This window comes from Numida meleagris, chromosome 7, assembly GCF_002078875.1.
Source record: "Numida meleagris isolate 19003 breed g44 Domestic line chromosome 7, NumMel1.0, whole genome shotgun sequence".
In the NCBI taxonomy this organism is placed as follows: Eukaryota; Metazoa; Chordata; class Aves; order Galliformes; family Numididae; genus Numida; species Numida meleagris.
Window position 1 is genome coordinate 27,228,717 of NC_034415.1, and position 288,358 is coordinate 27,517,074.

At 44.8% G+C, this 288,358-nt stretch overlaps 3 protein-coding genes and 1 long non-coding RNA gene across 16 annotated transcripts in view; 3 read left to right on the forward strand and 1 right to left on the reverse strand.

The window, feature by feature from the left end:
* NFIA (nuclear factor I A) lies at positions 3,033–236,423 on the forward strand (the record flags this gene model as incomplete). Its single annotated transcript, XM_021405038.1, has 12 exons — positions 3,033–3,573; positions 124,769–124,834; positions 148,884–148,958; positions 157,507–157,624; positions 160,146–160,273; positions 175,604–175,690; positions 176,722–176,760; positions 184,964–185,092; positions 197,014–197,192; positions 199,737–199,902; positions 206,989–207,080; positions 229,365–236,423. Coding segments are annotated over 12 exons (1,638 nt in total), but the record flags the coding sequence as incomplete, so codon positions are not given.
* Positions 245,821–256,698, forward strand: LOC110402883. The gene is made up of 3 exons (XR_002441378.1): positions 245,821–245,996; positions 253,968–254,081; positions 256,601–256,698. It is a non-coding gene; the product is annotated as an uncharacterized LOC110402883 (long non-coding RNA).
* TM2D1 (TM2 domain containing 1) lies at positions 248,361–270,103 on the reverse strand. Of its 3 annotated transcripts, none has more exons than XM_021405468.1 (7): positions 269,913–270,103; positions 269,223–269,296; positions 267,480–267,588; positions 263,220–263,311; positions 259,746–259,819; positions 258,447–258,565; positions 248,361–252,462 (listed from the first exon to the last, which is right to left on the reverse strand). In XM_021405468.1, exons 1-6 carry the CDS (start codon positions 270,053–270,055, stop codon positions 258,455–258,457), a joined length of 603 nt encoding a protein of 200 aa, XP_021261143.1. In that variant the 5' UTR covers positions 270,056–270,103; the 3' UTR covers positions 248,361–252,462; positions 258,447–258,454. The 3 variants fall into 3 exon arrangements, with proteins under 3 accessions (XP_021261143.1, XP_021261144.1, XP_021261142.1); XM_021405469.1 differs by lacking the exon at positions 248,361–252,462 and adding an exon at positions 253,770–253,788; XM_021405467.1 differs by lacking the exon at positions 248,361–252,462 and having other exon boundaries at positions 255,694–258,565.
* Positions 272,439–288,358, forward strand: part of PATJ (PATJ, crumbs cell polarity complex component) — a 147,142-nt gene continuing 131,222 nt past the window's right edge. For 7 of the 11 annotated variants that reach the window (XM_021405461.1, XM_021405453.1, XM_021405462.1 and 4 more), the window contains exons 1-8: positions 272,495–272,596; positions 278,176–278,231; positions 278,314–278,480; positions 280,098–280,289; positions 281,630–281,769; positions 283,503–283,701; positions 285,335–285,463; positions 286,989–287,201. In XM_021405461.1, the coding sequence (XP_021261136.1) occupies positions 278,210–278,231; positions 278,314–278,480; positions 280,098–280,289; positions 281,630–281,769; positions 283,503–283,701; positions 285,335–285,463; positions 286,989–287,201 (1,062 nt within the window). In that variant the 5' untranslated portion in view covers positions 272,495–272,596; positions 278,176–278,209. Of the gene's footprint in view, positions 272,597–272,769; positions 272,942–273,412; positions 273,638–273,852; positions 273,916–278,175; positions 278,232–278,313; positions 278,481–280,097; positions 280,290–281,629; positions 281,770–283,502; positions 283,702–285,334; positions 285,464–286,988; positions 287,202–288,358 lie in introns of those variants that run through there. The other 4 variants (XM_021405454.1, XM_021405455.1, XM_021405456.1 and 1 more) reach the window with 4 other exon arrangements.

The window sequence follows — 288,358 nt, forward strand, 5'->3', positions numbered from 1 at the left end:
AGGGGTTGCTGCGGCCGGCTTAATTTGGAGAGGATCCGCAGAAATACACTGTTGCGGAGGGCTCCTGCAGGTTACCTTGTTTCCAGGCGGTGCTGGGGCTCTGGCTGCGCCTTTTGCCCTCTCGGAGCAGCGCTGCTCGTGGCCGAGGGCCGCGGCCGCCAACTTTGGGCACCGTGCGGCACAACTTTCCTCCCGCACGGCCGCCTGCGCTCAGCCCGAGGGGTCAGCACCCGTCCTGCTCACACGCTCTGAAAGTTTCCCTTCGGGCTAGTTTGGGGACAGGCAGAGCCCCTCTCCTTTTCTCTCCTTAAAGCCTTTCTCTTTCTGCAGCCAAGCTGCGGACAGCTCTGCACATCTGTTAGCACGCTTGCACTGACACACTTCCAAAACTTTTTTTTTTTTTTTTTTTTTTATTGCTACAATAATACCCCCCAAATCAATAACGGCGCTGTGCAGACCCGCACCCCTCCCGGCCCGTGATCCCGGCGCTGCGCTCTCCGTGCCGCGGTGCCGGCCGAGCTGCGGGCTGCGCCGTGCCGGGGCTGCGGGTCGCTGTGCGAGCCATTAACCTCTTCTCGCCGCGCACCATTTTGAGCAGCACCCGGAGCCTGGCACGGCCGCTCACCTCCCGCTGCCTCCAGCCCCTGCCTTCACACCGGGTTTTTTTTTGTTGATTTTTTTTTTTTCCCCGGCTCTTTTCAAGTGGTGGTTGTATTTTTTTTTTTTTTTTATAGATATATATTTTTTCCTGTGTTGCCGCTCCCTCCCCGCTCAGGTTCCCGCGGTAGGAACGGGCTGCAGCGCAGGTTACAGCAGCTCGCTCTTGGATGGCGTCCAGCGTCGAGCCAAAAAAGTCCCGAGCACATGAGATCCGTCAGGACAAAGCGCTGCAGAAAGCAGAAAAGTTGCAATATTTCAGCCCCACCAAGACGTGCTCAGCGAGCGCTCTGCTCGCAGCGCTGCTCCCCGCGGGCCGGCAGCGCTCTGTGTGCGCACAGCCCGGACCCCACAAAGGCCCGTTCCCCCCTGAGTGGGGCAGGAGGAGCAAGAGTGGGGTTTGGGGTTGTGGCAGCTCGCAGGGAGCTGTGGTCCATCTACTTCCCTCCCTCTTAGGGGGGAGAGAGCAGCTCTGCGTGCGCCTTCGCCCACTTTGTGAATCTGCCGACTGCAAACTCTTAGCAATCTTTTTTTTTTTTTCATCTCCCCCCCCCCCCCCCCCCCAAACTTTACTGAAATTTGAAACTATGATCTCTTCCATCCAGTGCACGAGGGGGGGGAAAAAAAAAAAAAGGAATGTGTCAATCATCAGAGCGATTTATTTTATTTTACCTGCTTTGGTTTTAATGCTCATCCATCGTCCTGTGGTTCCTGGGCGGCATTGCGCCGGGTGGATGGCTCTGCACATTCTGTGCTCAAAGTAAAAGTGACCGCTGTGACACCACTGTGGATTGAAGTATTTACAGCGTGAGGGCCGTCAGGATCAGTGCGGGGGAACCTTAGGGGAAGTCAGTAGGAGCTCCTGGGTTAGGGCAGCGTCTGCTGATGGGTATTTCTGCTACTGAGAGCTCAACTTCTCATCGTTTTTTGAAGCGAAATATAACTTCAAATAACATTATCAGCAAGACGTGAGATTTCTGCATTTATAACAGCGTTTACGACCCGAAATGATTTGGGTGGGAAACACGCTCTATGCGATCATTTCATTAAAAAAAAAAAAAAGTTAACTAATGTGAAACCCCAGCGCTGCCCTGCGGGACGGGACAGCGGCCCTCCCGTGTGCACGAGCTGCTCTACATCCCCGCAGGGCCCAACCTGAGGGCTGGAGGCAGCAGCAGGGGGATCGGGCCCTGCAGCCACGGGATCGGGCCTTGCAGGCGGTGGGATGAGCCCCTGCAGCCATGGGATCGGGCCCTGCAGGCGGTGGGACCGTACCCTGCAGCAAAGGGATGAGGGCCTGCAGCGATGGGATGGGGCCGTGCAGCAGTGGGGTCGGGATCGGCCCGCGGCGCCGTGACGTGCGCTACGCTCATTCATTTGGTGTAGGAACTGAGAGTGCGGCCCCAGCGTGTCACAGCCTGGGTCGATCCCTCTGCTGGTTTATGTGATGCTTTTTGAGGATATTGATCTAGATCTACGTATAGGTCTAGATCTATATCTATATTTTTTTTACAAAAATAAAGGAGTCTTTCTTGCATTTTTTTGCGGTCAGCAGAACTGTAATTGTGATTAATTTGTGCCCGGGCAGAGGGGGATCCATAGCACATCCTTGCACAGAACAAGCAGTGCCTCTGGATGGCAAAACTAACTTTGCAAGTACGGAGTTTCTTTTTAAATGTATGAAAATACGGCCCGGCACGCTAAAAAAAAATAATAATTATTGGCGCGTTTGCGTGAGTCGTGCCAAGGTTTTCTATCACTGCGTTTTTCAGTTTTTCAAATCTCCTTTTATTTTCTCAAAAGTCTTTGGAGTCCTAATATGCTGCAATGTCAGACTTAATTTTTTATTTTTTTTTAATTTTTTTTTTTTTTTTACAGTCCCCATTTAAAAAAAATAATAATAATATTCAGTGTTTTCTAAGATTTCTGCTGTGCGGCCGCGGCGCTCTGACCTCCGTCACCGCAGCGAGCCGAGCACGGCGGCTGTGTTTGCACGCACGGCTCCGTCGGCGCGTTACCGTACGGCGCGCTGCCATTTCCAAGTGTATCTTCGGGAAAGTTTCGCTATACTTCAGACTTCCCCACACGAACAGGGATTGGCATCCGAGTGTTCCGAATTTGCCAAATTGGCGGGCACACGCTGGCGACGCCGCAAGCAGCGGGGTCAGGGAGGGAGCAGAGGGAGATACACGCCGCGAGCGGCCGAGTCCCCGCACCCAGCCGGCCCCGTGCCTTTAACTCCTTCCGCCCTTTTCTCCACCAAACCGGGGCTGGGGGGCTCAATCCCGGCCCCGCTGCGCTTTTTGGGGGGTTGGGGCCGCTCGGCTCTCTTCGGGCCTCGCTGTGCTTTGCGTGACACCGACGCTTCTCTGTGACTTTTTCAGGATGAATTTCATCCCTTCATCGAAGCACTTCTGCCTCACGTCCGAGCGTTTGCGTACACATGGTTCAACCTGCAAGCCCGAAAGAGAAAATACTTCAAAAAACATGAGAAACGCATGTCAAAAGAGGAAGAGAGGGCCGTGAAGGACGAACTCTTAAGTGAAAAACCCGAGGTAAAGCAGAAATGGGCGTCCAGACTTCTGGCAAAGCTTCGGAAAGATATCAGGCCTGAATTTCGGGAGGATTTTGTTCTCACAGTCACAGGAAAAAAGCCTCCGTGTTGCGTCCTTTCCAATCCAGACCAGAAGGGCAAGATGAGAAGAATTGACTGCCTTCGCCAGGCAGATAAGGTCTGGAGGTTGGACCTCGTTATGGTGATTTTATTTAAAGGTATTCCGCTCGAAAGTACTGATGGCGAGCGCCTTGTAAAGTCCCCACAGTGCTCTAACCCCGGGCTGTGCGTACAGCCCCACCATATAGGAGTTTCTGTTAAGGAACTCGATTTATATTTGGCATACTTTGTGCACGCCGCAGGTAAGTGCCTTTCCATACCACTTCTCCACCTCGCGCGCCTGCGTCCCGGCGGGTTCGGTGCGGGCGGGAGGGAGCGCGGCCCCGAATCCGCTCTTTTTCGCCGGGCTTTGGGGAGCACGGCTCTTGTTTTCAAAGGGTTAACGGCAGTTCGGTGTTTGGGGCACCTTGCTCAAGCGTTATCCAGGCTTCTTTTTTCTTTTTTTTTTTTCTTTTTTTTTTTTTTTTTTCTATTTCCTGCGATGGAGGGAACGCGGGGAGAATTTTAAGTTTTTATTTTTTTTTAAATTGTTTTACTTCTAAGATAAATTCTGTGTCTGTTATGCATGAAGAAGTTGGAGAGGGTTGGGATACCCGAGGTCAGGGCTGCCAGGCATCCCCACCTGGAGAGGTGGGAAAGGGAGAAGAGCCCCAGTTGGCAGCTGGAAGGGGCTGATAACAAATGCGAGGTTGTCATTTGGGGTAAAAAAATTGGGAAAATGGGACCAAACCATTTAAAAAAAAAAACAAACCACCTGAAACATCGCAGTCTGTACACGAAGAATATGAACAGCTCTTGAAACAAATTCTTCATTGAATCATATTGCGCGTGGGGAGGGCTGAAATGTTTTTACCTGTGATGAAATGGAAAATGTAGGGGTCTCCCACCTGCCTGGGGTTGCCTCGATGTGTGAGTGGGTAAGCAGAGGGCTGCTGGGGGAAGAGAACATGGCATCGTCTGTCTGTTGAGCCATTGTGCTGCAGAAAAACGTGAGCGAGCGCAGTGCTGGGCCGTGGTCATCCAATATGGGACGTATAGAGGATGCGTGTAGGGTGGATATAGGACATGCAGGTTGGGCTGGCTTCAAGCTGGCCTGCAAGTGGAGGGGCTGGGCAGGCGGGGAGGGCGGAGGCTGAGGGCAGTATCGTATTCATACAGACCACCTGTATAAAAATATGTAACATTAGGAAAATAGTGAACTGCAGCACTGCGAGTCGGTGTTTCCAACACCACGTTGTTTTGGAGGGGTGTATAGGAACTTCTGGCCATTCCAAATTCTCTCGTCGTGCCGTCGCAACGCAGCCCACACTGGGGCTGGCCGCCCAGCCCTCCTTGTGTCATCCCCACAGCCAGCGCCCAGCCCTGCCCCGCTCCTTGCTGCGCCGTGGTTGGACCACGCTCACCTTCTTGCCGCCCTAGGCTTAATTTGCTCTGTGCTTTGTTATGTGGCACGGAGCGGGGATTACCGGCTGTGGTGAACTGAGGGGAGAACAGGGCCAGGGCTCTGCCCCGGGCTTTTAGGCTTTTTCAGGATGCTAAATACCGGTCCCTATTGCATTTCCTAAGTGCGGAGCGGCCTCCTACAAAGGGCGAGGGTTGCCAGCAGAAAGCAGCGGCTGGGTTCAGGCTGCGGGGAGGATCACAGGGGCACAGGTCAGGGAGAAAAGGGAAAATCCAGGCGTGGGTACTGCGAGGGCCAGAGGTTCTCTTCCTGCTGCAGCAGCCAGGTGGGAGACACCATAACAGTTCAATATTGTGATTAGGGATACAGCATCTTATCAGTGTGCTGCTGGAAAACACTACCCTTGATAGCAAACTCTGATGTATTTCTGCACTCATCATCAATAGGCAGCGGCCGTGCTAATTGTTGGAGCTGCTCGCCGTAGAACGTCGGTGCGGGGCTTGGGACCTCGGTGCTGCGGATTTGCAGGGTCACTGTGCAGCGAGCAGTGGGTGCACACCGCGCCGTGGTTCTGGCTGCGGCACGCTGTGCTCGCCGTGCTGCGGGTTTGCTGCCGGGGGACAAAGCGATGCTCGGGATGTATCGCGGGGTGGGCGTCCCCCATGTCGCTTCACAGAGGTGTGCTGGAAGCATCATCTGTAGGCTACCTTTTTTTTTTTTTCCCTTTTTTCCTCTCTTTTTTTTTTTTCCCCCCTCCGAGGTATCCCAGCAGTCTTTGTTGCACCTGAACATTGGCCAAGTTGCCAGCCATTGGTTCCCGCAGACCCGCAGTAATGGCAGCTTGTGCCATGTGCGCAACAGGAATGGTACAAAAGGAAAATATTAAGGGTCCTTTGTCTGTAGCTCCATCAGGGCCGCCTCCAGCAATGTATGGACCGGGTAGCCCTGGGGAGGAAAGTGCCAGCACAGATATTAGGTAGGCCGGTCAACTTACATATAGCGGATTTGACAAGCATCTGCTAGAGTACAGAAGATTTGTAAACACTAAACAATGTTTTTACCTCCTTAAAAGTTTTGAGAAGTTGCCAGTATTGGCAGGAGGCACAGACTCTGAAACGTGCTTGGAGATATGTGCCAAAACCATTGTGACCTTTTCACCCATAGTGCTTTTTCTTCTCTCTCTCTCTCTTTTTTTTTTTTTAACTCTTCCCTTTTTTGAGGGAGCGTTCCCTTCCAAGATGCCTTATTCGAGATGACTTCAGCAGCGAGATGTCCCTTTCCTTCTAAACATGTACGATAATTACTGCTTTGAATCCACGCTTTTTCTTCAGTAGGCACTATCATCTGTAAGAGAACACATGTGCTCAGATTTAAATAGTGCTTCTCACAAAGCTACTGAAATCAATTATTCCCTTTAAGAACTGGCTAGAAAGAGAAAACAAAAATATGCAAATACACAAACGACATGTCATTTTCGTTAAAAAAAGGAAAGGAGAGGAAAGGAAGATCGGTGTTCTGTGAATTAGAGGTTGACCAAAAATGTATTGAAATTTAGAGTATTGCTCTCAGTTTGCAGTTTCTAATCTGCTTAACTAAAAGCAGGTGGCATTTTCGTACCCTAAACTTGGGTTTGATTTTAGTTTTCTCTTATTCTGCGCTTGTATCAAATGACAAGTTGGAAACCATTGTGGCAAACCGTTTTCTTTGTGGGAGTCGAACAGTAAAGCTAATTTATGGCCAGTCCTTTACCAGATGATCTGTATCAGAATCTGCAATATACTAGGCACGTGGCAAGGTCACAATTTAAGTTGTTAAGGTCACAACCTTAGCCACCAGGCATTTGACCTTTTAGATAAAGTTAACCTTTGTTCATTAGTAGGCACTCAACCGAGAACTTTCAGGAGTTTTTTACTGCTTTGGAGTTCCTTCTGCTAATGTGATCAGATCGGAGGGAAGGCTCGCAATGGAAGTAGTTAAATTTTGTGAAAGGTCCCAGCTCTGCAGGCTTTGGCAGTGGGCAGGCCCGGATGGCAGGCCGGGGAGCGACGCTGCCGTGCCCGATTCTGGCTGTTTTGGAAGGCCGGCGTGACGCGTCCCAGGCAAGCTGCGCTAGCCAGAGAGCTCAGGGGGAGAAAAGCGTTCAATCTTTCGGAAGGACGTTAAAAAATCTGGAATTTAAGGAAAAGATGGGGATGGCTTTTTAGTTAAATGAGCTATTTTTTCCGCTTCTCTTAACGTTTAAAGTAAGAGCCAGAGAAGATGCAAAAAGTCAGCCGTATTTCTGCGACGGTGAGAATTTACTGAGGGTCTAAATGCAGCCTGTGGCCATTGCCTGGGCAGCAGTGCGTGGCACACGACCTTGAACTTTAGGCGGACCCGCTGGCAGTTCCCACTGGCAGATTTAAAACATTTCAACTTGGAGCACGGCAGAGAGGCCGCAGTCGGAATAAGGCAGAGACGGAAGAATAAAGCGAGCGGCCGCAGATAGCCGAAATGCTGCGGAGGTATCACTTAGCTCCGAGTCCGAAAGGTGCACCCCGCTTTGCGCCGTGATCTTTTAGTACAATTGTCATTGATTGTTGCTGCATTAATCCCGCTAATAGCCGCGGCCGGCCGGCGGTGCGAGAGGTGCTCTGACAATGCCGTGCATCACGGGAAGAGCTGCCGCAGCATCTCCAGCTCCCGCGAGCTGCTCTGCAAAAGTCTGGCGTTCGGCTGTGCAAAGTATTGCTGGCTCCTATAGGACGCACACCATATTGTTGACTTAATTATGCCGTAGCGAAGGCTCGTTTTTAATTATTTAGACGACTTCCTCGCTTTGCTGTGATACCACGTTTATTATTTAATTTAAAATCAAAAGGGCCGCGCTACTGTTAGTATTTGATGCATTTTACTTTTGTTTTGGCTACGTTATTGTCATTCCTCCGTACAGTAATCCAGATCGCCGTGATATGCAGATTGGCCAGATGGTCATGTTAACAGATTGAGAACCCACTTCCCACTGCTAAAGAGCAGGTGTAAGATCAGTGGGTTTTTTTTTTCCCTTTCCTCCCAAGTTTCAACCAAAATGCTCTTTAGACAGCTCATAATGGTAGTTAAAAAGAGGCACATTTCAAATGGTGTTTGTTCTGTGAAGATAATATGTAATAGACATGTCGTTTTTACGTGCATCTGAAGACTTTTAAAGCATCCGTGACATTTCCTCCGCATATAAGGCTTTTGAAAACCTAATTCCAATACACGGCTGTTCCAGCGTGCATCAAAACCAGTCTTTAAAGTTTTGTTTGTGATGTTAATAGTCCCTACGCATTTCTGCAGAGCACACGGCTTATCGCGTTGACCCTTACCAAAACCGCTCAGCCAGCTTTGCAGGCAGTGCCGCGGTGTGCTGGGCTCCCCGTGCACGTCTGGGGGAACTGGAATTTGGTGAGATTTGGGGACTCACTGCGTGTTTTTTTATTTCCATCAATTTCGGCCATTCAGAGACGTGCGTACGTTCAAAGAAAAAGAGTGAAATGAAGTCCTCCCGTAGTATTTCTGCCCTCAAGGAAAAACAGGAGGAGGCAGGTTTTGCATTACTTTTGGCTGGTGAAAGGTCCCTGCATGGCGGCAGTGCTGGAAGCCTGCGTCTGTGCCCCACTTGGAAGTGGCTGTGGACGTAGCCCCGGCTCCCGACCAGCAGCCGCACAGCAATCCCACGCCCTGCGTGGCGCAGAAAGATATCTCCATCTATCGGCACTTTCTGTTTCGGGGCGCGGGGCGGGCAGCTCCGCGGGGCGGGAGGTGACAGGAGCAGGATTTAGGTCGGGACAACTGTGCTCTCCCCGCGCCGCTGTAACCGAGCCGGTGAGTATCTGCGATAATGCAGACTCTAAGTGGTGCGGCACTCGGGACGGCCTGCTCCGTCCCAAAGCCCTGGCAGGAGTTCAGTCATGTGGTTTAGCTTTCCCCTTTCTCCAACAACAACAACAGCAACAACAAATAAACACTGGGCGAAGGCGTGTGCGATCTGCTCAGGATGTTTTCCAGGTGATGGGGCAGGCTGCCGTTTCCGTGCCTTCCTGCCCGGAGGTGCGGGGCCGGGAGCCGGCCTTGGCTGGAGAGCAGCGAGCTTTGTGCGCTGGTGAGAGCGTTACCCAACGCTGCTGGCTTGTCTGCAAGCGACTGCACTTTTATATTTCCCTTCTTTTCCACCCAATGATGAATAGCATTAATTTAGATCTATTTAAGGCGAGTGTGGGAGAAACCACAATCTTTGTTGTGGTCACTGCTGTACACAGCGGGGCTGAATGTTTCTCTTGGTTGAGGCCTCAAAGCTGAATCTGGAGAACCCAAAACATCATGTCAGCTTTTCAAACCCTTGAAAGAGACAGTGGAATCCTAATTGTTCATAAAACCCACTATTTATTATTATCATTCTGTATTTTCAGTCTTTCCCTCCATTCAGACGTAAAGGAAAGGGCATCCCTTGCCTTGCTCCCCTCCCCTCGGTGCTTCCCCTTGGCGTCCCAGCCCCGGCAGCACCCCCAGCACAGCCCCCAGCCCCAGCCCCGCTCTGAGGGCCGTGCACCCGCAGCGTTGCCCCGGGGGTCTCGGGGACCGTCCCCGCTGGGGCTGCTGCCCCCAGGCCCTCCTCGCCCGGTGCTGCCCCCGCATTGCTCAGCCCGGCGCAGGCAGAAGCTTGAGCCGCAGATTGAATTACAGGCTGTAAATTCAGGGCAAATTATTTTAGCTTCCTAACAGCAGCCGACCCTGCACGTTTCCTCGCGGTGGTGAGGACTCTGGGTGGAGAAGAGCTGTTGGTAGGGCTGTGTCAGTTCCTTTTTTTTCCATCCATGTGGCATTCTTCATTCGTTATGTCTGTGGTTATTGTAGTAGTCACCAAAAAGACAGCTCCGTACCCACAATGAACAGGGAATCTTTGTCCGAGCCACTTCTTTTTGTGGAGGAGCGTTCTGTGCCCAATTCTGACGGCCTGGTGGGTCCCTCATGGCAGCGTGGTCCCACTGGAAAAGATATTTACACGTTCTGGCTAAGCGTTTCTGTGCTCCATGCTGGTGCCCAGGGGTGGGCTGGCTGGGTGAGCTCAGCCCCGCTGGAGGCCTGGCAGGAGGACCTGGCCACCGTGAGGTGGGCCCATGCCCACAGGGTGCGCGGGGCCCTCCATTTTGTGTGCCAGCCTCGGGCATGCGAGTGCAAAATGGAGAACGGAGCGGCTCGCTGTGTTTCTGTCGGTCTGGCTTTGCCCGCAGGATGGGGAAGGTTGGCTGGGGCTGGCCTGCTCACCGAGGAGCTTATGGAAGCCTTCCATTTTGAGGAAAAAATTGCCAACGATTGGCTCTTTTTATTGCTGGGTCCGTCCTGCGCGCTCGTGCCTCTGGAAGGCAGCAGGCGGGCTGCTCGCTCGCTCCCTCGCTTTTGGGAAAAGCGCCCGTAGCCAAGCGTGGAGGCTGATGCTGCCCTGATGGCACGCAGGCCCTGCGGCGAGGCCGGGGGGTCCCGAGGGTGTCTGTCCGTGGGTTCCTCCTGGGTGCCGTGCTCCTCCAGGCCCCACGTGTCCAGCTCAGCGTTCCTGTGTCCCCACGGGCTTCAGAGCACATCCGTCCCGTCGGATGAGCGAGATAAAATCGAGACGGATTTAATGACATGCTATTCTGAAAGTTTCCTGGACTTCATTGTTCGTAGCTTGGACCCGGATCGGGTTATTTACACATGAGGTTTAAAAAGCTGCAAACAACTGTGTGATTTTGGGGCTGAAAGCAATTAGCATATGTGGGCAGGAGGATACGCTGCATGTCTGCGTTCCTTTAAAATATAAATCACAGTTATTTAATTACGTTTTGAGAGGGCAGATTTAGGATATACTGCAAAATGCATTACCTATTATACCAACATGATAATCTTATTAACCTTGCTTTCTACTTTTTAATTTTATTGTGCACCCTGCATAACTCTTATGATATCAAAAATAATTACTTGGAGAATACATGATGTCAGAGGTCCGATGTGACATTTATCTTCGCAAGTGAGGAGACGGCTATCTTGTGTGTTGCATAACAGCATGGCAGGCATCAGACAGGGCCGTACCGGGGAGAGGAAGTGAGGATGAGTATTCTCAGATGTTAGTTAGCGTGTATGCATGCATTTGTAGGTTTGTGTTATAGCTGAGGGCCAGCTCGACCAAACTTGCTGAAATTTAGCATCATCGGGCCTCCCCATGCTCCATGCAGTGTAAAACCTGAATGTCGTACTTGCATTTGCTACACAACGCTTTTAGGAGAGCCAGTATTTCAGGGCAGCTCCACGCATTCAGCCCTGATCCACCCAGTTGGATTCGCTGCTAAAATCTGCGCCTTCCATCACGTTCCTGCCAAGGGCAGTGCCCACCTCTCTCTTTCTCTGTCCTTCTCTCCTAGTGTGTGATATGTGTTGATATTTTCCCCTTATTTCATGAGGGAATGGGTGAGGGTGATGGGTAAGGGGAAACAAATGCCATAATAATATCCCTTTTCAGAAGAATATAGTTTAATTTTGTGTGTGCGTGCAGCAGCTGCCATTGGCAAGCTGTCGTCTTTGTTGCCATGGGCTTTTTTTTGCATGCGTGCCAGAACATGATTGGATGTTTCAGCATGTTCATGTTTTGGGGTGAGATATATCTGTAGTGAATCACAGAACTGTCACTGGACTGGGGGGGTTTCCAAGGCAGGGTCATTCAGCCAGGTGAGCTGACGTTGCCTGGTTCCTATCTGCTCGGGTCAGTGGTACAAAACTTTCTGATTTTTCAATGATGTAAAAAGGTCACTCAAAACTATCCCCATGTGAAGGGTTCATGCACAGGAGGACGTGTCATGGAGGTGTCCTCCAGCATGGCACCCAACAGGCATGCTGGGAAGGCCAGCAGTGTCACCTGGGGGACCAGTGGTGGCTTTGTCCTGCCCGCCTCACCTGCTTAGTGCTGGCAACCCATTCTGGCTGACGCTGTGGGACGTTGCGTGCCTGGCCGGTGGCACTGGTGGCTTTGTGCTCCCAAAGACTCCACCCAGCAATGCACAGTCCTGCTGCAGGCTCAGGGACGGGGCTCGCTGTGCGTTCGGGGTGCACCGTGCCTTTCCATGGGACATAAAACCAATGCCACATTATCTGCAAGAGCTGCGGGTTGCAGCAAATCCTCCTGACCCTGCCACCGCGGCACTGTGCCGTGACCGCAGAGGTGCAGCTATTTTTCCTGCTCTTTGGTTTCATCCATTTGTCATATTAATAACATGACTCATAGCATTAGTAGCTAAACAAGACTGAAACCCTCTCTGCACCATCCTCTGTGGTGCGCGTATCCCTTCTGGTCCCAGCCCTCATCACTAAGCTACTTGGGAATGATGCCCGCAGTCATCATCCCTAGGTGCAAAACGCATTTGTAAGCTCAGGAGAAATATCTCCTCGGCGGGCATCTCGGTACAGCCCCCAGGCCGGGAGCAGTCCTACCCCCAGCCCTGGGCAGCGGGGAAGTTTGCAGGGTGCATGCAGGCAGTGTGCAGCCCGCTGGATGGAGGCTGCAGGACGGAGAGCTGAGCGCGGAGTGGGGTGTTGAGACAGCTTTATTCATGTTGTGTTTTTCTGCGCCTACGGATTTAGCCTTGTGTGTGAGGTACAGATAATGAGCTGCATGAGCTTTGCAATAAACAGCGCGTCTGGTTAAATTACCGTTGGAATATTTGGGTGTTTAAAGGCAGTACATGTGTTACAAAATACCTTGTAATGCACCGAGCGAGCAAAGTGAACCCCTGTAAAGGTATCAAAGACGAGTTAGGTAGTTGCTACATTTATTGTCAAGATAAACGCTAACTGGAGATTTTAATACAGAAATACATTGTCAATCAGATTTCATCCTAAGGATATTCACTGAAATTCTTGTCTGATTGTTTTACCCAGTACGGCTTTAATTTGATATGGAAGGAAACAGCCAAATCCCTGAGTGATGCTAGAAACTTAGGGTAAAATTTAAATTTAATTCAGTTCCTTTTTTTTTTTTTTTCTTTTTAAGGAGACGTAGTTTCAAGTAAATTAGAAGAATGAATTCTTTGTAGCAGGATGCTTTTCTAAAGCACGACTATTGTAGTGATCCCTTTTAGGCACAGATAGCCACTGCAATGCTCGCATTGTGTAGTGACAAGGACTTTTCCTGACGCGATGAGGACTTCATTAAAAATAGCTAGCGGACCTATTTACATTTGTTTCTGTGTTCAAAAGTAAAAAGTAGTTGTTGCAGAGCTAGGAAGTAAATCCCAAACTGTTTTATTTTAAAGCTGCACAAATGCCTTGTGTTGTTGGGTGGACTGGCCCGGCCAGCAGCCGGAGCCTTGTGAGCATGGGCTGGGTCTTGTGCAGCAGCTGGGGGGCACACGGGGCAGTCGGGCAAGAGGTGGGGTTTTGTGGTCAGCGTGGGTGGACATCAGCTTCAGCTCTGGTCCGGCTAACTCCTAGGAAGATGCAGTTACAAACACCCGCTGGGAAGCTCGGTGCTGTGCGGGGATGGACACACGCATTTCAGAAGTGCATCCCTGAGTTGTCTGCTCTTTCCAGTACGGGTACATGAGTGGGATGGAGAGGCAAAATAATATGCCCGAAGCCCGCTTTAAACGTGGGCACATGTTTCTTTTTCTGGTCAAAAACTAGAGCTTACAATCATGGAAGGGATTGTGAGAGCAGACCAGTTGTCTTTCATCTGCACGGCCTTTAGTAATAAACTCTTATACAAAAAAGTGAGGTTTTGTGTCCAGGGCATGAAGCCGCAGGAGGAGGACGGCACGAGCTGGGTCCGTGTCCCACCTCGGCTCCCTCTGCTCATACCAGTGAGGAGCTCCTCATGGGCTCGTCGCCCTTGCTGAGACCTCTCTGCATGCAGGGCTGGGACTCAAGGACACTGTGCTGTGTGTGGCTGCACGCTGTGGGGCAGGATCCCCATGGCAAGAGTAGCAGCGGGGAGTTTCCCGGGTGAGGCTGGGTGCAGGCAGGGTGCTCCGTGCCCTCCCAGTGTGGCTGGGGAGCTGCCAGAGTCCTGGGGCAGAGCGAAAAGAGTGGGAGCTGAAAAAGAAAACGGGATGGGTTTGTGTATGCGGTTCTGCAGCACCGGGCAGCAGAGCCTTTGAGTTGATAAGTCTGCTTTGAGAGCCTTGAGAAACTTTCTCTGGTCGCACAAGCAGTGTTTAACATTAATACTCTTTCCTCACTAAAAGGGATGATGATTTCTCGGCCGCCGTGCTCGTGTTTCTGCACGGGCTCTGTTTGCCTTAGCAACTTTTGTAGGGAACTTCTCAGCTCCGCGATGGATGCACGGAGCCGCCGGCGCGGTTCTAGGACGGGTCAACGGGCACGAAGGCTTTTACCATCGTAATTGCCTTCCTCTGCTGATTGCTGGGATGACCTGTTTGTTTGGATTATATCTCTTTTTCGTATTTTTTTTTTTTTTTTAAAGAAAACAAAGGAAGTACAGTGCTGAGCACAGAACAGTTATTAAAAACAGTTGGGAAGCATATAAAAGGTACTGTTTGTGTGAGAAACGGGACAGCTGTGGTGGTCTATTGGGAAAGTGTGTACAGATGGTGGTAGGGAGGGGAATGATGACTACATGGCTGATAAATGAAATACAAAAAAAGCATTAAATTGGTGATCTTTTTAAAGAGTACATTTTTGGTTAGCATGTTTGGTGCATCATTAGGGCTCTTTGTCTGCCTCTTATTTAGCCAGGAAGTGCGAACATCTTCACGCATTTGCGGCTCTCGTTTTGTTTACAAATAAGGAGTCTGTTTAATAAATTACATACCATGGAATTATTAAAGAAGATAATGAAGCGCAGGGTTTTCATGACATTGGGCAAGAGGTGGGATCGTCCCGAAGACCTCACAGTGCCACAAACACGGTTGGGCGTGAATTAGTTACGGTCGCACGTGGGATTTCCTGGAGCCTACCCGGAGTTCTTTGTTTCGCGAGAAGTGGAAGCAGCGGCGTGCACAAGGCCTCGGCGCTCCCAACCTTGCACCAAAGCTAAGCAGCGCACGCTTTGCCTTCATTTTACAATGCTGGTCAGCCCTAAGGGCGACGGCAATGCAAGGATTGGGGTTTTTAGGTGAATCAGTAAACCAAGTGATGTCCCTGTCCCTGCAGCGGGGTCCCAGGGAGGTGCTGGCCATGGGCACGGCTAGGCGGGCTCCCAGCTCCCGCTCTCCCTCTTTGGGAACAGACTTGAAATTTCACTTCACCTCTTGCTGCTGATGCAGCACATTGACAAATTCCAAGCAGTGGGGTCTGGAGGGTGGCAGAGAGGTGGCAGTGGGCAGAGCACCAGGGGCTGCAAAACAGGGGCTCAGGAAATCCCCATAAGAGAAACATACCCAGAGAGTGTTTTTCTGAAGCCCGATTGGCTGCAGGTTCATTTATGCTCTGAATTTTGTTGATTTAAAAACCATCCACAAGTTTAATACCACTACTTTGGGGATTGTTTGCTCTTCTGACATGCTATCGCGGACACGTCTTGTTGCCTGGCTTGATGAATGACATGTTTCAGCGTGGCTTTTTTGGGGCCAAGTAAATTTTCTTTTGCATTTTCTCAAAACGTAGGAAGAAAAAAAAAAAAAGATTTAAAAAGGTTTAATGTGAAGAAAATGTATGACAACTTGATAGATTGCTTGGGACTTCAGTGCGGTAATTGTACGAAGTAGGTTGGGATTTTTTTTTTTTTTTACAGATGCAACGTATTAAGAAGAACAATAGACAAAGAGATGTAGAGCATAGGGCTGAAGAGACCATCTTGGCCAACCTCTGCAAATTTGTTCCGTATTGTGATTATTTAATAGCACAAAAATATGTTTATTGTATGTTATTGTAGTAACCCTGCACATTTTCGTAGTTGATCAGATGTTGAGTTATTTATGTTCTTTTCATGCACCTTGTCCGTAAACATACCTCTTTAAAACAGAACAGACCATTTCATGGGGAAGGGCCGATTCAGCAATACCTGGGCAAGTGCCTTGAGCCGATTCCTTCTAATAAGTGTTTTGTTTCTTGCCAGTATGAGCTCGTCCCCTTCTATAGCTTCCCTAGGTGCAGAAGTCCAGGCGGTCTCACGGGGCTGTGCCAGTGGGTCGCACAGAGGCAGGAGAAGCGAGTCGCTGCCATCAGTGCCACGTCCTGATGGTCCCGGCCCAGAGCTGGCCTTGCAAACGGCCGCCCACAGAGCAGCCTCCTTGGCCACAGATGAGGACTTTCCGCATTTTTTCTGCTGTAGGTGACTGGGTCCTGCCCAGCAGAGGACAGCCAGTCTCCCTTCGAGCTGCCCCGTGCCCTTTGTTGGCCCCAGTAGTGCTGTGCCCACAAGCAGCTGACAGGAAGGCAACGATTAAAAGTAGAAAGCTGTTAAGCAGTCAGGTTTTTATTATGCTTTAGTGTTTTGTTTAAGTCTGTTCTTAATTGGTTGATTAATGTAAGCAAAGTCCTTCTCTCCCCCACCATCTCTACAGATGGCAAATGGTAGGTCCCAACTGTCATTGTGCGCAAGAAAGGTTATGGTTCAAAGTCAGAGATACAGAGATACCACCATAATCAATCATAGGAACTTGTCTGGCTGTGCCCGGCCAGGCAAAAGTTAGGCCTGGTACTGATTTTCCCTCCAAACCCATTGGGGGGAATTTCTGTTCCTTGAAATGGGTTTCGGGGAGACCCGTTACCGCGGGCGTCCCGCTGCCATGTCCATTGGGTCAATGCACACAGCTCAGCACGGTGCTGGCTGCCCTTCCCCATGGCGTCCTCCCTGCTGGCGGGGCCCGGGGCAGCGGGAGCTCCTCGGTGCTGCTCTGTGGGCTCAGAACATTAGCCCAGAAGGAATCAAAGCCCAATGTCTGCTTGAACGAAATACCTTCAAATACGTCTCTTTTAAACTTTTTTTTTTTTTTTTTAATCTAAGAGGATGATTTATTAAGGCTAACTTCCTTCTCAGGATGAAGCTTAGAATTATGTTTCTGGTATTGATCCATAAAGAGGATTTGCATTTTATTCATACTATAAAAGTGCTTTTAATGGAGACATCGCGGTAATTGAATTTATACTGTGTGTAACTATCGAAGTATCTTTTTAATTATTTTATGTTATGTAATACAATAACTAAATTTAAAGCCTGTGAAAGGGGATGGCTGTACTCTGTCCTTAAGAGTAACATATATAGCTTTTAATATTCCAGCAGTGGAATGCAGTTAAGGACATTCTTTATTTGGAAAAAAAAAAAAAAAAAAAAAAGAGGGGGCAGCGAGAGAGGAGAAAGATTTCATTACATTCAGCACAGTATGAGACTAAGTCAAAGTAGTTTTGCTAATTAAATTCAATTGCCATCCATTAGACCAATGGAATGAGATGAATCTACCATATAGCTGACACAGCACAGGTATGCAATTTGGCTAAATGGCCATTTCTGAGCCGCAGTACGCGCTTCTCCGCTCGCTCATTTTTCGAGCCTCCCAATTTCTGCGCGGAACGACGCGGAGCAATGCCCGGCGCCTCGCGGGGAGCGCGGCTGGGTGCGGGCACCCAGGGGCTGAGCAGGAGCTGCTCATCGCTTCGGAAATGTGTCGCTTCGAAGGCCTGCAGCCAGGGGGGATTTTTTTTCCCCGTGTTCAATTGCGGAGATTTCCCTTCTCTGCCCGTCCAGCCGCATTTGTGAGGCTGCCGGCGAAGGGCTCCTTGTGTTTCACGTAGGAACCCACAGGAGCAGTCCTCTGTCAGCCTGAGAGTAACCAAAAGGACTTGAAATGCAGTTAGCGGGGTAAGTTTGCCCGTGCTTTGGCATAATGTAATGCTTTGGGAGATTTTGTATGTCAGGCTGAGACGACTCCTACCCCGGTGAAATGACAAGAATACCACTCAAGCATTGGCCGAGACAAAACTTTGACAGCCAGCAACCCTGTAATGCTGCTGAGTGCACAGATTTACACTTCCTGCCAAGATTAAAACGGGCTAAACCCAAAAAGGGTATTAGGGATTGTCACTTTAAGAAGAAATAACACATTAGTGCATTGCGCTGGTGCGAGAGCTGCGATGATCCTTGGAACGCTTCTGCTTCCTGGGATCTTGCAAGCTCGTGTGCCGTGGTCAGCGCGGTCGGGAGCGCGGTGGACTTGCAGTACAGGAAAATAAGCAGTGGACCCAGAGGCACACCTGCAGGGTGGAACATCTTGCACCTCCCCTTCTTCAGTGCTGGAGGTCCAGGTCCGGTTCTGCCTCTCGTTGGACCAAACCTCGGCACAGTTTGGGGGCTTTGGTGCGAACAAAGAGTGCGGGCTCTGCCCCCGAAGCTCCCTTTCTGATTGTGATCGTTGTGAAGTGTTATCTTCCTATAGTCAGTGAAAGGGAAAATAGATAAGCCGGGCTGAAAAAAGGCCCACCGGAAAGTGTTCCTGTGAGCCACTCTCCGGCATCCTGAAATTTTCTTCCGAGCACAACGGGTTATGCTTTTATGATAAATCTTTAGGGCCCGGGGTATTTGCTCAATAGAATCCAGACGAATAAATGTGAAGAAAAGATCCTGCTTTAAAAGAAGGAAACAATTAAACCTCCTACTTTGTTATTTACAGTAACTACCTTTTTTTTAACAATTGTAGAAGTTCAAATGAAAGTAGCAGTGTGAAGAGGGAAATGTGGGAACTTTCATTTGTCGAGACTTTGCATTTCTTCTGCTTTACAGCCATCAGAAAAGAGATTGTTGTGCATTCTATTAAATACTGCCAGTATGATTAATTTAAAGGGTTACATTTTATTGAACCCTGGTGTAGATGTTCTTTGTCAACTCACATTCACTGCTAGTTAGAGTGTGTGTCGCATTTATCAAAACTTTCTGGAGCCCCTCTCACCTCATTAGCATGTGAATCTCTATTGAGCAGTTAATGTCCGTTACAGCGAGAGTGCTCAATTCTTGTTTTCAATAAGCCAGTTGTAAAATGTCAGACTGTCACTTACAATATAAAAAAGCAAAAATGATGGTATTTGTAAAAATGTTATCACCTCATAAAAACAAATTGTAAAGACATGAAAGTGATCTCGGTATGCTTTGCTTTCAGAAGTGAGTTAGTACAGCTGCTTTAAATACCAGTTGTCTGGATTCCCACACTTTCCTACCAATGGAGAGGTTTACACAAGCATAATTTAAGTTACAATTACCCTAATTAACATCTCATTTGCATAAATTGTTGAAGTCAAAACAACAAAGAATTGCTTAAGAAGCTTAACCCTATTTGTCCAAAATAAAGAGATGAGTTTTCACTTTGCAATCAAAATTGGCAGGTTCATTATGCCTGAGCTCAGATACAAACTGAAGTTATACTATTAATTAATACTTCGCATTTTTATGATCGGGCTGCCTGCTCCTCTCTCTGCAAGGTTTCCAAACATCCTCTTCCTGGTACCGGGGCTGTCAGGTGGGGAGTCTCCAGTGCTCGTGCCATCAGTGCAACCCGGCTCCTGCCCCACTGCCGGCTCAGGGGGCCGGGCCTGAGGAGTCGCACCCGACAGCTCGGGACAGAGGGCTGGGATCGTGATGGGAAGGGGATGGCGGTGACAATGGCACTGAGAGGCAGGGAGAGCCTCGGCCCTCCCTTGGCAGAGCTTAGGCTTTCAAACTTTTGAAGGCCGCTGCGCGTTTTGGCTCTTATCTTGGTACACAGAAATGCGGAAAGAGATAACTGTAAAATAAAGTTTCGATGTGTTTTTTTAGTAAGAAAACAAGTCAACTTAATGGGGCGTTGTGTATGGAACTCTCAGTGCTTGTTGCAAAGTCCCGGTCCTGCGCTCTGAGCCGTCCCGCCTGAACGTCTGACTTCTGGTAGCTGCGTGCCACGGGCAAAGCGGATTGTTTGGGCTTAATCCAAAGCTGCTGAAGACAAAGGGAGTTTTTCCCACAGACACTTACTGCCCTGGGTAGATTAAAACTGTTCCCCTGGCAAGTCCTGCTGCTTTGATAAACCCTGTAACTGTTAGCTGCAAAAAAGCACCATTTAGCTCCCTCTTGCCACGGCTCACCTTTATGAAAGAGCTCCCTTTGCCTCTGCACGTAGCAGGGACAGCTCTGAGTGATGCTGAGGGAGCGATCCGAGCGGCTCAGGGTTTTTCAGTGCTCGGGGTTTTTCGGTGCTCGGGGATTTTAGCGGGGCTGAGGAAGCCGGAGCACAGCGCGTTCGTTAGCCGGTGGGATGGGGTGTGCGAGTGGCACGGCGTTTTGATCAGCTGTCAGGTGCCCGTCTGCCGGTGCTAATGAAAGCGTTCCCGGATGCCGGGGCCGTATTTTCCTTTCCTGTATTATCTCGTTGCAGCTTCATTAGCTAAGTCAGGGCGAGCGTACATCAGCCCAACAAAACTCTCTGCATCCCTGTGATGTAGTGGCCCCTTCAGTCAGTGCCCCGGGATGGAGGTGACCCACCAGAGCCAATGTGTGGGCAACGACCGATGGGAGCGCGCCGAGCGGAGCTGGGTGCTCACTGCGCTTGGGTTTTACTCGAGGTTGAGCCCGCACCGAGAAGCTTTGCAAAGCAAAGATCACAGGGAACTTATAATCATAAAACAGCTGAACCAAAGATGAATCTCGCCTACCGATTTTGCATATTCTTTTTTAAAGATTGCATTATAATTGAGCGGTTGACTTTCGCGTTGCACTCTTTTTTATGAGCCAGTGATTACACAGTATATGGCGCTTACGCTCTGAACATGAATGAATCTGCCAGTTCTACTACAGTACTCTTTATAAAATAACAAGGCTTACCAGGTGGCAAGAATTGCATAATTGAATTGGACTGAATCCTGGTTTTCCCAACCCAGAGCGGTTACACTTAGAAGTAAATTACAATTAAAAGAGACAGAATGTTTCCATTGTATTAAGAATCCTTAATAGCAAACTTTTCATCCATAAGGCTCTGTTCTCTTCCTGAAGCGTGAGAGAAATTGCTGTATGTGTCTAACTACCATTAACACTAATGGGAGCAACATACATAAATCCCTGCACGGCGATGGCAGAGCAGGCCCCAGATGCCTTTAAAGAGGAAAGTGCTTGTAGGGGATGAATAGAGGCACATGAGCCCGTCGGTCCCTGTGACAGCTGCTCTGGAAATGTGTGAGGTCTGAATTTGAGGTGTGGGTTTTTGGTGAGTCTTCTTCAGTTTCATTGCAAGCATTGCCTTGAGACCAGCCCTCTGCTGCTTCAAAGGGCCCTGCCCTCGGGGCACGGCAAGCAGCAGATCCCTCAAGTGGAGAGAAAGATGCTAGGGACAGATTTGGATCCCGCTAAAACCACGATTCATTTTAGACCTCTAGAAAGTTGAGGGAAAAAAAAAAAAAAAACACGGCGCCGTTTGCCAAGAGTACCCAAGCTCCTCAAGTTTTGCTCACCACTTCCTACCCTTTAGAGCTGGGGATATTGAGAACATCTGTCTCCAGATGTGACGAGAAGAGGAGAGTGCTCCTCCTTCCCAGAGGACCTTGGGGTTTCCCTGCTTCCTTGTTTCTTATTCATGCTCCTACGAAGCCTGTCAAGCAATCCTGGGCAACACGGAGAGCGATTCTTCCTTCAGCCATCCGCAGCAGCCAGGGTCCAGTCCTCCCAGCCCAGCCCTGCCCTGCCCCAGCCATTTGGGCCTGGGCGTCCTTCTGCCATGCGCATACACCTCCTCCGAGAGGAGATGTAGATGCAAACCCTGTTTTTATTCAAACCCCAGTTCCTCCTAAACTTTCTGATCTGCTCTTCTTGATGGCTATGCAATGCACTGTCACCTTGCCATTAGGGCTAGGTAATTAATAGCTGCGTAATAGAAGTGAGTGGAGTTGCTCAGCAAAATGAATGATGTGTACTGTGAGGGAAAGCACTAGAAAGTAAAGCAGAGCTGGAAAGTGTTTAGTGGGGGGAAATTTCTGCTTGCCCTTCATTAGGAGAAGTTCCAAAGAAATGTAAAGCGTGATCACATTAATCAGAAGAACTGGCATCACGTTATATTCTTCTTCGTTATTTGGCATAAATTGCAGGGCATTAAATGATTTAAATTATGCTTATACCTGCCATAATTTTTGGCTGATATTTAACGAATGCTGAGGGTTATCTTGGAGCACTGGTCACATACTGACAGGTAACAGCTGGATGCAACCCCTTCTTCTGTTCTCATGCAGGCTTCCACCATGAGTGGTGAGAAGGGACCAAGTTTGGAGTGAATTTGTTACAGTCAAAACTCTAAAAACAAAACTGTATTGTGGGCCTTCCTTCCTTCCTTCCTTTCTTCCTTCCTGCCTGCCTTCCTGCCTTCCTTCTTTCCTTCCTTCCTTCCTTCTGCCTTTCTTCCTTCCTCACCCCCTCCCTCCCTTCCTCTTCCTCTCTCCTTCCCTCCTCTGTCCTTCCTTCTGTCCTTCCTCCTGTCCTTCCATTTTGCCTGTGAACTGTTACAGAACCTGCGTTTGATCCACCGCCGATTGCCCATGGTGTGAGTGCTGAGCAGCCATTGCAGGTATCTGTCTCTCACACTCATCCGTGCCTCGTGCTCGTCCTGTAGCTCCTATTTCTGTGGATGACCCCAACCCTGTGAAGGACAAGGCAGCTCTTACTGCACCTCCACTGTTGTCATGAAATGGCCACGGAACGCCTGCAACTAGTCAAAGAGCAGCTGTGTTTCAAAGAGCAGCTGTGTTTCTGTAAGGTCTACTTTGAACAAGTTGCAGTCATTTTTTTCTGTCTTTTTAGAAGCCCTGACTGACATGAGCATATATAATGTCAAGAATACCTTTATATGATTTTTCCATCCTGGTACTGTAGTGTAATTAGCAGGCTCAGGCTTGCTCCTGCTCTTCCCAAACGCAATTCTTCCTGGGGAAAGAAATTAAACCGAGGGATGATGTAGATTTTCGCAGCCAGTCAGATGAAAGTAAGTGGTGGTTACAATTATTCAAAAGTACTTGGGAAAGTATTGAATATGGTAATCCTTGATAGGAGAAGGCACTGGGCTGGTTAAAGCACGTGGCTGGAAATGTGCAGAGGTTGCTTTCCCTTCCAGCTCTGCCACAGCCTTTCATTGTGGCCTTGGGCAAATTATTTAACTGGTTCTGTAATAGCAGAGCTTGTCGAGAATAAAAGTGGGAGTGCCACTGTTCCTTTTTGTTCTGTTTGTCTCCCTAAGATTTCAGACTTCCAGAACGCAGACCTGCCTCGTGTATTTGTGCAGCCCAGCTGCAGCACAGACCATGCTGTTACTGCTGTGACCGCCGTTCCATGCTACGCAGGATGCACTTATCAGTCTGTTTCAGACCAGATAGCGGAGATACAGAAGCTTAATTAAATGTAGCAAACTAAAAAACTGGTACGTTCAGAAATGAATGTAGATGACACCCACTCCTCCACTGCCCATCCGCTCAGGCGCACTTTGTGCGCTGGGATAATGCTGTCCTTGTTCTCCTTAACCTTCCCTGCTTCAGAGCAGCAATGCCTGTGATAAACAAGGCTGCAGCCGGTCCTGGTCATGCTGCTACATTCACCTGCAAAAATTTAATAGATTTCTAATGCCTTTTGCTGCTGTCACGTCCCTTTAGCAAGGAAGTCTGTTAAAACTTGTGGAAGACGTATGATTTTTGAGGGCAGGGTGGTAGGATCCAGCCCTGTTGTTTTATCAGTCCCATATTGCAGAGCTCCAGGAGCGGCCTGAAGCTTTGCTCTCTGCTGGCACGTGTTTCCAAAGCCACCACAAGACTTTTTATTAGAAATGTTGGCTTCAGACAATCCAGAGCTCTCCAGACCTTTGGAAAGTTAAAAAAAATCAATGATAACGTCTTTTTTTTTTTTTTTTTTTGGCTTTGGCACATGTCTTTGCAGTCTCTTTGTTCAAAATCAGGTGCAGCACACAACTGGCAGGCAGCTCCTGAAGCCCTGCCCTTGGTCAGCAGCATGTAGCTGCTTGAGTATCTGCTATAGAATCTGAATGGGAAATATAAGGGAGGAAATCATGAATGGGTTATCGTGCAGAGTAGGAAGAGAGCTCTTGTATGCAGCGCTGGGCAAGAAGTTGTGTTCTGGTCCTGCAGCATCATGGTAGCAGCACTCAGGGCTTGTTCTTCCTAAAATACGGACGTGAGCTGGTGGCAGGCATGGCACAGCGCAAGAGAGAAACGCAGCAAAGAGGGTTTATGGTGGGATGGTCCCAGGGTCCTCAGTGGAGTGGAACTGGATGCTTTTTCTTTGCTCTTGAGATTTCTCATGTGTGCCTGGAGTCCTTGGCCATGCCGTCTTCGGTGTTCCAGTAGGGCTGCTGACACCTCATTTTGCCTTGGGTACCATCCCTACGGTATCGCAGAGCGGCTGTATCTTAAAAAAGAAAGAAAACAAATTGCTATTGGATGCCCAAAGAAACCAGCTTGCTGGGAACAGCTAGACTTGAAAAATGGCAAGCGGAGCAAGTGGGGCTCCAGGGAAATCCATCGAAGAAACACCTAGCTTGAGATGTTGTGGTTTTATTTCAAGTGAAGAGAAGTCTTCTCCTTCTGGAACCATTTTCATGTTCTTATTAACACTTACCAGTGGCGAGTGCCTCACAGAACATACCCCTAAGAGTAATGCTGTTCTCGCAAGCCAAAGAATTTGCATGTCCAAAAGGGACGCGTATCATAAATAGACTGTTTACAGTAGACTTAAATTATATGATGAGCCATATAACAGCAGTGAATATATCATATCACAAGCCCTTGCCAACCATGCATGACTACTATTTGCTTCTCCTCAGGCAGTAAACAAAGTTTTCAGCTGACCTACTGTTTAGCAGAAGTGCACTGAAACAGAGATAAGCAGTGCCGCTCGTGATGTTGTAGAGGAATAAAATCTGGCATAAATTTGCCTAGAAAGTAGAAGGAATGCATGAAATATTATTTCTTAGTTCACATAGGACTTTTCTGCTAGCACGCCGTGTAATATTGCATCGCTAATAAAAGGGAGTTTATTCCTGCTTCTGGAAGAGAGCACCACTTGCACGGCACAGCAGTGGGAATGGGGTTCGTGCTCTGCTCAGGCAGCCAGCACACCGTATATCATATGAATATCAAATCATGTAAGGTAAAGCATGAATTAAATGTTTGAAAGTGAAGACCTGAAGGAACACACAGGGTTTCAGAAGTGCCCCATATCGTACTGCAGTGCCTCGGGATTCCTGCTGAGCTCAGCAGGACTCAGAGCAGCCCTTTCCTACCTAGGGTTGAGTGGTTTCCTGTAAAGTGTGGAAAGCAGATCTGGGTTCCCAGGACAGACCAACGCTTAAAAATGGGCTGTTAGGGGGTTTGTATATTGGTATAACACACCTCGGACTAATCCAGTGCCTAATGGCAGCGTTGTGCATGGCAGCCGGTTGTTTGTTTGTCTGCCTGCTCCCAGCCTCTCTCTTACCCTATTTATATACGCACACATGCAAAAAATATGAGAGTTAAAGAAAAATGTCAACCATATGTAACATACATGGAGATTAGTGACAGTAACAGTGAATTCATTGTGGTTTTGGCAGTCAGGACACCATGCAGGCCATATTTTAGAGTTTTAGACAAATCCACATGTATTCCAGAGATTGCTGTGGATTTTCAATATGTGTGGCTCATTAGATACGCAATCTGCCTGCTATTCTCTCCTGTCACACAAAGCTGATGGCAGCAAACTGGCATCTTGGAGATGTTGGTAGCACTACAGATTTTAGCATTAATGCCAGACTTGGGCATCCTGGAGCTGTGCGCTCTTCTGCGGCTCGAGGGGTGCGCGCCCGCGATGCCTTGCCTGGGGGGTTTGTAAGTAAGCATACAAGATAAACTCTCCGCAGATTCCTAATTTTTCAAATAAATCATAGCCGCTCTATATCACCATCTGCATAAAGCAATTGCTACCAGCAAAAATCCAGTAATTGCATGTAAAATATACAGCAGGCGAGAGTTCACCATATATAAAAGTGCTAAACTCTTGCTTAAACCTGTCTGAGTTCAAGCAAGGCTACTTTCAGTGCAGGGCTGAGTGCTTAAGTATAGGTGAAGGAAATTCTGGTCTGCTAATTTCAGAAGAATGTTTAAAACAAAGTGTTACTGTTTAATCTGGGCACATGACGGGTGAATGAATGTTTGAATGAAATGACATAATTGTTGGTTAGCCCGTATAATTTGAAGAGCGTTCGTACAAGTTTAACTCCCTCTGGATGCAGGGCATCCTCAGTGCGGGTATGGGAGCGACTTCCCTAAAGGCAGAGGATGGCAAAATCCCATCTCCCACTGCACTGAACAGCCCTTTGAGCGATGGGCTGCGGCTGAGGCTGTCTTAGCGATGTGCTTTGATTCAAGAGTGTTATCCTTAACCCCTCTCCTCACGTTGTATATGATATTTAATGCATCATCTTTGTTTTAAACAAACAATACACAAGCTGTTGCTGGCAGTCGTGGGAAGCTGGTGGTCCATCTGGAAAGTAGGGAGATAGATGAGGGGGGAGAAGGAAATTAAAACCGTTTAGGGGTGTATTTGCATGTGTAAAACCCTGGGATGGGAGCAGGGCACTTAATAGCTTTTTAAAAAGCAGTTTGAAGACAGGGAAGATTCTTCGTCTTTGTAGGAAACTAGTAACAATAGGCATTATTTGTGTAACAAAAATGTGGATTTTGTGATTTTGTTTAAAAAAAAAAACAACTCTGGCCCCCTACCTTTAAAAAACTTGTTTGTTCACAATTTCTGCTGCATAAAATCCATTCATTCTAAAATTAACCGTTTTTCCCTGACAAAAGTTCAGAATGGTATAAAATTAACCAATCATATAGCTTATTAATTAAACCGGTGGCAAAATAGCTATTTCAGCGTAACCGTCTCCGCAGGATGGTTACAAGTTGGGTTTCTGGCTGATTGCTTCTGTCATTCCCAAAGACAGAGCACCCCACCTCAGCTTACCACTGCCCAGCGTGCATCCAATATGCCATTTAAAACCTTGATTATAACCAGAGAAAGTTCATTGAAACCAGAATAAGTTGCAAAATAATTAATCTTCCCTGCCATCTTGGATCCCCTCTCTCCAGCATCCAGCCAGATGTTTCGCGTTCGCCGTACGCGCAGCGCTGTAATCCTGATATTTACACAGCCCGGGTTTTTTCCTCCGTCATTAGCGCTCTGCTTTGAGGCTGCACGTTTTGCCTTTGCTTAGGAGATCACAGTTGCTGCTCAATGGTTCCTGGAGGACAGGTCGGCATGGCATGAATGGCTCTTTCAGCACGAGTATATTTGCAAATTAAACTCTTCTTTGCACGCAGCGGAGTTTTGCTGCCATGCTCGGGTTCAGGCCGAGCGTTGGGCAGGCATCGGGCTCTGCACCGAGCCTTCCCTGCAGCAGCGAGGATCCTCGCCTCCATTTCGGCGCTGCCAGGCCTGGAGATGATCTATTGAGCAGGTGTTTGTAATTTAGGGTTCACTGCTGTTCCTGTGGAAATCAGTGGAAAAAGGGACGGCGACGGTTGAGAACAAAGTGAAAAGGCAGCGTGAACAAGGCTGGCATTATCCCGCGGCTCCCGGCCCGAGATGCTCTGTGAGCCTGCGCCGAGTGCTTTGTAGGGAGCTGCATCTTCCACCCTTGAAAAGGGCTTCAGTAAACGAGCAGGCAAAAGACCTAAGCGAGGAAGTCAGGAAAAAAAAATTATATATATATATATAAATATATATATATATATATAAAACCTAATTGGGTCTCAGCGAGCAATCTGACATTGCCGCAAATCCTGCTCAGAAATATATGTGCTCTGCTTTAATGACAGCACATAGAGTACTGCTGAGATAGTGGAAAATTTTACAGGGAGTTTTGCTTAAGGAATGGCTCTAACTCAAGTTACCTGTAGAGCACAATGTCATATGGAAACACTTAGGGAGCTGTGGAAAACTTTCTGAAATACAGTGGAATTTATCTAGCAAAGCATTTCGCGTACGAGGGAGGAATATGGATTACAATGGAGTCGGTGAGGAGCGGGCTGGAGGAGGCCGCGTGCAGCACTGCTGCAGATGAAAAGTACACATGTAACCAGGGGGGGACTTCGGCATGTCCACGTCTGGTATACATTTGTGCTATTTGCCATGCACGTAACCTTGTTATATAAAACAGAGCCCAATAACCTTAAAAAGATGAACGGTAAAAGAAAGGAAGGTGCGGGGAGGCCGACTGCTCCCAGCCGGGGAGCTGTGGGCCGTGCTGTGACAGCCGGGTGAGGGCTGCCCTGGGCTGCCAGCGTGGGGGGAGCTGGGACAGCCCCCGGGGAGCAGAAGGAGCTTAGAAAGACAAAGAGGGACAGACTTGGCTGGAAACAGGGCCAAGGAGAGCCGCTGGGCCGTGCCGGCGCTGGGCTGGGTGTGCGGGCCCTGAGGGCCCCAGCAGGCCTGGGGAGAGGGACGGGGGGCAGCGGGCGTCTTCCAAGCGCGTTTCGTTATGTATTTGCTCCCTAAATGCTCATGGCACTGGTCGCCAGAGCATCTGGGCACTTCACAATAATTAAAACTGACAAATCCATAAACAGTAAACAACAGGCTACCCACTTGGGCAGCCAAAAACCCACTACTGCATCAGCTCAATAGCTGCACCCATCTGCCAAATGCAGCCCTGTGCGGGCTGCAGCCAGCGCCTTCCCCCCGTCACCCCCTCGCTGCACGCCGGGTTCGGGAGGCCAAGAGGGTTTTATTTTTAGTTTTAGTTTGTTCTTCCCACCACAGAGTGGCAACAAGTACCGACACCCTTCTCCCTCGGACTTGTTGGCCTGCTAACCCTTTCGCAACACAATGGGAAGTCAACCGCTCGCACCCAGGGGAGGGGATTTAATGACTGGAAAATAGAGAGCGAGAATTTACTTGGAAAAACTGTGGAATTAAAGTTCTGGACAAAACATGCACCACTGGTGCATAACGTTTTTGTTAATTGGGTCTTAACAGGTTTGTGAGTCAGGCTGTAATGACTGGAGAAACGGGTCACCACAGGCAGCGCAGCGTCCAGCCGCGGGGCTGAGGCAGAGGGCTGCAGCCCTGTGCCCTTGGCTTGGGCCAGCGGCTGCCCTTGGGGCTTGGGGGCCGGGTGCTCCCGCCTGCAGCCCCACACCGCAGCCCCTGGCTGGTCTGGTCTGGGGGAGGTCTGGGGGAGGCCCCTGTCCAGCCTGGCTCTCAGCACAGGGCCCTCCTGCAGATCCGCCGTCACGTGCACACTGTGCGCAATGCCAAGCGCGCTTGCCGCTCTCCTGCGCTATTGTTTTCACTCCTGGGTTCTTCGTGTGTTTTCCTGACCCGCCAGAGGCACTAAATCTTCCCCATGCCTCCCTGCATTCCGGTTGCAGAACGGGCTGCGTGAAGTTATTCTTTTTTTTTTTACTAAAGCGAGATTAATTAAAATATAAAAACGCACCCAACTGTGGTAAATCATTTCTTCTTTTTGCTAAACGATTGCTCTCTGCTAAATCCACCTCTGCTTTGCACTGCAGAAGTTTCTCCATGCAAGCAAAACTTCTAATGCTCGTAAAGCAACCAAGATATTATCTCTCTAATTAGCAGCTGGGAAAAAAAAAAAAGAGATCAATTAATGCTATAATTAAAACCAATACCTTTAGATCTGCTTGTGGTGAAGGCAGGCAGCTGTTACGGCGCTTGCTGGTGGGGTGTGCTGAGTTCCTCCCCCAAAATCTTTGGGCAGCACTTGGTGGTGGGGAGCAGCACTGGGTGGCAGCAGTGCAGAAAGGACCCCAAAACGTTGGCAGTGCTGCAGACCCCCTCCCCCTCATGCAGCCCTGGGAAGGGTGGGGGTCCCGCGGCCGGGCGAGGGGCTCGGTGCAGTGCTGCAGCCCTCGCTGGGCCCTTCCCGGGGCCGGGTAAGCTGTTTTTCATATATTGTAGCCTGGGAAAGCTGTGTTACTGTTAAAAGAGTAACCATATCCCTTTCTGAGCTGTTGCCAAGCAGATGTAGGCTTTTGGAAAGTTCCCAACAAACTTCCACAGCTGATACTTTACTGACTTGTTCTTTCTCCCTTCCCTCTACTTGCACCTATTTAAATAACCAAAGGACATAATTTGGGGGAGGGAGCGTTGCTCTGCATCTTCTACTTGTTAAATATAATTAATTGAGAGTGACCAGTTAGTCAATTACAGTGTACGGCTTGCAAAAGAAATGCAGAAATATCAAATATTACTGTTTTACCAAAAAGCTCCCTCTTCTGCGCTGAATGCTTTCTTGGAAGAACCAGCCGAGTAATGAGGAAAATTGAGCTCCTTCAGCCCTTTGTGCGATGCGGGGCTGCTTCTGCTTCTCACCAGGGCAAATATCTCATTTACTTTCCTAATGGCAGGGCTAATAATTTGGGGGGTGGCTGTGAAGGAGGAAGAAATAACAGCTTTTAAAGGCTGGCGTTGATGCAAATCTCGTTGTGTGTGTGAGTGCGTGCAGGGAGGGAAACGGGGCACTTGAAATGTGGAAAGCTCTCGCAAATCATATATCACGGGAAAGGTTTACGGGAGTTCAGAATATAGCGAGGGGTATAGATGTCAGGTTTTCTTACACAATAGAGGGTCTTTTGTTTCCGCGCTCCCTCTTGGCAGGAGCCTCCGTGCCACTGCTGGCAATTTCCTGTCCATCTTTCACCGAGCAGCAGAGCCGAGCAGGGGAGTAGTCCCGCGTTTTTGTTTAGACTATTTTTTTAATGCTAAGCCATGTCCTAAGCAGGATATCCCTGTGTACGTTTGGAGTTCCTGAACTTCTCTGCAGAAAATTATCCTTAAAAAGCCCCTTCCATAACACCCGGTGTCCAACTCCTCTCGGAAGAAAAATCCCAGCCTTGTTTAATTGCTTTTGCTTGTGAGAGCTTGTACCCGCTGCTTAATCCTCCTGCACCTCAGACGCTAGATTTTGAAGCACAAAACCAAAAAGTGGGGATGATCCAGCAGTGCCTCTGCTGTCCCACAGCTGCCCTGGGCCTAAGGCTGTCCCTGGCCCCCAGAGCCCTCCCCGTGCACCCCCGGGGGTCTGTGGGGCTCCAGGGATGGGGCTTGGCCGCAGTCAGGGCCGTGTGGCTGTCAAACGCCCCAAGCTCACAGGCCAACATCCAGTTGTTATAATTGCTTTTTTTCTCTGGCTCTCCCAAACAATCTCCTCGGACAGCCTCTTCTGCATTAGTTGACATCACGCAGTAGGAACAAAGTAAAACTAAAACACGGAGGTAGGCTTGCATGGAGGAAGCAGGAACTGCAGGCTCTCAGACCGAGCAGTGCAGTAAAATATACTAAAACATACCTGTGGAATGTAGAAAAATACCTGAGAGATACGGGGCTAGATAGAATTTGGATTTGCTACATTTTCTCCAAAACTTCCACGAACTTGGTAGAACAGCACCAAGAAAGTTGGAGGGGGTCTGTAAACTGGTATGAATGCCAACTGCCCGACACGAAGTCGGTCAGGAACGTAACACCCTGGCAATCCGTTTGTATTCAGGTTCAGAAACCCCTTCAGATGAGCAGGCCGGCAGCGCCCGCTCCCGCTGACTGTGCCGCGCTGTGCCCTCGCCCCAGGGACATCGGTCCCCAGTGAGCAGGGACATGCACAGCCCGGGACCTCACGGGGGTGAGGGGAAGTGACCACAGCAGTGTGAGCGCGGCTGTCCCCGCGGCCCCTGCTCAGGCACTCCTCTGGTAACATGATCTTACTCCTGTCTGCTTTTAACAGATAGGCGAGGTTTAGTTATGTTAAACATGTTGAACTGAGTTTGATTCGCAATGCTTCGGTCTGGTTTCTTTTCCTTGATTAGCTTTAATCAAACCCTCTGCGTTCCGTGACCTTAATAAAGCTATTTTTCCTGACAAGTGAAGACCAGCTTAACAAGCAAAGCTCATCTGGCCTGAAACTAAAGCCAAGTCAAGATGGTGTTTTAGGTCCTCATTAAAGTCCACAGCATGAAGTAAGAGGGGAAATGATGAAATGGTGCTCCACCAAACCATCCCTCCTTTACATTTAATTAGAGGAATTATATGCAACCCAGTAGATGCCTTGGGAAGGCAATCACCGTTGGCTTCATAAAGAGCCCGGCAGTATAAAAGTGGGCAGCTACAGGCTTAGCAAGGAGTAAACGAACACCGGGAGCCGGATGGACTCAGGGATCAACTGAGAAAAATCCCGTACGGTGTTAATATAAAGAGAAAAGAGCTGCAGAGCCACCCGGCCCCGGCGCGGGGCCGATGCGCAGCGACCCTGACATGCTTCGCAGGGAAAGCTTGGCATGTTTATTCTCCCTGCAGTCCTTTCCTTCGGTTACTGCTGACTCATGCAGGTTGGGTGAAATATTGACGGCCGCGGCCGGCGAGGCGAGGAGGCGAAGGAAAAGCCCCGGCAGCGAGTGATGCCACGGGGCTTGGCAGTGGGAGAGGAAATCAGCCACATGCAGACAAAATGCGGTCAAGCAGCCGTCCCACACAGAGGATGTCCCTTGCACTCATTAGCATTGTGTTTGTAACAGAGCTTATCAAAAAACAGCCAGCAGACATAATCTGTGGTTTACGCTTTCTTTCGTTCTCTCTTTTTTTTTTTTTTTTACTTTTTTTTTTTTTTTTTTTTTTTTTTTTTTTTGAGGGTTTCTAAAGGATGTAATCCACTCTGTTTTTATTGCCTCTGCCTCTGGACGTGCCGCAGCTCCAGCCAGCAGTTATTTCAGCGTCTCCAGCCTCCCTGCGAAGGTCTGCTCTGCTGAGGGCTTGACTGCTACTAAATTGCAAACCGCAGGGCTGCCTTAACCCTTCTCCTCCTGAGCAGCTCCCTGAAGTTTGGGTGTTGCAGGCTGTTTCCATTAGAGGAGAAATTGCTTACGAAGCGCTGCGGTGCTTCGCTGCAGACCTGCTCGTTTAGAGGGGCTGTGCAGAGCCCGGCTCCTGCACAGCAGGAGCAGCCCCAGATGCTTTCCGTGGGGCCCCTTCCCCAACCCGAGCCCTCGGTGCTTTCTGCCAGCTCCACCAACATTTATTTTTGCACTTTGACAGCTCCTCTCTGCGCAGCCAGGAGCCTGCAGCCACTGCAGCCATTGCACCCAGCACCCTCCGCTTCCCTCATCGCCGCTATTTCGTCCTTGAAGTCCAAGTTTTCCTCTTGGGAGCAGAAACTTCTTGCTCTGATAGTCTCAGAGCCACCTTTTGAGCACTTTGCATTAGCAAAGTGATTTCCTGGCTGGGTATGTCCCTCCCTTTCCTCCCTGTCTCCCTGCGCAGGGATGAAGGCAGAAACATTGGTGTGGCTAAAAGGAAAGCGCTGTCCTTCCCCACGCCGGTCCCACTGAAAATCACTTCTTTGCTCGCTTGTCTAAGATGATATTTGCAAATAATTTCCTAAAAAGGCAATCTAAAAATGGCAGTGTTGTTATCCATATTTGTACACAGGCTTGTGTGCGACTGGATTCCTAGGGCTCATCTACACAGGGACAATTGAAATTAATGTGAAATAACTTTAAAGTGGATTAGCTAAACTGCATTACGTCCTCGTGTAGACACTGTCATTTAGAAATAAAGCGGCCTTAATTTGGTTTAGTTTAATTTGCTTTAGCAATTTAATAAAGACACTTTAAGTCTGAGCGAGCAGTTTACACAGGGATTTAATGCAGTTTAATTAATCCACTTTAAATTCACAATTTTAATTAATTAGGATGAACTTTCCTTAAGTGTTCCCCTGTCGAGATAGCGGTGCGGCATTTCCAGCCACCTGGCAAGATGACCTGACGACTCCCAACCCCAAAGGGCTGTTGCAATGATGCGTGATCGGCCCCGTCCCCAGAGGTTGGTGCATGAAAAAGGAAAGTTTCAAAGTCCTCCTGGCCTGGCCGCTCCCCCTGTTTACCTCTGGAGAGCCCAGGTTCGTGCTGTAATGAGCCGCCGTCCTCCCGAGTGCTTTAAGTACTCGTGTTACCCGCGAAACCGTAAGCAGAAGCATCTGTCCCATGTGAAAGGGGTTGGAAAGCTGTGTCCCGAAGCAGGGAAAGTCACAACAGCCTGCTTCAGCCCCGCGCACGCGGCATCGCGCTCTGCTGACGGCTGAAATGGTTTCAGTTTCTCACCCAGCTTACGCCGTGGTTTTGCAATGTTGGCAAACCCACAAAAACCCCCTTCTGTGTGAGAACAGCGGCATCCTGCAGACCTGCGTGCGCCTGGGGTGAGGCTGCCCGGGGCCGCAGCACTCCCGGTGCCCTTATTTATTTACCGCCAGCAGAAATTCCCTCTTTGCTCGTTGTGCAGATGACCTCTCCTTGAGACGCCAGCATTGCTCTGAGCGCAGATCCTCAGCCTCCCACTTCCCACAGCCCGTCAGCGAGTGTGTTTTCTGCAGCACTTTTTATTAAGGAGATCGTGCCAAGGTTTCTCTCCATGACATGGAATGTGTCCCCGCTCACCTCTCCCAGCCCCTTGCCATCTCCTCCTGGCCCCGCAGCTCCTTTGGGGTTTGCTTTCCATAGGGTGTCGGCCTCAGCACCCACCCTTGCCCCAACCCTGCAGCAATCTCCAACCTTGGGAATCCTACAGCAGCATCAGGTCCACCCACAGCTGGTCCCAAAGCACAGCTGTGGCTTGGGGCTGTGCAAGTCCTTTGGTCTGTGCAGAGGGGCAGTGCACTGGGATGCCAGCACACCCTTACAGCAGGTTGCAGGGGATACTCAGTGTGTTAATGCTCAGAGCATCCCATTACTCATTCAGGGATTAAAAAATATCAGAATGGAGACATCTGATCCCCCCTGTGATACGCACCACCCGGCAGCTAATCAGCAAATTGTAGTTAAACACAGGGCTGCGCGGGGCTGCGTCTGGCTCCCAGGGTCACACTCGGTAGGGAGGGGTTAGGTGGAAGGATTGGGGCAATCAGTTGCAATTTGCCTTTATGAGGATAACAAGTAAATGGGTGAGATGGCTGACGGTCCCATTTGCTCCCTACCCCAATCTCCTTGCAGACAGGGAGGAGAGCTGCGGGTGCTGAGCACGGGAGCACCAGGATTTGGGGAGCGTAGAGATCTGTCCAGGAGCTTTTTTGAAGGTGTTCCCCGGTGGGCATGGTGCAGGAGATGTAGGGGCAGATGAGCAGGGCTGCAATACCTGGGGTGAAATGCGAAGATGCCCTGCAGATGCCAATGGATGGTCCTGGCGCATCCTAAAACCCCACCAGCACAGCAGCAAGAGGAGCAGGGTGCAGTGCCCGTGGCAGCGGGATTGCCACCGGGAGCACCCGCACCTCCTTCCTCAGCTCGGGCCTCATTTGTAAACACTGAAGTGCTTTTTTATGATTGCTCTGCCGGTGCCAAAACCAAGCACACGCCTGCTCGCAGCCTCGCGTCGCACTGCCACGGTCCAAAGTGATGTCATGTATTGAGCGAGGGGTCTGCCACCAACTGCACACGCGGGAGTGCCAATTTTAATTAAAACCTTCTCCTTCACAGCGCGTGGGCTTTATCCATGGCTAAAAGGAAGTGGGGAAGAGCACTCCTTGGTGTTTCCACTTGGACGTTTGTAGGCCAAACAAAGCAGGGAAAGTTTTCTGTGTTTTCTGTTACACTAATGGTGTGTTTACCCTAAGTGTTGGGCTAGTCCATTTCCTCAGCCGCGCGAGGGGAGAAGGGAGTTAAAACCAAACTGGCGGCAAGCGTTGGATAGAGACGGTCTTTCTGAGAGCCGTAAAAAGATTGCCCTTGATAGGGGTTTTGTATAACGGGAGATCTTGTATCGCTGTAAAGTTAGCCACCAGATTAGCTATTCATATATTTTATTGGTAAAAAATATGACAGGGGGATTATCTTGAGAGAACTTTGTGGAAAATAAAAGAGATAAAAGCAGTTTAGCTGTCAGGGCATTAAGGCTGTGGTTAGCTCTGCGTAGTGTTAGGGGATGGAAGGAGGCCGGGTCTCTGCAGCCCGCTGGTGTTCCCTTCAGTTGGCCATGTACTGCAGCAGGGGCTGGTGGGAGCAGTGAGCCCGGGTGGCTGAGAGGGCAGAGGGGATCCCTCTGTGTTGGTCTGGCCAAAGGGATGGAGATCCTGAGGCACACTGGCAGGGCTGCAGCTTGTTCCTGTCCTCCTCCGGCTGGCAAGGGGCTGCTGGCCACGCAAATGAATACAGCGATGGCAGCCACAGTTCCGTAGCCATCCGTGCGCGTCTCCTGTTTTATTTTCACCACCTTTTCTTTTTCTCCCCCATTTCCCCATGTTTTTGGCTGCAGACGTTCAGAAGTTCCGGACGAAAGGCTGTGGTAAACATACAAATTGCTCACACAGCCAGCGTGCAGGGAGCACGCATGGGGCCAGCCACAGCCGCACGTCCATCTGCGCAGCACATGTGCGTGGGGGCCAGGCACTCATGGCTGCAGGTTTCGGCGTGGCAGCGGCTCTTGTGGGAAGGTCCCTTAGCAGGGGCCCTGTGCTGGCAGTGGGGGCCTGCCTGCTTGGTGTCCCCCCATCCCCTTGGGGAGGTCGTGGGGTGCAGAAGTGTCCAGGATGGAGGCATTGCTCTGTGGAGCGTGACAGAATGGGAACTGTGGCTTAGGAGAGCACCTGGACTGGAGGGTTTGAGACGCGTGCTTGGGTCCATGCTCTTCAGTATGGCGCCGAGCTGCTGCTTGATGGAAGATACAGACGCTGTATTGAACAGATGTCTTCATCGTTGGCTACACACTAATGGAAATCTGTGTTGTCATTGTCACCAGTGCAGGATTACATTCTTAATGTATAGCTTCCTTTATGTGAAATCTAGCTACATAGCACCTAAAACTTTCCCCATACTTAGCATCCAACCTGATGGTGTTCCATCCAGCCATGCTCCCCCTGGGTGCAGCCAAAGTCTTGCGGAGCTTCACGGGCTGTGCTGCTGCACTTTGTAGGGTTGGACACTTCAATGTCCTGATCCATCCTGCTTTGCATGCCAGAGTGTTTTCATTAGCACAGCATTCATGCATGTGAGATTGTCGCTAACTGATATAATTAACCAGTATGTCAAAGGCTATTTGTTTATTGCACATGCAACGGCTTTTCTGTAGTAAGAAGCCCTTTCTGCTGACACAGTGTGAATGGGAACATGCTAAACTGGGGGAATAGCCCTGAGCTGGATGTGGAAGTTATGAATAATGATTCCACTTAATAGAAAATAACGCTACGGATTCAAAAGTGTTTGTCTAAAGGTGATCAGTGTCAGAAGAAAGGAAGGAGAGGATGAAGAAAAAAGATTTTGTCAGACAATTTTCCCCAACCCGTGCTTATGATTTCCTATAAAGTGAGCTGATCTTTAGTGATCAGTGAAAGCAGATGATGACTACAAGTAAATTCATTAACTGCCTGCAGAAACCACTGGGATCCTCCTTGGAGGCAGTGTTAAGGCACTGGCTGCCCAGCCTTTGGCTCAGCCCTCCTTTGTGATCCTTCCCACTTCTCTGCTGGCTTTTAGCTCCCAAGAATAATGCTATTCAGCAGCACAAATGTCTTCTGTGTCAGGTGCCTTCACTGTGAACTCTTTGGGCCTGCTGTGTATCACGTCTCTGCCATCACTTTGGACATCTGTGCAGCTTTTAAGGGATCTTTTCAGAAAAGCTTTCTTTTTAGTTACTTTTAAATAAATATTGCTGGGGTGGTCTTCACAGCAGGACGCAGCAGTTCCTACGCTGTGAAGTGTGGACCGTAGTGTCCGCAATGGAGGTACTAAAATGTGTAGTTTGTAATGGAAAGACAAGGAGTCACGTTCTGAAGGCCTGCCGGAAGTTTTGAGCATTGGTGCTGGTTTGTGTCCCAACAAATCTGCCAGGTGCTGCTGCAAAGAAACCAAGATATATTCCTTAGCTCAATAAATGTTCAAACCTCTCTGTGCTGGAGGTGTCCCACAATCTTCACTCAGGCTCCCTCCTCTACATCTTTCAGATCAGCTGCTTCTGCTCCCATGGCCTCATCCTGGGATGCCCAGCCCAGTGCCCCTGTCCTGCTCTGCCTCTCATTTGGTCCCATGGCTTAGTCTGGTATCATAGCTACCTCTCCAGGAGCAGTTAAACCATTAGCATTATTTAACACAATCAAAACTGACTTTTTTGCTTCCTCCTCTTCCCATTGCTGCTTCCCCTTCCTCCTGTTGCTGGAACCCCTGCCAGCTGATGGCCAAAACCTGGCCTCCATCTTCAACTCCTTGTTCTGCAAATGTGCAAACAGTTCGTACCTCCCCAACTCTCTCTTGCCCTGCTCATCCCTCAACACATAACTGCTTTCTTTTTACTAATTCCGGCTGCTAGAAAGCTGTGAATTCCATGGTCTGCATTTTTTTGATCTGTTCTGCATGGGCCATCTTGAGCCCACTTGTGTGGATACCCAATGTTATCGTTGGCCTTTGCCCCTGGCTGTGCCATCCTGTTTTATGGATCCATCCATCTGCTTCTTGCTCCACTGATGCATCGCTGGCTCTCCAGCATGTTCTTCCTTAGCACTTACATGTCTCCTTTGCTCTTCCCCTTTCCCTTCTCTCTCCTCCAGCCTTTGTATCCCCATGTCACCTCCCCTGGCCTCATCTGGTCCTTTCAGTCCTAGGCACATCCCTGCGACCCTCACCTCTCGTGTGCCTTCAGGCTACAGGGATTGGCCATGACACCTCACGTTCCTCATAAAGAAAACTCACATACAACATACATCGATGCATTCCTTCCTCTCTTAACTTCTCACCTGCTCCCTCTTAGCACTTTGTTGTTGTCTTTGGCTTATCTTGCACGGTAATCTCTGCAGGGCACAGTGGTCTGTGTGTTCCTGTAATTCGTACCATGCCTGGTGCAACGCAGCCTTCATGCAATTGGGTGTATGGGAACATTTCTAATGCAAACAATTTATAGTGAGGAAGGGAGTTAAAAAATTAGAAAGGACTCCAAACCCATGTCACATATTCTCTTGCAAGAAATGGGGAAAAAAATTGTTTATTCTGGCCCCAAATTTTAATCACCCAAGGGCTGTTAAGATAAAAATAGTCAGTTCTGCCTTCTGTTTATGGTATACTTGGTTGAGTGCAAGCCAATTTTGAAGCTGAACATACTGTCTGCTATTTTTGCTTGATTTTAGATTCCACATTTTAAATAGTTTCTTTAACAAGAAGCATATTTTCACTGATACAAACTTAGCTTGAGGAGAAGCATCCTGAAGTTCTAGCCATATTGAAGATCAGTGAAATGTAGTAAACTCTGGTTTTAAGGGTTTTGTTTTCTCCAAGAGCTGAAATGAAGAGTGTGTTCTGGCAACAAGTGCTGGCACGTTGTTCATTAAAAGCTCTCTTCCGAGCCTTGGTTCCCACACACATGTGCCCTCATTCTGCAGTGGAGCTTCCAGGCAAGGGCATTGGCAGTGCTCGAGTCTGATCTTCAGCCATACAATTTGTCTTAATTGTCTACTAGCATCTAGGCAAGACTTAGCTCACGGGTGGCCACAGCAAGGGGCCACATGCAAACCGATGAGCTTCTTAATGTGGGCTGCCCGGCAATCGGATGATTTAATTATCTGTGCCCGGCGCAGGCTGGCTGGCTGCTCCCCATCCCGCCTGCCCCCGGGCTGAGCCGCACGCAGCCATGGGGCAGCTGCATTTGATCTCCTCGCCGGCGCGAGGGTCCGGCCCCGACAACGGCCTCTCTGTTTGGAGCTTTCTTTCTCCGTCTTTCTTTTCCGCTCCGTTTGGCACCGTGCCCCCAGCATCATTTGTGTGGAGGGGAGGATGAGAGCGCTGGATGGCAAAAACTTAGAACATAGAGTTGGGTGTTGACAATCCCAATGATTAATTGATCCTCCGAGGATCCAAGGCGATTTGCTGAAGCATCAATAATAGAAATCCTGTCATTATCCACTATTTACTCGGTCTTTCTGCGGGAAGACATCCTGTCTCAGTGTGTCTGCATCATGCGCAGCTCTTGGGGCACAGGGGCCAGGCTGTCGCCCGCAAACTTTCTTCCACCATCCATGCTCCGGCCGGTTGTAGTGGGACCGAGTAGGCCTGGAGCAGGGAGTACTGCAGAAGTTGGCCGAGCAAAGCTTCTTGGTGCTCCTGGAGAACAACTCCATCCCTATTAACTAGTGTGGGTCGTTGGGGTGAGATGCGGAAGGCACAGCCTGGTGTCACTGGTTGTGCATTTCCCATCCGTGGGCTGAGAGGAGCTGGCTGGCGCTGGGCCTGCTGTAGAGACTGCTCCGGTCGCGTGAGGTGATCTGAGAGGGAAACAGGAGCACCAAGTGACCCCATGCTCTCAGCAGGGATCAGGGCTGCCCCCGAGCGTCACCTCTTGCTGACCTATCTCCTCTGATCTGCCCAGGTGAAGATCCTGGTCTGACTCACACCTGCTGTTAGCAGGGAAATGGGGCCGACTTGAGCTGTGTCCTTTTCCCCTCACCTGCCTGTGTGAGCTGGAGAACGGAAAGGCTTCTGATGGCCACCGATCCTTTCTGGAAGCTCATGTCTTGCTCCTGATCAGGGAGGTATCTGCTGGAGGGCATCCGTAAATATTTGTGCTCTTCTCCTTAACAGTCCTAAAAGTGCTGCTGGAAAGTGCCCAGCATTGGTGATGGTGTGTAGGGATCGTGCAGGGATCTCAAAGGGTTTGGGGATCCATGAACAATCCTTCCTCCCGGTCTCCTGCACGACTGGTGTCTCACCTCTCTCCAAACATGTGATTCCAGGGTTGTGGGTGCTTCAGTGATTTCAGATAGGGAGAGGTGAGCCAGTTGTGCTTGACCATTGGGCTGAGCGCAGTTACATAGATCTGCCCCAGTCTTACCCAGGGATTCTGCAACATTTTCCATCTGTAATAAATGTAGAGGGGTCAGCAGTTTTCAGGTGGTGTAATTCTAATGTTAGACCAAGGACTGTCCTTCTGGCAGTCAGTGCACCTCAGATGTGCCGGCAGAAGGCGAAGTCTTAAGCACTACTGCTGCCTCTTGCTGTCAGCCCAGTGCTGCCTGGGGTGAAGGAATTCCACGGAGTTCACCAAGGGGCACAGAACGGCTTGGTGCTGCGAGGCACTGCGACATTCCCTGAAGTATGAGAGGCCAGCAGCAGGCAGGGAGCAGCCCTCAGGGTGCAGCTCATCTCCTGGATCCCGCTCACAGGGTTCTGATGGATTCACTGCTCCACCTGGAAGCGCCAGTGATCAGCGTGAGCTGTCGCTGGGCTGGGGACACCTTTCCAGTGCCACCGTGCTCATTATGCTCCTTATCTGGGTACAGGTGACAGGGTGACTCTAAGTGCCATGCTGTGCCATGGGCCATTTGCACCCCACGGCCACCACCACCACAGCTCTGCGATTTCCCCGCTGCATGGCGTGCAAGGAGTGAGCAAACCTGCGCTGGTGAGATGGTGTGGCAGGATGGGACAGCTGATTTTAATTATTTTATATATAAATAACTTTCAGATAGCTTGCAAGTTTGGCAATGGCTGCCAGCGTAACAATGTGACCTTGTTACTCTTACCCCATTCCTCCGAGTGTTTGTCTCGCTCACTTGTTTTTCCATATCTTAATTTAGCTTGCAAGTGGTCAGGAAGGGGCTGGGGCTGCCCCTGCCCTGCCTGGCCCTGCTGCTTCCCCTGCAAGGGCAGGGAGCAGGCACCAGGCGTGGGGCCAGTCAGGCCCACAGAGCACAAAACCCGCCTTGGTCCCGTTCCTGGGCAGGGTGTGGGCTCTGCAGGCCGCACTGTGTGCAGAGAGGTGGCACGGAGGGGCGGGGGGTGTCCTGGATTTTAGCCCTTTGGGGGGCTTATTGGTGTTGACAGTGTGTGAACTCAACATCCTTTGTAATAATGCGGTTTTGAAATCTGCATTATTCATGCGCGCTTCTGAATGCAGGCCCACTGTGTAAGTTGGGGAGGAAAGTTAATGAAATAATGTCGGTATCCTCGAGGAGCACGTGAGGCATCACAGTGCCGGGCAGCTCCAGCAGCTTTGCCCACCAAGGCTGGGAAGGGGAAAGTGCGTGCTCACACGGTTATCCTCTCCCTCAAACGCAGCTGAATTCCTGATGAAAGCCGAAAAGATGAGTTACGCAGTAATGAATCCAGCCGTACAGATCGGTAACATTTCATATTTTTGTTACGAACTGTAGCTTGTTCTCCAGCTCTTTATTTGCGGCACAAATAAATATGTAGTGGATGGTTTTGAATGAATTCATCGCAGGAAACACCCTTTTACTCTTAGGTTAATGTTTAAAATTAAACCAGAGAGCAGATGGCTAAGGATGCACGGGCTGGATAAGCCAGACAACTGCACGAGCAGAGAGAAATGTAATTACACCCATGAATATTATTTGCAAGGGTAAGAGATAGTTATCAAAGTTGTGCATCTTCTTCAGCATGCAATGAAGGCAGGTTGCAATAGAACAAGAGGACTAAATGCAAAAGGAAATCTATTTTTTAAGTCAATTTCGGAGGTGTTTTGGGGAGGACATGCTTTTGGCTCTGCAGTGGGAGGCTGCAGCTCCAGGCTGGGACTGGTTGTGGTTGCTTCTCCCAGCAAATGCTCCCCCGGTGCTTTGCAGGAGAATCTTTTGCAAAGGAATATAAAATAACTTGTTAGGTCAAATGAGCGCTTTATTATTATTCCTGCAGTTGTTTGCAAAAAAAAAAAACCTTGCTGTTTTACACGCTGAAGGAAGTGACCGTCTCTGAGATGGAGATCACAGAGCCCATGGTCTAAGAACCCGGCTGTGTTCATACTGGGTGTTTACATTACCCTCCAAATTATTGAGGAGCCCTCCCTAGTTTAATGTGTCTAGCAGGGCCTTCAAAGTCAAGTGTGTTTATGTGAAGTGGCAGAAGCCTTTCTTCCAAAGAGAAGCAGGGGAGGGCAGCACCCGCAGAGCTCCATCCTGCATCCAGCCCCCGCAGCACAGGCAGGAGCTCCTCAGGTGGGTGCAGTGGGCAGTGCGTGGCCCACGCTGCCATACACGAGCAGAACACGGCACAAAGGAGCTGGGAGCACAGCAGCAGCGGTGCCCAGGTCCTCACCGCGTGCGCTCACTCACAAAGTCAAGTGCACGTACGGTTCTTGCAGCACTCCAGTGATTCTGAATTGCTTGACACTGTGGGAGCACTCAAATCTCAGTCGCTTTGGAACTCAAAGGCCTGCATGATATCTGAAGCACGGCTTCGTTAGAACGGGCGCAGGCAGCATCCTCGTCTCCTGGTCTCGGGCTGTGTGGCCGCGCACACGGTTACTGCAGGGCAGCCCCACACTTTCCCGCTGCCACTGGGAAGCGACAAAATGAGCTTGCAGCCCCTGAATGTCCTGGTGCTGAGAAAGGGGACTGTAGAAATAGCCCCAAAGATAAAGGAGGGCATTTATCCCCGCGATTGTTCGGCAGAGAAAGCGATTTCCATAGTCTGCTGATGGTCAATCAGGAGCATGCGGCAAGGCGCCTGCTGGTTGGCTCTGGCGGAGCCGGCGGTTTTACTGGTCGAGTTTTGTTTCAACTTAATGAAGTAAGTACTTTGCCTGCACCCAGGCACTGATGGGGAAGGTTTGTAAACTCCTTGCCTTTGTTGGGGTGACTGAAGGATTTTTTCTTCCTTTTACCCAGCCATTTTTGTTTCTTCTCAAATCCACTGCCGTAGACAAAAGGTACGTTTACTGTAAAAAAAATTTTAAAAAAGGCTGCAAACCTGGTTTGCATCTTGAGTCCTGAAAAGACCATTTTTAATGCAGGAAAGAGGGGAGCCTCAGGGCGGGCAGGCGTGGGGCGGGAGCTGACAATTTACAGCCCTGTGGGCTGAGCGCCCTGCTCCGGTCCCATGCACGGGCACCTGCACCTCCCAGTGTCAATTAAATTACAGCGAGCCAACGCGGGTATTTAGTTAGAAGTCATTGCACGGACTGCGGTCTCCGCGCTGTTCATTTCTGGCGCTGTGGAAGAGGCTGCTGCGCTTTGCTCTCAGCCTGCTTGGAGCACCGCATGCACGCTCAGAGAGAGGGGCACGTCGGCAGCCCGAAGCCTGCCCGGCAATGCAATTGTAATTGAAGATATTTAAAAATGTATGTATCTTCCATCTTTCCCATATGGGCTCCTTAGGCAACATGACCTTATGTGGCCATTATCTGACCTCTCTTACACTCGGATTACTCAGTACAAAGCAAATTTATGGTTGTTTATTCTCTCCTCCTATCAGCTATTAGTGCCTAATCATATGGTCTATCGATCATGTGATTAATCGCCTGCCTAAAGAGGCAGCAGGTCCCGGGGAATGCTGCACTGCACCAGCCTGAACTTCAACCCCTTATACAAACCGGCGGAGCGCAGGCATCCGTCACTGCCGGCAGCCCCGGGCTGGTGTGCGGCACGGCGCCGGAGCACCGGGCGCTGCGCTCCCCTTCCTGATGGATAAAACTCCTCCCGCAGTTGTAAACGGGATGATTTCCAATGCATCCTATAAATAATGATCAAAGAGGAAAATATGTGGGCCTTATTACAACAGTGCCCGCTAGTGCTGCTATAATTAAGGGTCTGTCAGCGTTTCTATTATAAACCCTTATTTTCAAGGGTTTATAACTCGGTCATAAAATTTTGCTCTGGCTGAGACTTGGCATAAAAAGTCCCAGCATGTGACCAGTTTTTCTTGTTACCAAATTGTTAAAAAAACCTACCGATCAGCCCCATTTACTTGTAACAACACCCGTGCACCTTTGTGTTTCCAGAACCGTTCTTACTTCTTAAACAAGCAGCTTTTTATTAAAAGGAAATTAGCATTCGAAAACCCAAACTGCGCACCAAGCAGCTCTGCCCTTTATTTTCTCCACCTTACAATGAACACGTTATTTGCTTCTGACTGGTGCTGAGCTGTGGCCAGGGTTGGTACCCAGGGATGTCTTCAGCTGTGGGTTATTCTGCACGAATCCGCAGGAGCTGCGTGGCCTTTGGTGCCCATCGTGCTTTGTGTTAGCGGGGCACCGAGGTGCCTTGCTCTCCGCTGGGCTGAGTTAGGCACTTACGGATTTATTCTTCCCTTCATGATCTGTGCATGTTAGCTCCTGCTAATGAGAGTTATGGCTCTGGTGAAGGGGGGAATCTGGAGTTCAGCTGGAGTGGAACTGAGGGAATTTCACACTAAAAACATGTATTGAATTTTTAAAACGTAAGGTTGCCATACCTGGTTTCAAAGGGAGCATGTTCCATTTCCAGAAACATGTCCTTGATGTGTTAGGAAAGGACAGCAAGTTGGCTCAAAAAGATGCAGCCACTTAAAAACATTGATTCTCCCGGGACAATACGCCAAAATGCAAAAATAAATTAAACATAAGCAGATGCTGTGCCTTCTTTCCATTTTGGCTAGCATGTCCCATTATGGGACTACCAGTGGGACGACTGAGAATGACTGACATTTACTCAAACTTCAGGCCTTACTGGACTGCCCTGGCACATGTGATAAAGATTCAGGTTTACGCTAGTATTAAATCCGAGTGTTTCGCCGGCTTGTTAAGGCGTGCATTGCATCAGTATAGTTCTTTATTCTGTGCCAGTTTCATACTATTTCTGTTTTTTTAAAAGGACCTTATCGAGTTTATGAACATAGCCTTGGGTTTTCAAAGGAGCACGAGGGAAATACAGACCCGGCTCCTACTGGAAATCACAGCCTCAGAAAACCAGAGTTCCTACCCTGGCAGCGCTCCCATGTATAAGCTCTTTCCATTTCCAGAAAAATCATTGAGCTGAGGCTAAGAACGTTCATCTGGTGCCTGTCGAGTGCATTGCCTGAATATAAACACAACGATTCTGGAGCAGAGAAAGGGCCCGCGACTTAAATGGATTTACACTGGCTAAGAACCTGGCCTTCTACTCTCGACTTCTGACATTACTTGAAAGTAAACACAGAGCTGAACTATTCAGTGATTTAAATGGTGGTTTCAGATGCATGCTGTTACCGTGCCGTTGCTCTCCCGGTGAGTCTCGCCATGTCTGATGGTTTCCTTAAGGTTGCAGGTATCCAAGATGTACATGTGCATCTCAGCTGTCATAAAAAAAAAAAAAAGGAAAAGAAGAAAGAAAAAAGGCCGAGTTTCTGACTCCTGAAAAAGCCTGAAATGTTCCCTGCCTGCACTTTTAGGGATCGGAAAGCAGAAGGCAAAGAGAAAAAGCGAAGTTTGAAAATGCCACGATTTCTGAGGTGTGACATATGCTTTTCCTGCGCGGCGGGTTGGCAGGAGGAGCTGCACGGTGGGTGCAGAAAGCAGGTGGAGAGCCCGGCGGGCTGCGCGTCCTCCTTTCCGTGGCACAGATCGGCTCAGAGCCTTTTTGGTGCTCCTGTGCCGCGTCACCCAGCAGATTGCTACGGTTTGTTTGCAGATGTAATAAATAGTTGTGTGTGTGCGTGCCCTAAAATTATAGTGTTGCTTGAGTGCCGGTGAAGATGGGAGCCCCGAGGCTACTGACGGGGAGCGCTGTCAGCCCGCGGCGGCAGGTGGCTGTGCCGCATGGGCCGCAGGAGGTGCGGGGGCAGCAAGAAGCGGCTGCCGGGCAAGCTGAAGTGCAAGCTGAAGTGCTTGCGTGCTCATCACACCCAGAACTGCGGGCGAGAGGTCTGTGGGACGGCAGCGGCGGCCTCAGCGCCGCTCCGGGCTGCGGTCATCTCCATGGGCCGTGCCCAAGGTGGAGGGCTGCGGCCTAGTCCTTGGGTACCTCACATGTCCTGCTGGTGTCACCGAGGGCTGCTGCTGCAAAGACAAAGAGGGATGTGAGAGTGTTCCTGGTGTAACTTGGAACAAGGAACGCTCGACCACGCTGCGCATTTTTGGGCAGAATCGTGGAAACAAATGGGGGCCGCGCAGCGCAGAGCGCTCTCACAGAGCTGTCGGGGAGCTTTGTGGCTTTGTACCAGACCGGGAATTCCCCCGGAGCCCTGGAAACGCTTTCCTCACTGTGTGAAAAGTCCCCCGGAGAGCCGTGATTTTACAAAAATTGCATCCGGCCCCTAAATCCAATGGCTTTGGAGGTGGAGCAGAAGGCCCGAGCGCGGGGCTGGGGGCTCGGTGTTCCTCACCCCGTGGGGAGCGGCTGCTTTGCAGCAACCCCTTCGTCGCAGCTCGTCTGGGTACCGTTGGAAGCAGAATTTGTCAGTTCTGAAGTGCACAGATTAGAAAGGAATGTGGAATTTAGAAACGTGGCAGCTTGTAGCACTGTATGGTTTAAATTAAACCTTTTTTTGGAAAGCAGAAACGCTGTAGGCCACATTGAGGGGGAAAGCAACAGCAGAGAGGACTGGCTGTGGTTTGTGCTTTGCTGTGTAACTGGTCCACTTTCTCTTGTTTTAACACAGATTTTTTTTTTAAAAAAAAGAAAAACGCCTTTGGACTCCATCCGCCCAACCACACAGCTTCTCTGCTGACCACAAAGAGGAAGCTTGGTGCAGCAGCCGTAGGATTAATACCCACTGTCTCTTAACCCAACAGGGTGTGAAAACGTTTTATAAGCTCTTCTTTTCCCTTTCGGGCTGATAGCTCGGCGAGCGTTGCGGCACCGTTAGGTGCACGTTTGCCTTTCTTGCCACCTTCAGAGGGGGCTGTAAGACCCCCAGCCAGAGCTGCACCCACCTCCCGACCCCCCCACAGCTCCGTGTGTCGTGGGAAGTGACAGGAAATCCAGAAACGCGTCTGCCGCGAGGGCTGTGCGGCGCAGATCTTGATCGGTCGGAATATAATTGTTCTTAATGAAATGGAGACGACTAGCTCTTAACTGAACAGCCTTTTCTTCTTTAGAAATAATAAGATTAAGATTATGGATTCTATTAATCATTTGATCAGCTTTATTCATTCATCTTATTTCCTTTACATGCAAAAAGCCCCGCTCTGTACATGCCTTTATCTCTTAAGATGATGACATTTACATATTTCCTGGTGCGGTAATGTCCCGAGCGTAATACACAGATCACTCCGCTCCGATATTGCAAACCGACTATTTCCATGTGCTCAGTACTCTCGGTGATGAAGATCCTAATAACGTGATTAACTGCCCCACATCTCGGTGCCTCCCTCTGCCCACAGCTCCCACAGCTCCTGGCCACCAGGGCATCAGCGGCGTGCCCGGTGACCCTGGGGACAAGCAGGTGTCACACGGCGCTGAGCGGGGATGTCAGAGGGCAGTCCTGGTGACCTGCACGTTAAGGGAATCTGCTTTCTTGGCACTCTGCGCCAAAGCTGCTGAAAGCATGAGTTTTGGAGCCTTTGGGGAATTACTGGAAGGGAAATTTGTTCCTCCGTAGCGACAGCGTTGCTATTTCTCGTGTGGATGTGCTGTTGGGAAGGTTTTATTTTGTTGTCATTAGAGAAATCTCTCTGTTGTTATAACGCTTTCTATGTGTGAAGAAATACAGACATAATGTGTATCTAGTCCATAAAACACTCTTTGGGAGCCTCCACCTGTGGCACAGCCTCTCTGCACCGCCGGCGTTTTGCTGCGGCTGTTGGTAGCTCCTCTCCCTGAGCACCGCATGGATTAGGAGTTGTGGGGAGTTTAGCAACTAGCGGAGGGCTCTCGATAACTCGTGTGAGCCGAGCTAGAGAAGTTGCATCGCGCCTCGGTCTTTTTCATCTTGGTAGAATTATACTGTAACTAATTGAGTCCATTGATCACTGTCTTGTTTTTTTCCATCTTCTTCTCAGAGGATTCATTTCATAGTGTTCCATACATCAGTCAAGAAAATGGCTGCAGTGGAATTACCAGGGTTGATAATAAAGGTAATTTAGCCCTGTTGAAATTATTTTTTATGTATCTAAGTAGGGTAACGCATTCACACGTGCTGCCTCAAATCTCGCGGTGAAATACCTGCACGATCCAGACTGCAGGATCCTGAAATAACTCTTCTTGTCGACCACAGCAAGTCAGAGCAGCCGGGTGAGGGACCTTTTGCAGCACGATAACAACTGGACAGTAAACTGCAACTTGAATTTGCCCAAAGAACTGGCCCAGAGCAGAACAAATAACTTCTGTTTTGTGCACTTCGTGGGGCTGGGAGCATTTCTGGATTAGATAGCAAGTGCTTAACAAGCAAGAATAGGAAGCAATGTATGTAGCTGATGGCTAGAGCCCTCCAATGATTTAATTCCGAAATAGGAGCCAAATCTGGCCTCAGCCAGGAGGGTTTTATTGTGGATGTCTGGTGGTGGCACTTAGCCCTTACTAAGTAACTGTTTGGAAAGGGATTCTCATACTAGATTAGGGTTGGTCTCGTCAGTAATACGCGCGACAGGATGTCAGAAGATCTGAGCTGAGGTCTGCCACAGATTTCCAGGACGATTTAGGTCAAGTTATCTAATCTTGACTGCTGACACAGTTTCACCCCGAGACAAGGTGACAGGAGAGTTCGTGAAACGTTTGCTTAGCAAAGAGGCATTCTTACTCCCATTCTCACCCAGGTCGAGGGCTGAAGGCAGGAGGAGGTGTCTTCTGCTTGCAAAGCCACCACCGTGCACCCTGAGCAGGGCTGAGGGACGGCTGCTTCCAGCAGCATCGCTGTGTGGCCGTGCACTGCATCAGTACGGTTCATTATTCCGTGCCAGAATGACCCAGGCCCTGGCCTTCAGAGCTCACCGCCCACGCGGGCATCCCCAGGCTCCCTGGTTATGGCTACTGCAGGGCTGTGTGCAAGCACACGCCCTTTGCCTACATCAGCACTTTTTGGGACAATGTATAGTGTTCGCAAATGGGAACTGACAATGGAAGAAATACGGCAGAGTGAAGGGTTTAATATAAAATATTTATACAGTAAAGATCTTTCATCTTTTGTCAGTCACCGGGTAGGGAAGTGAGGAATGTATTGGGAGTACATTACCAAGAGTATGTTATAAATTAAAATCTCAAATTGAATAATACTGGCTGCTAATGTGTGCAGTGTTGGAAATGAGTCACTTCTGAATCAATGTAATTTACTGTGCCAGCTGAAAGATATTTACGAAAGAAGGTATCTTCTTATTGTTTTTTTACTTAGATCTTATTCAACACTTACTGATAGCCTATACTGTCAACACCAACTCATTTGTCATGGAGAGAAAGGCACAGCCATTAATACCAAGCTGTTTCAGAAGCACTTAGAAAAGAGAAAGGTGGGCCACATGAGTGGTCAAACTGTTTATTCTCATTGTTTCCTCGTAAATTTAATACTGGTAATTAGTAGTACAGCAATTTCACAGAGATTAGTTAGTGGGAGACAGCAGACTGCCTATTTTCTTGCAGAACTACTGAGTGCAGTAATGACAGTTTCCACTGTGTCCTCCTTGCCCAAATCCTTGGGTTTATTTAAGCTTTTATCTGGGCACTGTACCTCCAGAGAAGTGACTCTTTGGTCTTACGTTGATCAGATGATTGTCGTCGTCTCAGGAGGTTTGTCTGGTTGATGATACTACATAGGTGAGCCTTTATCATTGTTCTTAATTTATTACCTCGAAGCACCTAACATTTAAGGTGCAAAGTGGTATGTCAGCAAGGTAGGACTTTGCCAAGCACAGGCTTTGAAAACAAGTGCTGCACGTGAGCTGTCATCCTTTCATGTCTAGTAATCACTTTAGCAGGTCTAAATAGTCCTGTGACAGTACTAGGCGTGGGTCTGTAGGGCTCCTGGGTCATGGTGAGGGTGGTTCCTGCTGCTGAGGACATCTTGGCACCGCACAGACCTCTTCACTGCATGGTGCAGACATGCCGTAAGGTGACCTTACACTGGGAATGGAGGGTCCAAACATCCAGGTGGGTGCAAGGTAACAGAGGAGAGACAAATGCAGCAAAGCAAGTTCAGAAGACAGTCTAGAATTCAGATTTCTGCCCCATTCCTCCTCCTGCCATCGATTTTCACTGCCTCTTCAAGAAGGATGCTCTGGAAGTTTCCATCCTACTCTGAACTACATCAGATTCTCAATCCACTTCTCTGCCCAGAATCTGTGATCCAAAGACTTTGTGCTTAACTTCACCTCATCTAAGTTTATCTGCCAGAGCTTAGGTGCTTGGTGGAAGGAGGTTGTCTGGGCTGGTTCTGTTGTTTGGCAAAATGGGAGAGGCACTCCCCGAGGGCAGCTCAGCTCCCCAGAATGCTTTCACAACTGCCTGGCTCTCACTGTTGACTTCAGACAGAGCAGGGGCAGCTCACTTTGGGAAGTGCCCAGCCAGCAGGTAGTCACATTCAGGTGAGACAAGTCTCGCCTCAGTCTCTCTGCCCTCAAGGCTTTATCAGTGCCATAGAAATAGCTTCAGATAAAGGCGATGAGAGTCAATAGATTGAAAGACGGGGGAATATCCAAAAGGAGAGGGATGCTCACAGTAACTCTTACAAAGGCTGCTGGAACTTTCCTCTCCCTTGCTCATTAAAGATATGTAAAGGAAACTGTAGACATCACCAAATTAGTTTTAACTGTGGAGATGCAGGTGATCCTCTGATGGATGCAGGGACAGGCTTCTATACATAATAAAATATGTATTAAGGTCATATTATAGCAGTGCAATAGGGAAAGTGGAGTATTCTTATGCCATACTTTTTGGTAGGAATATTTCTGCTGGGTTGCATCACTGTCTGTAAATTTTATTGATTATAATTAAGTCAGTCTGCATTGTCTCTGAGAACCTACATGGGTTTAAAAATCAATACTCCTTATATTCATTAGGGGAACCAGTTTGAAAAGGGATTACAGTGAGAATAAGCAATGCATTTATAGCTCTGTTTTGGTGTATACAAACCATTAAATGGTGGGCTGCTCGACAGTCCTCACTGAAGGGTCAGAAATGGTTTTTTTTTCCCTTTCTTTTACCCCATGAACAATAATGAAAATTGTCCCTTCTTGGTTACTCACCCTAGAGTGCAGCCACTCACCAGAGTTCTGTCTTCTCAGTGACCTCCAGGCTCCTTCTAGGGCCATGAAGACAGCCTTGGACAAGCAAGAACATGAGCTGATGTTCTGTAAGGAATACTCTGAAGTCCTCTCAACTGCATCTCTTGTACGGCAGCACCCTTTAAGACATAAAGGGGTTCACTATGGAAAAAATTCTGCATTTGCATTACTGGAACCTCTAATGACTATATTTAGGGAAAGTCAGAACAAAGAGAAATTGCAGAGGGTATCTGGTATTATTGATTTATGGATGAAGATTAAGGCCAGATTGCCCTGTACTTATTCCTTTTACAACCTGGTCCATGGATAGACTTCCTCTGAGTCAATGGGTTCTTTATGTGCGTGCTATTTATTGAGAATAATGTTATCATAGTCTGGTGCACTAAATATGTATAGCTTACCCTAGGGAGAAGATGTAAAAGATCTTTGATTGTATGAAGGGTGTGAACACTGAGGAGAGTGAAGGATAATTTAGGTTGGGACTTGGGAGTACAGCTAAAAAACATACCATCAAAGAAACGTGGTAGATGTGGAGTACTCCCCAAGGGTAAAGTTAAATGCCCTTCAGCTGAAGTCATTGAAAGCAGAAGGAAGGACTACAAACGTCTTTGTAGGGATCGCTGTGTGGGCACAGAGGTGGGCAGAGGGGTCTCAGAGCTTTTTCTACCTTTGTGTTTTGTGTGCTGCTTTGATTCATTTTTGATTTGGGCAATCATTGATCTACATAATGCACAACATACTGCGCCAGTGATGCTGTTGTAATGTTCCCATACAATGCCTTAGTCCATACTACTGTGGACTTCACTGTAATTTTTGATTTAGTTTACTGTATAGATGACTTCAATATTAATGACACTCCAGCATGGTAAGGAAGTGGCACAGAACAAGGCATGCTGTTAGCTCGTGAAGCCTTGCAGCATCCCAGAGGGAGGGAGTTACATTCATGCATGACTCCTGACTGCATTTCAGAAACTAGTGGTTGGAACGTGACGGCATCCATCCACATCCCCCAAAAAACTATAACAAATCTGACATTTAAGTGGCAATATGAAAATACCAGAAGGGAAAGACCAAGGGAAACTGAGTCTAAGTAGGACTCGTGCTTTTGAGATTACATGGCAAGCCAGCTTCTCAATCTAGTCTCTTCTTTTTCTACAGCACTGACATTTTAATTTTTGACTCAGCCATCTGATAGTGTTCACCGCTAATAAGTGCACACATTCGTATAAATACATAAAATAAAATGAGCTAGATATTGCTGAAATGTCCAACACAAATGTCCACATAAAACCACAGAGTCTTTTTTTGCTGGAATCCAGTGTAAGCTGCTGTAAAGATCTGGCCAGAGCTGGCTTTGGGCAACAGCAAAACCTGCAGGCTGAGCTTTAAAAAGCCCAGAAGTTGTTGTGAGAAATGTTCTTCAGCTGTAGTTCTTTGAGGCTGTCATTTAGATAAAAACCACTGCCCCAAGCTAGAACGCCCCGGAAATTTTTCAGGAAGATTGGAAAGGGCCTGAATAGGCAAGCTTACCCCAGGCCACCAGCAAGTGGAGGTCTGGTGGTATCTGCCATGACAATATTTTCCAGTGCGTGCACTCAGCTGTAATGATTCATTAGAAAAGAAGTTTAATTGTGGCCAGTAGTCAAGACTATTTCTTTGTACTCTCTTATCAATGTTTTCCGTTTGCAGCAGGACTTGGCTTGTTTGTTAATACTAAGTTCTCCACTTGTTTGGGAAACAAGGCTGGACTTATCGTATTGTTTGGCAGGCGAGAAAAAAGCAGAAATGCAACCCCCCTAAAGCCCAAGAGCAAGCGAAAGGGAAAGTTAAGTGTTCAGGAGGAGTTTCTCAGTCAGTGGGAACTGGCACAGCTGCTCTGAAGTAGGCAAATGAGCGTCCAGGTCTTGTTTTCCTCAAAGGCATGCATGGGATTGGTACGCAGAGACCTAATCTGACCAGTGACTTGGATTGACTCCTCGGAAATGTTTTAAAAACAAAAAATAGTTTGCTTGGGCATTTCAAAAACCCACAGCCTTGCTCACTGGCTTGACGAACATACGTATCGTTTTTCTCGAATTAGCAGCCCAAAAGCTCACAACCTGCAGTGCCGCTTGGATTTGGTTATACTAGCTGGTGCATAAAGAATTATTTATTAAAAAAAAAAAACTAACTTCAGTTAGCGATTGTTTACATGACATTGTACATTTAAAATGCAACTTTGGATTGAATTTCTCCAGTATGATCTGCCACTATGGGGAGTGGCATTATTCCCATTTTACCAGTGAAGAAAGGGCAGTGATCACTGGAATGTGAATCGTGAGCAAGGCTGAGGCTGGAGCCCCCGTCTCTGTAATCGCAAAGAACTTGCTTTTAAACTCTTCCCATTGACCTTAGTGGGGCCAAGGTTCGATTCCAAGTGTTTATTCTTGATTCCAAGCTCAAATATGCATATTTTTAATCTGACTTTGAATGTACATTTTATGGCTTATTCATGCTCAGAAATATTTCTTGGCAGAGTCACCTAGATTGAGCAAAATAAGAAGCTTCTTTTAATGCAGAAATATTAAACAATGTGTGCTGGAGCACAGAAAGCTGTTTGGACACAGGAAGGCTTTATAAACATAGATTTGATTGTGATTGAACCAAAAATAGTGGTATTAAATTAAGGTCTGTTTAAGGCACTAAAAAAATCTGCGTTTTCAAACTGTTAAGGATAAAATCAATCTGCAAAAGTATTTTAAGTTTGTAATAAAAATATCATTGACAAAGTAAAGTGAAAATAGCAAAGTATATTTAAAATTACTTGGAGGTCTTCTTGAAAGTTTATGACCTTTTTCCAATTGGAGCTCGTTTAGTTGACAAAACCATTTAAGGGCCTGGAAGTAGTATTCTTGTTCCTTGCAAGAAATGAGCTACCAAGCAGACGTTCACTTCTTTGTTAAGAAACACAAGTACCTTTGATTAGGTAGAACCTAATTGTTTTTTAGTGTTGTATGTGGACTGCATTAATACAGTATTTAAGTTTTCTTAGTGCAGAAATGACGACAGCAAACTCAGTAGCTTTCCAGCGCAGTGAGCAGTGTGAGGTCTGCAGAGGCTGCCCATCCCGACGCGTGGCTAAAGCCAGAGGGACGTCACTTGGAGAACGCCTCTGCCCCTGTCCCTCTCCCTGACACTCATTCAAAGGGCAGCAGTGGTTACAGTGAGCCACAGTCTGGTTCAGACCTCAGATTTGAGCTTTTTAGCCAATAGGAATTAAAACTGATATCAAGACCACAGGATTTTCCATTACCATAACTGCTGTTTAGCAATGTCTAGTTGATACAAGGATCGTGTGTGACTGAGGCCATGTTCATCTCTTTGCAAGAGGAAGAATTATGACATTCATAGATTGGAAGAGAGTGAGTGATAAATAAAACTGAGGCTATCCAGAAAGCCCCAGGGAGCTTCCTCTCTGCAGAAAGAATAAGAAATTTATAGATGTCTAGAAATTACTGTTGAGCTTTTTGCTTTTTTTTTTTTTTTTCTGTATTAGCCTCTTTCAGTCATATGACTGGAGTTCAATTATCAGCACAATAAATATTCTTGTGAATTGGAGCCATGTATTGGCAGCAAATTTCTGCTGCTTAGGAAGGGAGGAACAGTTAGAACTTATTAAAAATAATAGTTTGCTATCCAACTTGATTCTAGGATCAGAAAGTAGTGGAGCCCAAAATATACGTGAGCTAAAGGGAAGTGTGTTTTGGAAGAGTCCAATTCCAGCAGGTTAATGCACATATGTTTTCAAAAAATATATGTATATTTTAAATATGAACTATTCAGGCTAAAAAAATTGTAATGCAAATGTGTTACTTTGAAGACAAAGCAGAATGATTACTAAGAGGCTCTTCTTGCTGCTTTTAGGGTTGAAATACTCCTTGCAAGTCAATTTAATAGTTTGGTCGCTATGTGAGGAAATACCACTGGTATCGTACTGTCTATCACCTCGGGTGGTTGTGCTTGCCAGATGGGAAGTGGGAGGGATTTTCGTGGTTTTTGCTCCATTTGACCTTTCTGGAGTGGCGGCTGGGCTCATTCAGAGTATTCCCTGGAAGCTCGCACTGCTCCTCCAGCACAGCGCTGGGCTGCAGCCGCACTCAGCCCTGCTCCGTCCTGAGCAGGAGATGAATGTGTCAACGAAATGCAAAGTTCCAAGATAATGTGGAGTCCTGGAACACTGTGATTCATTTATCTGCTGCTTAGGCTTGGCAAATGCTAAAAGTTCGTGTCTTCCCCGGTATAGTCCATTGCCTGACCCATGGTGACTTGTTTTCAGAGCTGTTCCTGTTTGGCATTAAATTTCTAGATCTGTAAGCAGTTTCTCTTAATTTAAGAGAGCTTTGACTGTTCTGGGCTCAAGAAGGTCTGACAAGAGGGAGCAGAAGTCAGCCCAACTGTACACCTTTGGCCAAGGGGACTGTAATTCTTGGATCCAGCTAACGCAGTCTATTTTAAGAGTACGACTTGGCCTCTTTACAGTAAACTTCTTTGGGGGAGAGTTCATTGCACCTTGCAGGCCTCCACCAGTCTGGATCAGCGTCGGACATCTGAACTTGAGGCTCTTAACACATTTGTCAGCTGTGCGTGCACGCAGCAAGATGCTAAATGCTTCAATAGCTTCTCATTTCCAAGCAACTCAACAAAACCCAATTAATTAGTAGCTTTTAGATCGGACCCCTATATATAAGTCATTTATTAATATTTCAGGGATGATCCGAGTTGTTGCAGGAACACAACTGCAGGAGCACTGCAGTCATGCAAGCAGCTGCTGAAGCTGGAGCACACACTGCAACAGACCAGGGAGTATCGGAGTGGAATTTTACCAATGACAGTCTAAAGACTTATAGTTGCCTACAGAACAAGGCTGGAAAATTTGCAAAAATCTGTTCTCAATTATCGCATTTTTTTTGTTCAGCTTTAATTTCTCCGGAGGAATTTCAGTGCAGTACCTTAGCTGTTCCGTTGTAATCCTGCATTCCCGTTGCTTTATTAAATACCTGGAGTTATAATCTTGTTTATGAAATTGTTATTATCTCTCCAGTTGCAAATTGCAGCATTACGTAGAGGAGTGATTATGGCACGAGGCACAGAAAAATCGGATATGCAAATGGAGCAAGTTAAGCATGATAACGGTTCAGCCCCATAACGGGTGAAAAAAGCAGCGCTCTGCTTTGCTGTTCAAGTATTCGGATTCATAACAACTTGCAAACTGACCCCAGTTTTTTTTTGCAAGAACGCTCCAAGTAGCTGAAACAAAACAAACAACAGAAAAGAAAGTAAAAACAAGCCATCCCAGAAAACACATTGTCAAAATGCATTTACTCCTATGAACAGAATACTTTTCCGTGATCCCAGAGCAGAAAACTGCTTCTTTGGAATCCTCGAAGGGAAGCACCTTGCTGCTCCGCAGAGCGCTGCCAGGCCGTGCTCACGCACAGCGGCCGTGCAGCCCAGCTGGCCCGGTCCCGCGCCTCGCTGCCAGCACGGGCAGCGCTCCTGGCCGAGCCCAGGCGCAGGCAGCCTCCCTCGGAGCCTTTCTTCCCCTTTGTTTCTAAGTGTAGGTTTGATGACAGATCGCTTTCGACTCTTTTATGTCTAGAAGGGGAGTAGAAGGATATAAACACTAAATGAATCTTACTTTCTCGCAAGCATCTTTCCCTGGCAGTTCTGTTAGCGCTCCCCAGCATTAAGAGGATTGTTGACCGGCTTTCGGAGCTGACAGGGTCACCTGAGGTACTGTGACAGGGCATTTAGGTGCAGGAGTTGATCCTGTGCAATGTTAACCCAGGAAGCTGGGGAGAAATTGGGATGATCTTTCGCCCGATTTTTCTTGCCTAATTAAGGGTGTAGAAAAAGCAGACATTGCAACATAACCAAATGCAATTAAAGAGATGTCGTCTGGCATCTGTCCACTAAACAATTCCACCTCCCTCCCCCTTCTTTTTATATATTTTAGTCCCTTTTGGAGCAGTTCAAAGCTCTGAACAGCTCCCCGCTCGTGCACACAGTGCCCGTCGGTCGGTGGCTGGCTGGCGCGGGCTCTCGGCGCGGTGCGGAGTTCCCTCCGCCGCCGGCTGGTGCCAGGATCCCAAAATATCGGGCAGGTTGGGCCAAGAGGAAGTGGGAGCCACGCTGCTGAGGGAGGGAGACGTCTGGAATTCCTATTCCGCCCTTCACCTCCCTAAAAAGGGAGATTCTCGTGGTTTATTTTTTATTGTGTTGCTTTGTCTCGTGTTTTTCTTTGTCGCCTGAGGGAGAGCTGGAGCAGCGTGTTCCGGGGAAGTCGGTGGGGCCAGCAGATCCAGATGATGTTGGATGCTGACATGGAAGCAGCTGTGGCACTTGGTGCGCTCACAGAACACCATAGCTGTTAATTCGATAAAATAGCTTTTCCAATTGAGATATCCATCCTGGGACAGCTGATCTTTTGTACTGCGCAGCCCAATCATGTCTTTAAAGCAGCAGCAGCAGCAGAACTTCCTGGAGGGTGCCTGCACTTCACTGAACAGTTTGGCAGCCGCAGCAGAGGCCTGAGGGATACTTTCAGATTTCCCTGTAATTAATGAGCACCTCTGCACTTATGGCAAATTACAGTGTCTGATGTAGAATGTTGACCTGCAGCTGCCCCATGCCAAGTAGCCTATTTAGACCTATTTATTTCTAAATAGAGCCTGTAAACGATAATGGGAAACTTTGCTATTGATTCATTTACTCCTAAATGCTTCCTCTTTCAGGTATTGAAGTTGAAATAATTTTCCATAATCCTATACTTAGGCTGATCTTTAGATGTATAATATATTTACCATGTGAAAATTCTCAAGCTATTTAACATTCCTGCAAAGCCAAAGAAATTAGAGATGGAAAAAGCTTGTTTGATCTTGTCTTGTCGGTACAGAGCCTTCCCTATAGAGCACTGATTATCTGCTTTGCTCGTAGATGTCTCAAGTAAGGAAAAACCTCCCAATCCTCTAAAATGTTGCATTCCCAGAAGTTTCACTGCCTTTTGCTACAGCCATGTAGCGCTCCAAACTCTCATGCTGTCATCGCTTTGTTGTCACTCACACGCTTATTTTGACATTGTATTTCTTCTTCTTTTTCTTTTTTTCCTTTGGTTTTCTTATTGTCCATTTTTCCGAAACTAACTTCATTCCGTGCTCGGGCTGCTTCTAAATTTCCAGCACCTTTCTTTGTTTCTCAGCTCTTCTGGAAGTACGTCAAACATCTGTTTTGGGGCCATGCACAGTTTTCATTCCTGTACTATTTTTCTTCTAGCAAAGATCTTAAATAAGATGGGGCTCACCTTCTGGCTGTTTCCTTCCCTAAGAGCATTTCACTAAATGAGAAGGTTCAGCTCAGGAGGTGATTGCTCATAATTTTCATACATTACAAGAAGTTTTCAATCCGTGTGATAACTTCAGAACCGAGCCAAAAGAATGCAGAGTTTTATGAGAGTTTGTTCAAAGCACTTTGCCAGAATCTAAATATATAGCTTCTATTGTTCTATTAATACTGGAATTCTACTTCATATACACCAAAGATATATCGAGTTTGTCAGAAAATATCCATGCTGAAACAGTCATACTAATTGGTTCAGGCAGCTCAGTGGTCTCCCTTATGTGCTTTGATTTTGTTCTGTTAATTTTTTATTTGTAAGCGTCAGTTTGGACTGTTATTGCCGGGATAAACCTTCCCTCATTTCTGGAAGATTTATATCGCATTTATATTTTTCTGGTATTGTGATCTCTTGCCATTTTTTCCACAAATTTTTGGAAGTAATTATTCATGTTTTGGAAGGCTTGTTAGATAATGCAGTAAGACTTTTTGTACAATTAAGGATGGTAGGTTGTGGATAATAATTTTAAGCTTGATCAAAAGCCTGTGGAAGCCAAGTTTTCTAAGGCTTTAACTGCTGTATTAATTTAACGGAGATCTGACTTTCTTTCTCAGCTCTCGAGTTTTTGTCTCACCTTTCACATAGGGCACGTCACCTTTCACTTGGGATCACAGGTTAAAATAATATAAATCAGCACAGGTGCCTTGGAGCCCATGGTGCCCTTTGAGAAAGCAGCCCCTTAAGGTTAGGTGCCTTCCTTTCCCCATATGTGCTGCTGGGAGAAGAACTACTTTCCTCACAGGGGTGTTTAAGGCTTAATTTTTTATAGCACATAAAGTGCTTGGAGATGTTCGGATGAGGGATGTTGTGAAAATGCAAAGTAGTATTATTGTTGATAAATTATTTAAAATATTGTGGTCCATTGAGAAAATACTAGTTTGTAGGCAGTGAAGTGGTTAATACGATTGCATCTCTTACAGGTTTCACCAGATACACTCACTCACTTACAATGGATAATTGTTAGCTCTTGTTGTGCAGATGCTGTTGCAGATGGAGCCCTGTACCTGCATGCATAGCAAATGAATTAGACTGGCAATCCCCTTTATAAAGCATAAATATGTAATTTGTTCAGCTGTTGTAATTAAATATGTATGTGTGAAACAGCCACCATTCAGGTCATTAATGATGCGCCATGCCAAATTAGAGCTTACAGACAGTAATGTACATTGTTGTGCAATGAGGGAATTGCAAATAACATAGCTAAGCCTTTCCTAGTAAAGTGATGGATTCAGTGGCTTTAAAAGGAATATTTGTATTTCCAGCTTTTTGATTGCTTCAGTCTATATTTACATTGATGCTCAATGAAAAAGATACAATTGGATGAATTTTTTTTTCTGTATTTGTTTTATAGTCTTTGAGCATGATAGAATACCCATTAGGTACGTGTCACACAACGTTTATTGGGTGTAACATTTCATACCCGTTGGTAATATGCTGAATATGTTGCTATGATCATTCTTAAATATATAGTCAATTAAGATCTGGTAAGTACCTTTTCTTCTGCATAATGTAGACAAACACCATATCAAAGCACTTGGACAATTTTAATGCTTTCAGTGTATCTCCGTTTTAATCTTTGGACTTCAAAGATATGACTGGTAAAGAAACCCTTACTGTGGTAAACAACATATACATTTCCATAGAAATCTGCCTGATAGAATAATTGTTGTAATGAGTTAAGCTTGCCAGATTAGTTGGTTTTTCCTTTTTTAATGCACAGTCACTTAAACATCAGGCATTCTTTCTTCCGTTCACATTCCCTCTTTCTTTATGTTTAGCAGAAAAAAAAGAAAAGGTAATTGTGCTTTAAAAAATCCTCCTTGAATCTTCTTGAAATAAAAGAAAGTTATCAGGCAGCTGTTGTTGTAAAGCAGAATGAGAAATCATAACTCACTCCACCTTAAAAGCATCTTCGGCAATCCTTCCTAAGCATGTCTCCTTGTCTGTTCAAAATAGATCAAGGTTTAACATATATTTTGTTTTGACGGTCAGCTCCGAGTATACAAGGGCTAATCGTCTTGACCTCTCAGACAAACAGGGCAGCAGAAGGAAGCATCTCAGAGTTAATTCTGTCTTGTTCACAGTGGGAACAGAACATTCCTCTGTGATCCTCTTTCACATGATTCGCCAGGGCCTCCTGGAAGCTGGTCCTGATACTATTAGTGCTGGGCTTCTTAGGTCTAAAGGAGATCGAAGGCGCTGACATCACCGGCTGCTTGTGGGTCGCGTCCGACTGGATGGGGCGAGCAGAGTTGTTAAGGCTTCTGTTAAGAAAACGGAATAGAAAATGTGATAAGTTGATGATTATTTCTGAGAGTTTACAGTGAATTTGCAACTTTTTAAACCTAGACTAAGAAAGGAGTAAGGAGTAGAGATTTTTTCCAGATTAGAGCTATATCAAATGATGTAATTTGCGACATAAAATCCATTTTAGTATATATATTCAGTGATAAGATAAAAGTCCTATATATCAGTGGGTTATATGCAAATATTAAAGGCAACAGAATAGATATTTATATAACTCTTTGCATTTTAGTTCAATGTTGATAATAATGCACTGTTTCCTTTTTTTCATTTCTTCCTTTTTGTCTTCCTTCCTTACTAACTACACTTTCTTTCTTTCTTTGAGACATTTTCCTCAAAATACATTTTCTCCTGTTTGATCATAGTGAAGCCTGCTTGAGTTTCCACGTGAATGAGTCAAGGGCTCAGTGCATCCATCTTACTGCCTTTTAACACTGCAAGTATTGGGGTATTGGGAAGCTGTTCCAAGGATGACAGCAGTGGTTAACAAATCTGATCATGGTCAGGCATCGCATAGGGTCCCCCCAATTTTTCTTGGACATTTCTGTAGATTTCTGTAGATTTCTATGGTTGTGTCAGTTCACCAATAGCCGTGCATTTGCTGTTACGTTCCTCCTGTAGGCTAGCAGTGGTGAATGCTAAACAATGCAGAGTTTCTACAAGATTTTACTTTTTACTTTACTTTTCCTTACCTTTCCACAGTGATTTTTGACTATCTGAAGGTGCTGATTCATGAGTTGAATTACTTGGATGCGACTATCCTTATTTGGTGAAGACTCTAAGTCATGTTTGCTTTGGAGGGTGGGAGAGGGGTGAGAAAATTTATTTTTGTATCCTTTAAGCAGCGTTGCATCACCAACCAGTGCTGTATATTTTAAAATCTATTAATTTTTGCTGCTGAAAGACATCCCATATGCGACTGCTTTCTGTTGTATCTCTCCAGCGTGCGCAGGCAGTTGGCTCTGCCGAGGAGTAGCTGTTTGCAAGCTTTTGTGCGTGTGCAGGCGGTTCAGGCCAAGATAACATTTCGACTTTGCAAACAGGGCCGGGCAGAAGGCGCCTGAAGGGGACAGCAGTGAGGTTTATTTCACAAAGGGTTAACGCCTTGGGCCAGCCTGCAGGTTGCCCTCTGCCATGCAGGCCGTGAGGACCAGCAGGCGCATTAAATATCTCCTGCAGGGTGAATGGGCATGTGAAGTAACCCCCCACGTCCCAGGGAGGGTAGCAGTGTGGCGGCAGGCCAGGTGCCCGTGATAAGCGCCCGCGGGCCGGGCCGGCCGAGTTCACTGGCAGTGGCATCGTTGGCCAGTGCCGCAGTAAACACTTTCCCTTGGATGTTGGTTTTCTGTTGTGTCTGGCAGCCACAGAGGGCTGCTTGAACTTTAGCCAGAGGCAAATATTTATACATCAGAGCATGCAGTGTTCAACGGGTCCGGCCTGCGAGCGTGAGGCGCGCGGCGTGCTTCGTCGCATCCCTCCTCATTCCGCCCACGGCGTGTCCAGGGGGGAGCACCCGGGGTCACGGTGGGCTCTGGGAGGCCGCGACAGCATTGCCCGCTCCTCCACAGAAGGGACACCCTGATGGGAGCCGCGCGCCTTCAATTCCTCTTGGAAAGTTTACAGTTAATATTTTCCCTGGAACGCTGTCAAGCTTTTGACAGTGCCTGAGTGTATGCTGAGCTGTGAAATTGAGACGCAGAGCAAGTTGTGAGAAATCTGTTTCTACTCAAATCTGTAAAGGTTTATAAAAACTTCAGCAGAGGGGGGAAGGAGGGGGGAAATTAAAAAAAAAAAAAAAAAAAAGCAAGCCCCGTGGCTGGGGCTGGGGCTGGCTGGGCTGGGCTGGGCTCGCCTCGCCGGGCGCGCGGCAGGTCCGCCATTTTAAGAATGCAGCGAGGGGCGAAGCTCTGCGCTCCTTACATGGCGGCTGCCTCGGCGGCGGGGCCGGCCAATGGGGCGGGCGGTGCCAGGACACGTGACGTGCCACGACGGCACTGACAGCCATTTCCTCGTTTCTGCAAACTTTGGTACCTCGGCGGAGCGCTTTACCTTGTTTTCGGTGCCAAATGTTCTCTGCCGCATGTGTCTCGCAGACTGGCATTTGTCCATAAAGTTATTTTAGTAGGTAAAAAGTCTCGGAGCGCTCGAGCTGTGCGCGTTCTTTATGTAAAATGGATTTCCCTTGCTGGCCTGGGGCCAGGAGCGCAGAGCACACGCTGGGCGAGGGGAGCGCTTCTCTGCAGAGGAACTGGTGGACTGACACACTCTAATTTTTTGGCTCCTGACCAGACAAGCTCGATGGATGCAAAAATTCAACAAAATAACACATGATTGTGTAATAGGAACAGTGCTCAAAGTGAGCAAGAGCTCGTAGGAACTGAATACCAGCACTTTTTTCCCCCCCTCCCCTTGTACAGCAGAAGCTCGGAACTGGCACTTTCAGTATACGGCTTCAATGGAACAAGGAATAAATATAACTGCGATGTAAAGAATGAGGAATAACGTACAACCGGGAGGAGGAAGGGGGGAAGAGGACGAGGAGGAGAGAGCAAGGGAAGGAGGGAGGGAGCGAAATGGAGAGAGTTAAAATTACTTTTGTGAGACTTCCTTCAAACATGCTCCATAGTGCTCGGGGCTGGGTTAACCCTGTCTTCCCTGCAGCAGATCCCCGACCTGCCCCAGGCATCGCGGCTTCTTGTTTAACGCCTCTTCCCTTGGAAAGCAAACAATGGCATGCTACACGCGGCACCCACAGCTGTGCTGGGGCGATCAGAAGGGTTGGAAACGGGGCAAAAAGCCTTTCTGGAAAACTCTTCTATTTTTTTTTCACATTTCTTTTCCTGAAAGAAAGGGAACATGGGCAGAAATACTGGTTTTCTTCTTGAAGTAACCAGCGTTACCTGGGTTTATTGGTCCTGAGCTTACCTCCTAGCACCAAGCCAACTGTACCGTAATAACTTAATTGAGCTTCCTTGAGAAGGTAAGCAGCATTCGTGTAGCTTCATCTGCAAAATGCGGGTGTCTCCAGAGCTGCACATGGCAACTCTTGGAAAGTGCAAAGCGACACAATAGGAAGTGAAAACCAACACAGCCTATGGAAACTGCAAGGGGTCGTTGGGTCAGCAGCATGTAATTACAAGAGTTGGAAGTTGGCCAGGGCAAGTATGGCCACAGTGTCAGGGAAACACCATGTGTGCACACCTCTTGAGAACTTTCTGGCTTCAGAGTGGTCCCTGAACATCGCCTGGTCCTTCTGCCCACGGGGAACCATGTCTGGGAGTGTTCTTAGAGGGGCCGTACAGGAGGCAAGGGCAGCCTTCCTGGGGGGACCGTGGCAGACCAGGAGTTGGCTGTGATTTCATGCTGAGCGGTGATGGATGTGCTTGCAAAGAATGGGAAACAACTGTCCTCAGCCCTGAAATGACCTCATCCCAGAGCACAAACTGATGGCTGTAGGCCTTTTCTACCCTAATTTTTTTTCCTACTCTCTACATCTCATATAGGCAACTTGATTTCCTCCAAAAGGGATCGAAATCCATTGGAGCATGGTCTGATTCTTATCCTCTTAGTGCTCCTCTTCGGTTTATCCCTCTTATCAATCCAGTGTCTTCCTAAGACAGATATTCCTGCAGCAGATAAATACCAACTCCCTAAACCAGAGACCTTGTTGGGATTGCATTTTGAAATCTTTCTAGAGGACAGATAAGATTGTGCACGATTTCTGTGCTGTTTCTCAAATTCAGTCTGCCAATGAGAAGTATAGGATCCATGTCCTCTTGTTCCTCTATTAAAAAAGCCTGCCATTGTTGTTGGTTTTTTTAGGAGTATGACTTGGTGGCTAGATTTTTTACATGAGAAATGCAAATAGTCACAAAAGGTGCTGTTTCAGGTTGAATCCACGCAGTGCTGTGTACCACTCCTTCTTATTGTCCCTGTTCTGAATTGCTTACAGGGAGGAATAAGCCAAGAGTAAAAAAGCTGGTTTGGTATGTTTGTGGCCTTGGGGAAAATAAACTGTATTAATGATATGTTATATTATTTAATTTGGATTTTTTATGCCTTATCAAGTACAGAATAGAAAATGCAAAATAAATAGTAAATAAAAAATAATGATGTAGGAGTTAAAGTCATCCTGGTGTGCAGTAACATTAAGTGTGGCAGTAATTATGGTTTGGACTTTCCATGTAAAAAGCAGATTTTTTGCTCGTAACTGGTTTTATATCCTTCTGCAACAAAGTAAAAAAAATCTTCTGGCAGTTTTTTAATTGAGGTTTTGTAACTTTAATGGTCTGATACTGTAAAGAAGTCAGCCCTTCTGCCAGTTTTTTAAGGCCAGATACGGGTTGGACATCATGTTAAGTGTGTGTGTGTCTGTGTACGTGTATCCCCAAACACTCGCTCCCTTTCTCTTTCTCTTTCTGTCTCGGGTAAAGGAAATAGGAGACCTTCAGAGCAAATACTTCTACAGGATTCAGAAATGTAAAGCAAGTTCTTCTTCCCTGGGTGTCTTTGGTTTGTTTCTCTCAGCGGGGCTGGCTGTTAAAGCTGTGCTGTTGTAGAACTGAACCAACCTGTAGAAAGAATTTTTCTGAGCCTGTTAATGCGGGTGCCAGTGGAAATGACAGCAGTGTGAAGCTGATGCACAAAGACGGACTCTGAGGTAGACACAGAACTACATGCTGGCTGTAACGGTGCTGTAAGTTGAATGTAGCCCGGCCAACCCACTCCATGTCCATAGATAACTGCAGCAGTGCCAGGGGTCCTGCGCTGCCCCACAGATAGCTCTGCAGAGCAGACTTTGCCCTGTGGGCAGGGAAATTCCTGGGACTTCTGCATGCCAGCTCTGGGGCTGTGGCCTTGTCGCCAGGAAAGCATTAGAAATTACTAGGAATTACATGAGCTTTACACCCAGAAACCTGTCTTGCCTTGGGTTACCTTGTTGGCACACAGGGCTTGGGGAACACCCAGCTCTGCAATGGATCCCCTCTGTCCCACAGCCAGCTTTGCAGCACGTCTCTGTGCTGTGTGCTCTGCCCAGGGAAAGACCTGGCTTTTGGTACTCCAAAAAAAAAAAAAAAAAAAAGCTATCAAAAAAACAAACCTAAACAAAGAGCAATAAATCAGGAGTGAAAAAAAGTAACTTTCAGGGAAACACACAGCTGTAGGTCGCGTGCCACGACTCTGAGCAGCATCCATCTATGGCCCAGCTAAAGCTGCTGCACAGTGTGGGTGTCACAGCGGTATCATTGGACCAGTGTAACTGCATCAAGGATGAGTTTGCTTGGATGTGAGTAGAGAATCTGTATTGCTTAGCTCTCAACATTTTTTAATGTGTTAATGTATTCTTTTTTATATTTAAAAAAAAATAGGACTAGAAAAAGAACACAGACGTGGTTAACAATAGCTGATCCCAAACAAACAGCAATTTGCTCTTACCACTCCGCAAAGATAAAGCATGTCATGTACATTAGCAAAAGATAACTGACATTAACACAGTAGGCAAGGTGATTACGTACCACACTATTGACTCTGTGTGATCATTATTGCTATTTGGTGGGTTGCTTAAGTGGGTACCTGAAGGTTAAGTAATAACAATAGCAAAAATGAGAGGGAAGCAGAGAGAATGAGAGAAAGGAAAAAGGAGATAGAAAACATTGACACAAGGTTAAGCTGGAGGAAAGTGGATAAGTAGGGGTGTGGATGTCTGAAGAGAAAGGTGAGGTGGCTGTGCCTTGGTAAGTGATATTTAAGGGCTGTGATAGAGCTGGTGGCTGAGTAAATAATGCATCCAGTTCTGCTTTCCTTGAGATTTTTATGTTTGCGAAATAGCACAAGTGAAACGCAACTCTGGGGTAAACCTGTGACTATCAAAGTAAAAGCCAAACCAGAATCAAATCCCTTTCTGTATTTTCAAAGAGGTGTTCACTCCCCAGCTTTGAACAAAGTCCAAGGTAGAGTGCAGTGACAAGAGATAGGTGTTTATTGGTTTGTGGTTGGTTTTTGTTTTTTTTTCTAAGGAGCCCCGTTTCAACTCATCCACTTTTAGGTTTGAGGCTTTGAAAATGTTTATTTTGATACTCACGGCATTGCACAGCCAGAGAATTGGGGACTGTCCCGGGGCTGTAATGCAGCACTGCAGTGGATGGGAGTCGGTGGCAGTGCTCTCACAGCCTGAAGCTGAGGGGTCTGGGCAGGCTGGCGGGGCAGGGAGCATCCCTGCTCATTCCACGGGCATCGCTGCTTTACAGTGAAATAGCTCCTCTGCGCTGGAACTGGTGATGAATGCCGGCTTTTCTTCTGGAATGCATTGCCGACATTATAATATCATGCTGCAGAATCAAGTTTAATTTCAAATTGTATTAACCTATTTACGAAAGATATCAGGGGGACATTTTTCAAGGGAATAGTTCTCTTCTTTATATAAATTGAAAAATAAAATACTTCTTTTAATATTGCGTTCTCCAGGCACCGGGGCTAACTGTTTCACTGAAATTAATATCTAAAAGGAAGCCATTGCAAATTTTATATTGGCATCAGAACGTAACGTTATGGCTTTTTAGGGAGGATATGCACAAACTAGCTAATAGTTTTGCAACCGATGAACATAAATTTTAATATCTATACTTCCCAGCTTGTAGCAGTGTTGTCTGAAGTCTGGGATGACTGATGTTAATCTCCAACTTGTTTGTGGCTTTCCAAAAATGAACTTCAAGAAGAGTAAAATGTGATGTAGTTCTCATTTGTATATGAATTTTTAATAGAAAATGCTATCTGAGATCTGTCCTATATAATAGTTTAACAAAACTTTAAAATATAGCCGTATTCTTGTGTTGCAGAAGGAGGAATATGCACACATACTAGCTGTTAACTGCATTGCTGTTCTTAGAGCTTGCACTTAGGTGCCTCCCGTATCATAAATTCATCGACTTGTTCTCGAGAGTTTGGAGTTTTAAAACATGAAGCCAAGCAAAGGAAAGGTGGACTCGATGGTCCCAAGTCAGTTTCTTCTCAGAGAGCAGCATTTGGGGAATGGCGTCTCACTAAGACACAAATGAGAACTGTAGAATTTGATTTTTATTGTTTCTCTGGAGTTAGACTGAAATTACAAAAGCTTTGTAGTTGCGAATGTTATCGGTAATCCCTTTGAAGATAAGAGTACGAAAACCTGGCTTTGCTAAAGGGAAGGGGAATTTCTGCTGTTGATCTCAAGCTGGCTAGCAGGTTGCTTCCCTGGTCTGTCTTGTGGAGTAAGATGTTAGGCAGCACACTGCTTCCCAGTGTACCCAGATCCATGGCTTTTGTTAGGCTAAGGCACGTTTCATGGCAACCTCATGATTTGGAGCCAAATTTCATAGATGCTGAGGCCCCCCCGCCCCGGCAGCTTGCATTCAGGTCAGTGAAGCTGAGTCAAACCCTTCCAAATGAGCGGTGTATCAGATGGGGATGAGGCAACGGCTCGCAACGTGCGGGAGTTTATTGAGTGTCTCTTGCGCTGTAGTTTTAGCCATGAGCACTGGATTTGTTTGAGAGCAAACAGAGACGCACTAATTGATGAGAGTGTTATGCAAATAAAAAAGAGAAATGGGATGGGTAAAATAAAGGAACTGTAAAACACTTTATTATGCCTGGAAAGCCAAGCTAATCCCAGAGGAATTCTGCTAGGATAAAATGTTAGCTGCTTTGACATTTTAAGCCTTTAAGAGTTGTCTTGGAATTTTCTGTTTCATTTGCTTTTGTTACTTTGTTAGGTCCATCTACATAAATGTGGCTCACATTTTCCTCCCTCTGCCCTTCTCTCCCCCCAGTTGAGGGTAGCGTGGCACACAGTGGGCTTGCAGGGGAGTGAAATGGTTAAGCGAATTGAACCTCAGGTGCTTTGTTCTTGTGCTGGATGCCTGCTGCTGGGAGGCAGGCAGACACTGCCCGCGCTGAGCACAGTGCTCCTGCCGGGAGCCCAGGACGTGGCTTACCCCACAAGACCACAAAATGAGTGGCTGCAGCTGAGTAACCTGAGCACTGCAGAGGCTGAAGCATGGCAGAAAGTGGGTGCGTGAGCTCAGCTCCTTTTCTGACCTTTCCTCTCACTGCTTCTTCCACTTTTCATGGACTTGATCCCTCTTTCACCTCAGCTGGGTAAGCAGGCAGGCTGCTTTAATGAAAGCAATACTGTGTCAAGAGGGATTGCTGGCAAAACCCTTCCCAGCCAGTCTGACCTAGCACCTCAGCAATGTTCTTGGCTTTGGCCAGCAACAGCTTGAAAACCCAGGTCTGTTTCTGAATCCAGATGGTGGTGCGTTGCCATATGTCAACAACACATGTCATCCTGATTAAAATTTTAACCACATCCATTCTGCCATCCCCATAAACCATCCTCGGCCCACTGCATGGCAAAGGCTCCTTCTGCGCTCATCCTTCCTCCAGCAGAACTGCACGGTTGGCGGCAGTGTGGGCAATGCCATGGCTTCTGTGGCGGTATCTGCCTCTCCATCCAGCACCTTGGTGGCCCTTGTCCTTATTGGGGCTGCTGGAACAAGCTCTCTGCTTCAGCTGGTTCTGGAGTACAGGCTTAGATATTGGAATAGAAATGGGGAAAAAAAAATAGCCCCTAAGCCTAACTTATTTTAATCACTTGTTAGGGCCTGTTGAGTCGTCTGTTAGGAAGTGTTCTGCCCAGCCTTGGAAAGAGAGATAACGTATTCCTGTTGAAACACAGCCTTGTCAGATTGCCCTGAAAGAAGTGTTGAAGTTGCCGATGAGTTGAAGACCAGAGGTACATGCAACTCAACTTACCTCTGTTTCTGAGCTCAAAGGTGTAGCTCTTCCTGAGCCATGAACATGAATCCCTGCATCTCCCGAGGCAGGCTTGGCCTTTTGCTGGCAGGAAACATCCTTCGAGGAATTCTGCGTTAACAGCCTCCTGGGCTTTTCGCTCTGTTCAGGTAGAGGTAGGCTGCAGGGTCAGGCCATGCTGCAGGCTGCTAGATCTTCTTCAACCGAGATCATTTGGGAAGTGGAAGTGGTTTCCCTAGCAGTGCCCCTTTTGCATTTTAGCTGGGTTTCTTCAATAGCTTCCCCCTTTTCTGTAGGTACCGCTCGTGTAATTTTTATCCCTTTAGCCAATCTCATTCCAACATGGCAGATAAAAGCTCTCAAAGACACCACGTTTCTGCTTTCTTTTGTCGAAAATGGTGGCTGAGCAGGGAAGGGACACCCCTGTCCGCATCCTCCCAGAGGAATGTCTGCAGGGCGAGCCTCACCTTTGTCTGCCCAGCACGTCCGTCAGCACGCAGAGCTTGGGAGCAGCCACACGCAAACCGCCTCTCGCTCCTCCAGATGTGAGGGCCATAGGTCGGGACGGGAGGAATCGCAGGGAAGGGGAAGATGAATCATAAAGGAGTTGGGGGAGAAGCGCAGGATGTTGTGCAGGGAGGAATGAAGACATGCGATACAAGTCCACAGGAAACGAGGCTTTGTTCACTGTGATGGTAGTGGAACAACTTGTCTTTCTGAGAAGAGCGACAGAGGAGGGAAAGAAGCTAAGATGGCTTCTGATGATTAAATATATTCTTCTATTTATATATTTTTTCCACCTCTTCGTAGTGCAGTGGATTTACATCCCCTTTTTGAGCTCTCTCCCAGTAACACATGCAAACGCAGCAATAAAGTGCCTGGCCCACAGCTTGCAGAAATTGGTGGTAGACATCAGTTGTCTATATCTGAACTTGTTTGCAAACTTTGTGGTTCGGGAGAGTTGATTTAAAAACCGCACTGCTCCTGTCCCCAAGGGGAATCTGGAGTGTTCCCTGTCTAAACAGAGGCCCAGCTTGTGTGATCAATCTCCTAAATCACAGCAAGTTAGTTAAAGGGCATATTATTGTAGCAATTGGAAAGATCAACATGACAGGAAAGGCGTTACAAAAGAGGTGGAAGGACCGGCACGATAAAAAGGTGCTACAAAGGAAGGGGAGTAGATCGCTCTCCTGTATCAGAACATTCTGGGTTCACAGGGAAAAGCTTCCACCCAGGAGGGACCTTGAGAAAGAGATCCTTCCTCAGTGGCAGTCAGCCTCTAAATGAGGCCTAAGAGTTGCCTTCACCTGTGCTTCCAGGGCTGACTGGGTCTTTCCTCCAGGTGCTCAATCAGTGGTTCAGGCAGTGACTCAGCAGTTCCCATACAATTATAAATCCTGAAGGAATGAACTTCTTAATTTCCTTTCTGAGGAAGGGAAAGATCTCTTGGAAGCCAAGGATGGTGAAGTGCTGAGCTGCTGTAAGGTCTGGGACCACATGCAGCTCTAGCTTCTAGGCATGGGTCTCTCCATCACACAAACAACAGCAGTATCCCAAAGGCAGCACTTAGACTGGAGGCAGGATTTTGGACAGGAGGATGCAGGGAATGAGCTCTTGTCTCTCACCCACTATTGCGTGTTCATATTTCCAGAGCAGGCGCTCCCAGTGGCATTTTCTGTTTTGTACCATAAGTGTTGGAGCAGTAACATTCGTCCTTTGGTCTTTGTTCTTATGCTGTCACCCTTATCTGCAGAATCGATGCCTGGAAGAATAAAAACCAAACAGACAGAACTCCTCTAATACGCTGTGCACAAACGCCTGCACAAAGAGAGGGATGGATTTGGATCTCGTTTTTCTGGGCAGTCACATACTTCCAAGAGAATGCCAAAAGCGTGCTCTCAGTTCTCTTCCAGTGACCGATTGCTGGTGGGTAGAATGCCAGTGTAGAGAGATCCTATTTATGTAGGAGAGCTCATTGCCTTTTTTTATTTAGTATATATTTGTAGCAGATATTGAGCTAGATTCCTGGCTAGAGTAAAACAACACAGCTCCGTTGGATTCTGTGATTTCCATAGTTCAGAGTCTGGCATGTATTTTATTATCAACGTGTATTGACTGTCAGCCTAGTAAAACCCTTGCCACTAAACCTATCCTATTGTCTAATGCACTGTTGATTTTTTGCAGTGCTGCTATGAATAGCAGTGGAAGAAATTAAATAACCATTGGGATGACTTTTCTTACACTTTCTTAAGTCTGCTCTAATTTGATACCTACAGTAAACGCACAATTTAAAGGCCTTGTGGGAAGTTAGATGTGGAGGCTATGCCTGGTGGAGAAATCAGCTCTTATGGTTTGCCTTTGACCTGCTCAGGGATTTGGGGACTTGCTTGTGTCTCAGTTTCCTCTTCCATGAAATGGAAATAATGCCATTTGTGTGAAGATTAATTAGTCGGATTAATCAAACCCTGGATTTTGTAAAGGCGAGTGCTACTGTTTCAAAAACTTCCTTTTCTGGGTTAAAAGGAAACAAGCCTAAGGATTAGTGAAGTCTTAAGCAATATTGTTGGATGTTTTTTCAGTGACGCAAATACAGATATCTTTTTTAAAAAGTTCAAAATGGACGTCGACGGTAAATAAAATTTCTGGCCAGTAACAAGCAGTGGTTAAAACAAATTTGATTAAGCATTAACTGTGGAGAAACCCTCTTAGAGACAAGTACGTGGTAACCCTGGGCTTATTGCTTGTCGTCATTTCCAATACATGTATGTATTTGCTGCTGGGTGGGTCCCTTTGGGATCCTGCATTTGGGTGCTACACGATCAAGGGCACTTGAGTGCATGAAAGTCCTGCCGTAAGTAAATGTGTGAGGAATGTTCCCAGCTGAGGAGCAAGTACCGACTGGCTCTGAAGATCTCCGCGTTGGATGCCGGTGATGACGCCCTGGCGATTGCCACTCAAGTGCCAGTGTCTTTTGGTGGGTTGTTGTGGCCGTGGTGAAATATTCTCGGGAGCAGTGAGTGGAGAATGTGGCTTTTCAGTCTTGGCTGTAAGCAGTAGGACTGGTTTGAGGGCTCACTTCCTTGTGATTAACCTCCAGAAGCGGTGTGTAAATAATATCCATTGTCCTGCTTAAGCTCACAAAATCTTGTAAACCTCAAGGAACAGCCACCCCACCCTCCAGCTAGGCCTTGGGGACTTGTTCCTTGCACGTCTGCAGTGATAGGAGAAAAATCACACTATTTGTACCCTCTGCTTGCATGGGACAATGGCATTTGCAGTCCCGGCATCAGAATTGCATAGCTCACCTCTGAAATGTCCTCTTTTTTCACAGGTTTTAGCCTGCAAAACCTCTTCAACCACGGTATTTGCAGCTTCATTCTTGCCAGATTGTTTTCTTTAATTTAGTGAGATTTATTCTCCAGGTTTGGAAGGGAAATCCTCCTTTAGTTCTCTCAGAGCTAGGTGTTTAGTCAAAACGAGTCACGTGGGTGTGTTTTTCATCGACAGAGAGAGACGGATGCATCTGCAGAGGTTTCCAACCTACACTGGAGACGTGTTTGGGAGAGGAAGGCTGTTTGTCTGCTCTCTGCCACCAGTGTCCTGGGAAAGCCTGGGAAACAGGCTTTGGCTTTAATATAGGTAAAGCGAGGTCAGGGACACCGGCACACATCATAAAAGAGCAGAGCTGCTGTGCCTATCGTGCGTGCACATTACCATATGAAGGAGTTAAGTTTCCCGACCTGACACAGGGCTAAGCACCCTGTTATTTGCTTTAAAAGATTTTTGCGTCTGCATCTTTCTGATGCAGTGTGTTTTAAATTCGCTGCAAATAATTCTTTCAGCTGTTTCCTAGACATCCTGTCACGCAACTGGATAAAACAATATAGCCAGCTCAGTGGAAAAAACAATAAATTACACAATAAAAATGTATACAGTGTACTCTTTGTGCTAGGGCCTGATTCGTCACTGTGTAATTCCAGTTTGACACCAGCAAAACTCGGGAATTTGCACCGTGCAGTAGTGGAGTGGAGGAGTCGTGCATCAGGCCTGCAGCACTGGGGTGTGCTCAAGTTTTAGAAATGGTTAAGAACAAAATAGCCATGAAATCCTGCATATGAAGCTCATTACTTGGAAGTAACGGTGACTTTGGTAATGTTAACATTTATGAAAATATTTCTTCTTAGAACTTTTTCCTAGGCATATTTAAAAACTGGAATTCCGCTGTTTGCAGAGGAATGCAATTAACATCATGAATCAAAGCGCGCTTTTAAAGAATGTACTAAAAACTGGAGGAACTGAGAGAAAAGGTGTACTTTAATCAATAAGCCATGGTTAAAATCACTGCCCAGGCAGATCTATTGCTACTTCTGCCAGCCATAGGCAGCACATAGCTCCCTGCCAGTGCATTTGGGCACTCATGTTTTCTGCGGAGGCCCTTGCCCCTCTCCCTGGTCAGCTTTGGCACTGAGGCTCCTGAATGCAGGCAGGGGGGCCAGGCAGCAGGCGATGGTAAAGAAAATAAGAAGCAACTCTGGCAATTTTTATGAAGAACAAAGCCCAAATCAAATGCTGAGCATCAGGGAGCAGGGATGGTGTCAGGTTTGGGTGGCACATCACGCCGTACAAAACCCAAGAGCGGGGCGTGCAACGCAGGGCTTTAAAAGCTCTTTGTCCCCGTTCCAGTTTAATTTCCTCCCGCGTTCCTTGGCCATCACCCTACGCACACAAGCCCTTCCCTATATGATCCCTCTGTGAAGAGCAGTGAGTGATGTGTAAGGACGGCCCTCGGTACGCGTGGCACTGTCCCTATGGGGCAGGCACCCCGGGGAGCTGGCCGAGCCGGGCCTCGCTCTGTGCGGAATTGGCTCACAGGGTACCGGGCCGTGCTAATTGCGGAGGAGGGTGTGAGCTGTGCAGCAACTTCAGTGCTGGACTCGGGTCTCTGAACACTCCATGCGTTTCATAGGAACCGTGGAGCAGCCACCGAGCCTCGGGTGCCAATCTGCTCGCGTTGAAGCACCGATGTGCTGCGAGGAGTGGGGCTCGGTGGCCCAGCGCCAGACCCAAGCTGCCAGAAGAGCTCCGAAGTTTCCTGATCCTGCTCCCCACCTCCCAGCACTGAAGGGAGCTGCTGCCTCTTTCCCATGACAGCTTTGTCACCCATCCAAAACGCAGGCATTTGTCAGGATGTTCTCTCCTTTCCTGCGATGGAAGCGGCTCCGTTTCTGCCCCGCAGCAGGGAAGGAGTCAGGCTTTCGCAGCCTTCGTGTGCACAGGCCCCAGTTGGGCTCCTCACGTCGGCTCTGCTAGGAAGCACAGGTGATGGTTATTTTAGGGGGCAGGCAGCAGAATAACCATGCCAGGGCCAGGATGGGAGCGTGTTCACACAATGATTCCTGGATCCTCTCAGACATGGGTACCATGCTGGTGTGAGCTGCCTTCATCCGCAGCAATGGGCTTCTCTTAGAGCCAGTGTGTTGGCAAATACCCACTCCATTGCTTTGCTGCAGCACGGATCACCTTGCAGTGTGTTCCCAAAGTCAGCACTTCATCCCCAAAGCCCAGCAGCACTTTCCTCAGTTCCACGCTCTCCATGTTAACATCAGCCCACCCTGACTCAGGCAGGATCAACACGTGTAAGCCTGCATTAGTATAAACCCAAAATAGCAAAGAAGAAAATGGTTTTGTTTTCAGACCAAAGATCCTAGAAATTTGTTTAATGATGATCTCGGTGCCTGAGTGGGTATCCCTTGCTCACGGTGGGACCAAATAACAGCCCGAGTGCATGGTGCGCAGTTGGGCCCTCATTTACTAAATTACAGAGCTCTCACTTGTGCTGCGAGGTCGGTGGGTGAAGCAGCTGTGGGTTAGGACACTACAAATCTGACAAGAATTAATGCATGTGTAATTCTTTTTAAGCCCGTAGTGTATCCACGGCTTCCAGGGGGAGGTGTTTTCAGATAAGAAACGTGCAAGTCGGTTGTTACCTTAAGCTGGCTCTCATTTATGGCAGCCTTCTTTGCCGTAGTGTCTGATTGCATTAGTGGCAAATTCTACTCTTGTACAGATGAATGGTCCAAGCACAACCTGTGGCAGAAATGTTGCCCCATGACTGGGGCAGTGGCTGGAGACACCGCTGCACAGGGGGATGCCAGGATGGTGGGTGACAGGGCAAAACTGCCAGCCAGCCATTGGGGAATGGTGCTCCGGCTCGGGGCTAACTGGGGTCCTGGGCTTACAGACCCACCTGCTTTGGGGGTGAATGGGCACACAGCTGTGACAGAGAAACTCCTTCAAGATTTCAAAGTGTCCATTGGCTGCGGGGATATTCATGATTTAAATGTGCTTCAGCTGACTGATGAATATTGTGTCCCAAAAAAGCCATTGAATAGCAAGTATACATATAAAACAGGGTATAGAAAAATATCTGCATGCAGGCAGCCCCGCAATTTTGTTGTGAACAAATTTATTCTCCTATAGCTGACCCGTGCTGCAAGTCCAAGCGCTGTCACTCTCAAGGCATCCAGGCAGAGATGTGTTTGCAAACTCTTATTTCAGCCTGCAGAGGGGCTTGTTAGGTGCTCCCAGATGGTACTCATACAAACTCCTCTTCAATTAGATGATTTTTTTGCAGCAGCAACTTGCTGGTATGTCTCATTTAGCTGTCCCTTCTATTCAGTATTCCTATCTGTTTTCGGAGGTCCCCTCATTTCTCCCTTGTCCGTCACAACGCTGTTTTCTTACATACGCTGAATAATCAAAGCCCTGTTTTGTCTCCGAAAAGTCATTAAACTGAGAGCTATCATCAGAAATGTGTACTTAGAAGAGTAGTGGAAGTGGCAATGGAAAAATGTGTCTGTGCAACACATTCCTCATTGTGTTTAAGTACAATAATGTCCCGTCTTCTTCCTATAGATAGAGTGCTTTTGTAACATTGTATTTTCATTAAGTTCCTGCTTTTATTCATACCCCAGCAGCACATGCAGTGCAGGGAACAGGACTGCAGCCAACTCTTGGGCTCTCGGCAGTTGTCTGAAGGAGCCTTCAAGCGAGGCGTTACTTTCGCTGGATTTTATCCCCTTTTGTCCCACCATGCAGGTGCAACCTGCCCGAAACGTGGCTGAGTGACTTCAGCTGCATAACGCATCCGAGGGGCAAGCAGATCGGCTTGCAAAAGCGTCTTGTGTGGCTCCTTGGGTGGCAGCGCGGCTGAGACACGGTTGGCCCCATCCATCCTCATGGGAATCTCCTCACCCTGGGGCTGAGCGTGGGCTCTGCGGGGCGGAACGGCGCGGCGAAGCAGTGCCCCTCAGCCCGTCAGGAAGGTGGGCAGCCTGCAGGCTGCATTCCCAGCACGGATGCTTCCCGTGGTTCCTCAGCCCGGTGTCCGGAGCAGCCGGCCCGGGAAGGGGCTGTGCCTCCGTGGGTGAGATGAAACGCTGTCACGCTTTTATCTGTGTGCAAATTAAATGAGTTAATACGGTATTAAAAAAAAAACCTTGTGTTTACATTGTTGTCCTCCTCTAGGGTAACAATCTACAAATTGATCTAAAAAGATTGTATTTGCTTCAGGGGAAAAAGAAAATTGTATTAAGCCACAATCGCACTAATTATTGACCGGGGGGAGCTGAGCTCTGGGTATCACTGAGATTATAATAATTACACGGAGCTGCGTTTTAAAAGCAGTATCCTACATGGCTCTGAGTATTGAATTAAAGGGAAAGTTGTATTATAGACTTCATTTCGGTGCCTGGTTGTGAGGTCTGGGTGAAGAACAAACCATCAGCTGAAAAGTAATAAAAGATGAAAAAGATGAATACGAAGGAGAAGGGAAATAAACATGATCTTTCAGATTATCATTTCATCCGAACCGCGTCTACAGCAGAAACTTTAGTCCAAGTAATAGCAGTATGTATTACTTCTAAATTTGTCATTTTGTGTACAGCATTTGTGTACTGGCAAAAGGCGTAGTGTTAAAGGCATTTCTGTCAAAACAAGCCGTTGCTTTGGGGGACCTAGTATGAACTTTATTGGCAAAAGCATTTTTTATTTGTATAAGGTACAGTTACAGTGGAGGAGGTTGCCAGCATAGCTGTACGAGGGATTTCTTTGCCAGGCTGACCGAGCCCAAAGACTTTTTCAAAGTAATTGCCTGTACGCCGGGTTTGCTTTGCCCTTATTAACAGCAGAGCTCCTTGTGTTTGCAGAGAGCGCTGGGCGCTGAGGGCAGTTATTGTGCTTTGGCTGTGGGATGCGGCGGTGCCGAAGAGCTGGGTTTGATCTCCCGGCGGTAGCACGGTCCCGTTCGCCGGCTTTGTGCTGCACTGGGGCTGGCAGCGGGGTAGGCAGCAGTGAAATCAGAAGGAAGTGACATTTGGGGGAAAAAATAAATTAAAAGGTGTTTTACTCTAGTTTTACTATAGCTACGATAGTTAAAGGATGTTGGCAGGACCGAGGTTATGCACAGAGGCATCGTGCCTCGCTACGCTGCCTGGTGTAATGGGGGAACAAACCCAATTAACATTTATCTGTAAATCTCCTCTAGCCATTAAAACTTAGCCAACTATTGCACTTTTTAATGTGGAACAGTGTCGCACATCCACTGCATTCAAACATGCAAGCAATGTTTTCACCGATATGGTTAAGTAACCCAATACTCTATAGCTGAAAGATCAGTCGAACAAAGTATCCATCTAATTAAATCTAATCAGTCAGTGCACAAGCTTACATTGTGGTCATCGCCTTGGTATGTACGGGAGGTTTTGAAGCAGTGAAGCAAGGGGCATGAGATTGAATAAGTGTTAGATGATGAAAGGCAAGGGTTAAAAACTTTCAAACTACAGTGTTAACATTTCTTCCCTGTCATCAGCTATCTGATATTTTGGTATTTCAGAGGGGGGAGAAAAAGAAGAAAAGAAAAGAAAGAACAAACGAAGTATGCATGGCATCTAGATCCTGGGTACAATGAAGCAAATGCTCTGTGAGCTGCACAGTGTCTAAGTCGGGCTGTGTGCAAAGTTAGTTACATCTGAGCGCTTCTAGCAGGGGCTGCCACGCTCCGTGCTGTATGTTTTAGTGACGGAAATGAACAATTTTCTAACTTTTCAGAGCTGTAGCCTAGGCCTCGGGTAGGGAGGTGGTCCCTTCGCAACAGGATTTTTAGGGAAGAAAAGGTCGAAGCTTTGTTAGGAGGCACAGAGCTGCATCTCCTATGAATAATAAATACTGCTAATTTCATCCATTAAACCCAGATAAGACCTCTTCATGGGAGAATAGCAAGAGGCCCTTCCTAATAACGTTCCTAAATATCTTTGTGTTTTGAGGCAGCTCCTAGAAACCCATAGCCTCATCTTCGGGCCGTCCGAGCCAGGAGCGGTTTTGGCTGTTACGTAATGCGGGCACAGCAGTGCTCCAGGGCAGACTTTGGCCCTCAACCTGTTGCTCATACGAACTCAGACGATGCAGCCAAAACAAACCGAAGTGCTGTCCCAGGGGTTGGGGCAGGTTCACGGTGCAGATTGATGCCAGTCCGCATTGCTCAGCAGAGCTCCGCCGGTGATTTTTGCTGCGGGGCGGCTCGGCCCCCCATCGCATCCTCTGCTGAAAGCCCCGCCGGGCTCTGAGCCCAGGCACCTCTCTGCATGGCTGCTTTGTTCACTCCTTCCTTCTGGGCCCAGCCTGCTCTGTGCAGCAGGGTGCGGAGGGAGATGTGCCGGAGATGTCACAAGGCTGCTTCTCGCTTCACGTCATGAGCGCTGTTTGCTGTTTGGCCTCTCCGGGTCAGCCTGCTCCAGACAGGTAAACAAACAGAAACACAGGGCTAGCCCCGTTCCACGGGTCCAGAATGAATGCTGTGTGTTTAAACCCGTCTTTATCATTCTACCTGTGCTGGAGAATATTTTCCTTACTGCTGGGTAAGCCCAGATGTACACCATCTGCTTGGCTTATGATCTTTGACATGATTGAGAGGCCACCAAAAATACCCAGTGATTGCATAGATTTCAACTGACTGGTATAAAAGGAGAAGATGGTAATAATCAAGCGAGTAATATTTGCTGTTTTGGGGGCCTCCTGCAATTCTTGTGAGATATATTTTGAAAGTAGACGCTAAACACTGCGCGTGCATAAGCCTTTGCATGTATCCCTTCCCTTAGCCATATGTTTGAATACACACAGTTTCAGATGGAATACTGCAGAGTCTATTTTAGGTGTGTTTGAAAAGCTCAGTAGCCTCAAACGCGCTGCCACAGCCTGCTGGCGAAAGCCGCCTCATTTCTGGCTTTCCATGGAGTCGCAGAGACCAAACATCTGAAGCGCTGCTTGTACCTCTGGGCTAAGAGCAAAAAAAGCCCCTTCTCTGTGTGCTGCTAGCAGAATGCATCGCGCAGTACCGCGGGGAGAGCTTCGGGCGCCTGTTGCCAGTGCAGAGATCAATGGGAGCCCGAGTCCCGCAGCATCGTGCTAGAGCACCGCTCCAGATGTCCGCTCGCGCTCCGCGGGGCTCGTGCTTTGAAAATAGCATGGGCTCTGCGAAGCGCTGCTGCAGCAATAAAATTGCACCTACTCCAGATCTTGTCTTCTCCGTCCAATTAAAAAAGCATGCTTTCTGCTTATGGTTTTTTAAAAGTTGGCCGGCCAGCTGGGTTTCATTGGTTTTTCCCTATTTTCTGTTCTTTATTCAGTATTTTCCCCCCCCTTTTTTTTTTTTTTTAATATGTAACATTCGAATAGATGTTCGGTGCCGTTTTCTTTGATTGTTCATATGCTGGTTTATGAGCGTGGCAAAAACAAAAAAGGTCACTTAAAGGTTAGGAAAGACACTTATCAGGCCTCTGTAAGTGAGGTATTTTAAGGCTCTGCTAATTGGCAGCACAGTTAAAGCATCATTCGTAAAATAGTGCGCATTAAAATGACCATATCCATTTTTAAGTGTATGTAGATTATTCCTTTGCCAAAAGGATTAACTCTACCTTCTCATCACGGCCTTTAGACTGGGCTGTTTTTCCATGGGAGAGAGGAATTTTGGGCATTTTGCCTACAGCATCCAGGCTTGTACCCCTCGCTATTTAGCTGTTACAGCTGGGGAAATCTGGGACTGAAAATGCAGCCATGTAATATGGCAACAGCCAGAACAATAAGACAGGCAGATCTTTTAAATCTGTACTTTATAAAACATCTGTTAAGGAATATTAAGTCAGAAGTTCTGTTCACATATTTGCTGTGTTTCACTTATTAAACTCCAACATTACAGCTTGCCGTATTTTCCTTAATAGAATTACTGATGGAGCTTACTAGAAGGATTTTTATTTTCTTAATTCTTGTTAGTTTAACCTCTACGAAGCCTTTCGAGTAATGCCCCGCACACACTGGCCCAAACCTCTGTGGCTTTGGCGGGGGCTGCTGGTTATATTCACCTGGTGTGGAGGAAGCCCAGCAGATTTTTCCGCTGCTCTGGTTGCCCGTGTGCTGACACGCAGCCATCAGGCGCGCTGGGTTTGCGCACAGCCCGCGTTCCAGCCTGCAGGTCTTTTCCTTTTGTCTTTCAACCATCTCTCACTCTGAGTCGACGAATTCTGTTTTTTCTGGCAACTTCAGTGCCCAAATCAACATCTCGAACCCAAATTAAAACAACTGCGTGGCTCGACTCGCAGGAATTACAAAATGGAGAGGAGGCAGCCCAAACTTAATCCACATTCTTCCCAGTGTTCACAGCGTTTTTGGTTCAGCCATGTGAAATGTGTGCCCAAAGCCTTCCCCCCAGGTAGGTCCCTTACATCCAGCAATAGCAGGCAATCCTGACCGTCCTCGCTGCGGTTAGGAAAGAGGAACGCAGCAGGATTCCAGCTGGGGCTGGGCACAGCGAGGGAGCTGGGGACGCTCCTGCTCTTGCACAGGGCACACATGAGACTTGTCCTGGTGCCGCGCCGAAAGCCAATTGTGCAGCGAATGGGTCTCCAGGCCCAGTCCCCCTCTGTCACCCAAGTGCTGGGATGCTGTGCTGGCAGATACCCTACAAATTCTTGTGGCAGATAGATAGAAATAAAAAGGGATTCTCTGAAAAAAAGCCTCTTGTTAACTTCTGTAGCACTAGTTTATAATAACGACTAGACAGCGCGAACAAATGCTCTGAGAATACAAGATACATCCCGCGCTTTGCCACCTATTCACGTAGGCTGGTGCCTTCCAGACATCGGATTGAGCTGTGTTACTTAAACGAGCGCAGACCCCCCTGGGGACCAGTACTCTACGTTTGACCAATGTGCCACTCACCCACTCGTATTTTAAATATGTATTTTACATGAGAATTTTACCATACTTTATTCCATATGAGGAGTATGCATTTTTCTACCTGTGCATGCTAAGGGGTGACGAGCTGTGCTGTTCTGATGCAGTTATACTCTATAAGAACACATATAGGCTTTAGTAGAAGCTTTACTAATTTACTGTGGGAGCATGGTATTTAGACCACTGTTTAAGTGAAGTTTGCCAGTACAGTTAAAGGAAATTAGAGACACCATCATTGCTAAATCACTTTACCATTCAAAGAAGAACTGTAAACATATGCATTCATTTAATTATAATAGTACCAATTATAAGAGAAATTGTAATGCTGAGAGTAGTAGCTTTTATGTGATCATAATAATGGCATATATTTATCTTGGTTTGGCAAGTTAGGTCTTTCTTTAATAGTTGGCTTTGCTTAAATAGAATGTGGTTTGTTAAAACCCACACTAACCCCCACACCCTTCCATTTGTTATTGCCCAAATAATGAACAATAATCATGTGGTATAAATGATTAATGTATACATGGCTTAGCAAGTATCTTTGAGGTTTAGAAAGTGTTTTTATTTTCATTCTTGTGCTGGACTAAGCTATAGCACAATTACATGTTATTCTTCGGTATTGGATAGAAAATCTTTTTGCTTCAGTAGAAGTGATACGGACTCGGTGCCCGAGTCTGCTCCCTTTGAAGTTGATAGGAATTTCACCGCCAGCTTCCACAGAAGCAAACCCATTGTTCATAAAGCCGTTTGCTTTGTGCATGTTATCTGTTAATCGCAATTTAATGTCAAAGTCAAAATAGCCCACTTAGAAAAGCCATAGTCCCATAGTTTTGTTTTTTTTTTGTGGTAAATATTTTGTGCACTGGGATCCCACCACAAAGGGAGCAGTAAGAAGTCTTCTCGCTGTACTCACAGACTACAATAGCCTCACTCTGCATGCACTGTAATGCCTTTTGCTGTTCATATGTGGAATTCAGGCACTTCCAGACTGGAGTTTAGCAAGTTCTGTATCTCTCTTCTATTTACTTCTGATTTCTTTGGATCCCAACCAGTTGTAGCGATAAACAAACTCTTCCCTTTCAAGATTAATTTTTAAAGCGTCGGCTGTACAAGACTATTTTCAACAAGATTACACCAAACAAATGAAGGGTGCTTTATCTCGTGTGACACAGCGAGCGGCACCGTGTTGTCACCGCGCCGCAGACAATGCTGTCCATTTATAAAAGAATTCAAAGAGTTAAAAAATGCATTACTTGAAACTTGATATAAAACCTGTGGCCAAAGCGGGCTATGGGCTGGAGCACTTGATTATTCTTTTATCAATAAATAAGAGTGGCATACAGTTAATTTCAGCACTGTAATTGAGCGGTGCATTCTGGGAAGCTGAAAAGCACTGTAAGATGAGGAAATGTTTTAGAGACTAATCACGAGAAGAAAGGAGCCTTTCATAGCCCTTATGATGCTGTTGTCAGAGCTAAAGGCAGATAATGATTCAGTAATAATGGCACATTGTGAATATTTAAGCTGAAAAGATTGGGACAAAATGAGCAGACATTGTTGGTTTGCTAAACCGAACAGTTGGTCTTTGGGCTCCCAAACTATCTCAACTCAAATTTTGGGCTCAGAAGTTTCAAAATGGAAAAAGAAAGCTATTTCCAGGACACTCGCGTGGCGGAGGCACTCTGTGTGCAGCCCGCTCGGGGCCTCTTCATTTACTTTTTTTAATCTGAAATTGAGAGTCGAGATTTTTTTTTCCCGACTCTGTGAACCGACAAAGTATAATATGCTGCAGACTGTGTAAATCTTCTTCCATTTAGGTGCCAGAAGAAAGCACTTCTAAAGAAAATCAGTTTTAGTAATGACCTGAAATATTAAATATAAAATAGAGAGTGTCATATTGCAAATAAGTAGACTCATTTGCATTTTGTCTCCAGGGCATTAGTAGCGCTATAAAGAGACATGCAGCTGAATTTATGTACATTGTCTTTTTTCCTCATTACTACATTCTGGATCTGTTAGTTGTCTTTCTTTAAACATCTGTTAAATGCAGTTTCATGAAGCCGTACGTTCCCATATGTTTGGGAACGTTATCAAAGCACAGAGCTTTTGGCCTCCTTTACAACCTTTTGTCTCGGAGAAAAAGGTGGATGAGCTCTGGGGCTGGATCCCGCTCAACCAACGGCCTGTAGGGCTCGGTAGGAGCCAGATAAGTTTTCTAAAAATGCAAAGACCAGCAGTGGTAGGGACAAAGAATACTTCAGCCCCAGACTTCGCTACGTAGGCTTTGTAAGTTGTTCATAAGAAAAAGTGCAAAACTAAAACAAAACAAAACACTTTCTGAAGCTCTTAAGATAAGTTGTATACCCTCTGTTAGTTTCTTCCTTTATAAATCTCAGAGAAGTCACTAAGTTTGTCGGCATGAGGACGAGCAGGAAAAGCTGCCTCATTCACTTCTACAGGCACAGTAAGCACTAATTTATTATTATTTTACAGTGACATAAACTATTCTAGCTCTTGTATTTCTTCAATAGAAACACTTTTCATCTGATCTCAAAGACACAGAGGAGAAGAAGAAACAAAGTCCTGCATCCATACATCTGTTTTTCTTTGTGAAAAAGCAATTACTTCTAATAAACAGTTTCAAAACTTTAATCAAAATACAGTTAGGAGAAGTTTATCTTTTCGGCAAAATTCTTTTTAAAAACATGCTCAGTGTTTATGGCAACACTCATTTTTATCCATGTGCTTTAAATCTGCATATTTACTTAGCCAGACAATGTTTTTAACCTTTTTTTCAAGTCTTTATTTTTAATCAAAACTTCCTCACGGAGACATTTATATATTAAAAATAAAATAAAATCACAGGACACAATTCTCCGGGGAAAACAAGCATTGCTGCACCAGTCCACAGGCGCTGCAGTTGTCTGTAATAAAAAGAGAAACCCAGTTTCTCCATGGTTTCCAGGGCCCCAATCCTGCATACTTACGCACTTACTTCACTCAACTACTGGAAATGAGATCACCCGCAGCCCTCGTGTGTGCGCTGCCGGGCAGGGCAGGGCAGGGCGGCTGCCGCGCCTGCTCCCACCACCCAGCTGGCGCTGCCCCAGTCCCCGTGCCCTCGACCGACTCGGGCAAGGATTTCCCCCTGGTTTGTACGGTGTTGCCCCCTTCCCTTTCCCCTTGACGTCTCGTCTTGCTGCAATTCCCCAGGTGGAAAGCAAATTTTGGTCTGGAGCACTGATTTTATTTGGCGTACTTGGGTTACGTCTAAGGGTCGGTAACTCTACTCGTCTTCAGAAGGCTTCCTTGCATTTGCCTTGCAAAACTCGGCAGCCTCCCTGCCTCATGCATCTCTGCTGGGCACACATTCACTGTGCAGCGTGGAAATTTGTCCTCAGATTTCAGCCTGCTCAGCCCCAGCAGTAGCATGACCCAGAAGTTTGGTTTGGCCAAATCTCAGTGGCTCTAAGGCACGAATTTCCCACTTGCTGCCATCTTTGGAGCCTCCAGTCTGCTCCACCAAGAGAAACCCCCAGCTGCCAAGTCCCCAGCAACCAAGTGGGTGCAGGACTGCAGCAATTCCCCGTCTGGCCATTCTGCCCTCTCTCTTCCTCCATCCAGGCCATGCGAGTTGCCTGAGTGCACTACACGTGTTGCCCTTGGATGAGGACGGCTCTGCCTGGAGCGTGTCCAACTTGGCGTGGAGACGTTCTCATAACGCTCCAAGAGATGCTCTTTGCCAGTGAGGAGGGGAATGAGGAAGGTGAAGGAAAAGATGGCACCAAGGTCATCGTGATTCGGCCTACAGCAAGGCACTCTTGCAGAAAGACATTTCTCTCCCAGTTTTACTCTTGAACACAGCTCTTAACAATGGTGATGATAATTTCATCAGTGTCACTGATACTTGATATTTCTCATTTACATTGCATGTTTCATCTTCAAGGCTCTTGAAGTAATGAGCTAATCCTCACAACATCCCTGTAAATATTATTCCCCCCTTAAAGAAACTGAAGCAAGGAAGTTAAGTAAATAATGTACGCTATTTATATTATGATGGCTTATAGGGGTTCTGGTGAAGGTCAGGTCCTCCTTGTACATAGACGTTATATAAATAAGAATCTATATAAGTAAATTACTCCCTGACCTGATGATTTCATAATTCAAATATACAAAACAAGCACAGTATAGAGGAAAGGGAGCCCTATCAAAAACCCAAAATGACAAGGAGATTAAATGATTGAGCAGAAGTAATGTCTGCAGAATTTGGCTGAAGTCGGATCCAAAGCCGAATATGCTGTGTGTATTTGTTTTCTCAGAGATGGGGATTGTGAAGCTTAGGTTATTAGAAGTTGCATTTGCTAGCAGGTGACATACTTGCTTTTAAAATGCTAACAAGACCTTGATTTTAATTAAAACATATTATTATCAAGGTTTATATTCATTAGAGATGCAGAATTACCTGTGGGATCATTCTTAGCTATTAAACAACCTTTTGAAAACTTTTTAGCTTTCTCTTTTTGGACTTTTTTTTTTTTTTACAGCTAAAGAACTGTAATTTAGAGTTGATTAAAACTAAACTAAGGTTATTGTCTTAATTTTGCTCAAAGCATTCCCATACTTCTGAGCCCTGTTTTTGAAGCAGAAAGGGTTTTTAGAGGAATGAGGGTGAGCAAGCACATTTTTTTCTAGAACGGAGAAGAATTATTTCTTGGTTCTCATTAACTGAGGCTTCAGTTCAGCAAAACACTTAAGCATTTACTGAGCTTTCAACAGGAGTCCCATTGCTTTTAATTTAGAAGAATTTACCTTTGTCACAACCTCTGCTTAGAGTCAGTGGCGTGTAAGCACCGGCTTAGAGTTCGGCATGTGTTAATTGTTTAAATATGTTTAGCCCTTTCCCCAAAGCTGTTGTGAATGTTTAATGCAGTATTTACCCTAGCCTTAGCACAAGGACTTGTGGTGTAGGATTGGTGCTTAAGCATATACTTGCTCAAGAGTACGTGTCAAGTGCTTCATTTAAATTTTTTGCATTTTTACATTTCTTCTGGGACTTTGCTTGAAGTTTGTAAGAGAAAGCACTTTTCAAAAATAAAACATCTTTTAACATATAATAAAGGCAATGCTCTGCCTATAGCACAGAGTCACTGGGAGAAGCCCTGCGCATCTGCCGTGGCTCCTGCAGCACAGGGCACTGCTAACGCGTGTCTCCCATGCCCGACTTTTCAGTGCAAGCGTGAGCTGTGGTGAGCTAAGTGCTTAAATGCTGCGATGAGTACTTACCCCTCAAAAGGAGTACGTGTGGAAAAAGTAGCGTGTCTGGTACTGCAGGAGTTAACAAAAAGTAAGGGCAGATCCCCTTAGAATCAGACCGGAGGCGGGGCGAGAGTGCGTTAAAAATACAATTAGTTTATTTTAATATAGTTATCTCTTTATTATTTAAAGGAAAAGGTTACATGCAACGTATTTGGGGGAAGCTTTTATTTAACACTTGGATGCATTTTGCTCTAAAATGAATGCTTGCTCAAGAGTCTAAGAAGGCTTCATGGGAAGAGCAAAGCAATCTAAGCCATATGTATTGGGCAGTTTGCCAGTTGTTTGCCAATATGCCCAGGCCACCTGGCTATATATGCAGCCAAGTATGCCATTCTGACTAGCCGGCTTTAACCTTCAGGCTGCTTCTTTTTCAGCTCTTAGGAAACTCTAAAGCCCTGCGAAGCGCGCTGCGGTTCCCCATGCCAGTAGTCTATGTGCACCCAGACGCAGGCGGCACAGCCGCGCTGACCAGACAGCTCGCAGCACCCATTTTCAATGAGTTCGCCTTTTGTCTGGAGAGCAGTTCAGTAGTGTTGAACCCGGGCCATAAGATGAGTCTGGAGATAGCAGACTGAAACCTTTACCCATATGCCGTAGTTAGACACTTTGACTGACAAGCCACCGTTTTTGTTCCCGATACTGTGGAGACACTGTTTGATGGGTGTGGTTTAGGAAGGATTTTGTTTAATGTAGTTCACCACTGTAATTTCTTTCCCCCAGTATTTGCATGAATTGTGAAGGAAGTGAAGCATTTAGCATAGCTCGGGCATTAATAGCATATTGTTTCATTATTGGGGTAATTTATTTAAATGTTTATTCATTAAATTTCACTTGCAGCCAAAAATATCTCAGCGTTCTATTAATCTTTAGTTACATTTCGGGTTATGGGCAAAGCCTAAAACAAGTACAGTATCCATGGCAGCAAGTTAACATTTAGGAGATATCAGATATAATTAAGCTATTCTAAATATTGAAATTAAAGTAGGAAGGAAAAAAAAAGAAAAGATTATATTCAACTCAGTAAACACAGCATGGGAAGTTTTGGTGTAGCAGCCAGCAAAATCTTAGCGCCATCCAAAGTAAAGAGCATGCAGTCTGCATTAATTGTCTTCTGCTTTAATAGAAAGCAGGCCAGGGACAATATAACGGGGGGCCTTTCCCTGGCTTTATGGCTTTTAATAAATACGGTGGTGATGGCTGCGTTGGCAGGCTGGGGAGTGCCGGCATGCTTCTTGGAGCCATGTGCAGCGTGTCTGCTGCGCTTCGCAGAGGTACGCGGAGTTTTAGGAAATGCGCACTGCTGAAAACCTTCAGTGCTGCGGTCGGGGCTCAGCTCCACCCAGAATGGCCCTGCACACACTCCAGCCCGTAAACCTGACACGGCCCCGTTCCCAGGGCGGTTGGACACGAGGGCCTGACACGTGAAGCTCAGCGCTCTGCATGCAGGTGGCATCGGTTGTGGAAGGAAACGAGAGCTCCTCCACGTCCCAGCGCCCGCTCAGGTGGCAGCCGGACTTTTTTTTTTTTTTTTTTTTTTGGCAAAGCAGGGCATGGAAAAACGAACCCCCTCTTTATTTTTAGACGCAAACCCAAAGACGAAACAAAGGCAAGGAGATTGGCACTTTTCAATAAAACGAGTCACAGCAGGGGGGAAACTTTTTGGAGCTGCAGTGAAGCCGCACAGAACAGCTTTGTGAGGGCCTACCTCGGACCCACAGCCCTACAGGCCCTGAGCTCTGGCCCCACATGCAGCCCGTGGGCCCCACGGGTCCGTCCAGCTGCTAAGTTGTGCTGAAGGCTTTGCCATCCCTCTGGGGAGCTGAGCATGTTATGCTGTGCTAAAGCAGGGCCTAGCGCGGACCGCTGGCAGAACGCACTGGGGATAGGAGCACGTTGTCCCTCCCGAGCCCCGCGCTGTAGCTGCGCCTCGCAGCGTCGGTGACACTTTCAATAAAGGCCCGGGGAAAGGCGCTGTTGCAAATGCGGGCAGACAGACATAAAGGGAGCAGGGAAGCGTCCCGGTGGGCTTCGCAGGCTGTCAGGTGAGAGGCAGCTGCAGCCGCCCCATCTGTGCCACCTCGGCCCGCGACGGCTGTCAGCCTAGGTAGCCCCGTCTATGATGGGAGAAGCAGAGCAGAAATTGAGGCAGAGAATAAAAATTAAGGTTAAAAGGAGGAATCGTGTTCTACGGGCATTCTGGAGATGCTCACAGGTCTCAAATTTTCACTCTCAGAGTTCCCTGGTCCCGTTTTGTGTATTGCACTGACACGTGCCTGGGCAATACACTCGTTACAGTTTGTATCGTTTGTTTACTCCGTTTTGTGGCAATGCGTGGTGATTGCCATGCAGCATTTAATCTAAGAGATGAAGTTTGGGCGCTGTATTAGTAGCACCTTGCCTCTCGCACACATCAGTGTTGTGAATCTGTTCGTTGGTTTTTGGCATGAGTGTGCGCTGCACACGCACATTCTCCTTCTGCATTGTTACTCTCTTATTGTCCTTTGATTTGTTTGGAACTGGTTCTGCTTCCAGATAAAAAAGATTAGTCATAAATAGGAGCTTTGCCACCCAAGAATTTCCAAGTACTTAAATTTGGAAAGCGTATTCATGAAAAGTTGTTTAAATGGGAGCATTATACCACCGTGTAGTATTTATAATATTAAGTACCTGCAGTTTAGTTTGACTGCTCCTCACCAAGGCTCTTCTGTGAGAAGTGAAGACTGCGTGTACTTGACAGCAATACTAGCCTCTAAGGATCACATTTTTTCTTCTGCCATTTCTCACCATCTTCCTCTTCCAATAAACCATCCTCCCATCCCAACCACACGCTGTATTGCAAATATGCAAAAACACTAAAGGCTTAGTTCCCCTCTGCTTGTAAACACGGCGCTCCCATTAGCGGTGAGGCTGCCTGCGCCTTTCAGGAAGAAAATGGACTCTGAAATGCTTGGGAGAAATAGCGGAGCTCTCATTTATGTGGCTTGGGTTGAAAAATTGAACACACTCTGCTTATTTGCACCTCCATGCCAAAAAAAAATAAATGCTGGTGTGCTGGTCGCAAGTGCAGATGAAGCAAACTCATTTGGATTTCCGTGGTCTAATAACAAACAGGGACGTTTGGACTCTGTTGCCAATTCTGCATGATTGACTGTTAAGTCCAGAGAGACAACCCTGTCCCATTGAAATCAATAGGATTTTTGCCGTTGGCTTTCCTGGGACAAAGATTTCATTTCCAATAATCCACCACCTGATTTTAGGCATGTCATTTAGTAACTGATTCACTGCCAATTTGCAGGAAAACTTCCTGTACTGAAGAAAATCCTCTCTCTTTTTTTTTTTTTTCCCTCTTTTTTCCCTTTTTATATCACCGGCTTTACGTCTAGCAGTACTTTTCTTCCAAAAGGTATCCGGTCCCCTTTTAGTTGCTTATTTTTTTGTATGTTTGTTGGATTTTTCAGTTTCTTTCATTTTATCCTGCTGGTTTTCAGTGGTGTTTTGTTTTTGCATTTTACTACATACCATAGTATGGGAAATGGTCCCTCCAGGCCATGACTGTTTCAGACAAGGATGTGGTAAGTTGAGGCTATACGTTGTTGTGTTGAATTTCATCACGCCTCCACACATCCTCAAAGCCCTGTGACATGCACTGACTTGGAACAGCTAATCCACACCTGGTGACAGGCTGCATCACCGTGGCTCAAAATTTCAGCCTCTTCCCTAGTGTACGGGAAGAGGTCATGTTCCCCTTGCCTGCTACAGGATGCTAACAGATATAATAGTCAGGACAGGGAAACAGAAGGATCTGTTAAAGGGAGTTGTCGTGATAAACAGGTGTGATTTTCAGGTTGCTACTTCTGGGAGTCTCGGAAAAGGAGGCTGGTAGCTGAACCCCAGGCAGATGGTAGGTATGCCTTTGCAGGAAGCTCATTTTGACTTGGTTATACTGTGGCAAACCGGGACTGACTGCACGGACTCATTTAGGAGGGTATAGTGGGGAACAGCATGAGCTCCATAACTTGTTAGGATTTTATGTTCAACTTTTATTTCATTATAAACCTCTGTATGAATGAACGCAAATAGCTGCGGTGTGTCAGATGGCCCTGCTGTAGTTCAGCTATTTTGGGTGCTGAGGTTTTCCACCTCCCGCAGTCCCCGTGCTTGACTTACTGCTTGGTTTCCAGTTTAACATGCATGACTCTTCACTTAGACCTTTAAGCAGGATCGAGACTCTGTCTTTAAAGTTTGGGATTCCCGTCTCTGCAAATATAAATCAGTGGAGGATCTGGTCCTAAAAAGGATCTGGTCCAAAAAATGTTTGGCCATCCTGTCCAGCACAGCATTTTCATGAGTTCAGCTCTTCTGATGACAGGGAAGAGAATGCTGCTTGAAATCAGAGTGCACGAGCAGTGATGCGTCAGCTGCCTCTATTTCAGGCCCTTTATAAGTTTGAGTATGCTGCCTTGATAGTTTAAAAATAAATCCTTTTCAAAAACTTCTAAAAATCAGAAACTTGTAGAATAAATTAAAAAAAAAGTACAGGAATGAAAAAGCTGCCAAGTGTTTTCTTAAGTACTTTGAGATATAAATGAAGACAAAACATGAAATTAATGGGAATCGAGCAGAAAAATACATAGTGGGTTAAAATAATGAAGTAGTTCTGTGCACTCACACATTTTATTCATTTACAATTGCATTTTTGGAGGCAGTGTTTCTGCTCATAGGTCTCAGTTACTTCAATATAGGAAAATGTCGATTTCCACTAAAATTCTGTCAACGTTGATATCACCGTTTTATCACAGTTATTTATAACCAATACACCAACCTGAATATAATTAACTGTACCTAATTTGCAGGAGTTTCCAAATAATGAACAGTTATTTGCTACGCAACGTATTTATGTAATTAAAAAAATGTCAGCTAGAGTATTAGAAACATTGCATACAGCTGGTGAAATAGTTCAGAATGTATCGGTGAATGCTGTATTAATTCACTGATGTATTACATACTGAATAAACTATTTTAATGAGTTAAATTGCACTTGGCCCATTAGAGTTGACTCCAGCTCCACAAAGTATGGAGTGGAAGGAGTTGGGGCACCACGGAGAAAGCAGTGTCAGGCTGGTAAGTGTTGGGCTTGCGAGCAGGGCAGTTAGGTGCATTAGGACTATTACCAAACAAAGAACAGTGCTCTCCAAGTTACTGTTGTCCCAAGGTCTTTCAGATGTGGTAACTGGAACCTTTCTTGGGCTTACGTAACAGTGCTTTTGTACTCCCGCGTTTGCGAAATCAATATGGTGCTGTTAATGCGAAGTTCACTTTTCCGGACTGTAATTATTAAGGTCAATATTGTATGGTCGTTACTAAATTAAAAAAAAAAAGTTCCTACTCTATATCTAATACTTAACCAAATGTCAGGTCCTGCATTCTGTAAGCCCAGCTTGTAACTCTGCCATATTAATGAGGGGTTTGTGCAGTACCCCAGCTAAGCCGTGCAGCGATAGTGTTTTCCCATATGGTCCGTATGTCTCCTGCAGCATACAGCACTTCTGTCTGGTGGAATGCTCTCCTTTGGTCAGGTTTTATACACCTAACTCAGTACCAAGAGAAGCCCAGGGAAAGGGGGAATCCAGCCCCTGCTTTCTCTTTGTCCTTTACCTGAAGGGCTTAGGGCAAGATGCTTTGGAAGTGAGTTTTTGTGGGTGGTGCTTTAGGGCACGGTCAATTCCATGAGATGCTCGGGGGATTTGGCGGCTTCTTGTGCTCATATTCAGAGAAGGAAAATAGTAAACCTAGGTTACTGCATCCTCGGTATTTTTAACAAATTCAGGAATTGGCATACTCTAAGGCCACATAACGGTGTAAGCGTTGCTGCAGGAATGCCCGTCCGCAGGATCAGGGCTGCGATAAGCGGCAGCACGGCGGCTGGGTTACTTATCCGCGGCACCAGCGTCGTCTGTTGTTCAGATGTGTGAGCTCCGGCCTCCGTTTCCGTTCACGGTTGCCGTGTATCGTCGCAAGAGTGATGATAACGCCTCTTCAAGGTGGCATTATAGTGACAGTTTAACATGGCAAACTTCTGCTTGGCAAACAGACAGCGACTGTTAGCCAATATTGGCTGAGACTCGCTGATGATACCGCGCAGCGTATCCTTAAGGAGGAGAGCTCTTTGGACTTGATCCCGCTCTGCTTTCTGTCATGTGCCTCTCAGTCCGAGGAGAATAAAGAGCAAGCAGATATACCCACCTTTTTTTTTTTATAGGTGCATTCACCCTCCTTTTTACAGGGTGGAATGCCTTCCCAACAGGAGCACTCTGTTTCCTTACCTTCTAGGAACTGGTCTGCAGTTTGCAGACCCAGGAAGCGTGCTGCTGTGCTGCTGCACAGGGGTGTCAGTGTGCCACTTCTCCTTTCGATCACAGGGAGCCATCCCAGTCCCTAGGGGCTCACCAAGGACGGTCCAGCGAGCCCATGAGGGGGGATGGAGACTGCTCTGTGGGTCTCTGGCTGACCAAGCTCGGGCTGTCTCTGGCCTGCGCTCAGTAGCTCCATGCTTAAACTGCAGCTGCAGGCTTCCGCCATCCATGTTCCTCCTTCCAAACACGCTGTTATGTCCTCCTTTGCCACTAGAGTACAAACTGAAACAATCCACGTGTACTGTGTTTTAATCTGTACTATTAACTTCTGCTAAATAATGCATTTAGTATTATTTCAGAGAGCTGCTGCGGTACCGATGTGACTTCCTCACTGTGCTCTCAGAATGCTTCTGTCAGTAAAATAACTTAGCACATGTTTACAAGCACACTTAAAATATATTGCTTTTATGTCTCATGTAAGTGAGCATTTGAACAAGAATCCCGTTTTAGTATCTCTCGTAATGTTTTGATGATCCCTTCTGATATTTCTGTGCACTACGAATCTCAGCCCAGAAGTGATGTGGTGTTGTGAGGGTGTTCTTGTTGCACAGGCTCATTTTGTGAGCTTGATGACATAGCTGAAGTGTGCAGGCCCCGCCTGGACAGCAGCCCCGATGGTAGCACCTGTGACCGGTGTCCTCAAAAAAATGTGGGGGTGCAGATTTGCAGACACAATTTACTAATTACATTGAAGACTCGTGATGTAAGCTTTCGGCCTCCCTTTTGGCATTGTGTGTACATTTTCCTGTGCTTCGGTCACATGCCTCTGGGCATGTGCATAGGTTACTACGTGGGTGGAAGCAGAGTTGCGTCTTGCTCGGTTCAGGAAAACATTGCTTCAGAGAAGCATTGTCTGGGTTTGTTTTGGAAGGAGCCCTCCAGGTCTTGGCTCGAGGCAGCGCTGTTGGGGTGAGGGTCACGGCGAGCTGTACGACAGCCGTTGGGACGGCATGAGAGCCTGTGTCATGAGCCAGAAAAAGTGCCGGCCTGAAGCCCAGAAGATTTACTTGATCCTCGCTGCAGCTCAATCAGATTGCCTTCTCTATGGCTTCAGCAGGAATTGACCATCCCTTCTTAGGTGTTAGCCCCTGACTTCTCAGGAAGATGCATCTTACCACGTGCCCTGTGCCAGTGGGAACGAGCAGGGACTGCTCTCTTTTCCAGAAATACACTGTAAATTGTTGGGCCAAAATAGAATGTATAAGTAAAGCTTAGAGGTAATCTCTTCTTAAGCACTGACCCTGGGCCTTAGATTTATAAGCTTATTCCTGCTGTCCCACCAAAAACTAAAATACCCACTCCAACGTGCAGTATTTACATAATAGTTTGGTGTAGCTTTCTAAATGCACACGTTCATATTTTCTCTTTGCTGTAAAAAAAAAAAAAAAGAAAGAAAGAAAGAAAAAAAACACAACTCCTGAGAACTTGATTCCGCCTGGCTGTTCAAGTGCAGTGCAATTTGATCGCTGTATCTCAGAGGTGGATTCATCGCCTAGGGAGAGGCACATCACTTTCTCGGGAATGCCACGAAGGAAGCAGCTGGGAAGTGTCTGCAGGGCTGCCCAGCAAGCAGCTGCCCACGGGGTGTCCTCGCCATGGCCCTGCCCCAGCCCCACAGCTCAGCCTCCCCTTCCTCTGCCTCCTCTTCCTCAGCCAGGGAAGCTGGGGGACTTCTGCAGCACCCCCCGAGGGCTCCTCTGTGGGGCCTGGCATCTTCACAGCTCTCCTTTGGGGACCTGCAGAGGAGCAGAATCCTCTGAAGCCAGGAGGGAATAAACAGCCACAAAGTGAGTTTGGAAATTAAAAAAAAAAAAATGTAAAATATGTAGTATATAAAAAAGAAAGTTATTAAAAACTTAAGATAAGATCAAAACATTCCAGACGTTACGCTCTGTGTTCCTGCAGAGCTGTGTAAAAAATGCTGGAGCTTTACAAAAGGGAGCAGCAGAAGAGTTCATATATGTCAAATACTTTGGACCTTGCAGCCCATTAACATAACAAATTAAAAACAACAGATGATGGTCTTGCTCTGATACTGCAGCACAGTTGCATTTTCAAAGGCAGAAAATGTTTGTGATTTTTAACAACGAACTCATCAGGTTTTTACGGGAGATCTTCAGAGGTTTTCCTTAGTGCTTTGCTAACATTGTGACTTTCAGTATAAAATATGCACTAGGATTTACACCCCAGCCACGCACGTTATAATTGGAAAAGGGTGTTCCTGTGGTTGAGATTCAGCTGCAAAATCCATGGGATTCAGAACCAAGCTTTCATTTGAAGAGGGGCCATACGATGTCCAAATTAAATATGAAAATATGAGCTAAGATATGAATATAATGAGTGAAACAAATGATCTGCAGCAAACATGAGATATTTCTTTTTAAATTATGAATGATCAAAATCACACCTGTAGTTATTTCCCCCACTCTCCACATAAGGTCAGAAGTGCCTCCAGCTACACTGATACAAATCTGGAATACTATCAGCAAAGTTACTGAAACACAGCAGACTGATTTCGTTGATGAAGAAAAAGAAATGAGGAATATGTGGCCTTTTCAATACCTTCTTTCAATATTGTGAATTATTTTGAGGTTTACTTAATCTTTACTATATTTCATGTTGGCTGCATAGAGTTTTTGAAAAGAATCTCTTTTAAACTTGTTGACCAAATGCTCTAAAGGCCAGGGTTGGGACTTGCCAAGTATGAAAGTCAGATGCCCTCAAACACCATCTGAAAAGATAACCATATTTTTTTCAGCTCTGCTGTACCCTCCATATCTTACTGTCAAGAAGCTTCTTTTGGGACTGAGACAGGTCACGTTGGAAGTCAGTGGCTAATCAGCTCCCACTGCACATTGTCTGCTTTCAGCTTGAATTATCTTAGGCAGACATCCTGGCTAGCTGCAACACAAACCTCCGATGGCTTAAGCCTGAGAAGACCTGAGTTTGGCAGCTGCTAAGTTAGAGATGAGGAGAGGAAAAGAAATCCTATCTCTTCTGGTGCTTTTCCTGTCTTGGTTTCCCCACTAGAAATCAATAGGAGGGTCGATAGCTGGTTTTGAGTTGTTCGCTACATGCTGGAATTTTCTGATGTAAACTTGGGTGTCTGGGTTTCAGACGCTCTAATGTGTCAGAGGAGGTTTGATAGCTGCCACAGTCATCCCAAGTTACACTTTATTTCCAGTGACAGCCTTTGTAACATGAGAAGGGAACAAATTCAACAGTTAAAAGTACAGATCAGTCTTATATGTTTACTGCTTTAGGGAAGGGGACAGGTTAAAAGTTTTTACAGAAATGGGCTATGGTGTTTTCGAACTATATCCTGAAGAAATGCTGTGTGAGATAGGACTGCATTTCAGTAATGTCCTTTTTCCCCAACAGATATTTCTGGATTCATCCATAATTCCATGAGTATTGGTCTTTTTGCTCACCTCTACGTAGAAATTATTCAGCGTGAAGGTATCATGGACTGGCTGTAAAAAAGCTTTTATCAAGTACAAATCACTTATTCAGGATTCTTTTGTCACCATTTTCAGTGTCTTACCAGCCTTACCAGCATCAGTGCAAGAGTCTTCCCCTGTGCATCTGTAATACAGATCGGTCTTTTGTGACAGTAGTTTTATATCTCTCTTCCTCACCTACTCCCATCTTTATTCAGATCTTCTCTGCAAGAATATATTTCCTCTTTTGCTTCTCAAACAAACTCAGTTACTTATTCCTAAATCAATAGGGTTAGTGTGCTTTTTCTTCAGTGGCATACTCTAAAAAGTTCAAAAAGAAGATTACTCTTTGTACGGATGACATGACTATCCATAATTATAGTAAGTTACACTAACGTAGTATTGGAAGGGAAACCAAAGACGAGAAGGGGGGTGCAGATCTCTCCTCATCTTGTTGGTGAGAAATCCATGTGGGTCACTGCTGCATTTCTTCTACTGCTGGTAGATTTGCAGAAGGGCATGTAACAGGTTGTCTGAAACAGTAAGATGTACTTCATCTTCTGCTTTCTCTTTATTCACATCTGTGATCTCAAGAATAGCTGTTTGCAATCTCAAGAATAGCTGTTTGTAGGGCTGGACACAAGTAGTCAGAAGGAAATTCTGTCCTTGGGTCTCCACATGGACCTCATCAGTTGGCTTCAGTTGGATTTGTATTCAACAAAGAGTAGCTGAAAACTGAGCCTGGACATATACATTTGAAAAGCAAAACATAGGCCTCCCAGCCTTTCCCCCAAGATAACCGATGGTAGTCTTGCCAAGGACTTCACTGAGGGTCCTCTATCCCTTTGAGCATTATTTAAGTGAGTTCCACAGTTTTCAGGAGAAAAGTTCCAGTTGCCCTGGCTTACATGATTATTAACTGCAAATGTGACTTTTAGATCTAAGAAAATCAAAACACTTAAAACGGGCCTGGAAAAGTCTTTTAAAATTGTGACAATACATCTTTCATATTACCAAAATGACACTGTTATTTAAAGCACTGAAACTGCTCTTTGAATCCTATTTCAATATTTAACCAATAACGTTTAAAGATGTGCACATGAAGCAAGTATCTTACCCCAGTACACTTTTAGGTATCAATCATGCTGTATTAATTGAAAGGATTTGGTCTAATCTCATAAAGAAACAGGCAAACTCTTGGCTTTTCTCTAAAGTAAAAATATATCACTCATGTCATCCATTACTGTGCTATAATTATGGTAAGTGAAGCAGAACAGAATCGATGGAGCAATTTATCAATGCATTCCCAACTATTCTAGCACGACTGACGTCATGGGGCTGCAGATACTGTCCTTCAATATAAAAGATATCCAGCAGTGTCAAGACTTTATTCTGATCTACTCCAGCATAATATTGTCATATTTAATATTGTCGTTTCAATTATGGTTTAATTAATTTATTTCATTCACTATGAAATTACACTTAATTAGTTGGCTTTTAATTTTTTTTTTTGCCAAATTAAAATTTCAAAAGGGCAAAAAAAGAGGGAGAATAAAAATCCTAGACATTATTTAATTCAGACTTCAAGGTCAAAAACCCCTTATAGTTTAAACTTTATGCTAATAGAGCATAAACTTGATCTTTTCTGTTCCACTGTAAATTATTTCAAGATAAGAAGCAGAATATAATGTATAGTAAGCATTTCCAATAGACATCTGTCTTCTGAAATTAAATACTTCCCCCAAATGTCATTTTAATACTTGGATACTGTTTAGTACCTTCAAATATTTGCCTTTTTACAAACTTTGTTTTCCAAGTGTTGGATTTTACCCATTTATTATCTTTTAAGTTTTATTCTAATAGGTCTGACGGAGCTCGCGTAGACTAAACTTCAGTAGAGCAGTCCCAGAGATAGCACTGTTTGTTCTGTAAAAACGCTCACTCCGCTTTCCTCCTGCAGTTATTAAATGTGTTTACACTACATTAAATATGAAAAATGAACTTACTCGGTGCGGGGATTCTTAAATCCCCAGGAGCAGTTCCATCGAGCACCCTGCCATACCCCTCTCTGCAGCACGGGACCGCGGCGCTTCCCTGCGCCTGGCCTGCCCGCACCCGGCCTCCATCTGCCGAACGGTTTTCCGACTTTGGGGCCAACGCGGTTTCTAACAACCATGCCTTTCTTCCACTGGCACAAAGTCCTCCTTGGGATTTTGGCACCGTCCAAGAGAAAAGCGCTTGGTCCAAAAACGCGCTGATCTTGTGGGGTGGGGAGGAGAAGGGAAGTGTTTGTTTACAACTCGCACCAGCGTTGGGCTGCCTTCATAAACCCAGCTTCATTACGATGTCTGGCTGCTGGAAGGGATTTTTCTCCACAACTTTTTTCTTTTCTTTTTTTTGTCTGGGAGAGGAGCACATGGAAAAGTTCATCAGGAAATTAAAGCTGTGAAAGTAGTTTTTCTCACACGACAGCTGCTGGTTTACGTGGCGTTGTGTACAGTCTCCCTGAAAATCCCCATCATCCCCAGACATGGGGTTTCCTTCTCTCCCCTCTGGGGTTTCCAGGGCCCTCTTAACAGGGAATGTGTCCTCTGTGCTGATCTGGCCATGGTCTCCCTGTGTCACCACTGGCCCTATAGGGGACGATGGCGTCCGTGAGGCCTCGTGGGGACCGCGGGGGCCCGGCCGGGCTCCCCAGCTCCATGCCCGGAAAGGGTTAAGGCACGCGGAGACCGCGCGGCCTGGATGAAAAGCACAACGTCCTCCGCTCTGCAAAGATGTACTTGTAAACCGTCGTGCCGAGTGGATTTATGAAGGGTGAGTTTACCTGATATTACACGGTATTGTTTAATTTGGACTATATTTAACCAGCGCTGTGTTGAAACAGTGTCGGCGAGCTCTGAGAGCTTGCCAGGCACATTCTCAAAATGGTTGCCAAGCTGTAAGATGGCTGCCAAGGTCTGACTGCACTGAACAGGTCCAAAATGGTGACCAACTTCTCAGAATTTTCCTGCCGATTTTTTTTTCCCCTCTCCCAAAATAAGGAAGATGCCGGACTTGGCACCGGCCTCTTGGCACCGCGATTTATAGTGTCATCCAGAGATTCAAGTAGTGCTGTGTTCTTGTTTCGCAGCACTTGGCAGAACGCTGTGCAGGGAGGACGTGAGGTGAAATAGCCGGTGTAACATAACATCAGCGCTTTCCTTCCTTGGCTAAAAAGTGCCAAACACATTGGGGGGAAAAAAGAGAGAAGCAGGAGGTGTAGGGCATTAGAAGAGAAATCGGCAGAGAGCAGCATCGACCAAAGCTCCAGACTTTCCTTTTGGGCTCTGTGTCGAAAGTGGTACAAACTTTATCTCCAACAGGTTTAAGGATTTTTTTTTTCTTTTTTTTCTTTTTTTTCTTTTTTTTTTTCCCATTTGTTTACTGGAGTTTATAGCAGTTTCTTTCTGGCAGTTGTGCTACTTAGCAGATTGAAATAAAATCATAAGGGTGAATTAAAACACACTGCTGTTAGTGCTGATTAGAATTTTAGCTTAGTGTAAATACCGGATGCAGTGTCCAACTTTTCAGGGACTTGGCATCGACTCAACAGGGATCTCCGGGCTGCACAGGAGACAGTGTGTGCTTGCAAGCTTTTTAAATACTTGGATAGGTGAAACTCACTGCTTCTGCTGGCGTGCTAGCTAATTCGGTGTCTGCAAAATGCATTACGTACTCCAAAGTGGCTGTAAAAAAAAAAAAAGGAAAAAAGCAAAGGATGAGAATAAGAGGCAAATGTTTTGATCGAAAAGCTTTCAATGTATGGATTTTTATTTGTGTTCTCATCATCATGTGCTAAATGCTTGCCTGCACGTACAAGCTGCAAATGTATTCCTAGCTAATTTTTGGGTTGCACTTGTATGTAAACAAATTGCCTAAGGGCATGTAGTTGTGAAAATATGAAATGGTTCTTTATGCAGCTGGAAAATAATGGATGCTAAAACAACAGAATAGTGGAGTCTTTCTGTGCAAATACTTGATTCAGGTAGATTGTGTTAGTGAAGGCTCCAAGCTCATGGCCCCGCTCTCAGCCCACAACTTGTCAGTTCTCATCTGTCAGGAGTTTTCAGTGTTTCGAATTACCTCTGAGTATTTTCAACCCATAACGAAACAATGGAACAGCAATCATTACTATCCAGGGTGATGCAGCACCTTCCCTAAGTCAGTCGTTGGGAAGGTATTAAACCAGCAACATGATCAACACCTATTCTAAATGCTTCATCTGCACTATTGCCTAGTCTGTGCTACTGCTGGGTCAATAGGCCACATCATTTCTTCTGCGGGAATGGCAAGGAGCCTCAACTGTACTGTGCCCTTATCCATTTGATGGAGGTAATTCACAGGGATGCAGATGTTTTTCTGAGAAATATTTGCTGTTTCTACTCACATTTCTCCCATAACCTATGCACTTACATCTTTGCAGAGGTTGTAAACCTCCTTCTAGTTCAGATTCACCCTCTTTCCTGGCAGCCTATATATCCATAGTACTTCCGTGGAACAGGGTATTATTTTTAATGATGTAATTTGAACTCCTGATTCTTTGGTGAAAAGATAAGATTGGAAACTATTGGATACTGGTCAGGGCACATGGAGCTTAGCTGAGCCAGATGCATGTATTGAGTTATATAGCAGATTCTCTGAAATTAGTTTTCAGGATGTTTTAATGTTATGCATCACCAAAATTTAGAATAGTTCAAATTCAAAAAAAAGTGTAAAAGAACAAAATTCTATACAAGTCTTGTTTATCAATATCATAGAAAAATAACACTGTGGAAACTATAAGTGGACACTGATGTCCTTACAGTGAAGAAAGATTAGAGCGGGATACTGCTGTCATGTTCTCAGCTTTACATCTTTCTTTTGCCTCTTTAATCAAAAGCTATGAATTCAAAAGGCTGTTTCCTCTACTTTAAATTATATATATATATCCCTTCCAACCCAAGCCATTCTATGATTCTATTATATATATAATAATTAAAAAAACCCACAGGTTGTAGGAAATTCTAAGCCTAGATACAATATGCGTGCCAGCCTGAAAGCTGTGCACCAGCACTTTTTTGACTGATTTTAGGAGTTTGTTCTGCTGTGTGACTCCTGCCTTTGTGTTAGAGCTCTAAGTGGAGCTCATCATCTGCTGCAAACCTGATTTTAAATTATTAAAGTTGATTTTTTTTATTCATATAAATATTCAAACATGCTTAATTAATGAAAACTGAAGCTAACCTTTGAATGTGATAAATTTGGGAACCATAGGGATACGTCTGGGTCAGAGCTTGTACTAAACTGGTCCTTTTTAACCCCTTCATATTAGTGTGATTCCTTGATGCAAAATTTTCTTTTGGAAGAGAGTAAGGTCTATAGCACTTTGCTTTAAGTAGCCAGTATTAGTTCTAGATTCTCTTGTCTTTGTAGTGTTGTATAATGGAAATTACTCTGTTGAAGCTAATGAAAATGCAGAGTGAATGCTGGGAAACCAGTGGGAGTGACAAGAGGATCAGGGCTTTAGTTTACAACTTTTCAGACCTGTGAGTTTATCCTCCACGAGCAGAAATGAAATCCTTCAGAAGCTTTTGGCACTTCTGCTTGTTTGTATATTCTTCATGTACACATCATGTGCATCTGTGTGTGTGTGTACATCTATATGATATGTGTAAAAGTACTTTTTATGTAGTAACTTTCTGCATAGGGCAACCCAAACAGCTGTTATTCCTTTTTTATAGCTTCTTTAATCTATGTGCCAACAAGTCAGTTTACAAAATCTGTTTTGTTGATGACTGCTGCGATAATAATTGTGGTGTTTTGTGGCTTGGCAAAAGCCTGGGGTCTCCTCCGAGGACTCTTGCCAAAGCCTTTGAAGGGGTTGAGGTGGATTCACTGCCAAAATGAGTCACCACTCTCTATTTTATTTAGTGTCCTTCTGCCAAGGCCTTAGACACTTTCTGTTTTCATTCTTTTGTAGGCTTTCCTTCCCACATTGTGGTTTCCTTCACAGCCAGAGTAATGTGTTTGCCAGCATAGGTGAGAGAGTGTGGCTGACTCTCCAAATGCCACTGCTAGACTATGCTTAAGGGTTAGTGGTTTAGCTATTGTGCTTTCTCAAAATGAATGTGCAAGATTTAATTATATGTCTATGAATTATAAATAAAAAAGACTGCTGCATCAGATACAGCACAGTGCAATAACCTAGACTAAGGTCAAGGGATTTCAGAGGTCTGTCAGTGTTTGCTTCTCCGGGGCTCTGTATTTCTGCATCCTTTCAATTATTTCACTTGTGACTGCGTTGGTCAAATCAGAGATGAGTTGCCCCTTCAGTGTAAGTCTCCATTTTTTTGGTCTGAGGGTGGCCTTTCTGTTAACTTTCTTCTCCATCCATCACTCTGTTCCCAGCAGAATAACAGATGCATGGTAGTTATCATAACACTTTGTGTGTCCCACCCAGATGTCCTCACCCAAACTGAGGCCCAGAGAAGTGAAGTGATTCAGTCAAAGTCGCATAGGAAGTCTGCGTGAGGCCTGGAAACAGAACCCACATCATCTGACTCATTGGCCTTTGCTTTAACCACAAAAACTTCCTTTTTCCCGCTGTATTTAAAGTGATATGCTTTGGCCTTATTCTAGATAAAATGTTAGATGTAGAGATGGCCTAGATATCCTTACAGTAAAATGTGTAATTCCTACTCGGGTGATGTTGGATGATATGAGTCATGACTTACTACAGTATCTGTGGTTTTCTTAATGCTGTGAGGTTTTGGTACGAATGGGGAAAGCAATATGGGGATTTCAGTTAACTGTTAAACAAAATTAGAGTGGAAAAAAACACATGGTACTCCAGAGAGTAATGGCAGTATTAGCTTTTCAAACAGATTTTCTGTTCCTCATCAATAAAATGCTATGCTGGGAGGTCGGCAGCTGGGTAGTTCAGTACTGACGTACGAACCTCGGTTTTAAAGGGCCTAAAGGAATTAGTCACCGTGTTCACACAAATCATGCCCTGAAGTTCCTGTGTCTACACAGAGAAACACATATAGGTGATCCTGCAGGATATGGTAGTCCTTTGTGTAGTTGTGGTTCAGAGCCATCAGGAGAGCTGTTTTCATCTGTCCTTTCATGTGTATTTTCACTCTTTCTTGATTGCTTTCTCCCCTCCTTGGGAGACCAGCATGAAGGTTCAGGACTCAAAATGTCATTGTACTTTGGGGTGACCAGTCCCCAAAGGTTGTCCTGTCCTTACCAATGCAGAGGGATCTCATACCTCCTCCATGCAAGGAAACATTTTTGCCTCCATCCTTACACTTCTCCTCTGTGGTTGGTTGGTTGCTTTCTTATTTCATGTTGTCTACCCCTCCCTTTGTCTCCCTGTATATCCCTCCTAGGACAGCAAATCATTCCCAGGACAGCAAATCATTGTGTCTTGCTCTTCCTAAAGTATCTTCAAAGCGAGAAACCGGCAAAAATGATGAGTCCTAGCAAAGTTCACTTAGCAGGAGTCCACTCAAACAAAATTCTTCTGCCTGGATGCACATTATTCACCCAAGCCATTTGTCATTGCCAATTAGTAGTGAACGTTCGGGTTGGGTCATTCCCTATCTGCGGTGAGAGGGCGAGGGATAAGGCCATACGTCCTAGGGAAACTTTCCTACACCTCACCAAAGCTAATTCAGGTTTGGTTTTCAGTTTTCAGATTTCAAGCACAGATTTTAAATGGAATGAAGAGACTGGTCTCTGTTTTACGATATTAATTATACTGGCAGTAAACTAATTAGGCTATTCTCTTTCCTACATTACACAACATTGGAAAATAGCTGCAGGTCTTTAAGTAGTTGCCTCTTATTAAGATCCTGTGCGAATAATGATGCAGGTTTCACAGAACTAAATGAAGACATGGACATAGTATCAGGAACAAGTTTACTGCCATTCCCTGTATCAGACACCTTCTTACTTCTAATGAATCATTCTAATTATTTTAATTTATTTTTTGGAGCTGCGTCCTTTCTTCTTTAGAAAATACGTTACGTCCTTTACTGATGTAAATTCTCAGCTCTGTGTGATATCTGGCTGATTGTGACCGAAGTCCATTCCGAGTAAAAGTTCAGAGATGATTTGTGAAATTCATCAGCTTGCCCAGGTTGTCTGTGTGCCTCTGGTTAGAGAATTTGCTTCACCACTGACAGCATTAACAATGCAGGCTTTATTTACAAGGGGCTTATAGTGTTACCACAACTGATAGAAATCTCTGTAGTTCCACTGCTTTTAATTGAATTATTCCAGATCTAGCTGAGGATCTGATCCGTAACACAAAACTCCACATTTTAAATTATCGCTACAGTTTAGCAGAGTTTAAGTAAATTCTGGGATGGAGCACATCGTTCTGACCGAGAGAACCTACTGTGATTAGGAGGCAAAGCCACTTTGCCGTAGGGTTAAACTGGGATTGTTCACCCACTGCTCTATTAGAAGCAGTCAGATTTCACCTGACCAGGGAATACTTAGAGACACCATATATATTTAGTCCCTGCACCCATGTCCCCTGTGTTGTTTGTAAAGCATTTGCAGGGCTCTGCAGCTCTAATTCAGAGAGAAATAAAGAGACAGGAAAAATTTAAGAGCATGTGGTATATCCTCCATGCTGTAAATGCACTGGTTAAAGAAATGATTTCTTGACCTACAGATAAGTAGCAATATGAGTAGAACAGGAAGAAGACATTCAATTCAGTAAAAACGTATAAAACACAGTAACAGAGCCTGCCCTATATCATCTTAGAGAATATATCGCTTACATCACAGAAGTAGATTGAGGGTATTCATGACCACTGGTGAATTCCCGCAGGCGTAGTAATCTCTGATTATTTGCACCTGAAATTCTTCACCAGCATAATGTTCTGTAGCTGAGGCTTTCATAAAGTTCAGTTTTTATTAATTCAACCTTACAAGCACAGCACTTGGTTCCCATTCGTGATTACAAGTATTTATTTAAGTAGAAAGAGATATCTAAAAAACATTTTGTGGATTATTCAGAATCTCAGAGGGCTCTTTTATATACAATATTTAATGAGCAATCTACTTTGGAAAATAGCTAGATTTATTGTGGGTAGCTATCATTTACCCAAGTGATGTGGTAGAAATAAAGTGGAAGCCACTTTCAAAACTATTCCAGTAATTGGAGCACTGAAAGAAATAAAAAAAAAGATTTTTTTTTTTTTGGTAGGGCAAGCCATCAACTGTACAATGGCACAGCAGAATGAATGAGTGGCTGTTCCAAAAGGCAACTTTCTGTGCAGCAGAAGGCTAACTGCTGAAATAATGGAGCCATTCACTAACGTATTTTTCTATGTCAGAAATAATAAAACAGTTGGACAACAAAGTCTCCTCCAGTACGCAATAGATAAAGATATATTCCATCTTCAAGACCATGGTTGGATCCATTTGAAAATGTTTGCAAATCTGATCTGGAAGGCAGCTAAGGCTTAAAGCTTGCCGGTGCTGATGCGTCTCTTAGGAGCAGTCCATGAGAAAGGAGAGGCCAGCTCCGCTGGGAGGTTTGACTGCTCCGTGCTGGGTACAGAAACAGTGCCCCAGTTCCTCGTTCTGCTGTTCTTTAAACTCGGTGTTACTTTTAGACACTCCTCAGATGTGCTCCGTTATCTACTTCTAAAACAGAGGGCCAATAAACTGCATTCCTCATCACATTGCATTATTGACATTGTACTTAGAGCTGAGGTAGTATTTTAAGCTTAAATCATATTTTTCTGTGGTTTATATATTTATTAAAGTTACATGCAGGACTGAGGTGCATGTAATATATTCCTTCCTTCAAGGGTTTGAAATGAAACAAAGTGAATAACTGAATTACTTTATACTTTTTCCCATTTTTATTTACGACTGGTCAAAGGCAGAGCTCTGAAGATTTACACTTGGCAGCAGAGGAAGATGCTGTGCTTGCCCTGCTCTCCTGGTAGGCCCAGTAAATCTTAGTGCTCCGAGGCGAGGGCTCTCTTTGTTCTCGCCACACGGAGCAGGCAGAGCAGGGACCTGCGGGGCGGCAGTCCTGGGCCCAGGGCTGATAGCAGTTAGCGATACCTGCGCTTGGCATCGGGTCCCAGCCCGAGGTTAAAGGATAACCCTCTTCTAAACCATGTGAAGCAGAGGCAGTCCGTAGATACGGGAAGAGTTTCTGCTTGGATTATGGTACCTAGGTAAGGCCGATAAACCTGCAAAGTCAGATATTCGGTGCATTCACCCCTCCGGTGTCCTTGTTTCTTGAGCTCAATAGCACACAGCAAATTGTACGGGAATACATCCTGGGTATTGCTTCTGAATAGGGAGTGGAGAAAGATCAGATAAGGATTTTGCTAGTGGTGGAGATTAAGACAGTCATAATTTATTGCAAGCTTGCCTGTCATGACTAATGGATTCAGCCCCTATTAACTGTGCTGTGACACTTAAACTGACTATTTTTCTTCAGCTTCTTCCCTCAATTTCAACCAAAATGTGTACCTACGAAGAAAAGACATTCTTCTTTTCTCCGAGGTAAATTTTTGGTGTGTGAAGCAAAGGGCAACTTTGGTGACAGAGTCCTCCACCACACAAATATCTGTCCCAGCCACTGTCACATAAACGCTCTTTTCAGGTGCTCTACATGGGGCCAAGAGCAAGGGAGGGATGCTCGGCTCCTTCTCTGGCCTCCTCTATAGTGCTGAGGGACGGCAAAGGGAACAGCATCACCTCTGTCCCTGCTCTCCCATATCACACTTTGAATCACACCTCAAAAATGGGTGTTTTTCTGGGTGCTGCACTGGGGCTGCACCATTGCTTCTGCCCAGAAGTTTGCGTTTCAGGGCATATATAGCAAAACATGGCACTGTGAACTTCTGTAATTTCTCTGTCTTCTCTGTGTTGCCTTCCCCACTCTGCTATTCCTGTTCTTTTTATCCTGCCCTAATAAAATCCATACCTAACAGAGAATAGGCTTTTTGGGGAAGATGAACCAAATTCTTGTAAGCCATTGAGTATTGTTGGGCACTGCAGTGCAACGAGGAATTGGGTTTTATCGCTGCCTTTAGACGCTTACTTTAAACAAAATGGAGAAATCTGTCTTTTGGCACAAGCACAGTCACTGATTTCTGAGCATGTTCAAAAAACTATTTACTTTTGATAGGGGACGTTGAAGGGGACCGAAGAGCAGATTGTTTTAAAGTCTTGCATGTACTTTTCCAACCGGACCATGGGCCACATAGTAATTTGGGAAGGCGAACACAGTTCACAACTGAGGAGTAAGTTAAAAAACCTGAGTTTGAAATTCATAGGAGGAGAGAGACTTCCCGCTTTGTTCTTACGGTTTGGCATCAAACCAGTCATATGCAAATTCTATATTGTGCTGCTAAATAGTTAAATAAGCAGATCTGAAGGGTGTAAGGTTCCCGGATCCACACGCAGCTCATTTTATATCTTCTACCAGTACATTTTGAATCACTTCTCTGATTTTATTGAAGAAAATGTCTGGAATTTTGATAGGAAGGACTTGAAAAAGATAGTCGAATCTGGATAAAATATTCATAGATATAAGAAGTTCCAGTACCAGGAAAAGGCTGCTGGGTGCCTTCATGACTGTTCTTCTCATTTCCTAATTTCTGTTTCCCCTGTTTTCTGCCCTGTGTGTTTAAATCAACTCTTCTGGTTCTCTCTTTCGCACATCATTGCTTTCTGCTTCAAAGGCTCTATTTAATAACTTATTCTTTGGTTTAATTTTTTGAGCATGAGTTGGGTTTCACCAGCCACTCTGTGCACAGCTCACACCCACAAACACTGAGAGCGGGGTTGGTTCAGTGTCCATGTAATTGTGTGCAGCGTTACTGCCTTGGCTGATAGAGGTACGTTTTCGACATAGTTTCCATTGTAGCTCTTTCCTTTACCAACCCCACGTTTGGGGCCGCTGCTTTCCTCCCTGTGCTTCGTGAAAAACAGACCACACTCCGATTTTGCGCAAAATCTTTTCCACCATATGTTTTTAGTAATTGTGTAGTAGGGAAAAAAAACACTTTTCCCTTGTCAGCCATTTCTAGTAACACTTTTTTGGTTAAAGGCTTCATCAGAAGTGCCTGAAATTCGAGACTATTCATAGAAATAGCCCATAGAGAAGGTGAAGTTTGAGAAAGAAAACAGAAAGTATGGCTAAGCCGTGATTGAAAAATCACTTCTGAGAATGTTCCTAGCCGCCTGGCCTGGCACTGGGGGCAGCCTTTGTGCCCAGGGGCTGGTGGGACTGACGCTCGGTGCTGGGGCACAGCCCTGCTCTGCTCCGTGGTGCTCTGCTGCTGTTGCACCTGTGCCCTTCAGCAGGCAGTGGCTGTGGCTGTTTGCTGCTGCGTGTGGATTGCTCACCCAGCAATCCGTTTCATTTTTCATTCGCCATTTAGCTTTGGGTTTTTATACCTCATATGCAGGTAAACGTAGATCTCTGATGATACTCCTTACTGCTTGCATTGGACAAACTACTGTTGCTGGCAACTTCATGGTGGGGAAGACAGAGGAAGAATATCATGCTAAAAAATACGTGGTTGGACATGCTGTGGGCAGAGGCAAATTGGGGCACCCAGAAGAGTCATATTTAGCTCCTGGGGTGGGGCCCTCAAGTTACAGGTGATGCCTTCCAAATAGGAGCGATGGATGATGAGGTCTGTGTGGCACTTGGGACCAGGTTACTGAGACACCTGGTGATGGTGGGAATTATCAATAGTCCCAATATCAGTCATAATTTCTGTTTTCCAAAGGATTAACAGGCTGTGGGGTCAGTGATCAAGTAAAAGGTAGTGCTGGTTCTTTTCAGTTTTCCCATGGGCTGTAATGGGACTGTCACAAAGCCCTATAAATAGCTTAGAACATTTTCATCTGTAACATTGGGTGTAAATTGTAACTTTCAGAAACTTATCTTTTATGTGGTGCAGTTTGCTTTTATGTTCCTACTGTCTAATCTTATCTTCCCATGTGCTGAAAAATAAAAATTCATTGCAATTATCTTTCCTATAGTAAGATACCAAGGAGTTGGTCCATTGTAAGGGGACTGGGTTGAAGTACGATCAGCACACTTCTGGATCTAAAAATATCGGTGCTTCAAAGGTCGGCGAAATGATAAATCCTGTCCTAAGTGTATATATAATACATAGAAATGCACACTATAAATTTGTTTTATAGATTTTCATTGAAGTGCTTCACAGTCTGATGATAATTTCAAACCATTCTGAGTTTATCTGAGGTCACTGATAGAGAGTAGGCACTGGGAGGGCTGCAGGACGAGGTGCATCGAGCACCCACATTGCATCCTGCTCAACCAAGGGGAAAGCAGTGCCTTGCCAGCATTTGGCTACGAAATATGGTAAGAAAAAAAACATTTTTTTCTAAGGCAGTCAGACAACAGCAGCCTTCTCCTCTGGCCAAAGCCAGTCCTTCAATGGGATTTCCTTGGGCGCCGGCCTTGCGTTGCGCTATTGACTTCTCCTTTGTTTCCTGGAGAGAGCACAGGGCAAGCGGGTTGGAGCGCAGCTGCTGGGGGCTGGGACACTGCCCCATGGGGACAGCATGGTCTGTGGGCATCGACCCACAAGCTGACAACATTTCGAGCAGAAGTTCTTCCAGGAGGAATGCGTGGCCCACATGCTCTTTTTGTTTCCTTGGGAAAAGACAGGTTGGACTGAGGCATTGTAAATACTGTAATTAACTAGAGACATTTTTAGACGCACTGATATTGAAATGGGTTTTCTCTAATGTACAAGGAGAGGAGTCTTTTACTCCTCTACATGGTCTGATTTATTTAAGTTCAGTGATCTAGGAATAAAAGCAACAGTCAAAAGAGAGGTAGCAGTCAAGGAAGCTGAAGGGCTCTCATCTCTTTCTCAAAATAATAAGTGTGTTTAAGTAGATCCATTGTTGCTTGTGCTGGACTAAAGAAAGCATTCCAGAATAAAACAAATATGTCTTGCCATTCAGGCTCCCATTGCACAACTCCTGTTGAAATTCATACCAGCGCCCTCCCATAGGCGCTGCCGGCGCTCGCGGGTTGCCCAGGTGGGAGCTGGCCGGGTGGGCGCGGGTCTGCGAGCAGCACGTCTGGCTTTAGCCCTGCTTTGTGAAGTGCTGCAGGCAGTAGCATTGCTCTTTTCACTGGATATTGCTTACTTTTCTTCAGGATCACAAATACTTGAATACAATTATTCAGTCAGCCGGACATCTTTTTCCTCCCATTTCGGCTCAGACAGTAGTAAAGTTTAGTGTTGATTTAAAAGACCGTCTTCCTTAAAGCAGATTGCAGAGTTTGCACACTGTGAATTGTAATTAAAGTGTAAGGGGTGCTTATTATGTCAACAACTGGCATGAGAACCCCCGAGCAGCAGGTGACCCCAAACATGTGACGTTTGTGACAGCTAGGATCCTTCTTTCACTGGTTTAGCAATCTGAAAGACCAAATTGAAAGAAGCCCAGAGGCTGTATATTTCATTAAGTCCCAAGGGAAGTGTGGGATACAGCTTCCTTCTGCTTTGCTGGGATGTAGCCAAAAACTTTCTAGAGGCTCTGTTTTTGACAGAGGCTGGCTGAAGGGGGGGGAAAAAACCTTCCACCAATCACCCATAGGACCATAAATTTGACATTTCCCACAGTTTCTTTGAGGCACTGATGTTGCTGTGTCAGCAGTATGTCCCAAATCTTGTGTTGTATTGTTTGAAAAGGAACAGTCCAACTTTCAGGGGAGCTGAAATGTTTTTCTTCACTGTCCAAGTGTTCCTGTGCCGCCGGCCCGCCGAGGATCACAAAGCACACCTCTCAGACGAGGGCTGCTTTCATCCAGAGCGGGTTCCGCGTGCGCTCACAAGGCCGCCTCGGTCAGTGGAGACATTTCATCCGCGTTACAAAGCCGACATCAGAGCTTTCTTGGTGGGCACACAGGGCCCGATGGCAGGAGGGAGAGGAAAAGGGGCCTCAAGAAAACACGGCGCTAAATTTATCCCAGTGCAATTCCCGTTGGGTGATGTAAAGAATAAGCTCGTCCCAAAGACTGAGTTACGGGTTGTGACACGGCCTGTAATTACTGCAAAATATTTTTTACTCTGCGTTGAACCAATTCTTTGGCCTCCAACCCTGCGCCGTGTCCTGCTGCGGGCGAGCCAAGGTGCTTCCCTTCCTCTGCTGGCACCCTCACCCCGTGGCAGCAGAGGGTCTTTCCCTCCTCCCTTGGCCGGTTCGCATGTGGGATTCTTGACTCCCGAAAGCCATCGTTGTCAGTTCCGCCACTGAGGGGTGAGTAGCTCCAGTCTGGTCACTGAATCCACGGAGCCGTGCTCCCTCTAGATGTTACAGTAGCTGCTATTTTGTAAAGAAAGCAGATCAAGTTCGATAAAGATTAAATGGGTTTAACAGCACTTCTGTTTCAAAGGGGTTTTTAGAGAATTACTGTTGACGAAGTTCTTTGATCTTGGATGAAAGATGCTTCAGAAATGTAAAATATCTTTGTTATTTGTCATCTCTGTGGCCGTGCAGTTTGTCTCAGAAATCACGTTTTTGGAAATACACGTGGAAGGCTTCAGTGCAGCCCCACCTGCTTAATTTTTTTAGCAGAGTTTCAGAAAAGGTGATGGGGTTGTTCGTGATTGCATGCAGTGCAACGGACATCTGGAGTCCTTGATGTAACTTGCCACGGCATTCCTCATTTCAGCTCCACGGTTTGGTGCTGTTCAATAATAAATTGACCACAATGCAGAAATTCTGAAAGTATCTCCTGAGCCCTTCCTGCATGCTTTCCCTCCTATAAAACTGTGTTGTTATCATTTGGACCAAATCGCATCCTTCTTTCTAACCCTGCACGCAGAGTGCTATCCAACTGAGGTTCCAGGAACTGCTTGAGCAGAATCTCAGCTCTGGGCAGTGACAGACTTCATGGTGTTGCATTCTCTCAGTACAGCATGATAGAGCCCTGCACGCGGCTGCCCTGCCAGCACGCACATGTATGGGAATACTGTTCAAAATGGCAGAGGAAATAGTCAGAAGTCGGTGAGGTGGTTATGTTTGGTCTGTTTTTTTATTTTTGGACAACTGCTTTATTTCTTTGGAACAGTCGGCTTCGAGGTGAACCCTCTTCCAAATGTAACATTGTACCTCTTACTTTTTTGGAAGGTTTGTTTCAGAAAAAAACATCAGTCATATTTTTAGCCGGGCAACATTAGCTTGCTTTGTCCAAGGGAAGTTCTCAGCCTCGGTAGCGTGGTGCTTGCTAAAAGGCACACGCGACAAAGCATTAAGTACAACAGAATATTCCTTTGCAGGATTCCCTTTGTCGCAGACATTATTTATGACATTTTAGTCAATATTTGCATGGCAGACTGTCCAAAATTATTTTGTTTTAGGCACATCACTGATAACTGGACCCATACTCTTTATCATTCTTTTACATTCATTAGTCACTCTGTAGTGTTTTTAACATTTTAAAACACTCATGCAATTCAAAGGGAAATAGATTTCAGCCAAAACGCCTTCAAAATTATCTTTCTTCCTTTGAGTTATTCAGCGATTTTTAACACTTCGTATGTTTGATGTTTTTTTCTTTAGTCTCAGCAAGGCAAAGTTTTTGCAGGCTTTGGCTGTGCTAAAGATAGGATTCTGATAGAAAAAAAAAATGGGAGGTAAACTGAACTTGATGTGAAAATGTTATCAGACGTGGCGTGAGGTGTAGCCAGCCACAGAAACTGGCTGTTTAACTTCTGTGTAAAAGGTACTTTCAAAAAATAAAAAAAAAAAAAGACAGGAATACAACAAAACTAATTAGCAGATATTCTAATGCAAGAAAATGTTGCTGTTAGTAAAGTTTCTTCAATATGCCAGAAAGCAGATGGTGGCAATGGAATAGCGTTTTCTTTTGCCAGCTTTTCTATATGCTTTCTAAACCTGCAAGAGCTTTTGCTATTCAGTATTCAAATTTCTGACACTCTATGATCTTTTTCATCTTAAAACAGAAATAGAAATTGAAACTTAAAAATGTAATCAAGTCAAGCTGTCTGTTCATCAGATCATAACCATGGCTTTAAAAGTTTGATTAAAATTTTGTCTACACAATGTAGTTACGGGTTTTGAGAGTGCTGGGCTTTTCTGCTTTTCATTTTCTTCCACAAAATCCAGTTCTGCAGGACTGGGACCAAGTGGAAATAGATTTTAGGTGACATTTCCAGAACCAGCACTTTAATCTGACCCTTTTTCAACGTGTACGTGGAAGAAGGAGTACAATCTTGCATCTACATGTCCTTGTACTTCATACATTTGTAAGGACCTGCTGCCCTGTGAGATGTAGGTACACTTCCCTTTCTCCATTATTTGTAGCCATGTGGTACCTTAGGTTTTGCTGGAATGCAGCGTGGTACTGAGCCTGCAGGATGGTGCTTCTCTCAGCATTTTAACTTGAGCTTCTCCTTGCATGGCTTACAAATCCAGCAGAACACAGGACCAGGAGGCTGCCTACCAAAAGGCTGCTTTTTTTCCGCCCAACTCTGTGTTGTTGATGCCAACATGATACTGATGCAACAAAACACGTCCTGATTTTTATGGTAATTCTCTGCTCTTCTTCGCAGTCTGCAATATTGTGAGAGTAGAAACACATCCGTGGAGCAGCAATCGGTGGCAGTTCTTTGTGGGCAGAATCCTATGACTTCAGTTTGGGAAGGGCTTTGGGTTGGTGGCAGTATTTCTGCAATTATTTCCAAGAACCAGGCAAGAGAGAGTAAGGTAGGCAGGGAGGAAAGGGAGCTATCAAGCAGTTTTTTCTGCTGTATAATTTTATATATCTGGATGTGTTTTTGCCAGCAGTTTAATTTTGCAGAAAGCTTAAGAAAACCTGAAATGGAAATTTTTCGCATGCCACGTTGAACTCCTCGGAGTGCACGGAACAAGGAAAAGACATCTGCCAGAAGAAAAAAAAATTAAAAAATAAAAAATTGCTGCTATAACCAAATATGTACTTACCAGGGGCTGAAATGGGAGCCAAGAGGAAAGGTGTCAGGTACATCAAAATGAAGGGATTGTGAAAGCGGGGAGGCGAGTGCAAATCTGTAATAAAAAATAAACACCTGAACTTTGTTCAGATTGCCCCATCTGTAACTTGGTCTTAGCATTATTGACAAAAACTCCATGAAATATTGGTTCACCTTTTCATTATTCCTTAAATAATCACGCCTATTTTTATTATCAACATCATCTTTCCTTGCGTGAAACTGGATAATCCTTAATAGGAAAAATGGGCCCATTTCTGTCTTTTTAAGTATTCTTTGTTCTGTTTGATGTATGGATTCCTACCTGAATCCTGTGTTAGGAGTAACAGTGCACCTGCCCTTTGGGCTGGCAGAGCAGGAGGCTGGGGCTGTGCCCACTGTGACTGCCTGGTTAGGGCTTTTCTCTGTTGTTGCTGGCTGGGAAGGCTTGGATGGCTCTGGCTGTGGCAGAACTTAGCAAGAGGCAGGGCTGAAAACTGGGAACGCTGTGATGGTCTCCAGGAACAGCTCGCTTATTAGTGAGATGCGAGAAAGGCGAGCTTTGGAAGCCGCTGCAGAAGGCTGTGCTCATTGTCAGGGAGTGCTTTTATTTGGGTTTGGAATCAGAGCAGTTCCCTTATTCCTGCCCACCAGGGATAAGCCTTGAGCCTCCCCATGCCCGCAGCTCAGCGCTTTGGCCAGGGCAGGGCAGCCCCGAGCCCAGCACGGGGAAGGATGGGGCTGGGCACAAGGGGAAGAGCTGGGAGCACCCTGCCTCATGTCCAATAAGGATGAGTTTGCCACAATAAATAAATAGCGAGGGGGTGATGGGTAGAGATTAATTGGGGGAATGTACTACAGCCAATGGAGCCTTCAACATATGGTGGACATAATCCTGCTTTGCTGATGTTACTTTACTCAGCAGCGTAACGTTGCATAGAGGCTGACCTAGAGACTTTTCCCAACGCAACCCGGTCTGCTCTTCACTGTTTCATCTCCACTTGCCCTTATACATGATGTAAGGCATTGCAAAAACTGCTCAGTGGCCACCCTATCTGTTATCGTTACTGTTTGGTTGAGTTAGGCAATGCTCCGGGTAGAAATGCAGAGATCACAGAATCACAAAGGTTGGAAAAGACCTCAAAATGCTTAGCAAGAAATGAAATGCAAGAGAAAGCTAAACTGGAAATATCCCATTTAGGTGACTTTGGCCCCACTCTAGACGCACTTTTCTCAGCAATGTGCTGAAGGCTTTCTAGGCGGGCCGTGGCTGTGCCGTTGCGGTGGGCATGGTGCTGTGTGAGCACGGCTCCTGGCTCCCTCTGCCCCCTGGGAGCAGTGGTCTGGAGGTGAATCCCTTCACCTCTGTGTGCCCCCAGCCCTTGGCGAAGCGGGCACAGTTACACTCACCTTTCCCACAGAGGTGCCGTAAAGCTTTGCTTAATGTTAATAAGATGTTTTAATTTCCAGGGTAAAAGGACGTTCTATAAATACGCATTAGAAGTAGTAATAGTTTTAATGGATGCCATTATTTTATAACAGCGCTTTCCTAGTTTGAGAAATTTTTTACCGGTTCGCAATTACTACAGAACCCGTTTTTGTTAATTAAAGATTGACATCCGGGCAAAATGTGCGGAATTGTTCTATAAATTCCGACCGGTGTGCGCTGGGCATGCCCAGCACCCGCTCTCCTGCGCTCAGGGACCGTCAGTGCAGCCCTTCAGCTCTTACAACAACTCCTTGCTGCCCGTGCTCGCGAGTTTGATGGCTCCTAAATAGAATGGTTCAAATATTTCAAAGCACTTGAGATCCGTATAGCGCGAAGCAATTTAAAATTATTGTACTGCAATTAATTTTAAATAACTGAGCCCCGCATATGTCTAGAAACCCATACAGATCCAAATGGAAGCTCTCTAAAAATTGAAATGATTCAATAAATTTAAATCACTCTGAAGAAATGGATGTAAGTACTGTAAATCATTGTGTGAGGGGGATAGGCAAATTTTGTAGAAGTGAATCTGAGGGTAGAGACTCTAATTAGATTTCTTATTTTGGGGTTTATGGCGATGAAATGTAGGTTAATTTATATTTCCCAGGGATACGAGGGCAGCTCGTGTTGATCCATATGGTTCCTTGTAGCTCGTACATAGGCTGCTTTTTTTTTTATTTCCCAAGATTACCGAAACTTAGCAATCCAACTTTGCACATATATATTTTTTTCCGTTACAAACATCTTTCCCTCCAAAACTGTATAAAAAGACATGAGAAAAAATATTGGCCCACGGCTAGAAATGCCAAATGTATTTTTAAACGCAGCTAAAAAAGCGCTGCCGGATCCAACGCCGTACGGTGGAAAGGAACGCTCCGTGGAGCCGGGCTGCTCCGTGGAGGTGAATTTTCCTAAGCCCAGATCAGCGATCCAGGTACGAGCTGCATCTGCAGACACCAAAGTGGATTACTGCCCGGTGGCCGCTCCTGCTGGCGGCACGTTCTGTCCTTGCCTTGCAGACGGAGCAGAAAGATGCTATCTAGCGCAGGAAGGCCGGTAGGGATCCTGATGGTGAAGTCATGCCCTTTCCCCTGGCTCGGAGAGGACAGCAGCATGTTCTGCTGCGGCTCTGGGACCAGACTCCCCCAACACTGCAGCCAGGACCCCTCCAGCTCAGCCCCCTGGCACCTGGCGGGGCCCTCGGCACAGAGCCGTGGGCAGCGGTGTCCCTGGGACTTACTCCATGCCTGGTGGGTGCTTCCGCACGGCGGGCAAGAGGGGCCCCTCCGCAGGGCCTTCCTTAGGGCCTTACCTTACTTTTAGACAGTTGTCATTATCTTTGTCTAAAGGTCATGGCTAAATTGAATAAAAGGAAAGCTGTGTGTTCCTGTCGATGCACAATGGCAGTATTGACTTTCCTAATCCAGTTTGCTGAGGGGTGAGAGAATTAAATTAGATATCTAAGCACAGAAATTGAGAGCCTTTGAAAACAAAGATAAGGAGACAGGCTGTATTTTCCTTTTCCTGGGAGCTCTGGGCTCAAGATTTTGCAGGTGTGTCATCTGATCCATGGCTTGCATCGATCAAAACTGTGCCAATGCATATTTAATTAGCAAGGGGACCCTGGATGCATTATGGCCATCATCCCCATATTGAATGGACTGTCAGACTTGGTGAATGCCTCCCCACCCCCCCGCCTCGTTGTTTGGGGAGCTTCTGCATTTTGTCTGAGCAGCTAAAAGTTTCTTTGTTTTTAGCTGGTGATGCATACAGCACCGCTGAGGAGAATACAAACAAGTAAAGTCCTAAAGTGTTTATTTTGTCTAGGAAAAAGGGCTGAACCGATCGCGGTCCTTTGGGTAACGGATTTTTGTATCTCTCGGAATTAAAAAAAAAAACACGCTCGCATGATGTTTACTTTAGGAATATTTTATTATAACAAATAAAATCTGCGCCGTGGGATTTCTTAAGGAAGCCTTTGATGACGATTTGAATTAAGTCAAAATTAACGTTCGCTTCTGCAAAGGAATAAATAGAAAACGTTCCAGAAATGAATCAGTAAGCAGGAATCAAAGGCTGTAAACCGTTTTAAAAACAAACATTTAGAAGTGAATCAAATACTCGTTTGTAATATCAAGGAACAAATATGGGAATACAGAGATTCCCCGCATTCTGGGCTATCGCACGATAGCAGTAAATCATTTATGGGCTGGCGAGAACAAAGAAAGTCGACTGAAAACGGGACCGCGTTGGTACGGCGCTGGGGTCCCGCGTCCTCCTGGCGGAGTTCCCCGTTCGTCCCGCTGCCGGGAGGGAGGGCACCCCGAAGCCCCGCGTCCCGAGGAGCTCGCCCGGCGCTTTGTCTGCGCCCACCGTGCCACAAAGGCGCTGCCTGGCAGACAGATGCGGCGCGCCCGGCGTGCGCACAATGCCGAGCAGCAGACTGCGGGCACATGGCTGGGTCCCATTCAGGCTCATCAGCATAGTCTAGCTGGCTGTTTTGTTGCTAGTCTGCTTACGGGGTGGCTTAGGAGCGTCTTGCCGGTGGAGTAACAAGGAGTTTTTTTTTTGGCCACAAAAGTTTTGTGGCAAGGGCTCATGGGAAAATCATTTGCATACATCTTGTTACAAAGGCTGACTACTTCCTGGCTTAGACAAAGTGTTGCCTGATAAACAGACTTAACACACAAATGTCTGTCTGGAATAAACAACAGCAAGCTTTGATTTACATTTCCATTATCAAAGATAATCTCTTTCCCAGTGTACAGGAATTAAGACTCCTTGCCCGACAGAAACCAGGCTGCCATGGCGGGGTCTCACCACCGCCGGCCCATGTGTGTCAGCCGGAGCGACGCGGTGCCGTCCGGGCACAATGGGCCCGGCGAGCTGTCGCGGACGTGTGCGCCTGACGGTGCGGCGTGTGACAACGGGGCGCTTTGAACTCCCTGCAAAAGTTGGCTTGAAAGCAATGGCTGGAGCTCAGCGGAGAGCCAGGCCTTCCTGAAGTGAAATAGTAGTAGCCACCGAAATAGCCATAAATAAGAATCGCAGCATATACGGAGCGGTGCGTGTGTGTTTACATTATAATGTATAATGAAGGGAAAGTGAGTGTAAAAAGCCTCAGTCCTGTTGCTGGTTTCTGTTTGTAAATCCCTTAAGCTCGCCACGTAAGGTTGTATATAAAGGAGCATGATTTAGGTTTTTATTAAACATATATAAATCTTTGGTAGAATCCGTGCCCAAAACTATAGATGAAAAATTTATTGCATGAGCACAACCCAGCCGTATAAATATTTTATTACAAATAGGACTCTGAAACTTGAATAAAATATGTCAGTTTATTATACAATATGTCCCCCCCCTCCAAACATGCTGAGAATGGAAAATGTAACCCGGGCACTTCCCGGGGCGGGCTGCAGGACGGGCACAGCTCCTGGCATCGCCGCTGTCGGCTTTGGTGCGATCTGCCATCGCCGCCCATTCATTTGGGCACAGCGCGGGGTCGGCTCCTGCAGGTAGGAGGGGGTCCCCGATGGCACACCCAGGGCTGCCTTCTGGAAGGCACTCTGCAAGTTTCCAAGAAAATGCCCCGTTTTCCCCAAGTCCCGCTGCCAAGAAGTAGTTTAACGCTGGGAAGTGTTGTGACGCTTGGTGCGGGATTTGCTTGCACCAACTCCTCACCGTCTGTGTCACGCTCTACAGAAAGAACAGCGCTGTCGGTCTGTTGACACTGGTCCTGTCCGGAGGCCAGACATCCCTGGGAATGTTTCATTCTCTCCAAACAAAGCAGCGTTCCTCTCAGAGCTGCCGGCCCCGCAGCCAGGCCGGGCCCCGCTCCGCTGCAGCCGAACCCAATGCGTTGTGCCGATGTGCGGGGCTTCCCCGCAGTGGGGTCGGCGTCACCGCCCCGCGCACACCGGTAACGTGTGCCTGGGAGCAGCCGGAGCGCAGCAGCAGGCAGAGCAGGGCAGCCAGTGCTAGGACACCAGCCCCATTTTTTCCTCTACCCGCAATCGTACTTGGTTTGGGAGCAGAGAGTAGAATTTCTTTGAAGCTGTTTTGATTGTTTCTTTTGATTGTTTCCCCGTGGTTGCGGTGACGCCGGGTCTCTGTCCACTGTCCTGGGCTCACGTGTCCCTGCTCGTGCTACCTCCAGCACGGGGAGAGTTAAGAGTTCCAACCACCAACTTTTCTTCAACTGAAAAAAAAAAAAAAAAAACCCAAATAAAACCCGTTGAGCTATTCAAGGCTAAGCTCCCTTAAATATCAAACTAGATTCCTTGGTGATTTTTTATTTTTTTCTTAAATCAGCAATCCTAATCGTGGTCCCTCACTATAATATTTCCAACTCCATCTGAAATCATTTAAATCCTCCCCTTAATAACATGCACTTTATTGTAATATACAGATTCTTTGGCTTCCTACCAGCCTTCGCTTAAGGCACCAATGAAGCTCGTTGCCGCAGGGGGCCGTGGATTCGAGAGGGGCTCGCATCTACTGTATATTTTGTTTTGTGTGTTTTCCAATGGCTCTAATTATTGCAGGTGGTAGAATTTAACTGGCAGTGTTGCTGCTAAAGAAAATAGGCATAAAGTGCGTACTGTTTTGCAGAGTGGCTATCAAATATATAGAAAGGAGAAAATCAAATGAATTGTTAAACTGCTCTATAGTAAGTGATTTTATTGATTTAATGCAAATGCTTATGAAAACGATCTTCCATTTATATCAATTATGTATGGGCAAAAATTAATTTATTCCTCCGGTCACCTGTTTGGCGCACTGACTCAGCAGGACCGGCGTCCCCCTCCCACGGACCCACGCCCGCAGAACACCGAACATTCACAAAATGGGAATTTTGAAGTTTCTATGTGCAAAACAACAAAAAGGCCCCGGCGGGAGTTCCTGCCAACTGCTGAAAAAGCAGCGAGCGGGCTGGGGAGGGTGCGCCAGGCTCGTCCCAGGCAAGGCTGGAAAATACAGCGGCTCCGATTTTGCCAATCCTTTCACCATGTGGCGGCACATTTATATGTACCGGCTCATCTGCGGCATCTGAATAAAATCAGGGAGACAAAATTCTGCATATAAACATTTTGGCTAAGTGCCTCAACTCAGCCTTCTTATCTGGGGTTTCCACAAGATGCCACCTTGCATAACAATGCTGAGCGCCGCGTGCCCAGGACGCGGGTTCGGTAGCCTTAACCATGATCTCTGTTGCTAGATCCATCGGTTTTAATGCCACCTCGGCCTGCTTTGCCTTGCCCGGTCCCTCCCCAGGAAGCATACCGCTGAAAGCTTTTGTTGCCTTTTTTTTAGAAATTAATATTTAATTTCAGCAGAAGGGATGGGTTACAGGAAAACGGAATTTAGCGAATTGTCTCCCAGTAAGCAGAGTGAGAAAAGAAAGTTAAAATTCAGCATGCAAACGCATGTCCTGTGGACAGTGGAGCCTCTCTCTTGCCCCCAGCGTTGGGTTGGGAAGCAGCCCTCGGTGCAAACAAAAGTACTTTGTTTCCCCAACTCAGGCGGCTGGCTCTGCTCGTGGGCTGCAGCCGCGGGGCCAAGGTGCCAGGCGGGGGCTGCGGGCCTCATGCAGCCCCACTGCGTCGTGTGCAGTTGTGATGGGAGCTTCAGACCCTCAAGGAGTGGCAACTTTGGGAAATGTAGACATTGGTATGGAATTCCCACCCTGCTTCAAAGAGAAAACCCAAGCGCCGATTGAACCATGGCTTGCTGGAGGCAAACAAAAAGCTAGGGAATGAGCAAAAGCCCAGCGCGTGCCCTGTAAAATGGAATGCACTGAATGTTGACTTTGAATGCCACGTAAATATTTTCCATTTCTAATATCTTACCTTTGTCTCTACCTGTGTGGCATCGGAAGCAGGATGCTTCCTGCCACAATGCGGTGTCCAGAACGCAGCGGCAGCGTGCCCATTGCCTCCCTGCTGCCGCCCGCTTGAGCTTCGATAACCATAACCTCGAAGGTGAATATTTAAAACAAAATTGCAGAAGTAAGAATAAATTATTTCATTGAGATCCGTTGTAGAAATTATTGGAAATGATGAATATAAAAGAGAAGAACCAGACTCTGGACACATTGGGGAACTTAACAGTTTTTAGCAGAATTTCATTGATTTTAAATAGAAACACCAGAACTGAAGCTTTCTTTGCTCAATATTCTGAGTGTTTATATTCTGAAATTTATCAAAATTTGTTTTGTGAGCAGTTTTTTTTTTTTACACGTAGTTCTTAATTAATACAAGATTGTCCTCCAAGCTTCTGAATGATACCTAATGCGTACAGTCAGCAGGTAAAAAAAAAATTTGAATATTTAAAATAGGCATTTTCTTTATAGTGCTCTGCAGTAATTAAAATCTTCATTTGCTTAAAAGCAAGGAACCTTTTTAAAGCAATAAATTAGCATCGCTTGACCCAAGGTCACTAGTAGTACTGCTTCTTCCAGCACTATTAATACCTCAAAGAAAAAGAAGGGGTGGTGTTATCACTCTGTTGCAATAGAAGTAAGATTTTCAATTTAATCACAGTGAAGTGTCATGACCTTTTGATCTTGCATTGACTTCTCACTGAAACGCGGTCAGATTTCAGACAGCTAACTCGAAGCTCTGCGGAGTCAAGGTGAAGGCAGAAAATAGGTTTGCCACGAGTGGAGGTGGTTTTGAGGCAGTAGCGGGTGGTTTCGGGTCCTGAGTTTTGGTTCACTGCAAATAGTTTTTTGATGGGCTCGAGAAATTACGAAACGATTTCTGGAGGAAAAAGAAAACCTCTATCAGCTAATTGCAAAACCAGTAATTTGAGTTTGGGTTTTGTTGTGTTTGGTTGTTGTTTTGTTTTTTTAATATTTTTCCCCACAGGTAAAGGGTCCATTTTTTCCAACTCTGAGCGTTAGAAATAATTAAGGAAAACATTTTTTGACTAAAGCTTCTACTAAGAATAATTCTCAAAGCAAAGAGCGGTCCGCATAACATAGAGTTCATAATGTGCAAAAACTGAAAGCTGGTCATATTTACACATATCCTCTTCTAGGACATTTTATTATTTTAGGCAAATCTGCTGTGGCTGTTGGAGGCCGCTGGCCGGGAGCTATCGCTCCGTTCCCTGCCGGGTCCCGCGGCATTGAGCAGTGCCCATGCTCTGGGAGCGCTGGAACCACTGTGAAAGCATTTCACAAAACTCAGCTCTTCTGTCAGTTTTGCAGATTTTGTTTCAGAAATGGGTAGACAGCAATCTCCACGACTCTGTAGTGTTGCTTGGTTACCTTTACATGCGAGCTCCAAAATCTGTTTTGAGACTTTACTATGTGTTGGATTAAGGCTCTGGTTTGTATACAACATAGAGGCTGCTTTATAAAAAACATGTAGGAGAGTAGTTTAAATCTGCCTTTTCTAAAAAGAAGGATTCTCACAGCTTAATTTATGCACACACACACACCGAGCACTCTGCGTAGTGCCATAAACAAGATTCCCATTTTTTTTTTCTTGCAAAAATATCACCTAGGCACGGGACTATTGCATTATCATGTCCTGGTGCAGCATTCCTGTCCTCAGTTTGTACTCTCAGCCTTTTGAGGAAGTCTGGCGCCTCTGATCTATTTTCCACAGCAGACCCTGTAATTTTTGGCTGTATTTTATGTTTTTCAGATTCAAGTCAATCTGAAAGTCCCAGCCAGCCAAGTGAAGCTGATATTAAGGACCAGCCAGAAAATGGTAAGTTCTTACCTGCTGCTCCTGCTTTGGGATATTAAAACAGCCCATATTTATAAAGATTTTTTCCTATGTCTAATATAAAAGGACTATTCAGAATAATTGGCATGGGATAGCTGCAGATAGGTTGTGTACTCTCCTCATAGCTCAGATGCTACTGTTCCACTAATCTAAAGTAGCATTTGTTTCTCCAGACCTGGAGAGAGGCTTTTTTTTCTTTTTCTTTTTTTTTTTTTCCTTTGAAAATCATTTAAATTAGGGAGATGCCACTAAAGAGCCTGCTGTATGCAACCCTTACCCTTATTCCTCCGTAGCAAAGGCTTCCAGTCCCTGGGCCGTGAGTCACGACCCCCCCAGGGGTGCGTACCTCATCGCTTTCATTTTCATTTGCGTGCTCTTAGCTTGGTTCTGTTTGTTGACGCCCTCACACAGCGTACCTAACTTTCTGTATGTGGCCGGCCGTCATGACAGAGCGCGGGATCTCAGGCAGCCCCACGGAACAAAATGGTTGCTTTGAAACCCATTTCTGCAGACCCATTCTCTGCGGCCAAATCCTGCTGAACAATACCGAGCAGCAGCGCTCCCACACAGTGCAGTTTCAGGGCACACCTGTGAACTTTGCAGGCAGGTTCCCACTGCGGGAGCGATTCGGGTGCCGGCAGCATCATCCGTGCTCTGTGTCAGCGTGCTTTAGGGCTGTGGATGCTGTGGGTGAGCAGCACGGGGAGGCTCCACTATAGCTCGTTGCGCCGCTCTCTCGCTCCATTTGCAATAGTGGGATTTCAGGTGGCAGCCACTGGGGCTTATGAGGAACTAGTGCCGGGACCGTGAATTTCGGGAACACTGATTTCTCTGAACTGAGGCAGACTTAAATTAGAAGCAGTAGCTTGTGCTGAATCAATGGCATCTGTTGTAAAACAGCTTCAAAAAAATAACTGGATAATAGCAAATTCATGTAGGGAATGTATGTGAAAGCATAGGCACGTGTAAGGGAACAGCTTCTTGTGCTTTCTGTGTTTCAGTAAGGTGGACCTCAGCAGGTTCCACCGACCTGTGAGCAATGGAGATTTTCTCTACTGCTTATATTTAGGACTTAGAAGTAATGTCTCCCAAAGTGAAACTAAGAGAAGTGCCTATTATTAATAACTTTTCTTGACTTTGGAACCAGACTTTTTACAAGAGCTGAATGTAGAAGGGAAACCCATTGTACTGTAGTCTACTGCTCATACACAGAACTGAAGAACTCATATGGATGGCTTGAGTCTCTGAAACCTGTCACCAATCTGGGGATCTTCAAATCCACTACTGTAGAAATTCTGTATCTCTAATAATACAAATGTGATTGCCCTTTCAGAGAGCAGCTAACTGCTTTTGCCTCCAGCCTTGCAGGGCATCCCTACAGCTGTATGTGTGGTGTGTGTGGGCTTTGAGGACTGCATCGGGCACTGGCCAGGCTGCACCATGAAGCGAGGTTGAAGGGCTGTGTTAGATCAGGGCTGCATTTGGACCAGAGTTTCAATGGCAGATAGAGATGAGGAAGAGGTTCAGGTGCATGAAAACTTGAAAACAGGAGTGTATGTCACAGGTCGTGGAGCACAGGACCCGTTGAGCCGTTAGGATTTGGGCTTTGGGGGTTCCCATATTTTCCTCGCATTGAAATACAAAAGATTTCATGTTTTGATGGGTTTCATACTGCTCATCTCTAAGTATACCATCTTAAAACATTTTTGTTGTTTCTGAAAGACAGTGCCTAATTTCTCTTATCAATCCTGTTCACAGAAATTCTAATTTGTAGCCAAAGGACTGTGAGGTTAAGAGAAGAACTGACTAAACTGTGATTTTTGTTCTGCCAATTCTGGGATTTTTTTTGTGTGGAATATGTTGCCCATGTTTATTAAATCATATTTTAATTTAGAATGCATTAGGCACCAAGCATGTTATTATTTCATGTTTAGATAATTTTCTTTCACAGCTATTAAACCACAGTTCTTCTTACCCTGCAGTTTCTCGGTCTTAAGGAAGCTCGTTACTCAACAGCCAGCCCAAAAAGCGGCGATGTCAGTGTTTAATAATGTAAAATCTGTAAAAGCCTAGTGAAATGAAATATCTCTGTTTTGGAGCCTGAGCCTTCCTTGTAAAACAAGCTTTTAGTGAATTCTTGGAACTTCGCTGGTGACCTGTGAAAGGGACTTTTCTTAATAAACACGAAAAAGATTTTTCTTTCTCTCATTTTTACTAAAGGGTATTTTTTTTTCCCACCGCAGCAGAATCCTCCTGACTGCTGAGGCACCTTTTGCAGTGCCCTTGTGGGAGGTTTGCTTTACCAGTGCAGCCAAGGCAGCCTGTTGGCCCTGGAGGGGCTGCTCCCCCTGGGCGGCCGCCGAGCTCGCGCTCAGCACATACAGCCCCCAACCCGCAGCGCGCCCGGCTTGTAGATCAACACGGATCTGCAGCTCTTATCTGCCCAACGTGAGGATGAAAGCAAAACTGCGGGCTTTAGAAAATGAAAAACTGCACGCACAGAAACGGACACAATAAATCATATTAACTGCGTTGTTCTGCACTTGCTGTAGACCCACTTCCACGGGGCCTGATCCAACTCCCTCCGGAGTCTCTGGGAGCCTCGTAATTGATTTTACTGAGAGTGGGAATGAGCCCACACAGGGAGGAGGGTTTTTTTGGTGTGTTTTTTTTTTTTTTTTTACAATCAAAGAAAAATAGTGTTGTGAATAATCTTATTCCCACTGATGCTAACAGCAGAATGACCAGATTGAGGGCAGGTTTGGAGTCATTTTGCATGTGTTTCTGTAAGGCACAAAGAAGCATATCGATTAAGCACTGCTTTTTACATGCATGCATTCCTTCATTTAAAAAAAATAAATCTTTAAAGGCCTTGTGAGGGTTATACAGCCTCTCTACTTGCCTGTTAATATCCTTTCTGTTCCACTCCATAAATTCTAGAGCTATTTATTATACACATATATTTTGCATACCTTGAGTAATGTAGGTTCAAAAGGGTCAGCTATACAGCCCTGAAAAAGAAGGCCTCCTACTACAGATTTTAATTTATCATTTTAATTTGTCTGTGTTATTTAGAAAAACCTGTATATCTAACCTTCATTCAAGTGAAGTTCATGGGGGAAAAAAGCTTTTATTTTTCAGAGCCGCCCTTCTTTTCTAGCGGGCTCTACAGTTGCGTTTTATGGAGCAGAGTCATTGCAGAGAGAGAAGATGGTGACATCTTCTGCTCTCAGTGGTGGCTTTACCTCCACCTCTAACCTGTTCTTCGTCCTTCGTGAAGCCAGAATAATTTTCAGGAGGTCACTTAACCTGGTTGCTACTGCAAGAATGTATAGAAATGTTAAGAATTCTATATATTTTATTTTTTTTTTTGAAAGAGTAGCCAGCATGATGGTCATGCAAAGCAAGCATGCAGGCAGGACAGGGCTTAATCATGGGTGCATGGCTCCAGGCCCAGATGCCTTGTCCTGGAACAGGGCAGAAAGCTGATCCCCTTGGTCCTGTAACATGGGAAAGGAAGAAAACCCAGAATTTGTCTGTTTGTCATGTGGGCGAGGAAGTTTGCAGGAGGGATGTGGAAAGGAGCAGGCCACTTCGTTTGAAAGGCAGGAGCGGGGTCAGGTGTCCTGATACTGTGCTCAAATGATTTTTTTTTCTGACCAAGTGGGTGGAACACCCGTGTGGAAAATTCCCCACTTTTGTAGTTGCCTAATGGCATGTAAAAGCTTCATTTCAGTTGGCACCACAAAGTGATTTTGCAATTCTCCCAATCAAAACCAAAACAAAGCAATTATTGATTTTAAAAGCTTGTTAAATGCACTGGTTTGGGGTCATCTTTTATAAAGAAACTATTTTTCAGTGAATTGAGGATGACGAAATGGACAGTGTGCTGTAGTGAAGGGACTGTGTGCCTGGGGATCAGCAACAACTGAATCTCAGGCTCAGCACTGCCCTGGGCGCTCTCTTAGGCTTTTATTCTTCCTTTCAGTCGTGGAAACGGCTATCGGATAGGTTTTCTTTTTGTAAGCAGGATTATTTTAAACTTTTGTGGGGAAACTTTCCAGTCTCTGTCTGCAAAGCGGGGATGTTTGTGACTGTAGTACGACAAGTCAGATCCTGCTCTGCTTCCGCAGGGGCTTGGCGCTGGGGAAGGGCACAGGCGAGCACGGGGCCGTGTCACTGCTGTACCTGGTGGCAGCCACCCGGCGCTCAGTGCGGGGTGGTGGCACTGCAGAATGAATGCTGCGTGCAGCAGAGGAACGCTGCGTCATCCGCTGCAGACAAGTGATGTTTCTCGAGCGTGCGTTACTGCGACTCGGTAACTCAGAGTCGGGAGCACACCACTTTAGTCGTAGATTAGCGAGTTCTTTTTAAAGAAGTTGGTAAATTCTCCCGTTTCAAGTGAGCGAGACAGCATTCATTATTACAGCTGATTACGAACGTGTGCCAAATTCATGGCTCAAACAATTTCTGTAGAGGGAGAGGCATTTATCTGAAAAATAAAAATGTTTAATGCTCAAACCAAATGCTTTTTAGTTTTAATGTATTCTTGCTGCTTTGAGCTACAAGTACCTTAACAGCGCTGCAGGAAATGAAAGGCACATTGTTCTTTGTAACATTAAAAAAAAAAAAAAAAAAAGAAAAGGAAAACAAGAAAAACAATGATGTACCGTAACTCACAGAACTCGTTTTTCAACCCTGCAGTAATTACACCGGACTTGTAAATATCATCTGTGAATTCTTCACTGAATTAGGGCTGGACTTGGGTATAAAACCTTACCTAAAGGTTTTAGGTATATGCTTACTTTCTCATGCCTAAAAGAATAAAGGAAGAAACGCTGCTCCTCTAGCAGAAGGAGAAGGCAGAGGCAGCAGAGGGAATGTGCAAAGAGCAGTTTGCAAAAAGCAGCTCCTCCCTGCCGGGCAGCAGGGGACTGTGTGCAGCCTGGAAAACGGAGCAGCAACTTGGGGAACTGCCTCTGCCCTTACTGCTGGGCTGCAAAGTCCGGCCCCTTCCTATGGGCTCTCTTCTGGTCTCAAAATCTGGTGCTCTTGCTTCACACAGCGGGAGAGCTGCAGCCAGCAGCCACAGAGGCCGTGGGTTGGGAGCTCTCAGATGCAAAGCTGCCATTCAAATCGTCCTCTCAGGCTGCCCTGCGCAGAGAACACAGCTATGCTTTGTGGTTACCCCAACCACTCATCTACATTATAGCTTAAATGGTAGGTCCAGTTCCTCCTACAGCCAGATCTGTCACTGGCTGAGGCCCTGTCCCCAGGCCAGGCCTCACCTCCCATCCCGCAGCCCAGCTCAGCCTCGGCACTCCCCTTCTCCTTCAGCTGCTGCAGGGCTCGCTGCCCACCGGCTTTACCCTCACCATGGCAGCGCTGCAAACCTTGGCTTTTTTGTGGGGCTGGCTGCCCTTGGCTGGGCCCTAGCTTCCCACCTGGAGGGGGCAGGACCCGGAGCCATTCTTTGAGCACGCGGTGCTGGGTCTGGTACTATCATCTGGAGTGCCTGGCATTCCTGAAACACCTCATTTGCAGCACCTAACTGAGCCGTGCCGAGAAAGTTTTCTGTTAGTGGGAGTTGCACACAGGGTAGTACAGTAACGGCAGCTTTTATTAGTGCTCTCGTTCATAGAATCATTTGCATCAGAGTCTTATAAATGCGGGAAGACTCTCCTCTCTTGTTTACAGAGCAACACTGGAGAGTTATCACAGCCTGAGGGACTAATCTAAAATTAACTTTGCTTCAGAAAAAGCTTAAAAAAAAAGCCCTTAGCATTTTCAATATGGAATCTCGTAGCTGGCGATGAACTGAAAGCTCCTGGTGATGTCAGCTTGTTTGCACCTTTGCGAAATGCCGGGACCAAATTCTGAGCGGATTTGCACCCTCGGAGATGGGTGGTGAGCCGGGAGCAGCGCGTTGTCTGGGCCCGAGGCTGTGGCCGAGCAGCAGGGCTGTGCTGGGGTCAGTCTGTCCTGCCTGCTGCAGGGGGACAGCTTGGCAGATAGGATAGGACAAGGGGGAATGGCTTTAAACTGAAAGAGGGGAGATCTAGGTTAGATGTTAGGAAGAAATTCTTTACTCTGAGGGCAGTGAGACCGTGGCACTGCTGCCCAGAGAAGTGTGGGTGCCCCATCCCTGGAGGCGCTCAAGGCCAGGATGGATGGGGACCTGGGCAGCTGAGCTGGTGGGAGCTCGATGATCTTTAAGGTCCCTTCCAACCTAAGCCATTCTATGATTCCTCCAGCTCGAAGGAGGAAGGTCTGGTTAGGTCCCACCTTTATGTCCTCACCCTGGAGAGATGCTGCACGTGGGCAGCTCTGAGCGCTGGCATTTCCCAAGGAAACAAGAGCGGATATGCCTGGTTATAAAATTATCTTACATGTAATTTAGTTTTGCATTTTTTTCATCCTATTTCATTACAGATAGACTCCAATGAGAGCTCAAAGTACAATATAATAATAGTCTAGGGCTGAAACTTTGCAGTATTCAACTCTATTTTCCAGCTAGTTTCATGACTTTTCAGGACAAGCATCTGAATAACTATGAAAGAAAACACCGTTTTTCTCTATATTTCCATATTTTCATTGAGATTCACGCTCAAAGTCAAATGGTTTTGTGATCCAGATTGTCAGGCGCTACTTCACCATTTCCAGGATTTAGCAGGTGCTCAGCTGGGCTCAGGATTCAGCCTGCTTATCAGGAGCTGGCACTCTCTTGAGGGGACTCTGTGATGGCAACAGCGAAGGGTGTTGGCTGTCAGTCGGCAAGATAGGCGGTAGTCAGCCGGGGTCAGCTCTGCAGCCTCACTGGGCCAAGGGGAGAGTTTCTCATCAGTGACCTGCAGTGTCTGAGACCGAAGGATTGACAGAGGACTTCAGTTTTCACTGCTGCTAGCCATTAACCTTCACAAGCAAAGCATTCCCACAAAAAAATCTTCCAAGGCGAGTATGACAGGAAATATTCAAAGCATGAAATGAATGCTTATAGCATGACAAAGCAGTGCTTGAAAGACATGAAACGTTCATTACGCTCAGAGTGGCAGAATGCTGCAAAAGAAAGGAGGAATAAAAATGTGGCTGGGGTATGTATTTTTATTTCAACATATGTGTGTACAGGAAAAAGGCAGTGAACCTTTCCAGTGGATAAGGTGCATAAATACAGCCACAATTATTCTAAGTCATTTCAAAATATATTTATACTCTGTTGCTCCATTCCATTCCTCTCCGCGTATATTTATCCACAAGATAACAGCAAGGGCCATGCTGAGGGCAGCATGGATGTGGGCTGGCCAGGAGCTCCCCCTGGGAAGCTGCCGTGCCTTGGCGAGGAGCGTTCCCCTTCCCAGCTCTGTAGGGCCAAGGCTTTCTGTGCCCCAGTTGATCCCCTGCCTTCGGTGCCAGCTCTGCGCGGTGCCTTGGGGCTGGCTGCGGTTCTCCCAGTTTTCACTGCAGCCCGTTTTTTCAAAGGTCTTCTGGAGAGGCTTGCTGCTTAATTAACAGCTGCGAGTTGGGTTGGGGCAGTAATTGCTACCGCCTGAGCGGACCACAGGCTGGATGGAGGATGCCTCTGAATACCACGCCTGCCCACTAAGAGGCTGGGCTCTTAGGGAAAGGAGTTTATTTGTGGTGCGGGCCTCATATTAATTTTCTCTCCAGTGGAGAAGGAAGTTTATTAGTGGGAAGAGACAGAATATGCAATGCCAAGGCGTGACTATCAAAACAAAACCCCGAACCTACCTATTTGTCTTTCGGTGTAAGAATTTCCTAATGCCTGTAATGTAAGACAAAGGGAAAATTTTACTTGCAGGAAAATTGCCTTCCACAATAACCAAGAAAAAAAAACACAAAACGCCCACACCAGAGCAGCATGATCCAAAATGTGAACTTTTTACGCCTCCCCAACCTTCTAGGTTAGGCTTCCAACCAAGTGATCTTTTATTATCAACATGATATACCCTTGACATAATTTGGCGCAGTAAAGCTTCTTCCGCTGAACTCGTGATTTCATTTACTAGATCTGATGAAAGTTCTGTGAACCACGGTAAAATGTGATAATTAGTAGTTTAATTCTTACAGGGTGTGCGTATTAATTGAAAAGGCTTGAACTATAAATACAGGGCCTGTGGATAAAAGCACGCTCTGAAATCAGTCGCTTACCAGAAGCGTTCATTACTTGACATCTATTTAGGTAGCATCTCTGTGCAGCAGTGCCACCCGGCTCTGGCAGTGAATGGGAGCTCTACACTCAGCATCCCAGCAGCAGAATCTGCTCTGACTGCCTGCGGCCGCCCCACCATCACAAGTACTCCTTGGCCAAAACATTGCCCTCTGTGGTTAGACCACTGGATGTAAAAAACGTGTGTTTGGGGCTGTGCTCTGCAGAGGAGCTAGTGCAGTGCTGGCTCTTTCCCTGGGAAAGCTGTGGAAGGGCTGAACGTGGTGTTTCGAGGCCGGCACCTTGTGGGGCTCAGCTCCACACAGCTCCACCAGCCAACCTGGCCCTTAGGACACCCCTCATCTCTGCCTACCTCCACGCTTCCCTCACTTACAGCAGGGACCATCGCACCTAAACCTGAGGCTGGTTCCTGTGGCCGTGGCCAACAGCGTAGTGCAGGAGCGGTCATGCTTTCTCGCTCGAGTCCCGTGTTCTTTTGTTCTGACTGCCTGACCCCAGCAGGAGGTATTCTGCTGACTCTAGTCCTTTCCAAATACATGCATTCACTGTGAGAACGTATGTGGTTATTTCACACTTTCCTCTGGTTTCGGTGCGTGATGCAGTGCCTGGGTGAATCATACCTGTTTTTATAGGTACAATGTGATTTTCCTTTTAAAGGATTCCAACCTTTGTACTTATATGCAGTTTGCACACTCGAAGCAATCTTTATGCATGTACTGCAGATTCATGGCTTCATCAGGTGGTTTCCAAGTAGCCTTCACTTCCTTAACCATAAGTCATCAATACGAGCAGTGATGTCCAAGTGAGGAGCAGAAAGTGAAGCCGTAAGTAGTATGGTAGTTACTGTCATAGACAGGCTCTGCTGTGAGGCCAAGCTCCCAGGAGGAGCCTCATCTCAGACACAATTTCTTTAATTGCAGATCCTACTATTTAGCTGCAATTGTTGCTAGATAGGAAGCAGAGAGAAAGTTTAGACAGAGAGTAAAATCCTCTCTGAAGCCTGGCTGTGGTGTGAGCGGAATGGAAAAATACCAGATCCGTTCCTTGGAAAGCAAGGAGGAGGCTTTTATTTGCTGTGGAGCACACATGCTTTCCCGGGAGCAGCATAGCACGCGGCAGAGGGAGGTGAGGCGAGGAGCCCCACTCGGAGCCATGCTCCGAGCCACGCTCCTGTTGCTGCCATTATCTCGTGCACAGCGAGCACTGCGAGTTGTTTACAGCACTTTGCACTGCTCAGCTCGGCTCCTTTTCCCCTCCGCCAGTGCTTCAGCTGGACAACTTTATTCTGAGTTGGGACAGTTTGGGTTATGGAGCGGTAGAAAGGTGCTGGTTGATTGGAGGTGCTGCTCGCTACGTGCGTTTCATGTCGTTTGTTTCATTTTTTTTGTTAACCACTGTTGCAACTGAAGAAAACGCTGAAGTGTGTGCTGTAAACTATCCCATCCCTTCTCCCTTTCTCCCCCTCCTGCTGAAAGCAAATGATTTATAAAATGCCTTCACATTCTTGAGCGAGTTCACACTATCACCTCCAGGCACTGCGCTGAGGAGTGGATGGGAAGCGCAGATCTGATTGCTGGTGTTTTTCTCTGAAAGGAAAAAAAAAAGCACAAAACCCAACATGCTGATTAAATTTAAAGGAGAAAAGTTTCCTGCTGTGCCCCAGAGTAAATCTGTAGTCAGTGAAGCACTTTTAGTAAACAGGAGATGTACGTGGTTATAGTGTTTTTTGTTTTGCACGCTGCCATTGTTTTCCATTTTCATAAGACTCAATTAATGTAATCATTTTAGAGTGTCTCTCATCATTACCTCCCATCCTCCCTCACTTGTACTTGAAGCAAGGGGATCCTCTGCAAGGCACGCTGCCACACGCAGCCGGCACCTCGCTCTGAAGGCACAAGGAGAAGGCAGGGCTGCCAGAGGAGACCTGAATATTCTTCCTCTCTGTCTCTGAGCTTAGCAGAGCAGGAGGCCGGGCCCTGACCCCTGGCTGAGGGGGTCGGGAGCTCAGCCAGCCCTGCCCTGTCCCCAGTGCTCTGCACAGTGACAAAGGGACGCCAGCAGTGCAATGTCCGGCTGGGTGAGCCGGGTAGCTCCTTGCCGGCGCTCGACCAGGCACAAGGATGTCAGCACCACCTTTCCGTGGGCCAAACCCTTTGCTGGCATTCCTTCTCTTAAGATCTTAACAGAGGAACGCTTCTTATGTACCTTGCAGCACTCTCACAAAGAACCCAGTCCTCTGTCCCTGTTAGTTTTCTCCTTCTGTAACAGAAGGCTCTTTGACAGCTGCATGCCCATCTGAGAGCCTGCTGGAGTGGGGGGGGGGTGTCCCCACCTGACCAGCTTTGCAGTGTGGACCACCTGCAATTTTCCCACATGTTCTACCTCAAAGTCCTTAAAAAAAACAGGGAATGTGCTTTTAGGAAATTTCCAATAGCAGAATGCAGAGAGCTAGCCCTGTCCCCCACGCCGTGCAGAGGGGAGCCAATTTCACTGTACAGCAGACCATGGCGTAGTTTGAGCCACGGGAGGAAGGGAAGAGGTAAGAAGCCGGAGAGAACGGGCAGCAGCGTGATGGACTGCAGCGGCTGGGGGTCAGAGGCGGGAGGGAAACCCCACAGATTTACAGACTTACAGCAGCGGTGTGGTAGCGGTCCACAACTCAATTTAAAACAATTCCAAAGCACAGAATAAAAGGGTCTGGAAAGGAAATGACAATCTGAGCAAAGGGCTGAGGAATGAGGCAGCCCTGTATTAGCGAGTCTAGATTTGTGCCTGTCAAGGCCGTGAATGATGCATTTGCAGTAGGACTGGGAGCCTCCACTGTTAGAAGGAGACAGAAGTAAAGATCATCCTGTGTACAATATAAATGTAAGTTGTTATTACTACTATTGCTATGTCAGCCGTAAACTGTTCCCACGAGAACAGAGATGCAACATCATTGAAAAAGAATGTCTTACTGTGAAATGGGCAGCAGAAACACTGTGGCATTATCTGCTGGGTAATGAATTTACCTTGGTGACAGATCATTATTCCCTCCTGCAAATGAACCAGATGAAGGACAGGAACACAAGGATAACTCAGCAATACTTGTATTTCACAGTTTTCTGAATTATAAACAAAACAGCAGTGAGATATAAATGTAAGGATATGGAAGCATGGCATGTCAGGAGGCATTGCCTATGACAAGATACAAGGAGGAAAGCAATTTTTTTTAGGTCTGTGCTAACATAGTATATGAACTTCTGGGGCTTGGATTCCACCCCACCTCACATGAGGCATTAAAATGAGGCAGTAGCTGTGAACCTAAAATCCGGACTCTCCCTCTATAATCAGCAGAGATGCTCAGTCTTCTGGGAGTTCCTCTCTTTCTGTGTTGAACCTCGGGGCAGTTTAAAGAGAGATGTTTCAGGTTCATGCCGTAATTTCTCTGGATCTGAGACTCTGCTGCTAGAGGAAGCCCCCACTGCTCACCCACTCACCCTGACAAGCCTGGAGCAGGCAGAGAAGGACTGAGGCTGCAAGTGCAAAGCAGGGTGCAGCGAGGCACGTGGTGGTGTTGAATGATTTCTTCAGAGTAGAAGGGTGGACAGTATAAGTAGAACCCACTTGTACTTTCTTCTCTGTTTTTCCCTGACTTCTGCAGAATGGGAGTTACTGAGATAAATTATCTTCTTAGAGAAGTGTTTATGTGCTCTGTGAAAGAATGCGTCTAGGGATGGGCATACTGGCAGGAGGAACTTCCTCCTCAACTCTTCCAGTGAAGCCTTGTTCTAAACGGCCCGTATGCAGCCATTATTCAAAAGTAAAAATGTTCTGTTCTATTTCTTGTTTTCATTCTTTTGTGTGTCTGGGGACTAAACTGCTGTGAAAAAGAGCCCATTCTCACAGGATGTCTCGCCTAATTTTGCAGACAAGAGAGGTTCAGCTATTCCAATTACGATGAGATAAGAATCTGAAATGTTGGGATCGCATCCATCCTGAATTGAACTTTGAGTCTTCCGGAATCCATCCATCATTACTTTTGCCTTTATTTCTGTATTTCAGTAACGCAAGCAAAGGAATGGAGAAGAAATGGATGTTTATGCATTATAAACCATAATGGATGGCTTTCCTTTTTACCTGAGTTGCTTTAGTTTAATGTGAAGGTCCCTCTGAGCGAAATTCCTTTTCCATTTTCATTCTTTCTGCCTGCTCAACTGCTGCTAACCAGCAAAGGTCTGCCTTTCATGTGCAGCCAGTTGTGGTGTGGCATTTGCTGGCAGAGTACCGTTAGGACACACCTGGTGGCTGATCCAGGGAAGGTGATCCAGGCTGGTAAGCGTGGTCCAAATCTGAAGTTCTAGCCCCTGCGCTGTCTTCAGATTGTCCAAAATCCATACTGATAGGATGTCTAACATAGGGACTCCATCCCACTGCCACGTTTGTGCATTCCTGCACATCACACCACGCCACACGAGACTGACTGCTGAGGAGGAGTCAGAGGGTCTCAGAGGCAACGTGTCCCACCTCTGCCGTGTCACCCCTGGAGGCACCTCCCCTGGAACCACCCTGTCTGGCACGTGTAGGATCAGCACATGAAGCTAGGTATGGAGGGAGAAGGTCCTTCTCCACCCCTTCTGTTTACTGTGTCAGCCTCAAATCCCTCAAAACGTACTCAAGTGAATGAACTCAGGGGCCCTCTTTGGCTACAGCCTGAGCAGTTTACACAGAGAGACAGAGAAAATAAATTTGGTCCATGTTCTGGCCTGACCTTGGCCTGAACCTGAGAAAGTGAATGCCCCTATCACACCAACATGTGTCTGTAGAAGTACAGTAAACACAAATGGGGGTCACTGGCCCTCTCTGTTGTACAGCTCCATGCCAGGAGTCTAGAGTTTTGGGCTGTCCGCCCATGTACTTGTTAATAAATGTCCATTCTCCATCTGTAAAGGAATGTAGACAGGGCATCCTGCCCTACAAAACACAAACTCAGAATAAAACAGAAGGAGAGTCTCGGCTGTGCAGGGATCGCACGTCCACCAGTGTCTTCTCACTGGACTAACCCTGCTGCTTTGGGCCTTGCCTGGGGGACCCCCTAACACACTGCGGTTTCTGTAAGCGTACTCACCTGCCCAAGCCCGAGTCCATCCCTCCTGGAGGAGACAGCTGATGAGTTTGTGAGGCTTCCTCAATACCAGAGGAGGCAGAGGCCTTGTGTAGTTCAGACAGAATGAATCTAGATCTAGACAGGAGAGCCTGGATCCCCCATTGGAGGACTTGTGTTGCTTCTAGGGCTGTACAGGCTCCTTGGCTGCCTAGGCCTTGACTCTATTTGAGATTGACTCTATTTGGGATAGGATTTGGGGATCTCCTTTTTAAATCCTTTATTTTTTGCTTACAACTTTGTGAGCTACGTGTGTTGTCACACTGTGGCTACTGGAAATTCAGCTCCCCCTGGGCCACAAGGACAACGAGCACGCAGCCTGGTGGAGGTCAGCCTTCCTGGGACTGAAAGTTCTGCAAGTCAGGAGGTTGTTGTGCTGTGTGAGGAGCAGAGGAGCCTTCCGCAGAGAAAACTCTGAGCGGCACAAGGGAAAGAACAATAAGTAAATAGAGCAGTACCATTTGCATAGATTTTATTGTGAATGAAAGTTTGCTCACTGGTGTTGTCAGCAGATAAGGTGCAAGAAGCAGTTCTGAGGGAGAGGAAAGCCCATGCGGAAAGGCGGAGCTGGCTGATCCCATGACTTACATCCATGCCCAGGAGCCCTTATTTTCGAGTTGCTTTCATGCTATCTAATCTTCAGCAGATATTTCTACAGCTTCTATTATTGCAGTGACCGGCCGCGGTCTTTTCTAAGAGTGTTGGTGTGAAGACAGAGGGGTGCCAGGAAGGGAGAAAGCGAGGAAGCACTGAATGCAGAGCCAGATTTGTGTCCCATCACCTGGCACAGCACAGGAGAGCTGCTGCCCTCACCAGCCCCGGCCCCACTGCCTCCTCCTGGAGAATTCTTCCATGTGCTGTCAAAATTAAAAAATTGCACCACTTTTTATAGACCTCCCATTCTGTGTCCGCAGGAGATCGGGCTCCCTGGGCTCAGCTCTGAGCTGTGCACGTCTGCGGAGCATGTGGAGGACACAGCTAGCTGCCACCACCGAGGGAGGGCTGTATGGATCCCCAAATAATTACAGCATCACTGAGTCGAGTTGTATAATTTCTTGGCAGTATACTAATTAAAACTAGGTGTTTATACAGAACGCTTATTTAAACTTAAGGCTTATTTAAAAGAATCTACATACTTACAATCACTATATATCACGGCTTTATTGAGGACCACATCTTTCATGCAGATTGAATTCTGAGGCGTTGTTATTAACATAAACGAGCCCACGGCTTTCTGCTCAGGACTGAATACTTCCATTGCATCTGAATCACGCTGGTATTTCATTTCACCATCTAATATTATTTTTGAAATCCTACATTTTTTTCCTCTCTGTACTGTGGCAATTAGGAATGGTTGTGTGTTTACTAGGAGCAGAGTCCAGCAGAGCTGAGTGTTTAATGTGATGAACAGTGTTAGGAGCTAGCAGAAAAGTCAGATGCGTGTCGACACTTATCAAAGCTGTTCTGCTGCTCAGAATGACTGTTCGTGAGACTTGTTTCATGATAAACTTCCCCAGAACACGATGTTACTGGAAAAAAAAGATCCACTCTGAGAAACAGGCAGGTGACACAGTTGAGTCAGCAGCTTGCAACAGTGACAAAGGCTTACGTTCATGAAAATCCCCACTGAACTTTTGTCTTCTGCATGAGTCTATTGCTGCCGTAAAAGCTTTTGCCACAGAAGTGCCCCAGTTCTTGTGTTCTCTTGGTACTGCTTAGCAGAAATCTTCCCACTGCCCCGATGAAGAGGGAGATTCCTGGTCTTGAAAGTTGTTATAGTCACAAAACTTTCCTCTTCCATGAGTGAGTCGCCATGTCGATGTTAGGGACTGCTGGTACTTGCCGGGGGAAATGGTAAACATGGAAAAAGAACAGGCCCTGTGGAAACCAGACAAGCCTACCTCCCGTCCGAGGCTTTAATCACTGAAGTCAAAGCGTTTCCCCGTGCAGAAGCATCTCAGCATTCATAGGTGGAGAGCACCTCATGCTGTGCTTGAAATATCAACTGGATTTAAAAGAGGGCTTTGTGCTTTCCTGCGGACCTTTCTTAGCCTCCTGCAGATGGTCCTGTTGCTGAAAGGAGACGTGCCTTGTGAGACATGGAGACCTCCATGCTGCTTGTTGTGCTGCCCTAATCTCGCTTTCCACCCATCAAGGACTCTGCTCCTTAAGCCTTTACCCTCTTTCTCCTAAATATTAAAATTATTTTCCCGAGTGTCATACCGTATTAAAGCAGAATGAAAATGGGTTTAACAATTGCTGGCATGGGGCTTCTGTACAGCATGTGTGTCACAAATCATGTCACTTTTCAGCAATAGGGCTGCTGCCAGCGGGAGGCTCAGAAATGCTCATGTTAATCAAAAATTTTAATTTCAAATCAAATTGACAGTTTACACATGGTGAGAAATGCTTCTCACCATGTGATATTTCAGTATGCTACACTGGGCAAAATGGGTGCACTTTCCTGTTAAGAATTTTGACTGCTGTATCTGCAAATTTATGGGTTTCAGTGTATTGGGTATGGTGAGTGGTTGATCTAAGGGAGCCCCTTGGAGAATAGGAGACAGAAGGGTTTTCATGCAGCCTGGCACTGGTGAGCTGCTGCTGGCACATGCTGCTGGAGAAATGACAGGTATTCAATAAACATCACTATGGTTAAGGGGAAGATTTAAGGGAGGGAAGGGCTGCGGTGCTATAAACAGGATTTGAAACAAATGTGCTTATTTCAGTCCATGATTAGTCCGAATGCCTAAGTATTCCACACCAGTTTTTAGATATCTTTCCATTTATTGTCACACTGATGTTTTACACTCAACATCAACAGTAGTAGCTACGATATTAATGCTGTAGAACTAACTCTCATTTGAACTAGCACAAAAGCAAGCAAACCCTGCACTTACGTGCCATCCATGACATGGCACTCATCCCTCGGTGTGAAGAGCTGCGGGCTGTGCTTCGGGCATGTGCTCGCAGCGTTGTCTCCTCCAAACCCTCACTTCTGTGAGCTGCTCCCTGCAAAGCCACGGACAGAACCTGGGTGGGAAAACTGCAGCTGATACTTGGGTGGGAGCAAGAGGAGTGAGGACAGGTGACAGAGCACGTGCAGCCATTGCTCTTGGAAAGGGGGCTGATGTGAAAATATGAAAATAAATAACTCCATATTATTATTTTTAAGGAGGCAGTTCTTTCCTTTTAATAACTCTTTTTGTTGTTGGATGCCATAAATATTCCATAATGATCATCCCAGTTAGAGCTCATCTTTCTTACTTCGGAAGGCTTTTGAGGAGCACGTTATTTTACAAGCTGCCAAATGAGCGTGACCATTTGTAATGATTTTTCATCTTTTCTTTAGTATTTGCTTTTTGGATTGAAGACCTGAAACAGAAATATGCTAATTTAAGACATCTGTTGTTTTTCAAACTATAGGCCCCTATCGGTATTAATGCAGTTAATTTATTTATTGAATTGAGTATATGGTGGAGATGGAGATTCTTAGTTTTTATCGTTATATCAAAAAATTGCGTTTAACTGATTTCTCACCCAGATGAGTTTCGAAAAGTAGCCTGCGATGTTAGGAGTCATCAGAAATGAAAACCACACCGCATATCATCGATCTTGGACAGACTTCCATTGTGCAAGGTCCTTAAACATGAACTTGAAGGGCTTTCAGTGTTTCAAGACCATTATCTCCCAGGGAAAGGAGCTATCCTTGTGTCCTCTGCTTGGGCAAAGCCTGACATGATTGATTCCAATCTGTGATCGGTTCATTAAGAGTAATAAGTTGCCATTAATTCCAGTATCTCTGTACTTAGATATAAAATGAGCTGTGTCTCCTAAGAGCTGAGGCTGCTGTGGACCCTTGCAGGTGGTGCTGGTGACACAGCCAGGCTGGCACCACATTTGCTCAGGTCCGCCTGTATTAATTTGCAGCCCAGATGACACATACTGAAATAATAATGAGGTGTTGCTGTTATTAAGGATTCCAAAATGCCGTGAGCGTGAAAGGCTGTGCGCAGTGAGACGTTCCACGTGGGTTCCCCTTCTCATCCATAACACTCGTCGTCGTGTGCGGGTGGACCCGGTGCAGGCATCACCCAGAGCACAGCATGCACACCGAGCAGGGCTGAGCAGCAGCACCAGGCAGAGGAAGCCAGCAGCAGCTCTGAGTTTTCCTGTCTGCTATATACAGACCATTTATCTTTTTTTTTTTTAAAAAAAAAAAGGCAAATAATTTAGCAGTGGTTTTGCATACTGTGAAGGGTTAACAAAACTTTCATTATCACACTCTATTAAGCCAGGACCAGGAAACAATTTCTAATCAACACTCTGATCTGGGCAGGGATTGTGCAGTCTTTTGTAGGAGGCCTCAGATCTGTGTTCTCTATTCTCACATGCTCACTTCCAGCTGTTGTCATTGAAATCCCACATAATCTCCCCGGGTCAAAGGGCAGTCATCCATGACTGCCGCTGTTAGGAGGTTATGCTGATTTCTGTTGTCAAATATTGGCCCTTTTCTCTTTCAATCACTCCCATTCTACTTTTTTTAACAAGAAAGATCCAGCCTAGAATTGTATTACATGACTTTAAAGTCTTAAAAGTGTTCCTCTATTGTACTGACACGACATGCCCTGGACGGTCTAATCCATTCTGCCATGGCCACAAAGAAAGTTCTGGTGCTTCTTAAATCCTCCTCCAGCACCAGGTAGGTGAGCCAGAGAGAGCAGAGCCGGCGTTCCGCGAGGGCCAGTTATTTCCTAGGAAAATGTGTCATTTGTCCAAGATGAGCTGTTGCTGTGGCATTAAAATTAAATCAGAAGTAACAAGCTGAAATGCAAGTGGGAGTGTTTGTCGGGGGAAAAAAGAGGTTTCGGTCCCACAATTAATGTATTATGTCGTGCTTAACTCTTCTATAAAAAGTCTATGAATTAAAAATGTGGTATAATCTACCACTAAAGGTTTATCCTGTACAAATTTGAGGAATGCATTTGGTACAAAGCAATTTAAATGAGGCTAGTGTGCTGGCTCTGGAGATCTGTATATGGGGTCTGTAAGGAAATGCAGATTTCGTCACAGCTACCTTTCCTACCAAGGGTACCACTTCATGGTGCCTTCCGTCTGAGCCAGAGGGGTGTGAGCTTGGACAGAGCCCTGCAGGCTTCAATCCCCACAGCGTTTCAAATACAAAGCAAGCTGCACTAGCACTTGGGCAACGGCTGCTCGCTGCTGGGGTGCCCCCAGCCCCGCATGCCTGCTCTGCAGGGAGTGGGGAGGTGGGTGCATCCAGAAGTGTCCCTGTGTGCTCCCTGTGTGTGCACATGGACATATCCCAAAGTGAGTGCATCTTGCTCCCTGTGTGTGCTCAAGAACACCTCATCATGCCCAGGGCTGTGCTTCTCGAAGGGAGTGCAGACCCTGCGGCTGCCGTGCCCCGGTCAGCCCATGCTTAATAAACTCCCCTCCCAATTAAGCAGAGTATTAATGTTATGAAGGCCTTGACTGACGTAGATATATTCCGTCTTCTGCTTTCTGCTGCGGAATGCAGATTAGGACTCTCTGTGTCACTCACAGGCTCCTCACCAGTGCAGCTGTGGAAGAGCTGATCTTTTGGGAGTCCTCGGGGTGATCCGGGTTCCCTCTGATAACGTCCCCTCTCTCAAGGCCTGCGTGTGCTGTGTGATACAGACATTAATTTTCTAATCAATACTATTGCTCCACATTGTTTGTGAAACATGGGATTATCTAGATAGAGGATAAAACCAAAAGGAATCGAGTTGCACTTTGAGCAGAGAGGGCTTTTCTTTTAATCAGGCATTTGGTTAAGATAATAGGCTTGAGACCCTAATTGATTATTACTATTTTAAGTTTTGAAGATGGCTACGTATCGTGAGGTGCCAAACATAAAAAGGCTTTAGAAATTGTTTTGCTGCTAGTTTGGGGGACTTGCCATGTAATTTCAAACTACGGACAATGAATTGGTTTCCCAAAAAGCCGTTCTCCAAAGCTTAGTGCATTTTTCCTTGGACTGCAGAGGAAGAGGAGTAACGGGATTTGGACTTTTTCATTTTCAAAGGCTTAACTCTTCCCCATTATTCTTTAATTTCGGGTTTCTGGAAACCAGCTGTATCTCTCTTTAGCAAATACCTTGCATATTTACGGTGCAATCTAACTATTTTGTAATGAAAATAGTATTGTTGGATTACACAAGAAGACCTGCTGATTAAATAACAATAATACCTTGAGCACCTTGAAAACATCTTCTGATATTCAATTAAGTAACAATAACCCCGTGAACTTTAACCTGTAGACCATATTCAGACCTTCTACATAAAAGTAATTGCATCAGTCATGATTTTCTCAAGCTACAACACAAGCTCTTGATTGGTAGATCAACGTCTGAGACTCCTTTTTGCAGCATTAATTGGGAAGGCAGACAATACTCTCCCTGTAAACTAGATTTTAGGAGGAAGGTTAGTTGCCTTTGTACACGTTTACTCATTGAAATAGGAATGTTTGCTTAATAATTCAAAACAAATAGCATTAGACAACAAGTCCTAATCCTGATGTCTCCTCTGCCAGTGTAAATTAGGAGAAAATTAGGTGAAACTTCATTTGATCAGTGTAGAAAGACTTGTTTAAAATTTCTTTGAGATCAGAATTAAGGCTCCAGCAATTCAAGCCTTTTCTTCTGGCTCTTTTACTGGGATCTAAGAGAATATGTAAATCGCATTATGAATTTTCTTCCCAATTAAAGCAGTCATCAAGATGTGTAAAGATGGTTTTCATGTTTCACTTGTTACCATTGTATTGCATCGTATTTGCATGCTATATCAAAAGTGTTCTCGGGTAGTGCTGTGTGTTTATTAGTCGGTATCCCGATCTGCTTGATTCAGCTTGGTCTTATGAGACGGGGCTTTTTTCCCCGACTTCTTCTTGGGGAAAAGAAAAAACCATCCTCAGGAGCCAAAGTGAGGTCTTGTGTAATGACGTAACTCCTGAGGGACTGGACTTGGGTTGAAAGCAAAGATTCAACAATATCCTAAAGTACCCGGCTAGCTTTGTCAGCCCATCTTTCTTTGTCAGCCCGGATAAGCGTGTGCTTTAGTCAAACACGGGAATAAAATGAAGCGCATGCCGGAGCTGCTTTGCTGAGTCAGGGCTGCCTCGGCTACCCAGGTGTCTTAATTTATACCCAGAATTTCAGTGAATGGGCTCCGGTAGTTTGTTATAATGTGAGTAAAAATTCTCTCATCCTCATTTTGAACACCTGCTCTCCTACCAAAACGTGACCGTCGCACAAAACTAGAGATAACCAGATCACATACAGCAATTTCCATGTCCTATCTTTGGGATATTTAGCAAAAGTATCACCGTGCACATCTTTCAGCAAAGTGCTGTGTGAAAAGTAAATCTTGCAAGCTCTCAAGATGTTTAATCATCTTTTCAGTAAAGGAGCTCTTTAATGCTCACATCTGCATATGTAATTGCTTGTCTTTACCTATTTTTTTCCTCACTCAGAGTGAAGTGGCACAAGCAAATTGGTATGGTTTTGCATTTTGACCTTTGTTAATGGGTGCAAAATGTTTCCTTTCCATATTTTGTCAATCCTGCTAGCACCCAGCCATTCTTCTTTGACTTGTCTAGCTTCTTTATCACAATTCGCTCGTTCTCTTCTTGCACTGTTATCTCTGCTCAGCAAAACCTGCAGTCTTAGGCCTGGATTTTGCAATCTGAACCAGACAGGCAAGTCTCTAAACTTTCATGGAGTTCTACTGAACTGCAAATTCAGAGACCAGCCATCCATCAGAATGAGTTCAAGACACAACTCTTAGCCAAGGGCATCGCATCTGTGGGTATCGAGGTATTATAAATGATTGGCAAAACGAGTCCCTGATTTCCTAATGTTTATAAGTAAACAACAAGTGGCAGAATTGTGAAACCCACCTTTCATTTGTGAAATGTTTATTTTCAGCACTGAAGGATGAAAATCTAACCACTCTAGTTAGCTGCTGTTGTTTAATGATTACTATTACGTGAACGCACATAAGAAATGCTCCTACAGAAATCAGCAGACATTTTTGGTATACTCAGCAAAATAAAATGTTATGAATAATAGGAGTTAGCAGGTCCAAGCTAACTTAATCAATTTTTCTCATACACAGGGGGACCCTGAGAGGTAGAGTGTATTGAAAGCCATTCTGCTGCATTTTCAAGCCTGGTTTTGCCTGGGCTTGCTAAATTCAGGTAGCGGGGATAGCCGTGCTACAGTTTTTACTGCATGATTACAACGGGCTCTAGGCTTTCCCTTATATAAATAAGCCAACGGTCTCAGCGTAGCTGGGATTTATTTTTACCTGTTTAAATCCCACCTTCACTCGTCGTGTGCTAGGAACCTGCCTGAGAGATGCAGGTGGAAGTGGACACCGGAGCAGCGCCAATATGGTGCACCACGAAAAAAACAACACGTGACAGATGTTCGTAGCACTGCTGAATGCACTTCTGGAAGTTGCTCAGATACCATCATGATGAGCACAGTGTGAGAAGTTACACAGCATAGACTGGCTTCCCTGCGAAGGGCTCTGCGGAGTAGTAAGCGTCCTGGCCCCCATCCAGCAAGGCACTTAAGCATATGCTTAATTTTAGGCACATGAGTGGTTTCAGTGAAGACCTAAGAGAATTATTTTTAATTCACAGATCATTTAATTCAATAGGCAGGTCTGCTGCAGCATATGAAAAGTAGGTCTTCATATTAAAAATACTCGGGAAATTGTCAATGAGCAAACATTGTGTACGGCCAGCAACCGTCTCTAAAAAGCAGAATGATGTAGTCATCACCTTTATTGCGGTAAAATACAAAGCAGATGAGGCAAAGGCATTTACAATTATCTGAGAGCTCTTTCTAAGTGGAAAATAAGGAAAAATAAAAGCTTGTAGGAACGCTTTCTCATTTCAAGAAGAGAAAAATTTATTCTCTTGCTGTAAATAAAAACCTTGTTTGCAGATTGAGGAATTTGTTTGTGTTGAATTTCAGCATCAATTTCAATATTTTATAGTACATTTATCTACAGCTGGAGCATGACAGATTTGTGTATATTTATATGTTTGTGTACATAATACATATGTATATACACATACACAAGGATGCCCAGAGATATACATATACACAGTCTGAGAACTCATCGTTATTGCTGAAGTATAAAAACGTGCCTGATGCAGAAACTTGTCTCAAGTCTGCTAGCTTAAGCAACTGCGTTCATCTGGCACCGAGGAGCCTCTCGGAAGTGGGGCAGGGTCTGTCTGCCAGGGTGCAGATTTACTGGGGGCTGGGAGAGCCACTGACCTCCCCCAGGGCCTCCCCGAGCCTTTCCCTGACCCCAACCCATCACCCTCTGCAGTCCCACACACAAGGTGCCTTCCTCGTGCTTCACGTTCTGCAAGAGGAAATGGCAATGAGACGTGTTTCTTTGGAAACAACCCCAAAAGAAAGGCAAAAAGCAAACTTGCATTAGTCCTACGGCTCTGCTCGGTTTGAGGAGGTGGGCAGGTATTGCTGCACAGTGCGATGTAGTGAACGTAGGGAAATCCTGGTGCATCTGACAAACAATTAACAGTGGAGCAGATGGTGCCCCTGCAAAACATTCAATAATATATGTGTGCTTGTTGTGGAATCAGTGACTCTAAGTAGGACATCCTTAAAAGGTACGCCACTTATCCCGCGGGCAAGCAGGACTTTACAGTCCTTTTAATAATCTCTTTATCCTGCGATTTCTCCTTTGACCCTGATTTCAAAAGCAGGAGGTCAGCCTGGCCTCGCCGCAGCCTCTCATCGAGGTCCAGCGACGCCCCGCGTGAACCGCTGCAGCCCACTCGCACGCCTACCCTGGGCAGCAGCCTGGAAGCTGCTCCTTTTGTCATTGATCATAGCCGTGAAAATTAAATGAACATTTGGTGGTAGACATGTTTTCAGAGAAGAAGGAAAATAGTGTTATGCAAAGTGTAATAACATTTTGATACCGAGCGTAGAGGCATTCTGTGCACAGGGGGGGCAAGCGTGGACGTGTGCACCCCAGTTCCTAAAGACAACCCCGAGTTCCAGCTTAATGCTTTTCCTATAAAGAGACTTGTTGGTTTTTTTTTTTTTTTTTTTTTTTTATGAAAGCTTGTTTTAAATGTTAGATTTGCTTGGTGGTAAGGGCGTTCGTTTAATTTTTTTTTAAGATCTCCCCAGTGTAACCTTAGAAAATGAAGAGTACATCTTTAAATCTTGTTTTCTTTGAATGAATGGGTAGATAATCCTGATCAGATGTTTCTTTAGAGAATAATGTTTAAAACGATTATGGAACTTAGCTGTCCTGTCTGTTTCCTAGGTACAGTATTTTCATTTCTATTGTGAAGTCATTAGGGGTCATCCGAGGTAACCGTTTATTAAAATAGTCCTCTTTTGTTTCAGATTTCCTGTTGAGATGCTTTAACATGTAAAAATCTCCCTGCTGATGTGTCATGTTAGCTTTCCTAACCTCTAGATAGAAACCACAAAGCAGCCTACGTAGCTGTATGACTAGTTACCCACCTACATAAACAATAATTACTGCTAAGTGGGAAATTAGATGTCACATTTTAAGTGTAAATGCAAGCAAAGTATTTGAGAATACTGTCATTAAATGCTTAAAGCTAATCGCAGTTCTCTCACTCTGTTTGTTTTGTAGGACATTTGGGCTTCCAGGACAGTTTTGTCACATCAGGTGTTTTCAGTGTGACCGAGCTAGTAAGAGTCTCACAAAGTAAGTATCATCTGGTGGCTGTTTTGTGTGGTTTCTGCAATCCCAGTTTTCTTCTCTGGTTCTTTATTATGCCCCTTCCCCAATTCAGAAACAGTGTCAAAAATTGAGAGTCTCTTCTCCCTGCTTCTCTCTGGGGGACACTGTTTATGTGCTACATCTTTTAATGTGGGAAAATAAAAGTGTATAGATTAAGAAGCATATGAAAAAAAAGAAAGTGCTGCAAAGTTGCATATGCAAGTTGGTAAGCTTATCTGGTACTCAGCTGAAAATGGGCGGCCTCTGTGTGAGAGTGCAGAGAGATGCGTGCACAGGTCAGCTTGCTGGTGGATCTCCTACAGGATCCAAAACTCTGTGTTCACCAAACCTGATCATTTGTGTGCTTCAGCCAGGAATTTTTCATGCCATTTCTCCACATTCTGTTCATCCATTCCATGTGTACTGTACACCTGGAAACTGATGAACTTGTAAGTAATGCCAACAACTACCATCTGAAGATCTGGGATTTCAGTTGCTCGGGGGCATAATTCTTTAAGTTCCCAAGACCTGCATTTTCCCTTAACTGTATGGAATTCTATCTTGCAGAAGGATTTGTTTTTTGACCTTTAAAGAATGCTAATGCCCCCAGCATGAATGACACACTGCAGCATGATCATTACAGGCTTGTCAATACTCACTAACAACAGTGAATTAAGAGTACCTGTCACCACCTTGTTCCATTGATCAAAGGCGCATTGATCGTATTTTGCTATGACATAATCCAGATAGTCCAAGGAGAGAACGTGGACAACCTCTTGCAGAGAGACCGCTGCTGAAGCAGGGCTGTAGGTACCAGTCCTCTGGGGATCTTCTCTGCAGCCATGCAAGAGATTGTCAACAAAGCATTGTCACGATTGCCACTGCTCTAGGAAAACCACTCGACTGCGTGTCCCTTTCATACCTTAGGTTTGTAACCGATCCATTCAGTACAGCCAGTGATAAAAACGATTCTCCTAGATAGCAGGAATATTTGAATATGCAGCTCTGAACATGCAGTTAAGATTCTGGGGCTGGAATCTAACTGGCACAACCCCAGCAATGAAGCTGTGGTTTTGAGTCAGAACACCGAGTTTCTGTAAGGATTTTCCTGTTTTATTTCCTCTTTCGGAAAGGCTTGCACTCCCTTGTAAATTGGCTTTGTAGTCAGAAATAGGAAGCTGCAAGAAAAGCACGAACAGTGGGAGATATGTGGGTGTGAGAGGTATATGGACAGGAGAGAGAGACAGAGTAAAATTTGAAGCTATTTATTCTGAGTTCTCTTCCCTGAGAACTGGTGGGAGTTTTGTTAGAAGGACCAAGTCAGGAGGACTCAGAAGTTTGTAAACAGTTCACTTACTGCAGTGCTTAAACAGGCACTTTGACATCTAACTTGCTGCACTACATGCACTGCCTTGCTGGTACCTGCAGCCATGGTGGACAAAACCACGTTCTCTCCGGTTGCTGAATGCCTTCCTGTCATGTCACTTTACTCCAGTGCAACAACATGAGGCTTTTGAAGCCCAAAGGATTCTCCCTCCCCCCCTGTAAGGCATCCCACTTCACCACAATCTTATCTTCACCGTAGGAGCACTACACAGCAGAACTGCCTCTGGATTCTGTCAGCCGTGCTTCATGTGTGCAGGGGACAGGGCTGCTAGAGAAGTGCACTGCTTCAGGACTTAGAGCCATCCTGATCCCAGCCCCCCTGCGAGTTTGGCACTGACCTCACAAGAGTCATGTTTCCTGCTTATTAGTTTTCCAAGATATTTTATTGTAACTAAACTAAAACATCATGCATCAAAAATCCTAGCATTCAACATCTTTTGCAAACAAAGTATGAACTGTGTCTGAGACATTCCCTCTGCTTGCCATTGAAATGCACCGCCTCCAACGCATAGGGCAACTGCACACAGACAGAGCAGGACAGGCATGAGCTTCATCTAAACTAAAAAGGGGTGACGGTAGTCAAAATAAAAAGATCCAGCTCTTGTCTGCCCCAGGCATGGGGGTTTGCACTCTTTTTCAGGGGGTCTTTAATAATCCTGGGAGGTCAAGACCTCCGTTTTATACCCTGTCCACAAGCCAGCACCTCTACCAAAAATAGTGTCCCCAAAGCATATCGGGATAGCACTTCAGAACTGACTCAGAGGGAAGAATGCCAGCAACTGATTTAGCTGCATTGCTTTTGATAGCACCCTGGATTTTCCTTGGAGATGCCCCAGACATGTACTGACCAGCCGTAACCTTGTTTACTTTGTGAGGTCTGAGAAGTCCACAGACTGACATACCATGGCTACCCAGTAGGATATGTTTAGTGTAGAGTCTAGCAACAAATTCCCAGCAAAGTCAGTATGAATTTGCATGCTAATATTCGAAGAATAATTTAACATAATGGAGCAACAAAGTAATTGCTGCATATTTGCCTAAATTGGCATGTAAGGGCTTTTAAAGAGTGTGCTTTTCAATATAACTCTTGCTGGGTGGTTTATGTATTCCCATGTCTTCATTTGAGACCAGTTCATGAGTCATGCTGGGGAGCTCAGCTTATGAGCAGCCATTATCCAGACCCACCGGCAGCTATTAAGTCTGTAGTTTGAGCAGTTGAAATGTCCTCGGTCCATTCCCCTGGCTTTTACTTTGAAAAAGTCCTTGCATCTTTAAAACCATGGTGGCTAGGGAAGCAACAAACCTGCCTGTGCATAGCAGCCCCCATGTTTAGTCTCTGCTGTCTTTTCGTGCGCTCCGTGTTTGCTTTCCAGAGGTCATCTTTGTGCGTGCCTATTACCATTATTCTTTCCATGCTTGCTTTTGATAATACAATGATAGAAATATGTGATTTCCCACGGTTTTAGCTGGCCTGTGTCTTGCTGCTGATATCTAAAGTTACTCTTCGGAAATATTGTTGGGAGCAATTTATGTACCAGGTTTGTTTAGTAAAGTTCCCAGAGTTGAGCATGGCAAGGAGTCTAACGTAGGAGGCAGTTGTCTCAGTCATGCAAATCTGGGGAATTAATTAATCAAGCGAAAGGTCAGCTGTTACCGTTGTCTATCTTAACTATCAGTGCTGATCGTCACACTTTCTGTGAGCTATTGAACCAGTCTAGACTGCTTTGGTAACAGAAGCCTGCTTTCTTCAGTCCTGGTGGTGGAGATTTTCTTTCAACATGCTACCCAGCTACTGAATCTTGCAGAGCCCTGTAAAATAGAGAAAGTAGATCACACATGTTCGTCTGAAAAGCAGCTCGTTCTCTCTCCATCCGATCTGCTGTGGATGTTGCAGACCAAGCTGTCAGCTCTCTTACACTATTAGCAGACAGAAGGTGTGAGCAGCTTTGGAGGTGTTGTCGGTCCACCCCAGATACCCTTCATAGAATGGAGAAATTCGTTCTCCCATCTCTAGAGAGGACTGGGCTGACACCAGCATTCTCGGAAGCAGAAGAGTTGAAGATGTTCATCTCTGTGGATTGAGCAGCCTGTTGTTGACCAAGCAAACCCTGTGTGCCCTGGCTAGGAAAATACCTACATGGCATGGGGAAGGCCCTCTGCGAGAGGTGCCGGCTGGGAACTTGGTTTCTGCTATTGGCTTACGGTCCCGTTGGGTGGGAGCCTGTGCTTGGCAGAGGCTAGGGGGCCGGGGCAGGGTTAGTCTCCCTTAGACTGAGTCTGCACCATGTGCTCTTGTGCAGAGAGCTGCTGGGAAGATCTCCTCCCTTGGAGGTCCTTCAGGCAGCCAGATAAACTGCGCTGCCCAGGATGTGAAGAAAGATTTAGGATTTATGAACATTCGCTAGAGCCAAATGAAACATATTTGTTTTGTGCTGTGTTATTTGTCAAAATGACATCATTCCTCATGCTGATAAACAAGGGAATTCTAACTGCACCCTGGACTGAAAATGCCACGCTTTGAGTTTTAAGGCGTTAGCTGTGAGCAGTGAGAAGCTGCACAGAGCAAGTGGGGTGACTCCTAGTCCCTGTAATGAGCCAGGTCAACCACAAGCACACAAGCATACATACAAGTTGCTTACCACTTCTGTATAAACACAGAAATGGTTCCACTAATTATCCTTGGAAGTTATGCTAATTCTAGAGGTAAGAGGTGATTTTGTGGCCAAGGCATTTTGAGGAGCCGGGGATCCTGCAGCACCGAAGCTGCTGGCGCAGCGAGTGCCAGGCTCGAGGCAGCCGCGCTGTGGTTAGCGGCTGCTGCAGCGGAGCCGAGCATTCATGGAGCACTGAGCCAGGCCCTGGCAGGCAGCAGGAGGCAGCGAGCTCCCTGGCTGGGTGCTGCTGGCGGGGGCTGAAGCTGGTCTCACTGCCACACGGGCACACGCGTGCAAGAAGTGAAAGTAATTGCTGCCACTCCCCACACGGAGCGTGGGTGCAGCGGAGGAAACACGATTTCCTCCCACCTCTCATCAAGAGGCCAGGCACAGCCAAAACAAATCGTGGGGAATGTTCTGCCAGCCCCACCACGAGGTGCAGGGTCCGGGCCAGGCAGGGCTGAGAATGGCCGTGAGGACACTGCTGCCTTCCCGCAGCCTGGGAGGGGAGAAACTTTCCTGCGCAGAGATCCCAGCGCTGAGCGCGTGAGGGAAAGCCAGGGCATCATAAAACAGCTCTCGCTCAACAGCAGCCTGTATGTTTTCTGCTATACTAAGCATTACACCAGTGAAGGTTGTTAAAGAAGTCAGCAGCACAAAAATTAACATTTAAAAAGATACTCTATATTCCTTAGCAAAGCACTGCTATCCCAAATATTCTCTTTGGGCTTGGCTATGAGAGGAAGAAAAAAAGATTATAATAAAAAATAGACTGCAGGCATAGAGTGAACAGTTACCGTGACCTTGCCTTTTGTATGCCATTACACAATTCAATGGCAGTCCACTCAAACCTTGCTCTCGATCAATATCCTATTAAAGCAGCACAAAAAGTCTCTATAAACTTAGTGGTTAGCTATGTTTATAAATGGAACTCAGCATAATTAGATGGTCAATAGCAGGCTGTACTTGTAATTTTAAAATGAACATCACACATTTCATATCTGTTGTATTCAGCCCAGTCTCTTTGTATCTAACGGTACGGTGTGCAGGAGACAATGCCTTGCAAAAAAAAAAAAAAAGGGAAAACAGATCCCCTTTCCTCTCTGCATCAGCAGTGCAGTGTGTTTCCCTTTGTTTATGGAGTCACAACACAGGAAAAAGTTTATTAGTCAAATGTCATGTTTCTCCCATTTAACCTTAAACACATTATCACTTTGCTGCAGTGTTACACGTGTAATGATCTTAGTCATATCCCAGCCCTTCATAAAAATAAATACGTAAAGATGGAAAAAAGAGAAGCTAAATATTAACATGACTAAAAGAGAGTGCCATGTTCCAAGGAAGACAAATGCCAGCCTGGCTGGTTTTATTTAGTGGGTTTCCTGTTCTCTAATTTAATAAATTTTTCAAAATAAATATTCCAATTGAGTTAAGTCAGAGGGCTTTTTGTTAATTTCTCTGTTATTTTTCTTGACGTTTTGGGCGAAGATCTGAGCTAACAAGCTGGCAGCGAGCGAAGGACTGGCAGCGGGGGGGGGGGAGGTGCGGCAGCCCGGGGCTGGGATCGGCCACAGGGGAACCCCCGCACGCTGCCCTGTGGGGTGAGCCAGGCCTGCCCCTGACACAGGGCCTTCCTGTGGGGCCAGCAGCCTCCCCAGCCCTGCACACATCTGCGGTGCGAAGGGAAGAAGGGTCCTTCCTCCAGCAGCCCCTGCACCCCACCAGGCCGCGGCCCTGGGTCAGTCATGGAGGTGGAGACCATTGTTCGTACTGAAACTTCTGACATCTTTTCCTGTTTGGGAGATGTTCTTGAGCTATCAGGAGGTCGCTTTGCTGCACAGCATTTGTTAGGACGGAGGGAAGCCTGTTTTTATTGTCAGTGAAGCAGTGAGTGGAGCAGGCCCCACTGCCCGCTGCTGAAGTCCCATGCAGGAGGCCCGAGGTGCTGCCCAGCTCCAAGACTAGAGCTGAGACACAGAGCTCACAGCTTTCAGTCCTCAGCCCTCCAGCACTAAAACCTCTGCATAGGAGCTCTGCTGTTGTGGGGCAGGGGTGGGGGTTGTTCCGTAACCCTCAGGTTGCACACAGGCTCTCGCATGAGGCAGCGTGGTTCGGCCTTTGGTAAGGAAAGAATCCTTCATATTTGCTACTTTGTGCGTTAGCAACACCCTGGTTCTACCCCACAGCTCTTCTGGAGGTGCATCTTACTTCCATTTAGGACCAGTGTGAGTTTGAGCAGAAACGTCTGGGATCTGGGCAGAGAGGGATAACAGAGGGAGGTGAGAGGAAGCACAGAAGCATTATCCAGATAACGTTTTTTCTTCTGTATCTATTTGGAATAAAGCTGCTTCATGAATCTTGCAGTGGTTAGGAACATCACTGTGCCTCTGAAAAAAAAAAAAAACAGTGCTTTGATTTGGTGCTTCCCTTCTTACGTTTGGGAAAAAAGTATGTGTCACCAGGAAGTTAGGCTTCGGTAGGCAGAGGGTGCAGAGGAACCGAGCAGCGAAGGGTTTGCAGAGCAGAAATCTATTTGGCAAGGAAGTTGCTGAAAACTGTGGAGTAGATGCTGCAGAGAGTACCTTTATGATTGATTTCCATTCAAGTCAGACTGACTGCAGTGTGGTCATTTTTCTAACCCATAACTGCTCACACTGCAGCAGTCTGCTATCTGCAGGGTGTCTGAATTATAGCAGTCCATGTCCGTGTTACCTTTTACACAAATTACTTACACTGGTTTCTTTTTCCATGCAAATTCATCAGTTTTACAGCCTCTTGTAGCTGCTGTCAGGAAACTGTTGCAGAAAGCACAAATTGATAAAATGAGTTAATTTTACTGCGCTTAATTTTTCTTTCTTTTTGTTAACACACCCTCTCATATACCCACTGTACGGGAAGCATGCGATAGTTAAGGGAAGATAACAAAGGGTTTGAGTGTTCTTGTCATAAATTACTTCCCAACTTCACTCCTTTTAATGGTCATTCCAGGTTTTTTCAAGTTTTAATAGCGTTGTGTATTTTCCATCTCATGCTTTTAAAAGTCCGTGGCTATCCAGGCTGTTCCCTTTCTGTCTCAATGACGTTCTTAAAAGATCCTTGCCAAACAACAACTAATTGTCTTGTGGGGATGATGAGGCAGCTGCAAAGCTACATTATTCCTCTGTCAAATCTGACACTGTGAGCTCCTTAAGTCTTGGGGTGAAATACTGGCCCCATTACAGTCAATGGCAGCACTCCCAGAAGGCCTGCGTTTCAGCCCAGACATGTTCGCTGGGCGATACGAGCTATCCTGTCTTCATTTCCTCACTCCTGCCCCACTGGAGTGAAAGATTTTTTTGTCTTTGAAAATGGGCCAGGTTCTCAGACCAAAGATTAAACTTGGCTCAGCATCTTTGTGTGGCATTGAGACTGCTTTGCCTTTGTTGCTGTGCATCGGGGCTCTCAGACAATACGTTCCAGGCCAAACTTGTGCTTTTTATTGTGCAGTATGTCCTTTTTCAGATGTCTCTGAGATGTGAGAAAAAATCATGATCTGTAATAGTCAGCTTCCCAAGTTGCTTTATCCTGCAGATAGCACTGGGACAGCAATAGCGGCTATGTGTCTGCATGCCGTATAGTTGCATTTTTTGGTGAAATGCATTATCCATTGACTTTAACATTAGACTCCTGTGTTCCCAGAAGATTATGGCACGTGGGGTTCATAGGCTTGTGCTTGAAAACTTTAGAGTCTGTAGGAGCTCATAATATTTTAATGGAAAACCAAGGCTTTAGGACATGGAAATGAAAAGCATTCATATCCCTTATAATAAAACTTAGGTGCTGGGTAACTTAGTGAGAGATGAACAGTGGAAGGTAGTCACCAGATAATGTTTCTTTTGAGACAAATGTCTCTCTCTTTGATTTAGCTGGAGGAGAGACCAGAGCAAAATTCAGCTGCTCACAGGCAGAAGAGGACTTGAGTTTCTCATCTGCATTTGTGCTTTCTCCAGGGAGATTTGTAACCTCTGTGTTTGGGGATGTGCATCACGTACATACCAGAGGTCCTGACGTGTGTATTTCCCTGCCTATACAGTTTACAGATTATGCCAATCGCACTACAGGGATGATGCAGCCTATTTGTAACTATACTAATAAATGCAGTGTTGTCCAAAAGCAACAAGTTTCATTAAATGTTAGAATTATATTAATAGAAAAGCAGTGCTTAAAGAAACTGAATAGAAGTGCTGTCGTAATTGTTTTGCTTTTTTTTTAAAGAAAGGGTGTCATTGGAGGAGTGTAAGAAAGAGCCTGTGTCATGGAACATTGTATTCTGGATAAAATTTACACTTTCTTGATTGCAATTCCAGTTTCCATTAGCATTTCTTAATTTCCACATCCCACCTGTTTTCATTGTGAAAATAAACACACTCATGAGGAATAAGAAAATGATTTTGAAGTGCAATTCATGCCATATTCACTTGAGTTACTGACTGTGCTCTCTTTTGTTTTTCCAGCACCAATAGCTGCAGGAACAGGCCCTAATTTCTCCCTCTCAGATTTGGAAAGTTCTTCGTACTACAGCATGAGCCCAGGAGCAATGAGGAGGTCTTTACCTAGCACATCCTCTACCAGGTAATTTAATCTCTGCCTACTACCTAGTCACTAGGAAACCCAAGCAAACATCATTACTCATCTGGGAAAGTAACCATTAAATTATTTGACAAGTTGTTTTGGGGCCTCAGGATGGGAAGCTGTTTCAGATTCACAGAGCGGAATGTTCAACTGGATTGCTGCTAAAGTTCTTTTTGTATATACGAGCTTTGAAGGAAATCAGTTGTGTTGCCCTGTATAACTTCTGGCTCCTGTGTTGGTATATCAGGAGAAGTTCCACTGGAATTGCTGGAGTTCTACTGGTGGCAGAAGAGAACTGGGAGCACATTGAGATGTGCCACTTTGTCCTGGCAGGACAGCCTTAAGATAGACTTATGTGCATCCTTGGTCTTGAAGTGTTATATGTGAAACTAATATAGGTTTAGGGCCTTACCCTGCAATGCATTCTGATTTTCAAATTGCATTTAAAAATTTGTGACTCAGCTATTTGAAAACTGTGAATTGTTAATCAGGTGACTCACGAATCTCATTTCAGTTTTGGCTTAGATGCCACCTGCCAGACAAGGATATTTTTTATTTTCTACCCTATCCTTTTATTTTAACCATCCATGAGATTAGATTTATAAACAAGTTCAGTCACTCTAGTAGTCTTGAACACTATTAAAGAACCAGATTGATTTTTTTTCCCCCACAGCCAAAACAGATCACTTATTTCAAAGACATGACAAGAAAGTCTAACTTCAGCCCAGGGTCGTTTTACGTTTTTATCTCAGTCTGCAGTGCCACCAGCTTTGCAGTAAGCAAGTACACATGTAGAAAAGCTCTATAGTTTGAATATAGCTGTTGTTTTTGTTTTCTGAAAAAAAAAAAACAAAACTTTAGAGGGATACTCTTAGCCATAGCTTCTTACAGCTTGCAGCAATTAAAGGAATATTTTACATCTTGCACTTAGTGTACACTGGGAAGCTTGGTGACTACAATTTCCTTTACACATCAGTTAAAAACTTTATTATCTTTCTTCTTTGCATCTAAACTCTGCACCCACCCTATGTTCAGTGCTCATCACCAGCACCATTCTCAGGTAGAGTTTGACTGTGACTCCCGAATAAAGATGTGGGGTTATTAGTGTTACTTAAGAGCTTTGCTGTTGCTCTTCTGTTCTTCTGCAAATAGCTAACAGTGATAAGGACCTAATTATAAACAGCATGGGTAGTTAATAACTTGGTAATATGTTTGTTTTCCTCTCATTAGGCTGTTCCCAGTAAGAAAAAAATATATATTTCTTAAATAGGCAGACTCAGTGGATTTATCAGGCTGTAATTATATTGTACGCACACAATTTCCCCTATTGACACATAACAATTCTCTAAATTAAGGAATGGCCAAACCTACATTCCACACATACCACAAGAATTGTTCTTCCTGTTTCTCACAAACTGATTTCTCGTACCTGTGCAGAGCTTAGGGTGAAGAGCTGTGCAGAGGCTGCACGTTTTAGATCAGTAGAAATTGGAATGTTTTTATGTCTTTTAAATATGTTCCTTCTATAGAAAGGAGCCCGTTCTCGAATGCTTTAAATCTTAATAGAATACAGATTTGGGGTAAAAAGTGAGCTGACACAGCCTTGGAAAAGTACTCAAAAGAGAAATTCTCAGTAATGTCCCCACGCAGTCTGTACAAGTCATTATAGAAAACAGAGCCAACCTGAGTGTCTTTGGCTTTGGGATCCTCTCCCTACCAAACTGCTGGAGTCTGAGTCAGCGACCACCAGAAAACACTGAAAGGGCTCTTCTGTCCCCTCAGCCATGGGGAAGGGAGGTGTGATGCCTGACAAGGGAACCCTTCAGTGCTGGTCAGTTACCTAGTGGGGCTTTTTATGCCTGGCGGCAAACACTTAAGAGAGTAAAATGCTTACGCTTGTGTGATAATGTAAGCACATGAATCACTAATGGATTCGTCCATCTTTTACTCATCTACACTTCTTATGGGACTGAAATCTGGGTTAATTAAACGGCCACAGTTAAAAGATTGAAAATATAAGTTTGAACGGATATATAATGTGTGTTTCAGAATAAGCTGTTCGGAAAATCTGACAATTAAAATGACTTGCATGTCATTAACATATTCATTCAAATTGCAAAAATCATGCAGTACAAATTAAATTCTTCTACTGACCTCTGTGTTTGTTGAAGAAAGTCCTACTTTTTGACCTATAAAAGACTAAATGTTAAACTGTCTCTTAAACTGTTAAATTAGCACTTGTTTAGGGGCATGGTTTAACTCCCTGAGAGGCTGTTCGTCTCATATCAAAGCATAGCCACTGGAAATAAAGCAAATCAGAAACAAAAAGCAGATGCTTGGAGGCTGGGTGGGTAGGATGGCCGTGCAGGACTCAGACCTCCCTCTTCTCAGGGCCCTAAATCTGCTGTCGTTCCCATGAGCAGATTAGGCTCAAGCAAGCGCTAGCTAGCTATGCCCCAAAAGAAGTGCCTTTGTTCCTTCCCACATATATAGTATTTATTATGTATTTTTACTTTTTCAGCTCTACAAAACGTATCAAATCTGTGGAGGATGAGATGGACAGTCCTGGTGAGGAGCCGTTCTATACAAGCCAAGGGCGCTCTCCAGGAAGTGGCAGCCAGTCAAGTGGATGGCATGAAGTGGAGCCAGGTAAGCCATGGCTCTCAGGAGCCCAAGAAAAGTATTGCTCAGATTTGTTATCAGAATACACTGAATGCGATATAGAAGGTGATCTATTATAAAAATCTTGTAACTTCTTGTGAGAAAAGGTCAGCCTAACGAAAATACTGTAGTGGTTTTATTGCTCCTGCAGCTGCGAATGTTTCTGTACTGTGTCACTTCTGTATTTTTGCCAAATATCTTAAGTATTTAAATAATGTAGCGAAAGATACGCTGTCTTTGTCTGTCAAAATGTCCGGATTCAATTCTGGGATAGCAGTGACATTTGCTTAGTTAAAAAGCAGTACCTGTCTGGGGTGTGCCCCACAGTTATACTGTTTAAATAAATATCCCCAAACTCATGTAAGGTAGAAGGACTTTTCGAGCATTGTACAACACTTGAGGTCACTTAGTAAAGACTTTTAACAGGCTTACAATCTCATCTGTAATACCATGAAGTGTGATTGGAGGTTTCATATCAAAACAGCTATCACTTGGTATTAAAACTCCGTAAGCTTTAGGAAGCAGCTCTTCTGCCTTTTCTCAGTGAGTTTTTATGTGTGATCCTTCTTGCTGGTCATCTTTTGGGTTATGTTGCATACTCAACTGTCTGTTGGTCACTTACCTTGAGATCATCTGGGTGCTTAATACTATTGCAATTCTGTTTCTGGGTCAGTGCTAGTTATAAGGTGAAGCTGATGTCTCTATTTTGATTACAGCTCAATATTCAAAATTTATTGCCAATAAAAAGAACAGAAGTCTTATTTGTTAGATAAACACAGGCACTGCTTTCATCGCATGGTGTTTGAGAAGCCTCCCGGTGTTGAGAAGGCCCTCTAAGCAGCCCAAAGGGTCTTTCACAACACATATGGTTTTTTTCCTTTCTTGTTTGTTTGGATTTATATTAGTATGGTTTTGGTTTGTTTTAAAACAACACATGCTTGTCCAGGACACTGTGTATAATGAACTATACAGCACAGAAAAGTAAACTCAACCTGAACAGCATTAAAATCAGGTCTGTGGGCACTTGGCCAGCCACCTATATCCTTCATCATGTAGGAAACATACCCACAGCTTTCTCTGGAGACCCTGTCAAACAGCTGTCCTTTACAGCATGCCCAGAAAGTCACCAAATTTGGGCTATTCCAGACTGGGAGGGGACTGATTCCCGTGCCTGAGAGCCCTTGGAGGATCCCCTGCCAGCTGCCCTCTCTCCTCTAATGAGGAGGAGCCAGCTTGTGGGCCCTTATTGACTGCAGATGTGGCACTTTGGCAGGAGCAGAGGGTGGACCTGCAGGCAGACAAGTGCCAGGCTCCCTGTGACTGCCATGCCGCCGCGGTCCCTGAGGCTCTGGTGTTTCCAGTGAGGTGCCCTGCTCCTTGGATGCTAAGGGCTGTTTCCTCCATCAGCACCAGCCTCCAGATGATGTAAGGCAGAGCTTCACCTTGTACTAAACTACTCTGCTCACAGAGCGGCAAAAACACGAACAAAAGCTCAGCGCCCATCAAAAGCATAGATCACAACCTCCTCTGCAGACACAGATGGCCAAATGCTGACTGGTTCACTGCTTCTACATCATTGTCAGACTGAAGGCTAGCTCCCCCCAAAGTTTGGGGTCCTCTTTATTAATGGCAAATGCTCTTAGTTTGTACGACAGCCAGAGGTTGGCTATTAATTTTGCTGTCACTTCTGGTGGTTTTCCCCACATGTGGTCATCACCTTGGTGTCATCCAAGTCCTGCCTAGATAGTGGCACTGCAGCACTGAGCTGGGCAAGAAGAAAACCTAAAGCCTTACACGCATGCGTGGAATCAGGGTTAGAAGCAGCACCACTACTCTTGGCCCCACTGGGTGCTTATCACAGAGAAGCACAACTGCCCGTGTCCTGAGGTTCTCAGAGAGGCAAGAACAAGGTGGATAAGGCACTTCCTTCCTCTTGACCTTCCTCACCACAGAAAAATTCCAGGTTCTGACTAGGCTTGCCTGTAAAATGGCAGAAAATCACCTTGCAACATAAGGAACTCAAGCCAGGTACCAACTAGATACAGCTCAGACATGTGTTTGACATGGGTGCTGTGTCTCCATAAATGTACGACATGTCATGAGCCTTCAATGGGGCATCTGCCTAGAAAATATATTGGTCATCTGAAAGCCACACAAATGATGTTAGCATGCACGTATTACCTGGTGTCTTGCCACAGTGTTCCCCTCCAGGAGAGGTCGAACCCCTGTTCTGTTTCAGATCCATCCTTTCCAACATCTCTCTAGTCCAGAAAAGGGCCTTGCTATTTATTTAACCTACAATCAAGAGCCATGGCTGTTTTACGTACAGTAATCGCTGAACTTCTGTGTTTTGCTTTTTCTCAGTGAAATTCACAAGAGTCTAAAGACTAAAACCATCTTTCTGTTTCCCTTGGCTTCTCTTCCATGCGGTTCACTTTATGCTGTGTGGGATAAGGCATGTATCAATGGTGCACAACGATGCTGGTTGTGAAGGCAGGCTGACGTTTTGTCCTGTGCTGGCAGAGCAGCGTAAGCCAGGTTTCCAAGCTCCATAATTAAACCCTGTCCTTTGGGTTACCAGCCAAACAACAGGAGGAGGAAATCAGACCAAGGAAAGGAAGCTTAGACTTGTCTGCGGGATGGCTGTTCTGGCTGGGAGGGAAAGTTCAGAGAGAGGAGCCAGCAGCCAACCTCCCAGCCCAGTAGGATTCACACCAAAGATAATAATATATCCTTTGGCTTTATTACCTTTGAGTAGACTGCTTCCTCGCAGGGGATTTAGATTTACGCAGCGATAGCTCCTTGGCCTATATGCCTTGACAGGTTTATGGGAGTGAGAGGATGAATATTCTGTCTATGTGTGTTGCATTTGCTTAATTCTGAGGTGTGCACATGAGAAAAAAGTGGGGACTATAGCGCAGGAGCAAGTGTGGAGCACTCTGTATGTCTGTGCCTGTACAGAGATAGAGGGCAGAGCTCGTGGCACAGAGAGCTACAGCAGAAGGTATTGCCTGGGACGGTGCAGGGAAATGAGGCCCACATGGTGGCTGGAGAAATGCCACGCTTGAAAGAGAACACGGCACAGAAAAGAAATGGAAAAGGAGAAAACAATTTCAGACCGTAGAGAGGGGAAAAATATATAGGGAAAGAAAAAAGGAACAAATGCCAGGAAAAAAAAGATTTGACTTCCTAGAAAGGAAATATGAAATGGAACATGTGAACTCCTCGTAGAGAGCACTCCAGGCAGAGGGTTATTTACCGCCAGCCGTGACTAGTCACTCTACATCTGTCTCCATTTTTTTCTCTTGAACAAATTCCCTTTTTGGATACTTTCTTCCTGCTTTGCTTCCCTGTGATTGCCCCTGTAAGTGGTCTTTGGAGGGCAGGCTGTATACTCAGAACATATGTGCAAACTGGCAGGAGAACAGAAGAGGACAAAACCACTCTGTGTGCTATTTAGATTAGGCAGTGGATGCTTCCCCTGTGCCTACTCTTGGGGTCTCTGCTGCGTGCAGAATCCATGCTGCACCTATTGTCCAGCCACAGTCCTTCCTCAGAGCTCTTTCTTCAGAAGGTCCCCTGGGGCTCCCAGCACCCCGACATCTGTCTCATGTGGAGACCTTGCTGGGCATAGGTCCTATCTGCTTCACCCACCAGCAACGTGACCTTTCCATTCTTGGCATTTCAAACCCACAGTAATGAGCAGAGGACTCAGCCTTGTGTTTTTTACATCTAGATACTTCTTGCAAGCAAGGATATTGCACTCTCCTTATACGTCAGATGTGACAGCCAAAGCAAAAACCAACATTAATTCCGTGTTCTTGTACTGTACTTCTTGAATCTCACATCCATTTACCTGCACTCGAAGGCTCCTGGGGAGCTCTCAGGCCTAGAAAGGCTGGAGTCTGCCAGAAAAGATGAATTTCCTCTCACAACAGGAAGGCTTGGGAAGTAAAACAAAGCAGACATGTAGTAAATTACTTCTGCTTTTCAAATACCTTTTGCGGTATCCTCCTTACCATTGCTTTATCTCAGCACTTTCAGTACATAACTCTTGTTAACTGAGAAGAAGGGCAAGAGAGGATAAAGATGATCTTAGGAAAATAAGGCAACATCATCCTGGCTTTGAACTTGGGTACGAAGCTGGCCCGTTCAGCTCTATGACAGGTCTGATGGCAATAGGGGTGAGCCATAATTACAGGCATACCTTTTGTAATTCCGTCAGAGAAGATTGAGTGTATATGTATCGGTATCCTACTTACACGTTTTCTAATGCATTCTCTGATTCAGTCCAGGAGTAATGTTCTCATCATGCTCTGCCAGTCATTTTGGAGTGCAGCATATGGATAGTATTTGTCAATTTTACTTCCATTGTATTTCGATACTGTCACATGGGAAAAATGTTTAAAATGTAGATTCAGAGCATCCTCTTAATTTCTTTACTTAGATCTTCCCAGGACTTGTATTTCCACAAGTGAGTGCGATCCCTTGGGACAGTAACCCCAAGAAAGGTGTTTGTCCTTGAGATTTCTGAGAAGACGGTTAGCTCTCCCCAACTTAGAGCAGTGCACCCACTTTCTTACTGGGGGAGCTCTGTGGTCCTCCTGCTGGCAGACAGATGGGGCTTTTCATGGGCTGGCCACCCACCTTCCCCTGCCCCAGCTCCATCCTGCTGTTCTCATCACACTGTGCTGAGCTCTCGTGCATCTTCACATTCAAAAACCCAGGAACCAGCTGAGTCTTTCACTGCAAAAAAAAAAAATACCTTCGGGAATTAGTAATCACGCTCTCACTGCCTGCTTGAAAGACATATGTACAGTTCCAGCAGCTCATGAAGTTGATAATGTTATATGAACTTAGAGTGGGCTAGAGTTCCGTGTTAGACTGCTGGACACGTCTTTGATAGTAAAGATACTGTTAAAGTCAGCCTCAGGATTGCTTACTATGCCACTCAGGCTAGAACTGTTCATTCTCGTGCCACCATCTAAGGGACTGTCTGGAAATAATTTCTGAGCAATTTCGATGCAGCTGTAGAGCTGAGATCTTATTTTGGAGTGTTCTCATTGCAGTGGCAGTGACCCCTAACTTACGAGTGCCATATCTCTCCCCAGTGCTGGTTATGGAAGGCAACTGGTCCGAGCTGTTTCAGCTACTGTCCTCTGAAATCTGGAATGGGCTGTCTTTGTAAAAGACTCTCAACATGCAAAAAAGCATCTTCTCCATATTCACAAAGGACCTTTTATCAATGCCTTGCAAGTCAGAAAGACTCATTCAAGAATAGATCAGATGAGTTTGTTCTCAAAGTCTGTTCAAAGTTACGTCTTGGAAATGCCAAAGAAGTGGTACAAGGGAGATTGTAGATAGTGTTCTTTGTGCCCTAAACACAGTTGTCGTCTGGCACCATGTAGAATAGAAAATCTGTATAGTTATGTCCCAGCATCAGTGATGCAGAGTACATCTGATCTGTCCTCAGGCAAAGGTCTATGGGCTCATCAAAAGTCAGCATCATACACTGAGAGCTCGGAAAAGTTTGCAATGACTGTGCTACACTACTGCCAAAGATTCAAAATACTGACTGTAGAAAATACGAAAAATCTAAGAATTGTATTTAAAAAAAAAAATAGATCCCTTTTTTGCTGGGGAAACATTCAACTTCAGACCTAGAATAATCAAAATCAAATAAAACTCTGGTGTTACTTTTTGGTGATTTGCTGGAGTGGGCAGGTTTCATTAGTAGACACAGGAATTTCATGGTCTTCATTAACTTCCTTAAGCTGATTTTGCTGGGTACTCATAGACCCGTTTATGAAAGACAAAAACAAGGAAACTTCTCAATTTCTTATAACCAGAGGAGGTCTACATCCAGGATCCCAGCCAATTGCATTTACTCGGTATTTCCCAAATGTGACATTGTGTTGCCCTCTAATTCTCAGGGTGTAAAGAACAACCAGGCAGCACACTCACATAGCCATGAAGATTGTACCTACCCTGTGTGGCAGCTTCATTACACACCTTGACATTCTATCAGCAGGCACTGGTGCCATTTTTTCCTCCACTGAACTTAATATCTTGAGACAGCAGGAACACTGCACAACCAGAGAAACCTCCAGCCATGGTATAGTCTGGCTTTTCTAACGGGAGGTGAGAAACAGATCAAGTTTCTCTGATTGCCAGAACATTTTGGTTTACAGCGGAGAGAATTTCATCCAGCTCATTTGTACCATTAAGCTGAAGAGATACCATGAGGGGTACAGCAGACAGAACCTGTTGCCTTGTAGGTTTGAGCTAACTTCAACTGTTCATTTTCTCTAAGGAGCTCTTCCCGAGCTTTGTTAGGCTGCGTACTGTGCCTAGGACTCATTTACCCGCTTCCCCATTCCAACTCAGACCGATACTTCTCACCTCCAAGGCACAATACACAATTTCCCCCATTTCTCCCAGCTCTTCCAGTTCCTGCTGCAGGTGAGAGGCAGAGCATGTCTGGGCTCGCACTGCCTTCCTTGCTTCCATGACTGTACGTAGAATTAAGCATGGCCCATGTGGATGCTGCTGGTTTCAAGTGAACAGGCAGATGCCTGAAGTTAAATGTAGTATGAGAGCATGCTCCAGCTACTGCAAAATATGGAGCTTTTCTTAAATAATTTTACTTCCATAGAGTCCATGTGTTCCCTCGTCCCTGCTCTCTGCATTACAGTGTCCCATCAAAACACAAGCTGCCCAGTGGTTTTCAAGATTTTTCGTTTCTTCTTAGAGCAATAGCACTTTATCAACTTCTACTGAAATACCATATCAGCTCCTTGTCACTGGCAGTCTACAGTTCCTGCCACTAAAAGTTTAATGCATTTACAGGAGCACTTAGGCTTCAAGACTTTGATATCACAATCTGTTAGTCACAGGTGCTACATGATAGGTTTGTGTTAGCACATTATAGATCTTTTATCAGATACTGTACAAAATGTGTGTGTTTCTCTGCCAGGCAATCAGAATCAGACTGCTGCATAGTTGATGAGTTACTCACCAATGTAAGTTGTTGTTTATTTTAAACAGAATTTTTCCAGAACCGCCCCTTAATGGATAACTTAAACTCTAAGTTGCTAGGCCAGCACAGATCAAGAACTTAGTGAGCCAGGAAAAATGCAGGGGGTCAGTTGTGGTGCTTTGAGCATTGTCAGTCTTCTGCAATAAAGTTCATCAAGTTGAATGATTAACACCACTCATTTGCTATAATAGACATAGTCATCTTGACAGCAAATTACCACTGGATCAATAGCTCAGCTTTTCTTTGGCAATTCAATAGCAGCATGAGACCTGTGACAACATGCCATGCTGCTGGCATTACTGTTTCTATACCATGGAAGGAAGTGAGAGGTGGGAAAAGAAATACTAATTGAAAAGTCCCTTCAGACTGAAAACTTCTGTATGTTTTCACACCTCTCAAAGACTCCTTTTTTTTCCCCCAGAAAGCGGACACCACAACAAGCTTGGCCCTGAGATTCAGCCTAAACTCTGCTTTCCGTTTTGAATAAAACCAAAAGTCCCATGCAGGTGTTCGGGCACACACCCAGCTCGCTGCAGCCCCCTGAGTAAGACACCTCTTTGTTATGGTCCTAGAGAATTCAGCCGCTCAGTGTTGTGGCTCTGCTTTTTGCATCTAATTCCAGACGTCAGGAAGTCCATCACTGAAAAATGGGTAGAGCCCTGCAGGAGTTCTCGGTTAAAAACTGCAGAAAGTGCTTCACTTCTGACACCAAATTAAAGCTACGTTTTCGCTGCCCTAGTGCTGCCATCAGCCACACGTGCTATGCGCACAGACTTTAATGACCAAGTTAAAAGCAGATCTTTTGTGTGCCCTGACAGCCATAAGAGCACCTGAGCTCATCTCTGGCTCCACACACGGGTGGCCTCATCTGAGTCGTTTTTCAGATTGATAGGAAAGATTTAGAGCATAGCAAACTCTTCCCTGACAAAGGCTGGAGAAACGCGTCCTGAAGATGAAGGGATTCCTGGGATGGGAATGCTGCATCAATAGTCCACGTTCCTAATGTTCTTCAGATGTCCTTGCTGGCTGAGCTATGTTCTGCCACCTCTCCTGCTTAACATACACAAATAACGCAAAGGCAGTGAAATAGTTTATACTTCACTTGTGTCACTACGTGAAAGTGATACTCTTCCTCAGTATAGAGACAAAAGCGGACGCTTTCTGCATCTTTTCATCAGCAGTGAGCTCTGAAGGCTCAAGCATTAAGGACAGAAGGAGGACAGAAGCCCCCTCTGTTTGAATACGGCTCTGCATTTCTTGCTGATTTGGAGTCTGTCAAACACGACTTTCTGAGAGCTCCAGACGGGGCTGCTCTGATGCAGTTATCCTTGAAGATCATCTGATAGTGCAGCATGGGACTCTTTAATTGCAAAATGGGATTAAGCACATTGAGAGCATTGTACCTGTCTTCCGAAAGTTGAACTAGTTTTTTTATTTGCTTCTGGGACCAATTCAGGATGTTGACTTGGATCTATAAACTCTTCTATAGATTAGATCTTGGTTAGGAAATGGACTGCATTCCTTTCATGTGCTGTCTTAGCAGTTGAGATCAGCAGACTTGCTTTTTCTAATGTGTTTGGGAAGCAGAAGCAATATTTTATCTCCTGGTATGCTGGTACAGAAGTGTCCAGCTTTATTAATTCTGCAGGACACGGGAAAAGTCTCCATCACCTGTGTAGGCAGTCATGGGAAAGGACCCACTGCAAAGGCTGCACTGAACTCGGGTTTTGGAGGCAGCTGGAAAATATTAGTAGTCTTCAGAGCCAATATCCAGAACATATTGAGATCCAGTAAATGATGCATATTATTCCAAATTCCTGTGCACTTCTGCATTTTATAAAACAGATAACTAAAATACTCACCTAGCCAGACCAGTCCCCAAGGGATGCACATTTCCAAGGAGAGGACAAACCAAAAACACAGAACTGAACACAAATTAGCCAAACAGGATGGCTAAGTGGTCGAAACAAATGGTTTTAGGACCGCTGGGCGAGGACTGTGACCTCCTTTTGCATCAGTCAAGGCAACTGTGAAACTTTGCGAAAGAAGCTCACCACAAAACAGATGCTGGGCTATCTTAGGTAAATAAATTACCAAAAAATAATAACAAAAAACTCCCCTACGCATTTTACAAAGCACAGCTGTGTAAATATTGCATGAAATGGGGGAGAGGGGGAGATGTAACATACACCCTTTTTTATGCAGAAGTTCTGCTCTTGGCACTGTTTATTAACATTCCCAGTACAACCATCACTGTGCGCAGCACACAGTGCAGCTACTGTACTCATTTTGATCTTTGTTCTGAAGGAGAAAACAGGCTTCGCTTTAAGGCAAACATTCTCACCCAGAGTTAAAATGTGCGATGAGAAGTGTTAGGGGAAGGAGAGAAGATGGTGCAGGAATGGGAACAGGAAGCAGACTCTGTTACGTCTCCTTTTCTGTTTCCTTTCCCACACTGTGTGCGTTGCACTGACTCTGGATGTTCCTCATCCACTGGTTCTGCACAAAACCAGGAGCACTCCTGAGATCTTAACTTCCCTGAGCTGGACACCCATTGCAATTCTCCTGTTTCTCAGCAGCTAGGAGCAGCACATTTCAGCCTGCAGATGCTCACATCAAAAAACATGGCTCTTCCCAGCTAGACCAAAGGCTCACCTAGTCCAATTCGCTGCCTCTGACAAGAGCTGGTAGTGGACTCTTCAGGAAAGAATCTAACAGCAGGACAGCTACTCAGTGCTGCTTGTCGGAGTGCAGCCTCTCAGATGTTGGCAGCAAACAGCTTGGCTTCAGGAGCCAGAGGCTCTGTTTGCATCTTTGTTTGACAGCCTTCAGTGGAGATGTGCTCAGATGTTTTTAACCCATTCTTTATTTTGGCTCCCACGGCGTCCCAAGGGAGTGAGCCTTAGCTTAGCTCAGCACTGTGTAAAGAAGAACCACTTCTTTTCTCTGCTTCAAATCTGTTGCCTGATCATTCTGTTTGATGCTTTTTTTTTTTTTAACTGCCTGAAATAGTGGGTAAATCGTTCCCTGCTTAGCTTCTTCAGGGCTAAGTGCTGCCCAACACTGACCACAGTCAGCGAGCATAGGAGAGCAGAGAAATCTGCGGCAGTGATTTGGATGCATGGCTGCAGAGCCACCCTATACCTACAGAAAAGTATATGTGCTGTGATGGAAGTTGTGTTATTCCTCCAGAGTGGCTAATCTGTAACCTTGATTCATAACCCCAGAGGCTGTGGCACAAATGGAGTGCTACCCCTCAGCTTGTCCCCACACAGCCACTAATAAGCGACTTCTTTGGTTTCCAGCTCCACAAGATCTTCATCCTCTCCATCTAGTGTGCATACTGGCTACAGCTTTCTTCTGAGTTCACTGAGGTCTTGTTAGAGGTGGGCAGATAATGCATAGCACGTCTCGCCTCTGCTTGCCCATGCTGCTCTTGCTGGGCCTGCAGCCCTGGTGAGATCATTCCTTCTGCTCTTCTCTTACATCAGTGCTCGATGCTATTTTTAGTGTGATATACACCAAAAAGCATAACACAAAATATCCTGTAGCTAAAATTAGCTAGAAAATTATAGGCTGTGTTTTGAAGTTTTGTGCACAGTCTTCATTTGGCTCGCTGGGATTTGCCTGAAGATCTTTGACCTTCAAAAAGCCAACGAGATGAGGTGGTGCCTGCAGTCCCCATGTCCAACAGCCGTACTGAAAAGAGTGGGACTATTTGAATCAGCAAGGGCTGCAGGCAAAATCTTAGGTTCCACCTGTAGGAAGGAAGTACCTTGTATCTTAAAAGGAAGGATTTACAGTCAGTGAGATTGGAGAAATTGTAAATGTATGGATTATCTTTCTTTGTACTCAGTGTAACGTCCCATTTTATTACAGCAGCCCACGTTTGTCTCTTGGAGTTTTATCTGTAATGCAGCACGCTAATGCACCACTGTGCTCCAAACAGGAGAAAGCACTTTGGATGTAGTCCAGATTTAACCCTGTCTTAGGGCTTGCCTTTGCTCTGAACTAAAATAGTGACAAAGGAAAGTAAGGCATCATCATGACTCTTCTCTGAACTTGGCCAATCCTGGATGCGAGGTCCGTGTTTGAAGCAAAGGGTGCTGGTCGTTCTCTTGTTTCACAGCTCCTCCGTCTCTCTCTGCCCTTTCAGCTCTTAGAGCCTACATCCCTTTTCCATTCCTCGAGTGCAAACCACTTGGCCGCATGGAATCTGAATGTGCTGTTCAAGAAACTGCTTGGGACTGTCAAAGTAAAGGTTCAACATCTGACATCAAAACGAGTGCTGAAAGCGGTCCTGTAATCCAGGCAGAATTGCCAATTCTGGCCATTTGGAGCTTTTAAAAATTAAAAGATCCCCAAAACAGCTGTATTTCTTATGCAAATCCGTAGCCAAATGGGAACTTGTAGGTAGTAAATAAATGTTTGCCCTCTGTTAAAAAATGATCATCTAGAAGCCCAGTAATTTGTGGGGGACAAAGAGGGCAAAGCAGCCTTACAAACAGCGTTTCTCCCATGTCATAAGAACTATTGTGCCCGTTCTCTACTTTTACAGATTTCTTCTCTTTAATGTTAAGTGGAAAACCCTGAACAAAAACTGGCACTTAATTCAGAGTAAACAGTGGCAGCAACTGAATAGAAACCCAATGCCGAATATGCAGCCACCCCAGGAAAGTGAGAATCCATTCCTTTCTCATCTCTTCCAGTTGTTGCCTTCTTAAATGCGTTATTCATAAAATCAGCCATTTAAAAATGCACAGAAACATTATTTTTTATATCGATAGCGTCGCTTTGAAAAAAAAATGGTTAAAAATCGATCTGCTGGCCTCTTGGGGAAATGCTGTAATGTTTTTGGCTGTCTCCTACTTTCTGCTGCCAGCTAAAAGTACCATCTGGCTTGTTTAGGGCCCTTTTCCATATCAGGTGCTTCCAAAATTCTCCCCAACCAGAGGATTGTTTCATTGGGTTGCTCTGCCTGCTGAGGCATGTGTCCTGGGCTGGGAATCCTACTGCTTCTGTTCCCTGCCATCTTGCTGACGGTGGTGTGTGTATGTTTGGGCACGGATCTTGCTGCCTCTCTCCCGAGGACATTTGCATCATTGTCAGCTGCACATATTAAATTGATATGCAGGGCTCAGAAACACGTATCCCGTCTTTTGTCCCTTTGTTTGGGCAATTGTTGTGGTTTTAATTCTTCTTTGACACCTGGAATATCACAAAGCTGCTGATAATCTGTTGGCTACTAAGGGGAATGTCATTGATAGAAGGATAATGTGTGTCAGACTTATCTCCAGATAATTGCAGACGCACCCCAAACCCTTGCAGCTCAGGGAGCGATATCCTAAATCCGCTATTATTTTGGGGAGCATATGGGGCAGTTGAGAGCGGTGTCATCCTTGTACGGGATTTAAGGCCAGTGTTAGTTCACCCCGCATCGCTGCATTGATTTAGACCTAGTGGAGGCCAGTTTGGGTTTTGCTACCATTTTGCTGCAGCATGTGGAGCTGTACCAAAACAGGGTTGATGTCCTGGCTCCTCCAGGAGCGGAACTGCCCACGTGCCGTCTGCACACAAACGGAGCTTCACGGTGGGAACATGGCCATTCGACCTGAGCCATTGCATGGTGACACCTCCTTCTCAGAGGAAGAAGAATCAAAGGATTCCTTGTTTTCAAATTTGCCATTTTACTTAGATATAGAAATCTACCCCTCAGAGGATTCGGGAGTAGATGGGAAGTGTTGTAATGGCTAAGCATAGATTTTTGATGTGATCCTATTGAAAGAAGGAGCATGTTTTGAAACAGATCCTGCCCTGAGCTGTCTTGTCCTGTTTCTAAAATGATCTGTGCCATGCATTGCTGACTTTTCCTGTCCGTCCATTAAAAAGTGAATTATGAAGAGTGCTGAGACAAACAGATAGTAGGTTAACCTTGTTAGTAAAAATCAGGTAGCTGATATATATTGCAAGGATGTTACCTCACAGCCCTTCTTTTCAATATAGGGTTATGAAATTACCTTGTTACTATATAAACTGCCTTCGCTGTGTACATTCTTCCAGAGGTTATTGTTCTCCGTGTGCTGGCACAGTAGTGTGACTGTGAGGAGTCAGTTCACGATGCGGTGAATTCCAAAGACTTGGGAGATGGCCTTATCTATTTTTCAGCAAAGGAATGAAACATTTTTTTTTTCTCTTTCCTCCCAAGGTATTAAAAGTTTCAAAAGATGTGCTGAAACGTAAAGGAAACAATAACTAAAGGCTGGATGGGAAGCAGTACATCAGAGTACTTTGTTTGCTAGTTTCCCCCCAGATCCTGATGTTTGAAGCACAAGTTAATATTTTAAATTAAATAAACCCACTTTGTGAAGCAGTGAGATACTTGAAGCGTATCACACGTTATTCATTTATTTTTGTGTGAGTGCAATAAAAATTTTACAAGCTGTAATCTTGTTCTTTTAATAGAGAGAAAACTATGCGGAATATGTTGCTTAGAGTATTAGATAAGCTACAGTGTGTTAATCAAATATTTTTGTGATATGAGGGCAGTTGAGAAAACAGTACAATTTTTGCTAATGGCACTGGTAAGTAAACGGATCTATCATTACATTGTCATGAAAAGTGACATTGAGCAGAAACACCCTGCCAATCCCTAGAAGATAAGTATTTAATGTAATTAGACAGACACTGTCTCCTTTGTTGAATGTAGCATTAATCACCCAGCGAAGTCCAACTTTATATGAAATGGCTTTTTCTGATATGTCTTTGTATTAGAAAGCTACTTGCATGGTTTTGTCATGATGATGTATTTGAAGAAATGACTGCTGTTCGGTTTTCCTCATGCCCTATCTCGCTGTTCTGTGTTCCGTAACGTGTATTTGTTTTATTTAGCCATGTTACGTTCTATAGCCACGACTTGCTTCTAAGTCTAGAAAACTGCACACTTTTGGAGCCGAACCTCCTTGAAATAGCTAATGCATTCCACTTGTGCAATCTAAGAGAAACACAGATAGCTCCTATTCTGTGCTGCAGTTCTTCATACGCGGTGTTAGCGTAGGTTCGTTGTTATGGCATAAGCTAAATGTTTTTGCCTCCAGTGCTGGTTCATAATATCACACACACGTACGCACACACAAAAAACTTCTTTCTATGAAATCTCATTGTTAAATTGATGAAAAATGTTGCCCCCTTCCAGAATTCATTGGCACTACATTTTTCTCTCCTCTGTTGCTTGTCATTTGTGCTGTGAAACGCTGTCTGGTGATGAGCTGGTATCCACTTGAATCGGTGCACAGCTGTGCCTCCCCACCTCCTCAGTGGTGCAGAGGGCTTTGAAGGGGAAGAAAAGGGTTCAGTCAAAGACGACGGCAGACTTCACCAAGTAACAGGTGGAGGTCAAGTCGGTTTATTTGTTGGGATGAACAGAGCGCAGAGATGAAAAATCTTCGCCATAATAAGGTTTAGGAAGAAAATGCTGACTAGTCTGAGCTCTGATTCCAGCTGACAGATCCTTTTCTAGTGTTCATTACTTGATTTCACAGTTCAGGCGATTTTAAGAGGCTTAAAATTATATTTCTGCTCTCCTCTATAAAACTTTTCGATCACTTTCTGATTTTTGCTTTAAGGAAAGTTATAGGGACTCCCTAATAGGTCAGGCGTGCCTTTAGAATCTTACCATGCCATCAAAAATGAAAGGGTAAGCCTTTCTTCAGCTCCCTAATTTTACTGATTCGTTTTATAAATGAAGTAAAAATTGACACGTAGGTACCAATTCAATCAGAAAATGGAAACTTCAGAAAATCCCCTGAGAAGTGGGTAGTCAAATAAGCCTGATGCTTAGGAAGTCACTTTTCCCGTCCAGGCGCACGGGGTTTTGCAAGCAGCGGTAATGCCACGAAGGAGGCTGTGCCATCCCGGTGAGCCGTGCTCCATCCTGAAAGGTGGTCACAGCAGGAGCCCAGCAATCAGAGCAGAACGTCCTGACGCTGTGTGCAGTGCTGGGCTGTGCTGACCTGTCGGCATCGTTGCGTATCAGTGCAGCTCCACAAAGGGATTTCAGAGGGCTGAGCTGAAGCGTGCGAGGCTCTCCCAGCTCAGCCCCCTGCCCCTTCCCTCTGCTGGCAGCTGGGAGGGGAAGGCAGGTGGTTCTCCCTTCCCACCCTGTTTCTTCCACCACCACCCGCTTCCTACCTGCTGAAGTTAGCAGCACAGGAGTATCTTTAGCCATTTGCTAAAATCCTCCCCCTCAGACTTTCTATTACTTCTGCATTCATTCTTTGCAGGAAGAGGAAACTCACTGGTCAAACCCTTGGACACCAGAATAGTTGCATGCAGTTTCCCAGGGAGCCAGATAGCTCTAAAGCTTCCCAGTGAGTGACAGTTTCTCTCTTCTATTCTTCTGAAACATGTGTTTTACACATATACTGGAAAATGTTAATATCAATTTACAGCCAAATTCTTGTTTAAAAAAAAAAAAAATATCTCCCAAAGTATATACACTTAGAGCACCTCAGCACACATGTCACTTTTTTACGTAGGAAAAAGTGTTGGATGCTCTTATACACATAACATCATTGGGCTCGAAAGCTGTTAGCTCATTTAGAGTTAGTGGCAAGAACACCGGACTTGCCAGCACCAAACTGTGAAACCTCTCCTGTGTGACTGGTAGAAATCTCATGGGGGTAGGAATCCAAACAGGGGAGGCGGGGGGTGTAAATCTGTGCATTTGGATTTGAGTATCTTCACTACCATGGTATCAACTTTGTCTTAGAAGTCCTTGAATCGCAAATCGTTGGAGGCTGGGAGAGAGTTTTGGAGAATTATCACTGTGTGCTTTCCCTGGTCTCTTCCTCTTTCCTTGGCATCCATTAATTACTGCTGTCAGAGAGAGGACGGCGGGCTAGGTGGATCCCTGTAATCTGATTTGGCATGGCTATTTTTCTGTGTTCCTAAGCTCATGAGATCAAGTTATGTAGGATTATTTCATAATGCCAGAGCAGCAGTTTCTAAGGTTCAACAAAGCTATCTAGCAAAGTGTCTATTAAAGAAAAATCCTGTCCCATACTGTAGCTTTCTTGGTCCAGTGAAGCAGCATCCTCATGCATACAAATCTTGTAAAGTTACTTCTGATAGCTCCCTCTGTCCCTTCATTTTTGTAAGCTAAAGTGCCATTTTCCTTTTTATAGCTTAATTGAGCCTAAACGCACCCATTTTCTGCAATGTGGTATTTCAGTAATTTTACTATTTGCTCGTAAGTTTTCCCTTAAGCAAACGGAAAGCTTCCCCTTTATCACTTCACTGGGCCAAGATTTCACACAGTATCCTGCTTGCTACAAAATATGATAGTGTTCTCTCTCACCTTGTTTCTTTTTTCTTCTTTTACTTTCTTTTATAAAATTAGGATATCTAAGAAACCCCGAGCACCGCGGAGCACTACATGGTGGGTGTGCCTATTCAAACAATGCCAATGCTCTTGTTCTGGGTGCACAGACATTGGGGTGGTTGGGGGGTGTACCAGCTGTCCCTCTTGTTTGGGTTCTCTGGTGGAGGAAAGCACTTTGCCAGAGCGACAGCCCTGGAGGGAGCCCGGACGTGTTACCTCTGCCCTTTCCATGCCTGTTTCCATGAACTTGTAGGGACTGTTTCCCTGCGAGCCCTCTGCCTCTCTGTCAGATGTGTTTTCAGCTGCTTAGTGGATGTAGAGGTGTTGGGCAGAACTCGTGAGCAGCTCCTATGGAAATGAAGCCAAAGTCGCCCTGCTGCGCCCTCACCTTCTCGGCCATAGGAACATCTCAGTTTTTTCCAGGGGGATTCCTTGTTCCTCCCAGAATCCCAAAACCATTGGGAGTGCAGAAAAAATGAGGCTGATTTCGCCTATCTCATATCACCTGTGTGAGAACTGACGTGTTGGCAAGCTGTTAAGTTTGTGCCGAGCCTTGCTGGACAGTTGCTGGTGGCAGCCCCGCAGTGCCGCTGCAGGAGGCACGCGCCAGCCAACAACCAGCTATGGGCACCTTCCAGTGAAAGCACAGCAGCTCTACATCAGCTCCAAGTTCTTGTGTTATGGAGAAATGAGATGACCGCTCAGCCCTGTGAATGTCAAACCTGGGCAGTCATATCATAAAAACACCCAAAGCCACTGCATAGCGATACATAACAGTTCCATGAGTACACTCTTGACCTGTCAAATTATAAATCCATTTCAGCTTGGTATGACACATGAATTCAGTTTGCAACTCTTTCGTTCTTTGGAACAATGTGTAGACTCTTCACCTGAAATTGTGTTGAGATCAGGTGACTTTACAGTGCATGTTGAATTATCTGAGTTATTTTCAATCCTGTCCACAGCACTTTTATTAATTAAAACATATGTTCAATGGCTGTGTATGCCAATTAAGTTCAAAACCAATTATTAGCACCAAACTTAGTCTTGTCATCATAAAAGTCATTCCAAAACATTACCATGCAGTAACTGAGGTCACAAGTCTAAAAAATCTGCATATTTACCCATCTCCATCTCATGCCTTTGGCATTTAGTAGCCATCATGGTTATATATAGCCTGGACAGCCGATGATCTTTTGATGGAATGCAAACATTGAGCAAAGGATTTTTGAGGAGAAAAAAAAAAATACCAGAAAATTTGACTCGATCCTCTTCAGTTACTAAAATTCCCTTTAGCATCACTTGCAATTTAGAATCCATATGCATCTCAGGAAGATATAGTTGAAACATAAATCTATTCTGGGTCTTTTACTTGCAAAAATATCATACCTCAGCTATAATGATATGCAAAGACTTTTTAGAGGGCTTTGTAAATGCCATCCAAATTTACGATGGAATTTTTTTGCCTAACAGCTATAGATGTTCCATCCCCAAAGCACCCACATAAAGGTATATTCTCCTATGGATGGCTGCAGTTTGTCCCCACTGCTATATCTAATCTGCCAAGTGTGCTGAAAAAGTCTCAAACAGCATTTGAAATGAAACAAATGGAATCATGAATTTTAAATGACATCATGAAGTTTAAAGACATCATTAGAAAACAGTTTTTATTCTTATTAAAATATATATTTACAAAATAGAAAATGACATGGAAGCGTAACAGATATTAGAGGGAGAAGCAAACTGTTATCTTGCTGTTTATTATGCTTCTCACTAAAGTTTCCAAATTTAAAATTCCACTGAAGTTATAATTTGGAGATGTTGGTCGAACTTTTGGTACCAGTTTGTTAGTTACTGAAAGAGTCCCTTGGACAATGAGGCAGGGATGGAGGCTCACTTACAACACCGAAAACAATCCAGATGATGCTGTAAACACAGATACAGGCAGATAAGATAAGATAATACACTGTATGGGAACACTGCACCAAAATTCTTAAGGTAGATTTTAATGGGGTAGAGGTTTAAAATAATAATGAATGTTGCATCACGCAGTTTAATGTTCTGTAGACAAGATTTATCACTGGTAAAACTGATACTTCTCCTTTGTAAATGGAGGAGTACTCATTTACAAAGTAAAAATATCACCCTTCTTTATCTTAAGTGGCATCAGAATTCTGATTCTAACTTGAATGATCATTTTTGGCTAAAAATTGCTGAGGAATCCAAAAGCATTTAAAGCCTAAAGCCATTGAATCCATTTAATGCGCCTTTGGCACCTCTCTCTCTTAGTCCTTTTTGAACATTCTGGTCCTCATTTTAATCAGTCTCTTTTTATTAAGTTCTTTGGCTCATTTACTTGTACGTGCATTTGCTTTATTTTATTTGGAACATTTCTTTTGTAGCGTCTTGAAAAAGAGTTGTGACATTTCTTTTGGATAGCTTCTTAAGTATCTGGCAGTCACCTATGATACGATGTTGATGGGTATGGATAGATTAGCTCTGTTTTCCTGATATCTGTCAGATGTCGAGTTCTGAGGAAACTGGTTGTGTGTGTTGCTGATGCATATGCAGTAGTTTGATAAGTGGATAGATGGGAGCTTTCATTTTACTTCTGTACAATCATTGTTCATTAAGCTGGGTTTTGCTTTGTGAAGTGAGGTGCTCACTGGCAGGTAGTTAATCAGTGATCACGGTAACTCAGAATGTGACCAGAGGAGCAAGCACGCATTCAGAACATAGAAACTAAAGAGCACTTTATTAGAAAGAGTGAATTTCCGTCAGCACTGTATTTTGCACATACTGGAGCAACTAATACAGTAAACTGATGGATGGCAGCTAGTGTGATCATAGCTCAGCTGAAGACAAATAAAGCTCGCTCAGCAATAAGAAGAACAGATTTGCTATGACTGACAGTAGCATAGCCATCCAAAGTTCAAGAAACTTGAAATTAAGACTTCCCTAGGAAGAAAGAAAAAAGCAGCCAATCAGCATTTCTGTTGATACTAATTTCAAATATAGATGGAATAATTTTCACGTAAGGATGAAAATTCCTTGGAAAATTCTTCCCTCGTATCAGCTTATTCTTCAACAGCCAACTTGTCTTTATGCATCATCTCTTTGTTCTGCATGTTATTGAGTTCACGGTCCACCTGGTGATATCTGAGCTTCTGTGGTTCCTTTTTATAGCGTCCCTTGAGAATGAAGATCTAAGTCACATTTCATTCATAGCTTTTGTTGTTTCTGAATCTCCATCAAGAGTCTAGGAGCAGGGAACTGCTGGGAGTATTGGGGTAATTATCCAAGAGTCGTCTTTGGAGGTGAATATTAGCTGGTCTGCCAATGGGACTGACTTGATATGGAGTTATTGTTTAAGATGTATATAGTCAGAATAATGCTAGTAATTAACAAGTGAAATTGGATGAACGTACAGGTACAGATAGAGCTATAGATTTGGAGAGGAGGGGAATTTTTCTCTTATACTGCTATGACTACATTCACTTCATCAAAGTTAATCATCATTTCAGTACCTCCGTTAGTGACGTGCATAGCTACATGGGAAGCAGGTTAATAGATATTTATTTGCTCTGGGAAGGATTGGTGCATTCAATTCTCACACATCATTTTCCGATCCATTTAAATATATATCAGCCTCATACATGAAAATTTGAAGATCTTTAGCTGTACTCAAGGAAGACTCTTATGTGGTACATTTCTAGTACTGGCAGACATAAGGAGATAGAGGAATTAAACACACCACACTGCTCCCGTGCCCCTTAGAAGATGAGGAACATGGAGTATTCCTGGGCACTCACTGATTAAACTTGGGCTGGAGGTTTGCGAAGTGCAGAGTTTTGGAAAGTCTTACTGCGGGACTTCAACATCCGTGCAATGGCTCCAGTAACCAGAGTCTCTCAAGGACAAGGATCCCATTTACGCTTGCATTATGCATTGAGCAAAAGGGTGTGATGCATGATGTGGAATGAACAAAATAACTTGTGTGTTTAGGGAAATGCCAAATTAATGAAAATTCAGAAAGCTCTAATGTTGAAAAGGCACTCAAATTCCTTGATAGAAATATAATGCTGCTAACAGTTTCAAGATTATTGTTGTCTGAATTTTCTGCTTATTGTGTACGGCAATTAAAATTCTTTTCAACTGAAAAACCATTGTCAAATTAATATTTCCTTGTGGAAAAAAATACGAAAGTATACATCTTGTTCCATTTAGCACCATCAGGGTCTTTGATCTGGCTCCCTCTGTCCGTTGAAAAAAACTGATTCATGTTAATGGGAGCAGACTAAGACCATATATGTTTGGCATATATGTACTTATACAACCGCATGAATTCAGTGAGTTAAGGAAACACACCCACTCAGACTTCCATCTGTGTTTCGTGCCACAAATCCCTTTATTTTCTTTTTTATTTAGCAATAACTTTTCCACTTATTCTGTAGTTAAAAGCTCCCATAAGATGAAAATAGACTAATTCTGATTTTCGTCTCTTGTACTCTGAATAACATTCAGAGGAGAGTCAGACCTGGATCATGAAATTGCATTACCTAGAAATGCCAGGTGTGGCTGTGATTTGGACAACAGTCCTGTGCACAGACCAGTAAGGAACACTTGAAAACCCCACCTGGGTCACCCAGCCGTTGTGTTCTGGCTGTTCTTGTTTATTCCTTGCTCAGAGCAGATGGACAGAAAGAGGCAGGGAATGGGGAGGATCCTTGGCTCCATTCCCTATTCACCGGCCAGCACAGCTGAGACGGGCTGGGGATAGAGTAATTTGTTGCTGCCCTGCACCGGGGAGGAAGCAGAGGAGAGCTGGGCCTCTGAGGTGTCCTCAAAGGTTGGCACCGCTGCGTGAAGTGCTGAAACCTGGTCTTCCGTACAGTGGTCCCCAGTATTCATCAGCTCACGGGAACAATGCTGAGGAAAGCGGTGCAAGGCAGCAGCATCCTCCCTAGGCTCTGCCCTTGGTAGCTCCAGCTTTAACTTTTTAATTTCCTGCATCCCTGAGCAACACAGGAGGGGAAGCTGAGGGCTGGGGACCACTAAATGTGTTAAAACTCATTAGGTATGAAACAGAAGACCTTTAAAACTAGCCAAGAGTCTCATACATGGGTGCCAAAAATTAAACACCTAATTCTATCTTTAGTTATTTAGTTCCTGCCTCACAGTTGTTAATATACAACATGCTATCTGGTAGGTGGCCTGATTTCCACAGGCACCGGGCACCTACAAAGCTAACTGAAGTGTTGAGATTGCTTACCTAAGAGCGAGAGCTGGAGAATCAGATTTAAATTTTTCTGGGTGATTAAACCCGAGTTCGCTCGCTTTCACTCTCAGCTCCTGAAAGGAGCTTCGATAGAATGACCAGCGTTGTAACATATGGCTCAGTGAGGGGGGAAAAAAGAAAATGAGTATTAGAAATGGATGGACTAAAGAATACGCAGGATATATCAGGCACATTAACCAAACATATGGTGCTAAATGAGATATTTTTTTAAAATTGCAAAAAAATTGACATTCCTGGCAGTCTCAAGGATAATGTGACATGGCTGTGATAAATTTAGAAGAATGGGACATATTTTGGCTTGTTCTTGGAAACCTTTCTCTTGCATGCCGACTGTATTTCTTCTTTTATTAACCCATTCAAAGAATGTTTGAATTTTGCTGCTAGAGCACCATGCTAGCGCAACATAAAATGTGAATGATGCTAATTGCTTTGCACTGCCTAACTTTCTGTCATACCCTCCCCTCTTAAAGGACAAAACATGCTTTGGAAATGAGCTGGCAAGCTCAACTTCTTCTTTCTCTTGGTCAATATTAAGTGATGTAATTAAGCTCCTGTTTGCATATTCTTCTGAACTAGGAAGCAGCCATTTTTTTCTTGAGATCTGATGGATATGATCACTCACAATAAAATGTGTCATTACAAACCTCAAACAAAATAAAAACATGATAGAGTTGGCCTGTTCCAAAGCAACACATTTCAGAATATCCTGAAATAAAAAAAAAAAAAAAAAAACAGCAACAGTAATAATGATGGCAATCAGAATGATGATAACAAACAAATGTAATAAAAGTAGGAACCAATAATCAGTGCTTCAATTTGCATTTCTACTCAATTTCACAACATAGTGTTACATTAAAATCTCTATTTTCCTATGACAGCAGCTGTCCCAGCCCTACAAAAGCCCTCCCTGGATGAACGCGGCCCTGCTCAGTGCTGCCGTAGCTCAAGGTCATCCACCACCTTTGTTGCGGTGCCTCAAGTTTCATTGTTTGGATGCAATCACGTAAACGTGTTGCAGCTTTTTGCCACATCTCCCTGCCCCTTCCCCAGGCCACGGTTCAGATGCAGGCAGGTTTTTAGCACAGCAGCCCAGCTCCTCCACCACCGGGAGCACAAATATTGCCCCTGCCCATTGATTTTGTGCTTAGGGCTGGGGTGACACCCGTTCGCTGTTTCCCTCCCCAGTTCCTCCATCGTAAGGACATCAGGGTCAACATCACCCTTATTTCTTTTGGGTGTCCTTGTCCTGGGTGTGGACACTCAAAGAAAGAGCAGCCACAACGTTAAATCCCAGTGTGCCATGTGAGCAGAAGTTCAGCAGGCTGTCTTGGAATATTTCATTGAAGATAGCTTAACTCAGCCTCCTTTTCTCACTTACCCCAAACTGAACCAATGCTCTTGCTGTTGTCCCTACCCCAAAATCTTTTAGAGCAATATGAAATGAACCAACCCAGCATTTTTCTTATGTCTGTCCATTTCAAACTATTATTTTTAAAAGATTATATATGTAACTACTCTTGCTGTGAGGAAACAACCCTCGCAACAGCAAACCCTTGTAGCAAACAGTTTCAAGACAGAAAGCTGTAATTACAGCACTGGAGCTCTAACCACTCCCTTACTATTTAACTTGCTGAAATATAAACTGCAAAACCTCACTGAAACCATTAAGACCCCAGCAGAGCAGTGTATAAAGAACAAGAAGTCTCCTGCTTATTGCAATCAACATCCCAGGGACTATAAAGCTAGTGTTATTAAATATAAAGTTAATGATATTGTCCGGAGATAATATTGTCCAGACCTTTCTCTTCCATTTTTAACAATTAAATTCTATAAAATGCAGAGTAGGTTGAATGGCTTTGCTGGTGGAAGTTCAACTTCCACATTATCTTAGTTTTTGCTTTCTAACCTGAAACCCCAACAATTCTGCAACTTTGTTTTGCTATCTCCTTATGGATATGCAAAATGTGTGATGTACTGTACATATCGGAAATTATCTATTTTCAGAGCACATGCAGATAATCAGAATATCCATATGCCTCTACATCTATAAAAATAAAGTTAATAATATGGACACACATACATCTTCATCTATATGCTGCAACATTCTTTTATCTAAGCATAAATCACAGTTAAAAAAAAAGCTCTGATTTGAGAGCCTGTATATTCATTCCATTAATTTCTTTGGTACGACATGGAAGCCCAAAGGGCCACAAGATTGGTAGGATATCAGCAGAAGTTGATCTCAGAGAATGTAACAAAATGGTCAGAGCAGCATTGCACCGTTTCTGCCTGCCCATGGGAGAGGTTTCACCCAATGGCAGCTTAACTCGACCTTTCGTTGGAAGCCTTTGATATAGTTCAAGGGCGTAATAACAACTGAAATAATTCCACTGTGGCTTCTAATATCAAGACACAAATACCATTCACCCTTTAAAATTTTTTGAAAGCAAAAGGGAACCACATAAATATATTACTTTCAAATACCTTTGAAGTCAGTGGAGTAAGGAAGGGCAGAGTTTGGACTCGGAAAACTTCATTCTCGAGTTGTGCCTTGAGTCTTGCAGCACATTTAAAAGATCCATTTCAATAATCTACTGAACCAGTAAGTGAAAGACAGAACTCATAAAAAGCCTGTAAAAATCCAAATGCTCCAGCTATTACAGATTTCTAAAAATAAAGCAGAGTAGGTTTCAGTAGCAATAATAAGCTGCATCTTATCCATATTTCAGATTTAAAAGAAAAATATGGCTGCCTTCTAGTACTCATTGCTCACAGCAAACCATGGCCACTTCTGCCTCAAAAAAGCCCATAAATAAAAGTGAGCTTTCAGCTTGCTGTTGTATTCAATTTCGTTTGTCCTTTAAGTTTATCTAGCTGCTTCTGCACCCACTTTCACAATGCATAGGCTGTCGTTCCATGACCTAGCATTATTAAATTGCACTTATCAATCATTCTTGCCAGGAATGCCATCGCCAACTGCATTAAAGAAGTCAGAGAAGTCTGGTTTCAGCAGTCCCTCGCCTTCGCAGACCTCCTCCCTTGGAACGGCTTTCACACAGCACCATCGACCTGTCATTACAGGACCCAGAGGTGAGGCTTAACCCAAGAGCCCCCAGGCAGCTTAAACATTAGCCACAGCACCCGGCGTCCCAATGCTTTGCCACGGAAAGTCGTCGCCATGTGTGACCCACTCAGTGCCAGGCTGTGCTTCCAAAGCTCCAGAACCTGGAGATTCGTTGTCGAGGCCCGTGTTTGGTTTTGCGAGGCTGGGATGTTTGGTACAACTCCTGATGACAGTTCAGCAGTTGCAAAGGTGGAAATGCAGGTTTCTGGGGGCTGAAGGTTTTTTGTTTGAAGAGGGCGGGGAAGAGGACAGAATATATTAGGTAGAGTGTCTTCTGCTTGTATCAGTGCATAACTGCTCGAGACAGGGACTCATCAGTCACTTCTGAACCATGCCTATCTTCCAACACTCTCGCTTTGTTTCTGTAAGTCGTTCAGTGCTCGTGTTGTTGGTGTCGGTGTGCTGAAGAACCGCCTTGTTAGTGGACTGCTTTGAAGTTGGTTCCTGCAGTGCTGTGGCTGGTTTTCTTCACAGTCCTCTTCTGGCTGGCTTTTCAAGGAACAGGAGTGTCCTCTGGGTCTAGATGTGCTTATAAATTTTTGTTAGAAAGGTGCACTTGCATTGACCTAGAAAACGAAATGCAGTACTCTGTTCACATTTGAAAAGGAAGACACTTGGGCATAGTAACGTACAAAAATGAATGAATCTTCTTACAAACCACTTTGGAAGATATAAAAATAGATGTGAATGGCTGTGGCATGTTTCTTTCTGATATGAAATTTTGTCTCATTTAGAGAAGATTAAGGAATTGGTCGAACGGTGAAGCATAAAAAGACGTATTAGCAATTCCTGCTAGAAATGTTTTTGAAATGTCTGTTTGGCATAAGTGTGGTTTTACTGAGGACAACATAAACCTCAAGTAGTCTCTGTGCGCAGTGCCAGGTGATGTGGTGTGAAGCAGTAGCATTGCACTAAGTTGAAGTGAGGTCAGAATTGCACCTCATGGTTATTTGGACTTTGCTAAATCTACTTAATGTAGTTTGATTTATTGTGGTTAATCCCATAAAAATTAATTACCTTGAGAGAGACACACCTAGACCCTCAGAAGGCATTTAGGCATCCAAGATCTATGCAGATTTCCCATGCAATTTGGATCTGAGCTATCTGGCAAATATATCGTCTTTTAAAGGCCTTGATAATTGGCGATATAAGTATGAATAATATGAATGTTCCATTAACATTATATTCAGTGCACATCAGCTGATGCTGAATTCCTCTCTTTTAGAAGTTCAGCCTTTTAGATTTGAATTGTCGATTGATTAGTTAATAGGTTCTTTCTGTATTTAGCTATGTTTTACCTCACTCATTTTTCGGATCATTAAATGCCTTTGTCTGCTCCCATTTAGACCCTCTCTATTTTGGATCTTTGTGTGGTTTAGAGAGGAAACGTGTCACTAGTGAGGTCTTGTTTAAGTCTCATCCGCAGTCTGTTTTCACAAGACTTTTGTTCACCTGGGGATACCAATCAGCTGTGTGAGGAGAACTTTAAAGACTGCCAGAATTTGAAGGAGCAGATACAACGATTCTTTCTGACAAATTTGGTTTGTTTGGAAGGAGATGTCTCCATAGAAAAGTAACGTATTTTCTAATGATCGTGCTTCCTGATAGGTCAAGCAACAAGGTTCTTCTGTAACATCAGTTAGGAGTGTCTTCTATTTTATACTTGTTCACCAAAAAAAAAAATTCTTCATGGCTCTCAGGAGAAATCCCTCTGAATCTGTCCATGAATTCTTTCACTGTCATCATCCTTGAAAAATCTTGTTCCAGACGTCATTCTTTGCTCTTTGCTGGATGTGTCTCTTCAGTATTCTTCTTCCACAGCACATTGGCTGTGTTTATTTCACTTCTACCACAATCATTCTGTTGGTAAAGGGTAATATGCTGAGATGGATTATTTTCTGCAAATCCAGCTTTGTTCTTTATCCCATTCCCTTCAGTGTACTTTAGGACAGTAAGCAGAAGAGAGAAGCTTTTCAGGTATCAAAAGTGGCAACATAAGGAGCATAATGTAATCATATAAGAGGATATCATCTTTGAGCAATTCATATTCACCATCAGTTATTGAAACTTGTAGCTTTTTACAGCAATGATAGGAGTAATGTAGTACACATATGTTGCCTCCTCTTTGGCTACATATGCATTATGTAAATGGTTGATGACGGGTCATTCTGAGTGGTCTTCACGAAGATAAAAGCGGGATTTAATCCTCATTCTGCAGAGATTCTCTGCGTGTCAGAGAAAGGAAAGTCATGAATAAGTAGGTCACCATCAGAGTAAGCTCCTCAGCCAACTGAATGATTACGAGAAGGTTCAGTCTTCTTGTGATGTTCGTATGTGCAAGTTTATCACTTGGATGTGTATATGAGATGCATTTGTAAAGCATGATCAAATTAGACAGCAGAGAAGAAGCTGTAGACTATTCATGGCAGGTGTTGTCATTGACAACCAGTGATTTGTAACTTCTTGGGAATATTCCTGAATCTTTCACACACTTCCAAACATTCCGTAGAACACAGTGCACGTCTTAACACTGGGGATATCCCAGGATACTGGAGTGCCCTTCCCAATGATCTGCTCAGTGAGCCACTTTGGGAACTAAATTTGGAGAAGGAGTAGATCATTAAGAGGATTTCTTCACTGTAAAATGCTCCGTTCAACAAACCAGCTGGAAAACCTCTGTTCTCGTGAAATTGTCTGCACTGCACTGTGTTGTGGAAGGCTGTACACTAGTTTCCTATCTGCATTGGTGCTGCTGCCAGTACTCGGCCCAGCTGGGCAGTAGCCAGCAGAGAGGATCTGAGCTGGCTGACCATAGGACCAGATGTGCAGTGAGTGCTGGCGCATGGATGCCAATGCTTCAGTGACTCCTCAGTAGTTCCAACAGATGGTGGTAAGATCCAAGTTTCTTTGGTGCTAAGCTAGCAAAGTGATTCATGGAGCCTCACTTGATGATGGCAGTTTTTTGGGCATGACTCTATGAATGCACCATATGTCTTCCCTGGACCAGCATGGTTAGGATTCAGTGCCTGGCAGATGGTAAATTGATCACCTATAGGGTGGCTTTAGCACTGCTATCAGTTTTAAAATGTATTTCAAAGCCTTGAAAATTCAAGCAGATAGATCTCTTTCTCCTACGCAGTGTACTTTTGATACCTTCAAGATAGATGATCTGGTGGCCAGTGTTTCTCACCACAGTACTCCAGCATTGCAAAGCCATCAGCTGCTGCTGGCCTCTCACAAAGTTTCCCAGGCATCAGCCTCAGCCTGCTTGAGCTCTTTACCAGACAGTGAAGTATTTAAATACTATGGGTGACAGCAGTATTTACAAAAGTGATTTTAGGTTTCCATGCATTGCTACTTACACTCTAGTGACTTCGTATCTGGAGCTGGCTGAAACATTAAATTAACCACAATCTTGTAAACCTGGGATATACAGCAGCCTGTGCTCTGGAGCATTCATGCATTTCCACAGAATATGACAACATAGACACTGCAAGCCAAAAAGCAAGGGAGAATAGGCAAAGAAAGAGAAAAAAAGAATGAGATGGTATGTTAGGAAGATAAATGAAGGAGAAACACAGTTACAAGGCAAGAAATTCAGCACAAAGGGAATAACCCAAGTAATTAGGTATGTGAGGAGAAAGAAGAGATGAAAGTCAACTAGTGGAGTGGTTCCCTTTACAGTAAGCTTCTCCATAATAAGCATGACCACTGAGATTTTTATCAGGATGAGGCCTTCCAAGGAAACTTGGCTGGATGGTGCTCTCTGTTCATGCCTAAGTGGCAGAAACTTATCAAAAATCTGGGACTACATTGTGCCCTTCTTTGTGAAAATTCTCTCTTGGGTCACCAAAATATCAGTAGCTGTTAGCTGTCCTGTCAGGCAACTTCACGTGTACCAAGATCATAATTTCTGCTAATTCCAAAACCATGCAGCATGAAAGGACATTTTGTAATATGCTATTGTATCTATAACATTGCACGTTATTTGAGGGCTGCCCTCAAAGCTGCCAGGCTACAGTAACCTTCCACTTTCCTTCGCATTTGGACAAAAACAGAACAGTGGAAGTTCATCCTGATACAGACACCTTTGGTCAAGGGATGTTAATATAAGATGGCCAAAAGAGGAGGGAGCCATGCACAGGGGTAGGAATGTATATGGCAATCGAGTAGAAACCCCAAACAGCATCCCACTGACCAAGAGATTAGCTAACCCAGCCTCAGTGCAAAGTCACACTCTAGGTTCGTGTCAGAATTACAAGGAGAGCTCACCTGGCTTTAGCTGACCACATAGGTGACGATTTCGATTCTCTCCATTCCCTCACTTTGAAACAAGAGCAATCGGAAAGAAAAGCAGTTTCCTAACAGATGGCCTCAAGGTCAGGGCTTAGTAATTACTGGATGCCCTACCCAATCTCCCATCCACTGCCATATCCCAGGCAGGGGAGGACCGAGAGGAAGGCCTGCAAATGGTTAAAGCTTCAGCTAAACAAAAGTCAGGAACCGTGTAATTAAAACTCTACCTTTGTTGTATTGTAAAGAGTTAGCCTGTGACATAGGAAATATTTAAAGGAGCAGGCTGTTCAGCTAATTTGTGTGCGAGTGAACTGCTTAGACAGTCCTATCCTAAATTAACTGTAAGGCCACCCACTGAGATTGCCTCATAAAGGGCCATGATTGCTCAGCTTCGTTTTGTATAACCGTTCAATAATTACTAGATAAATGCATAACTAAAAGCTCTATTACACTAATAATTTGTACTGAGATAGATGTGTGGGACACCATGCTGGGTTAATTTGTCATCCCTGCAGCAAACTTCTAAAGAGGGCTCTTTTGCAGAGGAATTGTGTTAATATGTTGCTCCAGTGAGGACATGTTAGAGCAACAAGATGACTTGGTCGCTTAATCTCCTAAAGAGGCAAATAGCCTGGAGGGTAAGTGCCAGAAAGAAGAATGGGGGGTGATTAACACAGTGGACCCAGATTTAAACGCATCCTGACAAAAGCAGCTGATCTAACTGAGCAAAAGAATGAGAAGGGAAAAAAAAAAAAAAGGCAGTGTTAAAAATACTAATAGGATTTCATGCATCCCTAAAAAATAATATAAAATAAAGTGCTGCAGGACCAAAGTATGTTACCCGTGCTTTTACCAGTTCGGCGTTCAGATTCTTTACCCTCTTTGATGTATCCGTGAAGTTAAACTATATGCTTGAAACAGTGCAGTGAACTATAATATTTTTATCTCTGCTTTATGCTAAATTCTTTTAGCTTCAGACACACACAAAAAGCACATTATTGCTTTAAATATGGAACCCATGTTTAAGCATGAGAGCTCTGGATTTTCAACCTCCTCTATTGACAGAACCATAAATCATGTTAAAGTTAAGTGAATTACTGTAGCGTGGAACTATAGCTTTAACAATGTTTATGTAGTATCAGCTTACCATCTACAGAATGAAAGGGGGAAAAAAAACACTGATATTAGAAATGGGAATGTGGAGTCCTATTAACTTAACAGCAATATATCACTCCAAAGTCACAGATTCCATTACCATGCCCTTTTTAGTATCAAAGCAGAATTATATCATCACACACATAAAGGTTGTGGTTTTTAAGAGAATTTACATTTCTATTGTAAACTTATCAACTGCATTTCATTATAAGAAAGACATGATGTATTCTCCTAGCTGTAGTTTTTATCTCATATAGGTGAATACATCATATGCATTAAAACCAGTAATAACATGCAAAAGTTGCCAGTATTTGACGTGAAATAGGAATTCCACAAATAGGATAAATAATTTTTTTTCACCTCTACCTTTTATCATGGGAGGGAGGAGTGCTTTCGATAGGTATGGTTTTTATTCCTCTACCCACGTGATCCGTTTTTAGCATTATGATCTCCCCAACGTAAGAGAACGCTGACATGTTTTAAAAGAATCTGCTCAAAACAGCAAAGTTAAGCGGCCCCTGCCTGTGCCAGAGCCTGAACCCAGCACTCAGTTCAGCTCTACAGGTTTTCAAAAGCAGCTTGTACACCAATAAGCCCTGTGCCCAAATGCGGCTTTAAGCATGTTTTCCTTTTGCTTGGAACTTGTGGGCAGAATGTCCTTCTGCCTCCCACTTGCTGCTGCAAAATCTCTAATTTCCCAAACAAAGGGTCCGTGTGCCTTACACAGTTTGGTCTTCAGAGCAGCAAGAAGTGGCTGATAGGTGGCCTGACTCGGAGTCACTGTGGATCTGTTTTTTCAGCAGTGCTTAGCCGCCCACCTACACTTGACTTCAGGAGCTGAGAGACGAGCATTCTGCAGTTCAGTCCTTCTTCTTGACATCCACGGGTGGGAACAGATCTTCCATCCATCACATTTAGGGTATTTGTATTCTCTCACGTCAGCCAGCTCCTTCCATTACCGTGTGAATATTTCAGCCGTGTCTGCACGCCTCTTGCCGCATTACAGGACTGAAGCAGCGCGTATGTTTTCCACCAATCTGAATTCCCTTTGCAGGGCTGGTCCTGCTCTGCTCAGTCCTATCCTCAGCAGCTCCATGTTGAAGTAGAGACAAGTCCTTGCTACCCTGGATTCAAGGCTGCTCTACGTTTATCACCCTAAAGTCTATTCCTAATGGGCAGTGAGAAAAATGGGGACTTTCAGAAAGCTTTGAGAGAGTTACAGGGACTCAACTCCCATTGAAACTGAAAAGCAGGTAACGAATTCTCTCAAGACCTCTGCAAATCCCAGACGAAGTTTCTTAATTATTATTTTTTTCTTGTTTGGGTAACTGCTTTCATCACAAAAATCTCTGGACTTAAAGCTATTGTTTTAGGCTTCTATTCTTCACCTCTTGCATTGTATTATACACAGAAGTGTAAGTTCCTTTCAACAAATTTGGATTATTGCCAGATCTCCTTATTAAAAAGTCACTCTTCATATTTCCGATAAACACAGCTGTTTCATGGTGTTTGGAAGCATTTCACATCAGCCAGCATGGTGGCTTAGCCAATTAGTCGTCTAATATGGTCAATTTTGAGAATAAGTACCTTTGGGGTGCAAAGGGTGGGATACAACTTGCATAATTTGAACTGGCACTTGCATCACTTAAATGCTAGCAGAAGGCTTGCAGCATGCAGGGAGTTAAAGCAACCTAGGAGCCTGAAGTGGAAATATCTAGCAGAACAAACTGTTCCATCACATTTCCAGGGAAATGACTTTAAAAAAAAATACTTTCTTAATTGTAATGAAGCCAATTATAATAGCCTCAAAAACAAGCTGATATAAGTGATCCTGTTTCATTATGATTATAATGTTACTATTTCTAGGAAGACTGATCAATCTTTAATGAGCTGTTAGTAAACTTAACCATCACTTTATGCAGGAGGTATCTCATCATTGTGCCCTAGCAAAGCCAGTCCACTGAAGGGACAGTGAGTTTGCAACCCCACACCGCTAATTCCTTGAACAGGCGAGGAGTGCAGGGTCTTCTCCCAGCTGGGAGAAGAGCAACTCCAAATGGCCCGTTTATTGACTTCAGACGATTTTATGAAGAAAAAGATTTCATCCTAATCATCTGGACGTGAAGGGGCTTGGCAAGGCTTTTTGGAAGAGGAGATGGAAGATGGATGGATAAGTATGTCTCTCCCGTATGTTAGACTGTGCTGGTGGAGAAATCTGAGCGCTGCAGGTGTGACCACAACGTCCCTTTGCCACTTCAGCTAGTGCTCACGGGAGAAAGGATCCCATGGGTCTTTAGTAGGACTGCTCCAGGGAAGGGGCCTGAGAAACCCTATCACTTCTATGCAGCACAGCATTACAAACTCATAAAATGCTCCAAAATCCAGTATAGCATGCAACAGCTGTACGGTGTAATTACTTGGCCCAATAGCAGTAGTTTTAAAATACTGGTATATCTGTTGCAGGCCTCCATACATTATCATCTCATTTGCAATAAAAAGTCGTGGAAGTTTCAAGAGAGCTTCAATGGAATTAGAATCATGTGTGCTTTGAAATATTTATGCTTGCCTTGAGATGGAAGGAGAATTCCTGCCTCCAACCCCTCCCCACCCAAATAACAGATTTAATAACACCAGATAGTCCAACTCCTTCATACCTACAGTAGGTGGAAGTGAAGCTCTGATCTGGAGTACACTTATTTTCATAGGTGGTAGGACTTATATTTTATGTCATTTAGTGAGGTCAATAATAAAATATAAATGTCACAAGCTGAAAGACGCCAAGAGAAATATGGTTTGGCAGCATGGAGCTGCTTAGGGATACATAAATAATAAGTCAATAAGTAAATAAATAATAGACAAAGATCTGTTTTATCTTCCATTTGAAGATCTCAAAGAATTTACAGTCACTGATTGAGACTTGTAATAGCCCATCAGAAGCACATAAGTAGCTATAGCCCCTTCCTGTACACAGAAAAACTCACATCACAGAGTGATGTGCATGGCTTGCGGAAGGAGTGACTTTATAATTTTTTGTCAAGCATTTCTGTAAATTGTGACTCAAATGACCTTTAGGAGGAGTAGAGGAAATAACAACGAATCAATTGAGTTGATTAAAAATGTTTGTGAGGATCTATGCCTTTGGAAACACAGTTGTGTTATGCCCCCGGAACCTGTGGGAAAGGCTGGTTTTGCACACCACAGTGAGTGCCCACAACCACCCATCAGAGTAGTTGTCTATATTTGAGCTGCAGTTCTTAGCCTTCAGTACTGAATTCCCTCTCTCTTGTTTAAGGCAGGCACACTTCCGTTGCCAATCCGTTCAATGGCAGTAGATTCTTCCTCTTAACAAGCAGCCATTCCTACTGCTGCTTGAGAAATTGGGTATTTCCCAGTCACAGACTGCAAAACCAAACCTTTTGGAGTTCCTTGCTCCATCACATCTTACATCAATCCATCCATGCTGAGAAACCTACATCTGGCCCAGACAGACTGATGCCTGTTTGGTCCTGTTTCCTTCCCCCGGTCTTTCCTAGGACCAGCAGGAAGCTCTTCAAGGCTGTGCTGCAGAGCTGGTCAGGACTCAGGAGAGGAGCCACTTTCTTCTTCTTGCAGCACTTTACCATCATGAATTAGTGCCGATCACTTCTGCATTCATTTTGCTTCTCTCTGTCTTCAGGAAGCCCACTGACAAATGCTTTCCACTTTGTTTTCTACCCTGACGTGCTGCAGAGGTCAAAAGCAGCAGAGACCTACTGCTTCCATGTCTATGAATATTTCCACTTTCTAAATTATCATATGCAGAACCAAAACTTGGAAAAATTAAATACAGCGTGGTCTCGGAATTTCCACTTGTTCCCTGGGTATAATTTTTTACTCTTTCTTGTTGGATTGAAACAGCATTCCTATCTCCTTCTCACTCAGCAGAAGAAAGGGAACACATTTGTTCCCAGATGTATACAAACACAGGGCAGATACACAACAGTTTCATATAGCATGCACAGACTGGGTGCTAAGATGATTTTTTTAAATAAATATTAAAAAACATCACAAGATATTTGTTACTTAATTAGATGTTTTCCATGCGAACCTTCATTCTCACATTTATCTTCATCTTTCCTTTGGCATAGAAGAAAGGGGGGAGATATGAAAGGAGATACAAGGGAAGAGAAGAAAAAATTGTTTTACACCAAACAAAGACAGAAATGTATGCTAACGAAAATTTTGTTGTAGTCATCAAAACGCTTCCCACCAGCTTTTGCTGAACAAATATTCGTGGCAAAATATTTTGACAAGCTCTAAAATGAATGTTGCTGCCGGGAGGAGGTGGCGATGCATTCATACCTGTGAAGTGGGTATGACATAAGTGCCATTAAAGCAGCTACACCTGGGGGCGGGTGTCGGGGAGACTGGGGACCATGGGTGGAACCGTGGAGCTGCAGGGAGTGCTGCCCAAAGGCAGCAAAAGGTCTGAACTGGTGAGCAGAACGGCCTCTTCGGCACTGTTCTTTCTGCTTGGCTCTCACTGTACCTGGGAGGGTGTGCTCAGATGAGTCCCATGGTAGGCACTCACATTTACTAAGGTGAATGCCACATTGCTTTTCTTCTTAAAAGCTCCTCTTTTAGGAGCTTTGAGGATTTGGGTTCTTTTTCCAAAGAGCTGATAAATATACTGTGATAAAACTCTGAAAAAAAGCCTGTTTGTCTTGAAGTGAGTAAGAAATAACTCACCACATTTGTAAAACACGCAGACAAGGAGAGCGAAGCACAGCAGTGCAGACAGGTTAAGCAGGCTGGGCACCCAGGCATTGGCCTTGGCCATGGGGTAGCTGTGAGCATTCCCCAGCTTTGCGTCCATCCCATATCGGCACACAGCCATGAGTGCAGCTCTTTTTCATGGGTGTCAAGGCAACCATTCTTGCTGGGGAGAAAGGAGGGCATGGCAGTGCTGCCCAGCCAATCCTTAACGAGTGTTCACAGGGTAATGCGGTGGGATTCCTTGCTGCTGCCTCCGAGGATGTGTTTTATGCACATCTTCAGGCTCTGATTTTGCTAATGGTTTAGTAACCTAAGAACAAAATTACAGTAAAGTGTCATGTTTTTAAACTGGTGATGATCAAGACTAAGAAGGAGATTTCAGTTTTTATTCAACTGAGGCTTTTTAATAACATTCATCATGCAATGGGTGTTCGCTTGTCTTTGTTTGATTGGTTAACTTTCCTGCATCTCTGCAATTTTTCCAAAAGTGCCAAAGGCTTTTATTTTCCCCTTGTGTATTTAATTTAGTAGAAAGCCAACACACCAGTTTCTGTAGGACATTGCCTTGCTCAGCCTTTATCTAACTGGGTACGTGCGGTGAACAAGTGCAGTAAATGCATGTGGACAGCCCTGAAGGACTACCAGGACAGCATGCAAGGGAGCACAGGGATACAGTGATCACTGCAGCGTGAGAAAGAAACTGTGATTTGCAGAGGAGCTTGTGCTCAGCCACATCAACCGGCCATTGTAAAGAAAGAACAAATTCCCATTTTAGTGGGGAAAGGGAGAAGTCACAGCGCTGTGAACAGCGGCCTCGTGGTGACAGTGAGCAGTGGCAAGCACTGTTGACTAACGAGAGTCTGGCCCAATCTGTCTCAAAGGGTGAGGGCGTCATATGAGGTAGGAGAGTGTAAGTCTGTCTTCAGCTGCACTTGTAGCTCTGCTGGAATCGGCTGAGGTAAAATTTGTCATTGCCAACGGGCTCGTGTGCATTACGCTCTACACCTTCACTCCAGCACATTCTGCAGCTCTCTTTTTCACGGCCGGCTCGTTGGCCTATAAATTCACCAAATTAAACCCCATCGAGTGCAGGCTGGAGGCTTGTGGAAGAATTGAGCCTAACATTATTCAGGAGTAATGTAAATGTAATTTTCGAAATGATCTTGCCACTTTGTGCATGTTCATTAGATGAAAACAGATTACTTAAAATAAATGTTCCTAAACCGAGATGGAAAAAAAAGCAACAAGAAGTGTTAGCGCATCTTTAAATTACCAGCCATTTACAGTACAATACCAAATGGATTCCTATGTGCAAATCCAAGTTACATGAAATGCCAATTAAACCAACCCTAATTTCCCAAATACATTTTTTATTGCCTGATTGATTGGGGCTGCTCTTAAAGTGATGAACAGTTTTCACGTTCACAAAGGGTGCTGATTTCTTTCTCCACGTCCCCTAAAAAAACAGAAAATCCTTTAAAACGTCTGGCTCCGTTGGCTTCCAGGGTCTAGATGGAGTGAGCGTAGGACACAATGTGGTCTAATACATTAATTGTGAAGATCAGATGTGTAAGCAATACGGTACCGTTTTTAAAAAGGCTAAAAAAACTACAGTAGATTTGAATTGTTTTCTTTTCCAAAGGCAAAACTCTCTATAACTTCTTTGTTTTCTTTCCTATAGCAAGTCCACATGCAACACCATCGACTCTTCATTTTCCAACATCACCCATTATCCAACAGCCTGGGCCATACTTCTCACACCCAGCAATCCGCTATCATCCTCAGGAGACTCTGAAAGAGTTTGTCCAACTTGTCTGCCCCGACGCTGGTCAGCAGGCTGGACAGGTGGGGTTCCTAAATGTAAGGAAGCCGTTTTTATTTCTTCAGAAGTGTTTGTCCTATGTAAAATTAACCGTGGGCTTACGGGATTATTTTAACAGCATGTTGCTCGCAGGAGCACACCTCGAGTTATGGTTGGAAGGAAAAAAAGAAATGCTGCTGTGGCAAAAAATAGTGTTAAAAGAAAAAACAAACAGCAAAACCCTCTCGACCGCATTGTGGTGAAATGAACGTAACGTGTCGGAGGAGGCAGTGACACAGGGACCTGCTGGGTCCCCCCACAAGTGGCTGTGCTGCATGCGTTGTAACCCCAGTGGAACGAGGGTTAACCAAATACAAAGGCAGAATAATTTTTATTAATTATTTCTGAAGTTCAGGGGAGAGCGGGGGGGGGAAGGAGCAGGAAAAGGGAGGGTGAGAAACAGATGTTTCAGATCAGCTAAGTTCATTAAAAAAAAAAAAATACTGCCTTATAGCACTTTAGATCAAGTTGACCAGTACTTGAACTCAAGATGTTAAAAGTACAGTTTATTATGGTTTGTTATTTCTGTAAGCAGTTATCTTTTCCCCTTATCTCTATGAAAAATTAAGCAGAGTTCCAAAGCTTCAAGTAACCATTCTCATTTTTTTAATCAAATAAAGTGAATCATCTTTCTATTATTGAAATAGCATTCCGGTCAAATACAGAATTTATAAATTTTATGTAAATGATATCTAAAATAATGCTCTGAATATTTCATGAAGCGTAATGCCTGTAACTTTTTCCAGCCAATGAAGTAATAACTGGCAAAATTACTGTTTCTTTCTTACATAGATCGGATTGAAAGCGTTAATGAGAATTAGTTTAATTATTAGCGTCTAATTTATTACGCTTATTTAATAAGCTATATTGTCCTCGGTGCTTTCCTTTCCCTAGCAGAAAAACCGACTCTACTTATTCCAGCCAGGACTGGCTTTGAATAATGTCTGCAATATGTTAGCAGATACATTTACGTCTAGACAACAAATCAATATAGTGCTTTTCTTTTTCCTTGAGTATTCATTTGCTTAATTTATCCCAAACCATTCAGCATTATGAACTGTTAGCACACTCACGATGAACATACAGCAGGGGTCTTCTTGGCAAAAAAAAAAAGGGACCTAATTGTGAGACAAGATAGTGTTTGAGAGATGTCACTAACATATTAGTTTATTAACGGCACTGGATGTTGGAAAAATAAATATCCCTGAAGGATTGCTTCTTACTGCAAACACTGGGAACTGCAGTCTTTGAAGTCAGTAGGAGTGCTGCTAAGTAAAATGCGGATGAATTGGAGTTTTATTTATGCCCTAAACCATTTTTGCTCTAGCACGGGTGTGATTTGCACCTACACGACTTTAAGGCTTTTTGTCAGTGCCAAAGCAGGTGAAATGAAAATGAGGTCCCAAGTGTTTGCCAGGATGAGTGTTTTGTCCCCAGTAATTCAGGCTAATGGAAACCCTAACAGGAATTAAAATATTATTTTATTTAGCAGTACTTAGAATATGGATCTCTGTTTAAAGCCGAGCTTTTATCATCGACGGAAAAGCAAATGCTCAGTGCCAGAAGAACTGCACTGACATCAATTTGTAGAGTGCCGTCGAAAGTGATCTCATTTTTGTCACTGAAATGGAACACCTGATTCACGGGCTGTCCTGCTCTCTCTTTATGATGGCATTTGGCATCTCTCTGTGTATGGTTTTCAAGTGTCCAGGCTGTATTAAAACGCAAATGCCACAACTTGGAAGGGGGAAGGGTGGCATTGTTTTTCCAAGCCCGTTTCTTGGTTTTGTGATGCTTGAAAATGCTTTCACGTATGGACAGGTTTTTCAGATGATTAATTGAAAGCCAGCACTCACACGGCTAGGCCCATTCCACCTGGGACTGACCACATCCCAGACTAAATACACGAAGGGATTTTTTCCTAATGTGCAAAATGAAGCAGTTCTAAGTTCAACTGTTTCTCCCCAGGATCGTAACGGCTACTAACCTGTGAGCTGCACCACCGCTAACTCAAAAGGGATGTGGGAGCGCAGTTGCTCTAGTATACACTCATTCATTTTTCCTGTAATAAGATATCAGCGTGACTTTTAAGACCACCAGAAATGCTTATTTTTCCTTTTAATGAGCAGTATCTTTAAGAAATTTACACTCAAGTCCTAGGCACTGATATCCTAAGGGTATAGCAGAGGCACGGATATGGGACATGCAAGGAGTTGAAAATATTGCCAAAACTCTCGCTGAGCATGAGTAAGGGGCTGCAGGAAACGTAAAGAGTGGTAGAATTTAACTCAGAGCAATTCAGTTCCATTGCTAGTAGGATAAATGTTTAAAAGTGAAAATTTCCTTAGTTTCACAGGGTTCACAGGGCTTGAAACAATGCTCCTTGAAATCAATGGAGAATTAGAAACAGCACTCTTTGCCACCTCTTTTCTAAAGTAATTGTAAATGTAGTGCACATAGTTTGAAACTGGACTGTTATTACTGGAGGTTCCAAATAGCTGGTTTTTAGTATAATTTCTGTCTGTTTGCTTGTTTTTCGGCAGCCCAATGGTAGCAGCCAAGGCAAGGTGCACAATCCATTCCTTCCTACCCCAATGTTGCCACCACCACCTCCGCCACCAATGGCTAGGCCTGTGCCTCTGCCAGTGCCAGACACAAAACCTCCAACTACATCAACAGAAGGAGGGGCCACCTCTCCCACTTCTCCAAGTAAGTATAGACGCAGCGGGAAGCAAGGGCTGACAGCAGCACACAGCATGCTGCCGTCGTCCTCTATCTCCTGGTCAGAGATGAGGACCGGATTAGCTCGGAGGATGCAGGAGAGCTCTCTGCTCTCTGTATGAGTGATCACATTCTGAGCTTGTTTTATGTCAGTGAGAGGAGAGTTAGGTGAAGGTTACGGTTTTGTCTCTGATTTTGTTGGCATTTCACATAACTACCTGTAAGAGAAATCAAAGCCTGCAGCTAAGTTAGGACGCAAAGCTGGGACCTTTGGCATCCTTACTGATGTGAGGAGGCAATTTGGTATCTCAAGACAGACCTTAGAGGGTAGATACTACATGGAAATCAGACAGATAGCCTCACAGAAAGCATTAATGCTTACACATGCTGGCTAAACTAACAACTCTTTCGAGTTCTGTTCATTTATAGTTCTTTTGGGAATAAGTCTTCTTAGACTAACCCAGACATCTTTCCCGTACGACATGGTTCCCGAGCCCTGCATTTTGGGCAAGCTATGGTATTTCTTAGACCCAGGGAGAAAGCTTTCATCCTCTCTCCACCACCCACACGGCTCCCATATGTATTTTGTGTAGCCACAAGTCAAATATACAAATTCCTGGATACACACTTGGGGATACCACTCTGGACTCACTCTGCTGGGAAACAAATGCAATTCAGCTGGGTTTGATGCTTTAAAAAAGTCTGGATGTGCAGGGAGTTAATTGTGAAATGATTTAATGAAGCTATGCTCAAACTGACATTTAAAAACAAAAGGGAAGCTTTCAATGCTTTAATGGCAACTGTAGGGGACTTGTTCCACAGTGAAGGGTGTCCAAATAACATCCACAAACAAAAATCAATCTAATCGAAAGAGCAAATCCCTTTGTGTGCTTTTCAGGCTTATTATTTAAATGCTATATGCAACCGCTGCTCGATGCAAAAAGAGGGATTCGCTGTTCAGAACATGTGAAGCCAAAACTTTTAAACCTTTATATACTGTTCAGGAGATTTGCTCAGGTTCTGCGGGGCATTTTATAAACCCAGTCGTTCTTAGAGCTTTGCATTGCCTTCTGCTCTGCAAAAGCATGCAACCGCAAACTATGCAAGATGCTCCAGCTTGCTCAGAAAATCAAAGGGGTTTTAGTATGAGACAGTTTGGTAAGATCGTGAATGTGATCGTCTAGAATCAGGACTTCTAGAACGGATCAGCAGATTTTCGCTGAAACAAGCAGTTGATTCATTCCCTCCCCTCCACTCCTCTTTCTGACCTTAGACCAACACTTGCGCTATCAGGAAGTTTTGATGCTTTCTGACGGGAGATAGCATCTTTTAAGGCCTATCACTAAGATCCAGCAGCGGAATCTAAAAGGTTAATGTTTAGTCATGTTATCACTTAATAGAGTCAGCAATGCCTTACTATTTCCTGGTCTTCAGAACTGGGAAAAACGAAAGTAGGTCAATGTATATTTGTCATCACAGTTGTGACTCAGTTTACTGGCAGCGTGTGGTGTCTAAAAGAAAAAAAAAATCCCAACATCATTTCAGCAGTAATCTTAATACCGATTTTTTGCGATACAGTGATCATGTAAACAAGCTAAAGGCGTGTTGGCCTGATTCTCAGCTGGCATAAAAATTGGCATTGGTCCACTGAAGTTAGCAGAACACCACCACTGGTATCAGCTCAGGCTGGTCACTGTGGCTCAGTGTTCAGCAGACAGCTGCCACGTTAATTGGGAATGGAGGTTTTCTCAAGAGCAGCTAGTTAATGGTATTTAAACAAAGGATTAGGAAAATAATTACTGTTTGTTAATTAGCTACGCTGATATCTAAACATATAGCTCTGTACATAGACAGGCGTGCATCTTCTGGTAAGAAACAAGGGTTTTGAATAATAGTGAACTGAGTTGTAAAGAAGCATATAATTTAATTTAGGGACAAGTTTTACAGAAACGTAGACTGTAGGAAATGCTTTTTAAGGAAAAAAAAAAAAAACATTGCATACATACTAAAGCCAGTGGAAGTGGCTGGCTACATAAAGAGAAGGACAATGCAAAGTGCCTAGCCTTTCAGTAAGGGCCCACTGGACATCATTCAGCGTGTCAATCAGTACCAACCCTCCATTTATGCTGGTGTTTATTTTTTCTTAGCTAAATATTAGCCTACAAACAGCAAGTGCAGATTCACCAGAGTTTCATAAAAGCTGCACAAAAAGGTGTTTTCCATGGTGACGGGCTGCTCGAGTGCACTGGTTCGGGAGTGTCGCTGGGTTATGGCTGACTGCCCTGCAGAGCTCTAGGATATTGGAAAGTCACTTAGGCAACAAAGAGAGGAGTGATGTTAGATTTTGGCCAGACTCTCTCCTTAGCTGCATGGAGGAGAATGAAGCCCCTCCCCCGCCAAGGAAATGGAGTGAAAAAGGTTGGCATTTGCTCCGTTCTCCTTCCCTTTTTTGGTCTAGCAAAAAAAGCCCTCTGCAGAAACAAAATACAGTTACGGCCCTACCAAAAATTGGAATATGGCCCTCCTGAGGGGTGCAGGAGCCAGGAGCAGCTGTTCAATACAGCATGGCCTCCTGGGAATGAGAGCTAAAAATCACAACAAGGTGGTTAATGATTCTCAGAGCAATAGTGAAACTCTCCAGCTGTGACATTAACCAAAACACGAACGTTAGCACTGTCCGAGGAAGGAAGAGCCTCTGGAGATGCACACTGGGGATTTGCCACTACTGGGTGGCCAGGCGTGCTCTGGGAGTTGAACATTTCAGCTGCACATCCTATTCCTTTGGAAAGCCAGCATTTTCCTCAGTGAGATGACACAACAGAGATGGGTTTCACAAGGTTTAGGAGGATTCATTTTTCCTCCATAAAAAGCCATCCCAATAGAACACATCCTCAGTGTCAGACACAGCCCCAAAATTACAATCTTATTTCAGATCCGATCTTTTGTTGGTATCCCATAACAAATACAAAACAATATTTTCTCAAACCAGACAATTTTCTGGGCTTGATATCTCATTGCCCAAAGAAAACACCACCTTACTACATGCCAGTTGGACTCTTTCGCTATCATAACTGAATCTGTGCGTTAGAATCTAAGGCCCTCATTCCCATTTGGAGTCTTAAGATATTGCCATCCTGTACACCATCATTGCTAAGAGCATTCTGTAACTAAATGTCATTTTCTGAGGCTCACAATTCTGCACGGGGAAAAACTTTGCTGTTTTCCCTTGTTGGGCAAGATTGTTATCGGTTAATGTCCCTTAGCACAAAGGGGTTTTCGTGTTAAACAGCATTTGTGTCAGGATGAGAAGAATGATCTGGTGGCTATAGTACTGGATTCATAATCAGATTGGATTTCTCTCCCCTTTGCTGTGCATTGACTGAGCACCCCCTGGGCAAGCCATTTCAGCTTTCTGTTCGCTCCGTTCCCCATCCATAAAAAAGAGGGTGATGACTGTATCATTTAATTTGTTAGAATTTGCAGCTCCCTCTAAGATACTCAGCTGCAGAGTGCATTGTGGTAGGAACTGCTGTATTGCATCGTGTTCCTCCAGTTAATTCTCTCACTACAACTCCACAACGGCTAGACTGGCTCCCAGTCCTCTGCAAAGAGTACAGCTTTTCCTATCGAGCACATGCACCTGTTGACTTGGTCTGTGAAAGAGAGACATAGCGGTTCATCAGATTATTGCTCATCCAGATTATCAACCAGCAGTTTTTCTTTTCAATCCAGAATTGATAAACTAAACACTTCTATACTTCATAGAAATGATTTCAGGAAAGTATATTTTGAATTAACATTCTGCCGCTGCCGACAATTTCAAAATACATGACATTCCCCAAACTGTTTGTTTGTCTTGTCTTTCATACAATTTCTTGCCATTTTGGCTAAATATCAAAGCTGTCTGTGTGAGCAAATGTTCTTTCCCTGCCAGCTCCTGTTTTGCTTGTTCCTGAAGTGAAGCATCATAGCAAATTTGTGGCATCACATTCATTTCCTTGGCTCTGGGCTATGATGTTGCAAACAACCCTTAGTGAATTCCAGTAGCAGGAAGACTAGGCTGGGCAGGAAGATGTTCCTAGTCAAGCCCAGCGGGCCACCTGTGGGCTAGTGTAAACCGCCCGGGTTTGTGCAATTCCCACAGAGCAAAGCTGATAAAGATCAGGAGATCTGCCTCAGAGACCTGGCTTCTGTTCCTTTCCTTGCTGTGACTTTTCCCTTTTGTAAAAGGGAATGTGAGGATCCCACGACAGGGCTAGCTTATCTGTGCATGCCACAAAACAATATAGCCAAGCGTAGACCATTGTGAATGGTTTGCCCCTTAATCTCAGGACAGAATACCGAGATCAGGAGTAGCAGGACTCCCAGGAATCCCCATGACAAACAAGGGTATATATACCAGGACTCTAAGAAATGGCAAGAAGACTTTCTAAGCAATACTGGGTACTGCTCCCTTTTCTGACCAGTTTCCTGTGCTGAAACAGGAGTCACTGCTAGTATGCATTCCTTGCCAGCGTAACATTCTGAGCCAAAATGGCCAGTTAAATCTTCCAGCATCTCAGCACATTTTGCAGTGAAGTGGGTCCAGCAGCTTGGGAGAGCCCAGCGTAAAGCCTGCTCTGCATGTGTGTTCCCTGTAGTGTCAGTGCTCTGCTTCTTGGCTCTAGCACTGCAGTTACATGCCCTTAAGGAAATACCACGCTGACATCCGAAGATTTCCAAAAAGAAAGTTAAACATAGTCTGAAGCATTATGGAAGAAAGGTGTACAAAGTAATTCACCCAGAAAGGTTGGAGGGGACTTTTTATTTAAATGCTTCAGAATCTGTTTGCACACAGAAGACCTTTAAGACAGTGTTCTGATGGTTTCCCTTTGATTTTCTACTAAATATCACAGTTGGCAGAAGTATCTGCCAACAGGGAACTCTAAACAAGGTCTTGAGTTCCTTCCCTTCTGAGTGGGACTTACCTGCCCCAAGGGATCGAATGGCCTCTCCACTCATTTTGCTTCCCTGAAAGTAGACCAGAAGAACCAATTAGTAAGCGGTTGATTTCTGAGCTTTTTGTTGATCCTCCCCACTGTAAAAGGAATTTTTATTCCTCCATGACACAGGGCTCAGTACTTAAATTAAAAAAAACAAAAACAAAAACATGCTAAAGCAGTGCAGAAAAATCTTTATATGTGTCACCAGCAACAGAGGCGAATCCTTTCAAATTTTTGGCCTCTTTGAAATATTAAGCAAATTAACACAGCAAAAAGGCAAGGAGAACAACTCACCAAATGTACTCAGTTCACTTCTCCACTGATTTGCAGGGAGGGATAACAACCAGCATAGCTGTTGATAGTCCAGCATGCAAGCTACACTGCAACTGGTAAAATCACCATGGAAAGATGAATTAGTGCACTTAAAAGTTCCTTTAAATCTGTGTGAGGGAAAGGTGGTCCTTGCATGATTTTTGAGAGAGTTAGCAAAGTGTTAGTTGTTTTGAAACGAAAGCTCCCCTCACCAGAAACAACTGGGAAAATTCATTCTTGGAAGGCAGGAGTGCTTTATCTCCCATCAGATCAGTAGGAGATGAAGCTATGCAGTTCCTGGGTGACTTCGGGTGACTTCTGCTGTCTCATTTAGTTGTGAGAATAAGGAGGCATCAGGAAATGTTTGTGAGATTCAGGTAGAGAGCCAAGGGAAGGGTTCTGCATTCCCAGGGACTTGGGAACTCCTCGCCAAAGGGTTCTGTGGGATGCCAGGAGTTCGCGCGTGCAGCCTGCACTTTCAACAGTGGGAAATCCCCCGCAGGCAGTTAAGTACAGGGTTGTCCTTCAGCTGAAAGTAATCAGAGGGTGGTAAAGCACTTGGGCAAGTAAATGATGTGACTCTTATCAGAACCTGTGCATCTGCTTGTGATCTCCATAAGAGAGAGGGCAGTGGATGAGATGGACCGCTGGGTTGGTTCAGCCTCAAACCAGAGACGCCTCCAACGCAATGAGTCCTCACCAAACATTTTGCCACAGGAAAGGCAACAGGCTTCGTCTGCACAGACAGCTCAGTGTCTTCTCTGACTCTTAACTCACTGTATTTTTCTGTAATGTTGAGGCCTGAACATTATATTTAGCCTGACTGGAATTTGGCACAGAACTTTCCTTTTGACTTTGTTTTTTGTCTCTTCATTGGATAGTTAGATTGTCTGGGGATTTTATTCAGCAGAATGCATTCCCATAAATATATTTAAAATAGACGGAATCGCTGTTGGTATTAAGGGGTCTATTTAGGTTATTTCAGTTTAGATCCGAACATGCAAAAACTGAACAAAGGGGAAGATTGCATGGGGGATTCTCAAATGAGAGGAAGACTGAAATGCACTGAAAGCTTTTGAATTTGGAAGTACGTGGCATTGTGGACGGTTGCAGTGGAGAATATAATGCAACAACAAAATCATTAAAGTACTTCAAGTTTGGAAGTAATCTGGGTTCTTGGCTTGCATTGCATTTAATAGCTTTACATTTATGGGAGCCATTCCAGTTTTTAAAGGCAGCTTCAGCCTTCAGACTGATTGCACTTACCACCCAGTGAAACTGCAACCCATTAATTTTTTACCGAAAGGATCTTCCTAGTTTGTCAAACACATCAAGTGAACATTTTAGAGAGTGCAGACCACAGCAGTATGGAAACCAAAACTTTATATCGAGAGAGAATGCTGGATTAGCACGAAATAATTAGGAAGCACTTCAGAACATTCACTGCTCTGCAACCTCTGTGAAAGACCCCACGCAGCAAAGTGAGAGCAGGGATGCATGTGCCATGCCAGGACCCCCCGAGGTTCCCGCAGTACCTCTCCCAGCACCACGGCGCTGCCCTGTTACTGCAAGGAGCCCTTTGCCCAGCTCGCACACGGCGATGCCCCCATCATTAGGGCCAAGCCTCTCCAGTGTCTAAAACCAAACTCTCGCTCTCTAAAACGTTTGCACATTTCTATGTTAAACATCTGCTTAGGTGGCTCTGAGACGGTGTGTTTTGGTGTTGTTCGTGTGCAATCTAGTGCCGCTTCCTCAACGCATGTGTCCCTTCCCTTCACAGCCTACTCGACACCCAGCACCTCCCCCGCAAACCGATTCGTCAGTGTTGGACCACGGGATCCAAGCTTTGTAAATATCCCTCAACAGACTCAGGTGGGCCGCTTTCGACTTCTCTGTATGCCTGCAGCCTCTTCTTCTTCAGTGTCCTCTAACGTGTCCCCGCGGAGCCAGCTGCATTGCTGCTGTCACTTCACCCACATGGTCTCAGTAACTACAGTGAAATGTCACTTGCAGTTTGTTTGTCTGTTGTGTTTTTTTGGGCTTATGTAGCAATAACGCTGCTTTTGTGACTGGAAAGATCGCTCTCGCTTTTCTAAGATATCGCTGCTAGTGCACATTTTGTTCCTCTAGGACTGAGTTTTCAGACTTTGACTCCGAGCCGTTCCCTAGGCAGTGCATTTAATTGCAATTCCAAAGGAGCTGAGAGAGAGCCGTCAGGTAACCGTGCACCTTAGTCCCCCCCTGAACCCAAACAGGAGCCTTTGCCAAGGACTTCCACGTTCAAAAAAAAAATAGCCTCAAATTCCTGGCTGGGCATTTGCATGGGGGTTTGAGCGAGCAGGCGGTTCTGTAATTGCGAGCACATCTGTTTCCTTACACAAAGAGAAAACAGTCCGGTGGAGGCAGGCCTATAAAGCTGGGTTAGCTGAATTCATAGACCTGCTACGGTCGAATCAGAAGCTCAAGTAAACATTTGTGTTTCTTTAGGAGAAGGACAAGGTTTAAATGTGCTTTTTCCAAGCTGTATCAAATTCCCAGGGTCGATTAAGAAAATAGTTGTTGGCAGTTTTGTTAGCAGCTAATTTGAGCCAGATGTTGAAAAAATTAAGGCAATGCTTAATATCACGTTATCATGGGGGAGAAGGTATAAAAAAGTGAGTAGAAGCAGTGTTTTAGGACAACTGCAGTTTGTAGCTTGAAGTGATTGCTTAACTGTGCTACAATTCTTCCGAAGGCAAACATCAAGAATATTTGCGTCGAGGCGGCGGTGGTAACTATAACGTAATCGTTTCAGTGACCAGCAAACTGGGGAGTACTACTTTTTAGCTCTTGTAAGTTGCTTCCAGTCACTCTGTCCATCTGCCACATCAGCGTGCAGATCCATGGCTGCCGCATCCCGCAGCCCTCCTTGCTGTGATGGCAGCACCCACGCTCCCAGGGCAGTCAGTACCCGAGGTTTTCAGGTTGCAGGGCTGCGGCCACACAGCCGCCCACACGATGTGTTTTCTTGCTATCTGTGCTTTGTGTACAATTTGTTAGGGGCTTTAGTTTATAGCTCTGTCGACAGCACAGGTTAAACTACATTGGATCTCCAACCTTCTCCGCATTAAATAGGGTCACAGAAAGTACACCGGCAGCGCAGAGCGGGGCTTTAACCCATCAGGTTCTGATTTTTGTTCACGCGTTAACAAAACGCAGCCTGCACCCCAGTTTCAGGCCTCTTCCTTCGTTCGGTTCATTGAAGTTTTCATGTGCCTTCACGTTTAAATCGTATTTCTCCAGTCATGTTGGGAACAACTGGAATACACAGAAATACACTGAAGGCAGGAAGCAGGAGCGGTGAGGTACACTGCTAAAGTCCTTAAGCATTTGGTCTTTCCCTTCATAGCTCAGGAAACTTGAAACCCTTTGGAGAATGCTACGTTACCTTTTCCAGAGGACTTGAAAAACAGCTAGTTGGTAAATTGATCGTGGAGCAGGACACAACAGCATGAAGTCTCCAAAATATTTTAAACTTCCTTGCATCCTGCAGCCTCGTCTTCCCAGATAAGTTTGTTGACTGTAAACTCTTCTCCTCCTTATTTATGACTTGAATCATTTTAAGTGCTCTAGCCTTACTTCAGCTGCCTCTCTGTAATGCAGTATAGTGAAGAACAGTGCTGTAATATGAAAAACAATACTGGAGCACGGCTTTCAATTAAAGTCAAACATGCTGCAGTGGGGAAGAGACTGACTCCCAGGCTCCGGCTCTGGCCACATCTCTGTGCTTCTATACATCGCTGCACCACCGCAGCCCACTTGGTACTAAATATATAATTTATCAGGGAGTAAAACTCACTACTTATTCATGAAATAACTCTGAAGTTGACCGCATTTTAAATCAGAAGAGTGAGGTAAAAATACTGGCTGCGATGATTTGGGATTTACCTAGAGCTCCTCTAAACAAAGACGTCCTTTTGTAATATTTTTTTGCAGGACGTTAGCGTATAAATGAGGAGGATCACTTAGGATATTTTCAAAATGAAAATATAAAAACAAACAGGGCTCTGTTATTAAAAGCAGCTGGGGTGGCTGCTTTCCATCAGGGTTTTTATAGTACATTCAGACTGGGGTTAAAATATGGGTCCTGAGGACCCCTAACCGTCAGGCCACACAGCTCCCTTCGACAAGGGGAAGCAGCAAACACTTGCAGCTTCTAAAAGTCAGGCTTCGGCATAAGGGTTAAGCAACTCATTACTGCTGTAACAACAAAGACCATATCTGAACTCACTTTTTTTTGGGGGGTGCAGGGGGGAAATTACGGTCCAGCTCCAAGTTAGAAGGAAACATTATGATCAGCATTTTGGTTGCTTTGATTTTCTCTTCCCATTGGCGGATCATTCGACTATAGGCAATGGTTATACATCACAGTTATTAGACTTAAAGTGCTGCAAAAGTGCATCTGTGCACAGGGATGTGACAGTGCCGTTCTGCAGAAGTCGCATTTCCCATACATGGGCATTCAAGGGCTTTCACAGAACACTGGAATAAAATCGCAGACAAATGTACAACGCTGTGGCTGGATTTGAGCAAGGATCATTCTGTCCTGTGCTGTTTTTAAACAACCAAAAACAGTACATGCCTTTCTTAATGGGCATTATAAAAATTAGCAATAGACATTTCCATTAGCAGCATGTTCTAATTTATGTCAGATTGCGTCAAATATAATCCCTTAAAGGAATGTTTTACAATTTATATAATATTTTACTCAGAGAAAGGCTGTATTCCTGTATCAACAAAGGCTGTAGCCAGACTACAGCTCGGTGCAGAAGAGAGCAGGAATGAAACTGATTTAAGTCAGTCGTTGTGATTCAGTCACAACAGCCCCAGCAGGGCTGCTGGGCAGGCCTGGCTTCAGCCACTTACACCCTTTTCCATCGGCTTGCTTTTGCAGATGCTGCCTCCACTTCCTCCATCCATCTCTCTGCCACTGCGGTGGCTCCCCATGTAATTGTCCTATCTGGGGGGTTATTTGAATCTGAATTTCTGTTTGAGCTATTAGAAGAAACACTTGACTTGGCATCCTCTGTGTCTGTTGACAAAAAGGCACAGGTGTTGTAACCTTTGCTTGATAAATCATTTACTTTTGCTACTTGACTTGCAAGCAATATGGGGGCATCAGCTTTTTAACTACCTTTTCCATATGCAAATCAGAAATACAGTATGCCTGGGGTACACAGTCTTTAGTTTCAAAAGCAAGCTGGTCTGGGTGCCTCATGACTAAGTAATAGATACTCCTCTCATGTTGCCAAGGGCTTGTAATAAGGAGAGTGGTAGGGGAATGGGAAAGTACCATCGCATTAATTAGGGACTGGCCTATCGGTAGCAACAGAATAAAGGGCTCTGCGTAGGTTTGCTGGTATTTTTTTTCCCTAACCAAGTGATAAAAGTACTCGTGAAACACAGGGTATGTGCTGAGAGCTTGTGCAGCAGGAAACACCAAGCTAGCAGCGACCAGAGCTCGTGGTGTCACTCCCTGCTCTCAGCACTGCAGGTCGATCTCTAATGCCCTCACTTTGCTCTGTAGTATGAAATTCCTTTAGGGATCATAAGTACTCTGCGTGCTGCAGCTCCGCTTCCTCTAAACATTGTTTACTAGGATGAGCCCTGCTCGCCACATCTTTACTCCACGTCTTCCTGGAAACTGTACTTGGGATGCTAACACCAGCACCTGAGCAGCGCCCGCCTACCCCATCTGATCGCTCCTACCTGCCAGGAGTCTGCGTGCCTCCATGGTAAGGGTACGGGGATGCCCAGAGCACAGATCACCTCCCACTGCAGCCACTGAAGCAGAGGATCAGCTGCTTTACCACCTGTGAGAAAGTGAATGGTGTTCCTCTCTGCTTAAGAGAGAAAATGCACCATATATCCTCCTGATCAGCTGCTTCAGGAAAAACCCCTCTTGAACGAAACATGCTTTATATCAGATTCATCCCAGTTGGCTTCTAAAATGTAGTTAAGCACCAAAAGCAAATATTTATTCCTATCCCTTTCTCTAGGAATGGATACAAGTTTTCAAAAGGAACAGAAATAGCAGTTCTCCCCCGTTCTGCTTTTGGAGGACCCCAAATTTACAGCCAGTGAATGCTCTGTTCACGCTTCCCTGATGGTCCAACCTGAGCAATTCTGTGATTCTCTGGGGCCCAGAAGCACCCTGCTACTGCAGTGCCCTGAACAGAACTAATCCTTTCTAATAGAAAACGATTTTTTTAAAAAGATCCATAACTTTACTTAGCACACTATGATAAAGTGTAATTAAAAAAAAAGGAGAAAAAAAAAGAAGCTCAGCTATTCAGGAAAACTACCAGTATGAAGAGCTGCAAGCTCAGAAGTAGAACCGTGCTTTTGCCTTAGAAAGGTACAAAAACCCTTCTGTGAAGAGTAGTGCCCTGTAGTAAGTCAGGGGTAAATCACAGCAGTTCAGCAAAAGGGATACTGCATTGATAGTCAAAAGAAATGGCTACCTCCTCTAGAACTGCCCTGTTCTCCATGCTTCCTGACTTCGACAGTGGTCTTCTTCTTTTGAGCTTTTATTTTTCTCTAAAAAAAAAGACCGTATGCCTCAGGTGCATATCAGACTCTAATTGTGCAGTTGCTTTTTTTTCCAGAGACAAGGGAAAGACTGTTCTCCCTCCCCGCCATCCCTTCAGAAAACAAACTGCAACCTGCAATGTTTCACAGGCAGCACTTTAAAACAAAGGGCACTTGAAAAAAAAGAAAGAAAAAAATGAGCTTTCTGCTGTGTCCTGTAGGTTAGCAGATGTGAGCTCTGTCAGGCAAGGGAGGGAGGGAGGCAAATTCCAGAGTAGATGGTCCTTCTGTGATAACAGCCAGCCTGGCTGCCCAGACATTTAATTCGGAGGAATGCGGTGCAGGTGATGCCCCTCACTGCGGCGGGCGCGGGGGGGAGGCCGGGAGGCGGTCCCGCAGGTAGAAGGGCCGAAACCAAATCACTGTATGGGATCCATAGATCAAAGTCAGCACCTTGAGCAGGGAGCTAATGCAGCTCGTCCAGAGCGATCGCTCCTGCGGCTGAAACCGCGCGGCTGTTCTGTGCCCAGGTTCCATTGCCACCCTATGGAAGAAAGAAACCAGTGCACACATTTTCCTTTCGACAGATGAAACATGTGCCTTGCTTCTCGGGGATTTTCCTTTCTTGCCTCTCGCTGAGCCTCTGCCACAGTGTCCTGCCCTTTGCGCTGCCAGAAAAGGATGCCGAGCTGCCAGCCCCACATTGATGGGCTTTATTAATGAGCACCACGAGCTGCCTGTCCTTTCTGCCTCCGCACCCTCCTGTGTCTCCCATTTCCCCAGCCCAGGCATTGCTCACTCAGACATGTAGCACCTGCTGGCCCGCGGGCAGGAAGGGCAAGGTCAGGAGTCTGTGCTGTCACTGCCGTGCGCTAACAGCTGACCACCAGCTCTCTGCAGCAAGCAGCTTGTGTTTGGGGGGTGCGTGTGGTTTGCACATTGCAGGGGACGTGTAGAGAACATGAGAGGCTGCAGGAACAAGATCAGGCCTTTTATTTTGGGGGTTCTGATCAGGACTATTTATAAGCCAGGCCGGCACTACTTGTTGCTCAGGTGGCTGTTCCTGGACAGGAATACTTATCCCAAGGACTGAATGCACCGCTTGTGTTTGAGGATGAAAAACACTAATTTAGAAGCCCTTGTTTTAATCAGTATATCCCCCTGAGAACCACATATTCCATCAGGTAACCTCAGTAGGTGAGCACACAGGGCTTTGTTTAGAAGAAACTTAAACTGCAGAGCACATTGAAGCAGGGGCCTGACTACCCCTTGGCCTATAGCAGCAAACATAGTGGGAGCTTCAGAACGTGATTTGAGTGTAGGAATAACTTCTGTCCTGGGTAAAGAACAGAAATTTGCAGGGACAGATCTAAACACATTTCTGGCATGTGGGACTGCTTCTTTCCAGAGCTGCTGAAGTTGGAAGGGTCTCTGCCCTCCCAGCTCTAGCAGAGGTCTGTAGGCTTTCCATATGGGCAATAGGATGTGAGGGCTGCCCTCCTCTGAAGCTCCCAGCGGAGACCCAGTGTCCAAAATGCCATCTGAGTTCTGGATTCTTTGTGGGCATGTGTGGGCCCTGTGCCCTGGGGGCTGCTTTCCTACGAGAGATTTGTGATACATATCAAATGAGAGATCCAAACTGGAGGTCAGAGCCAGAACCACTGTAACGAACACTGGAGGGTGTGAAAAGAGAAAGTTCTATGTGTGAGCATTTCATTTACACTAAGTGCTTGGGCTGAAGGCCATTGAAGGAGGATGGGTTCTTATGGGCTCGAGCCCTACCCTGACCTCTGAAAGTTACGATGCATAAAGTATCCTGCTGCACAACTATTGGCACTAAGCTGCTTATGCTTGAACTGAATGTTGAGGCTGCCTTTCACCTTCCACCCAGCAAGCAGCTGTACGGGCCTGACCTGAGGGTGGCCTGGAGATAGCTTTAAAAAGGTGACGTAGGTCTGCAGAGAGTGTGCACAGCTAAAGCAGTGTCAATCTCTGCCAAGCACCAGCGGGTCTCAGACCCTGGGAGGCCGAAAGATTTCAGATTCTGTCTGTGCTTTGTGTTTAGCCATATTAAACTTGCTTTTGTGGAAATTAGTCAAGGAAATGTGGGCTGAACCCTTTGCTGAGTTAAAATCGAGATGGTTCCACCATGATGGGAGCAAAGAGCCCGCATGCAGTCATGGTGCTCTTGATGTGCCCTGCTCACATAATAGCTCGGCAGCCACCAGTCCCCAGTGCTGCACGAGTGTGAACGTGCCGCTCTGATCACAGCTGCTAATGAAGTTCAGAGTATGCTCCACAGAGAGGGGATACAAAGGTGACCAGAAATCAGGGGCACTCCCCAACTCCCATTCCCTTCACTGTCTGTTCAGCTCAGCTCACAAAGCCCATTTAATTGAGCTTTCGTGCCGAGGGGCAGTATGAAATTTCACTCTCAAATCAGTTCTTAAAAAGCAGCAGAGAACAGTATGCCTCAAGAAGAAAGCACATGTTGCACTATAAAGGTAAAGGTTCATAGAAGACTTCCCAGCACCATCATGTGGCCTTATCTTCAAAGTGGGCTGGAGCCAAATCGGTCCAGAAATGCCTGGGCTGCTCCTCAGCAGGGGAGATCCTTTTTCCTGTGCTTTTTCTCCCTCCTCCTCGTAGGCTTCAGTGAGCAGTTCAGATTTTTTTTTTTGGAAACTAACACTAAGCATCCTATTTCCAATAGGTATAACATGCAATTATTTACAATGGACATAGACAAATTTCCCAAACTAAGCAATTAAACTTACTGCATTTTTCCCCTCCTTACAATAAACAGGAAGCCTGTGTGTAAGGCACCCTTTCTGTGGGTTTTATGGCCATTACTTATGTTCCACAGTAGGGGAGAAGAGAGAGAAGAAGTAAGTGTGGGCCTGGTGGGAAGAGTTGGCAAATGCAGAAATATGATGAATGAGCTGGAGAGATTTAATTTCTTCCTAAATTCTCTACAAGCTGTGTAACCTTTCTTTAGCTAAACAATTACTCTAAAAGGCAATGATTTTCTGCATTTTCATTGAAAAGTCTTCTTAATAACAATGGCCTATGTTCTCCTTCTTGAAGAACTTCTGCCAAAGAAACAGTTTTCTTTTTTCCATTCAGCAGGAAACTGTCTTTTATTTTTTTGGTCTCATATTCCCCACTAGCATGGATTTACAAGGCCTACCACTTACTGCACAGGGTGGGAAGAAGCTTCCCCTCTGGCCAAATTGTTTTGGTCCATCTCCTCTACAGGGATTCTTGCATCTTCCTTGGAAGAGGAGTGCAGCCACTGTCAGAGACACAATACCAGACCCCAGTGGCTATTTAGCCTGACAAGAAGTGACAGTTCCTATCAGTACATGGGAGGGGGCTCCCAAATTCGTTTGTCAGTGAGCAAGTGGCTGTGGCAGAGGTTGCATTCAGAGGAGGGAGCTGGTATTGACCTCTGTGGGGTGCAGGAAGCAGTCACCAGATCGCTCAGGTTCCGGATGCTCAGCCCCGAGCAGGTTGCACACTTTGGGACTGTGCCCTGGGCCATGCTGCCCACACAGCTGAATCAAACAGGGTGCTGGTCCTCATGGAGCCACACGGCCCTGGGACCGACTGCAAGGCTACAAGGACTCTGGACATGCAGCATGGGCAGCGCATTTTCCTCCCGCAGAGTTGCATGCTTTTTCAGATGCGTGCATGCACACACACACAAATCAAACCTAGGAGTGCAGGGCCAGATGATAGCTATGTACTCTCACCGCTTTTACTTGACGTAGCTGGTTTCCTGCCGCCCCCGCCCGCCCCAGCCTCCATTGCAGATAATGCTGTATTGGATTAGTCTGCCTCGCTGCTGCATCAGGTCCCAGATCGATTTATTGACTCTGTCAGAGTGGCTACTACAGTAATTGTTACAAGAGCAGAATGGAAAGCAAGAATGTGTCCACATAAAATATAAAAATGACGTTTTGTTCTTTCGCTCCTCTTTTGCCCTATAGATCTTTATGTGTTTACACAGTGGAGAGCACTTTACTTAAGTTAATCAGCTCCTTCTACATTATTAATTGCGACAGTTAGGGTGCTACACGGCGGCAAACGTATTATTGAGAACATTGATCTCACGCTCACGGTGTGGACCTGAGTAGGTTTTGCATTCCTCCCCTTCCTTTGCAACTGCTTTAGGATGCCATCAAATCATATTTCCCTGACTGACAATACACCATCAATACAATTGATTTCAGGGAGGGGCAGAGAGGGGCTCATGAGAATGAAAGGAGTGCACAGACCTTTCGTGTCTTCTGCAAGCTCGGAGAGGGGTTGTTGGAAGTTGGTAATCACAATAATTACATGCCTGGCCTGATTTCTCTGTTTGGTAAAGAGCATTCATTTAAGGGCTGAAGTTTCATGAGCGCTGAAGATTCGCAGAGGTGGCATGATGAGACCTTTTAAAATGCATCTAGAATGTGTACCCTTAAAAAAGACATACTGACTTTTTACAAGGGTTTTGGAAGCGCCTTTGAAAGACATTTCATGAAAGTTCAGCTTTCGCAGCTGATACCTATACGAGCCCTATAAATTCCACCCAGCCTGACAAACTCCAGTAGGTGTCACATGTGACCTGGATGGAAAAGGTCAGCAGCTGAATTTATGGCTTTTGCATTTACTGGAACATTAAGATTTTTTGCCAGCTGCCATATATACTTTTTAACAATTCTGCAATCAAAGGATCAGGGCCACAATGTACAGTGAAGGTCAAAAACTAAAGGCCGCAGTCCCTACATGCTTCCCAATGGATAGGCATTACAGCTTCTGTTCTAAGAGTCACCTTTGCTTAATGGCCTTAACAGGCAGGTCAAGGAATAAATAAGCTTCAGAAACGAACATCTTACAAAACAGACTGTCTTGCTCTGAAATTAATGGTAAATTCCTTAAGAAGGGACCACAAGATGAGAAGTGATTTCTTAATGAAGGCTCTCCACTTTGCAGCAGATTTAATCTTTGCAAACCAGTGAGCACTACTTCTCATTGGACCATCCTACTCCAAAGTGAATAGCATACAGGGAAGGATTTGGGCTTCAAAAGGAATACAACAAAACGATACAGCAAAATGACTGTAAGCTTGTTTAAAATTGCTTGTATCTTAAATTTAACAAAGATGTCTGTTCTTAGTGAGGATTACTAGCTGCGTGCCAAGATTTGGCTTTCAAATTTTACCTGGTTGTAGTGTGATCAGTCCAGAACAGGTAAGGGTATTTTTTGGCTAAGGCAGCTGTCTTTATAGCATAGCCAAACAGAGATGGAACAGGAAAAAAATAATCCGATAAAAAAGAATCTTTACCAAAAAAATCTAATATTAAGAAATAAAGAGGTTGAACATATCTTGTCAGCTTAACTATGTAGCCTTCAGTTACTTTAGTTATTAATATCCATTTTTCAAAACAGTACTGACACTATAATCATAATATTTTCAGGCAGCTTTACTTACATGAACCTACTCTTGCATCATCTATACAAATAATAGTTGTTACACAAGAAGAGATGCAGATAAATATATTTCAGAAGCCAATCAAATGTAATTTTATTTATGAGATACAAATAAGAAAAAATCACTCCCAATAAAAAGCAGCCACCTCTGAGGCTGAACACTAGAACCTTCGCATTGCTTGGAGCAGCTTTATACAACTTTAGATATCCTTCTGTGCTTTTTGCCATAACTACACCTTCTTAAGTGTAGCAACAGAGAAGTCATCATTAAAAAAAAAAAACAGGATACCCAATTTGCATGTGGCATTTGGTTTTTTTCATCCTTAAATGTCCTAAACAATGAGAAATGAGATTTTTCAGGAACTCATAATATTTCTAGTTTGACTTGCTTTCTTTTTCCTTTTTCCTTTTCTTTTTCCTTTTTCTTTTCCTTTTCCTTCTTTTTCTTTTTTCTTTTTCCTTTTCATTTTCTTTTTTTCTTCTTCTTTTTCTTCTTTTCTTTTTTTCTTTTCTTCTCTTTCTTTTCCTTTTCTCTTTTTCTTTTCTCTCTTTTTCTTTTCTCTCCTTTTCTTTTCTTTTCTTTTCTTTTCTTTCTTTTCTTTTCTTTTCTTTTCTTTTCTTTTCTTTTCTTTTCTTTTCNTTCTTTTCTTTTCTTTTCTTTTCTTTTCTTTTCTTTTCTTTTCTTTTCTTTTCTTTTCTTTTCTTTTCTTTTCTTTTCTTTTCTTTTCTTTTCGTCTTTTCTCTCCTTTTCTTTTCTCTCCTTTTCTTTTCCTTCCTTCTTTTCTTTTCTCTAAGTACTTCTTTTGTAGTCTTTTGGGTTAAAGATCACATCTGTAATCTACGGTATTGGACATGACTGACGCTGATGAGGGCCGGAGATGGAAGATTTGCTACTGGCAGGAGTTCGTTTTAGAAATACAATAATCTTTTTGTTTAATTGTGTTTAAATTTTGCTTATAGATATGCACAATAGAATAAACCTGGTCTTTTTCAAATAAATGAGCTAAATGATAACATTCACATTTACTGCATAGGGAGGGCTTGCTCCACAGTAATCGTGTATCTCTACACTTCTCTTTTGTGGCTATAGGTGTTATCTCTCAGTGATTCCAAAGCAGTCTTCCTTGATGAAGAGGTGGGTTTAGTTTTGGGGCTTCCCCAGTTGTCTTGTCTCAGAAAGCTCCATCTGAAGGTACAGGACAGGTTGTGTTCCACCCCTCTCGTTCCCGGTCAGGGGGAGCTCCGCAGGCTCCTGACAAACTCTTTGTGCTGGGAACAGCAGTACGAGGGCAGAGTCTGGCCCAGTAATTGCAGCTGCTTTATCACTTCTGTTGATGTTGCGTGAGTCAAAACAGAGCTCAGGTCCTCCTGCGGCGGCTGGAGGCTTTTCAGAAATATGAGGAGTAAAAGTAGTAACGTGCAAAAAAAAATACGGGGAGGAGAGCTGTAATTCTCAGTACAATGGAGCAGCTTACTGACTGAGTACAAAGAGCCACTTCTGTACAGTCTGTTTTCAGAGAAAAGCCCCACATTCAGCGACTCATAAAAGCGAAGAGACACCTTTTGATTTTAAGTTCAAGGTTTACATTAGCAATTTCGTCTGTTTCCTCTGTTAGTATTAATTAAATTGAGATAGTTTAATTAGTATTACTAAATTTGATCATTAGTAGCAATTCATTCTGCCTGCCATACTGCACAAATATGATGAAGCAGAAATAACTAAATTGTTTAATTTCATCTCAATTAGTGATTCTACACTCCACCATCATTGGCATCTCCCATATGTGTGAAAATCACTCTGCTGTAGGCCAACACCCAACCACGTCTCAGGGATCCCACTGTGTTCCAAGGCAGATAACACGGCGGAGGAGGATTTCGCCCTCCTCGCCCTGGTCACCCAGATTCCTGTCTCACCCCACTCCGCTGGACAGGGCCACCACGTCCCCAGCCAGCGGGTCACCGCCACGTAACGTGAGAAGCCGTGGTGTCACCGCCAGCCCCGCGCCCCCAGCGTGCAAAACGCTGAGCCCAGGGATTGTGCACGGCCTTGAACTTTTCTTAGAGCAGTTTGTTCGGTTTAGCGAGGTACAAAGCATCAGGAGAAATGCAGACATCAAAAGTTCTTGCATTCAGGAGGCTTGTTTTGTTCAGCTCAATGCTTTCTCGGTTTTCCTTTTTAAGGAGAGGTTTGGGAAGGGGGGTTCGCTGCTGAATTGATTCATTATTCCTCCAGCTCAGTGTCTAATTTTGAGGTCAATGTGGCAAAAACTCCAGAGTTGCCTCTGTGCCCTTATTCTGGCCGTGCTAATTTGGAGATGATTTGCGTCTCCTTGCCCACTACTTCTCAGACCTGCCTGAATCTTGACTCCTCTTCCCTTTCTGAGGGCTCATATTCATCCTTTCTCTGCCCACTTCTGAAAGGTCACCTCAGCCCCCTCACCCCCTGCTCCCATGTCTATCTGTCCATCTGCACAGCCCTTCCCTCCCAGCTCCACTGCCCCTGGCCCACACGTCCTGCTTCTTGCTCTGCTGTCTGCACTGCTCGTGCTGCCTTGGCTTCCCAGCAGCGCACCGTGACTGCTCATTTGTCTGCTTCACCCACAAACAGTTGGTGCCGGGCAGACACCAGGCACCAAAGGCTTTTGGGAGGATTTCGGAGACTGGTGCGGAGCACTCTCCCCCTCCAGCCCAGGTTATTATTTCCCCCACGCACGCTTTCCTCTCACTCCGTGTGCTCTAAAAAGACTCTCAGGGCAAGCCAGAAAAACAGCTCAGAACTGCCTTTTGTCCCCCAAACTGTCCGAAGCAAAGAGCTGAGACTGTGCTGCAGCACAGCCCGTCCCCATGCTGCAGGGCTGCTGCTGGGGGGGTCGGGGGGAGCGTCCTGGGGGCAAACACCCTGAGTTTGGGTGTGCAGGGTGTGTGTGTGTGTGTGTGTGTGCGCGCGCTCAGGCTGTCTCGCTGCAAATGGAGCTTGGGAGGCCCAGACTGGGGGTTGATTTTTTTTGGATGACTTTCCCTGATTGTCTAAAGCAATAAAAGTAACGAAGTTTCGGGGGAAATGGCGGTTGCGGGGAGATTATTTTTGCAGTCCTGATGCCGGCAAAACTCCTGAGGCTCCGGGAGAGCTTTGCTTGCCTGAGGACTGCAGGAACTGGCTTAAATTGAATAAAACTGTAAGTACAGTATGGGGGACTCAGTAACAAGGAGTTCTGCAAAAGCAACAAAACCAGAGAGCACAATGAAGAATGGAGCGGGTTACGCCGCGGTGAAAGTATGTACTGGTTGTTATAACACCGTGCCTCCAGAATAAATTATGTCCCTTTAAAAAGTAATACTTTAACTGTGGGGCTATATAGAGACAATTAAGACGATATTGTTCTCCTCATTTCCCTGCCCCCCTCCTTCCTCCCTCTCTCTGCAGTAGCTCTGTGGAAACTTTTAATGCTGCAGCTTGAAACTTGGGCCTCTGGGTCTAAAATGCCTGAGAAAGCACTGCGGGCTCTAACTGTAAAACATTCCTTCGGCGGGCCCTGGAAACAGGGCGCGCTGGCGCAGGCGAAGTTCAGAGGGATCACATGTAAATGAGGGCTGGCTATAGACTCCCGAGGAGCGTTTTATTTCGCTTAAACCTGAACTTGAACTTGTAAACGCGCTGCCGGAGCGGGGCCGGGCAGCGGGCGGTGGTGCGGGGCCTGCGGGGCCTATGGAGCCCGTAGGGCTGGGGGCTCCCAGCAGCCAGAGCCCCCCTCCTCAGCAGCACAACGTGGGGCCAGGGGAGATGGCAGAGAGCCGGCCGAGGCCTGGCTCAGTTTTCCTGGCAGAAGGGGGGAAGGCAGCAGCCGCGGCGTTTGCCTCCCCGGTGTACACGGAGCGCTCTGGTGGGAGCTCCTCACGAGATGTTGTGAGCGGGTCAAGATCTACTTGCACGCTTTATTGCACGGAGGGAAGGGAATAAGTGAGGTGTAACTGCAGAGCTGTTGCACTTCTTCGTAAATCGAAGTGCGCTTCCCGCAGAATTAAATACAGGGCGGTTAAAAAGTGAGGCGGAAAGAGTGCAAAAGTTAAACAGCCTTTCACAGAGTATTTACTTTCAAATCGTAACAGCAAACGTAAACCACAAGGCAGTTTTTAAAGCCTCTTTTTTGCTCCTTCGGCAAAACGTGCCCTCATACTTGCTTTTCCCCTGAGCTGCTGGAGCAGCACAAGGTGAGGGTGCACCTTCCCAGCAGCTTGCTGGGACACATTTGGGTCATTTCAGATGACTCCCAAACAATTTTGGCCGTGTCTGTAGCGAAACTTTGAAAGGATGAATGGGCAGAAAAAAAAAAAAAATCTTTTTGGCAGTTACTCAGGAAATATCTACAAAGATGTCCTTTCTGGAGCAAGTTATTATTTCAGGGTTTGTGTTAGGATCATTTTTATCCTGTGACAGCGCATAAAGAGACCAGGACAGAGCAATGAGGTCTGGCATAGCTAAAATCCCTTCTGTGTATGTGAGGTTATATAGTTTATCAATTCAGAAACCACCGCGGGCTTTGCAAAGTAAACAGCTGGCTTGGTTCTGTGTGCGGCACTTCGGAGTCGTCTGTGGGATTTAAATGGCTGGGCTGCAATTTTGGGAGCACCGTGAATATATATATTTTTCCTTTTAAATGTGTCAAAAGGGTTTTGCAGCCATTTGTTTTCTCAGTTCCTTTATTTGTTACGATTTTCCTTTCTGTTTCATTTCGTTTATTTTGCTTTTGCAAACGTCTTCGCTGCCACCGGCGAGTCTACAAATGAAAAAAAAAAAGTTTCTATCCCGGTCAGAGAACCTTATGGCAGCGACAAATATCAGAAAAAGCCATCGTCTCTCTCAAAGATTTCATCTCACCATCCACTTAATCCGCTTGCTGTACCTCAGATCTCAAGTAACTTTCATACTGTGGGCTCACTTTAATGGATAGAATCTATTTTTCATGAAAAAGCAGGAAATAAGCTGTCTTTCGTACAAAGATTTACAAAATGTAATCATTGTTGAAATATTCTCTTTGAACTGCCTTGTCCGCAGGGGTGTCTGGCTCCCAATACCCCCGTTTCTTTAGAACACCCTTACAAGTTCTTCTGGTAGATCAGGTACACTGGTGGTTCTGGTCTTTGATGTCTTGAATGAATGAAAGAAAAGCATAATAAAAGAGAGCTGTTGATCAAGCATAAAATACTCTTTAAGCTGACAGAATGGCAGAGTTAACACATTCTAAGCTGCTTTTAGGTTTTTCCTTTTTTCCTCACATTTTCCTGTGCTTTGTGTACAGTGGGGGTTTTTATTTTTTGAAAAGTCTCTGATCTATGTAGTATGCCGTCCTCTAACAAAAACCGAAATGGGATTGTTTCTCTCTCTTTCTCCCTTTCTCTCTCTTTTTTTTTTTTGTCTTTCAGTCAGCTTTTTTTTTTTTTTAACAGCAAGAATTACGGTTTAGCGTAACTGCCACAAGCTTTCGGCATGCACCAGGAAGTTTAGAAGTTGTTTTGCAGATTTTAAAGTCAATTTACTAATAGATAAACAAACTCATTCCCTTAGCCATGCAGAAAGCTGGGGGCAAAACTTTAACTCACAAAATGTTCCCAAACTAAAATGAAGATCTTCTGTCCAAAAGCAAAATTGCAAACCAAAAGAGTGACATAAAAATGACCTCATTGTGAGAGAACTTTCTTTAAGTCAGAGAAAAGGAAAAGTTTTTCTTCCTGTAGATCTAATTTAGATTTTAAGTTCCCATACATTATTTATACATCATATCCAAAGTGCCAGCCTACTCTGCTCACTGGATTACATTTCAGACGTTTGCCATTGATAAGTCTTTGCTGTATTATGTTCAGACTAAATGTGAATATGTCATAGCGCAGTCAATCTTTAATCCGCTGAGCTTCAGGTTCGGGCAGCAGGGGGTCCAGCACTGAGAGCATTGCTTTGTACTTGGGAAACATCTGGGGCCAGCTGGGACACTTTACTGGAACATTCAGATGTCTGGAACAACAGCAGGAGTTACTGTATGAGTGTGTTTTCATAGGTTTGGGAGGGTTTGGGGTGACTTAGTTGAAAACACGAGCTATTCCCAACTTGAGGTTTGAACCCAAGCAGCAATCTTGCCTGAAGTGAGCTTGCTGGTCCCAGGAGAGAAGTGGTTTGGACTACTATACATTTTTAATAGTCAGCAGGCAGAAGTCCATATTACAGAATTATTGCACATAATTTAATGCAGTTTGCCACAATTGGCATTCTCGCAAAAGCTATTGGATGCAGAGCTACTGTGCACATCGCCTGGAGACTAGTGTCCCTCGTGGGACGGGTTTTATCTTCCTCGAGACAGTATAAATATGCTCATCGTGGGCCGTGCGACTCTCTTGGGTTTGGGCTTTGGACAACCAGAAGATTCACTCACTGTTTTATGTTCCTTTGGGGATGACCAACACGCCACTTACGTCCTTTTTGGTATTCCATTTTGGAAAATATAATTACTAAATAATTAATCCCAGCTCCAAGAAAATAACTTGCATAGGCACAAAGGTGACCTTGTCTTCGATATTCACTTTTTGGTTTACACAGTAGGATCGAGTTTCATGCCTGAAGAAGCTCTGGAAAAACCAATAGACAAGTGGGAAGAGTGCAGGCACGGCGAAGGGGACGCGGACGCTGTGTCGGCAGGAGCCCTCGCTCCAGAAGCTGAATTGACACAAACTCCGCTCACCCTGGCAGCCCTCCTGAAAGCATATCAAAGCCCCTGCTCTGGCCTCTTCCTTTCAAGTGACCTGCCATGGGGAAGAGCCCCGCCGGCACCTTTCACAAGGTGATGTCTAATGGACCATTTCGCTACCTCGCTGTTTACATTCTTGCTTTATCTTTGAAACAAGAAGGACTCGTTACCCTGATGCACCATCCTGGGGTTAATGTTTCAGAGCGCCTTGAAGTTCTTGCAGTGACGGAAATGTCAGCCCCAAACAAAACAAACGAACTGATGCGCTGCGATGAAACCGCGCAGGTGCCCGGCGGCCGCGGCTCAGGTTTGGCTCTGCTGCTCAAAGAGCCCCTTTGCCGGCGAGCTCTAAAGCTGCACAGTTTTTAAATTCAGGCTCTTATCAAAGGTGGATTTCCCCACCCGGACGGCACGGTGATAATTTGCTGCAGCCATGCCAAGGGCAGCAACGGCCGCGGCGCAGCGGCGAGTGCGTTTGAAGTCCTGAGCCCAGCCACCGCCAGCCAACAGAATGGGCCTGGACTGTCAAGAAAATGGCCAGTGAAGGGTCCTAGCCTGAAGTGGAGGAGGAGAAGAAAAATCTTCAGTGTGTGGAGTTTGTCAGAGTTTCAAATGTGTGAATGTCCTTAAATAACCCACATCGCCCGGAGAAATAAGCCAACTGTCACACCCAGTTCTGGATTCCACATTAACAACCTCCTTCCGCAGCGTTAAACTTTGCCCTTGAGGACTTTTGTTTAACTTTTTAATTTGAAAAACAGATAGGGCCACTTTACAACCTTCACTTTTTGCGCGAACTGAAAGGCCTCATTGTTAGCGCAGGGGATGTGCAGGTAGAGGTAAATTTAACAAGTTTTTGTTTGATTGTCTTTCTGTTTGAAAACGTGCGAGCTGCGATCACGATGAGGCTCAGGAGCCGGGGATAAAGTGCATCGCGCAGGAAGGCTGCTGGAAGAAGATTCTTATAAACAATGGGCCTGTTTCGGCGCTCCTGACGCAGGCAGAAACTGTACCAAAGTCAATGAGGCACTTTCAGCTTTCCTCCTTTTAAATATCCTGAATCGCGGAGTGTTTCCTCGCTGTTCTGCCAATACAAAGGACCCGATTGTCTGAAGTTGCTGAAGGATTTTTGTATGTCTGTGCTATCTTCAGAACAGCATAAGAAACAAATAGACTCCGCTATCAAAGACACGTAATTGCCATTTCAGACTTCCTGTTTAGGATTCAGTCAAGTAGATATTGTTTATGGTTCATAAAACCTTACTACTGTGAGGATTCTCAGATACTGGCAGCATAGAGTTTCAACTTTCATGGTGCTGTAAATTAGAAAAAAAAAAAAAAAGTGTGATAATACTCCTCAGAGAACAGTAAAATAGAGCTCTGCAATGGTTAAATGGAATTTTATAAGCACATTCGGTGTGGAACTGTTTTGCATTACATGAGTTGAATACCTTAGAGATGACACACATCTGCAGGCACTTTATTAAATCCTTAGTCAGCACTTTTCGACCTGATGAGATTACTTCTTCATTTGACTGGAGAAAGGGAAGCGACGATCTCGTGCCGGACTGCAGAATTCTTTCTGATGTTTCACCTTGAGTGCTGGGAAGGACGCAGGATGCTCCGCAGGACGGTGCAGACCTGCACCGAGTGGCTGCCTCAGCTCCAGCGGACTCACTGAGCTCTGAACTCACTGGTAGAACAGTACCGCAAAGTAAATAGAGAGGAAATAAAACACCGTCTCTTTTATGAAAATGCCAGGAGATCGTATCATCCTGACTGTATTGCGATAGCGCACATGATTTAAATGGAGATTTTAAATTAAGAAAGTCAATACGCTGTTCTCTGGCTGGGTGCAGCCGGATAGATTACAGAACATCAAGGGGTTGGGCAGGAGAGCCCCACTCGCACCCCGCAAGAAGGGAAAAAAGAAGGCAGCGATCCCCGTGTACGGACCTGGGCTGCGTTCCTCCCCCCGAGGCCCCTGACCGTGCACACTTCTCGGAGCCCGACGCTTCGTGCTGTTCCCGGGCATCCTATTGAGGCACCGAGGTCCCTCTCCCCTTGCAGGAAAGTTTCACAGGTGCTTCAAAGGGACAATGGAGCTCTTCAGACCTAATCCGGGAAGACTTAGACATGTATAGGAGGCTTGAGGGGGATATGAGATCTTAATATTAAAATGATTAGTCGAAAAGGAGGATCATTCTGTGTGTGCGTTTCAGCTGTGAGACGCTCTAAATTAAAACGGTATCCTGAGAGCAGTGCCGGTGGGATCTGATGAGTAAATGCACTCTCTGTCTTGCTGTTCTGCTGCCTCAGCCCATAAAACATTTCATCAAAGCCGGGCTGCGGGAACTGCCAGCGCGGTGCAGCTGTTTGCGAGGGACTCGGAGTTTGGCTCCTTTAAAAGCAGCTTTTCAGTAAAGTCGGTGCGGAGCCCCTGCACAGAAGTTTAAAAAATATCCATGCAGTTGGGTTTGATCCCGTAAGGGTTAATTAAGTTTTGCATCGGCATTAAGGCCGAGCGGTGTCTGCAGGAGTCATATTGACACCCCGGTGCATGGTAACTCTACTCCTTTATTGACATGTTGCTAGTCAAGAGCACAATAGCACTCTGTGTCTGCAAATCATTGCTAAAATCATCTCGAGAAAAAAAAAAGTTTGAAAGCCTAACGCGAGACAAAGGCCCCAGAGCTGCACTGCGCAGCGAAAAACTCCAGAGTCAGCAACTTCTATTGATTAAAAACTAACCTTTAAAGTAACTCTCCGAGTGTGTGGTTAGCATTTAAATTTAAACATGTCATGAGTTGATTTGTGTTACTGAATACCGACTCAGAAGGAGTTACATTCACATCAGATTTTTTTTTTCTAATTCCCTTAAGCAGCTAAAGTATTTCATGAAATGTCAATAGGGCAGGGGAGAAAAAAAAAGGTGTTTTGGAGGGAGGGGACTTGCACGGGGCCGCGCCGTTTCTTTTCCCATGCAAATAGTCACCCCAAAAAGAAAAGTGTGGGGAGCGAAACACAATAATTAGGCCTTTGTCTAACTTTCCCAAGTGCCAGAGAAAGACAGATTAATTAAATATACAACAGTGTTGGTTTTTGGAGTGGGGGTCTCTCTCGCTGTGTAGGTCATAAATTAGGCAGAATAAATACTTCAATGTGTGTGCAGCGGGGCTGCTACGTCAGAGCGGCTGGCGGGCGGTGGGAGGGCGCAGCGCGGCTCTTGCTAATGATAGTCACGTCTGGGGCTGTCTGGTTGCTGCTAGCAACGAGACATGATGTAACACCAGGATGAACTTGAACTTGGGGGACTTGAAAAGGGAACAATAGACCAGAGCAATCAATAAAGCCTATTTCAGTGAAGGATTACAGAGCCGCTCTGGGGTAACCTTGTCTGCGAGGCGCAGGCTGAATAGCAAGATGCGTGAAGGAGCGCCGGGCCGTGGGGGAGCGCGGCCGTGCGGGACGGCCGGACGGATGGATGGACGGATGGACGGAGGCACGCAGCCCCTGCCGGCGGTGCTCGGCCCGCGGGCGGCCCTGAGGCAAGGCCCAGCGGAGAGGCGATGGGCGCGCGGCCTAGCACCGGGCCTGCCCGTGGTGCACGCTCCCTCCTCGCTGCCTGCTCCCTCTTTTTGAAACCCGTTGTGGAGTCGGGGGACCTGCGAGGCCAGCGCGCCTCCCGCTGCCGTCACCTGGCTGCCGAGCCATGTGGCCAGGCCAGCGGCGACGGGAGCCAATTGGACATCTGCGATATAGATTTGAATGATCGGCTCTGAATTTTAACCCCTTTACTCCCTGCTGGGGCCTTCCCACAGCTCCTGGCCCGGCCAGAGACCGTCACGGTCAAGTGCCGATCACGAGAGGCACTCCCTCAAATGGGGGATTGCTGGAGGCCCCCAGCACCGACCGGGCCTGGAGCGGGGAGCGGGACTTGGCACCGCCTCATAACTCCTGCAGGAACTTCGCTCTGTTTATGAACTTTACATATGAGAACTATTTCGCTTAATTACAGCCTGCTTAAGTCTAAATAGAAAATCTGTAGGCAATAGATGGAGGTGATATGAGAACGGCGTGTTTGTGTTCGGAAGGGTAAGCGAAGGAAGAGTTCGTTAATGAGGTGTACTGGACGCAGGACAACTTCTGTGACCGTGCTATTTATTTTACCGGTTCCTACCTCCATGGCAAGACCACATAATCTCAAAGTATCACATGAAACTTGCCTCAGAGTCTTCTGTAAATGTTAATAACTCCTCCCTGGGTTGATTATACTATCAATCAAGTCAGACACTGAAAAGGAATGGAGAAAAAAGTTGGTAAAACTTGTCGTCAGTTTGTATGTGCGCACAGATGCACCTCATATATTATAGCAGCCAGAGAAAAACGCAGGGTATCAGCAACAACTCTGTAATACCTGGATCTCTCTGGCTGTATTATTTTACTTCAGCCTAAATAGTCACTGCCTGCTGGTGTACTACTTCAGCAATATGTCAGTGCCAAGTGGCATCCCCCTGCACGTCCCGGGCCTAACAGTGCCCACATTCATTGGGGCTTGGCCTGCCCCAAGGGCCGAGCCAGGGTGCCCACCCCACGGTTCTGCCCCGTCCTCCAGCCCTGCTGGTCCTCCCGCCAGGAGCGGAACCGCTCCTTGTGCTCCGGGCATCTGTGCCAATGGGTATGGACAGCATTGCTGTGTGCTCCGTGGAGCTGAAATCCCAGGGAATTTCTTCCCTTCGGAAAGGAGAGGGGGGAAAAAGATCCTTTCCCCAGAGAACAGCTATTTGTTGAAGTTCACGTTTTGTTTTCAAGCACGAGTATGCCCAGAGATACGGGACGTTTTCGCTGATCCACTTTCCCCCAGATTTGCTTTATCCTCGCTTTTCTCTATCGATCCACATTTCTCCCAAGAAAACAGCCCTGTTGTTGAGTTTCTGTGCATCTGTTCCAGTGAGACAGTTGAAGCAGGGCAGTATAAAGCAACAGATGCTTATGCTGGCACATGCCTAAATACCCAAGAAAACCCTGACTGCAGGGTGATAAATGGCACCGAGACGCGAATGTGTATCGCCTTTTCAGGGGATTAGACAAAAGTGAGCTGGAGGGATCTCCAAGCCATAATCTATTAAAAAGATTGATAACTTGTAACATGACATGACCCCCGCGTTCGTCTGTAGCTACGTCCAGCAATTGTCACTGGTAAAAAAATATATTGGTTCGTACAGTATTTTTAATTAAGCTTTGTAATTAGGTCGATTCGTCACAGCCTCAATTAGCCCCCCCTTGGCAGCCGAGGATCGCGGCGGTGTGCGGAGCCCTTCCCGCAGCAGCCGGGCGCACGGCGGGGCTGACGCTCTCCTCTTCTCTCTTGCAGTCCTGGTACCTGGGATAAAAGTCTCCGCTTCCCACCACGCACCGGACAGACCACCTGACCCCTTCCCACCTCTGTAACACGGAAGCAGCAGCATCGCAGCGCAGCGACTTCACATCGGCGGAAGGGGAGGCGAGCAGACACCGACAGCAAACTCGTACATGGAAATGGCAAACGTTATGGTTGAATGGCAAAGGCCGTAACTTTTTCGAGATTTTTTTTTTTTTTTAAAACAACTTAGGACTGTTGTAATTTCTCCTATGGTGCTGGAAATGGTTGGGCTTCATAACTTTTGAAGTGTTTCATTGGTAGTGTAAGCGTTAGGTGACACTGAGTAGAACTAGCCTCTGCTGCTGCTTACCAACTCGCTGTTGTAACACACTTTCCATATGGAGCCTAACTGTTTGACAGTATCCTCATCGATTTTTCCCATACAGGTGTGAGACTTCTTGAGAAATCATGAAACACACTTAAACTATAACTTTTGTAGTAGCTGAATTCTGCAATATATAACTTACCGGACAGACATAGAGCATGTTTTCCTGTAACATATCGGAAAAAAAATGCAGGTTTTTTTTTTGTTGTTGTTGTTGTTGTTGGGTTTTTTTTTTGGTTTTTTTTTTTTTTTTTTTTTTTTTTTTTACAGTCGGCACTTAGATACGTAACACGAACCATAAGAGCATTGTCAACAATTATTTTCCACTCAATTGCAGAGCGATTTAAAACATCGAACTACTACTATTCACTTAAAAAAAAAAAAGAAAAAAAAGAAAAAAAAAGTTTGAAATGCTGCACTTACATTGAAAAAAAAAACATTTTTCAACAATTTTCAACAATTACACAAAAATTCACGCAGAAATGGGGAAGTTGGTCTGTTTTGACAGAAACTGACAGGAATCAATCAAAACAATCGAATTTTGAATTGAGTAAAGTGCAATTTCATTGGATAGCTAAATATCTTTGTAAGATAGAGATTGTTGAAAATTCTATTTTTGTTTTCCAAGTCCTTCCACCCCGGGACTCTAAATTATTGGGGTAAAAAACAGCCTTGCAAGAAAAAGGGGAGCTATTTTTGCTTTTTATGTTTTTTATTGTTGAACTTGTATCCCTTTAAAACTGAAGGAAAATTTAAAAAAAAAAAAAAAACAAATCTAATGGTGCTTTTACCACAATATGTTAACTACATTAAATGCTAATTAATCATTTTCTGTTATCAAAGCACATAACTAAAATTAAATCATAATATCTGTTAATTTTATAAGCTAAAAGTCACTATAATGGATTATGCCAATTCTGACAAATTTTACGTGTTTCCGGCAATATAGGGTTTATCAGTTCTCAAACACCTTTGGGAATAATAGAGAACGGTCCAGAAATTAAAACACCTTAGTGTCCCTGAACTGGTACATTTTCTGGACTGCAAAGAAAACAATACAGAAACGAATGCTGATCGTACAACTTCTGCCAGTTCAAAGCAAGGGCACTTGCTGAAGAAGAAGAGAAAAAGAAAAAAAAAAAAAAAGTTTGGACCCCAAACGTCCTGTATCTTATGTACAAAAAAAAGGAAAAAAAAAGAAAAAAAAAAAAGAGTGCAAGTGATTTTTTCTATCAGACAGCGGAGCACCCCTTTGCTTCACATGCAACTTTAAGAAGGTTTCCTATACTATACATATATATACGTTCTGGTTGGCAAGTCCAGCTAATCAGAGAAAGTCTCTGCATGTTCTAGTGTTAGTAACTAATTTTTATATAGTTAATGTAGGGTAAAGTAGAGTGCATTAAGACACAATATTGTAATCCCTATTCCAGGCACTTGCCTTTAAACTATGTTTGTTCGACCCTTCAGAAGGGTTTCTACTACTGTCCTATACAATCAAGTAACTGAAATTCTTGGGAAGACACTTTGCTCCTCATCTTTTCCCTGAAACGATGTTTTGTTTTGTTTTCTTAATTTGCACGAAACAAACAAAAAAAAAATTCCATATCAATGTGCCTTGCCCTGGATAGCGATTATTTGTGGAATTGTTGCACATGTTCCTATATTGAAAGGGGTTTTTCCCTAGTCAAGCATTTGGAGACACTTTTTGTAAATGTGACTTTTATGTCAGCCATTGTCAGTTTCAACATCTAGAATTAAATAGGATGTTAGTTGTTCCGCAGATAGGAGTAGTGTTTATTGTCCTGTATGGTCAGTGGCAGTGCTATTCTGAGATCTGTAGATGCTAGATTATCAGTATTTTTGGATGTTGCTGCATTTTACATTTTATTTGGAGTCTTCCTTTTGTTTTGTTTTGTTTTTTTTTGTTTTGTTTTTTTTTTCCCAGATATATGAAAATATGCAATACCTGCTTATATCATGTAGAAAAGCTTAGCGATTATTAATTTTTCTTTTCATTTTTTTTTTATTTGACCAAAGTTGGTGCTGCACTTGACGCAGTGTGTTTTAGGTGTTTGTCTTTGTACTTTTGTGATTTTGAATGCACATGCAGGAAGGGCTCTTCTTAGAGAAGCAGTCAAACTGTGAAGCACTAAGCTGAACCCTGCTTCAAGCAATTTTTGTTTTACAACTGTTCCTTTCACAAGCAAGCCTTAAAAAAGAAAAAAAAACTTCCTTTTTCTTCAGATCCCACACCCATTTTTATTAGCAGACTGCAATCAATCCACATTCAATAAAAGTATATAATGCCCATTTTTATATGCACGTTTTTAAACTTCCAAGTTCTGAAAATTGTTTACTGGTTATTCTCTATTTAAGGAAAAAAAAAATAAAATGTTTTGGATTTTCATATGTGTCTGATAAGTGGTTGAGTAGTCATTTTGCTCTATTGTATTGTGTGATTGTTAGTATATGGTATCACATCCTCTAGCCAGCATCCTTTGCCTTCCCTATAGCACTTAGCTGGGCATTACTTTATTAAGACATATGTGCACTAAAAAAAAAATAGCAGCTTTCAGTGCTTCACAGTGAAGGGAAAAAAAGCCTAGACAAACATTTTGTCAGAACCTTGCTATGAGACAAGGTATTACCAGTAAATTGGTTGTACATACAATAAAATTGCACCCTTTTTTAAACAAAACAAACTAAGCAATAGTTTGGGCAGTTAGTTGTTTTTAGTGAGCATGTTGTAGTCATGGCTGCAAAAGAGAGAGAATTAAACTGCCCACTCAGAAGATATGTAATTTGTATGTTGTATAGTTTTATTGATTACACTGATTTATTCTACCCTATTTTATAATGCAGGACTTTTGTAATGTTGTTTAAATGAGGAAAAATTTCTGTCAAATTAGCTTAGTGGAATTTCTGATTGTTCGTTATAAAGGCAGCGTTCATAGAATTGCTTTTTTTTTTTTTTTTTTTTCCTTTGGGAACTGGATTTAAGTTAAAAACTTTCCCGTTTCCTTTTTGTATGTATTTAAATACAGTTATTTTTCTTCTCTCAATGGTATAGCATATTCCTATGCTTGAGAAGTATAGGCTACTGAAGAACCATTGTAAATGGACATTACAGGTATGCTGTATTTTTGAAGGTATTTTGTCATATTAAGTTTGATGACGCTAAAGTTAGGGAATTCTGAGCAGAATGGCGAGAAAAAAAAAAGAAAAAAAAATGTTTTAAAGGCTTTAAAACATGAGCTAGGCGGTCAGGGGCGTCGGCCCACAGGGCCTGGAGGCCGCTCCCGGCGCAGGCCCCTTTTTGCTCAGCCCGCTGCAGAGCCGCCGTGCAGGTGCAGAGGCCGCGTGCGGGCGGCCCCTCTGCCCCGGGGGGTCCAGCCGTGGGCTCTGGGACACGCGAACAACTTTTCCCCACCCCCACCCCCCCCACACCCCTTCTCCCGTCTCCTTCTCTGCAGAAGTTGTCAGACGCACAAATCCTCTGCCCTGCATTCACCCACCCACCCACCCATCCAAATTGAAAGACCTAGAAATTGCTTAGCGCGAATTGACTTTGCCAGTTAATTCCTTTCTTTTTTTTTCCTCTTTTTGAACTAGGGCACTTGCTTTTATCATGCCGCACACCCCAGCGATGCCATTATTTATTCCTCTTCCTTTCTTAATGAAACCTTACGGGCTTCAAGTTAGGCAGCCATGGTACACTTTGTCTCTGCTGTGATCCCCCTAAATAGGGTCGCAGGGGAAGGAACCACCAAGTTCTCTGACTCCGCAGTATTCAGTCAGCCCACAGGAATATGCAAAATCCCTCTAACGTTGTTTTTTTTTTTTTTTCTTTCTCTATTTCTCTTTGTTCCGTATATTTGCAGCTTTGTAGTAACAGTGTTATAAAATATTTACTGTACAAAAATACGAGAAAACCCAGATACATAGCCTAAAACAGTTTTTTTTCCTTGTGGTGAATTATTATTATTTTTTTTTCTAAGAATGTCAGTTTAATATCGTACTTCTTTGCATTGTGTCTCTGGAAATATCTTTTTTTTTTTTTTTTTTTTTTTTTTTTTTTTTTTTTTTGGTAGAAGGCCTCCATCGAACAAAATTAAAACCATAACCGGCATGACAATGTAAGGAGAGCTTCAATGGCACCTAAACAATAACCAAACAACAAACCCAACCTCATGAGGTCTGTCGGAGGCAGGTCTTGTGAAGTTAACACTGCCTGCTAGGCAGGATTTTCATTAAATCAAGCTTACAATGCCAATTTTGTCTTGAAGTCAATGCATGTATTACTGTTTGACAGTAAACCCAGCTATGCCATCATCAAGTCCAAGGCTGCGCAATAGTCTAATTAGTATCGAGTACATTTTCCTTTTATTTTTTCCAATAAAAAAGCAGTGGGATGAAAATTGCTTTGATATATAGCAGGTAACATTGAAGCTATTCCATAGCACTTAACTGTAGTGAATACTGTGTCACCAATTCTGAAATCAATTTAATGTTTAATGCAAATCCATTACATGGTGCTATTACAGGCTGGCAAAATGATTTACAAAAATGTGACAACTTGGGCTCAATTCACTCTGCTTTCCAACAATGTAAATGCATAGCAGTGTTTATCTGCATGAAAACTATGCACTAATCTATCTGAAAAAAAAAAAAAAGAAAAGAATATATCGACTTTGGTATCTACTTTCCGTTTACTTCGATCCTTGCCTTTTTGGTCATTGTTATAATGCCAGCTTTAGGACAGAAAGAATTATAAGAAAACCAGCATAATACCTGATATATTAAAATGTAGTGCCTGTGAAATCTGTATTATATTGCTCTTCTGAAGTAAGATTTTTCTACACCGGTAGCCTTCGCTGTCTGTCAGAACCTTCTGATATAGGTGATGTAAAATAACCGTACAATATTAATGCATGCTATTCCATAATGCTTAGTAGCTGTATGAATATTACTCAAAGTTATGTTAGTCTTTTTTTCTGACTTGGTTCTTGTCAGATAGGTTTAAAGATATTTCACTGAGAACGCAAATTCTGTCTTTTCTTGATTTGGGGTGTTTTCAGTATTTTGGAGGTATACATTTACTTAAATTCAGTATTACTTGTGTTTTGGGTTTTTTTTCTTTTTTTTTTCTTTTTTTTTCCTTTTCTTTTTTTTTTTTTTTTTTTTTTTTTTTCCCAGAGGGCAGGACATGGTGTTTGAGACCAGAAATCCGTGCCTGGTAAGATTTTCGTCTCGAACAGCTACCCTAAGAATTGCAGAGCTTGCTCTGAAGAATATCCCATAAAGTTCAAATTGGAGGGACGGTCCTTTAACCCCACAGACGAGATGGAGCTCATCTCGCGGGAGATTTCTTAATGGGCAGCGGTTAACCAGGTACCCATGCTTGACCCTTCTTCACACCAGACTTCCTCATATAGAAGAAAAACCCTTTAAAAAAAAAAAAAAAAGAAAAAAAAGAAAAAAAAAAAACCTCATGTGGTTGTTTAGTTTCATGCACAGTTGCAATATTTTTCTTCAAACAAACTCTGTACAAACTTTGGGCCCGATTCATAAAAGCTCAGTTGCTATTAACACGGGACTCTGGTGGGCTTTTCTCATCCAAATTGGGGCTCCCTCTCTCCCTAGCGCGCTCCGGCCGGGCCTCCCCCCGCAGCCCTCGCTCCTCTCCCTCCCCTTCCCCTCTCCACCTCCCAAACTCCAAACAAAATCCATGGGAGTGGATGTGGAGACGGAGCCGAGAGCGGCGGGGCCCCGAAGCCGCACTCCGGCCCTGGCGGGGTTCTGTCACTTCGTGGTACAATGCTAATCGATGGCAAGGGACATTTTGTCTGTACCAGAAAAATATGCTAGATTGCTACCTCTGAGCTCTAGAGAAAACCTTCGTAAAGGACAACACTTGTATACAATGTGAACTTTTGTACTTTGTACGCTTTTTTTTAGGGAAGACTATTTTCCACTTAGTTAATCTTCTATGCTCGAGCATGAACAAAAACAATTGTGTCAGTGAAATCCCCCCTTTTATCTGCATCCACAAATTAATATGAGGGGAAAAAACGAAGACGTGTTTCTAGACGGAGCATGGTAGGAAGCGTCCCCAACCTAGCACCTGCCTCGCCGCTGCGGGCGGCCCTTGGGGAAAGGCTGCAGGATTCCTGGCTTCGGGAACACCACCCAGGAGCAGTCCCCACGTTGGGCGGCTCCGCGGTTTCCCCCATGGCCGAGCTCGGCCCCAGCCCTGGCCGCTTTCTGAGCCTGGTCCAGCCGAGTCCCTCGGTGTCACTTTTCAATCCGGGGCACTAAAATTTCCACTGGCCGCGGGAAAGATCTGCTGCAAATTCACTTGACACCCGTGTTAATACCATGTCGTGTTCATTTTTTTATGAGTCAGGCCCCTCGTGCCTCTAGTATACTTGTATTGACTCTCATAGTTACCATTTTAGTTTTACTGTGTTCTGTGAAAAAAATTGTAATTGGTTGAGAATCACTGTGGGCATCCATTCTTATTCAACTAAGTCTCCGCAGGTTTTTTGAGCTGGTGTGGATTAGTTTAACTCTTGTATTCAACCATTAGTGCTACCACCTTCTCACATTACAATACAATTACTGGAAGCAAGTACTGCATTTCCTATGCAACAAAAAAGGAAAATAAAAAATTGCTAATGCTACGGGGCCGTGTTGTTATTTCCTTCGCACAGGGCTCGGGCGCGTACGCGGGGCTGGTGCGTCTCCGTGCTGCAGGGGCCTTGAATCGCGGCTGCGGGGCTACATGGAACCCAGCAGCACTGAGCCTGGGCCTGGCTGCATCTAGCAACAATTAACTGAGATTAATTCATCGTGCACGTATCTTTAGGTGAAGTGCAGTGCCGGGGATGTCACCGTGCTCCCAAAGCTCAGTTGTTCGGCCGCGCTTTGCCCATCGTGGCACCTCCCTGCAACTCTTCTGTGGGCATTGGGATGAAAATAGTTTTCTTTGCTGCAGTTTGACTCTGTCATCACGTGACACCTTTTCCTTAAAAGATAGGTGCAGAAGTTAATATTTGCAGAAAGTAATTTCTTGCATTTAAGCAATTCTGCCCGTTCTCTGCTTAAAAGGCAGCAGTGGGGCTTATGGGCAGCTCTGCAAGAACAGGGGACGGGGACACTGGGACACACAGCCCTGCCCTGAGCAGCTTTTCCATTCTCTTTTGGGGAAATAGCTGCTTTCTAATACTAGCTGCTCACAAAGCACTGGTACTTCTTTTCTGACGCCTCCACCTGATTTCAGTCTGGGCTACAGGAACAGGATGGGAGGTTTGGGCCACGCGCAGATTTGATGTCCCTGCCCTCTGCGGTTCCCTTGGTGCCCCTCACTGCGCCCCTGGCCCTGTCCCGGCCGGCAGCTCTGTGCAGCATTAGGACAGGAGGCACATCCCAGGGCTGAAAGAAGGAGCCAGGGGGGTGCCAAGTGATGTCCCCAAGTGCCACATCCCCACAGCTCTGGAGCACCCCCAGGGACGGGAGCCCCACCACTCCCTGGGCAGCCCGTGCCAGTGCCTGACTGCTCTTTGGAGAAGAATTTCCCCTAATATTCAGTCTTTGACATGGGTGTGTGCTAAGCACAGTGAGAAACATGACCTCTGCAGGAACACGGGTGGGACCTTACAAATACACTTGAGGTTTCATTTCTCACCATTTGGTTTTTCACCAATGGGAGAAATGTGGGCTCCAAGCTCCAACTGGGTACAGACAGCAGCCCGTGTTTCTCCCCTCCTGCGTGGCATAGCAGCAGACAGAGCAGTGGTGAGAAACCCAAATGAGGTTGTGCCCAACTTTTTGGTATCGATGTTGTATAACCTTCCGAAATTTTCAATCTTATTTAGCACAGAGATATCCCCAAGGGATTGCTTCCACGTCACAAAACAGCGGCCCTTTAAACTGACATCAGCAGCAAGTCTGGCTACTGCATCTCTTCCTCAAATGTAAGAGTTCCTGATGGTGTGGAAGGGGAGAGGCTGGGGGGCGTGAGCACAGCAGCGGGATCATCTGATGCCTTTCATCTGCCGCAGACAAGCCGAGACTGGAAATATTTATTGGTTCGGTCCTTCAGCAACATGGTATTAATTGCCTCCGAGTGTTTTGATAGGTAGTTAGCACAAGGGTATTAATGAAAATAGCACCACTTCATTTCAAAATTAACTACTTGGCCATTCAGCAACGTGAGCTGATAAATTATGGCAATAAATCCGCGACTGAGATTTATGCAATGGCGACACGCGCTCCCACGGCGCGGGGCCCTCGGTGCCCCGCACCTCCCTTGCACATGGGCAGCTTTATTGTTACTTTAAATCCTTGCTTTAAATGTGGGACCTCTGAGCGGGCTCTGGTGCTCCCCAGGAGCAGCGGGTGCTTAGGGATGGAAACCACCGTGCATTTTCCATCATTGCTCTGGTTCTCCCAGTCCCTGCGTTCAGTGCTCAGCCACTCCCACACGAACCGTGCAGCCCTCCCAGGCTCCCCAAACCTTGGAAATAGGGAGGTGGGCTGCAAACCAGCAACATGCAAGGTTTTTGTTATTACTAGTTTTGGCCGGGGGATGGCCTTGTGCTTGCCAATGTTGGACCCAGTGCATTTGTTCCCATTTTTCTCTTCCATTCCAAGAGGCAGAAGCAAATCAGTGCTGTGATCCAGGCCGAACCCGAGCCCACCTCTTTCTCAGGGATTGTTTGCACCTCATGCTTACAGTCAGATGTGCTGGGCCTGGGCCTGGGCTGCATGCAGCCACTGGGGTACAACCAAGGAGCAAAACTCCTTTGGTGCCTGCAGCGCCAAACCAGCACCAGACCCAGCACAAACCCCGCTCACCTGGGATGCAAACCACTCGCGAGCACCGACCATAACCCACCTCTTTTGACAAAGAAATATTAATCTGTGAGAAATGAATGGCAACTCCCTGCCTTAGGCAGCAAAGAAATTGGAAAATGTTCCTATAAATGTGATTCATACGACATCATACCTGCCTGCATATTGCATTATCCAAACCTATTAGAATGGAGACGCAGCCAACTATTTTGTTATATGGGGTTTAATCTTTTTCCCTATTGTTCATTATTACCCTACAGAAATTTCATAACCTAGTGTCTTTTTTTTCTTTTTTCCCGTTGTTAATTGGGCTGGCATGTGCAAAAAGCCACGACCAGTGGGATGGGAAACACCCCAAAATGCACTCAACCCCTGCGTACTGTGGGGAGAGGGTGCAATGCAGCTGAAGACCCGAATTTGGGATGCAATGGGTGGGAATGTAGGTGGTGGCACCTGGCTGTGGGCAGGAAGGTGAGCAATGCTGCACATCCCCCTGGGTGCTGTGCTCTGCAGACACACGACGACACACCCGTCTTCCAAAATGTCACATTTTGCTATTGGGGGGGAGACGCATGAGTTTTACAGAAAATTCAGCTAAATATTGCATTTATTTATAAATGTGACAAATTTAATAGGGTAGGAAAGGTATTTGAATTATTGATTGTTAAATATTTAAGCTCCGAGTACCCATCCATCAGCATGTGTGAGAAGGCTCGGGACAGATTTATGATGTTGGAGTTTTCCTGGTTAGCTGGCACTTGGCATTTCTATTAATTATAGCCCACACACTCATTTTTTTCAGGATTTGTTAGAAGTATTTATAAAAGATGTCCCTATTATACCATTTAAATATTGTTTGTGCAACTGGAACATGTTTTCTATTGGGGATTAATACACTGTTTGATTTAGGGGAAAATTAAATTAGAAGGTGTAAGTCCCAGGAGACGGGTGCTTTATTTGAAAAGGGTTTCCACCACTGGAAAGCACAAAGTTTTTCTTATACAGATAAATATTTTGCTCCCGGTGTCCCTGGTGAGAAGGAAGCAGTGGGCTCAGACCCTGTTTCCCTGCAGCCCAGAGCAGGTGGGAGGATTTTGGCCATGGCTTCTTTGACCTTAAATCACTCAAAAGCCAACAAAGTGCCTTGGTTTTCACTAGCATGGTGACAAAGTTCTTGCTCCAGCAGGTGTAGAAGCCTCTGGTCCCCAACCTGGGGTGAAGCCTCTGCCACTGATGGGGATGGGACCTTCTGAGCCCAGCTGTGGAAATGTCGATGCCTCTCCACCTTCTGAACACATGTTCCTGTTCATCCCCAAATTCTGTTTTTGGAACCAGGAGGGTGGGTTTTGTCCCTTCCTGTGCTTCATAGAATCTTAGAAAGGTCGGGTTGGAAGAGACCTCAAGGTCCATCCTGTTCCAAGCCTTGCCATGGGCAAGGTGGGGGCAGGATGCATTGCATCATGTTTGTTATCTTCATTATAAACACCCACTCGGACCCCAGTTATTTCCCAGGATGGGGGAAGAACGTGAACATCCGCGTGGCAGCCCCGTGCTGCAGAAGGGTTCGTGCAGGAGGAGGAAACCAGGAGCAGCAGGTCAATAACGCGCCTCCTGAAAACCAGCGCCCGAAACATGCATCGGGATGATAGATTATAATTGCTCAAGAAGAGCCATTATGGCCTGTTAGGTCAATACTCTGCATTTCCAAAGTGCTTTAATTAATATATATTTACATCAGGTAATAGCAGGGATTTCTCTGAGCTATGGTATTAGGCCAAGAAAGGCTCCTAACTTTCATAATTCAGGGGGAACGTGATTGCAACTTGCAGAAACATATCTGGTGCCACATGGAGCATGGAGATCTCCCTCCAGGCAGCACATGGGGCACTCTAGGGATGGGCACGGGGCACTCAGCAGTGACCCCAAAGCTCTGCCAGCTGCAGCCACTGCTCCTTCCTCTGCTTTCTTCTCGGAGTCATAAATAAGTTAATGGCAACATCTATTGCTTTGCTGCCTGCAGGCGCCAGCACGGAGGTTGGCCTCGCCACAAAGGAAAGCCTCACGTTCCCATTTTTCCCCGGTTTCCTTGCCCCAGAGGTGTGCAGTCCCCCAGGGCTGCAGTGCCAGCCCCACCGCAGGGCAGTGCCGGGCCCATCCTGGTGCCACGCGGGGGTTCCGGGGCCGCCCGGTGCCCCAGGTGACGATGAGCACACCAATAGGGTGAGGTTATTGATTCCTATTTTTTATTTTTTCCTTTCCCCGAGACCACAAATTAGAAACGGCGCTGCTAAAAATCACTGCTCTCTCCGCAAATTTTAATTAAAGCCCAAATAAATCAATTTGGGCGCTGCACTTGCCTGTAAACAATGAGGGAGATGGCACCCTTACAACTGCTTGTCAACATTGGGTGACTAATGAGTCACTGTGAAAATACAATCTGAAGCGACCGAATTGAAACCAGATTCCGGCGCTAACGAACGGCACATGCCCGCCGCCGCAGCACGGCGGCCCGGGGCCCCCGACCGCCCTGGGGGGAGCTCCGCCGCACAGCCCCGGCCCTTATTGAATAAAGCACAGCGCTGTAATGCGATCTTGCAGCTGCAGCCTTTTTGCCACGTTGTGGAGTAATGTTTTCCCCTGTCCTTGCAGCAAACAATAACCATATGCTGCGTGTGTTACCAAATGTTTATTTTATTTCTTCGTCAGGACGCAAAGCGGGCTCTGAAGAAGGGCTCGCGCTGCTTCAAGTGATCATTAAGCAGATCTGCAGGGCTCAAAGCGTCCTGGCCATGCTTCACCGTGCAGGCCTGGGCGCAGGGCATCGCTCCTCCCAACCATAGCACCACGGGGACTAAGAACACCCCAAGCTCAGCACCCAGCCCGACTGCCTGTGGAAAACTGCCCCATATCCGCTGGAGCCCTAGAACCCTAAAACCACAGGCTGGTTTGGGTCAGAAGAGATCATAAAGCCCACTCAGTCCCACCCCTATCATAGACTCAGGTGCCCAAAGCCCCATCCGTGGCCTGGGGCACTGGCAGGGATGGGGCATCCACACTGCTCCGGGCAGCAGTGCCAAGGCCTCACTGCTCTCATGGGGAAGAATTTTTTCCTGGCATCCAATCTAAATCTACCCTTTTACTTTAAAGCCATTACCCTTGTCCTGTCCCCACACTCCCTAACAAAGTGCCCCCTCCAACTTTTCTGTAGGCACCTTTAGGTTCTGCCACAGTGAGGGCTCCCCGAGCCTTCCTCAGCCTGTTTCTGCACCAGCGATGCTCCAGCCCTCTGACCATCCTTGTGGCCTCCTCCAAGCCCTCAGGGCTTCTCCTCGGGGCAACTCTCCATCCACTCATCACCCAGCCTGCATTTGTGCTCGGGATTGCCCTGAATGAGGTGCAGCAGCTTGCACCTGACCTTGTTGGACTCCATGAAGTTCACATGGGCCTACCTCTCCAGATGCCTCTGGATGGCATCCCCTCCCTCGCTGGGCCACCAGTCATGTTTAAACAATCAAGCTTCCACAAATGCCTTCAGTGTGACACAACAGCGTCATCTTAGGGAACATTTTCTCTACCAAACACTTAAAGCAGACCTAATTTTTGAGGTTTTTTCTCCCACAAGGGCTACATAACTATTGCACAAAAACTTCCCTGGACAGCAAAGACCAAAGCATTGTCTTGATCCTAAAATGCCCCCAAATCATGTCATTTCCACCCAAGACTGAGGCCATTTCCACCCAAGAAACCCACTGAGACACCCCAGCCCCATGCTGCTTTGCTCTTCTTCATTACTGTGTTAATGCTGCCGTAGGGATAACAGCGCTGCAGTCATTCAGCCCTGAGCAACCTGAGCAAGGAGCTGCACGCATCCGTCATTTCACCACACCGCACCTCTTCCCTTGGTGACACCAAGGAGCACTGGCGGATTTTGCAGCTCCCAGAGCCGCTCTTCCCATGCAGCTGGGTTGTTCAGCCAGAGCAGCGACAGCAGACAGACAGACAGACAGACAGCCTGTGTCCAGCACATCCGATAGCTCCTGGTGTCTGCAGCCTGATTCCCAGATTTCCAGTGGGTCTTCTCCGGGGTCAGAGCCGGGCCCTGGTGCCATGGAAATAGGAATGAGGCCTGCTTAGCTCGCCTTTTTTTTTTATTACTCTCTCCAAAGCATGCTCGTGAAAAGAAAGAAAAATATTATGTTCTGTGTGTCGCTTCTGCGAGTCAGAAAATGATTCTGACAGGGGGAAAAGAAGGGGAAAAAATCCAAAAGCTCCCAATTGCAGCACATGCTCATGGAAACAAGATGTGGAGCACATGAGGCTGTCCCAGAGAGAAAGTTTTCTAAAAATAACATATGCAGATTATGTACATAAAATGTCATGAAATATCAGCACATAAAAACGTGTGGTAGTTCAGGCTGTTGCAATTACAGCTAAAATGTGCCAGATGAACGACACGCAGCATTTGGTGCTGTCTGCAGCCAATGCCAGCGGGGCCGGCGCCCAGCCCTGCTGCAGGCCAGCGGCAGTGGGAGTCAGCACCGGGCCGGCACTGCTGTGCCAGGACCCTGGGTGCTCTGGCTGAACGAGGGTTGACCATCGGTTGACCAAGGGTTGACTGGTGGTTGGCCAACAGTTGGCAACAAGGCAGCATTGTGCCCTGGTGGCCAAGAAGGCCAATGGAACCTGAGGTGAGCGTGGCCAGCAGGCGAGGGAGGTGCTCCTCCCCTCTGCTCTTTCCTGGGGAGGGCACAGCTGGAGCACTGAGCCCAGTGTGGGGCTGCCCCGTTCAGGGCAGATTGGGAACTGCTGGAGAGCACAGTGGAGGGTGCAGAGATGGTGGGGGCATGGAGCACCTCCTGATGGGGACAGGCTGAGAGCTGTGGGGCTGTGCACCTGGGGAGAAGAAGGCTGAGGGGGATCTGATCAGTGCTGATCAATATCTAATGGTGGAGGTTAAGTGGATGGGGCCAGGCTCTCTTTGGTGGTACCCAGCGACAGGACAAGAGGAATGGGCACAAACTGGAACACAGAAGTTCCACACAAACATGGGGAAGAACTTTACTGCAAGGTGGCAGAGCCCTGGCACAGCCACCCATAGAGGTCGGGGACTCTCCTTCTCTGGAGAGATCCAAACCTGCCTGGACACGTTCCTGTGCAGCTGCTGTGGGGAACTGCTATAGGGGGGTAGGATTGGGGGTGTTCCAGAGGTCCCTCCCAACCCCTGTGGTTCTGTGGTTCTGTGACCTCCAGACAGAGAATGTGCGGGAGCAACCAAGCAGCGCCGGTGACCAGCACTGTGTGAATGTCGGCCATGTTGGGAGACATGGCACCAGGCCTCGGCCATACAGCACTCGTCATCAGCCCTGTCCTTTGGCCTGTCCCAAAGCTGCCTGCCCCAAAGCTGCATCTGAAGTCATCTTAGCTGCTCGTTTAATAAAATATTAATTTCTTAATTTGTTATGGGTTTTATATGGTACCAGCCCCCAGCAGGTCCCACAGTGCATCCCGCGCTGAGAGACCTCCACGCCCACCATTACGCAGCCCAATATTCCATTAAGCTGCACATTTCGACCACTTTTCTAACAAACAGGGGTTTGATCCAGCTAGCTGGCCAGAATTAAATTACTTCACAACAGATTTTTTTCCCCCCAAGGATACTTTTTATTTAGTGCCGCAAACGCGCGCTGCCGGCGGCTCTCGGGGAGAACAAGGCCTTTTGTATCGAAGTCCAGCAAAGCAACATGATTCATGGCTTTCTCATTATTTTGTCCTTTTGCTGGATATTGCCGGGGAATTTCCCTCCTCCTTTCTTTCCAGCCCCTTTGAAAGGAGCTAATGGAAGGAGGGGAATATCCATCTCCCCACGTCGCTCACGTGGCTGTGGGGCGGCAGAGCCTCTGCAAACTTTTATGGCCGCCCGAGTGCAGGGACGGCCACGGGAGTCTCGCGCCCTTGGTTTGCCTCCAGAGTTGCAGGAGCCCCGGCCCCAGTCGCTGCCCGGCGCTGCGGCGCGTTTCCCTGCAGTGCGGGGACGGCTGTCGGCAGGAGTGAATTGTGTACTGCGGCAGGCGGGAGCGTTTTATTCCCATTGATTTCCCGTTAATCGCTTTTGCCCTCCTGAGCCGATGAGCCAGGCTGTGCCGTGCTGCAGCGTGGTCGCTGAAGCTGGGCGGGGGGCACCGGGACTCCCACGGGGACCTGGCAGGGACACGGTGACCTCAGGTTTGTGGCTGGGGAGCTTCCGTCCCATCCCATCCATGGGGAGCCCTCACTGCAGCCTAGGGGTGCTGAGTGGCCTCGGTTTCTTCATGCGAGGATTTACCTCGTTGCAAAAGAACAGGAATGACAGCACCAAGGTCTTATGTGAACATCTTACCGTGAGCCCCCTGCTCCCTCAGCACCGCACGCCTGAGGCACCCCGAGTGCTGCCTGCATGGGGAAAATCTCTTTTGCCTGCACTTCCCCATCCGGGATGCTTCCCTGGTAGAGATCCCACATCACTGTGCATGCCCGCTCCTTCACAGCCTCACCATAGCATTTTGGAGATGTTTTATTTGTAAATGAATCAGACGTGCTGGACACAGGCTGTCTGTCTGTCTGTCTGCTGCCAGTGCTCTGGCTGAACAACCCAGGTGTGTGGGAAGAGTGGCTCTGGGAGTTGCAAAATCCCCCAGTGCTCCTTGGTGTCACCAAGGGAAGAGGTGTGGTGTGGTGAAATGACGGATGCGTGCAGCTCCTTGCTCAGGTTGCTCAGGGCTGAATGACTGCAGCGCTGTTATCCCTACGGCAGCATTAACACGGTAATGAAGAAGAGCAAAGCAGCATGGGGCTGGGGCGTCTCAGTGGGATTCTTGGGTGGAAATGGCCTCAGTCTTGGGTGGAAATGACATGATTTGGGGGCATTTTAGGAGCACAACAGTGTTTTGGTCTTAGCTGGAGATACTCAGATGCAGTTTGCAGGGCTGCCAGCAGGCACAGCGCTTGCCTGTTGCCAGGTCCCTTGTGGGAGAAAAAACCTCAAAAATTAGGTCTGCTTTAAGTGTTTGGTAGAGAAAATGTTCCCTAAGGTGATGGTTTTTTTGTCAAACTGAAGGTATTTGTGGAAGCTTTCTCGTTTAAGCACGACTGGTGGCTTGGCAAGGCCCTCTCCCCATCCCCCCACCCAACCCACCACACCCCCAGCACAGCACAGCACAGCACAGCACAGCACAGCACTGAGGAGCACCAGCTGGAGATGTGCTGGAGCCATCAGCTGCGTCCCATGAGCTCCTGATTGCCCCAGGTGGGTGGGGAAAGGCTTTATGGCAGAGCTGGCTGCTAGTTGGAGGCTTTCTCAGTGGGTTGCAGCCAGCAGCTCCAGGTCTAGAGGGGAAGCTGGTGACACATGGTGCTTTTCAAGGGTGAGTACTGGGACTGTGTTCAATGTCTCTGTTGGTGATGTGCAGTGATATTGAGTAGGAAAGGGGCAGGGACTCAGTGGGATGTGCAGAGCTGGGCATGGGGCAGACTGAAGTACATCTGATCTCCTGAGGGCAGCAGCTCAATACTTTGCTGCATGCTCATCCTAGATAATCCCCATCCTTTCTTATTCCTATAAACACAGTCTCAGGTGTGTTCACCTAGAAGAAAGTTGTTGGTCCAATTATATTCAAGTAGGAATCAATTAGAAAAAGTTGTGACAGACAGCGAAGTCAGCAGCAACTCCTCTAAGTTGTGGGTAAGATTTCCTCCTTTGCCATATACTGGTTTTAAGTAGGAAATGGCTCATTTGCAAGCTAAAGCTTTAATTAGGAGGAAAAAAAAGGTCAGCAGAGATCAGATGTGAATTGCAAAGTGCTAAAGAAGTTTACTGCAGTGTCGTATTTATTGAGAGGCATGCTATAGATCTGCTCCCTAGCTGCCCAGAATGCTAATAGCACCCCCTTTGAATTCTTAATATCAACAGCAAAATCATTGATGATACATGGGATGCTTTAGAACTGCTTGGCACCTGCTTTCCCTTTATGATAATGGGAGGGCTTTGCTAAGACCCAGCAACTCCCTTACCCATCTTGTTAATTGTGGATCGTGCCTCCTGGGTCAGGTTTCCAGAATGTGACACCTTTCAGGGCGCTGCTTCCTCTCCCATCCATTGCAATATGAGCTTTGCGCAGGGTATTTATTGCTCCTACTGATCAGGGACATAGTCACGAAAGTAATGTAAATTGTGCCAGAAATACCGACGTGATGAAAATTCATGGAGTTTCTTCCTCATCTCGCTGTATTCCGGCTGGTTTTTATGGGTGTACGAGCTGCAGAAATAAGGAGCTCTGTGTAAGCTCTCCCAGAGGCAACGAGGACGTGATTCCAGGAGGGCCTGGCTTGTGGGAGAGGTGGCATTCCCTGTGATGGCTGCTCATGTAGAGATGGTTTTGGTGACTTTGGGGTCTGGGTGAGGAGACCAGAGAAAGGCAGTGAGCTGCGTGGATTTTGCTGCTCCTCAGTGGGGCTGAATGGGGTCTGAGCACACTGAACTGCACCGGAACATCATGGTGAGGAGCTCTGTTAGATGTCACATGTAGCTAATAAGCTCCTCAGGAGCTTATGGCAAGAGGAACACTGCAATGGACCAAATACAGCAATCAAGGTGAAATCAAAACGGCATCTGGGCTTGGCCAAGAGAACAGTGATTTTTACAGTCGCTTCCATTTGTTCCAGAATCACTCAGCCCAAACCCAGTTTGGTTACATACTTTGCTTCTGGTTCTCTTTAAGCAGCGCCATGTGAAAAAGGACAGATTGGAAACCAATGTCAGTAATTTCAGTGGGCAGCGTTTATTCCCACCACCTGAGACTCAAGTCCATCGTGCACCATCAGACACAAATTTTAATAATTTCAGCAAAGCAAACTTCATGAGCCGCAAGCTGAGGATGGAGGTGGCTCCTCGCTCTTCTGGAGGATCAGAAACTCACAGCAATTATTGGCTGGCAGTTCCAATAACTGAAGAGTACAACAAACATTGAAGCTCAAACCAGAATCAGAGAATCACAGTGTGGTTGGGTTGGAAGGGACATTAAAGCCCACCTGGTTCCAACCCCTGCCATGGGTTGGGCTGCCACCCACCAGCCCAGGCTGCCCAGGGCCTCATCTATGGCCTTGGGCACCTCTAGGGATGGCACAACCCCAGGAGAGCTGTAATTATTTTGGAGCACAACTGTTGCCCATGCCAGTGAAAAGGGGGTGAACAGCACAGACCTCAGTGCATCTCCCTTACTGCAAAGGTGTGGGACGTTCCTTGCACTCTTCAGGTGGGGATCCATCCAAACCATTGACCATTTCCTCTTGATGCCACCCAAAAGCAGTGTTACCTTGGGCAAACTACACTGCTAGTTAAAAATAATTAAAAAAAAAAAAAAAACTGGGCTTCTACTAATGTTTGAAGAGGAGCAAGAGACTCGTTCTGAGTGTGCAAGGGGAATTCAGCAGCTCTGACAACCTCCACACATTTGATATCATCTAACTGCCTCGATAGAGATGTCAAACGTGAGAAGATAGCAGAAGTCTGCCTGGCAATTTAATTGGCTTACACTTCTGTATATCCTATTTTAAAAGTAAGGCCTTTAAAATGCGATTTGGACAAGAAACTTGTGTGGGGCTTTATCCCAGGCAGTCTCACAGCCCTCTTAGCAACAAAAACAGAACAGCGCTTAATACGAGCTACATGTACGGCTGGATTTATGGAGTATTCATTATTTTAATAGCACTTATTGACTTAGGGTCAAATATCTTTTTCCAACATTTTTTTATTTAAGGAAAGAGCCCGTATGTCACAATCTCATGCCTCATCTAATTGGATAAGTGTTTCCTTTGTCCTTGAAACCGAAAAGTAGAATGCGTATCCAGGAGCTACAGAATGAAAAAGCATCTGCCTTTGGTATTTGGCATGCCTCAATTAAAAAACCCGCTGCCTGTGCTATAATTTTTTGAATTCTGACCAGCGCACTTCTGCTCAGATTCAAACAGACAGTTCTGAAGGTCGAGCTGGGGGCATTTATAAAACAAATCCTTTGGAACAATACGTAGAACACTGATGTTTTACATACAACGGAGGAGAGGCCTGGAAACAGCGGCGCTAAGTTCGCGGTCGTGCTGAAATCACGAGTCCGTTTTCAGGGCTCCTTCCTGTTCCCACGAAGCCCGTGCTCAATATGCACAAACCACTTCCATCTTTAAAAAATAATTGAAAAGGTGCACCCTGAAGTTCACCGGATCGATCCCTCTGAATTATTTTATTTAGGAGACACTTCATTGTGTCAAAGATGTAATGGAGAGGTTACGACGCCCAGCCTTCAGAATGTCACCGCATTAAAATGGAGCGTTGCGGGGAATGCTAAAATCCCCGTAGCAGACTCCCAAGCAAAACTGACAGATTGATGAAATATGAAAATTCTTATACGGGGTTTAGATAAGACATAGGCTGCTGGGAAAAGGAGTACCGCGGCCGGAATCCTTCTGTGTGAGTCCTGCAGGCGCAGGGATGAAGCTCAGCGGCCCCTCTCCGCAGTCCTTCGCCCTTCCCTCCCGACCCTGGGAGCGCTCGCTGTATCTCGGACACGCGCGTCGTTTTGCGAGAGCAGTATTTCCCAGCACACTTGATTAAATACCTCCCCTTGTTATTTACTGCCCATTAAGCAACATATCTTCTGCGTGTACCTTCGGCAGACAGAGATCTTTGCTACCAACTGCAGAGCTCAGCATGTCTCAGGCCACAGCATTTACTGCAATGATCTCGACGTGGGGCTGCAGCTGAGAGCTCTGGCACTGCAGATCAGGGCTACCTGCTTGAGATTTGCCCTACTTTGCTGCATTTTGGTACATGTGATAACACAGAAGATGTCCAGAGGTTTGTTCTTTTTTCTCTCTCCTTGGGGAATCTCTCCCGTCGGTGCTTCTGGAGCTGTGATCCACCACAGCACTTCTGGGCTGCAAAGTTTCAAGTGAAACGGAAGGGCGGGGGAAGGAATGACAAGTTCTTTTCTCTGAGATTCTCTCCCCAAATGGATTTGGCAGAGCCCAGCTCTGCTGATCTTACAGCAAGGTTTATCATTTGTGCAGGCTGCTGCCCGAAGGGGGAGAGGATCTTTGAAGTTCTGACTGATGGAAGGGTCTCCCCCCGCTCCCTCTCGCACATATTTTAAGGGTGGGGACTGAGAGATGCTCAACTGCCCTGAGTCAGGAAATTACACGACAAATTAAACAATTACGTGTTTTAGTGCCGAGCAGCTACTCAGAAGCTTAGTGCCAAACATGCATTTAACATGAGCTCCACGGGCATTGACGGTTTCCCCGTTACCTGCAGCTCTACATCACATGGCTTTGCTGCACGTCAAGAGCACCCTCGCTCCTCTATCTACACCTTGAAGAGATTTCTTTATCATTTATTACGGAAGGCACTGCCTGGACACTGTTGGAGTGACAAGGACTATTTCCTTAATTACTGTACATTGATAATAGCATTTACTCTGGCAGCTCCGGTGCTATTCAATCAAGCAAGATTCAATACAAAAAAGCTGATTTGCCAAAAAAGAGATTAGCATAAGTGCCTACAGTCACATTCTATTTTTGAAGGTAAAGCTACTGTGTCTGTGAGCTCGCTTGTGGGAACTTTGTAAAGAGAGATTAATCTAGTTTATCTCCTTCAAAAGATGTTTGGGGAAATCACAGAGAGTCAGTGTTTAGATTCTTGATAATATTTTTTTTATAAACATCCACGATAAAGGAGTGCACAGAAAGTGCTAATCAGAAGCAGGAAGGTGCATTTTTTTTCTCTTACGTGAATGCAGATATTTGTTGTGAAAAATTCCGCGCTCTCTGGTTTGCTGTTTCTGTTCTTTGTCATTTGATCAAGTGGTGACTGTGGCTGCTGCACTTTAAAATTAAATGCTATTATTTATGGTAGAACTTGTGCTAGTTAAAAATGCAGAGCTCAGCACTATGTGCGTTTGTAAGCAGAAGGTTAAGCAGGACGTTTTAAATGGTAAAGCAAAGGGCTTAATCAAGGCTGAAGAGCAAAATGCAGTGGGATAACAGATATAGTAAACAGGCATTAATCACCATACAGGCTTAATCCAGGTATTAGGCAGTCTTGGGGCTAATGCGAAGACTCACTTACATAAGGACTCATTCTATCAGCTCTTAAGCATGTGAATAACTTTATTCTTGGGAGAAATTTCTACGAAGTTAGAGGCAATTGCAAGACCAGGCCCATATTCTGCCTTTGTAAAATGGTCATTGCGCAATTATTTTGCCTGAAGGGGATTTCTGAATTAGAAGACACGTGCAGGGGTGTGGCTCAGGAAGGAAGAAATTGGACAGCCAGAGCAGTGGAGCCGCTTTTCCATGTTTTTTTCCCTCGACGCTGTCTGTTCCTGTGACATCAAAATCCCAGCTAAGTACTGCTGGCCAAGGATGGGCCAGATAAAATCATGAAGCTGCTATCATCTCGTGGGAGACAGCTCATTGTCTTAGCGACAAATTTAGTGCCTACAAATCCAGACTTAGAACATAGTCCTTCCCTAGCCATAATCCAGCACTTGCAGACCGGATTTGTGTTTAGTTACTGATGAGCTGAAATTCCAGTTTCAAGAAGATAACAGCACATCCATAGGCATGAACTTCCCTAAAAAAAAGTGGGGTTTTTTAGATGCTTAAAAAGATTGAAGTGCTTCCACCTTTAACATGACATGAAAATTCCATGCCTTTATATGAATGTACACGTCACGTGTACTGACACCCCAGCCCAAGGTGGGACGTGGCATCCTGGCCAAGCTCACTGCCCCTGCAACACGTAGACTCGTGGCAAGCACAGCGTGACCTAACCTGAGGGAAGGGGAAGGAGATGGAAGTGGGGAATGGGGTAGATGGCCGCAGTTTATCTATTCAAGGAACAGCAAGATGAAAAAAAAAAAATCCACAAACCTTTAATTGTGAATGTAGAAGAGGGACAGTGATGTAACTGTTCCCAGGGAACACTATTCTTATTTTGTAGAGGGAGGTGAGCCAAGATACTTAAGCTCTAGAGAACCTTTAACACAGGAAGCTATTTATCATAACAAGCTTGGTTGATACTGCTCCCATACTGAACCAATTAGATTAGCCTATTTCGTCATACTTCATAACTTGGGATGATAGGTTTCCAAGCATGGTACAGTGCAGTAATTGAATTTTGATCAAACACACATGGCCCATAACCCAGTATGTGAAACTTTCAGAACAGTTCACAGCTTTTAAATATCCAGTCAACATGTTGCCAAAAGTACAGGATGTACTTGATGCAAGTGGGAGAGGAGGGGGGAGCACGAGTCCACGCCGTAACTTGGTACAGCTGTAAAACAAACATTTTTTTGTTCCGATTCTGTTCCTACTTTAGCAAAGGAGCTGGGAGGAAGACAGTGAATGTCAAGTAAGTCGTTTTTCTCCCCAGCCCCCACGCCCCCCAGGCACACATTTCCCTTTTAACGTTCTTAGATTACCACAACCTTTTAAATTCACTATACTGTACTTTCATACTGTATTAGACACACCAGCAATTATGTTTGTTAGCATGACACATCCATTGCTTACACTTAGTTAACAAAATAACTTAAAAGTCGCATGCATCATCCTCTTAATAGGGTTATAATCAATGGGACCATGGAACGAAAGCCCTAAAAATTACCCCCCACCTCTGCATTCCCCAGGCTCCTGCCTCTGCCAACGCAATCCATATGTCGGGCAGTCTCTTCGGGCTCAAGGTGAACGCTCCGTTCTTTGCAGTCAGTGATCTCCTCTCACATGTTCCTGCTATGTTTTTCCCCGCAGTAAATCCAAGGAACTTTGAAGAAAATTCTGCGTAAAGGAAACAGAATACGTTAATAATTTAATTCTTACTGCTCTCCTGACTGGGGGCAAAACACCCACCACAGAACAGGTTCACAATGAGGAACCTTGTGCTAGGCTTTATGCTGAGCAAGTAATGGCCAACTGTATCAAAGCTGCTCTCTGGCCTCACCTAACGGCCTGGCATGCCTAAGTGAAAGGGCAGGGTAACCGCAGCCCCTGCAGATGGTGTCTGCTGTCTTCCCAGCTCTGAATACTTCAGCCTGAATGGCAGCTGGAGGCAGTGCAGCTCTCCAACCACCCCAGGGCATCTCGGCCACCCAAAAGGGAAGCACCGGAGCAGGCAGAACCTCAGTTCTAGCTGAGCTGGTGCAAATGGCACAAAAGGTGGGAGTTATTGCCAGAGCCCCCCAAAGAGGTGGTAGGATCACGTGCTTTACTCAAGAGCTTGACTGCACTCTGTGGATCATCTGCCTCCAAGGCATCTTGCACGCCTGCTCTGCAGTACAGCTGTGTAAGAAAAGCAGCCACGGGTTTCAAGGTACATTTCAGAGGTAACATTTCATTCAGCCATGCTATTGGCTGGGGACAGGTATACTGCATAACTACAAGCACCCTGTCTGAGACAGAGCGCAGGAGGATGCATTAGATCCCTTCTCCCTCCCCCTGCCACTCTTGACTAAGTTATGGTGCTGCAGAGAAAGGACAAAAAAAAGGAAAGAATTCAGTGTTCAACTTATCAAACTCTGTCTGGGTCTCAGCTCAAACCAAGGTTAAATAGGCCTGTTCTAAGCCTCTTAAAGATAGGATTTATATAGTAATTACAGTAATGGAAACTGATCTTGATAATTTTTATACGGCCTAGAATTCTGCTGTGTCATATGCATCTGCAGAGCCCAAGAAGCGTGCCTCTCGGAGAGCACTGCAGTCTTGAAAGCAGCCAGTCAAATGTATACTGGAGAATTATCAGAGCATGAGTATGGTCGAGATATAATGAACCACAAAGAATCAGAAATCCTGGGAAAAGCAAGGCGCGCATACTTGAGAAAAGTTGTATTTTTAAAACTGCTTTCTTGGAAGTTTCTGGAACTAGATCTTCATCACCACGCTGCAAACAGCACTGAGAATGGCCTTTTATTTTTATATTTCCTTTCTTTTCCTTTGCTACAGCCTTAGGTCTAGAGAGAGCAAAACACTTCTTGGCCAGCTGCAATCCTCGTATCCTCTTCCCAGTTTTCTCTGTTGTGCAGGGAAAAATACAGGAGTGCTGTCTTTGCTGTACGGTAAAGAAAATCTTCAGGAGATTTGGAGATCTGATAGGGGGTTTGGCTCCACCTTCAGGAAGCAGAAGGCAAAGAGACAACACGATTTTAAATTTCAGACATACTTTCTGCCAAAACTAAAGCCTACAACACCCTCATACAGACATCGATTCCTCCCCAGTGTGCCTTTGCTTCATACATGTAAAAAATTGCCTAACCTGATGCCGTGTTATTTTTGTGTATTTGATTCAGCTCTGAAGAGTCCAACTCCTCGTAGAGCTTCTTGAGAACTTGTGGAAGGATGTCCCAAGCCAGCCAACAGATGAACAAACAGCTGACGTGTGGACAAAGAAAAGCAGCTTTGAGGTGAGCAAAGAAAGTTGCCACACACGGGGTATCGTAGTTCTGTATCAAATATTATCAGCCATTTATACTCTCTGTGCTTAGGAAATTTTCTCTTGTACCTCACAGAGGTTAGACAGGTTCTCTGAGTAACATGGATGGATTGAGAGGAAGGAAAGCTGGAGGAGTCTAGATCAAATTTCAGCCCAGGAAAACACGCGAGTAAAGCTTTTCCCCCCCATATTCAGGCAGTAAGTGCAGAAGATACAAACTGACCGATCTCTCATTTCACCTCTTGGTGGACTCTGAAGTTGAAAAAGTACTTACTAGAACATAGTAGCTGGTTAAAAAACATTATTTAAATGAATTAAAAAATGCATTTTCTTAAAGAAGCTACCATCTATAATGACAAAAATGACAAAGCAGTTAGAAATGAGACTGCCCTCAGTTTGGAAGACTTGACCTCATGTATCAGTGAAGTAACAGGCAATCACACAATTGGTGACAGTCCTATAAGGCAATGGATGTGTATGGCTGCTTGCAAAACCTTGCCCTTGGCGTTTCCCCAATGGGACCCAACCCAACCTTACTGCGTTCAACATCGTTTTCTAGAGGAAACAGGTTTGAAAACTGCAGAGCAAGCAGCAGGGATGGCTCTCAATGCAGAAATGGACTAAACACCTAATGAATCTAAAAATAAAATAAAATAAAAAAAACAACACTGAGAAGAGATGCGAGGAGACTGAATAGACATCGCTGTGTAAGCAAATATAACTGAATATACTCCTGAGGAACAAAGGAAACAATTCTTGATGGGGTGACAACAGATGTTCTCCAAAAAAAAATTCTAATGGAGCATTTCAAACACAAAGACTTTCCTGTGGAGCTGAGAAGTTTTACTGGCAGACACACTGGTAATCCATCTTTGGAAACATAATAAACCCTAACATTTAAGGTGCTATCACGTCCTGAAAGCAGAAGTGATATCTTCATGCAGTAAGCGGTGGGTGGTGGTAGAGAGGGAAACAGTGAAGATAACGACGTACTATCACAAGAAGTTGCTGTAGCTTGGTCATGGTTTAAATGGCTGGAGGAATAACTAGGCAGAGAACTTGTTCTAAAATAGCCTTTTGAAAATGTGCTCTCTACACAAGTGGGAGATATGCAAGTTGACCTCATTGAACAAACACAATCCACAGCAACTGATGAATCGTGTGGGCACACGTAAGTGCAACCACTTGTACTGTGTGAGTGAAGGCAACGCGTCCAAAGCCAAATGTTCCTATTAGCTACTGCCCTTCTGCATCATGGTAAAGTGTATCACAGAGAACTCTAAAATGTAGACTGGGGGGAAGAGAGGGGGTCCTTTTTACAATGAACTGCACTGGTACTTTGGGAAGATTTTGGTTTAATTATTGCATTCCTGGCTTGGTTCTGCAGCATCTTCACTGAATAGCTTTGTATATAGGCTTTTAAATGTGAGGCACTTCAAATCCTTTTTTAAAGTCTATTTTTTTATGCTTAAGATACAGAATAATACTTGTGTCTTTTTGGAGTCTTGAAAGAACTCCTGAGCATCTGCAAGGCAAACAGATACCATTTTTCTGGAAACAAAGCAGGAGGATGACACGGTAGATTGTTTAATTGCTTTTATTGCTTTTCAACTATTTTTGAGAAAAAGCTATGACCAAGAGAGATCATTCCAGTGCAGTAGGAGCCATCAGAACTACAGAAACGCTAAGATGGACAAGTTGATTGACAGGTGAATGCTAAAGCAGGCAGCAACACAGAAAATCATCGTAGGACAGACGTTTTGGTAAATATTACCGTAGCCAATTTATTATTAACACAGTGGGACAGCTTTACATCTTGCATCACACTTTTCACAGACCTTATGGTAAACGTGCCGTATCTGACAATTACAAGATGAAAACAAAGACCTCACTAACTCTCTACTGGCCCTGCAGTACTATCTATTTACTCAGTTAACCCTCTCTAAACTTCAGCTGTGCAACTAAGCAAGTGTGTTCAGATATGTAACGTCATTTCAATCATATCCCATACAACTTGCAAAGGTTATGTCATCTGTGACATTAATTTCTACAAGACTTCACAGAAAATGGAGAGGGTTATGGAAGAAGAGGAAAGTTGTTAGTTCAGGTAGAGGACCGTGTGGAATGCCATCTAAAGAGAAAAGAAAAAATTGTGCTAATGCTCAAAATATCATTCTGTCTGGTCACCCTTCTTTCTTGCTGCTGTGACAAAACAGTGCAGTCCTGAGAAGAACTTGGCAGGTATTGTGAGACATCAAAAACTGAGGATTGGGATGAAAGAATCCTATAGTGGTTTGGGTTTTTTATTCTCTGGACTGGTTCTGGATAAATGTTCTGTTTCTACAGAAACACTGTAAATTAACTTGGAATAACCAACCTTTCTCTCTGCTGACCACTTTATTTCTAGGATTAACAGTCTATCTGACAGTCCTCATAACTAATCATATTTTCAACTGATTCACACAAAATGGTCCCTGCATTCTTTTACAGATAATGAAGCACAAGATGGACTGCTGCAGTCACTAAGTCAAGCCCTCTGCTACTTGTACATATGGAGATCCATTTTAAAATGAAATCTTGTGAGATGAGTTCCCAGAGATCCTTTTTTTTTTTTTTAAATTGAATTGCACATAGTATTGTGCTATTTTCAGAGCTATATTATCAGCTGCAGGGTTAGAAAACAAAAAGCAGACAAGTCAGGGGATGATACGAGCCATGGGATTTTATTTGATTCAGGCATTTATTTTCCATCCACTTCCTGTCTGGTTTTGAAAGTGCACATTTCGGAAACCAAAACTGACATACATAAGGAGAACGTGGTGGAAGACAAAAGGGAGATGCAACAAATATCAGGCAAGTGAACTGAAGTAATGGAATATTCTTCTCTCTTTGAACCCACAAGTAAGAGTGAGTGTTAGCAAGTATTCCAAAATTATGTCTTTTCATGTGAAGGAAAGAATTAATGTTAAGTACAAAGTGTTGTGTGTGGTTGATTCTCATTACATCATATGGCAGGTTTCACTGATTTGGAAAGCAAAACAGGATTATTATTATTTTTTTTTACAAAGCTTCCTGTGCACCAAGTCTTAATGTAAGTTTAAAAGAGACTAAAAATTGCACATTTAAAAATCAATTCAGGAATCTAATTTTTGTAAAATACTGGTTACAGACATGCTAATAACATCTTGAAAGTTTCATCTGAAAAGCAAAATAATAGCCCAAATTATTGAAGAAAATCTACACTAAAGTTTATATAGTGTGGATTTCTCATTCCGTTACTGCTGGTTTTCATAATAAGGTGAAGGGAATGTTTAAAACTGGTCAAATAGTATCAAGATTCTGTTGACACGTTTTCTGTCTCTGTGTATATACTTTTCTTTGAAGAAACATCCACATAAATCTTGGCTATCTGAAAGAATTTGGTCAAAATGCTTTGAAGGACACAGGATTTATTTCACTGAAACGCAACTGATTAAAAAGAAGAACCTTCTAAGGGCTTTATTAAAACAAAGAATTCACTTTTTGGACATTCCGTATCTGTAAAACAGATGCATAAATTTCTTTTCAGGAAAAAAAAGTATATATTTTACTATGGATAGTTGCAAGGGAGGGAGGAGAAAAATAATAATTAAAAAAAAATCAGAATAACCAGAACAGCTATGTGGTATTCTAACCTCAGTGCACCCCAATGGTTACCTTTCTATTTTGTCACCTATGGTACTATTTTTTAAGTATGTATGTTCCTACTGCTGATGAGCATTGATCAAGGTGTGCAGCTTGCCCCACATTTGTCTTTAAGCTTTACAGAAATAATTGTTTCAGTTAACAGGATTTCACATGCTGTGCTGGCACAAGTTTTAGGGCCACCTGGACTTTAGCAGGATAGAAAGAAAGGCCATTTCTGTGGTTTCTGGTTCACTTCCAGACTGTTATACAGACACAAGGGCATTCCTGGCCCGTCCACGCTGAAACTCTCATCAGTTTCAATGGACTTAAGATCAACACAGTTCTTCAGAACAATCTCCTAGCCTCTCTACGTCCCCCTAAATTATACTGAGTCATCGAATAACATCTGTGCAAATTGCAAAAGTCTGCATATTTCACAATGGTACAACCTCGCCACAAAGTTCGTGCTCGCAGAAACAGAGCAGTCAAAGAAACCTGGCTCCATTGTGGTAAACTCATTCTCTTGATGAATTTTCGTATTTTATCATCTCTGTTCAACGTGCGTCTAATGAGTTCTGATGAAGTGTAATTAATAAGTCATCAGCAGTTCCAGTGGACGACTGGATCCATCTGTAAAACTAAAGCTCACTTCTGCATACGTGACACTTACTGCCAGGGTTAAGGGTAGGTCTGCATTTTCCTGAACGTTGCGTTGGTAATAGTGAGCCGCGTGAGCCTCGCTCCGTAATAATCTATAATGTAACTAGAGCCGTCAGAAGGTCCAACAATCTACAAGAGAAAAAGAACCAAGACTTTTCAACATAAAGTGAAATATACACTTTGTACTAATGTCTCAATTATTGTTAATTTTCCCATCATAAAATTAGTCGTGCTTAATTAGCCAAACAGAAACTAGATTTATTTGGAAGTTATGCTGTAGTTTAACTACTTTAGTGAGGGCTGTCTCAGGAGGAACATTTCCCTGGGGCTTCTAATCAACCAAATTATGTAGCCCGGCACTGGTGCTAGGTTAAGCTGATGAGGATTTGAGTCACAAAATCAGGCTTACAAATGAGTAGGTCCCAAACCACTTTTCTTGAACAAAGGCAGGCAGGTAGGAGAGAATTAAGCTGATGACAAGAGTATTTGAAATACTGCACAGGTAAGAAACAGAGAGATGGAGAGAAGATCATGGCTTTTTTGTTCTGGAAATGCTAAACTGATACAGAGTCACCAGGGAGATGAATAAGGAGAGATGAAAGATACTCTCAGTGTGTCTGTAAGCCATGAGGCAAAACACACTCTGATAGTAAAGAAAGGAACTTGAGGATACGTGTTTTTTTTTTAAATTTAAACATTTTTCTATTAACCCATATAAAGAATTTCTATATCCTCAATGCATTTTGAGTTCATGATGGGCAATGCATAATTTGTGCTGCAAAATAAGACAATTTGGCAATTTTGTGATGTCACAAGATGTCACCCCAGCTGGGGCTTTACCCATCAGGAATCCTGCAGAGCAGCTCTCTGGTGATGTGGGACATAGGTTTGAAGAGGCAGGAAAAAATGGGCAATATCTTCTCACATGCATGCTGCCTTAATATCCCAAATGTTGGGCTCTGCCAGTAATGAAGCACATGTAAATGCAGAACTTCGGGACTCTGGGAACACCAGGACACCTCTCGTGTCACAAAAAGAGCTCAGAGGTTCTGACATGCTGAATTTATTGTGCTGTAGATTCCGAGCTATTTCTTACAATTATTTAAAGAGAGTTCATCTATCTCACTTTAATTGAAACAAATATCTTTTGCACCTGTATTCTACAATATCAAGCTGTAAACAGAGCTACAGTAAATGTTTTGATTTTTCGATACACAACAGTTCTTAAGGTTAAAATGCTCGCAAGGAATTAGTAATCGAAGTTCTAGCAAATACAGATTTATATCTTGCTTTAAAAGCACTGACTTACCTGCATTGAAATAAGTATGAAATCAATTAAGCTACCAATTCCACAAAATCCTACAGTGCAGAACTTTAACAAACCTAAAAAAGAAAATAAAATTTAACAGTAGCTTTAAGCCAGCGTCTATGAAGCCTGTATGTTGCTGGCTGCAATCACATCCCAACTCTCCACTAAACATTATATATATATATATATATATATATATATATATAGAAACAGAACTGAAGTCAAATATCTTTAATTATCAGGGGAAATACCATCTGAATACACATCCTGAATGCACTTGAGAGATTTTAAAGTAACATTCTGTTAAACTGATATATATTCTTGAGCAAGTCCAAAGTTGATAATCAGGTTACTGGAAAATTTCATTTATTTGCAAACAGAGAGAAGAAGATCCCAACTTGAGCTACAAAATTTACTTATGAGTGGAGGGAGACTTTCTATTGTGAGTTGGAGCACGTAATGATTTGACTTTCAGAACATGCTACTTCAGAGAATCATTTTAGTATCACTTTTGTAGTTTTGCTGAAATATGAATTTATTTTGAATATATATACATGTGCATATACAGAAACGCTTCTTTTTAATCAGTATTCCAAAAAGGGTGGGTTTTTTAATACAAATAAATGAAAGATTCATAGAAAATATATGGGAATAGCAACCAGCAAATAAATGTTTCATTGAAAGGCAGACTGCTTTTGGACAGTGTGTTCAGAACAAGATTGACTTTTTTTTTTTTTTTTTGCTTTTTTTAATACCAGTAGTTTCTCGTACAATCAATATAATACAAAGAGTACTATTTTTATTACGAGCTGATACTTGCTGAGCTAAGCAAACATCTAGGTTATTTTGAGAATAAGAAGACATTTGTCTCTTTACCCAGGAACAGACAGTATGAAGAGGAATGCATGTCTGCTGCACTTATGTTAGTTGTAGGCCATGCTGTTCAGGGAAAACGCTAAAAGCATATCCTTACTGTGCTTCCAGGGACCATTACACTTCTGAGACAAGAAACATGCACGCCGATAACACCACCCAGGGTAGCACCTTGTGGCACCTCTCACCCAGCAACAAGTAGTGCTGTGCTGCTAATGCCTTACAGTGAGAAAACGCACGTTTTCCCATGCCAGCTCTCAGTCTAACACCTGAAGGTCTCCTGACCTCTGCCTCCCTCTCTGAGCTCCTCTCTCCCTTGGAAGCAGCAGTCTGCCCGGCACACTGCCTGCTCTCCCCCATGCCCTGTTTCTGTGGCTACACATGGAGGAGAGCGGGGGAGTAGCGGCTTGCACGCTGTGGGAAGTGCATCTCTCCTTCTGGAGACAGCTCCCATCGCTGACAGGATGAAACGAGCTGATTTATAAACTCTAGCGAGACAGTTTATCATCATTCCATGGAATGACAGCGTAGTCAGAGAGAACAGAGAAAATACATCTAATGACCAAGAGGATGAATAGCAGGACGGTCTTTCAGCTGATTAAAAGAAAAGCCCACATGCATATCACAGCCAAAGTTGTGCAACTTAAATGTGCAAAAACTTTGTGCATCAATGTCTAGAACAACTCGTTCCCAGAAACTGACGGGTGAGATTGGCTGTGGTCAGACAGGGCTTGCCTGGGTATCAGTGCAAACATTACATAACAAACCAGAAGGGAAACAGCTACCTAAAAAATACTAGCCTTAGGAAACAGCGGTTAACACGATTAAATAATATCAAATCTTTGGTGACCACATTTACTCTGTTACTACCTCTGCATCAAGTGCAGTCACCATTTAAAGTATTTTTTTGTGATGCTTACGATGCCATCTCCTCTCCAGCTGCAGCCCCGGAGCTCGCCATCAGCTCTCATTTTAGGAGCCCAGCAGTTCCCTTGCCACGCCGGCTCCAGCAGCGGCTCCAGTTTACTTGAGGAACCATCTGCATCCTGGTGAGCCACTAAGTGTTACGTTACTGGATGTAGAAGTACTGTTTCGGAATCTGGCACATGTTTCTGGAGTGCAGGGTAAAGTCAGGTTTTTTTTTTCTTCCTGCCCACAAGCAGGTCACACTGAGAAAATAACCTGCTCCAAAGCACGGGGGTAAAAACAGCGGTCTTAGGCAGCAATAACTCATGTTTAGTTCACAGTGTGTGAGAGAGGAAGAGTTGCCTTCCTAATTTCTTCATATTCAGCAGCTTGTTTGTATTTGTGCTCTCTTTAAGAGGAGGGAAAAAAAGGCAACCAAAAAAACAGCATTTACGCTCTTCATTATGTTTGCACAAGATATTTCAATGCGAATCCCTTTCTTTATCATTTTTGCCAAGGTACGGATGACCTAAAAAATAATTTACCACTGTGAAGGAATCCAATTTATTGGTTTTATTTTTCTTTTCTACTCTTGATTTTTTCTTCTTTGGCTTTCAAAAGACAATTTTTTGTCTTCAGAGGAGTTTAATATTAAGTATTTAACTTTGGGTACTGGCTATAGTATATTCCTGTGGGGTTAGCAAGCATGAGCTATACAGAACTCCTGTATAGGAAGAGAAAATTTCCATCTACTGCACTGCAATATATTGCAAAATAAATACTGCAAATTATTATTCCAGATCCAATGACATAACAAAAACATGCACCTGAGCGTCTCCCAAAATATCTTCTCATGAAACAGATGGACAAAATCGGAGCTAATTATAGAATCTCAAGGAAAAAAGACACAGATGTAAACATGAGATTAACCAGAAAGAATTTAAAAAAAAAAACACAAGGGTTTCTATTTGATGGGCAGAAACTCAAAACTCCCAGCGGAAAGGACAGTAACATGTTTAGTTTTTCAATTCATTGCTCCGTGCTATCTAGACTTAAATTTAATCCATTTGTCTGGCTCAGAAACAGAGAAAATCCAAGACAGTGAAAGTAGTTTTAACATACTAAGGTCTCCACATTATTTAAAAGCCATTGGCACCATCTCCCTGGGAATCAGATCCTAAAAGCATAAGAAGAGGTAGTTCCTGTTAAAGGTCCCAGCTTCTGCAGAATTATTATTAATACCATGAGCTCTCTTGATGATAGCATAGCACTTGCCAGAATAAATTCTACATCCCCAAACACCGGTTTACCGTAAAGTTTGTCCCCTATTTACCTGTTAAAACAAAGCACCATTTCAGTAGCTGGCACATCAATCAAAACCACTCCTGTTCCACTGGCTCACAGAGAATGCAGTGTTAAATACCAATGTAAAGCAAAACAAATGGTAATAATCAGGTTTGCTTGTGAAGGTTTTATCTGCTGGACAGCTATATATCCATTTATCATCACTGACTCCAACAGGATAGGAGGCAGAGGTCCAGGATTTTAACTTATTTGAAAACGAAGTAAAGATTCTAGATGTAAATACCAAAACTATGACAGTCAGCACTTTTTATTCAAAATATATATTCACATAAAACAACTCAGTCATTACAATAAGCTTTACCTCAAAGTAAAAATAAGAAATAAACTTACCTAAGGCAGGATAGCCTAGATAAAATCTATCTGCTCCCAACCATCCAAGAAATAAGGACAGAGCCACTGCCACTTTGTAAGAGTATCCGTTACTGCCAAAAGAAACAAGCAATGTAGACTGCAAAATATATTCACTCCTATTTTTGAAAATTAAAGTAGTGACTCATTTGTCTGCTGCTTCAGTTGGAAAAAAAAAATCAAGTCAGATTTGTTATTTATCTTAAATTAACAGGGACAGAATTGATGTTAAGCTTTCAAACTTCCCAGGCATCCTCCATAAAGTAACTTGGCTCTCCCAACTCAAGAATACTCTTGCAGAATACTGATTCTTATGATTCTTATTCTGAAACTAAATCATCATTTCTTGTCAAGAAAGACATAATTCAGTTGCTGATACATTCCCAGTTTTACAGAGCATTTTCTAATAGGTCAGCCCTATTGAGACAACACCGGAAAGCTAAGAGGTGTATGCACACTGTCTGTAGGCATTAGCCTCACATCTAGCCAAATAGAGAGGAACAGGGTAGACAGGTGAGATGTCAGCAGAGACAGTAATTGCAATGAGATCTGAAGGAGAAATGAACCATGGCCACTGGCTGAAGAAGCCGCAGGAAGGATTCAACAAAAAGGATAAGACGTGTAGCTATCCGCGTGCTGCACACTAAGGGCAGTAAATGGCACGCACTCTTACAAATGAAAAGAACTGTGAATTGTACAAGGATGTCAGTGGCAGACAGACACCTTGAAGTTATGCATCCCATGGCCAGTCACACCACATACACAGATACAACAGGCTTCCTGAGATCTGTACTAATTGGCACCGTTCTTGGCAACAGCTGGAGTGATGTGGCCACCGAACCATTTGCAGTTTTCAGTCACTGCTGATGTGAACTTTATGCTAATAGGCAAGCTAGAAATGTAAGGCTATCGGTACTAAAACCATCCTCTGCTGCACTGGCAAAAAGCTACCCTCTGAAAAGAGCAGAAACCCAAATGTAATTACAACTTTAAAAAATTCAACAATTTACTGTTCTGATATGTGCATTAATATGTGCCAGCAATTACTTAATAAGCCCAAATTAAACTCTTGGTTGACAGTTGAATAAAACATAAGAGTTTCACAAAAGGCAGTAGCTGAGAAAGGTCCAAGCACCTTTATTAAGCGCTTTCAATGCCAAATAAAGATCTACATTTTTGCTTATTATCTAGATTTACAGACTTTAAAACTTAATGGCAACATTAAGCGATTAAACGATGACTCTTACCTCAATATTTATTATTTAGTGCTTATTAGCAACGCAGGACATACTGGGCATTTCTGGAACCTAACGTAATGTAAGTGACCATCTTTAGAACTGTCTTGTTTCCACTGTAAAAAAACACTAATTATTTTATTTAAAAGTTGAGGTAAACTTTTGGAAAATGTTTCTCCACTGAGATGTATCAAGAAGTCAGCCAAGGACACTAATGCATAGAATTCCTGCATAAAAGGTGAGGACACAGTTTTGGATGCTTCTGATCAAGAACAGCAATAAAGCAAACTTAGCATCAATGCTGCATTGAGATGCTTTTAAAAGGAGAACAATCTGCACCTCTACAACAAAATTGAAGGGCAGAAGAAATCTAGCACGAAGTGGAAGCATGTGAATGCTGTAACAAGGCTGCATCCACTCTTGTATTTCCTTTCTGATTCATTCTTTCAGATAAAAATATGTGCTGAAGACTAATCCAGCAAGTAGGAAAATAAATCTTCCCATTAATCTAAGGCAATTTCTACAATTGGGTAAAAATGCAATTCCTTTTCAGTTGCTTTTCCGATTTTTCTCACTTATTGTCCTACTCAGTCATTCTCTGTATGTTTCTTCCAGTTTCCACGTCTTGTGTATTGAAGGTAATTATCTCAGACATTTGTCTTTGTGCTCTCTATACCAGTTGATACTGTGCATGGTGCTGCTATATGTGACAGTGCTTTCCGTGCTCTTTCAGCACGTCTTAGTGCTGCTGAAAGACCTGCCCACAATGAACTTCATGACTTGCACAGCCTACCATTTTAAGGGCTTCTCGCTTGGAATGATAATACTTGAACAATGTATACTTTGAAGAATCAGGGCTTGAGCATATGAAGTACAATATATGATAGAGTGCCAATTTGGGGAATTCTCGAATTTGGCAAAAATCTGTCTCCAAAACATCAAATTAAAACCAAATCAAATCAATCACAGCTCCCAGTCCATCGCTGTAGCAACCTGATTAGCAATTACAAGCTTTCCCATGAACAAATACTAGGAGCGACTGAATTTGAACACATCCTCTTGAAACAGACTCATGGTCTTGCTCTAAAAGAACAGGATCCCAGAACTGTAATCTAGACTGCTGCTAAATTAGGGTTTTGGCTAAGGACAGCATGCTGATCTGCCCCTTCCAAAAGCCAGGGACAGAAATTAACCTGCTGTCCCCACACGAGGACAATTCTGCTGTAGGAAGATCCCTTCTCAAACCAATTTTCTGGTTAAATGATGTGTGGTTATTTCTGCCAGAAGACAGCTAGTTTTCATCAAATCTCAGATAAGATGCTGGAAAATCTCCAAAAAGCAGCAGAAAGTGAAAGCATGTTGTTGTAATATCAAGCTGGAGAATCCTGCTTAAAATGATGTTTCTAAGCCTTAGGTAAAAATACCTTATAAAAGGCTGATATAATGAAAAATAATTAGACTTTTTAAACAAACATACATATGAAAGATGGTCATACTAATCTTGTTGCCATTTTTTACCTGCCTTTGGGGCTTTATCAAGGGCATGCCTATATAACTCTTCCAACATTTACAGCTGAATTTATTAAAGGTTCCAGCAAGCTCACAAAGGGTCCTCTTACACCTCTGCCATACAATCATTGGATTGGAAAAGCCACAGCAAGTTGTTTTCGTAGTTTGACCACTGATTATTTCATTACAAATAATAGTCACTGCAAAGAGACAGGCATCAGAAGAACAACATTTCTCCTGCCTACATAGATTTGCTTTAAAAAAAATATATCCGTTTTATTAAACTAATATAGTTCATCTTATTCTCAGTCCCCATCGGAGATGGGACTGAAACACAATTGCTTCTGGACAAAAACGTGACTGAAGTCTATTTTGCTAGCATTTAAATTTGATTAGATTTAATAATATGCTTTCTACAATTTGCTGAGCTCTGACTGTTGAGAAGACTATATGCAGAGAAAATATTTATGAAACTAAGAGGCAGAGCTGTACTTCTGAGCTAGACAAATTACTGAGCAGTACCACATCAGTCATTTGCCCACTAGCATGATAAGGAATACACAGCAAATATTGCAACTGGAGTTGTAACTCCCACAAATTCCACAGTTAGACAATAAGATTCCTGTGTGAATGCAACAAAAAAGAGAAACAAATGGTGCTGACAGGTGTTCGTTGATCATTAGTACTGGCCAGTTGGCACATTTATTGGTGTCTGGAGCTTTCTATTGGTCACAATGTGCTTCAGAAAAAAACTAGGTCCATCATTTTCAAGTTTCAGAAGCAGGCTCTTAAAAGACACGCAAGACTTGATCAAATACAAATGTTATTCAAAGTTAGAGAGCAATTCCTCTGAAAGAAATTTTCATGGAACTGAAGAAAGACCGAAGCTCCCCCAGTACTCAGGCATACAACTTCAGCTGCAGTTACAGGCACACTTCAAACCAGCATGAACTGGCTGCTGAGCAGTGCAGCACATTCCAGCCCTCCTTCATCCACTCTCTCTTACCTTGAGTTGCCCTCATCCCAGTTGCTTGCTGGCACAAGCACGTGAAGCGACTGTACTGTGACTCAGACTGGGGAACTGATCCACGCTAGTTCAAACACAGATCACTTCCCTGATTGAGTATACAGTGGAGTACGTCAGGGAAAGAGATGGAAAGGAGTCCCCAGATAGCTCCTTTCAACAGCTGTGCTGATTTTAAGCATATGTGAAATGTAGCCTTAGAATTTGTAGCAATCTTTGCCAGAGTAAGTACTAAGGTAGAGCAAAGACACAAGCATAAATAAACAAACAAAAAGTGTCCAACACAAAGACAGATTTACTTATAAACACACATGTTGTATCCTTTTATTGCTTATAATGTTTATTTGAGGATGAAGTACTGGGCAACACGTGTACAGTATTCTATATTCTTCCCTCTGTCAAGGCATTGTACCATTTTAGAAAAATTTCAATGTAAAACAGACAAAATATTACAAAAAATGATGGCATACTTACACATTACGACATGCAATAGGCTTGTAAAATCCAACTTCCTGTCCAGTGAAGACTTTTTCTATGCCAAGGTAATCTCTGCAAGTAATATTTGGTGCTGGAAGGCACTGAACTGAGGACAAAAAAATATTTGAGTTTAAGCAGTAACCAACTGGGTATTGTGGTATTCTTCTGGCAAGACACAAAGTCACACTGTACAACTGACTTGATCCAGAGCACACACAGGCACGTTACTTAATTTTTTTTTTTTTTTTAAGCAAGACCTATGACTATCTTGTCTTTTTGCACAACACAAAACAAAATACAGAAACCTAACTGCTGCCCTAATTCTGTTGCCATTTCTATTTTTGCTCCATTAGGAGACAATGAGAGATCTAATAGAGAAAAAGAATCATGAGAACAGTCAAATATTGGAACAAGCTGCCCAGAGAGATGGTGTAATAACCATCCTTAGAGGTTTTCCAGATCTGAGGGGGCAAAGCCCTGAGCAGCCTTCTCTGAATTCATTGCCAGTGCTGCTTTGAGCTAGAGGTGGGACTGTATGACTTTCTGAAGTCTCTTTCAAACAAATTGTTCCATTATTCTAAGCCGAGGCTCAACTTATAAAAGAGCCAAAGTGGAAGTCACAGCAGAAAGTGACATCTGCTAAAAGTCTGCAATGTATTACCAGAATATTTTATACTCTTCAGTGTTTTAGTGAGTTGTTTTAAAATAAAAAATTCCAGTCCTTTACCCACTTTCTATCAGCTTTCAATACTTGCAAGTCCTGCTGATTAGTTGCAACAGAACTGCTAGCCAGGTTCAATATTTCTTTCCTGATTTTCCAATAAAGGCAAGAAGACAAGGATTTAGATTTTTTTATTATTTTTTTTAATATCTACTCATATTGCATCCCAAAAAAATTAAGTCCATTTTGGATGCTTTGAATTAAACCCCTATTGATTCGGATGATGAAACCCAGAAATGTTTATGGTCTGTAGTAGTGCTTCAAGGATGAGCTATATGACTAACTTTTTATTACTTAGATAATTCTGTAAGACGAAGTGACTGAGATACTACGGGGAAAACCAAGCCTGCTGTTTCTGTAAAAATTCTATACAGATATAGAAAAGAACATGTTAATTAATTTTGCAACTTTCCTCACTCTGAAGAAAACATATGGTGTATTAAATGCAATAATATGGTAATTGGTTAGGCACAACTACCAATCTGATCAAACTGCAGAATATTCAGCTCAGTGACTGGCTGTTTATCATCAGGAACACATATGAAATAAACCAAGGGACCAATTTAAGCATGTTTCTGTTGCACGCCAAAGAACATCAAAATAAATGTAACTGCTTTCAAAACAGAGCCTCATGGTACCAAAAAATCTTGATGATGGAGGGCACCATCTTTCCTTAAAAGAAATATTGAAGATTTTGAGGCTGTTCTGTCAGTTCTTCTAATACATGTGCACAAAACAGTATGATAGGGATGGTTTGTTCTAATCACTGGAGTGGAGAGCGGGGCCTGGAAGATATAACATACTTTGAAGAAATCTAGCAGAAATCTCACAAACACCCCAATCAGAGACAGTGTACTTCTTTCAGTAAAGCATCCAATGTACACAAATGTGTATGCTTTCATACTAATGACATTACTGATCTCATCTTTTAGAAGCTCACCTAGCAGGCATATGAATGCATGAATTGAGTACTTCCTTGGAAAATGCAATTACTGTCAATACACGTTAGAAATCCTTACCATATGCCGTGTGATTTGTGCAATTCATTGGTTCCTGTGTGCTATTGTCTATTTTAGGCTCATCACACATATATGTTCAGGCAGTTGAGGAAAACATTTTTCATACTGAACACTCCAACAGGTTTAACACTCATTTATTCCTCCCTCTTTCACATCTGAGGATTTAAGACCTACCTTGATGTCAGCTTCCCTTCCTCCCCATCCCCCAAATAGAAACAGCCCATCACCATGCTGCAAATCTGCTAATCCAATTTAATACACCACTATATTGCATAAGCTGTTGCGTTAATTAGCACTGCAGTCAGCACGACCTGAGGGAACCACAACATCTATCTGTCACAGCCTCTGCGTCGGGGCAGCACCCCAACCTCATCTCCTGCCTGATTTCAGTACAAAGTAGCTTCAAACTGAGGCACTGGGCTGAGTGTCCTGAAAATAAGAAAAGGGGGGGAGGGGGGGGGACAAGGGTCCCTCATCCCATAGGATTGAAAAGCAAACACCCGAACTCTGCTCGTGGCCACACACCACACCAGCCCCAGATAAAAGCGTGGCACCGCACACGGCTCCCTCCCACCCTTCCTCAGGGGCTCCAGCCCCGGGGGTGGTTCTGACCCCGCTCCTGTCCGCCCCTCACACCGGGCAGCCCCGGCCCATCGCCATAGCAACGCGCCCCGTCCGCGCTCAGGATATTGCCCCAGCCGCAGCTCATCGCACTTGGGCGGCGGCTCCGGGCTCGCCGCTCCCTCCACGTTAGCGAACCACAGGAGAAGCAGGAACAGGGCCTCCAACTCGCCTCCCCGCCGCCCCGGGCCGGCCGGCAGCCGAGCGGCCATGATGGAAGGAGCGGCGGCCGTCAGCTGACCCACGGGGAGGAGCGGGCCCAGGGCGGGGAGAAGCACTGCCTTTGGGGGAGGCGGGACGGAGGGAGCCGAGCTTAGGTCCCGGGCTGCTGAAGGTGCTGCTTTGATATTTCTTTACTTATGTTGTTTATTTATTTTGAGGAGTTGACCTCAGCAAATATGGCTCCTGAGGCGCTTCAGCATAGCGCTGAGGACTGAGCGTGCCCATACTAAAGATGGCGCTGGCTCAGACCCCTCTGCAGGCTCGTTCCCCGAGTAAAGATGGCGGCTCCCGCTTCAAGCTCCTGGCCGTGCCCTCCTGCCCTCACTCAAGATGGCGGCTCCACGGAGCGCCGCCTGAGGGGGAGGCTGAGGGTGAGAGCGGCGCGGGGGCGGTGTCTGGAGGAAAGGATGGAGCAGGGAGGTGAGCACCGCCCTCCTCTCCTAAATACCGAAGTAGTGACTGCAAACAGCCGGGCGTGCCCCCCTCCTGCAGCACGGGGGCCCGTGAGTATCCTGTGCGTTGTTTTTAGTACTCTGGGCGCCTCTGGAAGAATTTAAGAAACAATTTTCAGTGCTTATGAGGTATAGCAGGTGTCCTGTGCCTGCTCTGTCCTGCCAGGGCAGTGTCCTGCAGGAAATAGTTTGAAATTGTTGTTGTGTCTTTGCATATAACTGGTTCTATGCTTCTAAAAGTGCTTTTTTTTTTTTTTTTTTTTTCTGAGTACTAAGTACCTGGAGCAGGCAAGCTTTGTCTTCACGGTGTGCTTTTTGTGAGGTATTTTCTGGTGATTACTAACCTTTCCTTTTTCTCGCTTTTTTTAAGGTCAGTTCCTATTTTTCTAGCGTTTTTGAGAATCCTAATTTTTAGCTGTGAGCTGCAGGGGACCCCGGGCTGTTTGCATGGGGTGAAGGGACACTGAGTGGCAGATGTGCCCAGGACAGGCAACACTGCTGCTGTGGGTTTCCATCTGCTCCAGAAACATCTCCTGGAAAGCATATGGGGACCCAGAGACTGAAAACAATCACAGACTCATTAAGGTTGGAAAAGACCAATAAGATCTCCAACCCACCCTCACCACGCTCAGTGTCCATGTCCCTCAGTGCCACATCCCCACAGATCAGGAACACCTCCAGGGACGGTGAACCCTCCACTCCCTGAGCAGCCCATGCCAGTGCATTGCTACTGCCTTCTGAGAGTTTTCTGAAGCCCTTCTGAAAGTCTTTTGGTTTCATGGGTAATTATTTTCCTGAATGAATGGTGACTTACACGTAAGTCCATACCTATGATCTGTTACAGCTGCAGTCATTCAAGGAATTGGTAACAGTGCAGACTTAAAAATATGTGGAGGTCTGACAAAGATCTCACTGATGTGAAATAGTGCTAACAGCTTCTGGGAGATTTGTGTATACTAAATTTGCAGTGCAGAGTTCAGCAGATAAACTATGCAAATGAAAATTGATATGCCCTTCAGCAACTGGGAAAGAAAGGCCATGGACAGAGTGCACTCAGCAATGAACTCAGCCCTCCAGATCGAGACTGGGGTGCTCCAATGGGAAAAGTGCTGTGCTTCTGTGTCTGCACTGTAACTCGAGGACGGATAAATACACAGCTCGCTGCTCATCACTGTCAGGAACGTTGTCACTTCTCACAAGCGCTGCGTTAATTAAAGTTGAGAGTGAGGGCTGGGAAGTTAGGCATTGAGAAGCTGAATTTCTTTAAAAGGAGGATGGAATGGTGTGTTCTTAGCATGCTGTATGCTTTAGTGCAACTGCAGTTGCTTTGAATACGAAACAAACTGGGGGGGCTGGGGGGGGGAAAGAGGCAGAGCCTTGAGAAGGCTGTTCCTAAAGAGTTGACATTCACTACAAAAGGTTTGGAAGGTTTTACCCTATGCAGCTGGTGGGGCTGTGCGAGAGCTGCATGTGAGCCAGGGAAACTGGGTAGCAGAATAAAAAGTATTTCTGTGAGGTTTCATTTGATATTTTCAGTGCGTGTGTATATACATGAGAGCAGACGTATCCACTATCCAGAGGCGTTCCATAGGAAAAGCATTACAGCTGCTTAGCTGTGTCCTGGCCCTACACTTCCCGAGGCTTTTCCCATCTCAGTCAGTGACAGGGCCTGTGCTGCGGAGCCCGAGCGCAGCTCGCGTCATCCCTGCAGGGTTTAGGGGCTCGGACCGCCCGAGTCCATGTTTAGCCACCGCTTTACTGCCTATAAGCACACATAACGCTTCCCTACAGCTTCCACGTTTTGCTCTCGGCTGACCTCCGGCCGCGGCACTGCTGAAGGCGGCTGAGGACAGCGGGGCCGCTCCCGCCCGTCCCATGGCCGCAGTCCGGCAGTGTGCCGCCCCCGCCGCGGCCCGGCCGTCCCCCGGGAGGCGGCTCTCCCGCCGCGCCGCCCCGGCTTCCTGCGCCGCAGGTGAGGCACGTTGGCTTCCCGCTTCCGCCCAGGTGAGAGCCGGCGGCCATCGCTCCGCTCCGACCGCCTCCTCTTCCTCCTCCTCCTCCTCCTCCTCCTGGCCGCAGGTACCGAGCGGCCGCCAGCCCTGTGCCCACCGCCGCGGTGCGGCCCTTCCCTCAGCAGCGTCCCGAGGGACGGCGAGCAGCCCCCTCCTCCCCCTGCCCTCCCCCGGCTCGCGGCGCTGTGGGCGGAGGGGTGGGCCCGGCCCGGGGCGGCTCCCGCCGGTGTGAGCCCCACGGGACGCCCCGCTGCCCTCGGCGCCCGGTGCAGGTGTGGTGTGGGGTTGGGGAAGGCAGGCGGAGCTCGGGCTGCCACCACGAAGCTCCTTTGGGGGGCTCCGGCTCCGTCGCTCGGCGGGGTGTGGACCCCTTCCATAGCTTGGAGAAGGGATGGCCTTAAGTTGCACGGGGGTAGGTTTCGGATGGATGTTAGGAGACACTTCTTCTCCCAAAGAGTGGCTGAGCACTGGGATGGGCTGCCCAGGGAGCAGTGGGTCACCATCCCTGGGGGTGTTCCAGAGCCACGGGGATGTGGCACTGAGGGATGTGGGCAGTGGGCATGGAGGGATGGGGATCTTAGAGGTCTTTTCCAACCTTAGTGGTTCTGTGATTCTGTGAAGTATATTTGTGACACCTTTCATCAGTGCCTTTCAATTCAGAGGTTCTCCACAAAACAACTTTTTATTACCGTTTATGTAGGGATTGATTAATGGGAAGGCTATTGTTTCCGTTCTTGTCAAATTTTCAAGGCTTAGAAATGGAGCATGGCTCCAGTTTTAACAGCCCTCCTCCACAACAGAGTGGTTTATCAGTTGAGTGCGCTGTCGTCACCAGAACTGAAGGACTTAAGTGTCCTGTTCCACTCAAATTAGCCACCATTTAGATCCCAGAGGCAAACTTTCCACAAGTTTTGCTAGAACAAGTTTCGTAGCATATTCACTGCTGCACTGAGTGGCCTCGGTGTGAGCTCAGCCTCCTATCAGACATCAGAGACTCCGTGGCAGTGCTCTCCTCCGGGCCGGAGCCCACAGGAATTCAGGTTGTGCCTGTGGGAAGCTGGCATGCCTTAGACATGAGTAAGGCTGCTCTCGAGGCTGCTAATCACAGGTACACAGGATTCTTTCGCTTCCCTCATCCTGTGGCTGCTGAGGATTTCTAACAGCAGGACGGTTTCCCCACAAAGGGGGTTTATTGATATTTGACAGTATTTAGCGTTGGCCTGTTTTTCCTTGGAGACCTTTGGTGTGTTTTTATTGACGTGTCTGCAGCGCTATTCACTTGTTTCTTTCTTACAAGAGCCCGGAGAAGCCCGTATACACTGTAGCTATTTTATAAAAACTGTAACATGGCACAGAACAGCGGCTCTTGGTGGTTCCATCTGAGAGGTGCGTACATGCAAAGTTTGGTCGGACTGAATTTTTCTGTGTGTTCTAAGATGGAAAACCAAGCGGAACAGCAAAATGTGCTACAGTGTTGGTTTTTTTTAATCGGTACATAGCTGCTTGTAAGTTGTATTATTTTTAATACCTCAGGTTACGGGTAATGCTGCATTAGGACCATTTTAAGATTAAGTTCACACTAAGAAATGCTGTTTTCTCTTGCTTTTGCCTTTGGACTGACGTTTTCCAAGTTAGAGATGCTCCTAGGACTGATGAAGAAGAGTCGTGCACATATCAGTCATTCCTGGTAACCGTGCTAGGAAAAATTACAGCTGCACCAGTGCAGAAAGGTGACTTTGGATTGGGAAGTACCCTTGGCTGTTCCCTGCTCAGATGGCCCTGTTAGGAGCCCTTGAAAAATAGCAGCAGTTAGCACTTGTGTGGTGAGGACTTGCAGTGTTTAATGGCCCAGAAGGTTACACTGGCACTGAGCAGGGACAGCCGCAGGCGAGGCAAGATTTCCCCTATGAGCGCAGCTCTTGGGAGGATGCAGGTTGTTGGGGCTGAAGCAGTTGCAGTTGTTAAGTAAGAGGCAGGAAATGGGCAGAAGCATCTCTGTTGGCTAAACCATGCCCTCCTTCAGCTCCCAGGAGAAAGCCCCTTGGTGGAGTCTCCCAGCAGCCCTTCATGGAGGGCAAGTGCTTGTCAAGGCCACTGCCAGAGGTGTCGTGTTCCTCTGAGCTTGGGATGTGCTGGGCTGAGTGCCCCGTGGCAGCTCTGGGGGGTGATGGCAGGGGAAGACTTAAACCTTTCAGCTCTTCTGATGACCTCTGCTGGCACCAGCATGGGGGAATTCCTTTTTTCTTAGTTTGCTTTTGAAGGAGATCCAAGTCTTAGGATTTCATACAAAACCTTGTGAAACTTTCCCGCTCCCTATGATGTGTTGAGTTCAGCTCTCAAAAGTGAAGACAGTAAAAACCCAGATGCATGCTGTGCTGAAGAGTGAGGTTTTTTTTTTCTGGTGTTACAAAACACTAAGCTTTCTGAAATTCACGATTTTTGCAACAATTTTACAATTGCGCTGGAAGCTGTGACACGAATTTTGAACTTTGAGGTTTGCAGCTTTGTCTACCAATAAGATAAATAAGATAAATAAGTGGCTGTAGAAATCTGAGAACGGAGTTGAGGAAGTTGAATGCAGAGTGGGTGAACTATTTTTTACAGGACAAACCACTGCATTTTGGATCACTTCAATATTGTCATCTAGGAAGGGACCTCTTAATCTGTCAATAATCTGTTGGCACCCTGCTCAGACCTAAGCGTCAGTGTTTGGAAATTGATTAATGATTATCTATTCGGGTCCCCAGACATGAACAGGTCTATGGTGGGTGGAGCTGTGTGTTTCTCTGGAGCCCAAAGGCCTGTCTTAGGGACTTGTTCTCAATTACACATTACTTGAAAACTTGGAATTAGCTTGTATTCTCTGGAATCCCCTTGCACCAGAAGAAGCTGTCTACTTGAAAATAAAATGCTTCCCCCCCCCCCCCCCCCCATGCTCTTTTTACGAAAGAAAGGAGAACAAAGAAACACTGAGAGTGCCTTTAACATATTGCTCAAAAAAAAAATGATTAAAAAGCATTGCAAGATGTCTGGAGGCCAGCTTTAATCACGAGGGATCCCAAAGCGCTGTGTAAACTTGAACTTTCCTACTAACTGTACCTGAGGTCCACTTCAGCATCTGCTGGAGCAGAGCAGTCTGCAGTGGCTCTCAGCAGTGCTTTGGGGCAGCTCAAGCAGGAAACTGATGCTGTCTTTAATGTATTTCTTCTTTTATTTTCCTTTTTTACCTCCTTCTCCAGGGGACTTCTGCATGTTAGATGGAGCCTAGATATCCTACGTACATTTTTCTGCTCTAATTTTTCTTTCTCAGATCTGCACCCATTGTCATAATTGCTATTGTTACACCCGCTGTAATGGAAAAAAGATTAATCTTGGAGACTGTCAGCGCGGCTCTTTGAGGCTGCCTTTGAATGACGCAGGCTATTTCTCATGGTGCAGTTTGCCAGCGCAGCTGAGCTGCTGCAACCGCTAGCTGCTGCTGCAAGGTGTGGTCCTGGTCCCAGCCCCATCCCATGTTTGAGCGCTAGGTGGGCAGGAGGCTCGCCCCACCAAAACGTGGAGGGTTTGTTGGGTGTTTAACTCCCTGCTCCAGCTTACTATGCCCAGCCCAGATGGGAAGGGAAGGAGGACAAAATGCGTGAAAGACACTTTGGCTTCTTGGCTCCAGCTATCAGATGGATACAGTGTTGTCAAGTTGTCATTATTTCCTGCCATACTGCATTTCTTTTCTGGGTTTGATGTCCACCCTGCTGCTAGCATAAAGGTGTTTCAAGTCACTTTTCCTCATAGGAATTCTTCTGTCTCTCACCGTTGTTGGTTTGCTTTGTTGTTTTAGCTGCTGGCATGAGATGGGAAAATGGGAAGTTATATTGAGAAGGGGGAAAAAAAAAACCTTTATATTCCTGTTTTGTTAAGATTCACACAGTATTTTTAGCTAAGGAGGTGAAGTTTCATCTTTTTGGTTTAGATGAAGACTCAGGAGTATATAAGGAAATGGTATTTTCATCTGTTCTTCAGAATCAGAACTCAGCGCAGAATCAAAGGCTGCTGCTGAGCCATTAGAAGTGTTTTGTTTCAAATGGGATAGGAAATAAAGCTGCAGAACTTACGTATGTTCAGATGCATTCCTGAAAATCTTTCGGGGTTGTATGCCTCCTCAACCCCAGCTATGAATTTGATTTAAAATGACCTCCTAAATCTGTTAATAGTCTTGCAAAGCGACTCGTTTTGCTTGGCCCTAAGTGGAAACCTTGCAAATCCACTGAGTTCTGCAGGAATTCCCGTAGAAGCCAAAATTGCTTAGATACAGCAAAGTGTACATAAATCTGAAATTACGGTTTGTGACATACCACAGATATCTTTTTTTCTTTTTCTTTCTTTTTCATCTGCTTAATTAATATTCTGTTACGCATTGCAGTGTCCTCCTGGAACTCCAGACATTTTCAGCTGGGGCGTGCATAGCATCTGAGGAAGAGCTGAGAGGGTCAGAGGCTCTGCTGGGAGAGGGCCCTGCAGTTCACATACAACCATTCTTGCTCTTAGATTGCAAGATTAACAAAGTAAATGTAGAGGGTTTTTTTTATATAGAGATTTTTTTTTTCCAAAGTAATTCCAAATTTATATTATTCTGAAGTTACCCTGTTATATACAGGGCAGAGTTGAAATTATGTAAATTGTGCTATTAAACGGTTGACTTCTTTCAGAAGAGCTTGTACTAAGTGCAGAAATCTTGTATCTTGTGTTATGTTTTGCTATAACTACCTTGATAGATTTCAAAATGACAGGCTCCGCATCAACATAATAAGTTGCAAGTGAAATTACAAATTTATCATCAGTGCTAATTGCAAGTCTGTTGTTTTGATTCTGCCATCTAGGCCTCAGCCTCGGCTGGAGACCTGTTCTCTTTTGCATTGCAGAGAGGGGTGGGAAAGAATACTGTGTTCCTTCAAAGCTTGTCTCGTACATAGGAGAGACAAAGGCAAACACATGGAGGAGGAGGAAATGGTTTTCTTTCGCCTAGTTGGTACCAGGGCTGTGATTAAGAAGATGTTGGACTAGGAACTGAGTTGGCCAGTTTGGGGCCTTAATGCTGTACTGTGTTGTGAGTGAAGGGAACCTCATCATTTTATAGGTATTTCTTGAGGAACTGTTTTATTTCAAGGTTTCACCTGCATGGACATATGGCAGGGCTGAGCTGTTGTGATAAGAACACTGTCTACAAATAGTTAAAGCAAGTGGGAGGGAAGCACCTATTAAATAATATGAGGATTTAAACTGTGTGTGTATTTGAAAAGATCACAACCTTAATGTTCTCATTCCAAATAATTTGGTTGAATTGAGCGGCTTCAATTTCCTTGGCCAATTTGTTGTTGTTTTATAACCTGTACTATTCCTCATCTTTGAAAGAGTTGTTCATCTTCCTTTTCCAGTGTAAAAGAAGCAGCACACAGAATAAGGAGAAATCTTTGAGTATGCTGGGCTGCTGTGCAACTGGCTATACTGAAAAGGGAACAGCAGTGGTTTTTAATTCATTTTGTTATAATTAACTTAATATTTTATTACTGCATTTATTGGCATTCTAACTTAAAGCATTGCACTCGAAGATATAGTTTATTTATTTATTGTTGTTGTTTTTATCTCATCTAGATTATTCTGAGTAATTCCAAAAATACCTTCCAACATGCCTGAAAACCCTGCTGCAGGTACGTAGCCTGAAAGTGAATGCTCTGTGAAGAGGTGAGAAGTGACGCTCCATTCCTAACATGTAACTACTTTGTGGTGCAGATAAACAGCAGGTGCTGCAGATCATTGACCGTCTGCAAGCAAAACTGCGTGAGAAAAGAGATGTCCAACATAATGAGAACCTGTCTGTTTTGCGTAACACTCTCAGGAGCCCTTTGTTTAACCAGATACTGACCCTCCAGCAATCCATCAAGCAACTGAAAGATCAAGTGAGTATGGAATTACAGTTGTTGGTGTGATGATAGCTATACTGAACTTGGAACTGAACAGTCTGTGTAGGCATGTAGTAATGAGGACAGTCGTTAATAAGCTGTAACTTGGTGTGACTGCATGTTGGCCTTTTTCTTGTCAAGCTGGTATCTACCAAGTCTCTACTAAAATGAGAAGTGATCTTACAACACTCTAGTCATAGGGCAACGTGCTTTGATAGGGATGTAGAAGAGTGGGATGTTGAGAACACATCAGTCTGAGAAAAGCATCTGGGAAAGACATCAGCTCGAATACTTTGAGTTCTGAACGCAGTTGGAACTGAGATTCTTTGTTTTTCTCAGAAACGAAATACTATTTATCAGCTGACTAGCAGCATCTTGTCTCCTTAAAAGACACTATTGCTTAACTGCTGCTGACTTGTACAAGAATGGTTAACTTGCTTTGGGAAATAAAATGTAGAAAATCACCCTGAAGATGTGCCAAGCTCTGATGCAGTCATATCCAAGCTAGCTTTAAAGTCAGTTAGGTATGGCAGTGGAAGTGACTTATGTGGATTGGTATATAATGCCAGTTGATGCTCAGATCTGGTGGACGAGGACGTCGATGACACCTCCACCTTGCAGTTTGCCAAGTCAGGCATGAAAGCTTAAAAATCCGGGGCTGACTTGGCATACTCTAAGCAACAGTAATCCCTGTCTTTGCTGTTACTGAACCTGTCCAGCTGCAGATACGGTGGGGTAGGTCTCAGGAGAATGATGCCACCATGCTGTCATTGCTAAATGTATTGCCAGTATTGCTGCCTGCATAGCATATAGTGGCTGTGCCATTCATACTTGTCTTCTTCCCTTGTTTGCATTGTTGCAGCATCTGCTCCCTTCTTCCAGGGCTTGAGCACACGTCTGCAAGCTGTTAAAAGTGAGCAAAAATCCAAATCTAGGATCATGCATTATAACTGTGACATAGTGGATTTTATATCCAGAATGCTCAGGCTTAACGTGCCTAGAAAATTAAGTTTTCTTTAAATTTTTCTTAAGCATGTCCCCTTTGACAACTTTCATTCAGGAGGGGATTTTTTTGGTTTACTTTGTTGCATTGGAAGTGTTTCTGCTTTTCCTTGTTATCTACCGGGACTAGAAATGGAACTGTTGATTCTAGCAGTGGTTGCGTGTTCAGTTGTAAACTGTATAGACTAGGCATTTGAGTGGTGAAGTGTCTCTTAAAAGTTTGGATTCTTGTGTGAAGACTGTCTGAATTTGCCTGGCAGTTCCACCAGTGTTTGAGTGCCTCCTTGTGCAAAAGCACTAAATATCAGGGTGAAATGAGGAGGATGGGCACAAGCAGTAAAGAAGGGTGGTAGAATGGACAAAAATGAGTGGAGTAGAAACACAGCTGAATCATTCAGGGAACTTTCCTTTCTGTAAAACAGTTTAAAGTTGGTATGCTTGCTTGATTATAGCTTACACGTTAACATGACTTAAATTATACAGGTGAGTACATTTGTGGGAATATGGATATATAAACATGTGTTTCTTTGTCAGTCTTCACTCAGAATTATGTATGTTGAAATTTGTGTTCCTTTTTAATAGTTTTACTACATCTTTGTTCATTTTTAACAGCTCAATTACATGCCACCTGACCGGTCAGTAGATTTTGATTTTACCAAGAGAGGACTGCTGGTGTTTGCTGACAAATCAGTTAGTGCTGGAAATGTGTGTAAACAGAGCAGTTTACCAGAGCCCAGAGCATCTACCTTCATTCCAAACCTGGGAGTTAACGAATTTAATGCAATCATCCAGCAGATGGCAAAGGTAAGGCTCTCAGGTTCAGTCAACCAAGCTTCAGTGTCAGACCTTTTCTTGCATGATTTTGAAGTTCTTGATCAAGTGTACTCTTTTGTTGTACATCTTGGAGCATGCTGCAACCTGAGCCAGTAACCGAGGTACTGAGAACCCATTTTTTTCCCCTGTGAAAGATAATGTCAACAATGGAAAGTATTTTCTTTGCCTTTTTTTTTTCTGTTTTATTTTCTACCGAGCACACCAATGTAGAAATGAAATTTCAGTTGCCAGAAAACTTTTTTTTTTTTGGTATTTGATGACACTTAATTGAAAATGGATGTTTTCTGCAGAAACTTGTTTTGATGGAAAGATTTTTTATCAAGTACATTCTGAATTGGAAATGTACCAGCTTTGTTGATATATGAACAGTGCAAATGATTAAAAGAGCTGGCATGTAATATTTTATTTAACTCTTCATTTAATATGTCTCAACTTTGCCAGACAGATGCTGATTTCATTAACATGATGTAGCATGTACCAGATGCTTATGGAAGTTGTACAGGTGCAGACATCCACCCATGTGCAATTGGCATTTATACCATGAGTGCATTGTTCTGTGTTACTTTGAGCCATTAATTTAATTGGTTAGTCGTGCCTTTCTATATTAAGTAACTGTTGCTAATTGACTACCTTAATGTAGCTGTAATATTTTGAGCATAACTCTTCTTGTTAGCGTGTCATTAACTCATCTGATAAAAGATTTAACAGTGAAGACTGCACATTATTTTGGATAAAACGGCTGTGATAGAAGTGCTTGCTCTAAGTAAGGCTTCCCAGTAAACAGCCCCTGAAATAATGCATTTGAACTGAGAAGCAGGCAGTTGCAAAAGTAATTTTTTTTTTTTTTGCATTAAATGTGAAGTTGCAGGAATGGGAAGGAAATTAGTTTCTGTATTTAAAAGCTGCAATCTTTTGAACGTGTACCTAAAAATCAGCATTAAAAGCAAAGGGAGCCAAAAGACAAGTAATTTAGTTTAACTGTGCAGCATTTCCAGAAACCCCAAATATATTGCTCTAGACAGCATTTTGTTCATAGTTTTCATCCAGTTTGGAATTCATCTCATAATGTGAATGAAGTGTGAAAGCAGCTCTTAAATTCCCTGAGGTTTCAGAATCTCAGAGTGCTCGCATATCCAATACTCTGTTATATTAAAAATAATAAATGGAGGAGCTTTTATAGGAATAACATATTTAGTGTTTTGCCTTTGTTTAGTCTTAGGATGGGAATAATTCTCCTGGTGCATAAATTTTGAACTAGCTCATTCTATTGCATTAAAAATTAGTTAATCAGTTTTTTTCTGTTTTACTAGGGGAGACAAATAGAATCAATAAAGATTGAAAAGCCTTCTGTTGGAGGTCTTGGATTTAGTGTCGTTACCCTTAAAAATCCCAGCTCAGGAGAAGTGGGTATCTTTGTCAAGGAAGTTCAGCCAGGAAGCGTGGCTGACAGGTGAGATCTTTGTTATTGTATTGGAAAAATTGCAGCAATTCTGTGAAAAAGAGAAGGCATGATTTTTGCACTGATGACCGTCAGGCTAACGTGTTTGTCTGGATTATCTGGTGGGATACTTTGGTGGTGGTGGTATCTCGAGTTCTGGCTTTTCTGCCAAAGGGACTCATGTTTTGAGGATCAGATTTTCAGACGAGTTTCGAATATCCAAACCATTCACAAATGGAATTTCCAGAAAACATGACTCACTTAAGAGAATCTTGAGTACTGATTGAAAAACAAAGGCAACTTGGAAAAGAGTACAAGGAAAATAAAAACTAGTCTCTGGGTTTTTATTCATTGTATCACTAAAAGATTTTTTTTTTTCCCCCCTTGTTTCTTTATTTATGTGTCTATGACAATGCTCTATTTATAGTTGGGTTTACTGTGTGTTTCCTGTGTAAATTAAGATCCAGTCCTTCCAGCAGATCCCTGCACAGATGTCATCATAGAATCAAGGCCTCGGGCATTTTTTTCCTGTATTGTCTGTGAGTTTTCACCCGAAAACAAAAGACAGAGCAATCCTTGAAAAACAAAATGTGATTGTAAAACCACAAGAGTTGGCGTGAGACAAATGCAGCGCTTGGAATTATGTTTAAAGAAAATGTGTCTAGATTACAAGTCATTGGTGTCACTTTTTAAATAACACATGTCAGGAAGTGCCAACACAGGATGACAAAAAGAGTGGGGAGAGGTTGGAATGATAATGGCTATGGGCCCACAGAGAACACACCAGAGAACACTTACAAGAGAAGCATATTAGGCTCTTTCAAAGTGGAGACAGATGGACTGATCTGGATGTCAAAGGAGGGTGAATATCTCACTTTAGGATTTGATGACCTGCTGCTCACTTTCTTTGATGAGAGAGTCTAAAATATGGCGAACGCCTGAAGAAAGACATTTCAGGAAAACATCTTAAATGCGGCATGAGAAAAATGAAATTTAAAATGCAGTAGTTAAGTGGTACAGCTACATTGTTTTGGAGGTTTCAGAAATTTCCCCGGCATGTTTCACGTCTTGGTTCTGAGTTGAGATCTCCTGGAGCCTTTTTTTGGATTCCTACAGAGCTTTGAAGGCAGTGTCTGTCTATGTAACAGTTTGGTCTCGTGCTCAGAATGAATATTTAACAATGCAGATAAGTGATGGTTTCTCTCTTGTCACAAATCTAAATTCATCACTCAGATGAATTAACTGTGAGATTTATGTTATCTTGAGGTATAGTATAAATTGAACTGTCTATTGCCAGAAGAAAGTTTGATGTCTGAGTTTTATAAATTTTGAGCAAAATATAAATATACAGCTTGACCATCTTTAGGATCAGATGGTAATACAAAGCGATATCATAGCCTGAGTTGTGGACACTTAGGGATTATGTCATGTGATGCTAAAAGTAATGAAGAATTGTTCCTAGTTTGTTGTATGATTTCAACGTTTTTTTCCTGTCCTATAGTTTAACATCATCAAAAAAGAATGAGGGGATTTCATTGAATTGTGAATAGTCAAAGGAAAAAACTGAATAAACTTGCATACTGTGATAAAGTTAGGACAAACTTTGGCTGAACAATTCAGTGTAGTGTGTACTGCATGTAATTTGTGAGTTGAAGTCAGTCTAATAAGTAGATTTTTTTTTATGTAAACTTTGCATGGGAAGTCACTGCGCTGCATTTTAAAATTTCTTTTAATGTTTTGTTAAGGGATCAAAGACTAAAGGAAAATGACCACATACTGGCCATTAATTGCACCCCATTGGATCAGAACATTTCTCATCAGCACGCTATTGCACTCCTCCAGCAATCCACAGGATCTTTACATCTGGTTGTTGCTAGGGAGCCAGTTCAAGGCAACAGCAGAACTTCGCCTGTCTCACTGAGTGATATAAATCCACCTGAGACTGTGAGTTTTTGTAATACTGTAAAAAGCAGATTTTGAACTATGCTGGATACTGTTTCTTTCTAGTCTTAAGTGTTTGTATCAGCTAGCTTTACCTATAAGGATTTTTTTTTTTAATCATGTTTTATCTGCAATGACATTTGATTTAGACTGATCATGCAATAAGTATAATGCTTCCACTGCAAAGCTGCATGAAGTTGTTATAAAAAAGTTCCTGGGTTTTTATGTGCTAGTAGAAGCTTTAGTAAATCAGCATATTCCTAGCAGCAGGGTCTGTTCAGCGTAGTCTGGATAAAGTGTTTTATAAGTATACCCAGCTGAAAAATACTTGCACTCAGCAATTAAAGATGCTCTGATTACATCTTAAAAGACTGTAAACATAACCTATCGCGAGCACTGCTTGAAATACCAGAACCAATGGAAACTTAAATTGCTCAAAACCAAAAGCCTTACCTTTGTGGTTTTCTTTAATCTGTTAAAGAACCTATCCATTCATTTTTTATCTTCCTTTTTTAATCTACAGATTTCATTCATGGTGAACCCTTTTGTTTCCTTTAACAAGGAGTGATTGTCACTCAGATATAATAAACTAAGGCTGAGCTTGCATCTGTGTTCAAGCCATATGGTCCAGGTGGCTTCATTGAATTTGGTTGAACTGCACACCTAAATCCAGGGTTTGCAATATTGGAATCTTAATTTATTATGCTAGTAGGTTTTGATGAAAATCTGGTTAAGAGCAGTGTTTTTCCTTATTCTCAGTAATTATTTCCCTTATGATTATTACAGAGGTAGTGAAATCTGAAGGTTTTAGTGGATAATCAATATTGTTTATTGCACTGAAAATTTTAAAGAATTAAACTTTAACTGCTTTTTCATTGAAAGATCTGCACTGAACAGACTAACAAAATAAAATACAAAAATATATCTCTACAGGGGGTCTTTAAACTCCTTTTATGATATTTAACTGGCTTTGGCATAGATTTTCAGTATGCTAATAAATTCTTTATTCACAGAAGACTTAAATCTGCCTACTTTGCTCCATTTTGGTTTCTATGAGATATTAATCTGGCAGAAACATTGCCTGAGTTTGGGTTACTTAACAGCTTTGTTATTTTCAGATTGTCTTGTAGAACATAAGGTCATCGTACAGCGTAACTTAGAAACATGCTTCCAATTCAGGATGGCAGAATTTATACTGAGCTATTAATTCAGCATGTACTGGTGTTGTTTTGAGTGTGTAAGTGACATAACAGAAGAATTTGGGCAATGCTAAGTGAAAACTAGGCCAGTTCAAGCTTCTGGACTGTTTTTCTGTTTGCAGTATTCTTGATTTCTGAAAAACTAGAAGGATAGTTTTCATTTTGGCAAGAAAATCTTAGAATTACTTTTTCTTAGTCAAGCTTTTTCCCTGTATCCTGTTATGAAAGTAAGGGACAAAATGTATGTTTAGTAAGAGATGAGAAATCCCACTGCGTATTTATAAGGAAATGAAGCTGACAGAAGAAAATCCAAGAGATCTCCAGTACGTGGCAAAGAGAGAAGAAGTGCTTTGATTCTTGTTGTTTCTGGTACAGGTGATATTGAGAAACATTAAAGACGGACTGAAACTAAATTCTTCTCTTTTTATTAATTGCAGATTCGTTGGGGCCACGTTGAGAACGTTGAGCTGATTAACAATGGCTCGGGATTAGGCTTTGGAATTGTAGGAGGAAAGTTGAGCGGTGTCGTTGTAAGAACGATTGTTCCTGGAGGATTAGCAGATCGGGTAATTTGTTATATTATGTCACTTCTCATTTGATTGCAAAGTATAATTAACTGCTTTTGACAGTCTTAAAATAAACTAGTACACTTAAACAAAAGGAAGCTGATAGCATCAAAGTCTGAATGCCAACTTATACTTTATAAATAAATACGTTGAAGATATGATTGAGGAAAAAGTCAGCACCTGATACAAATTAAGTTGTTTCTCAGATATGGTTTGGCTTATACAACATTGTTGAACATGCAGAAATTCTGAAAGGTTGTCTAACCTTCTAATATTTTCAGTACTTCTGATACTTTCTGCAAGATTTTCTGAAGTTTCTGGTATCTTTTGAAGTTGTATAGGTTCGATTTGCAACTTCTGATTGCCAGTCTTTAAAGATCCAGCACTGAGTGTTGCTACATTTCAGGAGTAGAACACGTGCAAGGTTTGGATTTTTAATGTGAATTTGGTCACAAAAAGTTGCTGCGTCCGAGAACTGGAGCCCATGCTGTCAAGACCCAGTAATATACAAAAGAATATATGTTCTATTAAATTACTTCCTCTAGTATAGGATGGAAATGAAAACTGGAGATTCAGGGAGCTTTAATGGAAAATGTTGGCTGTTACTTGACTGCCTTCCTCTAAACCTGTCATGTATAAATGAGTATTTTTTAATTATTGTGTAGCACCTGTTTTGCTGTAAGGAATAAAGTGTGTTGGCTACAAATGAAGCATGTAAGTTAAGAACTCACCACATCATTCTCAGCTGAATGAGACATCATTAAGAACACGTGAAATAACGAGCACATATATATGTTAAAATTGGATGAATTTGCAAATGAGTTTGAGTTAGTCCTGGAAATAACTCCACTATGATTGCTGTATAAATCAGTGCACCTAAGATGGTAGGGCTGTGCTGATCAATACCAGCTGAGCATTTGGTGCTATGAATGCTTTCTTATACTAGAAGTGATGATGTAGGTCATGAATTATAATTATCATGTAAAAAATGGTTTGTGTGTGTGCAGAGTCCTGTTACTTTCAACGGAGTTGCTTGCTCGAGTTGGAGCTAGTCATGTGAAAAAAGAATTGCCAAGTTAATATAGAAGCATTATTAGCAACTCTAAATTCTAACCCCTGCTCTATGCAGTTCATTCTATGAAAGTGCAGAGCATAACAGCTGATAAGATTACATATTTTGGGGTTGGGACTATATGATCTTTGAGGTCCCTTCCAACCCAAGCCATTTTGTGATTCTGAAATGTTGTTGCCCTTTTTTTCCTAAGTAAGAAAAGCAACCATTTCCTTAGGAACAGTGGTATCGACCTGTGTATATCTTAGTTTTGAAAAGGCTGATTTACCATGGTTTACTGCTGTGGGGAAACCAACACTTAATATTTTGAAAACTTCCTTGAGTTCCTTAATATGTTGCAACGATGGTCAATTTTATTGTATTCTCTTGCATTGGCTGTCAAGAAAATTTCTGTAAGCATTTTCAATTTTTACATCCTGAAAAAATTGTTTGCAATGTTATTTATGTTTGAAGGATGGGAGGCTCCGGACAGGAGATCACATCTTACAGATTGGAGGGACCAACGTGCAGGGAATGACCAGTGAACAAGTTGCCCAAGTGCTGAGAAACTGTGGGAATTCTGTCAGGATGATAGTTGCGAGAGACCCAAAGTGTGAAATTACGGAGAGTCCCCCAGCTCCTGTGAGCTGGCCAGTCAGTGCACTACCTTCATTTCAAAATGGAAATGTAAGTATCTGGTGTCTGCTTATGAGGTTTATAAGTATGTTTGTGGCTTGGAATCAGCAAGGAGGGGAACAGAGAGCATTCTTGATGCCTAAAACACTTCTTCTGAGTTTCCAGTTATTGTATGTATACATCTAAGTGATCATTACTTTAGCTCCATCTTCTGTAATTTTCCCCTTTTGTAATGTTATTAATGCCCCTAATCTTGGGATCAGAATGACCGGCTGCATGGAATTTATTTCAAAGTGTCTGACTTAATTATCAAGACCGTGAGTACTATCAATAAATGGTGCTTCTAGTTCTCCTTTTTCACGAATTTCATTTTTGCTAATCAATCATTTGTGAGGGGGTTTAAAACCTGAATGTGAATTTCCCTAGTTTGAAAGCCGGAGCGCCATGGCCAAACCAGAATTATTCAGCACTATCATCTTTTTGTGAAACAGAAGTGTAATGTTTTCATAGTCTACACTACTGTCTGTGATAGGAAATATATCTAAAAATTTTGAAACTTGTTTTAGCAAATCTTAACATGGTCATATCAAAGTCTCTTGTTTTTGAAGTCATTCTTTTCAGTTTTGAGTAATTAAAATCAACAAATGCTACACTAAGTGTACAGTAGGTCTTGAAACATAAACAAAGCTGTGCTTGTGCACCATCTGCTACTCCTGTGCTGCTTAGATTTAGGTGTAGAATCTCAGTAGCCTTTTCTCCCTTTTCTAGTTTTCTAAATACGAGTGAAGTGAGTGAATTTTTTAAAGCACCATCTTTAAAGGTCAGACTAGCAGTCGTGTTGTTAGAAATTCACCTTCTTGCTTACTGGGCAGTCACTGTGAAGGCAGACACTGGCTTTGGGGAGAAGTGCGTACCTTGCATCTCTTTGGTAGGCTGCTGTGGCTGCAGCTGTCAGTGAAGTGGTTGGGTCCCCTCAAGCTCCTCTTATTGGAAGTGTAGTAGGAATTTTGAATGCCAGAGAGGTGAAATGGATAATCTACATACCTTGAGGCTTGGGTCTTAAATGTGGGCCTGTGTCATCAAATACTCTGTTCTTATGAAAATAATGATAAAAATTCATAATCTGAGAAGCTATGAAGCGCTTATTTTCTAGCTGTGTCGTATTTTCCAGGGCCTGTGCCCTGGCCAAAGTTTTGTTTCCAGTAGAA

What these genes read in the sequence shown, in the direction of transcription:
- TM2D1 (XM_021405468.1), bottom strand. Translation starts at nt 270,055, where the DNA reads ATGGCCGCTCGGCTGCCGGCCGGCCCGGGGCGGCGGGGAGGCGAGTTG. An exon ending in GATGAGCTGCGGCTGGGGCA is followed by an intron (nt 269,297 to 269,912) that starts ATATCCTGAGCG and finishes AACTGCCTGAAC; the next exon opens with ATATATGTGTGATGAGCCTA. An exon ending in CCTATTGCATGTCGTAATGT is followed by an intron (nt 263,312 to 267,479) that starts GTAAGTATGCCA and finishes TTCTTTTGGCAG; the next exon opens with TAACGGATACTCTTACAAAG.